General features: G+C 40.1%; 1 long non-coding RNA gene and 1 pseudogene across 3 annotated transcripts; both read left to right on the top strand.

The window, feature by feature from the left end:
* The window catches only part of LOC116912052, an 8,934-nt pseudogene extending 352 nt beyond the window's left edge, over nucleotides 1-8,582 (top strand).
* Nucleotides 8,583-63,818: 55,236 nt separating this feature from the next.
* LOC116912903 lies at nucleotides 63,819-278,717 on the top strand. 3 transcript variants are annotated; one of them, XR_004389489.1, is made up of 4 exons: nucleotides 63,819-64,125; nucleotides 156,212-156,302; nucleotides 250,478-250,622; nucleotides 277,762-278,717. It is a non-coding gene; the product is annotated as an uncharacterized LOC116912903 (long non-coding RNA). The 3 variants fall into 3 exon arrangements; XR_004389488.1 differs by lacking the exon at nucleotides 156,212-156,302; XR_004389491.1 differs by lacking the exons at nucleotides 63,819-64,125; nucleotides 156,212-156,302 and adding an exon at nucleotides 233,962-234,417.
* Nucleotides 278,718-288,358: the final 9,641 nt, after the last annotated feature.

The following is a 288,358-nucleotide window of genomic DNA, read 5'->3' as shown; positions in this document are numbered from 1 at the left end:
TCTTGGCTTCCAGTTGCGACTGAAGAACTGCACAGAGATGTCAGGGACAAAGTGTTGGGGTTCGTGGGCCTGCAACGAGGTCCAAACTCTTGGACATCTAGGCACTGCTGGGAGTTGCTGAAGAGCCTAACACAAAAAAGGTCTGGGTGGGGACTGGGGAGAGCGGAGCTTTGGCTTAGCTCAGCAGCTATCGGATCGTCCTTAACTTGGCAAAGCATATCTGGGGGTGCCGGATGGGCCATGGGCCTTCTATGTGGGATTTAGGCAGTGGCTGTAGACGAAGGCCTTCTCCATGCTCCCCATGGTGGTTCTTTATGAAAGACAGTCTGTATTTATCCATACTATTTATTGACTGTTCATTGTGGAAAATGGATGCATACAAACTTCTCAGGGTGGACAAGAGATTAAATACCTTTTGCAGGGAAGAATGTTTAGGAAGGGGAGCTTATTGGCTAGACCTTCAGGGCCTATAGGTACCTCATTAGGATGGATAGCTCTCTTTTGGGCCTATGTGATTACAGATCACCTTTCCTTATATGGGAAGTGTGGTATATGCTCCAGACCAGGAGTCTGGCAAGGAGTAAGAAGTCACCTACCATCTCAGGTGTGTACCCCAAGTTTCCAGGGACTCAGACCATTCTACCTTACCAAGTTTCCTGATGGGCCCCATAAATGTGCAGCTTGCTTCACCCCCAAAGAATCTCTTCCTGTCAGCAATTATTTACTGCTTAAGGAAGAAAGGGTTTATGCTGACCCACAGTTTGAGACAGGAAGTCCATCATAGTGGCTAATCATGGCAGCAGGGACTTGAGGCATCTGGCTATATTGCATCAACAGTCAAGAGGGAGAAAACAAAGATTGATTAATTTACTTTTCTTTCCATTTTTATTCAATCTAGGGCCCTAGATCATACACAACGGTGATATCTACATTCTTTCCACCCCATTTTTCTAATCTAGAAAATCCTTTACAGATATGCTCCATGTTTTGTTTCTTTCATGATTCTAGATCATATCAAGATAAAAATCAATGTAGCCTCTCCCTGCTTATGATTCTACTCTATACGTACTTTCAGCATTGCTGGGGATACTCAGATGAAAGACACCCTTCATTAAAGAGATTTTATACCATATCGAATATAGGAAGACTACCACCCTGAGACTTTCCCATCACAAAATCAACCTGAGATAGCTCAGTCTGAGTTGCACGTCCTACCATCCACAGCAGGGACCAAGTTCCTCTCAGACTTATCTTTGGTTCTTCCACCCCTGTTCAGTTGTTAATCTGTTATGTCACTGGGGAGTTACATGGTAATCCATTAATATGTTTGTGGCATTATTGGTGGTATCCTGGCTGAGTGGTTACTTACAGAAGCAGGGTGACCCTGATGTCTTCATCTCCATAAGAGTCCACCCTAGCACAAAAACTGCACCATAGGTGTCTCTCACATAACTTGTAAGTGACTGTTTCACCAAAGTCCACTCTGTTCTTTATCCACTTGGACTCATGAAATCATGTTCTTGCTTTGTTGTCCTATGTGGAACAAATAGAAACTTCAGTGTGACTCCACAGGAAAAGTAGCAGATTTCTCACTCTTGGATTAGAAGTTTTCCTACTTCAGTAGGACCTCATCTTAGCTCATTGCCTTTCAAAATTATGTACTAATAATGTTATATCATGAGACACTTTACTTCACAGACTCATTGTAACTTATAAAAGGAATTCCACTCAACCAATAATACTAGATGTTAGTGAGAATCATCAAGATGAATAAAACTAAAAAGGGAATAAACACAATATGGTGGCAGTAGCAATAGGAAATGGTATATGACTCAAGTCTGAATGCATTTTAATGTCTTTTTTTCTGAAATCATGGATAAAGGAGGTTTATTTATTCTATCTCTCTTGGTGGCAAGGCTAATGGGAAATTTTAAGTTCTGTTTTTTGAAACAAAGATCAAATAATAGATATTCTGAGGTAATCAAAATTTGGTATTTTTGCTTAACTTCAATATGCTTATGAGTCACACATATTGAAATGAGTAGACAGGTGAATACACAAAAGGAGGCTCCGGAGGAAACTTGAAATATACAGGAGTTTGGGGAGTAGGATATGATATCGAAAGTCACAAGACTGTAGGAGACCCCAGAGAGTAGAGGCAATGAATTGATCATAAGTAACGCCAAAGTTTGGAGACCAGACAAATAGTGGTTTCACATAGAATAGTAAGAAATATAGGCCCATGAGGTGAAAAAAGTATGAAGAGAGATCATTCTGAGTATTAACAACTAAGTATTTAAAGTATGATGGGTAATTCAAATATAATATTAAACATGCTAAAAATAATAAATAACAAAATATGTTGATGGGAATTCCACAGTGAATAAGTGAATAAATGTGGTAGAATTTCCCCCTAATAAATAAATAAACATTACAAGGGATTAATCACTGGGCAAGTAGGTGGGACTTCTGGGGCAGGAGGAGGAAGAAGAAAGACAGGAGAAAGGGAAGGAAGGCCCTTTTGACTGTGGAGAGCTAGGGAAGCAGGTGGAATGTAGGTAGCCGGAGACTGTCAGTTCCAGTGGGATGGATCCATGACTGGAGGATTTTTAACAGAGATTAGTTTACAAAATTAGGGTGCTAGCTTCTGTGCCCAGCGATTGCCTGTTGATTCTAAACTTTGATTGTGTGGTATTTTCCTTCAAGTGACGACTCAACTGGGTTCCAGATAAAGGTACTGTGACAGAGCATGATGTCCTAGAGTGCACCCCAGCCAGCCACCAAAATTTAGAAGTGCAGGGAATGCAGGGTAACAGCCAGCTATGGGGACTTAGTGAGCCAGAAAGGAGAGAACAATTTTTGGAGCTCTGGGTCAGAGTCTGCCAGGCTGAGAACATGTCAGCCTGTCTGTCTGTGCCTAGCAGGCGTTAGCAGGGGATGATGTTTTTATATTTCACACAGCAGGTGGCAATCTAATGTATGAAGCAAGAGTCGAACAGAAACTCAAGATTCTCATCCTATGAGTTAGAAATTTGGTTAGAAATTTAGAAATTTAATGAACAAAGCAGAGATGAGTCTCATGATGGCTCAAGCACAGGAACCTTGTCCACTTGGAGGCTCTGAGTTCCCCCGCTGTGATAAATACAGGCTGCTCTGAGTGACAGAGAGCCAGAGAATGGAAGCTGCCTACTTCTCTGGGCAGATGTTGATTGGCATATGATTTAATTCAAAGGCTTGTTTATTTGCTTTTAGGGTAGATTAACATACAGATTTTGTCCGAGTCACGTAGGGGATTTCACCCGTGATTCAGAACTAGTAAAGGGAAAAAATATACTCATTGACTCTAAACAGAGAGCAATGATAATTGCCTGCTATGAACAGGTATTAATAAAATAGAAGTCTATAGGTCCAGACAGAGAGCATAGCAGATAGATAGTATAATATAATCTGCAGGATATTCATATTCTTTGTTCCTGGGCTCCATGAGAATTTTGGGTTAATATTCTGGCATGACAAGTTAGAACGGGCCTAAGAGTAGGCTCATACAGAATTTGTTTAGTTTACTTAATTTGTTTTTAATATCAAAATGAATATGGTTATGAGTTTCGTGGTTGCCTTATCATTCCTCTGGAAGAGAGGGCAAGCAAGCTACAAGTTTTCCTGGTTGCCAACTGAAGAATATGCTGATTTGGGAGAAAGCTTTTGTCTTTGCATATTTGGAAAAGGTGATTAGTGTCAACACATCTTCCAGAGTTATATGAATCAGATTTGATAGAGGCAGACCCCCTGAAGAATTAGATAAAAAAAAAAAGTCCTTTGTGCCATCCCTCACATGACATGAATGAAGACTTATGATTGGAGCAAAATTTCATCCTAACTAGTCTAAACACCCTTCACAGACTAATATGATCCATGCAGATATTTTGATGGTAGTAAAATTTTGTTTTGAGATATATAGATTACAGAACATACAGCTTTGGTGAGTTTCTTCAGTAGGCATGCTGAACTGACCTGCTTAAACTCCTGATCTCATGGACTTTCAACTGGATCCAGTCAGGACACAAACATCAGAGACTCTAACAATCACCTCTGAAGGCCAACCATCTCCCTCATTTTTCCTCCCCTCCTCCCCTTCAAGATATCTCAATGCCAATATTCAGCAGGAAGAAGTTATGAAGCGTCATTGTCCCAGTTTCCTAGTTTTGGGGGCTAGAGGTGATTATTCTGTGGTCTTTCTGGGGAATTTAGTAGTGATCAGAATTTCACAGGGAGGATATAGCTAGAATTGATTGTGTAGCCATAAGCTTATTTGGTAGAAATCCTTATATTGATACATAGTTGAAGTTATAATTTCTTACATTAGTGAGGAATTTATTTTGATAACTTTAATTGGTATAAATTTCTCCTAATGATACAATTTTTTTTAAAACAATGCAGAGCTTAGACCCAGACCTTCTATGACTGCCATTACAAATTGATCTGAAATGATTATGCAAGAGTTAAAAGTTAGATAGCAAATTCTTGGCTCTGAATTGCTAGGGTGGTTGCACGATATTTTATTTAGAAATAGCTGAGAGTAGTTAATGGACAACAGTCCAGATTGCTTTACATAGATATAGTTTTCAAAAATGTCAGAAATCCACAGGATGTGACATTTAATGTTATTTATTCACTCTTTGTTGAGACACATTTGCTCCTAACAGCACCCCATTTGTGGATTCAAAGAAAAAAACTGAGCATCCCCACCTCGGTGAGGTTGTACATTGTGATAATAAGGTAGCCATTGGGCAGAAATTGCCTGCTTCTTCTACAGACTTATACTGTTCATGAGAGGACACAAGTTACAGGACAGGACAGCTTAGTTCTGAGACAGAATAAGCTAGTCCTTAATATTTCCTGTTTCAAAGGTCTGTCCAATGATCCTGGGCCAGAAGGCTGAAGACTGGTGCTCCAACAGGGACTATGCAGATAGGCAGCTGTCTCTAAAATCTGTCTCAGTTCTGGCTGTGTTAGGCTTCCTCTATTTTCAAATAATATTAGCTATTCTCGAATTTCTGATGGGGTTGAAGACTAGTTAAAGTGTCATAGCCAACCTAGGCTATTTAGCATTGGGAGAACATATTTGAGAAGATAGTTTACAGATAATATACAAGCTAAACCAGGACATAACGGATATGGGATTATAATCCTGTTTTAAGTTCGGATAGATAACAGAGTGTGTTATACATTATAAATTACAAAATGCTAATAGTTGTGCTCAATTTATATTTGAGAGAGAAGGTTTTCTTTTTTTCTTTTTGTTTTGTTTTTGTTTTTGACAGAAAAGGTTAAATGTGGTAGAATTTTCCCTTAATAGAGAAAGGATTGAAAGAGCTGAAGGAGCTTGCAACCCCATAAGAACAACAATGCCAACCAACAAGAGCTCCCAGGGACTAAACCACTACCCAAAGACTATACATGGACTGACCCATGGCTGCAGCTGCATATGTAGCAGAGGATGGCCTTGTTGGGCACTAAAGGAAAGAGAAGCCCTTGTTCTTGCCAACGTTGGACCCCCAGTGTAGGGGAATGTTGGGGTTACGGGAAATGGGTGTGGATGGGGAGGGGAACACCCTTATAAAAGAAGGGGAGCAGAGGGCAGAGGGGGCAGAGGGAAGGCAGGAGAAAGGGCAAGGCCCCTTTGGATTGCAGAGAGCCAGGGAGGCAGACAGAATGTAAGAAACCAGAGGCTGATGTTTTGTGTGGTAGATCATCTAGGAATCACCAACAGAGGATTTTTAACATAGATTAGTTTACAAAACTCGGATGCTAGGTTCTGCACCCAACTATTGTGCTACCCGTTGATTCTAAAGTATGATTGTGTGGGGTTTTCCCTCAAGTGGCGACTCAACTGGGTTCGAGCAAGGTGCGGTGGCACAGTATGGTGTCCAAGAGTGCACCCTAGCCAGCCACAAGAATTTGGAAGCACGGGCATGAGTGGCAACAGCAAGCTGCGGGAACTTAGTGAGCCAGGAGGAGAGAGCGATTTTGGAGCTCTGGGTCTGAGAAGTAAGATCAAAACTTCACAATAGAAGGCTCGTAAGGGGAGAAAAGGAGACGAATCAGATACAGTGCACACAAATTGTCTTACGGGGCGAAGTCCCGCTGAATCTAAGTGAAGGAATAGGAACTTAGGTGGAATGAAAGGCAGGTTGAAGGAATAATTCTTCAGAGCCAATGCAAGGGATGATGATAATCAGGTGGGGACACCTACAGATGTAACTAAATAGAAGATGAGGAGATAAGCTCTAAGAAGGCCCGAGTCTACACCGCCCCCATCTCCTGTGGTAATGGAAAGGGCAAGATATTCACGCGAATTTAGATGTAGGCGAACTTGCAGTTTGCTCAATGCAAGCAGGTGAATTCCTTCTATTTTGGTTTCTCAAAAAATAAGAATCATGAGCATTAGCTGAAAATAAGGCCTTCAAATCAAGGCCAAGATGGAGAGTTTAAATAGTACTGTGGAGATTTTTTAAAAACTCTATTACTTATTACTGTTTGCACTCCCCATACTTATGTCTATAACAAATGTTAAGACTTTGAAATGTTCTACTGTGAAAGTTCATTTCGGAGTTTCCTTTAGGCAGTAAGGTAAGCATTGCAACAAGGATGATGCATTTCATCACACAAAATTTAAATGTTGCTTCTGAGCGCTTAAAAAGCAAATACTCATTATAGACATGCTAGGCTTTAACCTAAACTTTTTAATAAAGCCGTGATAATTGTTCCAGCCATAAAATGCTCTATTTCAAAATAGCTTACCTCATTTCTATTCATCTTGGGGTAACTTACTATAGTAAATAAATAAAGCAGGGAAGATTAAAAAAATAAGCATTGGGAAAACCTTATTCCACAAAATTTGCTCATAGAGGCAAACAATGGAAGAAATTGTCATTCATTTTTCTGTAGGAAAACATATCAACTGGTAAATAAAGAATCTTGTATCACATCCATCCCAATGACATAGTATCAATTTGTATAGACATTTGTTAATCTTATCCTTGATGGCTTCCTGCAGTCAAGCTAAACGTGTGTGTATGCAAATGCACTTACGTGTGTGTGTGTGTGTGTGTGTGTGTGTGTGTGTGTGTTTTAGTATGTGTTTTCTTCCAAACAAAGGGTAATAGAAAGTTAGAAATTCTAACACTGAGGAGCCCAGGCATGGTAAAATCACACATTGAGAGTATGGACACACAGTTAATATGGTATATTAAACAAACTTACGAAGGTTCAGTGGGGTCATGCACCCTGCAGAATACATTCCTAAGTGCTAGACACTGGGATAGAGAATGCTGAGTGCCAACAGGAATGCATGCATAGGACAGTGACTAGACTTCAGGTACATTGAAACCTACGAGATACTATATGGCTCCTACTTGTACAGTGTTTTTAACTTTCCTGAATCACCATATTAAAGTCCATATGCTTTGATACACACAATGTGTTCTCACTGTTCTCAGCGTGTTTATACTCTAACAGTATAAAGGTATGTAATGCTCTTTGCAGTTGATATCAAAGAATTTTACAGTGGAAGGGGAGGGATGGGAAATAGCGGACGAATGGGTAATAAGTTGTATTTTCACAATGCAGGAAGTCTTGATTGCTTAGTACAGTCACTCTAGGTAATAATGTTCTGAGAGGACTTTCAACGTTTTCATCATTTGAAATGATATGGTAGCTATGGTGCATGGTCACGTTTATACTCACTTAGACCAATACCCATTATGGACATGTATCCAACTATTACAAAGAACCCAGTATTTCGCATAATTTTTTTGTTTTATGTATTAGCTAAGATAAATTTAAAAGCAACTTCAATATAAACCATTTATATGCAGCAGAATTGGGCAAATCTCTGTGAGTTTGAGGCCAGCCTGGTCTACAGAGAAAGTTCCAGGACAGCTAGGGCTACACAGAGAAATCATATCTTGAAAAGCCAACAAACAAATAAATAAACAAGTAAACAGATAAAGTGTTTATGCCCTATTTATTAAAAAAAAACATAGCATGAAGGATCCTAAGCGCTCATGACAAAAATGAAATCTATTGGATCCAGTGTACCAGCAAGACTCAGTGAAGTAAGGAATAGTGTAGTACATCAAAAGATGAGAGCTGTTTGGAAAGAGGCATATCCTCTGTTTTAAGAATTACAGGGAACTCCTGTCCCATCCACTATCAGCTGAAGTCCTAGTCGGGCCTCGCTCCTAAGCTTGGCAAAAGTGTCCAAGCCTACAAAGACTGAATGATGCATATGGTCCCTGATTGCTGTTTTCCAAAAGTATAGTGGGAAGGATAAGATGGGAATAGAACAGCTGTCAACTCTTGAAAACTGAGTTCCTTCCCTTCACAAACACAGAGCAGGCTGCTTTCACGAACAACCAAAAGGACCTTGGTGTCCTTTCCTGCATGATGAAACTGGACTTTAACAGTGATCACAGCTAGATTGCCAAGAGTTTCTTAACCATTTTGTTGGCTTAGCATGCCATGAGTACTTCCTCCAGACTTCCCAGAAGCATTATATAACCCTCTCCTTTCTTTTCTAGCCACCAAGTCGTCACCTTCTTGATCTGCACTTGCCCTGAGCCCACCACACCTACAAGAACATGCATCCATGCCTGCTCGCAGAAATGAAACAATGTCTTTTTTTAATGAATAAAAAAGGATTAGAGGGAAAATAATATAAAGGAGTTAGAATGTTAGGAGTCACACAACTGGCTTTCTTCATTTATTCTGTATTTACCATCAGAGCTTATGGGTTTGTTTTCATAGATATTCACCAAAAACTTACAAAAAGGTAAATAAAAATAAATTTCTAAAAATGCTAGCCTTTCACATTAACCTCAGTCCTGTTGTAACTTCATGTGCGTGACCTGCTTTTACTCAACCCAGCTCAAATCTATATTGCCTTGCTGTTCACCTTGTTCCCCGTTTACACTCTCTTGATTCTGACACCTGCACAACCACACCCCCATCTGTATGAATCTCAACCTGTTTATCTTTTCTTCATCTTAACCTGCTAACATTTCCCCCTGGTTATCATTGGAAGTATCTCTACCTACTGCCTTTTTCACTCCACTACTAGCATTTCTTTCAGCAAGACTTGACTAAATCACTGTCTGGAGTCCCACACGGTATTAGTTCAGATGGAGTGGCCAAACCTGTGTGGGATAAAGGAAGAGAGACCTAAGCCATGATAGTGTGCTTTAGTTTTCAAAACAGACTTTGTGATAGGGTATTTTCAACTAATATAAGAAATTGAGGGATTTCCACAACAAAATAATTTTATTTCAAGCTGGAACTATTTCCTGTTGAATTACTTTAAGGCTGGGTTATAGCTGGAGTAGGTGGCATAGCCCATAACTCTAGCTACTTAGAAGGCTGAGGCAGGAGGGTCATAAATTCAAGGTCGTTGTGGTTACAGAGTAAGTTGAAGACCGGTCTGGACAATTTAGTGTGACCATGTATCAAAATAAATAGAGCGCGGCCCTATAACTCAGCAGTAAGCACTGGCTCATTACAAGCAAGGCACTGGCTTTAATCCTCCACACAGAAAATAGAGATTGCGTCTGCAGATGGGCGAGTTTGGGAAAGTGTTAATAGTGTACTGACAATGTCAGGGTACTGTGACTCTGGCTAAGTTAGTGATTGTGCTGGAGAAGCAAATCATCAGGAGCTAGCATCCTATCAAAGAAGATGCAGACAGGAAGTCTGACAAAAGGAGTGAGAACACCATCAAAGCTTAAATATCACTAAGAATTATACAGTGCCTGCCTTCAGTTCCCCAAATCAGCCATTGTGAGTGGCTGAACATTAAGTTGTGTCTACAATTTCTCTTTTTCCGTTATTTTAATACAACTTTCAATTATTTTACTATATCTCACACTTAATACTCTGGTAATTGAGTCTAGGCCCAACCCTGTCTTTTCTTTATTGATCAAGTTGAATTGTCCTTGCTTCCTAGGATCCATTCCTTGTACACTCTTCTTCCATATTCTGCTAGGCTCTGTCTGTATGGCCAATGGAACATGACACAAATGATAGGTGTCACTTCCAAGATTAGATTAAGGCATATGTTATGGTCTTTCTTCCAATTAACTTTTTAACACTGCACATAGAGTTTCCCATGGCTAGGTGATTGAGGAATGAAGCAATTGAGCTTGGTCTAAAATATATTCTTCAAGGTTCTCATACAATCCCAGTTAATAGGTAAGTTACCTAGACTTCACTCTGAGAAAACAGTTGCAGAGGGAAATCTCTGAGTGGTGGCTTTCTGAGCAGTGTTTTTTAATTGTTCCTATTACCTGGAAAAGTATGTTTCCAGGATTATAGATATCTTCCAACTCCCCACCTATGTTAAGGATTTGGCGGAGCAATAGGAATTAAGTTTCAGTGGAGAAAGTCAAATCATGGCACAGTATCTATAGACCTCTTTTGATAGGTAGAAAATGAAGATACTTGTTTCATGTAGATGTTCTGCAAAGAAGGACTTCAGAATAATAGGAGAATTTTGAGTCATTAGATAGTTCCGATGATTGTAAAATGCATATGCCAATCAGCCTTCTCTAGTCATTTCTAAGAATGCATGGTATGTTCACTAAGAACAAGAATAAAGGTGTGATATACATGTAACAGCATGAACTTTCTCACCTTGGTGGATTTGGGTACAGCCATTCTAGAATGCCTGATCTACTAAGAACAGACACCAACATGGGGGTGGGAGGCTGGCAGGACATTTCTATTTGCCATATTTCTGTCATTCTGAAACAATGGGTTGATTGAAGGATTGAACAAACTTTTGAAGACTCATTTTTGCTGCCAGATGTGTAGAAAGACCACATGAGGCTGAGGCAGCATCTCCAGGACATGATGATTGTCTAATACCTGGCACACTTCTGTGACAACCAAAAATTGTAAGTCTGGAACTCAAAAACTGATAGTGGCTTCTTTATTTATTAGTCCAGAGATCTTCAAGCTGAAGTATTGCTTCTTCTTTCTATAGTTTGGATTTCACCTGGACTTGAGATTTCACTGTCAAACAAGGGATAGCTTGCATCTGGTAACATAATAATGATGTCATTAGATGGGACATTGAGATGGCCTCCTTGTTGGCCATCAGTCTAACTTATATCCTTATAAATCACCAGGAAGTGATAAACTGAAGTAATTGGTATTGACCACCAGTGGGTATTTGGTAACAATGAACTAGGGGAAATAAAGAGAAGATCTCTTGGAAGTCAAGAGATCTTATGTCATAATTTCTGTATCTGTAATTAAGAAAAATGGAAAGCTACAACAACTCCATTTGGACAGAACTATTCACAGCTCAGACCTTTCAAGAATAAAGAATGGTTTCACCAACAGACAGGGACAAGTTATTTTTGGGTGGAGGGGGAAAAAGCAATAAGGTATAGTGTTGGGTGTGAATAATAAATGTTGTTAGGGGAGGCATTATAAACACTATGACCAAGTAACCAGTTGTAGAAATGAGAACGGTTTATTACATTTTAAAAAAATATATTTTGCATAGTGTGGGTCATGTGAGTTCGTGTGTGTGTGTGTGTGTGTGTGTGTGTGTGTGTGTGTGTGTATGTGAGTGTGTGTGTATGTGTGTATTTACTTTTCTCATTAATATAGCAAAATATCAGACAAAGGCAATGTGAGGATTTGGTTCATTGTTTGAGGGTACTATCGATCATTGTGAGAAAGCTACAGCAAACTGTAGTGTCAAGCAACTGGTTACTTTGTAGCCAGAACTTAGAGCCATGAATGCTGGGACTCAACTATTTCTCCATTTTATAGAGTACAGGACCACAGCCACTGAAATGGGACCACCCATATTTAGGATGGATCATCACATTTAAATTAACCTAACCTACATAGCCCTCACAGACATGCACAAAGGTTGATTTTCTAGGTTATTCTAGATCCTGTAAAGCTGAGAGACACTATTAATCATCACATTGTATGTGTGTGTGTGTGTGTGTGTGTGTGTGTGTGTGTTATTAAGAATTCAGAAGTGCCTCATACAAGTTTAACATTCCAAATCATTCCTCTTATATATTTTGGTATGAATATGTTTTTATTCAGACTGACCAAGAATTTTTATTTCTTCCCATTCATGCTTTTCCTATAAAATGCAGAGTATGTGAATAGTAGGTAATTTAAATCTCAATATTGGCATCACAGAAAAACAAAGGAGAATGTAAATACCAACAGGTGGACTTGTTAATCTGTTATAAAAAGTATACATGCATTTTATATTACTATAAAATATTTAGAAACAAAAGTCTCAGACCACAGACTATAAAAAGACAGGTTATCATGTGACTTTAGCTTGTATGACACATTTTTCCAGCCTGTGAACTAGGCAAAGAGTTATCTACAGACAAACATAAAAACTTCTTATTACCTTCAGTAAAAAAAAAGCTTGGTGTTTTTATCACATGTAGAATTTTCAGGTAAATATAAATTCATTATTATTTTTATCTGGTAAGTATAATTCAATATGCTAAGGTGACAGGTAGTACATTGTAGCAGTTTTGTAGTGTATCAACATGGCCAAATAGAATTGTGGTTTAAAAACTCTTTTGTTGACAGAGTAGGCAGTGAAAGATATTCTCATGTAAGATTTAGATATCAGAAGCTAAACAGTAGCCAGTGATTAGAGAGCTCAAAGAATACTGCTATGGAGCAGTAGCCAGGCATATACCTCTGCCCTCCATTCATCTGTTGCTTGTCATCTCCTAATCTCAGCCCAGGTAACAAATAATGACAATGTCCCCCATGGACAGCATACCATCACTGTCAGATGATGAGTTACCATAGCTCCAGATTGTGACTTCCAGTTAGTTCTTGCTCTCCCTGACTTTACATCTTTCCTTCTTGACCCCAACTTCCCTGCAGACTTCAAGCTCTAGGAAGTTGAGGCTCAGCAAACAATACCTCAGACTGAAGGCCTCAGAAGCAAAGTTACTTTCTGACCTTTCCTTGTTCCCCTGTCCCCATGCCACAATCTCTCCCAAGACAACATTCTGAAACCAGAATTCCTCTTCCCCATGGGAGATCACAGAAGTTGGAATACCTTTTCTCCAAAGCCATTCCATAAATCTAAAAATATGACTCTACCTTTTGATGGCTGTCTTGGTAACAGCTGGCCATAGAAAAATGGCGACCTTATTTCTGGAGAGGTCCTGCCCCATTGCCGTGAGGAAGAAACACTATAGCTGAAGGTCAGGGTAAATCTGAACAGATGGCCTCACTGTCTCTCCTCAGTCAGTCTATGCCCATTCTCTCAGACTTCTTTTGTCAAATCCCATTTCCACCTGGTTTTCCCTGTTTTATAAAACCCCAGCATAATAGTGAATAGTTCACTCTGGGTCTTTGGGTCTTTCTTTAGCACAAAGGCTCTGATGTCTCTAAAAACTATGATCAAATGAATTTGTTATGCCCACTTCTATTATCTGCCTATTGTCAGTTTATTTCAGCAAAATTTCAGAGAGCAAAGGGAAAAGCTCCCTCTGCCCTCATATGTATGGATCACCAAAAGTAGTAGCCTTCACAGTGGTATAATGTCAAGCCTCTGCAACAGACACCTTTAAAAATGTGCATGTGTGGAAGCCTGTGTGTGTGTGTGTGTGTGTGTGTGTGTGTGTGTGTGTATGCTGAATTTTAACATGTTACATTAATATAACCTATATATTATAACAAATTATGTTACCCAGGATGAACCCTTTTCTCATGGTTTGTTTCTCTGGTGGCTGTGTTAGGTTCTCATGCCCATAGTGGTATCCTACCTCTGCAAGTTGTCATACCATTCCCACAGCAGGTAGAAGAGCCAAGAAGTAGTGAACCTTTGTCGATTAAAATGCCATGTGTTTCCTTATTCTTTTGGATCAATTGGAAAGAAAAGCATTTCAAGGAAATCACATTGTTTAGGGATGGACACAATTTTCCTGCTAATGTGGCATAAAATTTACCTCAAAAATCACTTTCTTATCTTACATTCAGAGGGAACTGCAGGATAGATATGCAGATTTCTGTGTTAATTAGTGTTCAAGCTTCCTATCTGTTTTTACTTAGTTTTGTTTCAATATAGATTGCTCAACATGTTTAGAGAAATCTGAGTACCAATTATTAGGTAACATTTCTGCTAAACAGAATAAAAACACTTCTCCCATGTTATTGCTTTATATTTCCATAAATTCATCCCTTAGGAAAATTCAGTAAGTCAGAAATGCAAGTAATACTGCCAATCTACTGACCCTCATAGAACTTTCCTTCATGATTTCACAGCTTGCTTGGCATGGTAGTCTACTGCCATGGCCACACATCACTGGGGAGCAACATATCACAGTATATACATACAATATAACTTATCAGAGAAAAGCTCAAAATAATATCCAAAGGGAAGTTTCTCTTGGCTGTGCATTGCTTCAGTGCCCCAATTCAATTTAGAAGTTCTAACTTGATTCAGCATAAATCAAGGGATGATCTGGAAAACATGGCTTTTTTAAGTGTCAGTTTCTTACCTGCCAGAAGCTGTGAATATCTTCCCTTATGTGCCAAAAGGAATTTCACAAATAGGACTTTAAAGATAAGCATATTGAGACGAGGAAGCAGATCATATACCTTGGCCCAAAACAGATACAAACTCCTCTTTGTCCACCTCCACAGCACCTCTCTCATCTATCCCACAGTCCCATCTTTATCCATTGACAGAGTTCCTTTTCTCAAGGAATTGAGTGATTCCATTGGGCCTTCTTGATTCAGAGTGATTTTGACCTTACCTCAAGATCCCTAACTTTAAGATAGAGGAGAAAGGAAGAGAAGAGACAGACAGAGACAGTTATGTATAATGTATGTGTATATAGTATATAGTAGCTATAGTAGTAATTCCATGTGTGTTGAACTCCAGCATGGATGTAAATGTTTTCAACTTTTGCACTCTTTTGAGCATCTTTCTGGATTGGTCCCTTGCTCAATTGTTTGACACCAGATAAAGGCAGATGGAGAGAATCACCAGTACAATCAGAGTTCAGGTTTAGGAGGCTGTCTGGTAGACATGAGAACCACAAAGTCTGAGACTGCAGATGAGGTAAAGAAAAGGGTATGATGTACAAAGTGTTGGCACAGAGCAAGGGTCAGGATGTGGGCAGAAGGAGCACACAGGGAATTGTTTCTGACAGCAGTAAAGAGAAACCTGTAAGAAATCATGCTTAATATCCTACCTTGACAGGAGAATGGATTGCTTGAGTTCGTTTCTGCTCTATGTTAGAGAACAGGTTGAGAGAAAAGAAATAGGCAGCCACACAGGCATCTGAGGCAAAAGAATTGACTTTCTTGTCAGCATGTGCTACATAAAGACTTACATGCCACCATGGGCTACATAGGGGGAGACTTCATAGAAATGCAATAGGAATATAAGGAATCAGTTGATTGGTAACAAATTTTTTGATTGATCTAACTGTAAAATTCAGTTCAAATGTTGAAGAAGAAGCTAAGAACAACAGAGTGCATGAGGATACTGGAGAGATACAGCAAAGCTCTGGATGATAGAGCCACTGAGTCTGCACTAGGCACAGACCATTTTTTAGTTTGTCTTATCTCAGTAGTGCTACATGGCTACATCTCATTGTATTAACCTAAAATAAAAAAAATCATGCATAAAGCTAAAATTCCTTTATTCTCTACTTTCTAAGTTTAGAACATTCTTATTCCAGAAAAATCACCATTATGAAAACCTCCCCTAAGGATTTGCATAAAGAGATGCCCACAGAAGACATACAGAGTGACTGTGTGTAGTGTTTGTGCAGCTTCTATGTGTGCTTTATGAAGAAGTGCAACTAAGTGAATACTAGGGACTAGGAAACCGGAATAAAGCTGACAATATTCTCATCAGGAAGAAGCTGACCCTAGCAAAGGTTGGACACAGTGCAAGCTCCTAAGATGATAAACAAGTGTGTGTGGAAGAAGAAAGCCTGAAAGCAAAAGTAACCCTGAGGATTTGTGTTTCGGGACTGGGATAGCAGCAGAGGATTATCTTGGTGTTTAGAAAGTAGGACAGCGGAGAACATTTCAAGTAAAAGAGACATTCGTCTGAGGCACACTGATTTGAGGTGGAAATGACCTTGAATCTGATTATAATCCTTAATCAAATGGCAGTCATCTGTGCTTAAAATATACCTTATTTGGCAATCCATTTAATAAGAAATATATGCCATAAATATTGATATGTAGTTACACTTATCTCATTCATTATATTTGAAATTCTAATTTTTTAAAAATAAAATCTCTGATATTTTTAACTTAAAAGAGTTTTTGTTAGAATTATTGTTTGTGTGAAAGAATTATGGTAAGTTTTTACTCTGAAGAGTTTCAGCACTGTGATCTCTGGAAAGTTGCTTGCTTTCCTGTGGGCTCAGAAGGTTCATGTAAAATAAGGACTTAGGTTTTCTGTCCCCTCAGTATTACAAAACAGCATCCTAACATACCCTTTAGTTGCAGCAGCTAAGAATGCTGAGAAATTCCTCTTACCCCTTTGAAAAGAAGATGACCTTCTTAAAAATGAACTGACATCAGGATCCTAGAACTACTCCTGTGTAGAAAGGAAAGGTGCACTGGAAGCATACCAGAATTCTCCTTGTCTTTACCTCATACCATATTGCCCACCAACAGACCACTTGGAAACCAACATTCTGTAAACTTTGTTGTGGGATAGAGGAAAAACTGTGTTTACTTCACATTGCTAAACAAATGCGACTCTTGGGACTTTACAGGTTACTTTACAATGGCTGCATTATTTAACACTATGGGATGGGTAACTCTGTCGTTTCAGATGGTCCTAGATCAGACAGGTTTCCAAACACTTGAAAGAAGCAAACACATACTCTTTAGAAAAGGTGACCTCAAAGGTTTCAAGGAATTCTGGAATACTATAAAGATAGCTATCTGGTAGCTAGATCAAGGAAGGCACAGACTGCATAATTATGCAGGTATATCAATTAACAATTACAGATTATAAAACATGTTTAATGTACTTAAGATCCATAAACTCTTACAGACAATGATCTATATCTTCAATAAACCTTGCAGGTGCAAGCATTTATTAAAAGAACACTTAGAAAAGTCACAGTAATTTTCCTGCCTGTGCCAGGAGCTGAACCCGATCCCACTGGACTCTGTACTCAAATCCTGTGGGGGAGAGAGCTGGACCTCAGAAGTGGAGACAATCTTAAGAGCTCAGAGGATAAAACTACTTCTGCTCACATTTCTGGCCCAAGAGAAATGTGCCTAGTGCCCTCTGTGACCTCTGGGCACAGGAACCTAGGAGCAGTCAGGGGCAGGAGCCTTCAGTTTCTGCCTGCACCCAGAATGGAAAGTCAGTCTCTAGGAGCAATGACACCTGAGAGCAGAGGTAAGACCAACTCCTCTGCCCAAAGCCACCTTCCTGGAAACCTCAAGACACACAAACCCAGGAGCAGTCAGGGAAAGGACCTATCCAGTTTCTGCCTGCACTTGGAACTGACCTGGTCACAAGGCTATCTGTACCCAAATCCAGCTACACAGGAGTGCTGACATACAGGCTTACAGAATGGTTAAGCCACTGTCAGAGACAGCAGGACAATCTAGCACCAGAGACAACCTGATGGCAAGAGGCAAGCTCAGTAACCTAAGCAACAGAAAGCAAGACTACTTGGTATCATCAGAGCCCAGTTCTCCCACCAAAACAAACAATGGATATCCAAACACACTAGAAAAGCAAGATTTAGATTTGAAATCACATTCATGATGATAATAGAGGATATAGGAAGGACATAAATAACTCCCTTAAAGAAATACCGGACAATACAAGTAAACAAGTAGAAGCCCTTAAAGAAGAAACACAAAAATCCCTTAAAGAATGAAGGAAAACACAACCAAACAGGTAAAGTATTTGAACAAAACCATCTAGGATTTAAAAATGGAAATAGAAACAGCAAAGAAAGCACAAAGGGAGACAACCCTGGATATAGAAAACCTGGAAAGAGATCAGGAGTCATACACACAAGCATAACCAACAGAATACAGGGGATAAAAGAACCTTGGGCAGAAGATACCATAGAAAACATCAATACGTTGGGGATTTAGCTCAGTGGTAGAGCCCTTGCCGAGGAAGCGCAAGGCCCGGGGTTCGGGCCCCAACTCCAAAAAAAAAAAAAAAAAAAAAAAAGAACCAAAAAAAAAAAAAAACATCAATACAACTGTTAAGGATAATATAAAACACAAAAAGCTCCTAACCCAAAACATACAGGAAATCCAGGACACAATGAGAAGATCAAACCTAAGAATAATAGGTATAAAAGAGAGCAAACACTCCCAACTTGAAGGGTTGGTAAAAATCTTCAACAAAATTATACAAGAAAACTTCCCTAACCTAAACAAAGAGATGTCCGTAAACATACAAGAAGCCTACAGGACTCCAAATACATTGGACCAGAAATATTTTGTTCTATCACATAATAGTCAAAACACCAAGCACATAAAACACAGAAAGAATATTAGAAGCAGTAAGGGAAAGAGGTCAAGGGACATATAAAGGCAGACCTATCAGAATTATACCAGACTTTTCACCAAAGACTATGAAAGCCAGATGATCCTGGATCCTTACATACACTAGGAGAACACAAATGCTAGCCCAGGCTACTATATCCAGTGAAACTCTCAATTAACATAGATGGTGAAACCAAGATATTCCATGACAAAACCAAGTTTATACAATATCTTCCCACAAATCAAGCCCTACAAAGGATAATAGATGGAAAACTCAAACACAAGGAGGGAAACTACACCCTAGAAAAAACAAGAAAGTAATCTCCTTGCAACAAACACAAAAGAAGAGAGCCATATAAATATAATTCCACCTGTCACAACAAAAATTACAGGAAGCAACAATCACTATTCCTTAATGTCTCTTAATATCAATGGACTCAATTCCCCAATAAAGACATAAACTAGCAAACTGGATACCTAAAGAGGACCCAGCATTTTGCTGCATACAGGAAACACACCTCAGTGACAAAGACAGACACTACCAGAGGATAAAAGGCTGAAAAACAATTTTCCAAGCAAATGGTCTCAAAAAACAAAGGATAATAGATGGAAAATTCCAACACAAGGAGGGAAACTACATCCTAGAAAAACCAACAAAGTAATCTCCTTGCAACAAACCCAAAAGAAGAGAGCCATGCAAACATAACAAAAGTTATATAAAAAAAAAAAAGATAAGGAAGGACATTTCATATTCACCAAAGGAAAAATCTAACAAGATGAACACTCAATCCTGAATATCTGTGCTCCAAATGCAAGGACATGTGCATTCATAAAAGAATAAAGCTCAAATCACACATTGCACCTCACACAATAGTAGTAGAAGATTTTAATGCCCTACTCTCACTCTCGTCAATGGACAGATCATGAAAGCAGAAACTAAATAGAGACATAGAGAAACTAACAGAAGTTATGAACCAAATAGATATAGCAGATATCTGTAGAACATTTCATTCTAAAGCAAGAGAATATACCTCCTTCTCAGCATCTCCTGGTACCTTCTCCAAAATTGACCACATAATCATTCACAAAACAGGCTTCAACAGATACAAGAAGATTGAAATAATCCTATGCATACTATCAGATCACCAAGGATTATGGCTGGTCTTTAATAACAACAAAAATAACAGAAAGCCCACATACACATGGAAATTGAATAACACTCTCCTCAATGCTAGCTTGGTCAAACAAGAAATAAGGAAAGAAATTAAAGACATTTTAGAATTTAATGAAAAAGAAGGCACAACATATCCAAATTTATGGGACACAGTGACATCATCAGATTCTACTACAAAAGCCTATACTCAACTGAACTGGAAAATGTGAATGAAATGGACAACTTTTTAGACAGATTCCAGGTACCAAAGTTTAATCAGGATCAGGTAAACCATCTAAACAACCCCATAACTTCTAAAGAAATAGAAGCAGATATTAAAAGTCTCCCAACTAAACAAAAACAAAACAAAACAAAACAAAACAAAAAAACAGGACCAGATGGGTTTAGTGCAGAATTATGTTAGACCTTCATAGAAGACCTCATACCAATGCTGTCCAAACTATTCCACAAAATAGAAACAGAAGAGGCACTATTCAATTCCTTCTATGAAGTCAAAATATCACTATTTGCAACTGATATGATAGTATACTTAAATGACCCCAAAAGTTCTGCCAGAGAACTACTATACTTGATAAATGACTTCAGCAAAGTGGCTGGGTACAAAATTACCTCAAAGAAATCAGTAGCCTTCCTCTACTCAAAGGATAAAGAGGCTGAGAAAGAAATTAGGGAAATGACACCCTTCACAATAGCCACAAATAACATAAAATACCTTGGTGTGACTCTAACCAAGCAAGTGAAAGATCTGTATGACAAGAACTTCAAGTCTCTGAAGAAAGAAATTGAAGAAGATCTCAGAAGATGGAAAGACCTCCCATGCTCATGGATTGGCAGGATTGATATAGTAAAAAAAAAATGGTCATTTTGCCAAAAAGCAATCTACAGATTCAATGCAATCCCCATCAAAATTCCAACTCAATTCTTCACAGAGTTAGAAAGAGCAATTTTCAAATTCATTTAGAATAACAAAAAAACCCTGGATAGCAAAAACTATCCTCAACAATACAAGAACTTCTGGAGGAATCATCATCTCTGACCTCAAGCAGTATTACAGAGAAATAGTGATAAAAATTGTATTTTATTGGCACAGAGAAAGGCAGGTAGATAAGTGGAATAGAATTGAAGACCCAGAAATGACCCACACACCTATGGTCACTTGATCTTTGACAAAGGAGCTAAAACCATCCAAATACATAGGCGAATGCTAGCAGCAAACTATTGAACTGAGAAAGGGGTCCCTAATGGAAGATTTAGAGAAAGGTTTAAAGGAGCTGAAGGGGCTTGAAACCCCATAAGAACAACAATACCAACCAACCATCAATAGGAGAAGACCTTGGTCCTGACAAGGCTGGATGCCCTCCTTTCCCCCAGTGTAGGGGAATGTCAGGGTGGGGAGGTAGGAAGGGGGTGGTTGAGAAGGGGTAACACCTTAATAGAAGAAGAGGGATGGGATAGTATAGGTGGCTTATGGATGGGAAGCTGGTAAAAGGAATAATATTTGAAATGTACATAAAGCATTGGGGATTTAGCTCAGTGGTAGTGCGCTTGCCTAGCAAGCACCAAGGCCCTAGGTTCTGTCCCCAGCTCCAAAAAAAAAAAAAAAAAAAAAAAAGAACCAAAAAAAAGTAAATAAAAAATATCCAATTAAAAAAAGAATAAAAAAAAAATCAAAGAAAGTCACACTTACATTGTGTAGCTTAGAATTACAGAAATGACATCTTAAAGGGTTGTTGTTCTAGTAGTTACTAAAGATTGAGAATCCATGATCTTTACTGGAACGGGTCCAAGAGTAAAACATTATATTCATTGAACAGTGAGACCTCCTACAAATTCTCAACTGCACCACTGTAGTGAAAGCAGATTTAGAAAACAGGTTAATTGTTTAAAATGCCTGCATTCCAATAAAACTTTATTCCCCAAATACAAGTTCCAAATGTAGCAGGTTTGCTGACCCTGAAGTAAACTAATAGCAGACTTCTCATAAGAAAAAAATGGAAGTCAGAAGGTACTAAGATATTTTATATGGAATGGAACAAGACAGTTGGCAGCCTACATTCCAAAACAGCAGAATGTGTGTCAAAAAAGAGATAAAGTAAAAAACATTTCCTAGAACATAAAATATGACAGAGTTTTACCAGAAGAACAGGTTTATTAAGTAAAATACTAAAAGATGTGCATTTATGTTCACAGTACTCCTACAAACAAGAAATTAATTTCAGAGAAAGAATAATAAAGAATAATTAATATATTTATATATAACCATCAAGTATAAAAACTGAAATAGCAAATGTAAAAATTAAGAAAACAGAGTAGACCAATACATTTTCAAAAACAATGGCATTAATATGAGGAAAGTTAAATGATAAGTTCTTGAATTATTTACGAGGAAGACAGAAATATTGATTAGACTTAAACTATTCTACTTTGCATATGTGATTCACATTTTTGTCAATTTAACTTCCTAAATTATGCAATAAAAAGTGAAAATTCAAATTAGAAAGGAAGAAGCAAAATGAGAAAAACAAAAAACATAAAAGTCCAAAAAGCAAACAAAAAAAAAAAAAAAACAGAAAAAAAAGGAGACATATAGAAAGGATGAAATAAGATGACAAAAATAACTATATTTATAAGCAACTAAAGTTAATGTAAATATACCAAATGATACAAATAAAATGTAAAACATTAAAGTTAGGGTTTTTCCCCTTAAGTCCAATCAATGATATACTATCTTAGGGAAGAGCATTTGAGTCTGCAGTTAGCAAGTGAAAGTAAATGTTTTAGCAGAAATAAATGAGATACAAGAAAAAAATTCCAGAAAATTCAAGTGAAAGAAAAGGCTAGTTCTTTGAACAGATTAATATATAAAACTCCAAAAATCAAACCAAGCAAAGAGAGACATGACATAAAGTATAAATAGTAGGCAAAAAATAAAAAAAAAGTCATTGCTACTGCTTGGGTGGCATTCAGATGACAGTTAATGGTAAGTAAAGGCTAGTTTTTCCACAGAACTGATTCGTTAGACAAGATGTGTTGGCTCACTGTAAGACACAAGCTGCCAATATTTGAATATGTTTCTACGTTTAAAAATGAATCAATGATTAGAAATAAAGAAAGAAAAAACAAACAAACAAACAAAAAAGATAATAATTCATCTTGTCAAGATGGATTCATGGCTCCTATGGTCTGAGTCAGGCATTTAAGTCAAATAGCTTTCAAAACGGCTTTCAAGCTCTCTAAAAGCTCTTGCAGAAAGAGAATATTCTGAAACTCATTGCATGGGGCCAGAATTAATCTAGTACCAAAGTCTTTTCTTTCAAGAAAGACAAATGAATGTCAGCATTTCTTCTGAAATGAATATAAAAAACTTCAAGAAACATTTGGCATTTTGAGCAATAAGTCCAAGAACTGCATATCATGTTCCAGGGGGATGTATTCTAAGTATGAAAGGCTGGTGTGAAATGTGAAAACATCAATCATTGAACTCTTCACTATCAGCAAGTCAATGACAAAATATCCCATTATCCATTAAATGAACTAGAAATCAAGAAAACTTTGCTAGTTTGATGAAAGAAAAATCTTCGAAGTTCATTATGACACAAAGATCATACATTTCACAAATTCTACAGAGTGAAAATCTAAGATGCCACCTCTAGAGCAAACTGAGCTGCCCTAAGCAGGCTGCTAGCCCAGGGGACCTCCATTCTACACCCACCTCTCCACCTACCTTTATTAGACCTGTGGATCCTGAACCATACAAGTAAGCTTTCTTTCCCCTACCCAACCGTCTTCCCTGATTGTTGAGTCCTCTGGAGCAAGCCTAGCTGCCTTGAGCAGCATGAGAACACAAGCAGACCTATATTACCCAACCACCTCTCTGTCTACCTTCATCAGATCTGCAGCTCCTAGACCATGCAGACCTACTGATCCTGGACCATATAGATCAGCGTATCTGGAAACATACAGCCCAATGATACCTGCCACACAAGGACCATGAAGGTTAACACACTCCCAATACCTACTACCAGTAGTATCTAAGGACCAAAGTTATTCAGATGGCTAAAGGCCCTTGGAAGAACACAATCAACAAAAGCTAGGGTAATATGACACCTTCAAAGCACAGGTACCCTATAACAGCAAGTTAAGGATATCATAACACAAAGAAAGCAGAAGAGAATTACCTTAAATACAGTCTTAAAAATATGATAGATGTTGGGAGTGATGCTCTTGAAACCCTCCATTATTGATGTTATTATGGTTAGAGTTAAGTATGACTGGGTTCATGGAAAATCCCCAGTCAGCTGCAGAAGACTAATACAAATCTGGTGATCAGGATGAATAATGATATGATAAAGTTCTGACCTTGCTAAGAAATACATCTGACGTCAAGATGCCCAATGTGATGACCTATAACTTTTCTGAAAAACCAACATCCTTCTGACTAATAGATATGACAAACCTGTGGCCTTTCTGACATCTAGTTGACATCAGCTGACCACACGAATACTGTGTCCTTGGCCTGTGGAAATGTTTCCCACTTACCCCCTCCCTCTGTTACCCCTGTTATGGTATAAATTCAGCCTTGGGAAAAAATAAAATTGTTGCCTTGATCAGACTCTTGTCTTGGTGTCCTTCTTCGTGTCTCTTGTCCCCCATTCTCTTCCAGGTACCCTTAGCACCCATGTTGACAGATAGAGGCCTTTAAAGAGGAAATTAATAAATCCCTTAAAGGAAGAACAAAATATTCACAGGAGGAAATACAGGAACAAAGAGTGGAGCAGGGACTGAAGAAAAGGTCATTTAAAGACTTCCCCACTTAAAGATTCATCCCATATGCAGCCACCAAGCCCAGTCACTATTGCTAATGCCAAGAAATGTTTGCTGACAGGAGCCAGATACGTGTGTATCCTAAGAGGATCTGCCAGAGTCCTACTGATACAGATGACAATGGTTGCAGCTAACCATTGGACTGAACAAGGGGACCCCAATGGAGGAGTTAGAGAAAAGAATAAAGGGGCAAAAGGGGTTTGCAACAGCATAGGAAGAACAACAATATCAACCAAACAAACCCCACCAGAGTTCCCAGGGACTAAACCACCAACCAATGAGTACACATGGAGGCACACATGACTCCAGCCACATATGTGGCAGAGGATGGAATTGTACAGCATCAATGAGAGGAAAAACCCTTGGTCTTTTGAAGGGTCATTTCCCCAATGTGGGTTAATGTCAGGGCATTGAGGTTGGAGTAGGTGGGTGGGGATGGGAGCATCTTCATAGAAGCAGGAGGAGGAGAGTGGGGGGACAGGTTATGACAGGGGGAATTGGGATAATATTTGAATGTAAATACATAAAATATCCGCAAAAATAAAGTTATTAAAAATAGAAGGAAAAGAGGAGAAAGAAAACAGAAGAGAAGACAATAATGGGAAACAGGAATAGATGCACAAATGTGCCTTTAAGGGATTTGTTGTTTAGGACATTACTCATTTTTAAATTTTGATATGGGTTCTATGTAGCTCAATCTTGTCTATTATTTTATACATCAATAAAGAAATGTTGACATTCTTAAAAAATAAATCCCATAGAAAAAATATGGGAAAATGCAATCAAGCAGAGGTTTTTAAAGAGGAAACAAATAAATCACTTAAAGATATAAAAGATAGTACACTTAAACAGGTGAAGGAAATAAATAAAATTGTGCAAGACCTGAAAGTGGAACTAGAAGCAAAAACAGAAACACAAACTGAGGGAATCCAGAAGATGGAAAACTGAGGGAAAAGAATGGGAACAACAGATGTAAGTATCAACAACAGAATACAAGAGATGGAAGAGAGACTCTTAGCCATAGAAAATACAATAGAAAAAATTGATACATCAGTCAAAGAAAATGTTAAATCCAAAAAGCAAATCTGGGATATTATGGAAAGGCCTAACCTAACAATAATAGGAATAGGAGAAGATGAAGAGTCCTAGTTCTAAGGTCCAGAAATGATTTTCAACAAAATCATGGAAGAAAACTTTGCAACCTAAAGAAAGGGGTGTCTATAAACATACAAGAAGCTTATAGAATACCAACTAGACTGGACCAGGAAAGAAAATTTTCCTGGCATATAACACAAAATCAACAGAATAAAGGAATATTAAAAATGCAAGGGGTCTCCCAAATACCGTGAGAGACAGAGGTGATCACCCAGAAGTGCGGGCAATCCTGAGACTGCAGGGCAGGACAGACTGACACTTCTGCCCACATTTGTCCACATCCCTGGACAAAGAGGAAACTGCATAGTGCCTCTGGACACAGGAATATAGGGGTAGTCAGCTGCAGGAGTCCAGCAGTCCAGATCTGCACCTGTATCTGAACTGAACCAGTCAAATATCTCCCTGAACCCAAATCCTGTCAGGGGGAGAGCTAGACCCTCAGAGTTGCAGACACCCCTGAGAGCCAGAGGAGACTACTCTCAGTTCACCTTCCCGACTCAAGAGGAAAACGCCTTATGCCATTTGTGCCCCCTGTGCACAGGGACCTAGCAGAAGTAGGGGACCAGTTAGAGAAAAGAATAAAAGAGCAAAAGGGACTGACCTCAAAGAGAGCTGAAAGCCAGCCACCAGAAGCAACTACATGCCTGAGAGCAGAATACTTTGTTCCCATAACTGGCTGAAATAAAACAGGAAAACAGGTCTACAGGAGTGCTGACACACAGGCCTATAGGAGGGTCAAGCCACCATCAGAAACAAGATAAGCTATCACCAGAGACAACCTGATGGCGAGAGACAAGCACAGGAACCCAGGCAACAAAAACTAAGACTACTTGGCTACATGAGAGCCCACTTCTCCCACCAAAGCAAGCACTGGATATCCAAACACACCGGAAAAGCAAGATTTAGATTTAAAATAACATTTTATCACAATAATGGAAGACTTTAAGAAGGTCATAAATAACTCCTTTAAGGGATACAGGACAACACAAGTAAACAGCTAGAAGTCCTTGAAGAGGAAACACAAAAATCAGTTAAAAAACTACTAAAAACAAAAAACAAAAAACAACCAAACAGGAGAAGGAAATGAACAAAACCATCAATGAGTTAAAAATGGAAATAGAAACAATAAAGAAAGCAAAAAGGGAGAAAAAGGTGGAGATAGAAAACCTAGGGAAGAGATCAGGATTCATAGATGTGAGCATCACCAACAGACTACAAGAGATAGAAGGGAGAATCTCAGGAGCAGAATACCATAGAAAACATCAAAATTACTGTCAAAGATGATGTAAAACAGAAAAAGCTACTAACTCAAAACATACAGGAAATCCAGCATACAATGAGAAGATCAAATCAAGTATAACAGGTATAGAACAGAGTGAAGACTCCCAGCTTAAAAAGCCAGTAAATATCTTCAACAAAATCATAGAAGAAAACTTCCCTAACTGAAAGAAATAAATGTCCATAAACATACAAGAAGCCTACATAACTCCAAATAGATTGGACCAGAAAAGAAATTCCTCCCGTCATATAATAGTCAAAACACCAAATGCACAAAACAAAGAAAGAATATTAAAAGCAGTAAGGGAAAAAGGTCAAGTAACATATAAAGGCAGACCTATCAGAATTACACCAGACTTCTCAGCAGAGACTATAAAAGTCAGAAGATCCTGGACAGATGTCATACAGAGCCTAAGAGAACACAAATGCCAGCCCAGGCTACTGTATCCAGCAAAACTATAAATTAACATTGAGGGAGAAACCAAGATATTCCATGACAAGACCAAATTTACATAATATCTTTTAAGAAATCCAGCCATACAAAGGAAAATAAATGGCAAAGCCCAACACAAGGAGGTAAACTGCACCCTAGAAAAAGCAAGAAAGTAATATCCTTGCATCCTTACAACAAAACCAAAAGAAGAGGAACACACAAACATAAGCCTACTTCCAAATACAAAAATAACAGGAAACAGCAATCACTATTCCTTAATATATCTCAACATCAATGAACTCAATTCCTCAATAAAAGGGCACAGATTAACAGATTAGATATGTAAAGAGGACCCAGCATTTTGCTGCTTATAGGAAACACACCTCAGAGAAAAAGACACTACTTCCGAGTAAAAGCTGGAAAAACAGTTTCCTATCAAATGGTCTGAAGAAGTAAGCTGGAGTAGCATTCTAATATCAAATAAAATTGACTTTCAACAAAAAGTCCTCAAAAAAGATAAGAAAGGACACTTCATATTCATCAAAGGAAAGATCCACCAAGATGAATTCTCAATCCTAAATATCTATGCTCCAAATACAAGGGCACTTACATACATAAAAGAAACCTTACTAAAGCTCAATGTACACATTGCACATCATACAATAATAGTAGGAGATTTCAACACTCTACTTGCATCAATGGAGAGATCATGGAAACAGAAATTAAACAGAGACATAGAGAGACTAACAGAAGATATGAACGAAATGAACTTAATGGATATTTATAGAACATTCCATCCTAAAACAAAAGGATATACCTTCTTCTCAGAACCTCATGGTACCTTTGGCAAAATTGACCAAACACAAAACAGGCCTCAACATATACAGAAAAATAGAAATAATCCCATGCATCCTATCAGACCACCATGGACTAAGGCTGGTCTTCAATGACAATAAGGAAGGAACGTCCACATATACATGGAAGTTGAGCAATGCTCTCTACTCAATGCTAACTTGGTCAAGGAAGAAATAAGGAAAGAAATTAAAGACTTCTTAGAATTTAATGAAAATGAAAGTACAGCATACTTAAACTTATGGGACACAATGTAAGCTATGCCAAGAGGAAAGCTCAGAGATGTGAGTGCCTGCAAAAAGAAAAAGGAGAGAACATACATCAGCAGCTTGACAGCACACCTAAAAGCTTTATATACAAGAGCAAATATATACAAAGCTGTATATACCTAAAAGCAAATATACCCAAGAGGAGTAGAAGGCAGGAAATAATCAAACTCAGGACTGAAATCAATTAGTAGAAGCAAAAAAGATGATACAAATTATCAAGAGAACCAAAAGCTGGTTATTTGAGAAAATCAGCAAGATAGATAAACACTTAGCCAGACTAACCAGAGGGCACAGAGAGTGTATCCATATTAACAAAATCAGAAATGAAAATGGAGACAAAACAACAGAATCAGAGGAAATTAAAAAAATCATCAGATCCTACTACAAAAGCCTATATTCAACAAAACTTGAAAATCTGTAGGAAATGGACAATTTCCTAAATAGATATCAGGTACCAAAGTTAAATCAGGAACAGATAAATAATTTAAACAACCCCATAACTCCTAAAGAAAGAGAAACAATCATTAAAAGTCTCCCAACCAAAAAGAGCCCTGGACCAGATGGGTTTAGTGCAGAATTCTATCAGACTTTCATAGAAGACCTCATACCAATACTATCCAAACTATTACACAAAATTGAAACAGACATAGCACTACCAAATTTCTTCTATGAAGCCACAATTACTCTTATACCTAAACCACACAGAGACCCAACAAAGAAAGAGAATTTCAGACCAATTCACCTTATGAATATCGACACAAAAATACTCAATAAAATTCTTGCAAACCAAATCCAAGCACACATCAAAATGATCATTCATCATGATCAAGTAGGGTTCATCCCAGGTATGCAGGAATGGTTCAATATATGGAAAACCATCAACATAATCCACTATATAAACAAACTCAAAGATAAAAAAACACATTACTATTTTATTAGATGCTGAGAAAGCACTTGACAAAATTCAATACCCCTTGATGATAAAAGTCCTGGAAAGAACAGGAATTCAAGACCATACCTAAACATAGTAAAAGCCATATATATCAAACCAGTAGCTAACATTAAACTAATATGGAGATAAACTTGAAGCAATTTCACTAAAATCAGGGACTAGACAAGTGTGCCCACTCTCTCCCTACTTGTTCTCAAAGTCCTAGCCAGAGCAATCAGACAACAAAAGAAGGTCAAAGGGATACAAATTAGAAGGGAATAAGTCAAAATATCACTATTTGCAGATGATATGGTAGTATAATTAAGTGTCCCCAAATGTTCTACCAGAGAACTACTAAGCCTGATAAACAACTTCAGCAAAGTGGCTGGGTATAAAATTAACTCAAATAAATTAGTTGCCTTTCTCTACACAAAAGATAAACAGGCTAAGAAAGAAATTAGGGAAGCAACCCCCCTCATAATAGTCCCAAATACTATAAATTACCTCGGTGTGACTTTAACCAAGCAAGTAAAAGATCTGTGTGACAAGAACTTCAAGTTTCTGAAGAAAGAAATTGAAGAAGATCTCAGAAGATGGAAAGACCTCCCATGCTCATGGATTGGCAGGATTGATATAGTAAAAAAAAATGACCATTTTGCCAAAAGCAATCTACAGATTCAATGTAATCTCAATCAAAATTCCAACTCAACTCTTCACAGAGTTAGAAAGAGCAATTTTCAAATTCATTTGGAATAACAAAAAGCCCAGGACAGCAAAAACTATCCTCAACAACAAAAAACTTCTTTGGGAATCATCATCCCTGACCTCAAGCAGTATTAAAGAGCAATAGTGATAAAAACTGTGTGGTATTGATACAGAGACAGGCAGGTAGATCAGCAGAATAGAATTGAAGACCCAGAAATGAACATAGGTGTGTACGTATGATCACTTGATTTTTGACAAAAGAGCTAAAACCATCCAGTGGAAGAAAGATACCATTTTCAACAAATGGTGCTAGTTCAACTGGAGGTCAGCCTATGGAAGAATGAAAATCAATCAGTTCTTATCACACTGTAGAAAGCTTAAGTTCAAGTGTATCAAGGTCCTCCTCATCAAACCAGACATATTCAAACTAATAGAAGAAAAAGTGGGGATGAGTTTTGAACACATGGGCACTGGAGAAAATTTCCTGAACAGAACATCATTGGGCTAATATCCACTGATCAACGAGCGCATACCATGTGTGTTTTATTGTGATTTCTGTGTGACTTCACTCAGGATGATATTGGCTTATGCTCTAAGATCAAGAATCAACAAATGGGACCTTATAAAACTGCAAAACTGTCATTAGGACAAAATGGCAGCCAACAGATTTGGAAAAGATCTTTACCAATCCTCCATCTGATAGAGGGCTAATATCCAAAATATACAAAGAACTCAAGAAGTTAGACTCTAGAGAGCCAAATAACCCTATAAAAAATGGGATACAGAGCTAAACAGTTTTCACAGCTGAGGAACATTGAATGGCTGAGAAGCACCTAAAGAAATGTTCAACATCCATAGTCATCAGGGAAATGCAAATCAAAACAACTCTGAGTTTCCACCTCACACCAGTCAGTATGGCTAATATAAAAAACTCAGCCACTGCAGATGCTGGCGAGGATGTGGAGAAAGAGGAACACTCCTCCATTGTCGGTGGGATCGCAAACGTGTACAAACTCTCTGGAAATCAGTCTGGAGGTTCCTCAGAAAATTGAACATTGCACTACCTGAGGGCCCAGCTATACCTCTCCTGTGTATATACTCAAAATTGCTCCAACATACAACAAAGACATATGCTCCACTATATTGACAGCAACCTTATTTATAATAGCCAGAAACTGGAAAGAACCTAGATGTCCTTCAACAGAGGAATGGATACAGAAAATGTGGTACATCTACACAATGGAGTACTACTCAGCTATCAATAACAATGACATCATGAAATTCATAGGCAAATACATAGAACTAGAAAATATCATCCTGAATGAGATCACACAGAAATCACAGAAAAACACACACAGTATGCACTCATTGATAAATATTAGCCCAAATGCTCGAATTACCCAAGATGTACAGAATACATGAAACTCAAGAAGGATGACCAAAATGTGGATGCTTCACTCCTTCTTTAAAAGGGGAATAAAAATATACATAGGAGGGGATAGGGAGGCAAAGTTTGGAGCAGAGACTGAAGGAATGTCCATGCAGAGCCTGTTCCACATTTGACCCATATATGTATATACATCTCCACCAAAACTAGATAAGATGGATGAAACCAAGAAGTGCATGCTGACAGGAACAGAATATAGATCTCTCCTGAGAGACACAGCCAGAACTTGTCAAATACAGAGGCGAATGCCAGCAGCAAACCACTGAACTGAGAACGGGACCCCTGGTGGAGGAATTAGAGAAAGGTCTGAAGGAGCTGAAGTGACTTGTGATCCCATAAGAACAACAATGCCAACCAGAGCTTCCAGAGACTAAACCACTACCCAAAGACTATACATGGACAATCCCTTGGCTCCAACTTCATATGTAGCAGTGAATAGCCTTGTTGGAACACCAGTGGAAGGGGAAGACTTTGGTCCTGCCAAGATTGAACCCCCAATGTAGGGAATTGTTGGGAGGTGTTGTAATGGCTAGTGGATGGGGAGGGGAACACCCATATACAAGGAGAGGGGGAGGGGTTAGGGGGCTGATGGACAGGAAACTGGGAAAGGGAATAGCACTTGAAATGTAAATAAGAAATACCCAATTTAATAAAAATGGAAGAAACAAAAAAATCAACAAGGGGAAAAAGCGAGGTAGCATACAAAGACAGACCTATCAGAATTACACCTGACTTCTCAAAAACGACTCTAAAAATTAGAAAGGCCTGGACAGATGCCAGTGTAGACAGATGCCAGCAAACTCTTAATCACCATAGATGGAGAAAACAAGATATTTCAAAACAAATCCAAATTCAAAGGATACCCATCCACAAATCCAGTCTTGTAGAAAGTATTAGAAGGAAAACTCAGCCCAAGGAGAATAACTACATCCAAGAAAACACAGAAAATAAGTAATATCCTATCAGCAAAAACAAGAGAAGTGTGAGTGGACACAAACATGTGCATGCACACACACACACACACACACACACACACACACACACACAAAGAGCAGAGCAAGCGAAAGCAAGAGAGAGAGAGAGAGAGAGAGAGAGAGAGAGAGAGAGAGAGAGAGAGAGAGAGACCACTGACATCAAAATAACAGAAAATGATTACTGGTCATGAATTTCAATGTGAATAAAAATAAAAATAAAATAAAATAAAAAGACATAGACTATTAAAATGAATGTGAAAACAGAATCCATCATTCTGCTCCATACAAAAAACACACCTCAAAACAGAGATTGACATTACCTCAGAGTAAGGGGCTGGAAAAAAGTTTTCCAAGCAAAGGTACCCAAGAAACAAGCTGGAATAGCCATTCTAATATCTAATAACATAGACTTCTAACCAAAATTCATCAAAAAACAAGGAAAGTCACTTTAAAATCATCAAATGAAAAATCTACTAAAATAATATCTCAATTCTGAACAGCTATGCCCCAAACATATGGGCACCCACATTTGTGAAAGAAACATTTCTAAGGCTTAAATCAAAAATCAAATCCCACACATTAATATCAGGAGGCTTTAACACCTTACTCGCACCTACTGTCAGGTCATCCAGACAAAACCTAAACAAAGAAATAACAAAAGTAACAGACATTATGAATGTAATTCTCTTTATAGACATCTATAGAGTACTTCACCCAAACACAAAAGCATATACCTTCTTCTCAGCAACTTATGGATCCTTCTCCAAAATTGACCATATAGTCAGTCACAAAGCAAGCCCCCTACAAATATAAGAAAGTTGAAATAAGACCTCCATGGACTAAAACTGGACTTCTAAAGCAACAGAAAGACCAGAAAGCTTATACTATCGTAGAAACTGAATAACTCTCCATTTAATGATCTCCAGGGAAAAAATAAAGAACAAAATTAAAGGCTTTCTGGAACTTAATGAAAGTGAATGCAGAAGATACCCAAATTAATGGACACAATGAGAGCTGTGCTAAGAGGAATATTCATCGCACTAAGTGCCTCCATAAAAAAGTCAGAAAGTTCTCATATGAACAATTTAAAGTACACCTGAGGGGGCTGGAGAGAAGGCTCATTGGTGAAGAGCACTGTCTGCTCTTCCAGAGGTCCTTAGTGCATTTCCTAGCAACCACATGGTGGCTCGCAACCATCTGTAAGGGCTCTGATTCCGTTTTCTGGTGTGTCTGTAGACAGTTACTATGTACTTGTATAAATAAAATAAAATAAATCTTTTTAAAAAATACACTGGAAAGCTCTGGAAAAAAAAAGAAGCACACACACCAAAGTGGCGTAGAAGGCAAGAAATAATCAAAATCAGGACTGAAATCAATCCTGAGAAACAAAGAAAACTATACAAAAAATCAAGAAAACCAAGAGTTGGTCTTTGAGAAAATCAACAAGATAAAAAAACTCTCAGCCAAACTAACCAAAAGACAGAAAGACAGTATTCAAATTAACAAAATTGGAAGTGAAAAGGAAGACATAATAACAGACACTGAGAAAATTCAAAGAATCATTAGATCTTACTTCAAAAGCCTGAACTCTACAAAATTGGAAAAATCTCAATAAAATGAATGATTTTCTAAACAGATACCACTTACCAAAGTTAAATCAAGATCAGGTAAACTATTTAAACAGTCCTATAATCCCTAAAGAAATAGAAGTAGTCAATAAAAGTCTTTTAAAAAAAAAAGTCTAAGGACAGGTGGTTTTAGTGTAGAATTCTACCCTATCAGACTTCCAAAGAGGAGCTAACGCTAATACTTGCCAAACTTTTCCACAAAATAGAAACAGAAGGAGCACTGCCAAACCCATTATATGAAGCTACAGTCACCCTGAGACCTAAACCACACAAAGACTTAACAAAGAGAACTTCAGACTAATTTCTTTTATGAACATTTATGCAAAAATAATCAATAAAATACAAACCAAAGTCACATTCTAAACACATTAAAAACACCACTCATCATGATCAAGTAGGCTTTATCCTAGGAATTTAGGTATGGTTCAATATACGAAAATCCATCAGCATAATCCACCATATAAACAAGCTGAAAGAAAAAAAATTACATGATCATTTTGTTAGATGTTGAAAAAGCCTTTGAGACAATCCAACATCCAAAACCATGTTCTTAGCTATGACTCCTAGCATTGGAGATATGGAACCTGAAGAGGCCTCCTCCTCTAGCCAAGCAGGAACCCCAATGGAGTGATAAGAACAGCCAACACAAAACTTTTGTCCCAATACTTATCCTGTCTACAGGAAATGCAGTCATGAAGATAGAACAAAGACTGAAAGAATGGCCAACCAATAACCAGTCCAACTTGAGATCCATCCCATGACACTGCTACGCTTGTGGACAGGAGTCTAACATTGTTCAGAGAGGCTCCACCCAGCAGCTGACTCAGACAAATGCAGACACACCCAAACAAAGGGTGGAGCTTGGGTATTCTTATAGAAAATTAGCAGGAAGGAATGGGGCCCCTAAGGGGATAGGAACTCCACGGGAAGGCCAACACAGTCAACTAACCTGGACCCTTGGGGCTCTCAGAGACTGAACCACCAACCAAAGAACCGAGGCTGGACCTAGGCTTTCCCTCACACACATATGTAGCAGATGTGCAGCTTTTTCTTCAAGTGGGTCTGGAACAAGTGGAGTGAGGCTATATCAAAAACTGTTGCCTGTCTATGGGATATGTTCTTCTAGCTGGTCTGCCTTGTCCAGCCTCAGTGGGAGAGGATGCTCCTAGTCTCACAGAGACTTGATGTGCCAGAGTTGTGGGAGATACACAGGGGGCGCCGCCTGCTCAGAGGAGTAGTAAAGGGGGAATGGAGGAAGACTTGTGGGAGGGGGTGACTGAGAGGTGGCAGTTAGTGGGATGTAAAGTAAGTATGTAAAATATTAATAATAAAAAATGAATCTAAAAAGAAAAAGAACAGCAACAAAACTAAGGTGCTTTACCCTTAATACTGGAAGTAAAGCAAAAGAATCCTTTATTTTATATTCCCAAACTAGAAGGGGAAGCCAGTGAATTCATACAAAAAGAAGGTGAAGAAGAAGAAGAAGAGGAAGAGGAAGAGGAAGAGGAAGAGGAAGAGGAAGAGGAAGAGGAAGAGGAAGAGGAAGAGGAAGAAGAAGAAGAAGAAGATGATGAATGATGGTGACGAGGAGGAGGAGGAAGAGGAAGAGGAAGAGGAAGAGGGAAAGAAAGAAAGATAGAAAAGAGAAAAAGAAAGTAAAATGTATAAGGTCAGAAAAAAAAGATATACTAACTGTTCATATTGGAAATCTCAATGCTCTGAACAAAAGAAAAGAAAGAAAAAAGTCAATCCTAAGCAAAAACATACATATGGATCTAATAAATGAAATCAGTAAGGTCACAGGGCATAAATGTAAATTGTAAAAGTTGATTGCTTTCCTACATACAGGAAAGACTTGTTGAAATTTGAAATAGAAAAGAAAACCACTTATAAGCCAGTTTGGTGTTACTTATCTATAATCTAATTACTAAAGAGTCTGCGGCTGGAGGATCATGACTCTGAGGCAAGCATAAGGTAAATATCAATTTTGAGGCTAACCTGAGACAGATTAAAAACAACTAATGATGAGCTGGAGAGATGGCTCAGCAGTTAAGAGCACTGCTTTTTCAGAGGTCCTGAGTTCAATTCCCAGCAAACACATAGTGCCTCACAATTTGGAATGGGATTCAATACCCTCTTCTGGTGTGTGTACTCAAATAAATAAATATCTTCAACCAACCAACCAACCAACAAACATACAAACTCTGATTTTTAAAATAGCCAAATCAAAACAAAAATTTCCCCCAACCCCACAGAGATCATTTTGTTTTGTCCACTGTTCCTAGGTGGGGCATTTGCTGGCCTGTGGTTAATATATCCAGTGATAATCCATTATAGAAAACTGATTGTCCCTTTGCCAGTAGTTATCAATTGCAAATAGCTTCTTGTTAGGGGTGAGATCCTAAGTCCACTTCCCCTTCTCAGTGTTGTGATTTTCCTGGCCTTGCACCTGTGAAGGTGCCTTGCTCTGTGAGTCCATCAGTCCTGTTCTACCTAGAAAATACTATTGAGTTGGAGTCATCCATCACCTCTGACTCTCTCAAACTTTGTGCATCCTCCTCTTCATAGGCATGAGCCTTGAGCAGAAAGTTTGAGAAAAACATCCCATTTACAACTATGTGCTCCAAGTTCTCTCATTCTGTACATTTTCCAGCTGTAGGTTACTATGTTAATGCCCCTCTACTTCAAGAAGCTTCTCTGGTGAGAGTTAGTCATCGAATTGAACTCTGGTATACCAGTTTTATTTTTATTAGGAGTCCTTTTACTGACATGTTCATTTAATCACATAAGAGTTGTAGGGTTTTTGTTCTCAGTCCATGACCTATGAGGTCTCAGGTTGTTGTTAGCAGTGTCAGGTCCATGGGTCCCATCTCATTATAAACTTTTGAAGGGGTTGGTTACCCCTCCTGTAACATTGATGTCACTTGTCCTGAAGGCACGTCGTTGTTGAAGGTTTGAGTGTTGTAGCTGTGTGACATTGATGATCACTTTCCCCCTCTGGGATCATGCAGTGTACCTTCCAGCACAACGGATGCTGAGAGTATGAGTGAAGCTTATAGCTTGGTTTCTCTATGATCAGTGACGATGCAAGTAAGAATATCCTTAAGCAGTGGGCCTTGTCTTCAGGTTAGGAAGAGCAACGGTAGCCTTGGTAATCATGGTAATAGTGTGCAACGTTGGGGAGGAGAGATGTTCTGTGGAATTCCTTTGGCCAAGAATTTCAAAAATATGAGGGGTTGGGGATTTAGCTCAGTGGTAGAGCACTTGCCTAGCAAGTGCAAGGCCCTGGGTTCGGTCCCCAGCTCTGAAAAAAAGAAAAAAAAATATGAAACCTATTCCTGGCACTGGTGATTTACGTTAAGCATTGGATGGCTGTTTTGTTATTCTCCCCCCCCAAAAAAAACCAAAAAAAACAAACAAACAAACAACAACAACAACAAAAAAACTGACAGCGGTTTTAAAGTGATATGTGTATTAAAAATCTTCTATTAAGTCAAAAGAAATAAGAGGAGAAATAAGAATTTTCCTTCAAAAGAGATGGATCAATACTGAATGACAATGACAAGAAAAACAAAATAACTCCATTTGTCTATGCAGGGAAAATCTCCAGAGGCAGACATATCCAGACAGGATTGGAAACTAGGACTCATGTATATGTTCTCTCTAACTGATGCACTTCACATATACAGAATCATAACAGTAGAAGTGTAAGTCAGCTACAATGCTTACATTAATACCAAGTAAAACACACACACATTATGACAAGAAATATTATCAGAGATGAAACATATTGAAATGACGTGGTCTATTTTGAATGTGAGCCAATTTTCACCTAATGGGTGGTTAGGCTACATCATATTTAAAGTCCTTCCTGCTATGCATTCGATGATCCCTAGACTGACAGGGAAAGACTGATTTCTAAATGTAAGCACAGTTTGCTTCTATAAGTCCATAAAGGGCCGTTGGATTCACATGGATAAATTCTGATGGGCTCTTTCTGAACAGGTTTGTGTATGTAGAAAATAATGCAGAATATATTGCCTCAATTCCAGCAAAATTTGCATTAACCTTTGTAAGTGGGGAAGCATAAAGAAACAGCTCAAGAGGCTTGTAGATATAGCAGACCATAAGACTGTTTGCTTATGAAAGCTGTTGAACTATTTATTTGATCCGCAACACACACATTTTGGAGGCATTGAACTGAAAGCATACTAGACCCATGGGTGTGTACAGATTCTGGAGAAAGAGACAAGCTTGCATTCAAATGAGTACGTTTTGTTTAATGTATGTTTTAGAACCATACTTGAAAAGTACCCTATGAAATTTCAATTTGATTTCGCCGGGTCATTTTCATTTAGAAGGTAGAGAAAGCTAAGATGCCTAATGAATATTTAGTATACCTCAGACAGTTCAGCATTCTCAAACCACAATTAAATTGAAACATCAAAACAAAAATATATTATTTTTCTAATCCTCCTTGGTGTTTTTTCTTTTGTGCCTCCTAAATAAAGATACTCTAATAGCTGTATACACTGGTATAAAATGAAGAGGGTAATGAGTAGGAAAAGAGAGGTTAGGAAGCTATAATCAACTGTGAGCTTCAGTGCAATCAGAAACCACGCAAGCTAAATAAGGCTATCTCTGTCTGTGCCCTTTTCCTCATAATAATGCACACAGAGATTTTTAAGTAATATAAGCTAGAGATAAAAACTGCAAAGTTCAATTATTCTAGCAATGAAACATTATGAAGGAAAATGGATATGTTTGAGTAAGTGACAAGAGTGGAAATATGACAGCATAATCACATTTCAGTAACAAAATTAATTTACCATGCTATAAGAGGAGTCATTTCCCTATGTAGATTTCTGCAATTCTTTTGGTTTGGTTTGGTAAGTGGTGGAGTGTCCTTGTTGCCTAGCAATTGTGTACTCATTTAAATTATTAAAATCAGTACCACTAAATGTTAGCCTCTACAGAGCTGTAACTATTTAAGCCATTTTCTTCATTTCTTTCAAGTGAGAATGATTTTTATCTATTTAAAATTTTTCGGGAATATCTGCAAGTTTAAATTATATATTAAATTAAATTCTTGGAGCTGAAGAGAGTGCTCAGTTGTCAAGAGCACTTTATGTCCTTGCAGAGAAACCAAATTCGGTTTTCAATGCCTGTATGAGGATGACTCCTGTTCGAAAGAATTTGATATCTTCTCTTGACCTCTGTGAGCACATTCGTGCATATGGTGCCCAGACATACACACAGTCGCTCATACATTAAATTAAATTAAAAATCATTAAATTATATGCGAGCCTCATTTTCTTTGTTGAAAATTTAATTTCCACATACGGGCACTGGTGCATCTGTGTATGCCTAGTTGTATGTGGGCTTGTGTGCACATGAAATAACCAATTTACTTCACCAGAAGACACAGAAACCAAAGAATTTCACAGCAAATTGAAATAAGGATTAGAAGACTGTGAAATGAGGCTATTTAAGATGTATTGACAGGACCCTGCGGAAAGAAAAGGGGTGGGTGAGAAGAGTGCTATGCAGTCTCGCTTCGAGTTTGCACAGTAGAAAGAAATGTTGGTATGTGGTAAAGAAACAGCATTGTAGAGATTAGGGAAAGGTGAGTAGGGGAAAGGGAACAGATGTGCACACAGGTGGAATAGCAGCACCTTCTTCTCATTTTTTTTTTCCCTGTCTGTGAGCACAGGTTTTCTCTGAAGGGCAGTCACTTGTTGAATGAGAGTTTGGTAGAATGTGTGACCCTGTTCCTTTCTGGGCTTTTGCCCTTTAAATGGCAACAAATGAACTTGCTTGTTGTGTAGTAATCTGGAAATGATGTTTGGATGGGTGTTTAGACAGTAAATGCTTTAGTGAGTTCCTAATATCAGTGTTTGCAGGAGCTCTTGGTTCTGCCCCAAGCAGACCTCAATAGGTACAATGTACATAAACTTGCAATAACTTCTGCTCACTGTTTTCTTAGCCACACCCTTTCTTCTAGCAGCTTTTCTTCTTGGATGCAACATTAGAATAAAACCATGTTCCAAATGTACTTCTGGAAAGACCTTACAAGTCCTTGTTTATTGTATGTATTGAGTTCGAGTTTCTGTGTAGTCTAGGTTGGTCTCAAACTCATGATCCTCCCAACTTATGTCTCCCAGTGCTAGGATTACAGCTCTGTACTACCACCTTGGTAACCTCACAGTCTTGATAAAAACACAATAGTTAACATGTACGAATGGGTAAGGAACAGATTCTGCCTGGCCCCACCTGCAGTTCTTTCTGAATAATCATATGCACAGTCATTGTTCTTGCATTTCCTGATTGTCCGTCTTGAAATGATCCTCTTTGTAGGTTGAAGTTCTTCAGCCCTGGTAAGGTACTATAAACTTCATTAGTGCTCCATTGCTGTCCCACAGGTCAGCAGCCTACACAGGTGCACTAAGTTTACGTAAAATATACATACAAACATTCAGTTTGGACATCGTTCTTCCTGTAACCCCCTTCCCTAAAGAAAAAATTAGTAAAATTGGTCTTGCAGGATCCAGTATAGCAAGCATCCCCTGAGAAGTGTTTGTGGAAGTCTTCAGAGGTGTCTTGTGAGGGTACCCCAGTTTGCACTGGTGCTGGCTAACAGCCATTGGTAACACCAGTGTTAGAGCCCTAGGTGTCCAGGTCTCCTAGATGGTTGTTATGGAAGCCTATATTAGTGAGAAGATACTCTCTTACATCACTAGACAATGACAACATATATTTAAGAAAAGCCAAGTTAGTTTTTTCAAGCCTATAGTTGAACTTCAAATTTTTAGGAAATTTCAGCCCATGCTATTGGAAAGCATATATGCTCATGCATGAAATAATATCAAGTGATATTTCTTTGTCAATGCAGTCACAAAGACAACACCAGAAGCATGCTTATATCTCCTAGTGTGGAAGGTTACATCATCACTAAATTTTGATCGTAGTTCTTCAGTAGATGGTCTTTAGTAGGCAAATTAAAGGACAAATGGATAGTACTGTATTCAGACACTAGAACATGAGTTTCACAAGAACTGAGCTCTCACGGTATAAAAAGATATGGCAGAAAGAAGTTATGGGGGTTTGAATGAGAATGGCTCCCATTGCTGCATATATTGAATATTTGCTTTTCTATTGGTGGAACTATTTGGGAAGGAAGTGTGGCCTTGTTGGAGAAGGTGTGTTACTGAGAGATTGGCTATGAGGGTTCAAAAGTCCACACTATTCTGTAAACTCTTTCTGCTTTGACTTGTAGATCAAGATGTAAGTTCTCAGTTATTGCCCGAGTGCTGTGCCTGTTTGCCTGCAATACAAAGGTTCAGAAGATTTTTAGTGCAATGAAAGTAGTCTACCCATAGCATAATAGTAGCTACATGTCATTATAAGTTTATCCACATCCACAGGCATAAAACTGAAAGAGTGAATCTTACATACATCATGTACTTATGACACATAGAAATAATTAAAAGTTCATTTATTTATTATTTTTAAAACGTTATTTTTATTTTGTATTCATCGGTATTTTGCCTGCATGGATGTCTATGTGAGGGTATTGGAAGTCCTGGAACTAGAATTAGAGACAAATGTGAGCTGTCAGGTGGGTGCTGGGAATTGAACCCAGGTTCTCTGGAGGAGCAGCCAGTGCTTTTAACTGCTGAGTCATCTCTCTAGCCTCTTATCTAAATCACTTTTAAAAAACAGTCTTTGTTTGTTATGAAGAGAAGTTTCCTTTATGGGTAAGAACTACACTTCTCTCTGGACATGAGGACAACTGTAGTTAGGGGTTGGTTATCCTACAACATACATAATTACAGTATTCTTATTAGCTGGATAGGTTTCTAGTGCCTTGCATGAGTTCTAATTTATTGGGTGGTCCTTAGTCTACATTAGAGAGGCATTGGTTACTACTAAGGTATGTGCTATTACTGAACCCTTATGATTATGAATAAGAATATTCATTGCTTCCCATCCTTTGTAGCTTGCATAGTTATGTGAGTAAACACACATACACACACAAACACACACAAACACGCATATGTACACACACATATACACACATACACCATACATACATACACATATATACACAGTAACAACAACAATTAAAAATAGACCATGAATTTGAAAGATATCAGGAAAGGAGTTAGAGGTAGGAAGGCTAGAATGAAGAAAAATGATATAAATATATAATCTTAAAATAATTACAATTTCCAAAAGGAAACATCAAATATTATTATGAAATAAGAAAAATGTCTTTGGGCACTAAATGAAATTTATGACATTTGTTTATATTTCACTCTATTTGAAACATCATTGAACAATAAATTTTTAATGAAAATATCCATTTTCCATGAAATAAAATAGAATCTATCTTAGCTTGTTTCCTCCCTGAACGTGTAGTCTAAACTAGTTTCCATCTAGGAAAAAATGTCCAAAGTTGATTTTGTTGTTAATTAAAATAAAAACTTGATTGCTAATGACCGCAGCTTGATGGGCCTAATATTTTCAAGTAGATCAATGTAATTTATTTTAAAGGGGCTTTTGCCCCCTCAAAGCCAAAATATATATTGTTAATATCAACTGAACACAGATCGTGTGGTCATGCATCTTTTAAACCTAACATAAAATCTTAGAAAAGAAAACATTTAAGTCTAACTTGATAGTTTTTGAGAATAAACTAAGATTCAACATACGAACAATGGATGAGTTACTTTTGGTAAGTGGCTTAGAATCTGTTCAGTGCTGGTGAGGTGGTAATGTGGGTGAATGAACTTGTCACCAAGCCTGACAACCAGGGTTCTCTTCTTAGGATCTACATGGTGACAGATCTAATACCCACAAGCTGTTTTGTAACTGATACAGGAGCTCTATGGTACATTTTTGTACACACACACACACACACACACACACACACACACACACACACACACGCTCGCATGCACACACGTAAAACCATGCGCCTTAATTTTAAAGATTCTTGTAATGCTCTACATGTTACTGTGAATCAAGATGTGGTCTTTTTCTCCGTTTGCCACACAATCTTGGGTTCTTCCTGGGTGTTCTCAAGGCCAAGGGCAGAAGAAATGCTTCACTTCATCATCATTTGTAATGATAACAGAAAGAAAGGTGTTCACTGTTTAGAAACCATGTATTATGTAGAACCCAGAAGGTAATAATTTCTGGGCTCATCATTTGTCACTCTCTCCTAGGCCAGTGACCTTGCCTAGAGGTTATGGCACAGCATTATTATAGTCCCTCAGAGGCTCTAGACAGCCCACAAACAGGCTTTGAGAGCTTGAGGTCATCTTCATATCTATATATATATATATATATATATATATATGTGTGTGTGTGTGTGTGTGTGTGTGTGTGTGTGTGTGTCTGTGTGTGTGTGTGTGTGTGTGTGTGTGTGTGTGTGTATTATAAATGATGCTATAGTCTATTACTATAATACTACTAATTTTTGTTGTGTTTTAGTGAATCAAACTAAATTCTTCTTTTTTCAATAAATGATTATTTCATTCGTTTACATTTCAAATGATACCCCCCTTCCTCCTTACCTTTGCACAAACTCCCCATCTCATACCCCCTCCCCCTTCCCCTTTGCCTCTATGAGGCTGCTCCTCCACCCACTCACCCACGCTGCCTCACTGCTCTAGCATTCCACTCTGCACCAAGTCCCCGAAGGACCAAAGGCCTCTACTACCTCTGATGTCAGATAAGGCCATCCTCTGATGAGCCATGGGTCCTCCGTGTATATTTTTTGGTAGGCTTTTAGTCTCTGGGAGCTCTGGGTGGTCCCGTTAGCTGATACTGTTCTTCCTACAGGATTGCAATCCCCTTCAGCTCCATCGGTGCTTCCCCTAGCTCTTCCACTGGAATCCCTGGACTCAGTCTAATGGTTGGCTATATCTGCTTCTGTGTTGGTCAGGTGATGGTAGAATCTCTGAGGGAACAGCCATACCAGACTCCTGTTAGCTTCCTGGCAGTAGCAATAGTGTTGGGCTTTGGTGACTGCAGATGGATCCCAAAGTGGGGTAGTCTCTGGATGGCCTTTCCTTTAGTCTCTGTTCTATTTTTTTGTCCCCAACGTTCCTTTGGACAGCTTGTTTGTGTGATGTTGGTGTAACACACATCTCATATTGTCAAATGCTTTCTCTCTGGCATGAGCATCCTCAGTCAGTCAGTCATGTCCTCCTTGGCTTTGGCTTCAATATCCAGGTTCCAGGCTCAGTACAAATCTTGCTACCTCTACCCATCCGGCCATAAAAAGTCAAACGGTAGACCTGGGGCAGCACTCTGGTTCACACTCCAATTACTCGGTAGTAAATCTGTGAAGCTGCTTGCCTGAGCTCTATTGGCTCAATTACAGCGTTGCTCAGAACAAGCTCAAGTCTCTCAGCAGAGACCACAATGCCGTTATCTTTCTCTAGATTCTTAGTCCTCTGAATCACTTATTCCTCAATTACGAATTACTTGGTTGCTCTTCCTAAGAACTTTTCATCTCAGACTTTGTTTTATGCTTGCTGAGTGAGTACCGACAACATGGCAAGTGCTCTTAAATGATTGTTAATAGATTCACAGGGTGTACCTTGCTGTATTTGGATGTGGCTGCTAAATGAGCTTTATCATCAAACCAAAATATGGAATGATATTAAGATTTTCTGTCACCAGGATCTTGAATATATTCTGAAGGCCAGTGGTAAGCTACACCTATTTTTAAAATCAATTATTGAATATTGAAATTACAGTTTTGCCACATAAAGTTAACAAAAGAAAAAAGGAGGTGAAATATATGGGTTTTTACTGAGACAAAATAAGACCTTTTGGCACCAAAAATAAGTAAAGAATGAGACCCTACCTCATCACATTTTTTTCCATACTTCATGCTAAGCAATTGGCATGAAAACTGAAAAATTCACCCAATTACTTGGATATTTTAGTTTGCCTTATTTTAAAAAAAGGTGTATAGAAGGTACCTGGAATTCTATCATTGCTTAGTTGTCAGTCAAAAAGTCATTGTTATACATAAATATGATGTCACATCAATGCATAATAAACCTTACTGTCAATCAAAAGTATTGTTATGTATAGACTTTATGTCAGACATTTTAGATTTTTCATTGAGCTATGAAGTGCATGCAAATTAAGGAAAATTTAAAGATGGCATGGCCACAGGCAAATGTATTTTAATAGAGTTATACTCTGCAGAGAAATTGACACTTGAGAAAAACCACAAAATATAAGTGAGTAAATACAATTCTCTAAACAAAGAATCTGACTTTTGAAGGAGAAAAGAAAAAACCTAGTTTTATCATCATGCAGACATAGTCTCCATTTAGACAAATTCACTTATTAGGGCTCTGTAATTGGGAAAGGAAAAATAATAAGAGTTGTATGGCATTAAGACAAATGTCCCATTTCCAATTTTTTTTAATATTTGCAAAATGAAATTTAAGTTTAATTAGTTAATTTTCAAGGAATCAGACTACTGGTCAAGCCCTAATAACTGGTGTTAAAATAATGCTTCCATCCTTGGTTTAATTTTCTATTTCCATGATCCTTAGCAAAACTTATTTACTTCCATGGTCTCCTCATGCCTCAAAATTCCATATAAGCATATTTTGAGAGAGAGAGAGAGAGAGAGAGAGAGAGAGAGAGAGACTTTTATTTAACCAAATAAAAGTATTTCTTCTTCTTCTTCCTCCTCCTCCTCCTCTTCCTCCTCCTCCTCCTCTTCTTCTTCTTCTTCTTCTTCTCCTCCTCCTCCTCCTCCTCCTTCTCTTTCTCCTCCTTGAACAGTGTTTTATTTCATTTTTCTTGTTGTATTGGGTTTTTGTATGTTTTTTGAGAAAGAACAAAAAGTTGGATGAGTAGTAAAGGAGCAAAAATCTGAAAGGGCTTGGGATAGGGGAAGAAAATGATCAAAATAAGTTTAAATTTAAAAATTGCTTTGAATAGCAAAAATAAATAAAAGCATCTCCCTTAGCTAAAGGGACTGACATTCAAAACAGAGTATCAAGTTATAGGGACCACGTGTCCAAATTATTTATTGGGTTCTTTTAACATTCCATTTGTAGCATATGCTGGTAACACTGCTGCTGTTCTGATTAAATAAGAGCAAGAATCACAGGCCTGGAGACAGGAGGCTTCAGTAGTCTATGCTTGTGAGACAACCACCATCATAGATACTAACTTAACTCGATTCTGCCAGAGGTCAATGATTGACTTAACATTCAAGCTACCTGACTCAAATTGTTCCCTCACATAGGTACAAAATGAAAACAAATTTAAACAGTTTGGAGTGATATGCTGTTCTATGTGGAGTTCTATATTCTAAATACCAGGATAGAATGATGATCTAAAGATGGTCCCATTAAGAGGGGAGACAATGTGGACGAATATTGTGGTTCATTATTTACATTACAACTGGATTAAATGTTCTAGAGAAATAACTTTGAAAGTTCATAGCAGAGAGCTCTTTCTATATAAACACAACATTAAGGGAAGTGGTGGACAGTCTGATTAATAAATCCTAACACTCACAGATGAGTTATATGAAGTTTATTCAACACTTAAAAGCAACTTAGCATTATTAAAGTATTGCTAATTTGAGAAATTTGAATAAGGTACTAGGATGTTGGCACATAGCTCAGTTAATATTATGGATGGTAAAAATATATGTATATATTGAATGGGCTTCCTTAATGAACCCTTTAATAGCCTAAATGCATTTCAGTAATAAAGTCATGTGATTTCATGAAGTGTAAATTACAAAATACAAGAGGGTAAGAGTTATCCTGACCCATTAACCTCTGGAAAGGGCCTGATGTATAGAAAACATAAAACACACACTAGTGGCCTAAGCTGAGACTACAGACTTTGATCAAGTCCTTTTCTAAATACCTGAAGTGCAGAGAAATGGCAGTTACTATTGGGGGCTACAAACTAGTACATGTACAACTTCAGCCCATTTCTAATCCATTAATAGAGATGAAATTGGTGAAGATGATATACCATGTCCATCTGTTAATGACTCAGGAGAAAAGAGCAGTAACAGACTTCCGAGCAAACAGTCACTTTACATCATTGTACTATAATTTCTTTGTAATAGGTGGCCAGTATTCAGTTTGTTCTTTGTCTGTCCATCACCTTCCTAGGCATCACACTGGTGAGCAGAGCTTAGCAATGAGGTAGATACTCTCATGGGCCTGGGCACCACCACTTATTGTGAGCTAATGCTGAGTGCTTTGCAGTGGACAAAAGCACACCAGCCAGAGGGATACACTGTCTCAAGCAGAGTAAAATGAGCTCAGACAGAAAATTCATTCTTATACTGGAATGATCTTTTAAAAATATAGATACTTGGAGGAGAGCAAACAGTTGTGGCTAAAACTTCTTATCTTAGGTTCACAGAAATACGAAGACCTAAAATAACAAGGAAGCATAAACACATGGGGAAACACTTTCTTAGTGTTCAGAGAACTTTAAAGACATATGAGCTTGAGGTACTTGTACTCTAAAGGGGTTCTAGACACTGCAAGAATTGTTCTGAAAATATCCTCATCCTGCCACCTAATTCGTAAAGAGCGTTGATAACACAAGCTTGACTCCTTAGACACTGAAAAGATATTCTGAAAAGGGAGCAAGAAACAAAAGGACTAGGGATTTTGTTTTTTAAAAGGAATAGAAAACAGCAAGAATGGCAAATTAGACCCAAAGGTAGATCTACGGCTGACATCACTGAGTCTTTTGCCACCAAGCCAAATAGTTGAATGACCTCAATACACAGGAACAAAATTTTACTCTTTCGAAGGCCAATTCACAGCTAAGTGGCACTGGGGGAAACTGAGATTAGTCTCAAAGACAAAGATTTGTTTACATGCCTATATGTATGCATATGTGTGTGCATATGTGTGTGTGTGTGTGTGTGTGTGTTTCACACATAATTTCTGGCTATGCTTGCACAAGTACTTTGCTGATTAATCTATTTTCCCAGCCCTTATAGATACTTTTAAATGGTTTAATGCAGATTCCTGCATGAATGTCTACAACAAGCATATACATTCGACCTTTGTATTTAATATACAAACTTGCTCAGTGGCAGGGCTCTTCCAAACCTCCTTGCAGCTAGCACACATTCCCCTCTGATATTCCTTAATTAACATTTTCTAAATCTATATTTTATGTTTGTTGCCCTGTTTCCTTCTGGACAGCCCTCCCATGGGACTGCTTTTCTTTTTTGCCTGGGTTTCAGCAGTCCTTATCCTCCTGTTCCTTAATGGAGTGGTCCATGCTATGCCCCTCTCATGGAGGAATATTTCTTCCCTTTATCCCTTGTCTGGGAAATCTAAAAGTCCTGACTCTGTCTTCCTGTCCGGCCATTGGCTGTTGGTAACTTTATTTCCCAATTAGATATATTGTCCCAAACTCGGGGCAAGCTTTCTTTAACCAGCAAACAGGCTTTTTTGTTTGTTTGTTTGTTTGTTTGTTTTGTTTTTGGTAACACAATTAGCATGAGATCACAAACCACTACAAATGTCAAGTGTGACAAACTAATCTTTTTTAACTCAGTTATCTTAAAAATATACTTTGTTTGTATCTTGCATCACTTGGTTTCATGACCTGTGGCAAAGAAGAGATATACATAAGGTGAACGATTAATCAATAACTAACATTTACTGAGAATATGTTGTGTTCTTTCCATTGAGAATACAAAGAACTCTCCCTAAAAAGAACTCGTGGTGCCCAGAACTGAACTGAACTGATCCAACAGCTCCCTGTACCCAAATCCCATGGGGAGAGAACTGAATACCCAGAAGTGCAGACAATCCTGAGACTACAGGACAGACTGCCACTTCTGCCCACCTCTGTCCACATCCCTGGCTCAAAAGGAAACTGCATAGTGTATCTGGATACAGGAATATAGGAGCAGTCAGCAGGAGGAACCTCAGGGGCAAAAGATACCATAGAAAACATCAACACAATTGTCAAAGATAATATAAAATGCAAAAAGCACCTAGCCCTAAACATCCAAGAAATCCAGGACACAATGAGAAGATCAAATCTAAGGATAATAAGACAGTAAAGACTCCCAAGTTAAAGGGCCAGTAAAAATCAACAAAATTATAGAAGAAAACTTCCATAACCTAAAGAAAGAGATGCCCATAAACATAAAAGAAGCCTACAGAACTCCAAACAGATTGAACCAGAAAATAAATCCCTCCTGTCATATAATAGTCCAAAACACCAAATGCACAAAACAAAGAAAGATTATTAAAAGCAGTAAGGGAAAAATGTATATAAAGGCATATAAACACAGACTTGTAAGAATTACACCAGACTTCTCACCAGAGGTTATGAAAGCCAAAAGATCCTGGGCAGATGTCATACAGACCTTAAGAGAACATGAATGCCAGCCTAGGGTACAATATCCAGCAAAACTCTCAATTAACATAGATGGAGAAACCAAGATATTCCATGACAAAACCAAATTTAAACAATATCTTTCTCCAAATCCAACCCTATGAAGGATAATGGATGGAAAACTCAAACACAAGGAGGGAAACTACACCCAAGAAAAAGCAAGAAAATAATCTCCTTGCAATGAAACCAAAAGAAGAAAGATACCCAAACATAATTTTACCTCTGATAATGAAAATAACAGGAAGCAACAATCACTATTACTTAATATCTCTCAACATCAATGGACTCAATTCCCCAATAAAAAAAAACATGGACTAACAGACTGGGTACCTAAAGAGGACCCAGCATTTTGCTGCATACAGGAAACACACCTCAGAGACAAAGGCTGATACTAACTGAGAGTAAAAGGCTGGAAAACAACTTTCCAAGCAAATGATCCAAACACCAAGCTGGAGTAGCCATTCTAATATTGAAAAAAATCGACTTTCAAAAAAGATAAGGAAGGACACTTCATATTCATCAAAGGAAAAATCCACCAAGATGAACTCTCAATCCTAAATATCTATGCTCCAAATGCAAGGGCACCTACACTTATAAAAGAAACCTTACTAAAGCTCAAATCACACATTGCACCTCACACAATAATAGTAGGAGTTTTCAGCACCCCCCTCTCATCAACAGACAGTTCAAGGAAATAGAAATTAAACAGAAACATAGAGAAACTAACAGAAGTTATGAACCAAATGGACGTAAGAGATACTAATAGAACATTTTATCCTAAAACAAAAGGATATACCTTCTTCTCAGAACCTCATGGTACCTTCTCCAGAATTGACCACATAATCGTTCACAAAACAGGTCTCAACAGATGCAGGAAGATAGAAATAATTCTATGTATCCTATCGGATCACCACGGACTAAGGCTGGTCTTTAATAACAATAAAAATGACAGAATGCCCACATATACATGGAAATTGAACAATGCTTTAAAAAAATGTTACTCCTTCTTGGTCAAGGAAGAAATAAAGAAATTAAAGACTTCTTAGAATTTAATGAAAATGAAGACACAACATACCCAAACTTATGGGACATGATGTACACAGTGCTAAGAGGAAAACTCATAGCTCTGAGTGCCACCAAAAAAGAAACAGGACAGAGCATAATTAGCACCTTGACAGCCCACCTAAAAGCTCTAGAACAGAAAGAAGCAAATACACCAAAGAGGAGTAGAAGGCAGGAAATAATCAAACTCAGGGCTGCAATCAACCAAGTAGAAACAAAAAGGACTATACAAAGAATCAACATAACCAGGAGCTGGTTCTTTGAGAAAATCAACAAGATAGATACACCTTTAGCCAGACTAACCAGAGGGCAAAGAGAGTGTATCCAACTAAAAAAAAAAATTAGAAATGAAGAGGGGACATAACAACAGAATCTGAGGAAATTCAGAAAATCATCAGATCCTACTACAAAAGCCTATATTCAACAAAACTGGAAAATCTGGAGGAAATCGACAGTTTTCTAGACAAATACCAGGTACCAAAGTTAAATAAGGAACAGATAAACCCTATAACTCCTAAAGAAATAGAAGCAGTTATTAAAAGTCCCACAACCAAAAAGAACTCAAGTCTAGAGGGGTTTAGTGCAGAATTCTATCAAACCTTCATAGAAGACCTAAGACCAATGCTGTCCAAACTATTCCACAAAATAGAAACAGATGGAGAACTACCACATTCCTTCTATGAAGACACAATAATGCTTATATCTAAACCAAACAAAGACCCAAAAAAGAAAGAGGTCTTCAGACCAATTTCCCCTACGAATATTGATGCAAAAATACTCAATAAAATTCTCACAAAACAAATTAAAGAACACATTACAATGATCATCCATCATGATCAAGTAGGCTTCATCCCAGGGACGCAGAGATGGTTCAATATATGGAAATCCGTCAATGTAATCCACTATATAAACGAACTCAAAGAAAAAAAAACCACACGATCATTTCATTAGATGCCGAGAAAGCATTTGATAAAATTCAACACCCCTTCATTATAAAAGTTCTGAAAAAAAAAATCAGGAATCAAGGCCCATATCTAAACCTAGTAAAAGCAATATACTGCCAACTAGTAACTAACATTAAACTAAATGGACAGAAATTTAAACAATCCCACTAAAATCAGGGACTAGACAAGGCTGCCCACTCTCTCCCTACTTGTTCAATATAGTACTGGAAGTCCTAGCCTGAGCAATCAGACAACAAAGGGAGGTCAAAAGGTTACAAATTGGTAAGAAAGAAGTAAAAATATCGCTATTTGCAGATAATATAATAGTATACTTCAGTGGCCCCAAAAGCCCCACCAGGTAAACTACTAAGCCTGATAAACCACTTCAGCAAAGTGACTGGGTATAAAATTAACTCAAACAAATTATTAATCTTCCTCTACTCAATGGAGAAACAGGCTGAGAAAAAAATTAGAGAAAATGACACCCTTCACAGTAGTCACAAATAATATAAAATACCTCGGTGTGACTTTAACCAAGAAAGTGAAAGATCTGTAAGATAAGAACTTCAAGTCTCTGAAGAAAGAATTGAAGAAGATCTCAGAAGATGAAAAGACCTCTTATTCTCATGGATTGGCAGGATTAATACAGTAAAAATGGCCATTTTGCCAAAAGCAGTCTTCAGATTCAATGCAATCCCCATCAAAATTCCAACTCAATTCTTCATAGAGTTAGAGCAATTTTCAAATTCATTTGGAATAACAAAAACACAGGATAGCAAAAACTATAGTCAACTATAAAAGAATTTCTGCTGGAATCACATTCCTGATCTCAAGCAGTATAACAGGGAATAGTGATAAAAACTGTATGGTATTAGTACAGAGATAGACAGGTAGATCAGTGGAATAGAATTGAAGACCCAGAAATGAACCCACACACCTATGGTCACTTGATTTTTGACAAAGGAGCTAAAACTATCCAATGGAAAAAAAAATAGCATTTTCAGCAAATGGTGCTGGTTCAACTGGAGGTCAGCATGTAGAAGAATGTAAATCAATCCATTCTTATCACCCTATACAACGCTTAAATCCCAGATTATCAAGGATCTCCATATCAAACCAGATACACTCAAACTAACAGAAGAAAAAGTGGAGAAGAGTCTTGAACACATGGGCACTGGGGAAAATGTCCTGAACAAGACACCAATGGCTTATGCTCTAAGATCAAGAATCGACAAATGGGACCTCATAAAACTCTAAAGCTTCTGTAGGACAAAATGGCATCCAAGAGATTGGGAAAAGATCTTTACCAATCCTACATCTGATAGAGAGTTAATATCCAAAATATACAAAGAACTCAAGAAGTTAGACTCCAGAGACCCAAATAACCCTATGAAAATATGAGGTACAGAGGTAAACAAAGAATTCCCAGCTGAGGTTTATCGAATGGTTGAGAAGCACCTAAAGAAATGCTCTACAACCTTATTCATCAGGGAAATGCCAATGAAACAATCCTGAGTTTCCACCTCACACCAGTCAGAATGGGTAAGATAAAAAAAAACAAACAAACAAACAAACAAAAAACCTCAGGTGACAACAGATGCTGGTGAGGATGTGGAGAAAGAGGAACAGTCCTCCATTGTTGGTGGGATTGCAGACTGGTACAACCTCTCTGAAATCAGTCTGGAGGTTCCTCAGAAAACTGAACATTGCACTACCTGAGGACCCATGATACCTCTCCTGGGCATATACCCAAAAGATTCTCCAACATACAACAAAGACACGTGCTCCACTATGTTCATAGAAGCCCTATTTACAATAGCCAGAAGCTGGAAAGAACCCAGATGTCCTTCAACAGAGGAATGGATATAGAAAATGTGGTACATCTGCACAATGGAATATTACTCAGCTATCAAAAACAACGACTTCATGAAATTCATAGGTAAATGGATTGAACGAGGAAATATCAACCTGAGTGAGTTAACCCAATCACAGAAAAACATACGTGGTATGCACCCACTGAGAAGTAAATATCAGCCCAAAAGCTTGAATTACCCAAGATGCAATACACAGACCACATGAAACTCAGGAAAGATGACCAAAATCCGAATGCTCCACTCCTTCCTTAAGGAGGAAACAAAAATATTCATAGGAGGGGATATGAAGACAAAATTTGGAGCAGAAACTGAAGGAATGGCCTTCAGAGCCTGCCCCACATGTGACCCATATATATACAACCACCAAAACTAGGTAAGATGGATGAAGCTGACAGGAATTGGATATAGATGTCTCCTGGGAGACACAGCCAGAGCACATCAGATACAGGGGTGAATGCCAGCCACAAACCACTGAACTGAGAACAGGACCCCCGTGGGAGGAATTAGAAAAAGAGCTGAAGGGGCTTGCGACCCTACAAGCACAACAATGTCAACCAACCAGAGCTCCCAGGGACTCAACCAGTACCCAAAGACTAAACATGGACTGACCCATAGCTCCAACTGCATATGTAGCAAAGGATGGCCTTGTTGGGCACCAATGGAAGGAGAAGCCCTTGGTCCTGCCAAGGTTGTACCCGCAGTGTAGGGGAATTTCGGGAGGTGGTGGAAAAGAGGAGTCTATGGGGAGGGGAACACCTTTACAGAAGAAAGGGAGGGGGATGAGATGGGGGCTTATGTCCTGGAAACTGAGAAAGAGAATAACATTTGAAATGTAAATAAAAAATATCCAATAAAAGTGCAGAAATAAACAAAAATAAAAAAGTAAAAAGAACTCTTATCCACTCATGACAGATTTAAAGTCCACACAGCTCAAGCTAAGGAGTCCTAAACAGAAATATAAATTAAGAGCTGTTGAAAAACATAAAAAGGAGGAACTTAACATTCAAATCATTTATCAAATTCACACAAAGAAACTTCTATTGATAGGGATTGTTCTGTTGTATAATGTATGTGTATATGTCTATGTATATTATATATGTAATTGAATATACCTATAAGGTCCATGTTTTGTCACCATAGGAAACGGATGAGGAAGCTGAGGCACTCACACAGCTAGTCAATGGCAGAGGAATGTTATGAAGCAAGATTTCCTCCAGGAATGCTATGTCTTCAAATCCTGCTCAACACTACTCAAGGCTACATGCTCAATCAATATTTAAGGGCATATAAATTGAGGGAAGGGCTAGGAATATAGCTCAGTAATAGATTATGTGCTCAACATGTGCCTAGAAACAAAAGTTGTTAAGTCGAAAGCACACAGACTCCCTAGCAATCCGCAGAATGGTAGGGGGAATAAAGTTATTTCCAAAGTCAAAGCTAGTTTCTATGACCCAGAGCCCAGCACACTGTGTATGGTTGAAACACCGTGAGTGTTTATGGGGTAACTGACAGGGTTCTTGATGGCTACATAAGCAGAGGAAAGAAAGAACAGCACTCCTGCCAGGTGAATGAAGATGTGTCAAGATGCAGAAATCTGAGGATGGGGCATTTAGCGAGTAGAGGGAGGTTCAGGGCTGTCTGCCTTATTTCCATTCTCACCTGAGGGCTGCTTTGCGCTGAATGACAGCAGAGGTGACCCTGCAGCCTGTGCCTCTTGCATTATCAGGACAAGCACAATCTTGGTCTGCTGATGGGAGGCTCTGGCAGGCTGGACACTGCTGACCGCTGGGGACTTTGTGTATCCCAGTCTGTTCCCTCCAGGTTCCTTCTCCTATTTTCTGCCTCTAGCTTAGGTGTGCTAGGTGCCTGTACTTGGAACTTCTAAGCTGCTTCCTCTCGTACTGTCGGGGTTCTTGGCTCCCCTGTTTCCTAAGTATGATTCCTTGGCACTAAGTTCTCCTTAAAAATAAAAAGAAGTCTGTAGCAGCCTTCTATTTCCATCTTAGCCTTGACTGACAGATTCAGAAAATAGAGACAGAGTATTTACTCTTCAAATATCTGAAAAAGGTATTAATTTATCATTGATGAATAGGATAAAATTAACATTTTAATAAAATTGTTACCTACTCTTTCTTATCTTTAAAAATTCGCTTTATGTTTTGAATAATGCATAATTTATTAGTAGAGTAGCACACACATGTATAAAATATCATGTATTAAATATAACATATAATTTAAATCTATTTTATGTATTTATCCATTATTTATATTATATAAGCTATTTATTTACTATACAAATATATTTACATGTATATGTAAACAATTATATATGAATTAGTGTATCATGTTAATATATTTAAATGTGTTTAAATATATATTTTGAGATGTTTAGTATCAAAGACTTTCAAGAGATGGAGCATTCATTTGGAAACTTTGGATATGTATACCTATATATTTAGTTAGTACTGTTATAATGTTCAGGGCTGACACTATGGTGAGAAATCATGATTGAAGTATGTTAAAACAACTTCACAGGATGATGTCTGTTGCCCAAGTGACTACTGAAATTTTATTGGCTTCATTTTCCTCTAAACATCTAAAAAAGATGGGGTAAATTTTGAAAATGGTATACAAGAAAAGGGAAGATAATGACTCCAGATCCAGGTCTCCATTCTTGCTCTCCACATGAGTGTGGGGGGTGGTGGGGGGTGGGGGGAGGGCTCTGAGAACTGTGTGCTTTCTTATTTTTCAATGATGGTTGATGCCTAACCAGGACACGTGGATCCCTTTGAATGTGTGTCCAGCTTCTGTTCTCCTTGTCTACTCTTGGTAAGAAGGAAAAGTTGGGCGGGATCCAAAGCAGGAGACAGAGTCGTGGCAATGCCTGCTAAAAGAGTTCCTGTCTGTAGATACATTTCTTCCCCGAGGATCCATGGATACCACGCATGATGAGCAGCAATCAAACATGTACACCTTTCAAAGTATTAGCGTCTCTTCATATGTTAGATTTGCATAATTTATTTTAATGGTTGTCGAAAATAATTTAGAAGTGGCCGCAGGTAAAAGTCTCAATCTTTGGAGACAGCCTTTCTAAAACTTCTCACTTTATTTTAAAACACTAGCTGCTTTTATTTGTGCTTTCATGTGACCCAAAGGGAAAAACTAGAGAGGGGGAGAAAACGGTCAAAAACAATTGGACACCTGATCCTGTTCACACTGTTTTCTCAAGTTCATGCTTCTGCACCAGTTGGTTCAATCTGGACAGAACCCTGGGAAATGAGCAAACCTTTAGAATAATTTCTTTATGTTGTACTTCAAGTTTCAGGGTAGCTCTTTTCAACCAGTATCACAGAGTGGTGCTGTTAGCAACTGCTGGTTCACATAGGAGTTTGACTTCCCACTGGTCCCAGAAGGAAGGCTACACTATATCAAGTTTTATTGTGCTTATCTGTTTCTCAAGTGCAACTACAAAGCTAAATGCCTTTATTAAATGAAGCAAGTTGATAAGGCATGTATAACACAGAAACATTTAAAGTACAATTTATATTTTCAAACAATCTATGAAATGGAGATAAAGTAACAGTTTGTTCCAATGTTTTGGGGGAAAGGAGTAGTAGCTAGAGGTAGGAAAAAATGAGGTGTTTATGTAGAAAACATAATCTTGATAGTAGATTTTCAGAAATTACCAAAATATATGTTATAAAGTATCTTCTTCATTGGATAATTTTAAGAAATCAGAACACCTAATCGCTTATTGGGGAAAACCAGCATTTAATTTCCTTTGGGTCTCCCTTTTCTATCCAACAGAATTACAAATCTTACAACATTATCTGTTATACACCTTCCCTAGTGCTTAGTTCTTGGATCTATGTTCTATTCAGTTACTGATTGCATTAAATAGCAATGCTAATTCTCAGTAGTTATTAAGTAAAATTAGCTAAATTATTTGAAATCTCCCTATCATGATAAAAATACAATTTAAAATGCCTTTGTTACCTTTTTTCCTTTTTTCCCTAAATTTTGGCAAGGGAAAAACCACTGTTGTAATCACTGTCTCCTAAGACGGGATTTATTATTCTGCATAGAGAAGCACAGAACTTCCTTACCAGGCATACAATATCAGGATCTAACCAGGGAAGTCATTTTCATCTCTCAAGCCCCACAGGTCACTACTCAGAGATAAGATTTGCTTTACAAACAGGGACATGCATCAGTGAACAGACAAATGCTTACTAGCTATGTTTTTGAAAATCTTTTCAAAAGCACATGGAACTGTAAACTGTGGATTTCTCCATTTTCCCTGCTAAACCGAATACTACAGCAAACGGTGTTTTCTAAGCACATTTAATATACATATATATTGTGTATACATGAATGTGTTCCAACTATTGGTTTATTTAAGGGGGAAAAATGGTTTCCAAAGCATGGATTCCAAAGGGTATAATTAAATTTTAAATTTTAAAGACACTTTGGGCTTATTTTAATATTTCAAGATACAAAAAGTGAGCGAGGCAGCGGCTGTGAACGTACTCATTTGGCTGCTCCAAGAGCTGTGCCTGGGTTCTGGGACCGTCAAGTACAGCAGCAGCTGTGCCTATAGATGATCCTGCGCTTATTCCAAGAAGCGCCTGGCTGGAAGTGGGGGATTCACGTTCCCTGACTACCTGAGCCAAGTGCAAGAGCAGCGCTGTCAGGTCCTGCAAGGATTTGCTCTGTGTTTGCCATGGATGCTATGGGGGCTGTTTTCCAGGAAACAAAGCCTACTGAAACTGAGTTAGGACAGTCTTATCCCCTCATAACGCCTGCCTTCTACATCCACAGCCATTCCAGAAACTACAGAAAACATGGCTTTTCCGAGTTTTATTCTTCTAGGACTTGGAAAAAAAAGCATTTTTTTTCCCTAGCCAGAACCTCTTTTTTTGAGACTAAATTTACTTCCTGAGAGCCTCATATATAAGCGGGAAGCATTGTAGAAGACGGGTTCAGTTAGCCACTCCTAGGTATATTTTGGAAGGAAACATTGACCACATGTCTACATTTTCTAATGGCTTAATAGAACTATCTTTGAGAAAGGTCATACTTAAGCCAGAGAGATACAAAGCTACCACTTAGTCATAGGCAAGGCTAGAAGGGGGGCAGCTAGAACATTGAAACTATCCCTGTCACAAAGCATCCCACCCATCTCTGTCCAGTACGGCACTGGGAAGCTCATTCTCCAGGACATGAACCAAGAACGGGAATGACAATTTTGGAATTTTTGTTTCTTTAAAAAAAAAAGACAAAAATAGTATAAGAATGTGTTTTTGTTTTAATGCCAGGTATGGGGACACGCAGGTGCTTCTGATTGTCCAAAACAGCTGACTGTATTTTGCCTACTGCTCTAGTGGAGATGGTTTTGCCAGCTGCAGATAGTTTGTGCGATTGCGTGCTATTTGAAATTCTGGGTGCTTCTCAGAGGCTATACAAATGCTAGACCTCTGGTAGGTAGGGTTGTTGGTTGTTCACGGGGGTTGGTTGAGGTTTGTTAGTAGTCACGCTCAAAGAAGAAACAAAAGGAAAGAGATTAGATTAAGGGATATCTCTCTCTTCCCCTCTATCCTCCTTTCACTTTCTCCTATCCAGGGATAGGGGTAAAATGGCCGGGGGTTGGGGTGAGGAGGGATGAAGAGTGGGAAAAAGAAGAAGCTACAAAGTAGCAAAGACCAGCTACAAAGAGTCCTAGAAAAGTTAATATACATGTTTTAAGGTTAGCATAAGATTAGAAATCCTATCTACGTAGATCTCTTATTAAGTAACCAGCACTGTGTTGACAGTCAGAGGCCTGGGTTTCATGGAGCATGTTGAATCATGGGTTTCAAACTAACTACTCATTTGCACTAGCAAATTGTTCAGATGACACGGAATGAGAAGAAATGAGCAATCTGAGATTAGGGGGTGCACAGATGTGAAGCCAAAACACGGAAGCTATTTATAATCTATCTGTATGGTTATTAGGCACCAATGAGCCTAGAACCTTGAAACTGAGTTACCTTATCTGTGTTCTCAGCTGATCTCTCTCTCTCTCTCTCTCTCTCTCTCTCTCTCTCTCTCTCTCTCTCTCTCCCTCCCCCTCCCTCTCTCTCTCTTGCCCCTGCCAGCAGGGACCCAGTTATTCAGGGGTGGGGGGCTCGTGGGGGACCCATACCTGCAGAACGGTCGAGAAAGAGGGGTGAGATCAAGCAGTGTCCTTGTCAAGGTCTGTTTATTGAGAGGAATGTACAGCATTTAAAGCTCTGAAGCAGGAATTGAAGCAGGACTGAAGCTTAGGGGGGGTAGTACTAGGAAGTGCCCAAGGACATAAGGTGAATCTCTAAACCGCAAGATATTCTTCTTAGACAATGAGGCAACAGTCTTCCCAGACATGTTCTTTCTTTGAAAAGGTCAAGCCCTTCTCAGGAATCTGCTCAGGGCAGGGCTCTAGCTTTGCCTAGTCCGGCAGTCCAGTCCTGGTCCCCAACACTCACTCTCTCTCTCTCTCTCTCTCTCTCTCTCTCTCTCTCTCTCTCTCTCTCACACACACACACACACACACACACACACACACACACACCACACTAAAACACACATTCACTTACCCCTTCCCTATCAGTTACTTGCAATCCAACGTCCAATGGTAAGAGAGTCAATGTCTCAACATGCCAAAGGACAGACTTTCTAAACTTGAGAACACAACTAATGCTTTGTCTTTGAAAGATGAAGTCAAGTAGTCCTGAATGTGCCCAACATATTTCATAATTCCATCTAAACACATGTATAGATGGGCAAAGTCAAAGCACTCTACCCTAACCACATTAACAGAACAATGTTTTGCCAACATGCATTGTGTCTCATGTCAATGATATAGTCCTAGGCCCACCTTGTACTCCTAGCTTCCTGGGTGCCTGCCATGTGACTGCACAAGCACCCTTCCACTTCTACAAAGTGCTATGTGGCATGCACTTTTTCACAGTGTCCCTGACCTTATTTAGACAGGCACATTCACTTCCGATAGGTTTGATGCCAAGAGAGTTAAAACTGAGATACCCCATACCAGCTCTAGACAAAACGGAGACATTAAACTCACTGTAACAAACAAAGACTATTTTTAAAAAGAGCTTTAGGTAGAGGGCAGGAGAGATGAACCATTGGTTAATAGCACTGGCTGCTCTTTCAGAGAACCCTGGTTTAATTTCCAGTACCCATTGTGACAGCTTACATCTGTCTATAACACCATTTCCAGGGCTTCTGAATCTTTCTCTCAGACACACATGCAGACAAAACAACAATGAACATAAAGTAAAAATAAAGTATTAAAACTAAATGAAAAATCAAAGGAAGAAAAATGATTAAAAAAAAAGAATTTTAGGTTCACGACAGACTCAAAGGAGAGTGTGGATTTCCCAGGTACGTTTTCACATGGGCCATTTCCTCTTTTTCAGGGAGTCTGCACCCATGCATTGTTACTGTCCCGAGACACACTTTATGCAGGATGCGCTCCTAGAGGATTGTGTCCGTGGGTGTGGACAAATTGAACTCAGGCCTTGACGCTTGTGCAACAAGTAATTTTCTGGCTATTACCCTCCCCTAGTTCACGATTCTGTTTGGAAAAAAATTATCAATTCTTTGAGAATTTCATAATCCATACAATGCATTTCGATTTATTTCCCACCCGCTCCTTCTGCCAATTAGTCTTAGATCCAAATACAAGTCCTTGTTACAAATAAATTTTATTGTTAAAATGTTCAAATAAATACAAAACATCACACATTAATTTTTTTTTAATAATCCATGGAGTCCAATTCATGGGTGTGGGGCCATCAACACCAGAGTCTCATGGTTAAAGAAAATGACTCCTACTTTCCCAGCAGTCACCGGCTGTCTATTCCTCATTCGGAGGTGAGATCTGGTGCACACCTCTCTATACCGAGAGTTCATGAGTACAGTGGTCCTGAAATGTCCCGAGCACTGGTTTGTGCCAGTCCCCCCACACCTCTGGGTATTATGATCTTGTCAGCCTTTGTTTCTGGATAGTTCCAGTGCCTTGTGATGATAGAGATGTCCCATTAGGTTAGCAAGCCAGAACGTCCCACAGTTCTTAATTCTAAAGCGATGACTTAGATCTCCTCCCTAGCATGGCTGTTAGCTCACTAGCGTAAGGATAGTATGAGCTTGGTCACCATTTCCTGTCCTTCCCTCGCACGTTCTGACCCCATCATCTTCACGTCTTGAAGTGGGAGAGAATTGTCACCAGTAATTACTGCATAGCAGATGAGCCTAAAACCTGTTCTGAAGCAGTGATTTGTCATCCCGTTTCCATGAGTTCACTGGACAACTTACTCTGCATCATGTAGTGACATCTGAGACCTCTCCTGTCTCTACGTTCAGCCCTCTGCTGGGCTGCAGTGCCTTGGTTCTCCTACTCACAGTGGGTTGGTTTAGACTTGCTTAGCACACAGCATCAGGGTTCCAAGAGGACCATGTAGAGGTGCTTATCAAATTTCAGTTTGCACCACATCTCCTAGAGGTTTGAACAATTTCCACAAGCAGACCACTGGTGACGATGTAAAAGACGTGTGATCATGTGGGAACACCAATGTGACAGTCTAAGTCCCTAACAGGAGAATCTAGCTCTTTGACTCTTCCAAACATTTTCAGCGTATGCCCAGGGAACATGTGGTGTGTAACGTCTTATTAGCTGTAGAGACTGCTCTTCCCTCGTAAGGATGGGAAAACACATATTCGGCTTGCTCATGTGGTCCGACCTTGAGTCATGAAGGAGACTTGAGAGTTTGGAATGGGTTTCTTAGCATATTTTTCTTCTTTCAACTTCCAAAACAGACCTTGGTTCAGAGACAGTGAAGTGAACCTCAGAGTAGACAGGAAACGTAGTGCCAATAAATAAATAAATAAATAAATAAATAAATAAATAAATAAATAAATAAATAAATAAATACTGTATTAGGTAAAGTTCCTAGCATAACGACCCAGTAATTCTGGGTCACTATCAGTCACTGGATGAATCAACATAATATTTTCATCTAATTTCTAAAATCATGGTGCCTTAAGATCAACTTTTGTGAAATACAAATCTTCAATATATAATGTGTCTGATATTCGAGCACTTCACATATGATGTCAGGAGGAGAAACTTCTTTGGGCGAAGTAAGAGAGCATGAAGCTGTGTTTCATAAAGTCAGATTTAAGGTAGAATTTGGGGAGACAGGCAAAGCTGTGGTAAGATGGATGAAGACCATCATAGAGCAGAAAAGTGATTCCAGATTTGGATGAATCTTTCTGAAAGAACGGATCGAAGTAATGTGTGCGTGGGGTCCTTCTCTTTTCTTGTCGATTTCAAGAAAACACTCATTATTCATTCATCTCGATTGGATATGGTGGCCCCTCACCCTGCACAATCTGTGTGTTACCTGTAAACGTCCAAACTCACCGGTGACATCTCTCTGTTTTTGAGTCCTCTACACACAAAAAGAAACATGGGTAGGCGATAACTTCTTAGAATGAGACTAATTCAAGAATAACACAAAAGATGGGTTTTATGGCAAGATGTGGGTAACTTTCAACTGTCCTTAATGAAGAATTCAAACACTAAAAGGTTTTGGTCTCAACATTGTAATGATCAATAGACGTGAGGGTGGTGCCTTTTCAATGAGGACACAAGCCTAGAAATAAAGTTATTTCAGATTCCCCGGATCGCACTATCAATCTAATCCAAGTAATTGTCTGTGTTAACTACAGTCAAAACTAGCATTCAATGAACATTTAACCAGATATGGAACAGGACTTAAGTCTTCCTTCCTAGATGAACATATGTTCCTAGAGTTGTAAGACTTCTCTACACTTGGGCAATAGTGTTACCGGCATTAGTACTTTCACAAGGGCAAGCCAAGCCCTCAAGCTACTGTGAACTTCCCAAGGGAACTTCCTTCTGGAGTTGAAGTGACTCCAGAAGGTCACCCCGAGTGACCATGTGTCCCTTAGTGTGGTGGTGGCTGTTCTGCAGCCCTTTCACAGCCGGACATCACTTGTACTTGAGATTTTTGAAGTAAATGTAGAACCTATTGTTTCTTCAGAGACCACTTATGTCAGAGAAGTGAATTTGGGTAGCTGTGAATTTGGCGGGAAGGGGTGAGCAGAGGTGCACGTTCTGGCACTTTCCACGAAGGGTACTCTCTTGCGTGGGGGAGGGCGAGACGCACCCCCACCCCAGTCCTTCTCCAGCAAGTGCACCTCAGCCGAGATTTGGGGATCGCCTCACCTGTATTTACAAGCGCACCACCGCACGCCCCTCACCGTGCACCCGCAGCCTCCCCTTCCATAGCTAGCCCGAGCCGAGCCGGACAGACCAAGGGGGACAGACAAATCGGCGCGAGCGAGCGAGTAAGCGAGCGAGCGCGGAGACCGGGCAGCGAGAAGCGCGAGCGCGGGACGAGCGGCGGTTCAATTAGCGAAACAAAGCAATCATGGCGGAGCGAGCACACCGGGCTGCGCGCCCCGAGGACTCGGCGACCGCCCCGCGCCCTGGCCGGTAAGTGACGCGGCGCCACGCGGCCTCCGCGCTCGCTCCCGCCGCCGCGCCCCCGCGCCGCCCCCGCCTCCGCCTCGCGCAGCTGGCGCTGCCGCTGAGAGGCCTTGCGACCGCGGGCGCCCCCGGGCCCTCCGCCTCCGCAGGGGCTCGCCCGCCCCCGCCGCCCGGAGCTGCGGTACCCCAGCCACCGGTGCGAGCAGGGTGCATGCACCCCGCGGCCTGCCGCCCCGACTGAGGCCTCCCTCCCGCCTGATCTCCGCCTCCTCTGGCCCCCTCCTTTCCCCTAGTTCCCTGGCGTCCCTCAAACTGGCCTTGGGCTGGACTGGGTGCAAGCAGTCACCTCCCGCTGGGCAGCCAAGGCGTGACTTGGCACCCTCACCTTTGTGGCTCCAGGGTTCACTTTCTCTACCGGACAGAACTCTTGCTTCTGTCCAGGCTCTTAGGCTAGTGTCTTTGTAAGGAGGTTTGGCACAGCCCTTTTAGAAGATAGGAAAACAAAGGCGACACGTAGGGGAACATACAGGGCGATGTCACCAACAACAGAGGAGCTCTCTGTGTTCTCAGAAAAGAGGGTTTTCGTTAAGGAATCCGTCAAGCACCATGCGCATGTAACTGACATATCTCCTTTTTAGAGATAAAAAACAATCCTTGGGTCCGTCAAGGAGAGCTCAATTTTCCTGTCCACGGACCGCATTTACTGTTCAGTGCGTCCAGTTGTTTGCCTTTTTGCTTTTTCTTGTTCGGCCTTTTCGGGACCTTAGTTAATCTCGTACCTATCTTTGTCCTGTTTGGGGGGAAATGACAGCAGAGGGTGTCTGTTGGGCAGAGCAGGGAAGCCATTTGCTTATATGCGTCTTTAGAGTCTGACGTCTCACTGCTGACAGGTTACCCTGCGGATTATGGCGCAGTGAACTGCTTTATCATCCAGAAAGAAAATGCTGAGGACATTAAAAGAGTCTTGTATTATCATCGCAATCGCATATGGCCTTTTACTAATGGGAACCAATGGAATTAATCAGTTATTTTTGCTGGGGACTGAACCCAGGGCCTTGTGCATACTAGACAAGTGCTCCACCATTGAGCTATACTCCCGGGCCATAAAGCCTTTAATCATAGTTTTTATTATACCTCTTGATGGGCTATCTGGAATAAGACAGTCTATTTTTTTTTCCCCCTCTCATTCCCTCCTTTTCCTCTCTTAAAAGTTGAAAAAATGCTAATTGGTATTCGGTTAATAGACTAACTTGCAAAAACCGTATAAATGTTGAGCAAAGCAACACTCCATCCACGATTCGGCCTGAGTCAGGTCCTCTTTTGACAAAGCAAGATTTACTTTCCAGAGACTCATTGACCCGCTCACCTCACCGCGTGGCATCTCAGCTCTTTTTTTTTTTTACCTTTTGAGGAAGGGAGGAAGGGACAGGAAATGACCCGGTAACGAGCCTTAGCTAACTCAGCCCAGGACTCACTGGAGACGGCAGCTCAGGGAAGACCGTACATGTTAATTTTTCACAGTTGTGTGGACATCTGGAAAACAAAGCTGGTGCTTCCTAAGGAGCTTCTACCAGACACTTCACACACTGGTTAGCTCGAGACTCCATTACTCAGTAGCCCTGAACTCCTTCTCATAAATGGATTTTATGTTGACTTCCTGCCCATACCGGGTCAGAGATCATCATCCCGGGAGGAAGTGCTCTGGCTTCTAAAGTGACGTTAGTGGAGGCAGAAAGATCAGCCTTGGGATTATAGATCGTGCTGACCCATTAAGGGTCAGTAAATTAGTAGACTACTTGAGTTGACACTTCTGATCTCAACTTAATGGGTTGATTAACTTACGGCTCTATCTTCATTATGGGCTATTAGCACATTGTTAAACTGGATCTTGGACTTAGGAATTGTTTCGTGTTTACTTTTTTTGCTCTCAGGGTTAATCAATATTCATTATGGTTTTAGTTTGTTTTTTTTTTAACCGAAGGGTTAGCTAGATCCTTCTACAAAGAATGATATTCGATACATTTATGAGTTGAGGTTACAAAACTGTCTGACTAAGGAATTTACAGCATGCAAAAGGATACACAATAAGAGGCGGCATCATAAAGAGGAAATGTACACATGACATGCACATGCCAAGGGCTTCTTGCTCATCAACAGCATCTCCACCCTCTTATTCGTCTGTATGACTTCTAGTTACAGTCACAGTAAATCATGACATCCGGGTCTCCAATGAAGACTCGTGGGGCTGCCAGCTAGAAACATGCCAAAGGCAGGGCGATCTTGGTGCCTTCTGAGCAGTATTTTTGTGATAGGCATGTTTTAGAATCAGCCTATAGACTGCATTATTACATCCACAGAGTACATCTTTTTTCCTCCACCCCGGTTCTCTTGAAGTTTGCAACACATTCCAAGGTCATTGTAGTTCTGTTGATTTGGGAATCATCAGTAAGCATTCTTTAATCTCACAAGTTGGCAATTAATATATTACTAATGCTGGAGAAACCACTAGAGAAGGTTAAAATTTATCCACTCAGTCACACAATTAATTAAGAAGTGTGTACAGTGTTTCAGCTGGAACTTCATGGGAACTGAATAGGTTGTCTGCTAGGTACTACTGCAAACAAAACTACGCTCAAACCGAAGACTCTTCAGGCTTCCGTAAGGAAGCTTTTCCAGACACTGGCTACTTAGCTTGAAATTCATAGCCCTCCTTTGGGGGCCTAGACAACCGAGTTCCTTCTGAAGTCATTTATCCACCTCTTAACCCATCACATGATGGCATGAGTACAGTTTGCAAGTTTCTCTGATGTGAAGAGAATTAGGATACTTTTATATCTTTACAACCAAGACTAAGAAATATGATCAAAAGCCAATGGGCGGTGCTCCAGATTACGGAAGGCTGCCATGTTTTCCAGAGACAGCCCACGACCTGGCTGAAGAGTTAAGGGTTCAGGCAAGAACAAAGCACAGCAAGGAAGACGAGGATTTTCAGAACCCTGTAGTAGATCATTTTAAACAAGAATGCCCCGGGAGGATGTTACCCAAAAGGTAATATAACTGGAAACAAACCTCCGTCACAGGACTAACTTTCAGAGAAAACAGTCTTAGTTAAAACAGAATAAAAATAGCATTAGGTACGCTAAAAACTCCAAAGCAAATAAAAGCTGTGGGAGCACCTGCCTTCAAACGCAGCCACATTTGTTAGAATTAAAAGTCTTCACCAACAGGTAATCCTCTTGAGTCATCTTTTTCAGCCGTTCAGGGGCACACGGCCACACGACAGGGTCTGCCCAGCAAGCCAAGCTCTAGGGTAAACAGATTACTTTTTATTATGAAGTGTTAGAGCTCAAGCTGACTTGAAAGTTCAGTGTCCTTAGCGTTTGCTTCACATTTATTTCATTTTCTTAAACCCTGCCACAATATGTATGTGTGGAAAATACAGCCCTTCCACAAATTATCTTGATATTTGGGGGATTTATTTTTCTTTGGGGATCTGGTGCCAACCTTGCAAAGTTAGGGGATATACTCTAAGCAGACCCCCGTTGAAATATCTGCTCGCCGCCCAGCAGAGACAAGAGCGAAGCTTACTGTTCTGCCCCACCATCTCAATGGCCGAACTGGATCAGTAGTCCATAAAGCAGTCCCAGACTTGTGGTATGTAAATGTAAAAGAGCTGCTGAAACTTTGTTAGCGACAGCTCATTAAGGATATGTATTTTGCGAGGAAAGGAGCAACAAAAGCAAGGCATTTGGCAATCTGCAGAAGGATCTGAAAATATGAATTTAGCTTAATTAAAAATACAATTTCTTAACTAATCGCCGTTTTTGTGGTAAGCTTGGAAGAAAGCTGTGAAAAAGAATATGGACCTGCAAAAGCTATTCCCTTCCCAGTCTTCAGTCCCGCCCAACTCACCACAAGCGGCAGTACAAACACTGTGGCCCGAGAACAAGACAGGGTTCAGAGGAGCAGCAGCTCCAGTCATCATCACTGGCTGTCAGTGACTCCTCAGAGATGGACATGAGTGAGTTAGCACAGCCTCTGGAGGAGGGGATGTGGTCCAGCTCAGGAGTCAATAACTGAGCTGAAAGACTTAGGCCCCAGCTTTTCTTACCACCAGGACACAAGCTCAGAACCAAGAAGAAGGTGAATCGGGAAGATGGTGGAATTCAGAAGGTGTCAGGGAGCTGTGGCGTGAGGGCTTTGTTCCTACTGCTGAATTCTTGTAGTTATATGGAAGCAACAAACTCAACCTTGGGAGAATCCAGCTCTCTCAAGGGAATAATGTCTCTGTTGTGCATGCTTCACAGACAGAGGTAAAGCCAGCAGGGCTGCAAAGATTGGGTAGATGGGAAGAAAAAGGCAGCGGCTCTTAATGTAGCAGCCCAATGAAACTGTAGAGTTGCACTACACAAGCGTTTATAATAATGCGCTCTAAATGGATATAATTTGAGAGCAACTTTGTGCCCAAATGAAACGGTGGATCCAGGATTTTTTTATTTCCAGTAAGGCACCAAAAGTGACTTCAGCTTATGTAGCATTAGCCTGTCAAAGTTAGTACATGAAGCCCTTGCTGTGTTGTCAAGATTTGGTGAAGATTTAACGTTTAGGAATATAGTTGTACAGTGTGTTTGTCATGGAGACACCCTTTCCAGGTGAAAGCGTCTAAATATAGCTGTGGAAAAGCCGAGCACTGGAAATCCGTTTGAGTTTAGACAACGGCGTTCTATTATAACCCATGTTTACACCAGAGCATTACTGTAATGACTTCTTGTGGGCGTTATGTAAAATTTAACGTAACTGATTAAGTGATGGCAATGCCCTGGCTAACAAAGCAGCAATATTAAACTTCCTTACCATCTCATAGTTTATTGAAAATATAGCTTATGTAAAAGAGGCTTCTTGACCCTAAGACTATCATATAACCAAGAGTACAGGGAGCTCCGTGTCTTGAACATTCAGATGAATATCTGAAAAAATTAATCCTTTCAGTTTTTATGGTTACTAGAAAATGCTAGTTATCCATAATTTGGATAATATATACATTTCTATCCCTTTATAGAAAGTTACTGCACATGTTGTAGCTTAAGAGCAAGCACATATACTCGGTTTTGTACATTACGGCTTTTAACATCTGTTTCGTTGTACTTAAACCTAAGTATTGCAGGGGCAGCAATTGTTCTGAGGACAGTACAACTGGGCTTTCCAAAGATTATCCACACTGCTTGGCTCCTGCTACCCGTCCTCCATCTTCAGAGGTAGCAATGTAACAGTACTGCATCCTTTTGAACCACTCCTCTGTGTCTATCCTCCCTAAGTTCAGCTGGGAAGGGCTCGCTGCAAGTAACGATTCACAGTATTTGATTGAGCACACTTGGATAGACGGATTGTCTCTCAATTTCATAGTCATTAACCTTAGTTACAATTCCAGAGTGCCATTAGCGTATTGCAAGTTTGATGTGTAAGTCCTCCTGTTGATGGGTTATAAGAAGGAAACAAAGGTTCCAGGGCTGAAAGTTTCCTTGTGAGTAACACAAACATTACTGCCAAACAAGGAACTTAGGCGATCAAGGCCAGAGAAGTTGTATTAGCAATTGGAACACCTAAGCTTCATCCTACTGGGGCATCAGAGGGAGAGCAGGGGAAGAGCGTGACATTTGTCCTCCATATTCGTGTCCCTGGCCCTGCACATGGGCGAGCTGTGTTCTGCCAGGTAGGCTGAAGACGTTAGGTGATCATCATAGATGTTCACAGTAAGTAGCTTTCACTTGAAGGAGTGAACTAGAGTTCCTGTCAGGGGTAGGGGGTAGGTGGATTAACTTCCTCATCTCCGAGACTCAATTCTTCACTCTGTTTCCCTTGCCCCTGCATTTCTCTGGGCTTCCCCTTTCTAGTTCTATGGTTCAGGTATACCTCTCTGCTTCAGTCCGGTGATCTTTCTCCCACTCTCTTTTGTGCTCTATTTGGCCTCAAAATATGTTTTCTGGAACACAGACTTAAGCGTCACACAAAACGGACAATCAAAAGTCTTTCACCGATTCTGCGTTAACTGTAGTGAAACTTTAAGTCGTCATCTGAGTCCTCAGGGACTTGTATTCTGCCCTCCCAGACCTGATTTTTGTCAGCTCTCAGCTTCCGTAGTTCCGTGTGGCACGTACTTCACTCCAGCCTGTAGAGCAGAAGCCGCGCTGTTCGCCTGCTGCCTTGTTTGTTCTTAGGTCTTCGCCAGTGGGATCTGAGTCTGATGCTAGGAACTCTTCGCCTGGCTGTCATCGGGCTTGCCCACCGCACTCCTCATTACTCGTTCATCTCACGACTTTCTGGGTTCATGCTCTTGATCATAGAGACTCCTTTTCTGGGCTAATGATCCAGTCTCTGCCCTCCTTTAAGGTGCGGGTGAAACCTTTCCTGCCTTTATTTAGGTTTCCATTTGCCTGTCCCAGCTGGATGTGAGGCATCTTTTGCTTCTCAGCTCGTTCAAACACTTTTAGCTTGTAGTACTTTTTGTTCATAATATTAGCTATCACTTCTTACAACGAAAGCTTAATCAGCTTAGTCAGGTTTCAACATCTTTGAAAGGACAAGATGTCATTTTTTTTTTCCATTTACTTAAATCCTCAAATGTTTCCCTTGCATTTTTGTGTGACTGTATTTGGACAACACAAATAGTCTGTTCTAGAGAACTATGACCAAAGTGAACACTGTAAGGAAAAATGAATTTGTATTTTAGGGATGCTTCCTACTCCAGGACACCTACTAAGAATGAAAACAATGAAATCACCTTTCACTCCTTCAATCAAGGGATGGACAAGAAAAGCAGCATGGTTAAACCCAATGTTGCCTGTCTGGAACTTTCTCCAGTTCTTTTTAGAGAGGTAGTGAGAACTGAAAGACTTCTGCTTTTTCAAAACCAATGAGGTACAGTTTAAAAGCATTTGGACTTTTTCATTTAAGCATTTTCAGTTCCCCAAAGTAATTTTCAAAGACCTTAGGATAGAACTCCCCTTGGAATTCCGAAACACCCAGTGGCGTCTTGAAGGCTGGCTTTAGTCTTCTGCATCTGAAACAAATCCATGTTTTCATTTGGATCCAGGAGTAAAGAGGGGAAAGGGGGGCCTGTGAAACTGGAAAAGCGGCAGGTGGTGGCCTGCCCTGCTGCTGGCATAACTTTTCTCCTGGGCATAGGTAGGCAGTATAGCACCTGGGATATGGCGTGTGTGTGTATGTATCCATGTGAGCACATGTGTACATGTGTATGGTATATGGTGTATGGTGTATGCTGTGGGGTGTGTATGTGTGTGCGTGTGTGTGTGTGTGTTGTGGTGTTTGGTGTGGTATGGTTTATGTATGTGTGTGGTGTGTGTGTGATGTATGGTGTGGTGTAGTGTGTATGTGTGTGTGATGTATGGTGTGGTGTAGTGTGTATGTGTGTATGTGTGTGTGATGTATGGTGTGGTGTGTGTGTGTGTGTGTGTGTGTGTGCTGTGTGTGCTGTGTGTGTGTGTGTGTGGTATAATGTGGTATGTGTGTGGTATGTATATGTGTGTATGCTGTGGTGTGTGTATGTGTGTGCGTGTGTTGTGGGTATTTGGTGTGGTATGTATGTGTGTGATGTGTATGTGTGTGTGTGTGCTGTGTGTGTGTATGGTATAATGTGGTGTGTGTGTGGTATGGTGTATGTGTGTATGCTGTGGTGTGTGTGTGTGTGTGTGTGTGTGTGTGTGTGTGTGTGATGTACGGTGTGGTGTGATGTATATGTGTGTGCTGTGTGTGCTGTGTGTGTGTGTGTGTGGTATAATGTGGTGTGTGTGTTAGAAGTAGTACTTCACAGTAGTTTCGAGCTATTTGTTAGAGCCAACAACAATTTTTTGTTGCATTGTTTTCCAGATAGTAATTTTTTTTTTTTTGCTAGAGGCAGCATCATTTACTTATTCATGACCTTACTGACATCAGTCAGTTGAGTTAATCACTCAACACATGATGTGTACAGTTCTCAGCTTTGGAAGTTTACAAGGATGTCTGGGCCTCACCTGCAAACACTCCGAAATAATTGGCTGGGCTGGGCTGTGAAGGAAGTGCCAGATGACTACAGTGCCTGCTCACTGGCACTGCTCTGCTCCCTACTGTCTTCCGTAGGCTGACAGAATACGAACATGGTGGAACTTGGAGCCTATAGATCATACAGAAATCATTTACTCTCCTCTTGCAGGCAATTTAAGAGCTGAGCAAGCAGATCCGACAGTATTAAGAGAAATGGCTCCCATCCATACAACCCGAGTTACAACTGAATTTCAGGTCTCTGACTGCTGGACCATAGTACTGCCTATTTAAAGTGTGGTCCTTGGACCAGCGGTGCCACTTGAGAGTTTATTAAAAATGCCGAGTCTTGGGCTGCACTCCTGACCCTCTGGATCAGAGTCTGCTTAAACAACTTCCACAGATGAGGTGCAGTCATTCTTCTGAGGAAATCTTTATCCTTGCTCTCACTGCCATGTCTGAGAGCATTTCCTGAATCTTTGCATTTAGCATGGTGGCCTGGAACAAGATATGTAGTTGTTGTATTTGGGATGCATTTTGGTTAAAATTGGATGTCTTAGACATATCTTTTACGTATTCTTTAAATACATGGACCTGATTATACTTTCTGCATGTGTTCTACATTGTGTCTGGGTGAAACTTAATTGAGTACTTGTTTGATACCGCAGCTGTGACTGAAAGAGAAGTGAGACAGTTTCAAGGATCTTACTATTTGGTTAAGGAAAAGGGACAACGCTGATTCCCGAGAATACTGTGGAGTAAAAGTCACAACCAGAAAGAACCCGTGGTCTAAAAGCATATGGTGTTTGCTGTGGGAACATGGAGTGAGATCATTGAGTTCAGACTTGGCATGGTCTTGGGATGGCAGAACCAAATTATAGCAAAGTGAATTGCAGACTATACTGAGGGGTGTGAGGAGTGCTTGAGTCAGAGGGATCCAGTCAAGACAGACCAGCTTATTAAGCTCCCCTCACTTTGTGTCTCAAAGTAGGATGAAGACTACACTTAAATGTGGTACTCTATGATCCAGTAGAAGGCTGGTCTTGTCCTAAGAAGAGACTTGATGCTTCAGGTGTAAAAGAAATCACTTTTCAAACAACAGGAGAGTCCAGACAGAACTTTGAAGTATTAATTATTGGTAAACTCCATTCTCATTACAGCTTGGAACATGGCGGTCTCATCATGTTGCTCTTTTGACTCATCCCATTCTCCTCATACGTCTGGCCACAGTCTAACACTGAGACCCACAATAAGACACTGCTCTGTGATCCAGTCCAGAGAGAGCCAGCCAATCCCGTTAACCTTCAAAAGAGCATCCTTCAAATGAGACGATAGCTCTTAGCCACATGCGGCTGCTGCGAGCTCTTGAAATGTGGCTAGCCAAACAGAATTGTGCTCACCGGAAGAGGACACCAGGTTTCAAAGGCATATCAAAAGTGAAATTTTTACGTTAATTACTTAGTGAAATATTACTTTGGCTACATTGGGAGTTAAATGGAATACACATCAAAAGTAGATTCACCCTTAACTCTTTTTGTAGCTACTGGAAAATGAATGATTATATATTCGGTTCACATAGATTACTGTAGGCAGGCTATTGAAACATAAATTTATTTCCAAATAATTTCCCTTTTCTCGCACTATGGGAATACTCTCCCATTCCATATGTGGCTCTAGATATTCTAAAAGTGGTTTTGGACTTTTAATAATTGTGTGAAATTGGACTCAGGTCAAATAACAACTGAAGAATTTTCTTTATATAGTATTTACGTTTTTTAAATTTTGCTATTGTTCCTAAGCAGACTTGCACTTGTTTTTATTGTATAGGTTTGGGATTTGTGTAGCTCTTTTCCTCTTCGTTATGGAACACATTTCCTATAATCTGTGTTATGTGACGTACACTGGGTGGGACTGTATGTTAGGTTTTGGTTTCAGTTTGGTGTCCATGTGAAAGCTACAGTTAGTAAGAGCATTGTGGGAGTGCTTGTGTTTCAAGAAGAAAGGCTCCCTGGATCTGCCTCAAAGCTCTCGATATTCTGTACAGGGAATCAACTGATAGGTTCAAATTAACTGTGGCCAGACACACGCACATGATATGAATATAAATGTTTCAGTCTTGTTCAAACTAGGGTTCTTGGTATCAAGAAAAAGTGCCGTCTTGCCCAGCAAGTCAAAGCCACTGTAGCTCACTCTTTTACTGAGACACTGCAGTACAGGATTTGCATTGAACTCCACTGTAGTATTTCTTTCAGAATATGTATCTCAGCCCACTTGAAGGGAGCTCCTTCAATGACCTAAAATTTTCGGGGTTTGAAGTCTATTATGATTATTTGTTTACTTGTGTGGGGGTGGGTGGTGGTGGTGGTGCTGGTGTGTGTGTGCTCTTGTGTGCTGAGGACACCGTGTAGAAATAGGCTCCTCCTACTTCCATGTGGCTCCTCGGAATCAACTGAGATTATTAGACATGGCAAGCAAGTGCATTTACCCAGTCAGCCATCCCGCTGGACCTCGCTCCACTGTCTCACTGACAGTACTGAGGTGGTCGATTGGGGGGACTATGGGAGTATAAGCTGTTTATTTTGCTAGTAGTAGACTGTTTTCATGTTTCGTCAGTTAGTAATCAAAAACAGTCCAGCGCCTGAGAAGCAGCAATGGTAGTTCAGACCCTCACCTTCATGTTTCTCCACAAACTGATTCTCAACTGTGAATTCGTGTCAACTAACTCATGGAATGGCCAACTTGCCACATCGCCATCTATCAGTGTATTGTGCGTCCCCTGCAAAACCTTGCATTAACAGTAGGCCATTTGGGGGCACTTCCAAGTGTTGGCCCTTTCTACTCTTCGCTTGGCCTGCGGCCCTTTAACCACCTGCTGGGCTCTGCCTCAGTTCTCTGTGTTTTGTCTTCTCTCAGAGTTTAGTTCTTTAGGGAATCTTAAGTAATGTATTGTGATCTGTAGACTTCTAAATTCATAAAGAGAAGCTAAATTCCTGTAATCCAGGTACTTTTTCATTTTTCCTGTTGCTTTCTGTGTTTACCGGATGAACCAACTGGATTTCCTGCAGCCCATTCCGGCGTGTGGGAACCAACTGAAATGTCAAACACACACACACACACACACACACACACACACACACACACAATGTTAGTGAAGTGATTCTGACGTCTGCTGTGGAATAATAGAACACTTAACCCCTTTGTGGGTCGGTCAAATCACTTTTTAGGGGCATCACCTAAGCCCCTCAGAAAACACAGATGTTTACATTATGATTCATAACAGGAGCAAAATCACATCTTTTGCTACGTGACTATGAAGTAGACACAAAAATAATTTTAAGGTTGGGGTCACACACAAGATGGGGAACTTTATTAATGGGGCACGTCATTAGGAAGGTTGAAAATCATGGAGCTTAAAAGAGTAGGAGAGAGTTAACTAAAGTTTCTCTTTAGTTCTTGTCAAGGGGTATTGAGCAGTCCCATGCAACTTAAGCCGCTAGAAAACAAATCCATTAAAGACGCAGCATGTTTGTGGCTTCTCTCTCTTTGGCTTCTTTTGACTTGCTGCTTGTCTGTGAAGTCAGTTGTTAGTGGTTGTAGAGTGGTTGGAATGCCAGTTCCAGAAGCATAACAGGCTTTGTTCATGGGAATGGCAACTTTTTATACATTCATTACCATCAAAATGAACTAAGTTCTGAAGACTTGTTGCTGTGCAGACAAAGAGAAAGTTAGTCAGGCAAAAACAACCATAACGGTGAGAGCTGGGACTGCAGCCCCAGTGCCTGGGTGCTTGGCTAGCGTAAACCACAGGGTTCCATCATTACAGTCACAACAACGGGCTGTGGTGGTGAAGCACTGTAATCCCAGCTATGAGAACCAGAGGCAGGAGGATTAGAAGTTCAAGTTTATCACTGACTCACTGGCAAGTTTGTGGTCATCTTGGGATATATGAGACCCTGTCTCAAAAATTAATTCATTAGTTAATCCCTGAAACTTGTAAATTATTATGGACATTGGATTCTTCAGAAGTTATAGATATTTTTTTAAAAAAACGAATTCTTGGTAAATTTAACAAATTCAATGTATTTTCTGCATTTATTATTCGGTAAGTTGACCATTTCATGAATGGGTTAGTCAGCTGCTCTGAATTGAGCTGATGAATCAGATCCATCTTTAGAGAACGTATAGGACCGTGTTCTTGGAGTCTGTACCTAGTACCTAGTCTAGCAGCTCGCACAGCTTTGAGGATGCTGTCTTCTTTGGCAGGAGTGAGGGCTCACCCACAGCTAGACTTTGAGTCAGTTGTCTACAAAACCATGTCAGTTTTCAGGGCTTTTATCTTCTCAGATTGAAAGTAAAGGAGTTTGACTGAAGGTTAAGCTCTCCTTCCATTCTATTGTGTCAAACCCAATGTAAGTGTCTCTGGCCTGTAGTAAGTATGCAGATCCCCAAGCTCTAAGGTGTGGGCTCTAGACATGCACAGAGTGCAGGGTTAAAGTCACCGAGTCACTCGTGCTCACTAGGATCAGCTGTCCAGTGTGTTTGCTTGGACGTTTCTAACCTGCAGCCTGAGCAACAGGATGGGAAGGGAAAAAAGAAGGACTCTGAACTCTCTGTTACTTATCAATTAAGCATTTATTTGCCATCCTCAAATAGTCTGCTTTTATCAAAGAGAGGTGGGTGTACACTCAGTTGGTTTCCAGCCCCTGAGCATTTCTGTACAGAAAAGGCTTTTATTCTGTCTGGAGCGTGTCTTAACTTGTGAATTCAGATTAGTTAGTATAATAAATAACTTTTTAAAATAAAAGAGCAAACAAAAAAACCTGTGTTGAAAATATCTACAGCTTAATTTAAAATGCTATAGAAAACGTCCAGTCTTTGTTTTCGGTACTCTATAGTGTTAGAGGTTTTCCCAAACACAACACAATTTCAAAAATACACTAACTGTTCATCCAATGAGGATGCTCCTCTCTAGGCGGCCAGCATCTCCCTACATAATATTAAGTCTCCCTGCCTTCAGAAGTTCTGAGCAAAGTAAAAAGCACATACTTTCTTTAAATTTCCATCTGTAAAATGCAACACACACCTCAACACATGTGCCAGGGGAGAAAGAAAGACAATGGCATGCTAGAGGAACCATTGGAGAAAGAAAGACAACGGCATGCTAGAGGAACCATTGGAGAAAGAAAGGCAACGGTTATGCTAGAGGAACCATTGGAGAAAGAAAGGCAACGGTTATGCTAGAGGAACCATTGGAGAAAGAAAGGCAATGGCATGCTAGAGGAACCATTGGAGAAAGAAAGACAACGGTTATGCTAGAGGAACCATTGGAGAAAGAAAGACAATGGCATGCTAGAGGAACCATTGGAGAAAGAAAGACAATGGTTATGCTAGAGGAACCATTGGAGAAAAGAAAGACGGTTATGCTAGAGAACCATTGGAGAAAAGAAAGACAATGGCATGCTAGAGGAACCATTGGAGAAGGAAAGACAATGGCATGCTAGAGGAACCATTGGAGAAAGAAAGACAATGGCATGCTAGAGGAACCATTGGAGAAAGAAAGACAACGGTTATGCTAGAGGAACCATTGGAGATAGAAAGACAACTGCATGCTAGAGGAACCATTGGAGATAGAAAGAAAATGGCATGCAGGAGGAACCATTGGAGAAAGAAAGACAATGGTTATGCTAGAGGAACCATTGGAGAACCAAGAAAGACAATGGTTATGCTAGAGGAACCATTGGAGAAAGAAAGGCAATGGTTATGCTAGAGGAACCATTGGCGAAAGAAAGACAATGGCATGCTAGAGGAACCATTGAAGAAAGAAAGACAATGGCATGCTAGAGGAACCATTGGAGAAAGAAAGACAATGGCATGCTAGAGGAACCATTGAAGATAGAAAGACAATGGCATGCTAGAGGAACCATTGGAGATAGAAAGACAACTGGTTATGCTAGAGGAACCATTGGAGATAGAAAGACAACGGCATGCTAGAGGAACCATTGACAGAGCACATTGCAGTCTCTTCATTCAGCTCTTGGGGAATTCAGATTTAATGCATGTGTAAAACACCCTGTCCCTACAGGGCTCAGAACCCATAATCCTGCCTTGAAAATAGCTCCACATTAATTTTTACAGCCAAGTGGACACAGAGGGCTCCCACACAGCACTTGTTCTTCACAGAGACCTGTCTACAATCAGAGAAACCTGTGCTTCTCATCTTCCGGTACATCGTGCCGAAGCTGAGGCTTCCTGTGTTCCCCTAAGCATCCCCCTCCCCGAAAAAGCATGAGGAGCAAGATAAGCCTAATGTCTTTAATGTTTTTGAATCTTAACTGCATTATTATTAGAATACTTTTCAATACATCTACATGCAAGAACATATACACCTAGAAACATATATCCGTTGCTTTAAAAGCTCACATTTCATAAACCGATATATTGCAAATTGGTTGATCCACGTCGCCAAAGCATGAACTTCCTTTCCGTAACCATATCCTTGGTTAATTTAAAATGTTAAATTTATAGGCATTTTATTTTCACTCCACTCCAGGGTTGCATTTATTGTTTAAAGTGAGGTGCACCTGTACGGGAACGAGTGTTTATATGTTCTGGCTTTCCTTTCTCTTTTCTGCTCCCCAGGCTGTAAACTGTTAATGTCTTACTTTATCTGAAATTATGTACTTAAGCCATTTAATAAACTCAGAAGAGGTGAGTTCCCAAAATAACAACTGGGGCATATATTACATCCATTTCCTCAAAAAAGAAATAAAAAAGGAAATTGAATGCCCTACATAGTAATTCCCCACAACCCACAATTCCTCCCTTCACCCAAAAAAGAGCTGAGTTGTTTCAGGACTACATGCAGTCTGTGATTTTAGCACAGTAAACAAACAAACAGACGAGAAACAAACTAAACAAAAAACAAAAACAAAAAATTCAATGCTGTTACATAAGCCAGCAGTGAGGGGCGTGTGCCAAAGTCGAATCGTTCCCTGTTTTTATTACAGGTTCTAGGTTTCAGATGAGCAGAAGACTCCTATTGCTTTTATAGCAGAGTATTAAATTTCAGCTTCTGGCAGGCAGCTCCCGCCCTCCTCTAGGGTGGAGTGGGCCATGTGATCCACCAAGGCAACGTATATTTCGTGTTGCTCCATGTGGGGACTTAAACACTGAGGAGCATAATCTCTCCCTGAAGGTGTCGGGTCTCAATAACGACTTCACATAATTAAAACCTAGGAGCCAGTACTGTACAGGGCTCGCCTTCTTCATCCGATGCTTAGTAACCCATGCCAGGAAAGCCTTAGTAGCATCCTTAGACAAATGGTTATACTATCTTGTTGCCTTAGGAATTACCTGAATGCTTATTATCTTGTTTGGTTGTGGTTTTGTTTTGGTACAGGAGATTGAGCCCATGGCCTCGCGTCTCCTAAATGTGATATGTGGTATTTATCTCAGGGTAAGTGCTTTCCCACTGAGGGAGAGCCCAGCTTACCCGATAGCTGTTTGATGTGGCAATCTGTGTTTAGACTGTCAACGTGTGTGAGTCAATCAAAGGTGTGCATACTACTCCTTTGTGCTTTGTGTGTTATGCTACAAATTTTAAGTTTGGGGTTTTTTCAATAACAAACACGTACTCTACAGGTACTCGATTACAGGCACCTTTGCTGAACGAAGTCTCTCTTCTGCACATGCTTAAGATTTGTTTCCTCTTTTTAATCTTCAAAACACGAAACTTCTATACCTTCAGTTCGACAGTACCCTCTGATGTTCACTTTCTTTTTTAGTATTTTTCACGGAGTACTTTTCGATCTAAGTTTATAACTTAAGTGACAAAATACTATAATCAAAGTGGTGATGGAATTGGTTTACGTGCCACCGTGGGCTTACGGATGGTTTCTTGAAACATAAAAGTGAAAACTTAACTTTGAGTCTTACTTATTTATTGTCACAAAAAATATAGCATCGTTCGATAAACCCCTCAAGTTCCCAACCCCTTCACTCATGGGAGCCTTCCTCTGCACCATTCCGTAGACTGGTTTTGATAACCATAGCTTAACAGTCTTGGGTGAGTTCGTTGATCAGTGTGGCAAAGCATTCCCTTCCCAAACCCAACTCACAGTGGGATGTTTATACACAGCAGATCTAGAGCAAACTCAACAATTGTCAGAGTCAGGTAAAAGGTCACTCTAGGGTCTTGGATGACTCTTAATTCAAAGCTTCATTTTAAGATTTAAATGCCTGATTTACCCTTCGAGGCAAGATTTTGTTTCTGACCTTCGCAGGGTTTTATGCCAGGTAGGGTCCAGTTACCGGAAACGAGTAACAGAAACTAGGAGTGGTACACCAGGCGGTGGTATGCTGCGATGGGTTCCTGCCCTCTTTGACAGTTTACCAGCAGAGTGGCGTTGTGGGTTAAATAATCCCACTTTGCTTTAAATCAGCCACCGAGGGAATGTTTGCACCACAGCAGTTGGCAGGTGACTTAAGTCTTGTCCTCTCTCCAGCCACTCCTTTACCAGCACGCTGCTGCGTGGGAGGAGGCTCAGAACCAGTATTAATGGAGGGGAAATGCGTTTAAGATGCTCCGTCTTAGAGACCTCAGAAATTTTGAGTTATTTTTTTTTTTGACTTTTTAAAAAAATATTATTTATTTATTTTTTATTTATATGAGTACACTGTAGCTGTATTCAGATACACCAGAATAGTACATCGGATCCTATTACAGATGGTTGTGAGCCACCATGTGGTTGCTGGGAATTGAACTCAGGACCTCTGGAAGAGCAGTCAGTGCTCTTAACCGCTGAGCCATCTCTCCAGCCCTTGACTTTTTACTATAAATATGCCACAGTTAATTCTGAAACTAGAGTATAGATCCCGAACCTAGCAGCTTGAAAAACAAAATTTCCCCTCAAAATGATTTGTTCTTTTCACGGCCAGTTCTTTAACTTCCTGAGGAAAGTTAAAATGTGCTTAGGACATACCAAACCCCACAGCTGTTTGCAAGTTCTACTCAGTAGAGCCTCTCTGTAGATCTGCGTGACTGATCCAAGAGTTGAAAGTCTCTTGAGTTGACTTGCGGAAGCATTATACAAAATAATGATACCCGTTTTTAAAAAAATCTGTGATTACATATGGATGTGATAATCTGTAGCAGCACTATCAGATAAATAATACATATTTAAAAAATTTCTCTAATTACATGTTTACCCGATAGGCCAGAACGACTCTGTCCCAAGGAACTGTTACAGACTGAGTAAATAATACATGTTTTAAAGTCCATAATTACATATGTAAACGATAGACTATCGAGTAAATAATGCACATTTTAAAAAGTCCATAATTACATATTTACATGATAGTCTGTAAATTCCGTAATTACTTATTTACACAATAGACCATAACAGCTGCTACAGTCTATTATGTTAACTCTCATAGAATTATATTATGGATTTTTAAAACACCATAAAGAACCTAAGGAATGGAGTGATAGAAAGGAAATGAAATATAAACTTCATTCTATAGCTCTCTCAAAAGGGGAGAGTTTTGAGCCAAGTAAAACTCGTCGCTAGTACTTGATAATTGCTGACTTAAAGTTTATTTGTAACAGTGTGGTTTAAGAACTCACAGGCCAAGCTTTTTGCCCTTTCTTGGTGGAGTAAATAAAGCATCATATGTGATTTTTGTATTTTTAGAATTTTTACAAGATTACAGAAAGTAAAAAATAAAGTTAAAATGGAGGCTGGACACAGGACTGGACAGTTTTTGAATGCTTGCTGGTGTACAGCTGACTTAAGTTTTGTTCCCCAAACTCATTGGAGGCAGTTCACGACCACCTGTAACTCCAACCTCAGGGGGATCTGCAGCCTCTCACTTCCACAGCCGCACCCACGTACATGTGCACATATCTACACAGAAGCGCATATGATTTAAAATAAGATGAAAAATCTAAAAGTTAAAATGGTGTTTCAAGCTTCCAGTTTGTACACAGGAAGGCACTGAACTGCTTGTGGCCAGATTGCTTAGAAGAATAACACATGAGTTCATGCTTTTCCTGAGGATTGTGGTGGCTCTTTTAACTTTTATTCTGTTTGTTTGTTTGTTTGTTTGTTTGTTTTTGAGATTGGGTGCCTCTATGTAGCCATGACTGTCCTGAAAATCACTCTGTAGACCAAGCTGGCCTCAAACTCCCAGATCTCCCTGCCTCTGCCTTCCAAGTGCTGGCATCAATGGTGTGCATCACCACCACTGTCTCTCTTAACTTTTTTAAGGGGATGTAGGGTATAAGGAGTTGAAAGGTGCAGTCTGCGTTAACACTTCTTATTTTCGTTAAACACAAAGACATCTGCAACTGAAGAAAACTCTACTGAGCTTAGTAAGTGAGCCTGTCCGATAGTGACGGTGGAATGGTGGGGGACCACATAACAAAAGAGGGCACGGGGGATACCTCCCATCCTAATTCTTAGGAGTTTATATATTAGATCTTATTCCAAAGTTTGGAAGAAGCAATAGCTTCTTAGATTATTGGAGAACGTTTGTACAGATATATTCCAATTATATGCCATTCTAATTTTCATAGTTAAGTTACGGTCTGCTGAGTTTCTCAGCAATGCCCACAACAAGCTTATGTAACTTTTTAAGATGCAGTTTCCCATATGTATTCCAGGTTAGGACTCAATATGCATGGACACATATACAAAGAACTCACAAAAGGTCCATTTATTTCCTTTCTGATTCTTACTATGTATCCTTGGTTGGACCCTGCTCTGTAGACCAGGCTGACTTGAACTTACAGAGATCGGCCTACATTTGCCTTCCAAATGCTGTGATTAAAGGCATGCACCACTACACCTGGCAGAACCTTTTGGCTTTACTGTAGCTAGGCGGATAACATTTGGTTGCACTTGGAATGGAAGTCTGTTGGTTGATAATATTTGGGTATTCTTTAAAGCTGATTCATGATTAGTCCAGAAATACACGAGGGGGACATAAAGTTCTCCAATATCTGTCTCTGGTACTTGGGGTGGGATCCATTATTGCAGAAATGTGGGGATTAAATATTTGGGAAACTTGTGAGAGCCGTGCTGAGTCCACCAGATGCTTAAATGTACCCACTCATCCTTCTGGGCATGTGGGTATTTATAATGCTGAAGGCGTCCTAATCCAGCAGACACAGCTTCTCAGAAAGAACCCGTCTACCTTCACCTTACGATAAGAAAGTGTTTGGTGACCAATTTCACAGGGTACTGACATTTATTTAAATAAAATGAGTAAGTTAATTTGATATTAGGCCAAATTAGAATGCCCTCTAATGCTTTGTAAATAAAGTCAAATAGAATATTCTTTTTGGTTTGCTTTATTTTGTACTGTATATTGCAATGTTCACTAGAATATAATAGGAATTTTAAATTAAAAATTTAGAGTAGAGAGTTCAAAAATCACAGTCCGAGGTGTGGGTACTTGCTTATAATCCTAGCATTTAGGGGGTGGGAAGATTGGTCACAGTCACTCATTCTCAGCTACTCTGGAAGTCTGAGGACAATCTTGGATACATGAGAATGGTTTAAAAAAGACTGAAAAAGAAGAGATGCTTCTGATTGCATGACGGAAACTCTGAAATACTCACTAGGTACAATTATGTAAAATCTGTCCTGGCTGCTAGACTCCGTCCTGTCAATTCCATTCCATTACTGACGAGAATGAAGGGAGTTTGTTTATGCATTCTGCAGGGATCTCTGTAAGATGTATAAACAGAATGGGTAGAATTGCCTCCAGGTCCCAGCCAGCTTCTACCAGTAATTCAGATATAATCTCAGAAACACGTGCCTAACTTTTAAATGTTTATTTAAACAAGCAAATATACATACATAATACATATATACATAATACATAATACATACATACATACATACATATATACATACATATAACTGCTCTAGGGCTGTAGAGATGGATTAGAAGCTAAGAGCATTGTTTTTTGTTTTGTTTTTTTTTTGTTTTGGCTTTTCTGTTTGTTTTGTTTTATTTTGTTTTGTTTTGTTTTTAACGAAGTACTTGAATAATAACACCTACATGATAGCTCACATTTATCTGTAACTCAGGTTCCAGGGGATCCAACTTCCTCTTCTGGCCCCCACAGACCCCAGACATGCAAGTGGTGCACAGACATACCTGCAAGGGCAAAACACCCAGAGATTTGAATAAAAATGGTCCCCATAGGTTCATAGAATTGAATGCCTAGTCTCAAGTGAGTGACATCATTTGAAAAGGACTAGGAGGTGCATCCTTGATGGAGGAAATATGTCACTGAGGGTAGGCTCTGAGGTTTTTAACACCTAGGCCAGTCCTAGGGTCTCTGTCTGTCTGTTTCTGTCTGTCTCTTTGTCTCTCGGTCTATCTCTGTCTGTCGCTCTGTTTGTCTGTCTATCTGTCTCTCTGTCTCTGCCTACAGACAAATGATGTAACTCTCAGTTATAGCTCTCCCATGCCTGCCTGGTGCCATGCTCCCCACCAAGGTGATAATGGACTAACCCTCTAAAACTCTAAGCAAGCCCTAGTTAAATGCTTTCTTTTTAGAAGACACCTTCATGGTGTTTCTTCACACCAATAGAACACTGACTAAGAAGCATATACATAAAATAAAGTTTAAAAAAAAATTTGAAGAATCCACCCCTTACCCCTCTGCCTGCCACTTCTGTGTTTCTTTCCCTAATGTTCAGCCTTCAATCAATCATTCAGCCTTGAAGGCTCCTCAGCCCTTCCTCCTTTGTCCGACTCAACAATTAAAAACACATCCTTGTCTGTGTCCTAAATGTGCCTTGAACATACTTGGGTCTTCTTTCTTGGGTCTTATTTTCTGAGTTCCAGCTCCCGAGATCCTGTTCAAGTCCATCTACGATCTGGAGTGCCTCTTCACCTCCATACTAGTCTTTCCCGCCTTCCCTTCTGCCAGGACAGTGGTCCTAAGATTGTGAGTAAGAGCGTGTCTGCCCTCTGCTGAGGACTTCATTCTCTTTACTTTCTGAATCAGCTTTGCTCATCTTTCCTGACCTCCTCCACCTGGCCTTCTTTCACTCCCTTGAGATCCCCTCTAGTCATGGGCAAAAGTCAGACCATCTAAACTCTTTGGCTGCAAGGTTGTTTCTCTTCGTACTTAATACTAAGTGTTGAATATCTACTTGTGGGAAGATTAGATAGCAGAACCCCTGCCTTAGAACGTTGATTTCAAATTCACAATTATATTTGTCAAGTGGAGCTTTGTCTTCTCCCAAAAGTGTATAGAAGAAGGAGGCACCTCACTAAGAAGAAATTTCTCGTCCAAATTATAGCCACTGAACAATTGCGCAGGTCCAAAACCTAGGGTTTGGAATTGGCCGCTAACATGATAAATATTGCTGTTAATAATTGTTCCAAAGACGTTATGTTTTTAGTAGAAGGATTGAAATCTGCCCCACCCTGATTCTTTCCTCTTGGGAAATGCACCCTACCGGCAGCAGTATTCCTAACATTCTATACCCAATTTGGATACTGTGGTTCTAAATACCGGACAACTCGTTTTAAAGGAAATTTTCTTTTTGACCACAAGTGGACATAGCTGTGGGAACTTTTTCTGAGAGAATTTACTTCTGTAATGAGATTTTACAAGGTTATGAGTTAATAGCAGATGATTGGGCCACTTGCCTGTTGTAACGCCGAGTGTGTATGTGTCAGAGCAGTCATTTACTGTAGGTGCATTGGTTGTTTTCTTTTTTATTATTATAATGGAGGAGGTCCAAGACAGAGATAGATTTCTTCCCCACAGTGCTGACTACAGTAAGGGTTAGCATTATGAATTGTCACTCCACTGGCTTTTATGATGATGAATATTTTCACGACAAAACCTACAGTGAACCTGTCCGCACGCTCTAGAAATTCCTCCCTTAGCTGCTATTTCACCTCAAGGAGAAGGCAGAGAAAACGCAGGTTACTTCTAAAAACTTGTCAGAAATTAACTAAAGCTCATGGATATACAGGGCATGTTTCTTCTCCAGGAATCTGCCATCGGTTACACATGGATGCTGGCTTTCTTCTTTCCTTGTTCTTCCTTTTCCCCCTATTATTCAGAGTTAATGCTCTGGGTGGTGCTATTGTCCATTTATAAGTATGTCTGGAAATACAGGGTGTGTGTCAGAGATACAGAGTCTTTGTCTAGTGAGCCTTCGTTTACTCATTAAAATATTAAGTGTCCTTCATTAGGAATGTTAGCAGAAGTACATCAAATTCTGCCCTCGAAGAAGGTAGAGCCTAGACAGGGTGGGAAGTTGCGTGCCAGGCAAGACTTAAGTTTAACATGTGTTTCAGAAACTCTAGCCATTTCTCACCAGCTCTACCCCAAGTGTCAGGTCTGCTGCACCTTCGGCTTTGTCACAGCACCACAGGGGCAATAGGTGTCTACCCATCTGTGTTTCACACACCCTGACTCCCCTCCTCATAGTGCCATGAGGCTCCTGTTGAACTGAAGGTCGTCTTGAATTACCCTGAAGCTTCACACTGTGGTGACTAATCCACTGGCACAAGACCCTCGCGTCCCATTTCCTGTCCTACTCCCTTGATTTCTTCTGTCCTTTAACTTTTCCGCTGTGTTTACAGCTCTGTTTCAGCTCATCCTTGCAGGTCAGACTGCTACCTCCTCCCTTGAAGTCTTTGCTTGGGTTTGGCCTTCTCAAGAAGCTGCACCTTGACCATGGTTCTATGAGAACCTGGTTCCGCCACTCTCCCCTTCCTTCGCTCTTTACATTTGCCACGCACGTTCACTTTTCAACGCCGCCGGATGTCTTGTGTATGATGTCATTTTTCATTGCCTGTGTCCTGAAGTTTGCATTAGTGCTTGCGTCATAGGAACTGGCTCTTTCCCCTGTTCCTTGATGTAGGTGAAGCCCTTAGAAGAGGACCAGATCATAACCACTCAACAAACAGTTGAGTATAGTGTTCAAATTTACATGTGAAGGATTTCTTCAAAGAGGAACAAACTAGGAACATTGAATGAGTTTAATGTACACGTTCTGATGAAACCGTTTTCTTCTCATGTTGACACTCTTTTCTGAGAGGGGAACCCCAGTCTGGATGTAAAGTAAATAAATAAAAGAATGATGATGTTGGTGGTGGTGGTGGTGGTGGTGGTGATGGTGGTGGTGGACTACACCTGTAATTCCTGTACATCTGTAATTCCAGTGCTTTGGAGAAGTACAAATACAAGGGATAAAAGGGAAAAAAATGACCTTTTTATTTGATATGCCTTGTAATTACTTTTAAGTTTTAAAGGCCCTTGGGCCTGTGAAGGCTTGATGCCCTACTGTAGGGGAATGCCAGGATGGGGAGGCAGGAGGGAGTGGGTGGGAGGGTGGGGGAGCACCCTCATGGAGGCAGGGGGTGGGGGGATGGAATAAGGGTTTCCGGAGAGAAAGGGGGAAAGGGATAATATTTGAAATGTAAATAAGGAAAATATCCAATAAAAGAAAAGAAAAAAAGAAAAGATTTATTAGTATGTATTAATTACATATGATGATGTCATTATGACATTTGCATATATGTAGATCATATTTTTTTCATACATGTCTTTAACGCCTGATAGTTCTTATTCATAGTATTTCACTGACAGGCACAGTGAAGAAAGGATCCGGGACGTGAAGAAGGAAGCCAGACATTGCGTTCTTCCTGGTGAGAGGGTGCTTCTCACTGGAGTTGGCAAAGCCTCTTCCATTTAAGTAAATATTCATTAAAGCCAATATCATCTTCAAAACTCTGTCATTTGGATATCTTGCAGTTCCTAATCTCTTCTTTGACAGGTCAGAGGGGAAGAGCTACATAAATACAAACACATAATTCTTTTCGGGTACGTGACTAGCGTAATACAGCATCAACAGCGACTTGGCAGCTGGTAGGAGGACCTAGGTGGGACTCAATGCCCGTTACTCGTTTTCTTTTATTTCTTACTTAAACTGTGCAATGTGGCGTTTTTACTGCAGCACTGAACAGAGACCTCTCAAGTTCAATTCAAAAATGACTGGAGGCCGTGCTGAAAATTAAGCAGCAGAGAAGTAAGTATTAACAGGAGACACAATCCAACTGATGGTTTGCTAATTTGGCCAGAATCTGTTGCTAAGGCATTGCTTTTCTCTGCATGCTTGCCTCTTACTCCTTCTGGACCACACGTTAGCCAAGCTTTTAGTCCTGTCACTCCACTTGAGTTCTCTGCCCTTGCCTTTGACATCCCAACAGGCTCCTGTGCACTTAAAAGGCTTTCTCAGCTGGTATTTTTGGACACCGTGCCGACGGTTACCTGCCTCTCAGGTTTCTCCTGGATGTCCTGTCCTCCTCTTTGCTGCTATCCCGTCTTGGGGGTTGCAGAGCCCAGTTTTTCTTATACCTTTATCTGATCTACATTCACTGTGGATTCATGTACCCTATTCTTGGGGCTCGTACACTACATGTGTGTCCATGGCCCCGAGTGTGGACCCCTGGCATCTGCCGCTCTTTTGGCTCCAGCAGCATGTCATCCTCTAATAGATGTCTCAAGGTTGACATGGGATAATAATTTCAGTTAGCTTTGCTCCGCAAACATCTTCTCTCCACTGTGTTCTGTATTTCAGTTAAGCACTATGACTCTCACCAGGCTTTCAGTTGTCCAGGGCGTCATTGTGTTAACTCATCCTGATTCCTGTCTCTCAGACGCATCCAATACACTGGTCAATCTTGTTGAGTTTATCTTCAAAGGGATGCTGAATTTGACCCTGCTGTCTAGTTCCAGCACCCACCCTGGTACGATTGTCTTTTTTTAGCCCCATAACTATTTCCTTGAGTCTGTGATTTACTCTTTGCCGATCATTGTCAACTCAGAAAACTGGTAGCATTTAGAAGAGCAAGCCAAATAATTGCACCTTCCATGATGACTTTACTATTCGTGTAATAGAATCCACCAACTTACTGTGGTCACAGGGTCCATGTGTGACTTGAGCCCTTGATCCTTCTCCAATCCCTTTGTGTAGATTCCCTCCAGCCCCTGTGACCCAGCTCCGTCGTCTCCTTGCAGCTCTTCTGATATCTCACGTGTTGACCCTTCCTGGAAAGTCATTCACAGGTCTTTGACTTATTCTTCCCACTTTCCTTGCTTTCCCACTTTGGATACAACAGCTTTGCCCACTCTAATTTAAACAGCCTTTCTGTGTGAATCACATTCCTAGCTTTGATTTTATTGTTACTAATTGATTTTTTTTTGGTATAATGTCTATCTCACATCTATACCATAAAGGTAGAGCCTTACTTCTTATCTGTCTCCTGATAAATGGTAAATCCACAGTAAATTTTGAAGAAATGGATTGATTACTGCTAAGTAAATCTGATTTTAACTTAGTGTGATTTTGTTTATGCTTTCTTCTCTTATTTTCTCTATTAGAAGTATGTCATATTTTATCCAGTCTACATCTAATTTATGGAGCAAATTGAAAATAAATATGTATAAATGTTGGTATATATGTTTATAAGTGTATATTGACTAGAAAACAGTGTAAAAGTTCTTGGGAAGTATTCCCTGGCCAATGTGAATCTAAATCCATCCCTACCTCCTAGCACATCGTGTCATCCTCGGCTAATTCATATACTGACTGCGTTTAAAAGAAAAACAGTGATCCCTTAGAGATATACATCCTCATCAAGACCAGAGGACTTCAAGCAGAAAGATACAGAAAGAAAGATTGAATCTGAATACTTAGCACTTTCTGTAAAATTTGCATTCAGTCTCTGAAGACTTTGTGGAATGTAGATCTGCTATTACCTTGACCTGGTTTAACTTGTTGCCCTTTGGCTGGCCAAACTGGAACTACATTTCCTAATGGATAGAATAGGATGCTAACAAAAAAGTCATGAAGGCTGAAACATAAGGTGAGAAGTGAGAGCTGTGCATTAAGAACACTAGAGAGCTCTTAAAGTATCTATGTGCTGATGGCCATTGGAGGGAGGGGGCATTTCGGCCCCCTCATTATCCTACTTACCTTTGACCCATTTACCTGTTCTGGGCAGTGCTGTGCTGTGCTACGTGATTCTGACTTGTTTGCAGACTATTTTGTGTGTTTGTTGTTTTCCAGATACACCAGAAGAGAGCACTGAATGCCATAACAGATGATTGTGTGCCACCATGTGGTTGCTGGGAATTGAACTCAGGACATCTAGAAAAGACTGGTTTACACCAAACCAAAATATAAGATTTGGTGCTCTTAACCATTGAGTTATCTCTCCAGCCCCTATGAGGACATTTTAAAAGTTGAGTTGCAAGTGATCAAAGCAGACCTAAGTGGGAGCTTGTTAGAAAAACTGTTTCCCCTTGGCATTGTGCTTTTCCTATGTCAAAGGCAGGTAGGCTGCCTATGGCTAGTGATCAGGACCCCCATGAGTGTTGTGAACACCAGAATCCTACTCAGGCATTTGTTATTTGATTAGGTAATTGCCTTGACTTTTAAGCCAAGTGGATTTAATTTAAACTAATCTGAGAGTTGATGGAGAGGCCACTCTGAGTTAGGAAAAATTACACTAGCTATAAAACCTTTTTGAAATTCAATTTGTCTACTCGCAAAAGTAGAAAGTTTGCCAGATCAAAAATCCAGACTTACACCTAGTGCATTAGTTTTAAACAAATAATGCTACCCAAGGAATAAAAATTAAGGTGTAGTACATTAATCTTAACCTACATTTCTCCTCTAAAATCGTACATTTTGGTTTGGTGTAAACCAGTCTTAACAGTTTTTAGACAAAGGATTTTTAAACTACATGTTGGAAAAAAAACAGTGACATGAAAATTGATAAGAGAGAGAGGATCTTTTAAATCAAGCATATTTTAAACGAACCAGACATGTACTGATATTCCAATGATAATGTATGTCGTTGGTCATTTTAGTATAGATCTAATTATAATTGTGCTGTATATTTCAGCATAATCCATTCAAAATAGTGTTTTAAGATTTTTTTCCATTTGATGTGGTGGCTTACACCTGTAATCTTAGCACTTGAAAGGCTGATGCAGGAGGATTGTCAAGAATTCAAAGCCAACCTCGTTCACAGTTCCACGTCAGCACTGGCTATAGAATAAGATTGTCTCAAAATGAACAATAGTAAAAGCAAAACAAGTTTACCAAACAGGCCACCCTGGTTCATAAAGTCACATTTTTTTTATTTTACTCTCTTACCTATGATAGCCCTCTTTAGATCTATGTGCATTACATAAAAACACATACTATATATTATATATACTATATACTACATATAAATATATGTATGTTATAATTATACTATATAATATAAATTATATGTAATGTATTATATATGATAACATTTATATAATAGCTGTATAGACTTGAAAGTCCTTGCACCTAGTAACTAATTTAGTTAATACCAATCTACCATGATGGATTCATAATGCTCTTTTATTCTTTTGAGTGATGTAATTTATTTTCAAACTCAATTTCTAGCCTCATTATATTTGTATTCATTTTCCCTTGGTTTTTGAATGAGTGAATGGCATTTAAAATCAATTAAGCATTCTTTCTCAGATGTTTTCTTGCATTGTCATAGCTATACGATTAAGCTGAATAGCAAAAATTAGATTCTGTTTAAAATGACTGCAATCTATGGCTACAATAAGTTTTTAATTCATACTGGAATGAGTATATTTCACAACTGTTTTACAAGTTCCATACATTCTTTTATGTCACATATTTTAGACAAATTAGGCATAATGATAAGTGTGTTACAAGCTCACTAGAAGTTGATGAAGAGATGTTTGGGACTTCACATTCATTTTCTAATATCAAGTTGTCATGCACTTCCTAAACTTGGGAGATTTTGATTGTTCAAGCCATGAAGAAATGTGATGCTGAAGCAATTATTCTCTTATTTTCCTTTTCTTACTTCTGTAGAAATTAAGCAACCGAAAAAAAAAACTTGTTAATTCAATACTATATTAATTCAGAGGTTTAAAATACACAAAAGTCTGTAAAATAAAGGATGGTCCTTGAGCAAATATAATTCAGCCATCCTGTGTATATATATTAAAGCATAAAAGTTAACACCGTATGTACGAAACACTATGCAGGCCCATTTGTGTCACCACTGACAAATGCCTGACTCCTACAGGAGCCATGAGCTCTCGTAAGAGCCTAGGGTTTGAGTCCCAGCTATGAAAGAGGCTTAGGTACAGTTGTGGGAATACGACTGCAGTGCTTCTGTAAATTTTAAATTTCAACTAGCAAGCTGTTAGAGCTCAACTTTCATTAGGAAGACAAAGTCGAACATTTTTGCCATCACAAATTTGTTTTTATGTCAGAATTTATGGCATATGATCTTTGACAGTTAATGGCCACTTTCTAGATCCTTTTTAATGAAGATCCTTGAGAATTTACTGGGTGTTAGGATACCTCAGATTCATAGGTTACTCAAAAGCAGACAAGTTCCTTGCCCTTTTGAAGCTCGCATTTTAGTGAACACAGGCAAGCAGTGAACAAAACGTACAAATTCTTAAGTAGGCTAATAGATAACAGAAAGGAAGAAAATGGCTAATATAACACTGTAAAAGACATCAATGAGGCAGGATGTGGGCTGCAGAACATAGAGGTAAAGGAAGAGACGAGAAATGCCCAGAATACTGGAAGGAAAAAAGTCTGTAGATAGAAGGCATCCTCTGTCAACATAAATAGATGAGGAAAGGCCCAAAGTTAGCGACATCTAGTGTAGTGGGTGTGTGGGCTCCGAGTGGCTATAGAAAGGTGAGAGAAAGAAGATGCTAAGTGTTATGGGTGTCTTCAGAAGGCTGGATCATGAAGGAGTTCTAGGGTATCAATTTTTAATTGGAGCAAGGAAGAGGCATGCTGAGTTCTTATGCTTAAAAGGTTTGCTCTTATTTGCATGGACTCAAAGAGTACAGTGTTTATGGTAATGTCTTAGTCAGGGTTTCTATTCCTGCACAAACATCATGACAAAGAAGCAAGATGGGGAGGCAAGTGTTCATTCTGCTTACACTTCCACATTGCTTTTCATCACCAAAGGAAGTCAGGACTGGAACTCAAGCAGGTCAGAAAGCAGGAGCTGATGCAGAGGTCATGGAGGGATGTTACTTATAGGCTTGTTTCCCCTGGCTTGCTCAGCTTGCTCTCTTATAGAGCCCAGGACCACCAGCCCAGGGATGGCACTACCCACAAAGTACCCCCTTCATCACTAGTAGAGAAAATGCCTTACAGCTGGATCTCATGGAGGCATTTCCTCAAGGGAGGCTCCTTTCTCTGTGATAACTCCAGCTTGTGTCAAGTTGACACACAAAACCAGCTAGTACAGGGACTTGTTACAGATGTTTGTACTCTTAAAATTCATGTTGTAGGCTTGGTCCAGGGAAGTGGTATAGACATATGTATAATTTTGGAACTATCTTGGGTCTAATGAAAGAGACTTCTTTCTGGACAGAACATAGACATGTAACAGAAAGTAGTCAAATGACTCTAGGATTTTGGCTTGAGCAACTGGGATGTTAGTACCTCTGTCCATACAGTTCAGCATGGATTTGTTGAGTTTGAGACATAATTCAGCTATTCCAGAGGAGATATTTTCAGGACTTGAGAGTGTGGAGAAAAGTCTTCACTTGACTTGGGAGCTATGAGTTGGCAGGTGGTGTTTGAAGCTATGAGTCTGATGATTATCATCAAAGAATGAGTATACATGGAGATGTGAGTTTCTAGAGCACACCATCATTAGGAACCCAGATGCCCTTCAACAGAGGAATGGATACAGAAAATGTGGTACATTTACACAATGGAGTACTACTCAGCTATTAAAAACAATGACCTCATGAAATTCTTAGGCAAATGGATGGAACTAGAGAATATCATCCTGAGTGTGGTAACCCAATCAGAAAAGAACACACATGGTATGCACTCACTGATAAGTGGATATTAGCCCAAAAGCTCAGATTACCAAAGATACTATTCACAGACCACAGGAAGCTCAAGAAGAAGGAAGACCAAAGTGTGGATGCTTCAGTTCTTCTTAGAAGGTGGGAACAAAAATACCCACAGGAGGAAATACAGAGACAAAGTGTGGAGCGGAGTGTGAAGAAAAGGCCTTCCAGAGACTGCCACACCTGGGAATCCATCCTGCATACAGTCACCAAACCCAGACACTATTGCAGATACCAAGAAGTGCTTGCTGACAAGAACCTGATATAGCTGTTACCTGAGAAGTTTAGCCAGAGCATAACAAACACAGAGGTGGATACTCGCAGCCAACCATTGAACTGAGAATGGGGTTTCCAATGGAGGAGATAGAGAAAGGATTGAAGGAGCTGAGGGGTTTGCAACTCTATAAGAACAACAATATCAGTCAGCCAGAACCCGCCCGCCCCCCGAGCTCCTAGGGTCTATACCACCATCCTGTGAATACCTATGGCTCCAGCCTCATATGTAGCAGAGGACAAAGAAATCAGATGGGAGAGATGGAGTCAGTCAGGCAGGCTCAGAAGACGTGACCAGGGGACAGTGGGTAAGAAAGATTTGTGGGTGAGATGGTGCTCAAAGCTGGAGGAAAAAACAAAACACTCATGGTGAACCATCCCGTTGAGACAGGGTGTCAAAAATTTGAAATGATATTTGGCAAAGGCAATAAGCTCAAGAATCCCTTTGAGGGAAAGTAGAATTCTGATTTGTGGCTTTTGTCATTTCAAGTGACATGGATTCCCCATGGGAGTTAAGAGAACACATTTACACAGGCCCTCGAAAGCTGCATGAGCCTTGGCTGGGCCAACAGTTTTCTTTTCAATAGAAGGGAGTGGGGCAGCTAATTTGCATATTCCCAATCCTGGAGACCTAAAACTGATGGTGCAGGTAAGAAAGGTGGGGTTCTGTATTGCACCTTGCAGAGTGGAGAGGACTGTGATCGCATATATAAGCGCAGATACTGGCCTTTGAAGGACTGTTCATCATTCATATTTATAGTAGGCAAAGCCCAAGTATGCAATGGGTATCCTTTCATTGCTTTGGTCATGGGGATTTCAGTGTCTTTGCATGGAAGAACCACCTGCAGGATGGAGGATAGCATAGTGGGGCTAAGTGTAGTTAAGCCTTATCAGAGAACGTATTTCTTCAGCCTGTGCCTTCAGGTGTAGAAGTTGACCCGCTTTCTTCCATTTTCACTGAGCCAATTTTAACTTCCCCTTTCATGTGTCAAATAGAAATACTTGGCATGTAAAAGCGTCTGTTGACTTATCTGTATTAGTCTCCATTGCTGGTCCAGTCAGCTTAGTTCAGTGGCCAGGAGCTACTGAGCACTTCGCAGGCAATATTTGTTCTAGGGATCAAGAGCTCGTTATCTAATGCACAAAAAGATGAACATCAACATTTCACTAGCAGTGTGAAGATGGCGTTGAGTGAGTAGCTTGTATATCACTTGTCGGCACCTGCACTGCCGCTGTGTGAGTATCAGGCGTAGGTCTGCAGGACTGAAAGAAAACACGTACATGGGTCACCCGTTTTCAGAGAGTGACACCAAGGCTTTACTGAGATCTCCTTATATACCCGAGGCAAAAGCTGTGGAAAACAACAAGGCAGGTGAAAATCCCCAACCAGGAAAACAGGAAAAGTCTGTGTGGTGGAAAGTTCCAGGCCCAATCAGGGACATAAACAACTTCTTAACCATAACAAGCTTGAAGGCTCTGTGGGGAGAAAGGGTGCCATGGAAAAATCCCAGCCCCAAATCAGGGGCTAAGAGCAGTTGCCAAGGGTGTAAACAACTTCTTGCTATAGCAGGCTAAAAGGCTCAGCGAGGGGGAAGAGAAACACCCCAAGGTAGGGCCCAACAATCACTCATTCATTTTTTTCCATTTATGAGGTTATTCCATATTACTACTGACTATAATGTGGTATGTAATGCAGATAGAAGGAGAGCAATGTGGTCCTTTTGCCTATTACAAAGCTAATTTTGTTTTCTTAAGATATTTGCAGTCTTCACCATGAAAATGGCTGTAGCTGTACAGAGCAGGTTGAGTAAGCTGCCAGAATCAAATGTTGAGAGCACTTTGTACTGTCATTGAAACAAATATTAAGTCATTAGCCCCACGGCATCATATACTCATAAAGCATGCTGAAAATCATTTATTATCATTTAACCGCCTATTAAAAATGAATTATTTTGGTCATATTTTACTATTAATTTTATAGATTATTTAGTCTTTGTGAGAAAAAGTTTACAGATTAATTGCTTTCATATACTAGAAAAGTTACATCGTCTCACGCTGTTTCAAATAATTTGTTTGTGTTCCAAGTTGTTTTTTGAATCACATAATCATCTATGTACATTGTTGAAGATTTAAACATTATAGGAGGGCATGAAATAAATGAAAGGCAAAAATTCCCTTTTTGCTCCACCTCCCAAAAGACCCCTCTAGGTCTCAGTGTGGAGAGAGAGAGATACTGGCAGCCATTTCTAATGTGGAGTCAGGGAAATAGTAATGTGTATTTAACATATTCATACACAGATACATGTAGACATAGTCTTAGCTCATGCATGAAAAACACTTGAAGTTTGTTCTTTGAAATTATCTGCACATATTTAGACTTTAAGAATATTTATGAAAGCGAGACAAGAAATACCTCAAATCCCAAGGTCTTTATCCCCAACAGACCGGCGGCAGAAAAGATGGCTGTCTGTAGGTGTTTTTTTTTTTTTTCCTTTAATAAGAATCCCATTCTACTAACTGTGTTTCAGCAGGGTTCAACCACTTGTCTATATTCTTTTTATTAGCTACTGGCTCAAGTTAGATTCACCAGTCTATAGATTCTACACTTTATAAGTGTTCTTGCTTCTTATAGAAATAGACCTGCAGTCTTTTTACATTTTTTAAATATTATTTAATTTTTTACATTTTAGTTTTTCAAGACAAGGTTTCTATGTGTAACCCTGGTTGTTCTGGAACTGGACTTGTAGACCAGGCTTTTCTGGAACTCACAGAGATTCACCTGCCTCTGTCTCCTAAGTGCATTGGAGACATGCATCACCACCACCCAGAACTTTTTCTCTTTTTCTTTCTTTTCTTTTCATTTATTTTTTTCCTTTTCCTTCCTTCCTTCCTTCTTTCCTTCCTTTATTTTTCCAACCTTTGACATACATTACTCTTCAGGGTGATGAAAATAACATAGTTTACTTCTTTTAACTTCTAATTTGTAATGCTTTTAGAAACGTGGAAGATCTTGCAATTCCTGTTCTCAGCCAACTTTTATAGGGCTTGTTTTCTTGGAAGATGCTTTGTCTTGGGTTTGCGAATGTGAAAGTTGACCAACAGACTGAATCTCACATTCCTATAAACATAGCAGTCAGTGACCTTTGGAAGAAGGGCTGAATATTTTTTAAAAAAATTAAAATCAAAATATGGCAAATAATTTTTCTGTTGCTTTTACACTTGGAACACAGCTTTGTGTGTGTGTCCTGTTTTAGAACACAATGCCTTCTGATTCCAACGCAGAAAGGTGATCTCTTCTTTCAATAATCCTTCTGTAATTTCAATGTAGCTAGGGGAAAGAAGTCAGAGTATACACATAATTTTTACTAGTTTGAGAATTTGAGCATTTGCATTCTGTTCCATAGATTATGGGAATATTCTAAAGTAATTTTAGGTAAATAGTATTTATTTCCCCAGAAATCACACATTTATTCTGTTTTTAACTATAGTTTTGTTTTGTGGTTTGTTTGTTTTTGGTTTTTTCAGATCAGACACTCTGGTCCAGCCTTCTTCTGGCTATTGCAAATAACACCAACTTAATAGCTAGCGATTGGAATTCTAAGTTGTACTATGTAAATGAAAACTGGTCTGTCACTCCTCAGTCATGTGAGGAGTGAAGATACTAGCAGGTCACATGACCAGGGATAAGGGCAGCTCACCAGGTGACATGACTTGGGGAAGGTCAGCTTACTAGGCTCCATGAACAGAGAAGAAGGTTAGTTTGTTTCTGCTCTTGCATTTGTTTCTTCCCTTGATTTCTGATCTCCTTGAACTCCATCTTTCCATGAGCTATCTATTCTATACAAAGTACACCACATGCAGATAGCAACATTACTCTATAAAAAAATGTGTGAAACAGAGAAGGCAATGCATGGGTGGAGCTTATGCAAAAAAAGCTAAACATTAAGGATCAGTCATTAGAAAAATTTAATCTAACTTCTTTCTCTGTCTCTTTTTCTCCCTTAGTTTCTACTTAAATTGAATTCCGTTGGATTTTTCAGGCATTCTGCCTAGCAGCCATGTCCCCTTTCTCCTTCCCCATACTTCTTTATTCCACTCAAGAACACAGTTCAAGAAGTTTTATCTCTAGTTTTTGCTTCACAACTTAAGCCACGATGTATTGACTGTACAAAATAAGGACATAAATATCATAGACTACTGCATAGTTGTTTGCAACCCTGTAGGTATATGTACACATATGTAAAATTTATAGATATGAGAAGTCCTATAGGCCTAAGGGTAGCTATGCATTTCAGTAATCGAAATGTATGTTTATGTGTGCTGTGTGTTAAAATGACTAATTTGCTGATGTTCCTGATTGACTACACACTCATTAATACATATTTACTCTTAGTTTGATTATAATTAAATTTAGGGACAAATTGCAATAGCGTCTGGCAATTTTAATTGGATCCCTCCAAAAAGTGCTGGGCTAGCATGGGTAAAGTTTCTAGAAAAATCCTGCGTTCTCTCACAGGCCAACTGCAATCACTGCTAAGATTTTGTTTACATCTAGCATTTCAGTGTCCTAATTCCACTCTATCATCGAAATTCCTTAAATCCATTTTTGGATGACTGGGGGAGAGAATATTAAGATTTATTTTTTTTAAAGTGTGTGTGTGGGTGGGCTCTGCTTCACCACGTCTAGAGCCCCAGAGAGCATCGCCAAACAAATCTTTGCAAATATCTTGAGCAGCATAATTAACAAGGTCCAAGATGAAGCAAATGTGTGCTTGAATCGGAGGATTAAGAGTCCATCTCCCCGTTTTCCTTTTCGTTGTTTTCTGGACATGGAGGAAGCAGAGGGACTGGAAGGAATGAAATAGCGACAGAGATTACAGAATGTAGACAGAGAGGCTCCCATCAACTGAAGTGCCTGTCCCTTACCTGACTCAATTTAATTGGACGATGCCTTGACTGTACCCAACACAGATACTGTATTAGATGATATTTACTTTTAAGAAATGTGTATTAACTAATAAATGCCGCATAATGCTTCCCACTCACTGACTGTGAAAGTCTGCATTGCCTACTTGCAAAGTGAATGGCTGTCCAGTGAAAATGTTGACAACCTGACCTAAAAAGTTAACATTTAAGAAAGAAAATCTTGAACTGTACAACCATTAGGCAAGGAGGATAAAAAGTGTTGAGCAATCTCTGTTATAATTTAAAATATAAAGATGTATATATGTATATGTATGTGTATATATACATATATATGTATACACACACATACATATATATATATTACCTAATATGGCTATGTTCTTCAAGTATACCAAAACCAAAACCAAACCAAAAACCAAAACTAACCAAACACCACAAAAGACAAGCCCTCCAAATTCTGCAGAGGCCCCCTGAGGGACCTTACCCATTGGTGCTGTTCCCACCAGCCAGCAAAGTTCGAGGAGAGTTAATCCCAATTGACAAAGGTACAGTGCTTGAAGGTCTTAGACGGACAGGTTCTTAGATGCACATTCTTCTTGGAGAACCTGAAGTGAGCAACTGCATGGGATTCATATTCAACAGGTAGCTAAGACTAAGCGTCTATATTGACCCTCGTATGAGATCCTGAAGTGGAAGTGTTGGACAGGAGCAAGTGATGTACTCTACAGAAAGCACTAATAATTTCAACACTCCCTTTTACATCACAGCTGCCTGATATTGGACAGATGCTGTTCTCAACATTAAAGGTATCTTTATCTTATGAGTTACAGAAAGCTCTTGAAATAGAATTAAATTGTATACGTGAAAGGACCCATCTCAGAACCATTTTATTTAATTATTTTTCACATGTTAAAACGTGTCTAGTGCACCAAATTCTCTATGTGCATATTATTTTGCATAAAGTGACACATTTCTATATTTCTATATTTTAATGTCAATGTATATGTGTACATTTTAGTTTTATAATATAGAGATATATGTTAAATGTATATGTGTACAGAACTGGTCTGTGTTCGATTGTCTGTGTTCATTATAATCAGGTTAGCCAGCTAAATGTAATTTTAACTAAGTAAGTTTACATTGACTTCATTAAAAACATTTTTATTAGCTTTGTCTTAATCATGATTTTGGTGATCTATAACCTCCATTCCTCCATTATCCTGATTAACTAAATATTGATGTGTGTTGTTAGGAAACTTCACATAATGCAGCTTTGAAAATGAACTTTGAAGGTAAAGTAAAAGTCAAAATATCTGGATTCTATTTCTAGTTTCTGGACGTAGATTTGTGAATTAACAAAAAACAGCTTTATCCTAAACATCCAGTAAATATAGTAACCATAGCCGATGCCACATGGCTATTGATTTGTCTTCTACATTTGGTATACACTTTAAAGTCACATGCAGACATGGTAAGCGACCATAACTCACAAAACATGTATGGGAAATACAGCAAAATTTGAAACCAGGGTGTCCATCAGTTTAACTGGGGAAACATGTTTAAGGACTCTTGTTTCTTTATGTTAATGAAGGGAAAATTATTATTCTCAAGAGATGGTTAGTAGTTTTCGTGCCTGTTTTCCTATTTCACATATTTTTCCCTATTTAGACCAAAGTCTACCCTATGCTGCCATTCTAACTCAAGTGTGGTTTCCAGAACTCCCGTTGTAAAGCTCTTTCAGCACCCAAGCCCCCTCACTTCCATTCTCAAACGGCTGTGTTCTCATTAGTGTTGCATTCTCTTGAATTCATTTCCTTCCTACGGTACAGTGAAGTCTGCAGCCCTGACGGTGGGTTACTCTGGCCTTTCTGTCCAGTGTTTACAGCTTTGCACTGTAGCTGTCCTTTTCTCTAGATGACATCGAGGGGCAAGTGCCTAGGAAGTGTCTCACACCCTCACACTGTGTTCCCGCCATAAACTACTGCCACGGTCACTTTATGGTTGTGTTAAATTTGGTTCTTGGATGTCTACTTCTGTATCATGCTACATGTGCAACATATATTCGTACGTATGTAGTCTGTCTACATGCATGTGCACGCAGAGATGGGATTCAGTTTAACTTATAAAAGGACAATAGTATTCTGTGACAATCATAAACCTCTAGTTTCACTTGCAGCAGCATTTTCTCTCCTTTTTAATTTATTTATTCTGTTTATTTACTCTTTCCATGGCTATTTGGATTGTTTCTCCACTGACAAGTTAAACAGAAATGCTAACTGTATGAGCAGACCACTTCACATTTCTTTTTAAATTGTATGTTTAAAACTTAAAAAAACGGTTATACTGATTTCCAAATCATTCTTTCTCCGTGTGCTTTAGTAAGCATAACAACAGAATATCAGGAGATTTTATATATTTCAAGTCTCCGATTCATAATAAAGATTGTAATTTGATAGAAAATTTAATTTGGTTAGATATATACTGAATATTTGATAGATGTCCTGAAGACAAATGTTATGTACTGAAAGCAGGCTCCTAGTTTAGCAAAGATTAAGACAGAGTTGAATCCCCTGCCTATTAGTGGTGAGCTGAGAGGATTAGAGGGGTGTATCCATTCCTTCAGGGAAGTCTAACTGGTAAGATGCAATTTACTTTGGATTTTCAATATCTTTTGGTTACTTCATCTCCTAAAAGGATAACTTGGGAAGTAAATTGCAATAGCAGCCATATCAGGCCCTCCTGATGAAGAATTAGAAAAACAGATCAATATAAGCTGAAGTGTGTATTTTTCTAAATCAGTATTAGCATGACAACCAAGACATGATTTATATGCTTAAAATATAGATTAATCATTACTGGAATTCTTATATCATTCTTTGCGGTTAAAACATTTAGGAGTTATAATCCCAGGTGGAGGTGCCTTACGTTGTCTGTGAACTCAACATTTTAAAATTTGGTCACTCGTATTGCTCTGGCTGGGGGGTGTCCTTCTTGTAACAACATTGAAATATGCAAATATTTATAGCCACCTCAGCTCAGAACAAACCTTGGATTTATGATGTGTACTTCATCAGCCCCTGGGAGCTGAAAAGCATCTTCAGGTACCTGAATGTCCCTCTAATATCTGTAATATACAGTGTTGGGGTCAGGTGTGCACCCTCCTCCCATAATCTTTCAGTTCTTGTCCTTTCTTCTGAGTAACAAGTCTCTAATACAAGTGTCTGTTAGGAACCGCGCTGAGACTCCTAGCCATTTAGCATACAACACTGAACAGCCATTAAGATGAATTTTTTTCTTTCTGATTCAGAGGCAATTTCAATTGGTATCCTGGAGGTAAAAGAATAGAGTTCACCACCCAGTGCCCAGGCTGAAGGGTCTTTTTTAAAAAAAAACAAACAAACCCCCAAGAACAGTATTTTCTTCCTCAAAGTTTGGGAATGCAGTTATTATAAAAACGCTTTCTTAGTTTGATTGCTTATAAAATTATACATTTAAATAGTATTTGATGATTTTTGTCAATGAATTTTAGATATTTAGTTCTTAAAAGTGTGTGTGCGTGTGTGCATGCGTGTGTGCATGCGTGTGTGCATGCGTGTGTGTGCGTGTGTGTGCATATGTGTGCATGTGCATGTGTGTGTGTGTGTTGGGGCTTATTGTAGTACAATAAGATATTGAGCTTCCATGTAAATTAAGAGGAATGGGAAATTAGAGCCTTCAGGCCAATATCTTTGCTACTGAGACAGAGGGATCCACTTCCAATGTTGTTTTTGGGTGGGTGCAAGGTAATTATAACAAATTTCTGGTTCACTTTTTGGGCACTGTATGCTTTCTTTAGTTGCACTGCTTCTCACTTTTATAAGTTAAAAACTCAGTCCCTCCCCAGCCATATGCACACTCGACTGAGGATCCCAGTCAGCAGAGTCTGCAGGTTAAGCTTTGCAGGGGCACACAGGCCGACGGGCAAGCCTTCATGAAATTCTTTTCCAGCATCCAGCATCCACGATTTTAGAAAATTTGAGAGTGAAAGCGTTTCCTTTAACCATCTAAGAATGAAGAGGAGTTAGATTTCTCAGAAATTGAGATTTACTTTCAGAATTTCAGAGATTTAATTTCATAATTCTGAGCCTTGTCTCAGATCAACCTGCACTTCCTAATATCCTACCGAGAAGCTGCATAGTTGCCTAACTAGATGGGGGCTTTCTTGATTTTGCTGTGAAGATCCCAAGTCCAAATGCTTACAATGAAATCGTGCTAGTATTAGAAACTGGACTGATAAAATAAATGACAGTATCTTGTAGGTTAAGGTTTGAGTTCTGCGATTGCAACTGTAGTTGCTACAAATTACCTGAAAACCTTTTTATATTGCATTTCTTAGAGCAGCATTTTACAATTGCTCTAATATGAAATTCTATACAAAGATTGTTAGATATTAATAGCAATCATTAACAACTTGATAGATTCTTGTTAAGTATATTTGCAATACATTTAATCTTATTAAACTCAGCCTTGAGTTGTTTCTTCCAAATATTAAAGGTCTTTATGAAGCTAGCAATATAAAGAAGAGATTTCAACCATTTTCGGCCAAAAATTAGGTTTAGCTTAATGGATCAATTTTTTTCTTATTAAACTGCATCTGACCAGTGCCAAGTAATACATTCAGCATTGATCTTTGTCTCACCCTGCTGTAGCTTGCTTTCTCTTTATGTACATGAAAAATAAGGTGCTGGGAATGAAAACAATGCCTGTATAATACAAATATAGAATTTTTCTCAGACTTCCACTCGGTTCATCATTTCACTGTTATTAATGCCTTGCCTGCTGCCTTTTCAGAAATGTGTTTTTAAAAAGCACATTTATTTCCATAAAGAATGCTTTCTTCTGGTGTAATTATAAAAAACATACACTATATAGTGGAGTACATCAATTGTTTCAGGGGCATGAACAAAATGTATGAGCCCTGTTCGTGTGTGCAAATAGCCTATTGAAAACAGGGAGCCCTCCAGGGACCTGACCCATTCCCACCAGGGATCTGAAGGCAGCTAGTGAGGGCTGGGGCTCCATTTTGAACTTTTATTTTTCCTTCAGTAGGAAACAAAAAGATAAATGAAGAATGGAGGCACGCTTTAATGGAGATGGTGTGTATGCTCACAAGAGAGTTGAAGTGAAGCCATTGCTTTGAAGTTCTGTTGTTCGGACACTGACAGTCACAGAAGCAGCCCCCAGGCCTCTGTATTCCTTCTTGTCTTCCCCCCCTCTCTGTCATAGTCTACTGGCTCTTCAGGAAGAGCTCTCACTGTTCCCTCAGCTTGTAACATCCCTCTGCTTGAGGCTTTTCAATGGCTTCTTCACTTTACCCACAGAATTAATACTCTATGCCTGGCGTTGAAAGCGCTGGTCATCTCTGGGCTTCAATCTGGCATTTGGTCCTGTGTATTTCCACGCATAACTTGGGTGCTCAAACTAGCCTTGAATCCTCTCTCTCCTTCCTGCACATACAACTCCTCCTAGTCCTTCAATCCATGATTGTATATGCTCATATTGCTTTCAAAGATAACTTTTCTACTGTGCACAGAAAGGACTTTGAGTACAAAGCCTAGGGTTTGGAGTCTAACAAATTTGTTGGAATGCATGAGAGACTACCTGTATGACCTTGGACAATTCAGTTAACCCCAATTTAGTAGCTTCGTGTTCTACAGCATATTGTAATACCATTTTATGTGATGAGATTGTAACGTTAATTCTGCATGGTGGTGAGAATCTCTCTCTCTGTGTCTCTCTGTCTCTCTGTCTCTCTGTCTCTCTCTCTCTCTCTCTCTCTCTCTCACACACACACACACACACACACAGAAACAGAGACATACAGTTGTCATCTCTCAATTAATGATTTTGTGTACTGTCAGACATCTTCCCTTTGTCCTACTCACAAAACAAAACAGGAAGATACTGGAAACTTGTGCCCCTCTTTCCTTTAATCAGGTCATTACATTATCTGTATGGAACATTTCTTCAGAGGAATTCTGCTTGGTAGAAGTTTACACCTTGGGTTTACACTTCTTTTTTTTTATTCTATGCACATTTGTGTTCACTCCCACCAGTAAATAAATGAAAACATGTCTGCAGAAAACAGTGCAAAGTGTGTTTGAGTTGGGCAGTTGGTAAATTATTCAGGGAGACGAATGGAATGGCGAGTGCCTTTCTAGAACCGTCGAATGTAGTAGCAGCTGGATCTTGTCCATCCTGGCTCCTGCATACTCTGTGAGCTGGTGGGCCACACTGTCCTTCCCCAGACTGGGCTTTCCTCGGCTTGTTTTCTGAGCATTGATGTGTCTTATCAAGACCTACTTCTTGCTGTGATAAAGACAAATTTTATTCACATCTGATCCTCTTTTCTACCAGTACAGTAGAAAAAGAGAGTTTATAACTGGTAATAAACAAAGAATGTGTTCTTTTCAACAATTTTACTACTTAATACCAGGTCCATTGGAAGTCCTTTTTTTTTCCTGAGACTGGTGTCTCTTTGTAGTCCTGACTGTTTGTCAACCAGGCTGTCCTTGAACTTAGATATCCACCTGCCTCTGACTCTGAAGTGTTGGGACTAAAGGTGTATGCTGCCAGTACCTGGTAGCATTCTGAAAAAGTGGCCCAAAACACACTTATTGTGTGTTATCTTTTACACTTAGGGAAATCCATGGCCAGCATGACTGAATTTAGAACCAGGGTAAGACTTTCTTCTGAATCCTGATTTTGTACATGAAAAGATCAGGTTTAGTGGTTGTCCTGATTCCAATGTTATCACTCTTGGGTCTATTAATAAAACCATTTCCTTATTTCCTGATTAAGAACTGATGCTTCACTGGGCAGTCCGTGTCGAACGCCCTTAATCTCAGCACTTGGAAGATATAGGTAGGCAGACCTCTGAGTTCGAGGTCAATCTGGTGTAGAGTGAGTTGCAGGACAGCCAGGGCCACACACATACAAACCCTGTCTCAAAGAAACCAAACAACATAACAGACCTGACTCTTCTTCTGACTCTATATTCCGCTCACATGCTAACTGTTCCAGATAGGGTGTATTTAAAGACATCTGTAGTTCCACTAAGTTATATGTGTGAAGGGATAACATGAGATAGTTGAGAAAGAGAGAAATGGAGATATATTTGAAGCTGTTGGCTACATTGAGCATTTTGGGAATGTACAGTGTCAGTGTCACCAAGCAGCTTGTGAGTGAATGGGAGACCTGCCGCTGCCCAGTCTGACCAGACCTCCAAGTCTTATGGTTTGTTGCACGTGAACCCTGTGGCACACAGATGCTCACCTGCAGAGTGTGGGCCAGTGGATGCTTTCCTTTGTGTGTTTCCCATCAAGCCTTTCCTCAATGCAAAGATGACTTCAGTAACTAGTTGTCAAGATTTTCCTCTCTGGAGAAGTGGAATTGGGTGTTGAGCTTTTATAAATTCTCTGAAATGCCTGGATATTTTGCTTTATGAGGAACCTTTCTCCTGGAATTATAAAATGTGCTTTAGAAATTGTTGTTTTTGTTTGTTTGTTTGTTTGTTTGTTTGGGGCAGATGTCAAGAGCTTATAGTATGAAGGAGAATGAGCTCCTGGTAACTGCAGGCATGTCGTGTTCAGGATCCTCCTGTGGAAGGGGAAAGGATTTCGTCTTCGTCCTCATGTGCGGACAGACCTTTATCTTTAGGCACAGTCTCAGTTTTGGAGATTCTAGCGTGAGAAACTTCAAAGAGAATCAGTTTTGTCTGAAAATTTAGAGTCACATGCAGGCAAAAAGGAGTGAAGCATGTATTTGCATGTAAGCAAAGGGTGGGCATGACAAAACATCTATAATTCAGCGATATGCAGATGCGTTCTTAGACTTTAAAGAAGTAAACTTGCCCAGTGTTTGTACAGCAGTTCTAGAAGGTATGGAGTAACCTGGGTCTCATTAGTTAGACAGCGGTTGCACTGGTGACAGGAGAGTAAGTCAATGGAAAACTGATGTTTCTGTGCATCCCACTTTGATGCTTCTTTAAATTTCTACAAGGCTATTTGAGCTCAGATGAGGTTACAGAGGCACGACTTGACCTGTGTGTGCGTCAGGAGATGTTTAGGATTCAAGTCAATGAATAAGAGATTTGAAAGGCATGCAGGTGAGGGGTTAAGTATGTAGACTCTGGGAATGACTTTTTAAAAATAAGTCGTAATAATTTAAATGCGAAATGTAGTATAGACTAATGAGAGGCTCATGAAATGTTTTCTGCCATATGTACTTTGGGCAAAGTGTTTTCAGAGGAATGGGTCCATGTCCAAAAAGGAGAAGGGACAGAATGAGGCAGAGAATAAACATCTATCTATATGGAAAGAAAACGTAAATACCACATCACCATCACACGCCCAGGAATTACCAGAGTGAAGGCCTTGTGAACCGAGGAGACCACTGACTGTTGCCACTGTGATGAAGACCATGCCTAACTCTGCCCCTGCAAGTCTTCTTCTGCCATGCGGATCATTCTTAGGACGTAGAGACTCATGGTTTACCCGGCTTTTCCCTCTGTTCCTAATCTGTAGGTAAAGGAAGCAAGTTTAAAAATAAATCCTGGCTCTGAAAGTAAGATGACAGATTTCTTGTGAACACGATGGTGACTGTTTATTTTATATAAAAAAATTAAATAACAGTGTTAGAAATGAGAAATATTTTCAGTAGAAATAGAACAGAAGCTGTGTGTTTGAAGCAGCCAATGCTGCCTTTGTAAATTGTGTATTTGCATGGGTTGGTTTTCCTCTCATATGTATGGGCAGGAGTGTCTGTGTGTTACTGAATTTTAACTTAATGAGGGGGATCTCAAGCCCTGGCCCCTCATCCCACCTTCATAATATTCCACAATTAATTTGAGTGTTCTCATGTTTTGTTCATTTAGGAAGAATTACCAGGCAAGTGTTGCTAAAAAAACAAACAAACAAACAAAAAAACAAACAAAAAACAAAAAACCAGCAATCCTGGAAATGCACAGGGATGTGTGGAGTAAAGAATTAAATTAATGAATGTGCTTGGGATACGCCAGGACAATAAGGTCCCCAACAATCCTTAGCTGAGAAAACTCTGTCCTCTCAAATCCCACAGGACAAACCTTGCCCCTTTCATTCATCATGGTCTCAGGAGCGCCTTATTTTAAGCTAGTGTGTAGGTGTCTCTCTGCTCACAATAGAACAAGCGAGTCAATAAGAGATGAATAGTTTGGGAAGATGTCAACTGCTTCTGCACCTACTTTCATTACACACGGGGCATAGATACATCAAGGTCAAGAGTTACTCACAGACACTGCAGTTTGGGTCCCTGAGAAGCTTTCTCCTGAGTGGCGTGCTCTTGAAATGTATTTGCAAACACACAGCAATTTAGACTAACAAAGGCAATCCACTTTACTAATAGATTTGCAATAGCAGAAGAGATGCTCAAATTCAGGATTCAAATGCAGAGGCAAGAGGAAGGACTCAGAATTGAAAATGCAACGAAACCTCACAAAGCAACTTGGATGACTCTTTCAGTCTTTGCTCCCGTTGGATTTTTTTTCTCTCATTCTATTACATTTACTGCTCTCTCTGGTGAAATCCCAAATTACCACTTCAATTTATCAGGCTGGCACGGCCTCCTAGAACAGCTCCTAATCCCAGTGTCAGCCCTGCTCTACAAGCAGTGTTTCTGCTTTAACTTGGTTCTGAGTTGCCCTGGATACAGGCTCCCTACCGAACTCTGGCCCTCACAGGGGGCGCCTCCAGCCCGCAGGCAATGCAAATGAGCACAGGAAATATTACATTAATTTCTAGGCACTTCAAATAATAGTTAGAATGAATCCCCAACTAAATTGGTAGGGAGCAGTTAGGTGACTGCCTTTCCACTCCTGGGTAGGGTCCCTCCCTGCTGATTGACAGGCGGTCTGCATCTGAGGGGGACAACGGGCTGAGTTGAAACTGCAGCGTTCATTCCCACCAGCATAGCTCTCCCTTTAGCAAGTAAGAGCATCATGGTTGTCACTTGGGTGTATCTACTCTTAAAAATCTGCTCTTTATTTTATACACTAACATGCATATGTAAATGGAATGTACATGTCTTGTATGCCTGAGAATATACGCACAGATATACATTTAGATACATAGCTATCTTGCTAGAGCCATAGGATTTTTATTGTATTTGGGGTGAAGATGGACTTGTTGAATAGCAGTCATGTTATGAGCACACTCTGCCTATCCAAATTCTGTCACCACGCAATATTATCCCTCTACCTCCATTCAACAGACACTGTGTTTATTGAGGCCATCATGGCTTTTCTCGTCATACAAGAGGATATGATCTAGTATCATTTCCTTCAGGATAAAATGGTCAAAGATGACCTGATACTCACTGTGGGTTCCTGAACAAAAGTCTGAACTCTCTTTTGTTGTTTTGTTCTTAATCTACAAAAGGTCAACAATGATAATAACGTGCAATTACAAGTTGTCAAGATTTAATGAGATAGTATAGTATCATCGTGGGTAACAAGTACGGAGTGTCATCTGTGATTCTTTTAATGATCTTGTCAGTAAACAATGAAGTGGACTATAGGATCAGTTATAAAAAAGAAGCTGGGAGCAGTGACCAGTGAATGGGTTAAGTGAGGGCAGGGTTGTCTATTGCTGGTCTTCCGGATGGAAAAGCCCTTGTCCTTAGCCACAGATCTCTGACTCCTTTGCTGTTTTTCAGGCTCATTAGTGTCTTCAAGACCCAGCTTCAAGACCCAGCTATCTAGTCCTCTGGGCAATGTGGAGATTAGATTGCATTCTACAGGTGGACAGACGGATTCATTTGTTACTGCACCCCATGTGACTGAACAGTTGCTAAGTGATCTAAAACATTTCTTTAAAAGCCTGCTACAAACGCTTGCATTCAGTAGCTGTTTACCAAGCAACCTTTTCCCTTTCACCTTAGCGCAACGGCGCTCAGCTCGGTTGATTCTTTACATTGTTTCCTAACTATGCACAGCACTGCCAGAGAAAGTGTAAGCTGTTCTAGTTCCTTATTTCTCCCTGGTTCCTCTTATACTTCAAGGAGCAGTGAATAGTCATGCACAGCAGAGATTCTGCCTATGAACAAGGTGAAAAAAATAAAAGGGACCATTTGCGTTCTTACTGGACAGCGTTTTGCTCTGAACCTTGATGTTGAGTATAAGGTTGCGAGTGTCTGCTTGTTTGCCTGTGTTGTATTCTTATTGTTTTTGAAGCAATTGTTATTGCTAACCCGACTGTGCCTCCCTAGAGCCTTTCTTTCTGGGACTTCAGCAGCCAGTACACAGCCAAGCGTGGGACAGCCACACAGCACAGGATGCCTCTTAACGTCTTCTGTCTGCCTGTTTGGGGGCTCCTGTGTTTCTCCTTTGAACATAAAATGTACCCCACAAGAGATACTTGGTGTCCAGGTAATTTTGAAAAATTTCCAAACGTCGGTACATTGGGGTGGCAGACGTACCCACCCCCTCATTCTCATCTATGGTTTGCTGCTTTCTCATCTGCCAGGATATGAGTAACTCCGCCGTATGTTCTTGCCACCCGGGACTCTTGAAACCCTGGCCCCAAATAAACTATAGCTTTTTAAAGTGTCTTTTGTCATGTCTTCTTGTCATGTTACTGGAGAAAAGAGATGGGGAGGGAGTGGGAGGGAGAGGAGGAGGGAGAGGGGGAGGGAGAGGGGAAGAGACGGGGAGGGAGAGGGAGTCCTTTCCAGGAATCATGTTCTGTTCTTCAGGCAGTGGTCTGTCCTGTTCTCGCACATCTTTCTGAGTGGTAGGTATCAGGGTGGTCATTATCATACCTCAAGCTCCAAACCCAGGCTAGATGTGACCCAAGAGGCATTACCTTTGCTTTAAGGGCCACCTGTTTCTCATCTATAGAGGAGGAATATTATAGTAGCCTGCTTGTGGGACAGTTGAGTGGATACAGAAAAGAGCAGAACACATGCTTCAATATGAAGTAGCTGCGCTTACCTGGTATCAGTTAACTGTCGTTTCCCTCCTGACTGATGTAGTTAACGTCTACTGCTTCTTTAAAGTCTTGGCGTTGTGTAGTCCAGCCACAGTAGACGTCTCCTCTTTCCACCCCTGTGCCTTCCCTTAGGGCTGAGCTCAACTGAATTTTGTGCAGTTGCTTACTTGGTTTGAGCTCTTCTATCCGAGTCTTCCACCGCTGCAGTGCAAGGTTCCACTGTAATTGTTGGGTGGTGTAAGAGCTTGAGTTGGCATCTGAAGGACAGACGTGAGCTGGGTCTTTGGAATCTAACTCTAAACAGACTGATGACTCAAAGAGTTAAGAAGGATGGCTTTTGGACAAGCAGGGCTCAGCTGTACTTGAGACTCTCTTTTCTAGAGCATTCACGGCAGGCGTAGAAGGTGCTCGTGTAGACAATATGCACAAAACAGAGTCACAGCTGTACAAGGTTACAAGCTCAGAAAAGAGAATGTGAGTTTTGAATTCATGCAGACTAGATGAATCTGGCTACATTAAAAACACTAAGAAGAAAATCCTCCAACTATAACTTACATATTTGGGTTGGAAGACTTTCCTCTTCTAAAGTACGGGCAAAGTTTTTGTATATCTACCCAACTCTTCAGAATATATGGGAATTAATTATACCATAACCCATAAGTCAGTGAAATAAGTATGTCAGATGTGGGAAATAGGTCAGTAGAGTGAGTACATTTTGTGCAAATGTGGATGGTTACTTCTGCATTATGGCACTGACATATGTTGTTCTTCAGTGTATGTGAGAATCATACAAAGATGATTTTTCACTATTAAAATGAGTGAAAAATTACACTGGAACACAGAATTTCTATTTTCTATGTAGCATTCTAAATTTGGAAACTTGTCAAAATTGTTAAATATATTTTGTTTTTTGGTTTTAAAGACTTTAAAATTCTAAATGACATTATAATTAGAGAGGAGTATCTAAGACAGAGAGATTTAATGAGCATTTGTGAGTGGTCAAGAAATCGGCACTGCCAACATTCCAGGACGCTCCTGTGCTTCCTTAGCGTGATCATTGAGCTCCAGGAAGGGCCACCGCCCTTACATTAGTTTTATTTTCAGTTTATTTCTGAGTCCTACAGTATCCACTGAAGCAAGCATACTCTGACTTATTAAAGGAAAAGCTATTGATGATTTGCTAAGAAATGAGAAAACATTGTATGGGGATGAGCGTATTTAGGATTCTTTGAATTGATTTAGAGACCACTCATAGGGAATTTTGCAGAAGGAAAGAGACCAAGATCAACACCCACACAACAAGAAAACATGGGGATTTGTAGCCAAGAAGCAAGAGCAGATGGCAAAGTACTACCAGGAGGGAACCTCAGTGTCAAGAGAGAGTCTTTCTAATCTTCTAGATAGTACTCTCGTGAAGTAGGACCCGTGTGAAGGAGCACTGGGGTTGGGGGAGAGGAGGAACCTGGTCAGCCAGTGAAGATGGTAAAAATGTCATAGCATGCCTTAGCATGGATGACGTAGAGGCAACCTGGAGTCCCAGTGTCAGGCTATTGAGAAGGTTACTCAGGGTCAGAGTAAAGCTAGGTCAAGGAGAGAATCTTTTATTAACCCTAAGCATTGTTTTGTTACCTGCCGACAATTGAAATATTTGCTTTTAATCATAAAACTATACTAACTTCATAAGTAAGAGTTGGCTGGTCCAGGTGGCTCCTAATCTCAGTTACTTGGGAGTGTGAGACAGGAGCGCAGTCTGTTGTGGCAAGGGGAATTCAAGAACAGAGTGAGACCCTATGTCCAAAACAAGACCCAAGAACAGCCACAAGAAAGATATGGAATTCCTACAAAAGATAACAAACCTTTCAGAGTAAGGCTCATGCTGCCAGTTGGTCAGGAGTCATTGGTGTGCCGGAAGAAACATCTATGCATTGTAGGTGACATGCGAGTACGGAATCGGCAGTTTCTGGTGACCACACTAACAACAGCACCAGGACATTGTAGGCACTCTTCACAAGAGACTTTGGAGGTGATTTTCTGAGCCTGCCAACAGAGATGGAGAAAAAACTGCACTTTCCTCCTGTGAGTGATACATGAGCTGATGGTGTCATCAGGTCTTACATACAAAAAGGAAGAGGCCACTAAGTGCACTGAGCCCACACTGACGAGCCAGGAACATGGGGCTAGGGGGCCGTCCTGTCAGCCGAGCTCTTCCTGCTTGGATCTCTCGCTTTGGTGTGATGTAGGTAATAGGATTGGTGGTAGGTGCCAGTGCCCACGGAGCCATCTTGCTGGTCCGTTGTTGGGACAGCTCTCAGCGTATAGCCCAGGTTGGTCTTGAACTTACCATCCTACTGAATATCAGTGTTACAGATATGAGTTGTCCCTTCCTTCTTGATGTTCTTTTATGCCAACTTCTGAGTAAGTCTAGGGAGAGGCCATTGAAGAATCAAGAGACCACCTCCTTCCCTACTCTAGCCACCACTGCCCCATATCATGTCCTGGAACTGCAGGGAAATTCACATCAAAGATGAGGGTGAGGCTTGGGGCAGTATCCTCCCCCCACCCCCCGTGAGAAGACAGAAAGAGGAAGAGGGAAGATTCCTGGAGGTAAAAGTGTGGAAAGCAACAGAAAGGGGCCTTAAATGTCACACAAAACACATCTATTAAACAGGATTATATCAAGACAGAAAGTACCTCAGGTTTTTAAACACTGTTGTTTTTGGATCTGGGGATGGAGCCCAGTGCCCGTGCATCTAAATCTCCAGTCTAAGCTGAGCTTCATCTTCAATCCCTCAACTTGGAAAACTCTGAAACAGCAAAAGAAACCTGCAGAAAATAAAATATTCTATTTGGCTTCTGGGCCAGTAGGATAAAAATATCATTTTGTTCCTTTTGAGCCTTTTTCTCATCCGGTATTATTTTTAATTGTGAAGTATTTAGAGAAACCATTTTGCCCTAGTTCTTGCAAGAACTTGAAGACTGGAAGTGTCTGTGTCCAATCCAGTTTTCAAACATGTTCTTGGTTCTCCTGCTGTTTAACATGTCTCAGGGAAACATGCAAAGTTCTTTTATGGGCGTTTAAGAAAAAAATAATTAAAAAAAATAATGTCACATGCCTCATTGAGTTATCAAGATGGAAAGGAAGAATTGTAATTAAGACAGTGCAGGTGAGAGCAGTTCTGCAAAGTCCTGGGACCTCCTCATAGCAGGAAAGCCATTCTGTGTCTTGTCATTTATAGCATTGCAGAGGTGGGACAGACAAAGAAAATATTCACACAGTGATATTCCTCTTAAATATTTACCATTAGCAATATGGCGTGAGGCGGGGTCCTACCAGGTCGGTCTTTGTTTCAGAGGCCCGGCTCTTTGCTGTCACATCCATTCAAACTATTTCGAGATTTTTATATGCTTAGACTCAATCATAAAATTGAATTCAGATCTAACCTTTGCAGTGTGCGAGCTAATGAAATCACCCCAAAGGTCATTTAGTTAAGCAATAAGCACTTCAAATTGATCATGATCAGTTAAACCATCAACTCCAGGCAACGATTTTTTTTCCTCCCTCTCTTTTTTTTTTCTTTTTGTACTCACGTACCAGACTCAGAAGATCAGTTGTCCCTGGTGTTTAGTATCCAATTTTCTACAGATCAGAATATAAGACATGCTCTGTTAGATTTATGATACTTTAAGATGAGTTTTATTTTACAAGTCAAAGTGCAGGCTTCAGGTTTGTTGACATATTATTATGAGCTGTGTAAGGCCTCAGTTAGAAGCTCAAAAGGATATATGCCTGCATATCTACATTTAATACTTAGGCATTATGGGGAATTTCAACATATGTACAGATATGGATGGAGGTACCTTTATGAAAATACAATGATTCAATGTCAATATTTTAAGTCATCATTATTATTATTGTTGTTATTATTATTATTATTATTATTATCATTATTATTACATTTTTGGCTTTTGGAAACCCTGTCTGGAATGAAAATTGTGATACTCTCTTTCAGCTTCAAAAGTGCTGCGATTATAGGACTGAGTTACTATGCCTATTTTCATTTCTTATTCTTTTACAAATATTTGATAAGTCACAGTATATGCAATATTATGCATGTTATTTTAATTCAAATAAGATAAAAGTTAACTAGGTATGTGATATTAAAGGGCCAAAGTTATATATTCTTTTAGTTATAGATTATAAATTCTTTAAACATTTATAGGAATTTTGTGACAAAGCTTTAACATTATAGTTGTAATTTGATTTTAGTTAACCTTAAGAATAATGTGATTATTTCAAGATATGATGTAGCAACACTCATCTTTACAAAAAAAAAAAAGGCTGATATGATTAACTTGGAGCCAGTTCTTAGTGCATAGCCTTCCCTCGAATATGATCTGTGCTTAATTTTGTTCACTTGGTTGTGTTGGAGCAGTGGGGACATTGTAGCACACATGTCTGAATGCTTCTGTAGTGAGGTTTCTGAGGACTCTATCATTGGAGGGAAGAGCTGGCCTGCATGCGGGCTGCACCATTCCACAGGCAGGGCACTGATTCTAAGAGAAGGGCAGGAACAAGCCGACCCGCACGGGCACACTTTTTGGAGCTTACTGGCTGCTGTGACATGAGCTGCTCGACTCATGTCCTCACTGCCATGATGTGCTAGCAGGTTATCCCTTGGTTGCTTTTCCCAAGTGCTCTCTATAGAGAAGAAAGCCTAGCTGAAGCAGAGAAGGCAAAAGAAATCATCTACCAAAGCATCCTGAGATAGCACCTGAGAGATGCTGTGGATGAGAATTCATTCTCTCTCTCCCTCCCTCTCCCTCCCTCCCCTCCCTCCCCCTCCCTCCTTTCCTTCTCCTTCTCCCTCCCCCTTCTCCTCCTCCCCTCTTCCTTTCCTCCTTCTCCCTCCCCTTCCTCCCTCCCCTCCTCCCCCTCTCTTCCCTTCTCCTTCTTCCCTCTCCCTCCCTCTCCCTCCCCTCCCCCCCTCCCCTCCCCCTTCCTCCCCTTCCTCTCCCTCTCCCTCTCTCTCTATCATTGAACTTGTATGTATCAAGTAGCATCTGTAATTTTAAACAGCGATTAGAGGGGAAAAAAGTTAAGCAGATGGTTGTGCCTCGTGCTAAACCTTACAGTAATTGTCTGCAGCTCTTGCTTCTCATGCTCCAAATATATTCATAGAATTGCCCACCCACCGTTGCTTCACCAAGTACTAGTTTTGTTTATCAAAACTTTCATTATTGAATTTCGCCTAAGACTTCCTTTGTATTATCCATGCAATGATATGTTTCGGCTCGATTTTCTGGCATCATTTAATTGGTTTTACATCCCACACCTAATGTATGAGCGTATTTTTGGCTTTGTGTTCAAAGTATGTTCTGAATCCAACCACTTGCCATCATGGCCTCGACCACTGCGTTCCAGGTTTTCCCGCCTCAGCTAGACCACAGCTTCTTGTTTTCTCTCAGGCCCCAATCAACTCTTGTTCTTAAAAATAAGTAATTCATTCACAATTTAGATTATCCATGAATTTGAGGAGAGGCAGACAGCAGCCCAGGAGAGGATGGAGGGAAGAGGGGAGAATGGAGCAAACAGAGCCCACAGAAATGCAATTCAAAGTAATTAAACATGCAAGCACGCTGGTCATCTGTGGCCTGCCTCTCTCCTCCATCCTCCCTAACAGTCCCTGCTCCTTGGCTTTTTCTCCTTCTCTGTGGCACTCATAGCCACCTTGGAGTTGTTGAGCACAGGCCTGCTGTCTCTTCAGCATCTGGACCTGCAATGTTCCGTCCTCTCGTGCATGTGTTTCGTGCCTTCTAGGTTTTGCTCAGATTTGAATTCACATGAGATAATTTTCAAACAGTAATGTTCTTCTGATTTTGTTGCTTTGGATTTTAATGAGTAGAAAGTTCCATTTCTAATATCTTTACTTTACAGCTTATTCCTGTTCCTGTTGTTTTCTATCTCTGTTTATCAAAGTCATTAAGAGAAAAAATTTCACTTGTGTTTATACAAAATGTGATAGTCAGTTGAACATTTCATTGGCTGTTTATCTAGAAGAACTGCACAGACTTAAGTTAAAGCTCTTCTAATTAGAAGACCGAGCGATTGTGACAGTGCAAGGAGAACTTTCCCAAGTACAGAGATGAGTTATCTGCATCAACTCCTGAAGGAAGCGAGTCATTCATCGTTTGAAAAATAAAACATATCCAACATAAAAGGAAATCATTAGATCTAAAACTGCTAAAAGCAAAGCAAAACAATAATTCATAACAGTGTAGTCAGTCTAGCCATTCCTGTGTCATCAGCACGTTTTCTAGATTTTGGTTTTTAAAAACAGAAATAAAACAACAACAACAACAACAACAGCAATATTTTGTCAAGTTTCGTTTTCTTCTATTTACACACTGAGTTTGTGAGCCAGCAAATGGTCCTGGTGATTTTCATGGTCAACTACTACTCTATGTCAGCTCCAATGCAGAACAGCCAGAACAAATAGTGACTTAGAGGAAGTCAAGAATTCTGACAGTAACTTATCCTCATTGATCTGTGTAACTAAGGAGGATGGGGATTCTTAGAGGACAGCACATACTGCAGTATGATACCCCTAAGTTGACCAGTTGCACATTTTGTTGTAAGGTCTTTCTGTGACACCTTAGAGAGGATTTGGACCTCTTCCAGGACTCTCTTTGAATAGAGTGAGTGGAATCACGGCCCAAGCCTCCAGCAATCGTCCTGTGTTTCCCTAAACTCTGGAAGCCAGTATCCTTCCTCTCAGTTCTTCACAGTGATGATAAAACTCTTCACTTTGCTTGCTTAAGTGTGCGTGCTCTAATTTTCTTGATGATTTAATGATTAGCATGACCTGTCATTTTGATAAGTTTAAAAAAATGAAGGAGATCTTAATTTCTGCATTGCAGGGGTAGGGGTGGGAACAGGGCAGGGAAAAGCATCTGATATGAAAGGGCCACATGTGGACTCAGAGGCACAATTCTCTATGAGGACTTGTGTGGAAGATGGCTTTAAATTAAATATTAAGACAGAAAAAAATGAGGTCTGGGCTGGTTGTCACTGCACAGAGGAGACCTAAATTGGGATGTAGCACTGGGGTCCCCAGCCCCACCAGCAGGGAGAGGAGGCAGCAGGGCTGCCTGTGGAGGGGGTGGGGTTGCAACTTCATTTTCCACTGACATATTTTGTTGGCTGATTAATAGGCTGACACTAATTTAGGTCTCAGAAGACTAGAACATTCTGTAACAGGGTAGAGAAATGGGGGGAGAAACAGAATGTGGGATGTCTTGGAATTTGGGCCTAGGGAAAGCCAGGGCATATTTTAAAGATCTTACCCACTGGCACGTTGAGAATGAAAAAGCCAGAGCCTTAAACAATTAATTTTGCTAATCATGCAATCTAAATTGTCACACTTAAGTATCTCAGTGTTGACCTGTTTAGACAATATGCCTTAATACACAGGGGAGTAGTTTCAGTAGATCATGTTTAAGTTAGCTAATTAATATTAAAAGCAGTGTGGAATTGACTAACAGGTAATTTAATCAAAAGATAATTAAAACTATTGGAATTTATAAATTATTATTTAATTAATATTAGTTAATATTATAATTTCCAAAGTCTAAGTTATACTGATTAAAGGGTTTTCTCATAAATACCACTGAAAATTAATTACAAATTAATATAATCTGCTGAAACATCCTCTTAATGGACTTCCAGCTAGTCTTGACTTTTATAATAAATAAACATTAGACCCCATACTGTATCCATCCTCCTACATTCATTAGGTAGAGAGTGGGACTCTCAGTCCCCTAGATCTTTAAGGGAATCCACATGTACGGTAGCGTCTTAATAACTGTCTGGCTCTTTTGTTGGTTTGCAGAGATGTGAGGCCAAAGAACTATGAAGCTAGATGAAGGCTGAGGGAAAAGTAAAGGTAAAGCTCATGTATGATTTTTTAGATGAGACTTCTTAATCTGCTTTGAATGAGGTTCCAGAATATAGCTGAGTATTTATAGAAGTCGCCTAGGTCCTTCCTCTGCACAGAAGGACCCAAAGACTGTTATCTGTGGATTCAATCATTATTTTTAAAAAAAAAATGATTAAAAACCTGCCTATGCTGACCGCATGCAAACTCCATGTATGTCTGTGGTACTGGTTATCAATCTCAGGATCTCTTGAATGCCCAGTGCACACTGAACCACTGAGTTTTGTCATTATTCCCTAAGCAATACAATATTAATACCCTTTATTTTACAATTGCATTGTGTTATAGATTATAAGCAGTTTATAGATGATCAACATGATGTTATATACTACCCATGTGAAAAAAACAATTCTATTTTGTATGAGGGATTTGAAGGGTCTTTTGTATCTGCAAAGAGTTCCGCAACTTTCCTCCCACAGACTACAAAAATGACTGTCTTTTGCCATAGTCCCACGCTGTAAATTGAGTTCCACAGGGACAGTGTGAAAGGATTTGAGTTACGATGCTCAGATGCTCTGGAGAGGCTGTGAAAGCCACACAGCATTTGCAGAGAGAATGGAGAAAGACACAAGCCCTGAGGTGTGGAGTGGAGTCTTCTTCTTCTTCTTCTTCTTCTTCTTCTTCTTCTTCTTCTTCTTCTTCTTCTTCTTCTTCTTCTTCTTCTTCTTCTTCTTCTTCTTCTTCTTCTTTCTTCTTCTTCTTCTATTTTGTAAGATTGGATTCCATTTGCAATTATTTGCATATCTATGTCAGGGTGTGAATATGTGCACAGGATTACAGTTGCCCTCAGAGACCAAAAGTGGGAGGTGGAGTTATGGATCCTGTGAGCCCACCTGATGTGGGTGCTGGGGACTGAACTCCAATCCAGTACAAGAGAAGTCTGCACTTGTAGTGTCTAGGCGGTCTTTTCATCTCCTCTTCTATCTTGCTGTAGGAAAGCAAGTCATTGCACGAAGCAGGCCACATTGAAATGGCGAATGCCCTCAAGAGCCTTGGAACAATGTCCAGATAATTCTTTGCTGCTACTTCTCCTAGTATTTTGTTTCTGAATGCGAAGGTTCTGGAACGTGGAAATAAAAAGCAGAAAACTGAGCCAAAGGGACAGATCTTTGCTTATTGAGGCTCTGTGCTTTTGCCCATTTCCAATAAAGAAAATATGGAGGCCGTCTTCCTCCCACCCCCCAGTGTATAGCATCTAGCACTGTTGAGTTTGGCCTGGAAATATCAAATGACCTTTCTGCTGGTATCGACGAGGCAGTTAGATGCTGAATGGGCTGTTGTATAGCCTAATACTACATAGAGAAGCCCCTGGCTGAAATGTATATGCAGTAAAGACAGATTTATTGCTGCCTTGAGTTTCTCTTTGAATTTCCAAGATTTATCTGAGCTTAAGGTCTCAACATTGGTTTCAGGCTGCTGCAGCATTTTTCAGAATTCACACTACACCAGGATCTTGGGACTAGTGCTAAATTCCCTTTGACGAACATATGCTTTTGGGCTCTCGCTCTCTCTAGAGGCTGTGACTGAAACGGGAGGTTATGGTCTTCATTTTGTTTTAGTAATTTACCGTGGGCCAGTATCAAAAATGGTGTTTCTTAATTGGAGTATTTTTTGAAGAAAGGAAGGAAGGAAAAATCTTGTCCCTTAAAAACGAAATCCCAGCTGTAGACGTAGATAAGCCTGACATTGAGCTCTTGGAAAGAGGCAGTCAGTGGGAATGCATCAGGTGAGTTCATTTCTTCAGCTCAGCTTTAATAGCTTATAAAGAAGATTGATTACGTTCTTGTCTGATAGATCAATGGTGAAACCCCACTTCCCTCCTCCCCTCTTCAGTGTGGATCCTAATGTACTTTGAGGCACGGCCAACACCACCATTTGTGAGTGGCTGGCCTTCTCCAGCTATGAAGATGAGAAATCCACTAAGTATTTTCAAGATACCTTGATGGCTTTATTGTTTCATAAACATTCTCTTATCAGAGACGACTTTAGCCCAGATGAGGATAAACGTGATGACACTCAAACCTTATGGAAGCTTCATGTTTAAACCTCGAGGTTCCAGACTTGACTTCTAGTCTTTTCTGTGCATCAGGAATTAGTGACTAGGTGAAAGTTGTCTTGGGGTTCAGCTCTGTACCTCACAAGCATGCAAAAAAACTTGCCTTTATTTAGAAAATATTTCAAATTTTAAATGCTTGTTTTATGATGCGTAAAGTCATGTGTACCTATGGCTATCGTGTAATAGTTTCCCGAATGTTTATATTATGCACTTTATAAGCTAGACACCCCGATCTTCTCGAACTAGTTTTTGGCTGGGAAAACTATTTGGTGACAAGATGTTGCTGTGTGTACTAGGCTCAAGATGGTTCTGTTTTAGCCTCTCAAGTGCAGGTATTGCAGGTGTGTATCACCATACCTGGCTCACCGTATATTGCTTTTTTATGATGAAAGCATTCTTTTAGATTTTGGAGCATATATTATCAGTATCTGCAGTCATTCCAATGGGTAACAGCCTAGGCAACCCCTGAAGTCATACTTACCTGTAACTGAGAATCTTCCTTATTCGTGTGGTAACCAACACGCTACTCTCAAGTCTCATGTCACCAGCCAGCCTTTTAATATCCCATACATGAATGAGATCTTGCAGCATGAGTCTTAACATAATCTTCTCCAGTTCATTCACGGAGTCACAGATGATAAGATTTCACTCTTTGGTTTTTTTTCCTTTTTTCTTTATATATAGCTGAATAGTATTCTAATGTGAGTACATATCACATGCTTCTCCCCCTCCCCCGAACTGGAGACTTCTAGGTTCTTCCATTTCTTGGCTGTTGTGACTAGTGCTGTAAAAACATGGACGCTGCCTCTTTACCAGACTGACTTTTATTCTGTTGAGTATATTCCTAGCAGTGGGCTTGCCAGATCATATGGCTGTTCTATTTTTACTTTTGCAAGGAATTTCTACACTGTTTTCTGTAACAATTTTACTAATTTACATTTCAAGCAATGGATCCCCCTTTTCTGAGTCCTTTTAGAGCTTATTACCTGTTATTTTTGATATTGGACATTCTTCCTGAAGCATTTTATGGTTTCCTGATGATTAGTAAATGGATCACTTTTCAGATACCTTTTGCCTATATATATATATATATATATATATATATATATTTATTTATAGATTATTGTAAATGCAGTGTTTGTTATTTGTTGTAAAATTGGTGAGCCTTTTCTACTTCTTAACCCACTTGTTTATCATTCGTTTATAAATAGACTAGATGTGTAGCTGGGATTTAGCTCACTAGCCTTTCTGCCCTGAGTTCAACCCCCAAGCACCACAAATAAAACAAAACAAAGTAAAAGCACAATCCAGGGAGGTAACAGCTCTTTGAACTCTGTGATCAGGTCCTCATTACTTTTCTGCACTCACACTTCCCACTCATAGCCTGTCTCTTTGCCTCCCTTTAAAAGGAAGGTAAACATCCCCTAGAAAACACAGCCTACCTTCTTTAACAAAGCTTGTAGTCCCTTTTATAATCCTTTACCTCTCACTTCTTTTTTTCAATAATTTCTTTTTTTAGTCACTTAGTATCCAGGTCAAAGCCCCCTCACTCCTATCCTATAACGCTTCCCTTAAAAATCCTTCTCATTGCCCCTTCTCCTTCTCAGAGAAGGAGTCCTCCTTGGTTACCACCCACCCTGGGACATCTAGTCCCAGCAAGTCTTGGTACAATCTCTCCCACTGAGACCCAACCAGGCAGTCCAGGTAGCAGAAGGTGATCAATGGCACGGAATAGAGTCAGAGAGAGCCCTAGCTCGACTTGATAGGGAACCCACATGAAGACCATGCTACGGATGTGTAGGGGGCCTAGATTCAGCCCCTGCATGCTCCCTGGCTGGTAGCCGGTCTCTGTGAGGCCCATGGGCCTAGGTTAGTTGACTCTGTATCTTCGTGTGGTGTCCTTGACCCATCAGACTTGCTCAATTCTATCACCAAGTCTTCCACAAGACTCCCTGAACTCCACCTGATGTTTGGCTGTGGGTCTCTGCGTCTGCCTCCGCCTCCATTTGCTGCTTGATGAAGCCTCTCAGAAGACAGTCGTGCTAGGCTCCTGTCTGCAAGCTTAGCAGAGTATTACGATAGCGTCAAGGCTTTGCTCTCACATGGAATGGGTCTCAAGTTGAGGCAGTTCTTGCTTAGTTGTTTCCCTAGCCTTTGCTCCATATTCGTCTCTGCATAGCTTGTAGGTAAGACAAATTTTGAGTTGAAGGTTGTATAGGTATACTGATGTCCCTTGCCTCCTCTGAAAGTCCTGCCTGGCTACAGGAGATGGCCACATCAGTCTCTATACTCCCCTCTGGTAGGAATCTCAGCTAGGCCACTAGGGTCCCATAGACTCCCTGGATCCTTCCCCTGTCCCAGGCCTGGTGACTTCTTCCTTTACCTTAGGCAGCAGTTCATTCTCAGGTGTCCTGCAGAGCCTGCTTGGATTCCTCCCAGGCTCATTGCCCTCATTTTCGACCTCACAGGACTCCTTGTTCTAGACTTTACATGAGAGCTCTATCGGTTTACCTGACTGCTGGGTGAATGTGAGGGCAGACGCTAAACTTTCTCTGCTTCCTCTGCCACTTAACAGCAATGGGCAGATTCCTGATAAACAGAGCTTCTGATACCTGGTAGGTCCTCCAGAGACTGTCACTGCACTGTTCGTGGGCGTTGGGCATGGACTATCCAACTGTGCTTCGGATTTAATCAGCAAGCAGAACATTTAATATAATTTAATGCCTTTATGCTACCTCTCATTGGTAAGTAACAGAATGAATCTAGGAGTTACTGGTATAACAAAGACCAGCTTTGTTTGCAAATCTCCTCTTCTCAGTGAAAATCAGGACATTTCTTTTCCTCCTATCTTGGGGATGGGTGCTGGGAAGAGTGTAGACAGTGGGAACAAAAATGGCTGCTTAAATTACTTCCAGTAGAGAACCAAGAAAGAAGACCATAGCATTATAAGAGTCAATATAGTGTTGGGCAATACGGCTTTATTGAAGAAGAAAGATCTATAGTCTATGCTGTGATGAGATTAAGACCTTGTCTACACGACACCAGATACTAGTTGTGCTTACAAATAAGAATAATTGTGTTAGTAGCTACGGGTGTAGTCAGTAAGTTGGTGCCCTTTTCTTTATTCCTAGGTGAGCCCATAGGTGTGAAGGAAGAGCAAACTCTGTTAGGAGTCTAGCTTACTCCATTATTAGCCCGTATGGCAGCCATCCATTCCTCTGAGAAGACACATGGCACAATAGCACACAGTTTACGCTCTTCTCAGTTTCCATGGTCCACAACCACAGTGGCGTGTGCCTTCACTTTGGAACTTTGTCTTAACGGGTAACTTTGGAGATGAAAGTCATTAGTCCTGCCTGCCACAGCCTTAGGCTTATAGTACTAATTTCTTTCTAAAAAACCACTTTAAATATTAGAATTTTCTAATTAAGGAGGCTCAGGAAATAAAGCATTGCCTCTGTAGGGAGATGGTTTTGCTTCTTCTGCTAGAAGATGGACAGAAGAGAGGAATACACAAAACCTTTATAGATGCTTTTATTTCTATTTCCCGTGAGCAGTTTATTGTCATATTTTAATTGCCATGAATTAAAATGTGAACAGTGATTACAGTCTATTTTAGAACCAGTATTTTCTGATTAAACCTTGAAATTTCTTTTCTTAAAAGCATTATTGAAACGAAGCTATTAATGAATACCTTTGATGGGCAGTAAGGCATTCTCTGTGAATGCCTCTTAGCCTTATCTAGGCCAATAATCTCTTTATTAGAAACATTTGGTATTTGCCCATTATCCCAAGCGGAAGCATGTTTAATACTCACTTTAGAAAACACCTTCAGCACAATTCCCCAATTGTTAGTAAACGACAAGACCCAGGGGAATGCTTTAGAATAAGGTGATACATATCTCGGAATAGACATGGTTGACAGGACTTAGCCTAGAATGTGGGGCAATGTTGGCTGCAGTGTGCCGACACAGAGTGTTGATGCAGTGGTTACCTACCCATCAATGTGGATTGCAACCCGATGAACACCATGGTAACCTCACAGTAAAGCATGCGGTAGTCTTCCCCGACTTCACAGCTGTTATAGTTCAAAGAAAAAGAGTCTAAACTTATGAACAGATAAATTGTTATATGTAAAATGGAGTTCTATCCTAAGCTGATATAGAAATGTGGACTTTTCATCTACGTGAGAGTTCTTCAAACACACAGAGAGTTAATCATTCAGAGCAGTAACTTTTAATTTTGTTTGTTTGTGGGATTGGCTCACTTACTGACATGGTAGCTGGCTTTTTTTTAGCCTCACCCACTAAATGCCAACAAGTAATATTTAACCCTCTCTGTGACTGTGTGAACTAAGAATGTTTCTGAATTCCCCCAAATGTCTCTAACCTTTTCCACTGAGAAGCATGTGGAGAGCTGGTCTCGTGTGGGGTGTAAAGTAGATGGGGGTCACTGTCAAGCTGTCCTGTTTGCATTCCGTTTCGGTAAGGAAGAAATCTTTATCAAAAGGTTTATTTTAGACATTAAGGTACTTGGAATCACAGCACAGTTTAAACATGAACATTTGATAATCTCTAGCTTCAGAACGTTTTTAAACAAAAGTATTTTTTATATATAATTGGAGAGTCTTCGTAATAACCTTGAGGTAAGATGAAAAGGAAATTAAGAATCAAATATCAGGACTTGAGTATTGGGAAGAAACTGGGTGATGTAAGTTGTGTCCCTTGGATACAACTCTGAGATGTTTCATTAGCTGGGTGTTTACGAAGGACCCCCAAAGGATGGGCAGCAGAAATTAAGCCATAACTTTGTCTTTACCTCCCATGTCATGTGGGTCCCTAAAGCCAGTATAGCCCCTTGGATTGAACTGGGACACGGAGAGTTTTTACAGTTTCACAGTGCTCAGTCATTGAATGCTGATTGTGCTTGGGAGACTTTGATCTTGAACATAGGTCTTCTTTGAAACTAACGTGGTCCATTAAGAATCTGGCTGCTGATGACTGTCTGCAGGCCCCAGGCCTCTAGGCATGAGGATAGCAGACTTTCCATGGGAGGGACATGAGTATCACATGACTGTATTTACCACACAGACCTGGCATATGTGCAACAGATACCTTGGATACCTTGAGACCTAATCTTTGGAGGGAGCCTAGCTAGCTAATACCTAGATCATGAGTCACATTGGTAGCAATGCATACAATTTTCATTACTCCAAAAGGTCACAGAACCGAAAGAGCAAGAACTAATAGAAGAATTCGGGCTCTGGGATAATGTATTGATCAGACCGTGCCAGTCAGGGATGTCAGACAGCTCTCTGGCACAGCATAGAAACAAAGTCACCAACAAACTAGAGAGTCAGGAACCCGGGCAAGAAGACAGTTTGCCGATAAGATGTGAATGAGAGGTAATATGCTCTGGACTCTGACCTTCGAGGGAATTCAAGCCTCCAAACTTGCTACTGGAAGGGCATCAGCTCAACGGTTGGTCAGTGCTGGGGAGCTTAGAAGTCAGTGTTTGATTTTTTTGTTTATGTTTTCCTCTTGATTGTGTGAGGTAAAAACAAGGTAATGTGCACACATGAGTCCAGTGTCTGAAGGCGAGTGGTGACTCTGTAACAGGACAGCGGATCAACTGCCCACTGTAGTGTTTCCCTTTAGAAGGGCCAGATTCTTCTGTTTGGATCCCCAGGGCCTTCCCAGGTGCATAGTGCTCTCTGGTCTTGTGTGTCTTCTAGCCCCTGACATGAAACTTGCCTCCTCTGAGGCCTCCCTAGCTACCCGGTATATTGTGTCCATCCCTTTCATCCCCATTCCTGAATAGGCTTTTTTTCCTCCTTCTTTTTAGAAATGATATTATAATATAATTGTATTCTTTCCCTCTTTGTTTCCCTCCCTTAAACCCCTTTTTTTCTCTTTCAAAGTCATGGCTACTTAAAAAAAAAAACAATTGCATCCTACATTTTTTTTTTTTGGTTCTTTTTTTTTCGGAGCTGGGACGAACCCAGGGCCTTAAGCTTCCCTAGGCAAGCGCTCTACCACTGAGCAAATCCCCAACCCCTGCATCCTACAGTTTTAATACTATGTGTGCACCTGACATGGCTTTTATTCTCCCGCAAGCTGAATTGTTCTAGATGTGCGTACTGCTTCCCACTAGACAGCTTGCAGCCCCAGAGGGAAAGGATCCTTTCGGAAGTCCCATATCTCTCCCCAAAAGGCTGCACAAGAAGCTGCCATCATGACTGCCAGGCCAACAACGAGAGATTAAGGGATTGACAGGACTTGAGAAGGTCTATTCCAGTTTACAACTCCTGATTTAATAAACATCACTCTGTTCTTAAAAATCTCCTTGTAATATCTCATATTTTGTACTGGATGGCAATAAAATGATCTCAACTCAAAGACTAGAAAAATATGAAACTCAACCACTGTAATTGTCTTTCTTCTCTAATGAGTATGTTTTATATCCCAGCCAAAGTTTTAGATTTCCCTGGGAAGTAACTTTTGTTTTATTCTTCTATGTCAATGCCATCTATTAACCTCTCTGAGATATTCCTGCTCTGTCACCTGTCATATGATCATGAACCAAAGGGCTGGTAAGGTAGTCATGGGCAACATTAATTATTTTCAAGAAGGTGTTGCTATAGTGCCATCCAAAGTGCAGGATTAAGAAGCCCTCTTTAGTGCATGACATCTTGTTCCATCCGAGTTATCTAATTAAAGGTAACCTCGCATTACTGATGATCCCTTCTCTTGGGTCAATACGTATTCCTTACAGCTCCAGCTCCTGTGTTGTATTCTGTACGTGTCATTTCGCTACGTGGTACCTCAGCCAGTTGAAGGTAACATTTAACTCTCCTGCCTGATTTGTTAATCTTCTAAACACTAATAAGATGAAATCTTTGATATTTTCTTTAAGCCTGAAAGAAAGAGCTTGTTTTTAACTCAATAAGCATGTTTAATCTGATCTCTCTTTTGGAATGTGTTAAAGATAGCAGATGCTTATTTAAAGGCCGCAAGGTGATCATTCTCAATGAAGACCACATGGTTGGGCTGGCTGTATACAGCAGGCACGTCAGGTATGGACACAATGAGGACAGTTGTTAGATAGCAGACCTGAAGATGAAATTTGCAGTTATACACCGGCCCTATATGGATATCAGCTTGATTTTTCCTAAAATAATAATTTTAAAAAGCCGTTGGGCTGAAACAGCAATAGTTTGGGGGAGGACGATTGAAGGAGAGGGAAAGCTTCAAAACAGGAAGGGGGCTGCAAAGGGGCCCCAACATAAGCCGGGGGCCAAGGGAGGGTGCAGCATACAGGGTTTGTAGGCCAAGGTGAGGCTGTTTCAAGTTAAGCTTGGAGCAGAAAGAGGTGTAAGAGAAAATGGTTACCTGTGAAGTGTTATGAGTGGTCCATAGCTAAGAAGGAAGAGCATCTGATAGTTGCCCTGTTGATAGAGCTCACAGGCAGAGTGGAGGCAACGTGGACTAGATTTTAATTGTAGATACAGAGAAAAATGGGTTAGTGCAAAACTCAGGACACGGAGTTCTCAGACCTTGTTAGCAACTGGTGACTATGAGGAGATGCCCAGTCTATTTCCTAGTCTAATTTGGCGGCACATACCAGCAAGCAGAACGCCGAGGCCAGATTTAAGGCTAGCCTACCACTGCAAAATGCAACTTAATCTCAAAGAAAAAAAAAAGCAAAACAAACAAAAGCACTCCTCTCTTTGTGTGTGTGTGTGTGTGTGTGTGTGTGTGTGTGTGTGTGTGTGTGTGTGTGTGTGTGTGTGTAATATTTCCTAGCTTTTTAATTTGGGCTCTAAAGAGATTATTTAAAATAATAAATGGTTCAAAAGGTCATGTAGATTATTTTGGTTTTTTTTTTTTTTTCCTTCCCGGATGTAAAACGCAAGGCAGAAATAAGGGACCGTGTTCTTGAAAGATTTAAAGTCATACCGTCACACTAAACATTTACTGTAACTAAGGAAGACCACAGTTGTGTGGAGCTGAGGCAAATCTGATGCACTATTGATGATAAGCTGGGGTCCTGCCCTCTATAAAAGTTACACTAATTATTATACTCATGCAGTCACTCGTGTTATTTATTATTTTCTATTTAAAACCATTATTTTTATTGCAAAAGAGGCATAATTTTAGTCTCAGCCTATAAACTTTACTATAGCTTATCTATATCTGCTAAACCAGAGTCATTTTTGTCTCTTAATAAGTGTAGTAATTTACATTGGCTAATGGCATAAACATGATAATTAGCATAATGTGGTTGTATTCTCAACCACTGCCTTATTACAACAATTTTAAATCTTGTTATTTTTTTTTTCCTGGTGGAGCTAGGCTTGTGGTTATCCATGATTTTAACCCCCTATGGGTAACCAACAAAACAAAATATGATCAGAACCTCTTGCTTGCTTTACTACTCCTCTACCTCGATCCAGTCAGCCAACCTTTAGATTTTGTTGAGAAATGTTCGCTGTGCTGGAGGGACTTGATCCTTGTGTTTTCTTCTTTGTCCTAACTTTATCTGGATTTTTCCCCTCTAGATTACTTGACTGCCATAACACAGAGTCTGAACTGCCTTCTGTAGCAAAGGAGACTCCTGGTCATTTTGTTGAGTAATGTATTCGTGCATTTTCAACTCTACCATGGTAGAGAGTTTCAGAGAGGAAGGTTCAAATAGGGACGATTACAGGAAAAATCTTGCCTCATTATATCAAGTGTTTTTGCAGGTATGTGTGTCCACTTGTGTGTGTGTGTGTGTGTGTGTGTGTGTGTGTGTGTGTGTGTGTACACTATAATTTATGGTAGTTAATTTTCTTATAATTAGAGCCAAATTAGCTTCTCTTAAAACTAAGACCAAATCTAACAGGACTTAGCTTCGGAAGAATCAGTAGGTGCACCCCGAGATATTTCAAGATGGGCTGGAGGGGTGGGAGGTGCATGCCAAGAGCTCAGTCTCCCCCAACTGTGCCAGCAAGCTGAGAAGGCTGAGCAGTGGGAGATTCTGAATATTTTGAAAAGAACGCTTTCCTCAGTGTGCGTGTGATCGTTATCTAGTCAGAAGACAAGATGGACTTCAGTCTTACAGTAAAAGCACGTTTCAAAGCTGAGATGCTACCAAGGTCAGGTCTGGGAGAAGTAACCATCAGATGCAACATTTTAAATACGAAATTAAGTGTTTGATTTGGTTTAGAAACCTTATGATTTGAATCCTAATAGACCAGAACTGTTGATGAAGGATCTTTGATTTTGGTACGGACAGTTTGCACTTGAGCTGAGTTCAAATTAGCTCAGCCTCAACACAGCCTCATCCTCTTACTGCCTGTAAACATTTCAGAAAACATTAAATTATATCCAATTGGCTGTACCCAAGTTAAGCAGAAAATTTCTATCTAATACCTTGTTAGTTCCTAGTATGAGTAGTTTGGAGAATTTGGTAAAGAAATACCGTGAGGTAAATTGTGTTCCTTTTGTCTTTGACTTAGGAAACTTGACCTAGCTTGGGTCTTAGAAGAGCCAGCAGCCAAGTGTGTTGCTACATTGCGCTCTGAGTGCTAACTGGATTAACACTCTTGCTTTTTAAACGGCTTTGTAAAAAGTCATGTCTGGTTCTACACAGGTTAAATAGGTGTGTCCACTTTCCCCATTCCATGTGTCTTGAAGTTGCTTCCTAAAAGGTCGGTTCGAGTGCTACTCACTGCCCAGGTGGAGGCCACGCCTTGGAGGCTGGGCAGTGCCTCATCAGTGAATGGGGCCTCAGTAGTAAAAAATGCTAGAAAAGTCTGAGGGGTGACGGCTGCCTGTGTAGTTGGGGGACTGGGAAAGCAGTCTTCCATGAGGGCACTTTCTAGTCCAAAGCTCTATGTTAATTTGAATCCAATCATCCAGTTTTCTGAGACCTTAGATACTGTTTAGCCCATTTTGCTCTGTGATGACAGCTCTGGGGCATTTTGATGGAGACCTTGCCACTCGTGTCAGATTTCAGACCCACAGGTAGCCTGCTGTCTTCCTCACTGAGCAGTCCTTTCCACAGGGAGGACTGTACTTTTCTGTCTCCTCCTGTCAGGACCACCTCCAGGCCCATGCTCCCGAAAGCTGCCTGTGCTAGATTCCCACTCCCAGGCCTGTTGCCCGCCGGCTTTTCCGATCCCAGCGCTGATTTTGACAACAGATTTATTATCAGTGTTGTGACATCTCTCCTTTGGCCTTCTAAAATCCTTATTCTGACTTACACACGTTTAGGTAAATTTCATGTGTGTTTGCTTTATATTTCCTTTCATATTATAAAACTCCGGAGATTTAAAGCCGTAACCTTCTATCTCTTTGGATGCAGGGGATCCATAAAAATATAGAATCAGTTCAGTTTTTATTGATTTAACTTTAATCATCCAAGAGATTTTCATAAATTTTTGTGCTAAGAAATATATTTGATTTTTTTTAAAAAAAATAAGTTTACTTTTATAAAAAGGGATGGCATATGATATAGACAAAGGATGTTTTCTGCAGTTGAGTGTTACAGTAGACTGAGGATAGTTACCATGCAGAAATTAAGATTGCGGCGTGAGTATTTTTCTTATTTCTCTTAGTCTTCTGTTGTTATAACAGAATAACATTTGTCTTTACATTTCTTATGACTCCACAAGTGTGGAAATCCATATGAGATGGTTCATAGATACCGTGCTTTGTAGCTGGACCGTGAGAAGAGAGAAGGAGGCATCATACGCTGAGTGAACTGATTATATAGCCTCATTTTACCACCTCTTGTAAAGCCAGGCCCCTTGTCCTCTTCTAATTACCTCCTTGGGATGAAAACACACTGGCATTTCAAGTTGAACACCAAGTCTCTGATACGCGGGGATACTTCCACTCAGAAAGATGGGATCGTCGCTTTTTGTATCAGTTTCTCAAAGACTGTAAGGAACTCAAATACAGTTGTATGCCATGAGTTAGGTTTTAGAGTCAATACTAGGATGTGTACACTGAAATGTCAGTAACAAGGCTGGGGCCAAGCTTGTTATCGAGACATCATAGAGCCCTGTTCTGAGTGTTACTTCACACTTGTATCTAACAACTCGTTATTGCTACATATAGAAAATATGACAAGGGTCATATTAATGGACTGTGTTAGCTATGTGAAATAACTAGGTTATTTGTTTGTTTGTTTGTTGTTTGTTTGTTTTTGAGACCAGTCATGCATTGAGCTCTATGTGTAGGACAAGGGTGGCTTTGGAATGCTCCTTTCCTGTCTCAGTCTCCTGGGTACTGGGGCTACCCTCATCCACTATGCCAGACTGGTAGTTTGCATTTAATGAGCTCAAACATCGAGGAATACATAGCTTATGCACCACTTTTCAGAAATTCACGTCTTCTCTGACATCTAGAAACCAAGAAAGGAAAACTTAAAGGCTGTTCTGAAAACAGCAGGATTAGTAGGGAGAGGGGAGGGAAGAGAGAGGGTTGTGAAAAGAGTAGATGTGATCAGAGCTCAATGTGTGCGTGTGCCTGCCTGTACACTCGTGTGCACATACCTGTACATGTGTGGACATGTGTGTGTATATTCTACTTTAAGGTACAATGACATGTACAAACAATGTGTATCAATAACTATGCATTTAAAGGTAACATAGGGGAAATGACTATGTTTTTCAGATTATGTGACCGTATAATGTAAAATTTCAACTGTATTCCTTTCTACAACAAAAGACATGCATGTGTTTCCTCTTTTTCTTTCCTCTCTTCTTCCTTTCCTTTCTTTGGCATTAAACCACGGGTGTTTTAGGCAAGGGCTACATATTGAACTGTACCCACAGCCCTTCTCTTTCCTTAAGAACAGGTCCTGCCACTGCCACAGTGACTTCTGTGACCTTTGGCCCAGGCTCTCTCTCTTGAGCCTCTCCTATGTAGACAGTGGGCAATCTCTGACATAATGGAATGCTCTGCATTTCAGGCATTCTGTATGGATAGGCAGGGCAGCCTTCTGCTTGATCTTCTACTCGTTCAGCATTTACCAGTACAGACTCGTTCTTTTCTTCTTGTCATCCAGGTATGAGACTATTCCGATGTTCAGTCCTGAATCCTCTTTGCCTATATTATAGGTCCTGTAATAGCTTTAAAGATGGCACCACTGTCCAGTGCAACTCACGGACGTTCATATTGTTTAAACACTAAATACCATAATATTATGCCTGCAGAAGTTGGAGAGATAGCCCAGTAATTGAAAATACTGGCTGTTCTTCCAGAGAACCCAGGTTCTATTTCCAGTAAACTCATAGTGGCTTAAATAGTATGTGTGTCCAGTTCTGGGGGTGGGGTGTACTCTACTTCAAGGCCACCAGGCCTGCATATGGTACAGAGACAGTAAGGCAAAACATCCATACAAAGGAAATAAATTTTAAAAATTAACAGTATGCCTCCATCTTTGGCTACCCCTCTGAATACCAGTCCTGTGTAACTATTTGCCTGAAGGCCCACTTGGAAACTAATAACTTTAATATTTCATGTTCCAAACAAACTATTTCCAGTCCTTAGTCAAAAAACCTTCCACAGATTAGTGAAGGGCAACTCCATCCTTCCATTTGTTAAGTCAAGCATGGGGTACTGGCCCCTCTTACCCCGTGTCCTTTCCAGTTAGAACCATCTGCTCTCTGTAGGAACGGCCTGAAGATGACAACTCCCCAGCGCCTTACTTCTAGCCACACGGTTCAGGCTGCCATGATCTCTGGCCTGGTTGTTCTGAGAGCATCCCACTTTACCTACCTGTTTCTCCAGCGCCACTCTCAACCTGGCGACCAGGATGGTCCTATTAAAAAGAAAGCTGCAAGGCCCAATGGACAGTGTCAGTCTCTTGGTAGCAGAACCATGTTTCATTGTGACCAATGGCCCTGCTCAAGCTTGCTCCATTACTTTGAGACTTGCTCTTCTCTATTCTTTCCTTCTTGCATACCTCAGTGTGGCCACAGTCATGCCCCGGCTGGTCTGCATCAACCAGATCCAGTCCTGTCTCTGGGCTTTCAGTATTCTTACCCTGCTGTCTGGCTCATTGAAGGCCAAGTCTTCCTCTAGCCAATCTACTAAGAGAGTGACAGATGTCTTGCCGTCATTGCTCCTCTGCCTTACTTAGCTGCACTCAGACATCGGTGTCATTCATGCCCATTTGAGTTTTTTTTTTTCCCTAGAAAAGGTAGAAAAGATCACAAGGCCTCAGCATTACACAAAGTACTACAGATAACTAAGGCATGCTGAGAGAGGGAGAAATAGTGTCCCCCAGGGAAAAGCACACCAATTGGTTACCCAATACCAAATGGTCAGCCCTGAAACATAATAATACAAGTATACAAGTAGCATTGTATAGACTGAGCAGATATATTTAGGTATATAGGTATTTGGGTATGCATATATATATATATATATATGCATGTAACAATTAATGGATGGAGAGGCCATTAATTTTAATAAGAGCAAGGAGGGATATATAAGGTATTAGGAAGGAGGAAATGATGTAATTTTATTATAATCTCAAAAATAAAAGAAAAAAACTTAAAAAAGGCTGCAAAGACTGCAGATTCAGATAAGCTGAGCTTTAATGTCTGCTTTCTTTCAATGGTTCCTGTCCGTTTTGTCAAATGAGTGCTCTGCCTCCATGATTGGCACTCCATAACAATGCACCACTTTCTTCCTCCTCCTCCTTCTCGTCGTCTCTGCAAAGATACACATCCTTTTTTATGTACTGAGATCACTGTTCATGTTTTTTACGGTCAAAAACGAAACCTTTTAAGTATAAAGTATTTTATAATCCTTGTTTGTTCTATGAAACAGCATAGCTATAATTTAAAGATAGTTTACATGTTGAGTGCTCTTTAAAAGCCAGAAGTTCATATAACCGTTTCAAACTAGAACTTTTCAAATTTTTAGTAAACTGCTTACTTGTGTTCTTCAAAAAGAATGCTAGGGCGCAGAGGTCAAGCTGTGAGTTCTTGTTGATCTGTATGTTTATGAGCTAAGAGGCCTTTTCTGTTTCCTTCAGATTTGTAGCTCTAATAGAATATCTTGGGCACATAATGCATGTCTGTGGATGTCCTTGGGATGAATTGTGAGCTGTCATTGTGCACATTGTATCTATAGCTTATCATTTATGTTGCTGTGCTTGGATTCTATCCCTTTTCTGTTTTATCTCTGTTTACAAAAACTACTTATGTTTTTAAACCAGTAACTAAATTAATAGGAATTGGGAGTAATTCAATAGGAAAATAATATTTAAATAAGAATGTAATTTTTAACTGTTATTTTTATTTTATTTATATGGGTGTTTGGTCTGCATGCATGTTTGTTAACCATGTGTCTGTAATGCCTACAGTGGCCAGAACAGGGCAGGTGGCACCAGATCCCCTGGGACTGGAGGTACAGATGGGTGTGAACCACTATACTATGAGTACTGGAAATTAAATCAAGGTCTTCATGCAAAGCATCCAGTGCTCTGAACTGCTGAGTCATCTACTTATCACGGTAAAGTCTTATTTAGTAGGTTGAATATATGAGTCTATGAATGTTACATGCAAATATGTATAGCATGTTTATTTCAATAGTCATACTTCATCATATCAACAGTAATCTTCATTCGTTGCTGTGCCCTGATTGGGTTCTATCTGACAGACTTGCTGGGAGGCATAAGCAGGATGGGCATTGAATTATTACCTTAAATAAAGGTTAACCTTTCTTCAAATAAATCTTGACTGCTTTTGAAAAATAACAGTCTTTGGGGTGACGGAAGCATATCGTGAACAAATGCCTTCTTTTAATTTTGAAGGCAAGAGTATTGTAGAATACCGAGACTGGCCAGAAATAAGCTGATAAGTGTTTAAGCATTGCCATTGAACCCTAAAACAGTCTAGGATGGAACAAGGTATATTCCTTCCAGTTATAATTGTGGGCAATTGTGTGACTAGAAATACTAAATGTGATCTAGATGAAAAATAAGAACCACATTTTCTTTATTTAAATTATGACATCTTGTAACCCACTTAAAACTTCTTTTGTTGTTGCTTTTGGTACTAGCAATGAACCTAGTAGGACCTTGTGTATGCTAGGTATGTTGTTATCACTGAGCTGTGTCTCCTTGTAAGGTACACGTCCACTGGGAAGACTGGAAGCCATCTGTGTTCATGCACACAATGCACACTTTGAGGCAAGCCTGGGCATGGATCCAGAGGCCTCATCTTCCTGTTTCACACTGTCCTTACATGCAGGGGACTAGTGAGCAGAACTGAGTGTTCTGGTTTGGCCTCCTAGAGACCAGTGCAGAAGAAAGAAGCAATGTCGTGAAGGAGGCAGGATTCATTTACACACAGATACCTTTGGTTAATTAGTCGAATGGCAAAGACATTTATGAAAAACAAGATAGACACACAAACCTGTCCTAAGTGTTAAGTACCTCAGTATTAACTCATTTCTCATGTTTGTAGAAATGATGAACACTATGCTTCAAGTATTGCTTCCTGCCGCTGAACATCCTTTTTATCTTTATATTGTTGATTACTGTGTTTCTTATCCATCCTAGGCCATTTTACAGAAAAGAAAAGCCAAATCCGTATAAGAACAGTAAGTTCATAAAAAGACACGGTATCTGTGAAAACAGATCTAATTAAAACTGTGTGGTCTGTTTGAACGAATCAGGAGGCATCATGTGTAGTGCAGTCAGCCTGCCCAGCACACAGAAGCAGTGTAGGGGCAGACAGGACTCCAGAGTGTAGTAAAACAGGGAGGAAATAAGATGGAAATCTTGAGTTGATGGTATATCAAATGCTATCCTTTCATCTAGAACACCAAGTTGAATTTCAGTCAGTGGACCTCAAAACACATCAAGCAGATAGGGATATCGGAAAAATGGAGCAGAGAAACAAGTGGAGATGAATTCACGAGAAGAGAAATTATTCCCAAAAAATAGTTCAACAAGCGAGAAAGTCATGTTTGCCTAAAACATTATGTTAATGGAAATGTAACTCACAGAGTTACCAATATTTCTAGGAGCACATTAGTTGACAATTGCAATAATACATTTAAAACAGTAATCTGTGCTTGCTGATGGGGAAGCACTGTGATGAGAGAGCAGAACTGTGATGTTGGAGCTCTTGTTCTTTACCCAGCTCTGCGGAGCCAGTCCCTAATAACGTTTAACGTTTGCTTTTGACTTAATCCCCTTGTCTGGTGGCACAAAGTATAAAGTAAGGTCCTTCTTCTCTTTACCTAGTTATCAAAACAAGCCGTATTGTTTTCCTCAATATAAAAGGAGGGATTCCGTATTTAGAGATTATAGATTACAGAGTAGACCTTCTTTCTAGTAAGGATATTTTGTGCCTGTTACCTAGAAATAATGGCCAGAGCTCACAAGTGTAAAGCCTGGGGCTTCCTTCAAGAAAAGAAATGAAATTATTTAATTTGCCTCTAACACACTTGTCATTTTACCACACGATGGATTTATGTAGTCTAACTTGGCATATAAATATTATCTCATTTATCCTCATGTGCTTCTTAAAATGATTAACATTGGCTTCATTTCACAAATGAAGACACAGAGTTTGTGGCTGGGAAAATAAGGAAATTGGATGACATAGTAGGCCTTTTATTGAGAGTCTGGTTCCCCATCAGCAGAGGTGATGAAGAGCTAGCCTGGACCACCACTTGGAATCTGGTCATTCCTTTTGTTTATTTTCTGCTCTTTCAATTAGGAAAGGTTAGTTATGTAAACATAACATTAATTTGAACTTCCTAGTGAAATACAAAGTTTATGTTGCTACTAGGAATTAGATTTGGTATAGAATTTGCTTATGCATTATTTTGCTAGATCATAGTGAGTTGTTTTCAGTTTCCAGCCATATCCAACTAAGTTATTAATAGTATCAACTTCAACAGCTGTATCTCTTGCCTTTAAAAGTGTCCGTCGTTTTCTTCCCATTCCTACATCGCCATCAGTCAGATTCAACCATGTTCTTGTTTCACTTCCAAAGAAACAAGTGAAGACCAAGGTCTGGGGACTTTGGAAGCACCTGCTTACCCAGACAGAGGCATTAGAGAAATAGATTCACAGGACACGCTGATTCTGAACAAAGAGGTGCACAGAAGAAAGAGACAGAGAAGTACAGAAGAAATAGAAGGATCTATTAAATGAGCTATTTAGAGCTATGAGTGGAGTGTTCTTCCCTCTCTTATGAAATGCCTTTAAAGTGTTTGGGGCCTTGATTGCATTTTCAGGACATGGAGCCATGCTAAGGAAATTCAGCTCTTTGCTATTCTGCTTTCGCTCAATATGGAATTTTTTTTCTATCCACAACTGGTGATTTTAATGTTTGGAAAGATGGGTAAAAAGTGTGTGTGTTTTTTGAGAGAATGCTTTTCTTTCAAAGATTCCGAGTCTGTCGGAGATCTTTAGACTGAGGAGCACTAGACAGAAGAGTCTTTTTAAGTCCTTCTTATGCCAACATTTGAAAGAGCATTTTGTTCATAACGCTTACGTTTTTTTTCCAAGGGAGCCATTTAATTCATTATGGAGTAGTATGAAGCTGTTGAGAGAGATATAGCAGCTTGATTCATTTGAAATCACAGGACAAATAGACTTTAAAAAGCAAATGCATCCATTTTGACACTAATTATGTGTCTTTTGCACATGCAGCATCTCATGTCACAAATTGCTCTCATTTTCTCCTTGCTGCAGTGTCTGTGAATTGAGATGAGTGGAAAATGCCTTAAACAGGTGGGTGTGGAACAGGTCAGGAGCTGCGAGGACGTAAGTAGGGAAGGAGCAGGTTGAGGCAGAGAAAAATGAAGGAATCTTAAATGTCACTGGAGTTCATAGTGTTTCCTATTCAACAACGATGGAGCCAATCAACAAAGGGGAGGATATGGCTTTTCAAGGAGCATATATTCTTGTTTCCGTTATAACTACAGCAACAAGTGAAGCTCACTGGACACAGGGTGTTGAGCCAACATCATTTTATTTCCACTCATCATTATGTTTAAACCTTTATGCCTGTGAGTATGTTCAAGAATTAGCTTGGGAATATAGCTAATCCCTGAGAGTTTAAACCCCAAGGATCGAATTCTGGGTCTCTGGAGGCCTTTCTTATTATGTTTGTCTTGTTCTGTATTGTTTTCCACACCCTTCTTCAGTTTGCCACATCTGGTTTCTGTAGAAAGCTTTCCCAGAAACCGGAAGTTTCCTGTAGAATCAACCCAAGTTTGTCACCGTGCAATCTAGTGTTAGCATTGGGGGAGGCTTTATAAATGATACCAGAGTTCCTTAGAACTCCTTAAGAAACAGTTGAGGTAGGGTTGAAAGTCAACCCAGAGAAGTGAGAAGTGTATATCCACGTTCACTGAATATGAACCAAAACAAAAGCATTTGGTGAGTAGCCTGGGATGGAGGGAGCTTGCAGTGTTGAGCTGGATGGAGTGTGTTGCCTGATAACGGACAAGATGAGCCTGGCTTTTCTGTAACTAAGCCTGTAATGGAGTCACAGCCTATTTGACGCCAATCGGTGTTCCTGGGGTCCTTCGTGTAAAGCAATCTTTGCAAATGAGTAGTCAAAAGGCTTAGAATGAGGGATAAAACCAGAGAGTAAAAAATGAAGAGGTAATTCAACACTTAATTTTTTTTTTTTTTTAATTTTGAGAGTCTTACATATGTGCTGCTGCTAATAATCGGTAGGATTTTGATGGTGGGGGAAGAGTTTTAAACTGTAAATTTATTTTCACCTGAGCTGCAGAATTCAAACCTGGCATGCCTTACACGTAATGTAGTTTGACAGTTCATTTGAAATAAATGTGCCGATAACCCTTAAAAGTGGCAATAAAATACTCTTTGCTCTACTGTACAGATGATTAATACCAGGAAAGTAATTAAATTCCATTAGGCTGAGGTTCCCATACCCAAGGAATTGGTGCCAGGATTTAGCCATTCTCTAGTGAGGACAAAAGACGAATACCTTTTAAAGCCACGTTTCTCCAGGAAAACTCCCAGGGAAGTCTATATTAACTTAGGACATCTGCTTGTTGTGATTGTTCGAGGTATTGATACATTGGATCATTAGCAGGGCAGCTCGAACTACTGTTTTCCTGTTGACAAGGATCTCTCACCAGGAGCTGCTAGCTTTCTGCAAGGGGAGAGAGCACGCAAAGCAGGCCAGCCAAGTTGAGTCCCGAGAATGGCTTTGACTTACACAGTTATTGCTAACCGTACAGTCTCTGATGGTAGGAAACAGCATTTTGCCCCCAGCCATTTTTCCCAAGATCAAAGCCAAAACTCTGTCTCCTGCTGTTTTGTAGCTGTAGATTCTTAAAGACTGGCATTATTGTCCTCGATGAACAGTTTGCCCCCTTTCAGATGGCTGCAGTAACGACCCACGGGGGAGGCAGTGGTTAGGCTAGGCTGACAATGTGACCAGGTGCTACAGCATAAGCGTTTCATTAAATATTGAAGAAATGGTTTTCAGTTACAGTGGCAAAAAGGGAATTTGGTCTATGTCCAAATATGTGGCTATTTTTTTCCCTCAACCTCTTCTAATCACATTATTTTTTGTATGACCTTTCTGCTGGTAATTAGCTGCCATGCTGAAAAGCATCGTGGGTAATATATCTAAGGTAATTCTGCATTCCACTTTGCATGTTGGTAATCATTCTTAATGTATGAATGATTCATTTACCATTTTTTCGTCTTAAAGTACGTAAACAATGAAAAATTCTTACTATTATTTCAATTTTTTTAGAGATATCAGTGAAAGTGATAGAAGTGAAAGAAGCCTGAATTCCCAATTGAAAGACAGCTTGCAGAGACAACAGAATGCTGGTACATTTAAGAGGAAGGTTTTTGTTCTATTAGGAACCATTTTGTACCTTCAACATCTTGTTTCCATTTGGAGGATGTAAAATCTGTGTGTATAATTTGTGAAGTTAAATTCACAATAGAAGAATCATAGTTCCACTCTTTATTGGACAAGGGTTACCCACAAGTTAACTGTGTGTACCCGACTCTTGCTTCCCATTGACGAGAGCAAGGCTGAATGCCTTTGTGTCCTGTTATCGGCTTCCCTTTGACTTCCAGAGTCCTCCAAGAGAGCAGGAGAGTTCCCTTAGGAACTCTGTAAATTACAGCAGCATCGCACAGCCTTTAAGCTTTGGGGGAAACTCTGGTAGCTGTGAGAGGCCAGGGAAGGTGAATTTCTACCAAAGTGCACCATGAAACGGAACAAAACACAGTCTACTTAGGAAAGAAAAGTTAAATAAATTTTCCTTTGTTTATCTCCACTCTGAAAATCTAATGTATTGCTAAACAGTTATTTGAAGCATGTAAAATTTCTCTGAAATTGAATGGGGTTTCTGCAGGTGAGGTCCGGCCTGAGATAGTTTACAATGGTACATTCTGGCATGGCTCTACTAAATGGAAACTTGACTTTTACACCAATATTGTCTATCCAACAGTCACAAGCATGTGGGTGTGACATTCGAAATGTACCAAAATTGCCTAGAAGATCACTAATTCTCTATAATAGAATCTATGAAAATCAAAATTTACCAGCAAAGTTCCTTGTTTTGCCTACATTTGGGCAGGATAGAATTAAAATGACATTATATTGACCTCTTAATGTCTCCTTCATCCTCTTCTTTATTATTTTCTTGTCTTCCTCAAATTCATTGCTATTATATGGAATATCTCTAAGGAAACAAAATAATACTGAAAACTCTTGCAGATTATGATGGCATTGGCCTGTAATTCAAGTAATGGGAGTCTGAAGCCAGAGGAGAGCAAAGTTTAAAGGGGATTAGCTCTTTGGTAATTCCCTCCAAAACAAATTAACTAACTAACTAACTAACTAACTAACTAACTAACTAACTAAAACCACCAAACAAAGAATTATTCCCTGACAAATTTTAATTAATGAGATGAAACACTTTAAAAGTATTCTAACAACGTTATAATATTGTGACTTTCCTTGGCTATGCTATTCAAAACATTGTAAAAAAAAACAACTAACTTTTTCTTATTGATAATTTCTAAATATATAATTGTTTATATGGACTTTAAGGTTAGTATCGTTAAAAGAAAAGAGTGAAAAATAGAGAGACTGTTGTATCAAGGACCAGACGTCGAAACCCAGCCCTAAGTTGGAAGAAGCAGAAATGTCTGTGTTTAAAAAAGCATAAGGAGAGGGGGGATATGTTCTATGGAGGTCTGTGGGAAAGGGGTTCCTCAGCCGGCCCATGCAGAGACATCCCTTCCCCCTGAGGGAGCAGCCACAGGACAGTACAGTATAGAATAGAGTTTATTCGGGGCTTGGGGAGGGGAGTTAAGAGGGTAGTAGGGCAGAGAGAGAGAGAAGTAGAGAAGTAGAAGAGGAGAGGAGTAGAGGAGTAGAGTAGATGCCAGCCATGAGCTCGGGGAGAGAAGGGGGAGGGGAATGGGGAGAGAAGGAACAAAGGGAGAAGAGGGTAAGAGCAAGTGAGCAAGAGAGAAGCAAGACAGTGAAGAGGGGGCAAACAACCCCTTTTACAGTGTCAGGCATACCTGGCTGTTGCCAGGAAACTGTGGGGCAGAACATACCTGGCTGTTGCCAGGTAACTGTTGGGGTGGAGTTTAGACAGAATGCCAACAGTCTCTGACAACATCTTAAGGGGATCCGACACCCTCTCCTGCCCTCAAAGGCATCAGCACACAAATCTGCATACTCGCTCGCAAATAAACAGAGAAATAAACAATAGCAAAATAATAATAATAATAATAATAATAATAATAATAATAATACACCAATGTTACATTTGTCTGTGGCTGAAACCTGTAACCTAGAATTCATCACAGACTGGAGGGAAAGAAAAAAGGTGGTTCAGGGGTCTGTTCTAGGAGTCTAATGCTGTTCTTCAAATATAAAAGGAATTTTAACGAAAATGCAAATAAAAGAATTTACTCACATAGTTCACAAATGACAGGAGAGCCTGTGCTTCCTGGATATTGTTACAAGGAAGTTGCTTAATTCCCTTTAATACTATTTATATTATTACATTTCAAGATGGAAAATATATATTACAGTTGTATTTGAAAAATTAAAGCCTTGATAAGAACCTAGGGCAAAGACCTCGTGATACCAATAGTGTTATCATTAGCTTCATTTTCTAAGGGGGCAGTGAGAACACAGGAAGTCAGCAAGAGAACACACAACGAGCCAAGGGCCTGAAATACAGTTGTCTTCTTCCACATAACAATTTTAAATAAAAATAAATAAAATAAATTTTTATTTTTTAATTAAAAAATGTTTTAAGTTCCTATATGTCTCATGGGATGAACCATATGAGAAACAGTTACTCGTGCTTTCTCCGGATGGATCTGACATCCATTTCAATCATTGACTTAAAGCCAACCCTCCGGGTGTAAGAGTCATTTATTTTACAGACAAGTGCATTGTAATGCTTAACATAACATCTACCCAACTGCTCAAAGCGGAAGAGTAAAACACCCAGTGGTGAGCTGAAGCCAGCAAGTACTAGTTTCCAAAAGGTAACTGCAGAACTCTCGGAAATGCCATGCTAAGCATGGTTATTAAAATTTAAATGATTATGCCGCCTATATTTATAGTGATATGTAGAAGGCACCCCAAACAATCACGTCTTAGTTTGTAAACTTTTACCGTTAGCCATGGCCTGAGGTCGTGAGCTCCATGATTCTTCGTGGGAAGACTCTACACAGCAATGTGCTGTACCCGTGTGTCTCCTGCTATCTGTGATTTGTTATGGTCATGCTGAGATCTTGCTGTCAGTTAAGGTGGGCCTGTACACCATGTGCACAGCATCACACTCTGCCACTGTGCCCCTGCCTCTGCCCCAGCCCTAGCAGCATGTAAGCATTTGCTAGCACACCTAAGTTTATCCTTCTCCTAGCCCTAGCCCTCTGGGCATGGCAATTCTAATCTAGGACTTTAGAGTGCTACTATTAAACCATCCCCTCAGCCCAAATGAGATTCCCATGAGCTGCACTTTCTTTTAGAGGAAATTCTTTTTTTATTAATATATATTTTTATAAAATATGTTTGCATTACACTTTCCCTCCCCCCACACCTCCCATCCTCCCCATTTCCCCACCCGCCCAAACGCCCATTTATTCATTCATTCTGACATTAGAATAGGAACAGGCATCTAAAATGAAGAGGAAAGGAGAAGAAATAAAAACAAGAAAAGCAGAATAGGAAAAAGTAAAAACAGTCAAAGAAAAATCACAAGAAACACATATAGACCAAGACCCATATATTTAGACCCAGAGAAAACTCAAAGAATACAATCATAAACCACAGTATATAGAGCAAATATCTGTAGAGTGAAAAGTGCCCAGACAAAGCAGTCATAAAACCCTCCACAGGCCACTGAGTTCTTCATGTGTTGGCCATCTGGGCCATGAACCTGCTCTTAAGGGTGGTTTATATGTCCAGTAAAACTCCATTGGAGAAAAATATTGTTTTTCCTTTGACAGAGTTTATCGACTGGAGAAAGCTTCTGGGTTATCAATATAGAATTGTGTCCAGTTCACCTCTCAGTGCTGAGAGCCCATCTGGCTTAGACCTGTGCAGGTCCTGTACATGCTGCCTCGGTCTCTCTGAGTTCATAGGTACATCTGTCCTCCTGGGCCTAGAGGACCGTGTTTCCTCGCTGTCTTACAATTTAATTGGCTCTTACACTCTTTCCACCTCCTCTTCCAAAGGGTTCCCTGAGCCAGTTGTAGCTGACCCCAACAGCACAAGCAACTTTAGAGCTTAGGATGAGGTAGGATCCAACCATTGATCTGAAGGTGGCCTTTGTTAGTCTCTGTGTTCTTGGGAACCAGAACGTGAATATCACTCTAAATGTATCTAGGTTAGTGATCTTCACTTTCACAAAAGTGCTGAACTAATGATCCCAAGTAGCTCTAGTCTCCCTAATCTAATCTAATCTAATCTAATCTAATCTAATCTAATCTAATCTAATCTAATCTGAATGGATTAAGGACAATCTTAAAGAAAGAGCAAGCAAATACCATTTTGTTCAAAATTAGGTTCCTGTAAAAGGATTAATTGAAAGGCAAAGTCCACAAGCTCTGTCCGTTCTAAGACAGAGGTTTTCTTGGCATTTGACTCACATGTCAATTTGGAAAGAAATCAAGACTGGATTTCTCAGTTTACTTAGAGAAATCAATAGACCTCTTCAAAAGAATGATACTCATTTATAATGTTCTTAATCAACTGTGGTTCGCATGGGAAAAAAATAAGAAGCAGAATCCAGATGAGTTATATGGGAGCTAATTTATAGTTTGAGACAAAGTTTCCAAGACATATGATTGCCTGAAACCATCAACACCATGACAAGAAGAGTGTGAGAGAAATGTGAGCGGGATGGGAAATTGCTCTGGCTTGGACACCCCAACTTAGTCCTTGTTTTCAGACTTTTCATTTTTCTCTAAAACATACTTTGGTCACTTACAGGCACAAGGCAGCCAGAGAACTTTATCTCGTAGTTTGGGGCAGCGTGGGAATCCTTTTACATTTTCATTCTCCCTGTTGATGAGTTAGTGCTGACTTATGCTTCTGTGCCATCATGGGTGTGGGGCTGTGCCTCCCGGGAGGTAGTGCCCTGGGGTTGCTTGCTCCATTGTTTTCATAGGACTGTGTACTTGCTGCCGCAGCCCATAGGGATACAGTCCTACAGAAAGCGACAGTCTGAGACGTCCCATGTTACCTGCGCTTCCCATTGAATAGAATCCGTGCTGACTAGGGTGGGGAAACTAGCAGAAATCTTACTTCTAACACTGGTTTTTAGCCAGTAGTTGAAAATATTCATTGTTGCTGGAGAACCTATTCTTTCTGTTTAAAAATACTAAACACGTAGTGTTAAAACGTCTTAATATTTAGCCTCTGAAATACTATAGAAATTTAAAACATTTCAAGAAAAATATTTTCAAACTTTATTTATTTTAAACTAGACTACATTCAGGCATTTCAGAAAAGGAGAGTTCCGTTTGAACATTACTTTTATTTATATAATAATAAATGTATTATTCTATATACAGACAAGTCTCCCAATATAACCATATGTGACCTATGTAGATCACTGGAAAGAAAGTAAAAACGTCATGTTTTACATGAGACAGGGCCAAGGGACAGACAGACTGATAATCGTAAGACATGATTGAGTAGGGCTCTCTAAAGATCTTCAGAATTCATCTTTTATACATGGAGCTGTTTGTGGACAAATGACATATTGCTGTCCGGGCTCAAATAATAATGCATTCTAATTTCGCTCCATAAATAAACAGGAAGATTTCGTTAGTATAAAGTAACTGTAGTGAAAACATCTGCAGGTGGATGAGACGGATGGAGAAAGATCCTGTCTGAGCCGGTTCGAGACTGTGTTAGTAAACCCCCAACTCCTGCCTTCCTCTTACATAACTCTCTTCCCAGATGCATATCTGAGGTCTGAAACACGGCCTGCTTTTACTATCATTTGAGATCTTTAACCTCAGTACACTGCTTTGAGAAGAAAGTTTTGTTGTGATTTCAGTATAATTTGCAATGTGTGCTAGTTATTTGCTACCACAGTTAAAATTCTCAGTTTTTAATGCCAGCGACAAAATAAAAAACTTAATAAAATCACTAAGTATTATCTGCGGCTTGTCACAAAGGCTAATAGTGTCAAGTATTGCCCAGTCATGGTTGAGTGTAAAAACAATTCAAAAATTTGTTTACCTGGAGGCCTGAGTCTGGGCTCAGTGCTGAAGAGCACTTACTGCTTCTGCAGAGAGCCCAGATTATACTCTGAGCACCTACATGTGGCTCACAGCCCTCTGTAACTTAGTTCTGAGGATCTCATGCCACTTCTGAACTACTCAGGCTCCTGCATTGCATATGGTGCGTATTTACGTGCATGTGCACGCACACACACACACACACACACACACACACACACATACACAGAGAAAGAGAGAGAGAGAGAGAGAGAGAGAGAGAGAGAGAGAGATGAAGAGGGAGAGAAAGAGAGAGGGGGAGAGAGAGAGGGAGGGAGGAGAGAGGGAGAGGGAAGGAGGAAGGAGAGGGAGGGGAGGGCAGAGGAGGGAGAGGGAGGAGAGGAGAGAGAGAGAGAGAGAGAGAGAGAGAGAGATTTTTAAGATTTGTTAAGTTTGTAATGAAAATGAGACATTAGATTTGATAATAATGGCACACCTCAAAATTTAGTTTACTTTCTCTCCTGTCAGTATTACTGATCTAGTAACTTTAAACATATATACATGTATAAGGTACATTTTAAACAAATATTTGTACAAGCAACTGATTATCAATAGAGTAGTTCTTTGACTCTGGGATTTTGGTGCAAATACGGACATTCTTTGAAATTTCTTTCATCTCTGGAGTGTGTGATTCTAGGATTTCAGAACGAACAGAAATGTCAGTTACAACAGCCCATTTTGTTTCTGGTTTACAGTTGTATTTCATGTTATGGTGTTTTTTTAATTTCTTTTAAGTCCAGCTACCCACCAAACAAATATCCCCGTAAACAGAAAAAGCAAAACCACTTACCTATTTTGAGATGGCAGGGTGACCACTCTGGAAGTTGGGTGGTTACCGTCACCCAATTTGACAGACATGGAAAAGCAAGGGGGACTCCTGATTGTTAATCTAGGTGCTGATTATATGATTGTGTTAGATTAATTAAAATTCACTGAGATGTGCATTCTCCTCCAGATGGATTATCTTATAAAAGGTTCTAAGTAACAGCCCAAAAACCTCGTATATTCCAAGGCCTTTTTGAAGCTACATTTATTTGGTGTGTGTGTGTGTGTGTGTGTGTGTGTGTGTGTGTGTGCGCGTGCGCGCACATGTTGCACATAGGTGGGCAAGGGTCTGAAGATATCGTGGTTGGTTCTTCCTTCCACTCTGTGGATACAGTGATTGAATGTAAGTTCGCAAGCCTGGACCCTTGATCCATCTTTCTGGGCAGAAGACTGCTTTTTAAAAGCATGTCTTAGAGTTTATTTTGCTTTGACCTTTCTCCCTGAAAGAGTAAAAGGGCAGGCTTGGAAAAGTATGATCTCAGGAGGAAGTCAGATTCTGATACTCGATAATCTGTGACTTATGAAGGTTTTTTTCTTTACGTTTTTAATGGTTGAAACAAAATCAAATCAAAAGAATAATATTTCATGACATGCAAACATCATATGGAATTCAAATTTTGTGGTCACAAAAGATTTTCCTCTGTTCAGTCTTCAGCAGTGCAGAAATAAATAGATAAGCAAATGAAGAAATAAAGAAAAATCAATTATAAAGTGATAATGGAATACAGTTTTAATACTATGTCCTTGTTTGTTTCATAAGCTCTTCTCTCTTTTCCACTCCTCCCTCTTTCTTTGTGGCTTTAAAATATTTACTACTTCATTAGTTCTAGTGAGAGGATCACCCTCGGGGGTCAAGGGTACATTGACCCTCTTACAATTTCAGTGGTGTGACCTCACGTGCCCATTGCTATCAGCTGTGTCAAATACCTCCCACCCTCAGACGCTTTACTTTTCAACCGACTTTGGTTGGTCACCAGATTCTGTTCACGTGGAATAAAAGTCCACTCAGTGCAGCTGGCAAGGCACAGCGGGCTAGCAGGAGCCCTGCAGATGCATCTTCCTGGTGCTTTTGCTAGTTCCCCATTCCCTTCATCCTGTCTGCCTTCCCCATTTTAAAAAAAGTATATATATTTTATTTTTTGTGTCTGGGTGTTTTGCCTACATGTATGTTTGAGCACCATTTACGGTCCTAGTACTCTGGGAGGCCAGTAGAGGGTATCAGATCCTTTGGAACTGGTGGTTGTGACTGACCACACAGGTACTAATACTGGGAACCAAACCCGGACACGTTGGAAGGGCCACCGGTCCTCCTAAGCACTGAGTCATCTCCATAGTTTTCAGCATCTTTATGGAGCCTGTCCCTTTGCAACTTTACAACATTCCTCACACATTTAAGCCCTCATGCTGTTATCTGGTAATCTGGTTAATATTTTTGCCTCCCTCATGTCTTTAATAAATACTGGTTTGCCACAAGTGCTCTTGGACATTTTGGGACCTGTTGAAAGTTTTCGGTTAAGTGTCTTCTTACTAGATCCATCTTCTCACCATGTATCAGGCATCTTCCGATACAAGCCACTCAGAGCGAGATTTTTGTGGAGCCTTCGGGCATTTGTTCCTCTTATGCTTTCTACCTCTGGTATCTCTTTACATTTTCCTTGGATATGGTCAACAGTGACAATATGACTCACTATTTCAGTGCTCACTATTTTGTTGAAGAGAATGTCTGAGTAGTGTCTAATTCCCTAATGTGGAAAGGATGCCTTTTGCAGTATCCTGGGCCTGAGGATGGCTGAGAGCTCATGTGCTAGATGCTAAACTGTTCAGTGTTATGATCAATGCAGATTTTATGCATTGGAGTCAGAGGGACCGTATGAAATGAGGAGTAAATGAGCCAATCACCCATCTGAAGCTATGCCATGATTCTGCAAGTCCTACCCCCATCTTTCATTTATTTCTCTCTCACTCGTTCCTGTATTATCTAAGAAATGAGCTGCCATGGGCTACAGGCCTTGGGCAATTTGTCCAAAGTGTCCACTAGGCACTCAGAAACACCCATGATGCTACACTGGTGTTGCAAGCATTGTTCTGAAGCTTGATACGAGCTGGGGACATCTTGGTTGTGTGATCCTGGGCAGGTTACATGTCCCTCCAGCCCGTCATTTGCAAGGTGAGGGTGAACTGAGTCAATGTGCATGCTTTGAAAGGTGTCCAGCCAAGGTCTTTCACTTTTATCTCACAGAAGCTCAGTAGGTTCACAGGATCCTGGGTATTGGTGCACAAGTAAAATGAAGTTTATAATGTATACAATCTTCATATGCACTGTTGCCTAGAACAGTTATTCTTCTACATCCTTAAAAGAAATGTCCCTTCAGGTCTGGTGGCTTTGGCCTGTATAATCTCAGCAACGTGGGAACCTGTGGCAGAAAACTGGTCCAGTTTAGACCTGCGTGAGCTACAGGGAGAACTCAAGTCTCCCTGGACAACTTAGTGAGACAGATCTTAGAAACGTAAAGTGAAAAGGCTATCTTTGTCTACCATGCATGAGGTTCTAGGTGCAAGCCTTAGTACTGCAGAAACAAAGTAAAACAAGAAAACCCACCAGCAAAGCAGCAGTAAGAAGACAGTTTCTGTTGTCTGTTCTCAATTTAAAATTTACCACCAGGAGTATTTTAGGCCTTATTCAATATCTTATATTTATTTTTTTTATGAATAGTTATTGAGTACGCACTGAATACAGCCTCTATGCCAGGAAGCCCAGGGGTAATATATCACTAAGGAAGACTTATGTTAATGTAGTTCTAGTAAAGAAACAAACAAACAAAAAAGCAAAAGTAAAATTACTCTGAGGGGATTACGTGGCGTGACGTAGTGGTGTGGAGAGAAACAGGGAACCGAGCAAAGAACTACTAGGAGAAGTAGGCCTGACCAGGAGGACAGGGGAGATCTCTCTGAAGGACAGTGAAACTGGGATTCGAATGAGGAAAAGGGGCCAGAGTGTCTGCCTCTGAGAATAATGTTTCAGGCATACTAAACCACAGCTTTGAAGGTTTGAGACTGAGAGCCTAGAATGGAGTTGAGACTCGATGAAAGGAAAGGGTGCGTTCTAGGGAAAGAGATGGATGTGGGGACGGTGCTGGGGCACCTCATGCAAGGGTGGCATACAGTTGGATTTCTTGTTTATTTTTCAAAGATCTCAGTGGCTGCGGTCTGGAGAATAATCCGTCAAGGTTGGAACGCAGCACTGTAGTTAGAAGGCGTGGTGACAGGTCCTGTGGTACAGATTATGGAGCTGGAGCATTGGCCTGCCCATGACCGGGTAAGGGCGGGGGGTGGGGGGCAGAGAGAATGTGTCGTGTTCTTTAGTTTTCAAATCCATATACACGAAACTATAAACTCATATAAACAAAATACCTTAAATACGTAAGTACAAATCCTGATGTCTTTATAGATGATTAAACTCCTTATAATAAGAAGAAAGTGATGTAACTTCCTGCTATACACTTTTACAATTATACTTCACTCTGTTAATAATGTTTATTTTTATGTGTCACACATCTTCGTTTGGGGTTTTGTTGTTTGTCCTTTTGGAGACAGGGTCTTCATGATGTAGCCCCAGGCTGGTCTGGAGCTCTCAATGCTCCTGCCTCAACCCTTCAGTGTGAAGATTACAAGTTGTGTTACACCAGCTTTGTATCTGGGTTTCTGTTTGATTGATTTAAGAACCAGAAAATTGCGAGGGACATGTTTATTTGGTTCTTTAATCTAAATGCCCACATTTACTCTAGTACCCTTCTTGTTTTGTTTTTTGTTTTTTGTTTGTTTTTTTTTTTAATATAAATTAAAGCCTATACTGGGATAGCCACATGGTTTTAAATGTAGCAGGGACAAACTGTTATTCACTTAGTGGTGGTAAAGCACCTTTGTTCTATTTTGCTTGAGCCCTCCTACCACCAGGAAAAGCTCCCTCGCTTAAAACACATGACATCTATGTTTGATGACGAAATTAGAAAACAAATGTCTTAAATTTTGGATGCAAGAATGGTTCTGCCTAGACACAGGTATAGACTGCCTGACTTATATTCATGATGATTTCTATCCATGATGGATGAATGTACCATAGATGCAAAGTGCTACCTGCCCCCTCATTGTGATTATATCTGTACTTTGATGAGGTGGGACAGCTTTAGGATTTGCTAATTCTCACTAATTTACATCAAGTGAGAATCAAGACATGTGTATCAATATGAGGATCACCCATGCCACCTATGAAAAGTACAGAATTGTCTTGAAATAGCCCTTACCTTTGGAATGGGACATGAAGTCCTGTGTAGTTAAGTTTTTCAATCTGGAGTTGGCTGTCCCCTAGCCCCTCCCTCCTCTGTGTGGAGCTAATTCAGATAAATGTTCTGATCCTCTCATCCTGAGTTTGGCAGTTTGCCAGATGTGGGGACATTAGTTCCTCATTAGCACCTTGTCATCAGCCCACAAATCCTTATCCAGAACAAAGGTAAAGTGGCCTGGCCCATTTGATGGCCTGGTCATTGAAGGAAAAGTTCCTTATGATTTTATGAGTTAGAGGTAAAAGCAAAATTCGTATGATGCTGATTTCAGATTAATGGCTTACTGCTCTGCAGATAATTTAATCATGTAATATATAAAATAGTTTAACAGTATGAGATTTTTCTTGTTTCCAAAACATTTATAGGTGTTTTTCTTTTGTAAAAATATGGTTATCGATGGTATCGTTATTAATATTGATAATTAATATCAAAACTATAAATTAATTAAAAGAAGGGCCATTCTGACATGTAATTCTGAGGTAGACTACACAACCATAGTCTATGTTGATCTAAGATTCTTTGTGGTATTCAATTCATGAGGACAACTCATTCTCACTAACACCCTCTCCCTCTTTAGTGCTATAGATCCTCTCTTCCTCTTTCTGTTGTTCCAAACGCATGTATCTGTGACCGTGTGCATCCAACAGAACTTTGCAGGTGGTCGTTCCAAGTCTGTCTATGTAGAGCATCTGAGCCATCAATGATCCACATTGTTTAAAGGAATTCTTTGCCTTAGCAGCTTACAGCTAAGGCAGAAAGAGTTGAGAGTGCTGAACACTGAGTGCTGAGGCTGGGGTTTGATTTTAGCCCTAGTTGGAGAAATATCTAAGCAATATTTTGCTGAAGACTCACTACTATTCTTGGCCACACCGAAGCACTAGCAGAACTCAGCATTCTGTGGTGCCATGGAACGCTTGATACAACCATGCTTTCTACACTGAAGCATTTCTCACCATTAGATGGCATACACTTTCCTCCATAATGCTTGGTGACTGTGGCCTTTCCCTGTTGGCTACAGATTTGAAGGGTTTTTTTAATAAGAGGAGTGGAACATTTCTGGTAATTAAAACTGTGAGAAATAATGTTTTCAGTTCTGCCTCCGTCCACTGATAGGCGAGTTGGATGTTAAAAGGGAGCACTATATATTTTCCCACTCACTGGTTTAGCTTTCATTTAGCTAAGGTTCCTGTAACAAAGGCGGAGTAACAAGAGAATAGCATATACATTTATTTCAATTTTAAGGGAATCTTCAGAAGGAACCAAAGGTCTATGCCACGGTTGATGGTGTTGTAACATGTTTCATGGGTAGAGAATACAGACAGGCAATGTTGCCCTGATCATCCGGGGAAGCACACCTGTCTGTGACCCCACATCTTCAGAGAAAGGGGTGCTCCATTCCTTTCAGGATAAAAAGTCACCCCCGACATAAAGGTCTTATGACTTACTATTACTGTGAAGTTTGGGGAGTCGCTCCCGTGTTACCATAGAAATAAGATTTCCCTGTTGGGGTTCTTGGTTTCATTAATAAAAGAATTTAAGCACAAGCCCAGAAGAAAGCTCAAGGACAATTTTATTGAGAAAAAAAAAAAAAAAAAAATCCACAGCAGACAAACTGTAAATCTAACATCCATCCAGAGGAAGAGAGCAAGCTATGTGCGTCATTTGAGTTAGTCACGGAGGGCTAACACGGAAAGGGATAAACACGGCAAAGGGGCTCAGGGGTTCAAGAAAACCCCGAGTATCAGAAAAAGCAAGTCTGAATCTGAATTTAGTCTCTGGTCTGACTCCAACAGAAAAGGAAGCGAAGACCAAGGACAAGTTACCTCTTCATGTCAGCACTCAGGGGGCTGACCTATCAGAATTCCAAGACAGCTCTGCTGTGACTATGGAGAATGAGGATGCTAGGAAGAACAGGCAGGTTGCCTGGTTAGAAGGACAATTCTTTCTGCTGTTTCTGTAGTGTGGCTTATGGCAGATGTGCCTTCTGGAGGCCAATCCCTTAGCCAGGTGACTGGCCCACTCAGTTGGATTGTCAGATCTGCACCCAGGCCAGTGGCAATACTGTTTCTAGTTGCTTGTAGGGTTGCAGAAGGAAGTAGGGTTCTCTCAATGAGCCTTGACCCCTGCTCTAACACTGTTTCAGGGACCTTCCTCAGAACCTTCCTGACTTCAGGGGAAAGGGCAGGAGAAGGTCAGAGAGGATTTTACATGTGTATTGCCTCTCAACTTCTCCTGCCTAAAATGCTCACTATGGCAAGGTGTCACATTTTAGAATATCCCCAGTGTCAGTGAAAGTGATGGTTAATTGCTACATTTTGCAATTTCCACTTCAGTTCAAATTCTTGCCTGTCAACAAGCTTAATTTCTTTTAGGGCTGATCTGCCTAAGTACTTTGAATCTGTGCCAGTTTGTGTCTCCAAACCCAATAATAGATATTGGTTACAGAAGAGGAGGGGATGGTGAGATTGGTCAATGTCCCACAAGCCAGCATGCTTTACTGTGATTTTTATTTGTATAGACTGTGTAAGATGACTTCTACCTTCTCGCATTCCAAAAGGCTTTAGGGAGCATTTGATCATCGTTTACTCCACGGAAAATATACTATTGGAAGATGCCACAGTTTATATTTTAAGAAGTACTGCTTTCGGGCTGGGGATGTTGCTCATGGGTAGAGTCCTAGCTTGACCCTAGGAAAGCATTGTCGTTCTTTAAAAAGTATTCAGAATGGATAACAATAACAGCATGGGGACATTTTAAGTTTCTACTGTGAGCCCAAGTTCATTTCTAACTTTTTTTTAAATTACCGTGTTCTCTTTAATATGACATAGGATTCATGGTTTCCAAAGAAGTTTCCATAATTGCTTTGTTTGCGTTGAGAGGGATCCTACCGTGATGTGTCTCAAAGACCCCTTAGACAATTTGCATTGGGGGTTTTCACATTGACAAATCAAGCCCAAGCTCCTGGATGTCTGAGCTGCTGCCTGAATTCTATTTCTTTATGATTCATAACGTATTCTCCAGATTATACAACTTATATATTTAAAATATTAACCGAGGAAAAAATAGTTCCTCAGCATGCCTGGGTTTTGCTGGTGGAGAGGTAGTGTTTATGTGGTTACCAAGACTATCCAAACAAAGCCTGGTCTGGTGTTTTCCTCAAAGCACGCAGTCCCGTTGGTATCTTACTTTATGGAATATTACGGCTTGGTTACCTGGCTTCTGTTCAAATATATTTATTGACAAGGAAAGCAAAATATATAGCATTCAGGACTCGAGCTTTCAGAGTCATAAGTATGATTATCACAAACGTACTCCATAATTCAGAAACGCACAAGAAGAGTTTAAATAATAAATGAGGTGGCAGGTATCATAAACAAATGTGAGATGGTTGTAGTCAAACTTGGCAAACTGTGAGCTGTGCTTTCAATCACAGTATTTTTTGTTGTTGTTAACTCTTATATATGATTGTAGGCAATTTTAAATTAGAGTGTCACCTTTAATTTATTGTCTCTTCTCTTGTACTCCCGAGAACTTATCAAACTCACTTCTGTAATTGCTAGCAATAGACAAGCTCATTATATCACGGGCAATTGTATTTGATGCCGGCTGTTACGGGGTTAATAGCCAAGTTAAAAGCAATGACATGAAGCACACTCTTAGGTGCAGTACAGCCATCATAACACCACAGCGGAAAACCAAGTGAGTTCAAGAGCTCACGTCAGTGATGTTTTGTACAAATATCAAGTGTGGAAAATAGGAATTTTTCTTCCCAGAAAAATAGCGCATTTGATATTTTGCTAAGAATTCAAATTTTGCAAATCCGTTACCGCTCACAAACCTTCTCATATGTATTTTCTTTTCTTTTCTGAAAGTTGTGTTTTGGCAATCCCGTGAGTTCTGATTTCTGTTCACTGAAACGGGTGTTGAAGATATAAAACTAAGGAAGAAATCTTCTTGGCTTGGGTAAGAGAGTCCCTACTTGTATTTCAGCAGGGCAGTGCCTGTCACTCCCAGAGGAGGGAGGCGTCCTCGCAATAATGCAAATGAATTCCATAAGAACGTTCTGAACTTAAAGCAGAAGTACCTTCCTGCTGTCTAAGACATCAGGGAGGGGCTTGTGCTGCTAAGAGTGCAGGGCTTGGTGCTTGCTATCATTATTTCCACAATTTGATGGGACAAATCACTTTTCTTCGTGCCAGCTTCATATCAACTGATGTTGCTATTTTTGCCACATTTGCAATATCCTTGTTGAAAACTTTTTTTTTTTTTGATGTGCAGCATTTTCGCTAAATATAGTATTTCTGGTACACAGAACGTACTTGATATATTTCATAAAAATAAACAGATGTTAAAAAATGTGATAAACTATTTTTATTTGTCGTAATGCTTTAAGCCTCACACTAGCCTCGTTGGAGATATTTATACCAATGATGTTTACACATTTTTCTTTTTTTTTTTGAATTTGTGTATCTAGCTGGAGAGGAATTCACTCTCTCTCCGTTGCTGTGTGACAGGTACGGAGAGAAATGCCTTTCCAGGAAACAATCTGCTAGTAATTTAGTCCACTTATTTTCAGTACTTAACTTTTGATATTTTTTCCTTCCTTAAGTTCACCCTGATATGACATTTCATTATTAGATTAAAAAAATAGTCACTCACCAGATATTAAAGGATGCAGTTGGTTTCAGTTCAGGCAGGTTTTAACTGCATTTTAATTAGCTCAAAACATATGCTTCCATTTATTGTATTATGTGGAGTACATCCTATCCCATTTAGCTGAGTATTGAGGACTATTGTACAATATTGTGTTCAGGCTAAAACAATGAAATACTAATTGGATCCAGTAAAATAACTGTAACATTTCCGATTCCTATTAGGCAGGTTACGTAAATTAGTCTAATATAAAATGGTGCTTAATAGAACTGCAAATACCGTGATGATCCTTCAGACAGGAACACAGTGACATGGGATTTGGGGGTGGGGGCAATCAAATGCATTTGCATTACAATAAAACATTTCCTGCTGTGAGAAAGCCCCACTCCAGCACCACGCCCTCTTATTTACATAGGAACGCCATCCCTTTTCCTTCCAGTTCCTAGGAGCACTTGTCTCTCTGTGAGGAGGATAACCTGCAGTTTTAAATCTGTTGATGAATATAGTCCTTTTATTATTTTGTCGAGCATCCTGTCTAAGATCTTTATGTTGCAATGAGGGAACATTTCTCGTTATATACAGTATGTCTTTTTATGATGAGAATGTGTTGTCTAGGCATTAAAACCCGACTGCAGTCATTCGACTGGATTCGTATTTTCTATTCGAGCTACTAAATGTCTTAAGTTTATTCTTTCTCTTCTTTTCAATTATTAATCACTGACCTGAATATTTGGGACATTTCCATATACTTTAATCATCCCGAAATGAATTTGAATGTAAAGTGTGGATAGCTTTTTTTTTTTTCTTCAGTGTCTCCGTTGGAGTTTCCTAGGAGCTTGAATAACAGCCACGTGTAATCTTTTAAATGAAGAAATTTGAGAAAATGACACCAGGGTGCAAACGGATGGAGTGAGCCTTTTTTCAAAAATCCTTCCAGGGCAACACTAATTTCATCTCTTCATTAGTAGTCCCCATGGCGAGTTTGTGGAGGCATCTGGAGCCCTTTCTGGGCTGAGGAGGTGTTTCTGGGGAGGAGATATTTGAAGCTGCCCCTCAAAGGAAAAGTTGCCCAATGAGGTGGGAAAGGGACTACATTTTCCCCGGCGAACACACTGATAAAAGAGCTTTGAGCTGAACTCACAAGCACCCTTGAACCTTGCAGTTTGCTCCCAGCACTCAGATCGCAGTGATTCTGTGAAATGGCAGAGAGAGAGAAGAGCATTCTGGGGCCTAGCATGCAAATGAGCGAACCATGTAAAGGCACAGAAAATTTAAATCCTGTCTATTGTATTCTAAGCAGGTTGCTAGCCGGCCTTTGTGGAACTGGTATAAAAATGAATCTCATCTTCTCCCTGTCATGAAAACTAAAAACATACTTTATTTCTTCACCCACAGCAGCAATTTTTATGCAGTTTTATCTTCTAAAAAGGGGGTGGGGGTTGCTTTTTCTAGAAGTTTAGTGTGTAACATTTTCATTCATGATACAATTATTTTATCTGCATCTGTGCCTCTGATTTAGACCTTAATCTCCCGAGATCTTTAGTTGTGGAATTTGTTGCTTCATTTATATTCACAGATAGTTCTCCCCCTCTCTTAAAAAAAGTGTTGGAATTAATACTATTTGCTCAAAGGAATGGCAGTTTTAAAAAGGCACTACGTCTTAAGGGGCGAGCGTTCCCGGTGAAGCAAAAGTAAGAGAGAAGCCTCCAGGTAAAAGATGATAATTGTGCTGGAAAGGAATGGGTCTAGCCAATGGGACTGTGACCAGGGAAGTAAGAAGGGACACAGACACCAGGGTAAGGGAAGAGTGGCCAGGCCTTAACCCCAGGTCAAACTCACTGAAACAGAGCCCTTGACAATCCACTCAAAGCAAAACAGTGAGCCAGGCAGCTGGGTGATTTGCCCACTGGACCAATCTTTGGTGGGGGAGACTGCAGAAATCTTCTCATTTATGTATATTTCTTTGTCAGTGTTTCTGAGGACTAAGGACTACAGAAGCTCCCTGTTCTCACGTCATTTGAGGGCTTTTTTCTCTTGTTACACCAATGACTGGGGCTTCACAAGGAGAGCCCTCAGCATTTTAGAGCTTTTGCTGCTGTTGCAGAGGACACGAGGTCACTTAATGGTACTGTCTCACAACGGTTTGGGACTCCAGATCCTCAACTGCTCTGACCTCCATGGGCATCTACACATACCCGGCATGCACTTAAGTACACATACATTTTTTTAAAAAAACAAAAGCATGTCTTCTAAAAATAAAAATAAAATAAATAAAATAAAAATAAAAATAAAAATAAAAATAAAGCCTGGTCGTGGCTTAATCCCAGCACTCAGGAGACAGAGGCAGGGGGATCTGAGTTCAAGACAGCCAAGGGTACCACAGAGAGATCCTGTCTCAAAACAACAACAACAACAACAACAACAACAATAACAACAATAACAACAATAACAACAGCACAACAGAAACAACAACAAAAAAGGAAAAATAAAATAGTTACTCATTCAATAATTACTGGGAATTATGCAGTTCGTTGGTAAAGGCCTTGTGTAATCTTTACCTGGTTTCTTCCATTGCTAACCTGTGGCATGACCCCGAGGCAATGGCTGCCATAATCTGTCCGCCCTTGTCATACACTTAGGATTGTATATTTGTGTTTGCATTTCTGAATGTTGATTGTGTTGGTAGTTCCAAGCAATGTTAGCACCTAACTTTTTAAAAGCACAGTGATAGCTTTAAAAAGTGGTTTTCCTGAATCTCTCATGAATTGAACTTTGAATGATAGATGAAAGTAAATTACTATTATTTTGCCATAGTTTCTTTTTTTTTCTTTTTAAAATCAAAACAGACTCTTCATAGACGTAAGAAGTATACAGTGTTTAGATACAAAAGCCAAGGACTACATTTGCTAGATTTAATTATAGCCAAGATAAAAGCCCACCTAGTTAATTAATATAATTAGATTTTTATCACAATTCAGACATTAATATTTAATTATACTTCGAATTATAATTTTTAACCTTTCTCTTATACATGTGAACCCACATAGACACAAGCCTGCGTTAACCCTGCTTTTATCTCATTGATCGCTAATCGTTTAGGTGTGCACACACATATAAATAACTACACATTCCAATTACACAGATTTGTAGACGACAAATGCTTTAGATCAGGGGTCAGCAAACTCTTTCTGTACAGAAACCGAGAGTAAATATTTTAAGCCACGCCAGCTACACTCTGTGTAATGTAGCTTCTCAACTATGCCCTTGTAGCAAGAAGGCAGCCACAAACCATGCATAAATGGATGAGCATGAGTGCATCCCAATAAAACTTTATTTGTGGACACATTTGAATTTCATAGCACTTTCGCTTGTAATGAGATATTATTTTTCTCTCAAGTATTTAAAAAGGTAAACCCGCTTTCAATTTGCAAAGTTTTACCAGTACAACCTGAGGGCTGCACTTGGCTAGCAAGCTGTACCTTCTGTCTCCCTGTAACATCTAATACCTAGGAAGGCCAGGTCATGCTTTTACTGGTCGAGGAGCATACAAGTTTTCTGCATCCTAATGTAATCTCATACTCTGTCACTTATATAAACAGACTAGTTATATGGGTCACATTGTGTGTTACTGTAAGGGGAAAGACACAGTGCTGCGGTACAGTCGTAGTAGGCTGTTTTGTGTTTCTTGTACTTTAACGTCCCATTAAAGGGACCGACTCAAGTTCCTAATTCTTCCCTCCTCTTGTCACGGATGTGTTAGCAGCACATGATGCATGCTAATTATGAAGTTGGCTGTAACAAGAGTTCCTCTTGTGAATCCATTTAAGAACTGATTGTTTACTATCTTTTTCTGTAAGTATAAAATTTTAATTATGCCACTGACAGGAACTGTGCGTGATACAGTGGTCCGCATTTATCACCGGGAGAGGGCCAGTTGCAGAGCTGTTTGACTTTGGAGAAATCCTGATGCGTTTGCAATGTTGAGCAGCAGGTGCCACATTATTATGTACAGAAAAGCAATTAGGAAGCATATTGGATGAATGGGGAGTGCATTAATATTAGCGAGTACATTTGTCAGTGGTTTTGATGTGAGTCTTTTTCTTTCCTTTATGCAACATTAAGATTGTGGCTCTCATAAATTCTCCCCTTAAATTGCCATCTGTTCCCTTGTCAGGCAGTAGTGAGGTAGAGAAAAAGTTTTCTTGACAAAATGAAAGGAATTTCTTTTATTTAAAAGAGAAGAAAAATGGCCCATAGAAAGTTTCGGAATTGTAGGTTGTACGGTTCAGCTTTGCCTGTGTTAAGTAATTACCTTTGAATGCAGCATTAACTAGAGAAGCCTTTGATTTTTTTTTTTACACGTTGCTATTTTTTCCCAGTCATTTCATGTATTTTTAAATTCAATAGGAGAGAGTTATAATTAGATTAATGCAATGACAACCAGCAATTGGCCACTTGGATTAAAAAAATTGAGATGGGAGTTGCTGTTTTTCTACTGTGGTACATCTTTCCCATTTCCTGGTCCAGCCATGATCAAGGACTGAAGGTTAATCACTGGCATAGCAGCCTTTTTTTTTAACTCTTGGCTAGTTCTGAAACAAGCCGTGCTCAACATAATCACGGCCTCTTTGCTTTTAGCTCAATTAGCAATCTCCACATTCCTTCAAAATTCTCTACATAATACATTTTATAGCAACCTCATATTATCTTTGTGACAAACTCCAATGTATATTGATATTAAATTTTCCAAAATTGTCAGTAACTGAAAAGGACCAGGAGTATGTGACTCTGATTAACTGCTTTGTCTGGCTAACTGAAAGGTAATATAATTCCTTTGACTCCAAATACTTAACTGCAAAGGTTTTTTTCCCCCTTAAATATACTCATTCACTCTTATAATTTTGATCATCATTAAATTTAGTTTTGCTTTTTGCTTTTTTAATGAACTCTCTCTGGATCTTATTTCAGACATTTTCAAAACCACATAGACAGAACAATGAATTAACCTTAAAACTATGTGTGGTAGTACCTTCCTGTAACTCCAGCACTGGGCGCTTGGGGGTGTAGGCCTCTGAGACAGGAGGAGGATGAGTTCCAGGCTAGCCTCAGCCACAAAGAGAAAACAGCTGGGAGCCGTAGACGGATCAGGTGGTAAGGCCCTTGATGTGAAAGCCTCCATACCTAAGTGAGAGCTCCAGCACCACATTAGATTCAGTAACGCCAGTGCTGGGCAGAGCTAGGGAGGAAACAGACAGGCAGGTCCCAGGGCTGCACAGCTTCATCCAGAAGATGGGCTAAGATTTTGTCCAGAGAGATGTTGTCTCAGAATAATGTGGGGAAACGATTGAATAACATACCTTGATGTGGATTTCTGGCCTCTCACACCCACCCGCTCGGGTAAGTGTAGCCTCTTACATAGGTTTACACATATATACGCATACACATAGACAACTGTAGCTTCTTACACACATACACACACACACACACACACAGGGCGGTGTAGCCTCTTACAAGCACATACACATAGGCAAGTGTAGCCTCTTATACATGTGCACATACACATAGGAAAATGTAGCCTCGTTTGTGGTTTGTGTGTGTGTGTGTGTGTGTGTGTATGTGTGTGTGTGTGTGTGCATGTCCAATAATTGTCACCTTAAGGGTTTTGAATGTTAATAGTATATGTTCCTCTGATTATGGTCACAGAACAAGTGGAATCAACTTGCATGTTAAAAGTTCATAGTTGAGGAGCCTATAAAACTCATAGACTTTTTCACAGAGAGAAAAGCATTCGTTTATTAATGCAAGTTTTATGTGACCTAGGAGACTTCATGGGGAAAGAAAGACTCAAAGAAAGGGTTGTGTCTCTATTTTTGTGCTGTTTGATGATTGGTGCAGTCGGTCTGTTTCTGTTTGTACCAAGCTGGGGGAGACTAGGCCTGGCCTGGTTGCTCAGCCTTGAGTGTAAGCTATGAGTGTGTGTGTTGAGCCATGCTGCAATGCCTTTACTCTGGGGACGGGAAACTACCTCTCATGTACATACGGATCATTGGAGCTGTTTAAGGGATCACATAAAGTCCTCCTCCACTCTGGGAGCTTCCACAGGGAAGAACAGAAGTTAGGAGGGATCCAGGAGACCTCCCTGCTACTGGGTTTGCGGTATGCGAAGTTGGTGTGGTATTTCCACGCAGTGTTCTTGAATGCCTTAAGAAGTGTAGTTTCCTACCCAGGTAGTGTTTACAGTTGCAACCTGATGTTGGCACAGGTTCCAGGGCAAGGATGTCCTGCATTGCAGTTTACAGACCTGAGAGGAAGGAACAGAGGCATCCTCTAGATTTCCTTCCCTTTTAATCACTGGCTGATCAGTCAGGAAGACTAACCATTTGCCATCTAGTTCATAGGAAATACAACCAATTAATACTTAGTTCATTGTTTAAAGTAAGATCGAGGATTTCGAGGAGTGGCCAAAACATTAGCAGCAATGGCCATTTTTCTAAAGGGTCTGGGTTCAACTTCCAGCACCCACGTGGCCACTCACAACTGTAAATCCATTCCCAAGGGACCTGATGCTCTCTTCACATATTTGAAGGCACCAAGAACACACATGGTTCAAAGACATACGTGGAGGCTAAATACTCATACAGGTGAAGTAAGAAGTAAAAACAAAAACCTTGCAAGATCGGGCATTGTGTCTGCTGGTTACCATGATTCACTGTAGCTAGCTGATGTAAGCAAATTGAATCTCGCATCGTTAAGGACTTGTCTACTCTATTGGAACCCAAATATTTATGTATTTTTTTTATAATAGGGCAATATTAGAGATACATTGATAAACTCCTAACTTGTGAATCCACTTATTTCTCTTGTGTGTTTGGATCTAGCTGGATTACTAATATCTGTATTTTATAAGAAGTTGAGCATTCTCAAATTTCCTTGGTCATGTACAAATAACAATTTCTTATATGACTCATATTTATAGACGACTATGTAGTATGTTAGATATTTTTCTTCAGTATTAGTGCCACGTTCTGGATATAGTACCCATTGAATCTCACTGTCTCGGTTAAGATGCTTGCCTGAAAAAGGAGAATCCAGGTTCTACAGGATGTGATGACATACAGCCAGCCTCTCACTGTCAGGCTAGACAGCTAACAAAGGCCCTTCAGAGGTCAAGTGAAAGAGCAGGACACAAACCACAGCAAGAGATTCTGATTCCTTACCGCCAGGTGCTGTGAACCCACTGTGTACCACCACTGCTTATTTTATCCAACCTCTCCTTACCAATGAGATGGGACAGGTAGTGTCTAAGTGAGTTTTGAAGCCGCTAACCCCTTGTCGGGCTTCCAGACATTCCATAGGAGGACTCAGGGAAGCAAATGGAAACCTGCTAACTCTGGATGTGGTGCCCTCCTCCCTCCCAGCCCTCTGTGGGCTTTCCCTGTTAGTAGCTGTCTCTAGTTACATGTGGTGCCGAGTTTCATTCTGTGTTTGATCAAACCTCCAATTTACTTGGTCAGCATAAATGAATTCTAACCTGTCTCTCTGGCTTTTGGTCCGGAATGCCTTTGAGGGTTTTTTTGTTTTGTTTTGTTTTGTTTTATTTAAACCACACTAAATAGAAGGAGGTCATTGGAAGTGAAAGACCACACTGGACTGGGAGTGTTCTTTATGTGTGTTTGATGGGTAAGTTTAGGTCAGTCATTCATTCAAACTAGACCATATCTTCAAAATGAGGGAGCTGGCCTTTGATATTTGCTCACTCCCTTTCTGGTTTGGGGTTTTATCTCTGTCCCATATCTTTCAGGAAGTTTCTGAGCTTCGTGCTCTCTAGGCCTCAGTCCCGTAATTTCCGTGTGTCCACATGACTCGGGGTCTTCAGGTTCCAGTACCAGCGTGAAAGTGCACCAGCTGTGTGAATAAGACAAGACATGAGAGCCTGCTGAGCCTCTGCCCCGCTCACACAATGCAGGGGCAGCCTGCACTCTGCTGTCTGCACAGGGAGCAAGGGAGGGCAGGACTGAATGCTTTCTCTCAATGGAAATCAATGCGTGTCACGAACCCAAGGTAGCAGTCAGTGTCCAGTTGTTTGTGGTCAGCACCGGTAGTCCACTGTGCCGCCTAGTCACTGGTCATGTCCTGAAAGCTGAGAGCAAGTCTGAAAGGCTCAGCATCACAGCTCTCTAGGGTGTTAGACATAGAGGAGTTCAGAAATGCTCCACAGGCCCCTCAATCCTCGCACTAAACCAAGTTCAGTGCAAAGATATATATATACTGAAGCTCTTGGAAGGGCTATGGTAACAAGACTCTATCACTTAATGTCTGGGAAGAAAAATAAGTGTTTTAACATGTGAATGCCAGGCAACCTGGCTTCCACCGGTGGCAAGAGAAAATGCCCCCTGAGCTTTGTAATTGGATGTCTGTCACTGCCTTCCAGCCATCCAGGCAGGCAAATCCAAACCTATTTTCTGTCTCTCACTCAAAAGAGAGAGATGGAGCCAAGCTTATAACCCTTCTTGGCATATCTTTTGGATCTTTTCTTGGGTTCCTTTAATTATTAATTTATTATTATGAAGCCATCACTTTGAATCTGGGCATGAGTACAAAATAGAAAAAAAAAACAACAACAAAAACTAGCTTAAAAGTGAAATGACAGCGTTAACTGTATGAGGTCCCTGTTATTATAGCAAAACTGCCCATGGTAATTAGCCTATAAGGAAAGGAGGGGAATGTTGATGCACAGTTAGAGAAGGCCAGTCTTTCTTAGGGTAGATCTGTCGACTTGGGCCTGTGGTGACGGAGCCCATCGTACACATGTGTAACTGCAAAACTGAACCTCACCTTGGAAGCTGCAGAGGGTTAGTGCTCTGGTGTCCCCTTGAAAGCATTCCTCTGTGCACTCTGCTCCTATGCCAGCTTCCCCTCTGTCCGTCCTTGTCCCTTATCTATTCTGTGTCCTGTGGATTTCAGCATTATTGCCCATTTGCAGCCACACCTATTTGCAGGAGTTTGATCGGATGCATTTAGTAGCCAATTCCAACATCGACTGTGTCTTCTTTCTCTTTCCCCTAGTCCATTGGGACCTGCACTGTGGAGTCTAACCTTGGTGGAGCTTGGCACACCCTCTGTCAAAGCTCAACCACAATCTACTCATCTATTAGACACAGATTTTGGGTTGTTAAATTTTTATATTTGTTTTGAGGCCAGTGTATGGCCATGTTCCTTTCTAGTTCAGGGACAGGGACAATTTTGTTTTGGCATCCTGGTAGAGGAGAGCTTTTAGCTACACTTCCTTAGAGCTTTTTCCAGAGGACATGTTCAAAAGAGCAAAAGAAATGACACCTTTGCCACGGAGATTTCAGAGTACCTGCCAGATAATTATTAACTTAATTCATCTCCATGCATCTCTATCAAGGCCACCAGTATTTATTGAGGCTTGATCTTATCACCAGTCATGCAATACGATGCTGATTGCTGCAGAAGGGACGCTGGTGGAAGATAATGTCCACATAAGGTCAGGGGCAGTAAATAGCTCAGTAGAGTGGACTTAAGGGAACAAGTTTCAGGCACGGGAAAGGATATGACCAGCACCTTAAAACAGGAGCTGCATTTGGGCTGGGGAGTTGGCTCAGTAAAAAGCTCTTCATGCAAGGCAGAGACTTGAACTCCAGCCTCAAAATCCACGAAAAACAGAATAACAACAACAAACAAACAAAAAGCAAAACCAAGGGTGGTGGTATGCCTTGTAGTCCCAGCTGGAAGGCAGAAACGGGTGAGCCCCTGGGTCCTGCTGACCAGCAAGCCTAATCAAATTGGTGAGCTCTAGGCTAGTGAAGAGACTCGTCTCTACACATAAACAGAGAGAAGGTCCCACAGGTACGTGCAGTACTTGTGCTGTACATAAACAAGAAACAGGCTGAATTTCCAGGGTACTCACACTTACCTATTGCTACCTATCTACCTCAATCCAGCGCTGTGTCTGTTTTCCTTCATTCTCTGTCAGTTCGATTCTAGGGCCCAAGCCGTACAAAGACAAGGACAGTTGGTAGAAAAGGCCCTGCCACACAGGTCTATTCACGTAGACATCACAGGTTCAGTGATGCCTAATGCCTTGAGGGAGTTGGGAATCCAATGTGGAATTATGATTTCATAGCTGTGAATAGAAGTGTTTTTATTCAATTTTAAAGCTGTTCTTGACACTTTTTTTTTTCTGACATGTTTTCTCTGTGTAACGGAGCTTTGGCTGTCCTGGACTTACTTACCAGATCAGGCTGGCCTCAATCCCCCTGCCTCTGCCTCCTGAGTGTAGGGATTAAAGGAGTATACCACCATGCTTGGCTTTCTTGAAATTTAAACATTTTATTTTAAAAATCAGTTCACTCTTGTGAAGCAGACATAGCGTCATCTACCTCCCAGCCAGGATCCCTTACTGCTGCCCGTTTCCTTAGGATTTGAAGAGCTATTTCTTAGGATCTTTCTCAAGATTTTAAACACACTGGCCACATATGAGTTCTTCCTGATCCCTTTCTCTATAGTCTAAGATGCTGTTATTGGTTTTGGTGTTGAGCATCTTTCTTAAGTACCTTAGCATAGGATAAATGTGGACTTTTAGGAAGATTGGATAGGACTATAACACTTTCTTCTTTCACAAAATATTTTACTGATACTTAGCATTCATTGAGAGGGGTGGAAATATTCTGTCTATTTCTCTTTATTTTTACAAATCACACAAGGTAACTTTGGGTAACTGAACATTATAAGTGTCATGCAGACCACTTCATACTGTCTGTTATCTACATGGCTGATAACTTATTAAAGTGTTTACTTTTTTCTTGCTTCTGGAACTTCATGTGTAGAATTATATATATATATATATATATATATGTATATATATATATTTAAAATTATACTTTCTGCAATATAAGATTTGATTTTAAAAGTGTCATTGTTCTTTTATATATGCCTATCTGATTACCTTGCAAAGTAGAAATTTATTCCCTCCATTTTTCATGACTGTTATTTATACCTTTGCTTCTCTATGTGACTATGTAATGTCTATAGTCTCTATTAATATACAGAAAACGTCATTCTCAGGTCACTTAAAACAATCTTGGTGTCGTTCAACTTCAATTTTTAATTTTTATTTGACAGAATTTGATTTTTAAGATTTTATTGTGTAGAATATTTTTACATTTTTAGACATTTTCATCATTTTGTAAAAAATGCATACAGTCCCTAGGTCTGGCAGTCATTATTACCTAAGGATGCATGTTTGTGTTTGTTTTCCTAGACTTATCACAGTGTGTGTGTGTGTGTGTGTGTGTGTGTGTGTGTGTGTGTGTGTGTACTTTGATCTTGCTATACAGCTGAGTGAGGATGACTTTGTGCTTCTAATCTACCTATCCCCCACTCTCCAAGGCCAGTATTATAGGTTTATTCCACAGTGTCAGGTTTATGCAATACTGGAGACTGAACCCAGAGTTCTGCATGTTAGACAAGAACTCTGTACACTGCCCTTGACTTGTGATTTATGCATTGATAGCAAACTTGGTGCTTGACTTCCTTTGTTTAATATGTATGTGTATGTAAATTTATATGTGTATGTATATAAATGTGTGTGCACACATATATACATATATTTATATATTTATGTTTATACATACCTGCATATCATATATATAATATATGATATTTATACATATGATATATACACATATATGATATGTGTGACAATATACACACATGCAAAATACATACATACATACATATATATTTATGACAATTCTCTTGATTCTGTGATCAGGTCAGCCCTTGAAGGTACAGGAAAATTCAGACATTTCCTCTCAGTGTTCAGTAGTGGAGTCTTCTAACATCAACTGACAAATAGAGGGAAGGAGAAAAGTTGTGGCTGTGGCTCAGGCCTAAATACCCTTTATTAGGCGAGGAAATTGGCCTGTTGGCAATTTTGGTGGTGCACGCGTGACGTAATGAACTTCAGGGAAGATGAAAGGGCTTGCAGGACAGATGGCAGCCTGGGACAGAACCCCCACTCTTCCCCTGTGATGAGTTTAATCTTTGGCTAATGTGATTTCAGAGGGAAGATTGAAAACTGCTGTGTCTCTTTGGTCAATATGATCTGTGGATAAAGAGGGAACATCAGAGAGGGTCGTTCTGTGTATGTGGCCTTGACACTGCAGAACAGCATGGCATATCTCAGGGTATCGTTTTCTGAGTCCAGCAGAGACATGTGAGTCAGAATTGTGGATCCCATAATAACAAGAGCTATTACAGTCATTGTTCAGGTGCATTATTCTGTCAGGAGTTCCCTCTAGCTATGCATGTTTCCCTCGTTCTTCTTAGACCCTGGCCAAGTTGGCTCCTGTGAGTGTGAGTCTTATTTGTCACATATGGTTTTTCTCTTTCCAAGAAGGTAATTATCAGTCCATGGACTTCAGAGGGACATCAAGGGACATCTTTCCCTCTCTTATTAGCATAGAGATTTTTCTTCAGAGTTCTTCCTTAATACATTCCATGTAAATTTATTTCTATAGTTAAGTGGCAGTGGTAGGCCCTTGTGCCATTAGATCATGCAGCCCACATTTTTTGAGGTGAGCTATCAGGTAGCATGATTTTGCTGAATTTGTGCACAAAGCTATCTTTGTCTTTCTCTGTTTCTTTTTGGCTGTCTCTGCTGCTCTTTCACGGTTTGTTCTCCTCTCTCAAACTATATATATAGGCACACAAAGTTACATACACACAAACACACACACATACACACATGCCACAAAAACACACATGAAAGCCACATACACACATGCCACAAACACACAGATATAAACACCATATACCAGTAGATGTGCACACAAGTACATGTAACATGCACACATGTACATGCACACACACATTGAAATTTTCACTATCTTGTTTTCTGACTTCCTATATTTTACAATGAGTACATTTCTGTCTATATCTCTATCTATAAATAATATCTATCTATCTATCTATCTATCTATCTATCTATCTATCTATCTATCTATCTATCTATCAATAATATCTATCTATCTATCTATCTATCTATCTATCTATCTATCTATCTATCTATATTTATACATCTATATATCTCTCCGGACTCTTACCAAATACCCTCTTCTCAATGAGAGAGCTAAGCTAAGTTAAGCAAAAGAAGGGGAGGAGCTAGTGAAATGGGGTTAGGAAGCCTTATCCTATCACATAACATTTTTAGTGGCTTTTTGAAAAGGCTCGTAAACACCCCTGCAAATGATGGGGGGCAGAGAAAACCTTCATGCTCTGCCTCCTCCTGCCCTTGCAGAAAAAGTGGAATACATGCGAAGGCCTACATCACAGACGGCCGCTCTTGTCAGTTGTTACCACTATGGCCCGGGCAAGGCGACCGTTTGTAGTTTTAGAGACATCTGGAGAGTCCTTCTTCGTCTTGATTGACCATTCAATTGACACAGATTGTCAAGGTGAAAACAGCTGGAGCTTTCCTTCCCATGGCCCCTTGGGAAGGAAGCAAAGACAGCATTTGGTAGTTAAGAGACTTGAAACTGTATATAGGAAGTCTCGGTTATGTTTAAACATTCTCCTTCTTTCTTTCAATGGGATGTGACCATTGTGTTACATAACAAAGTAACTTCTAGGAGAAACACCTATTAAAATACCCCAGTGTTGTTATTCAGTTTGAACGTTTGCGATTCTTGTCATTTTAGCCAGAAAAAAAAAATATTTCTAGATTTGTTCTCAATGATTCCATCCAACATGTTATAATAATTCACATTTTAACTGCTGTAGTATCTACAGCCTCATTTATGAGTTTTGGGGAGTCTGATCAATGGTGGATATGGGTAAAGAGATGGCAGTTTCATGTATGGTCTTTTGTTTGTTTTTGAGATTCTTCCATCAAATGACTAAGGTTCACTCTGGGGCTTAGGGTAATGAACATTCTTTCTTAGGAACTGCTTTTCTCTTCATGAGATGTTTTTAAAACTGGTTAAATATAAACAAATAAACATGAAATGAACTAGTAAGTTGAATTTCTGCTCAGGTATTTAGAGATAAGGCTAGTTCTCACTTAGAAAAACAATAAGGAATAATTCTCTTAGAAACCTGAGAGGTAGAGAGATGTCACACATATGTCCACTGTTTCCACCAGGTAGGACATGGGATAAAATGGCTAACTATACGGATGGTAAAAAAGAAATAGTGCTATGTGGCGTGGTCGCGCATGTCTTTAATTCCAGCACTCGGGAGGCAGAGGCGGACATATCTCTCTGAGTTCGAGGCAGCCTGGCTCACAAAGTGAGTTCCAGGACAGCCAGGGCTGTTACACAGAGAAGCCCTGTCTCACATCCCAAGCAAGTGGTGCCTTATCTTAAAGACCTTTGACCTCACTTGCAGCACAGTTCTCTACTTGAAAGTTCTTGGGCTGATCCCGATCAATGACTGTTTGTCCTTGTTACAACTATTCGTGCGGTGTCCCCAATGGTTGGGGCGCAGGGGATGCTACAGAGAAGGGAGGAATCATCTGTGTCCTGAAAGTGTAGGGTACGCACATAGGCAAATCTGTCCAATCTGATATTTGTTTACCTCAAAGGTATATTTAAAGACAAAACGTAGTAAACATCGGAAGAGACCTGTTTTAATTGTTTCGTGCCTGATTGGTTGGCCCTTAGGATGATGATGGCACCTCCCCACTTCTATTACGTTCTATAGAATCAAGAAAGGAACTCTGAACAAGTTGAAGGACATTAAGATTGCCCCCAGGGGCTTAGGAAGCCTGGGTCAGGAGACACCAACCCCTGCCTGCCTGAGATCAAGTACAGGGAAGGAGTAGATGAGTTCTTTCGGTTAAGCTGATTTTTACGTTTAACGTAAGAGTTGGGTTTGAGTGAGGAGTGATTGGCTGGGCGGAGTAAGAAGCAAGCATGGTACTGTTGGCAGAGGTACCATGTTAGCAGAGTTCAGAGAGACCGTGTGCTTATGGACAGAACACCAAGCTGTTCAGTAGTACCCAAGGATCCAAAGGAAGGGAGAGGCAAGGGAAGGGGCCAGACCAGTAGAGGGCTGGTGGCTGCCATGTGAAGACTTTGGAGCCTTTTCTGTGTCTGCAGGGTGCCAGTAAAGGGGACAGGACCCAGCTCCTCCCTAACAGGGCCACAACTTCAAGTCCTTTATGCTTTGAGGCGCTGTTGGTTATGTGTCAACCCGGCGGAGTTAAAGGTGTTTTCCCTGAGGAGTGGACAAGTCGAATTCTTTAGAGAGATGCCGCCTGACCCATATGGCCCAGTGACAGTTGACAGCTTTTAGTTAGACTAGAGTCACTTAAGCTGCTTACCCATCCTGAGGCAAGCACACGGCCAGAGCCCAGACTTCACATCATTCTGGCTGTCTTAATTGGGCACTAATTAAATGTTTTGGCTGGAAACCTTTTCTTGCCATGGCTGAATGGACTCATTTGAGGCCAGTATTTCAGGGAAACATCTTGTTAGGCTGATCTGATTCCCTGTTTAAAGAGGAAATGCACACATTCCGTTTGTTCCTTCTTATTTTGGCCAGGGATTTATCTAGTTTTCTACTTAAGGAAATTTGTAATTTTTTTAAAAGACTGATATATATATATATATATTCATATATATATATATATATTCATATATATAATATATCATATTTATAACAGTAGGTCCTTATATATACCCATGCACATATAGTCACAACAACTCACATAATTCTGGGTAGGGGGCTTTCGTGGAGCTCAAAGCTGTACCTTAGAAGGCAGACGTAGCATCTAAATGTGGTTTAATGGTATTAATGCCTAATTGATACCCTTGCTACTCAGTTTTTGTATTTGTGACAAACCATAAGCAAAACACATCAGAAATTTACTGTGAGATATCAGAATAATGCTGGGGCTAAGGATGACCTCGTTCTAATCCTAGGGGCTTTACACATGAGCGCATGAACTGAGCCACGGTCCCTCCTTACTCAGCCATGGCATCTGAGAAGTGTTTCTCAATGCACAGAGCATTGGAAACATCAAATCGTTCATGACTTGGGAAGGCTCTTTAGTCTGTGTCTAACGGATATCCACAGGAGCAGCAAGGTGAACGGTAGGTAAAGCAGATGCATGAAGGAGAAGACTGTACTTGCATTGGCAGACCCTGGAGGCAGGGCTGATCATCAGTCACTAAAGGCATCGAGGACGACTGCCAGGGACATGAAATAACAATTATTTCTGCAGAAATCCCTGCTTTCTAAAATTACACCGCTCCTAAGAATTCTGCTATTCTGGTAAAATAAACCTACTGATGTAATATTTTTTCAGAAAATAATGATAGTATTATTATATTAAATAATAAATAACCTGAAAATTGAGACTTGTGGAAGTTAAAATTAACACCTTATTATAGTTTTCTATGAAGAAATTGAATGAAATAATAGGGTTTGAAGGTGATTTCTGCTCTGGAAAAGGAAAAATAAAAGGTGCCACAGTTCATATGTCTTCAACTTTCCATTATCTTAATGTGCATTAATATATATTATATTTGATAAATATAGGCTTGTAAGACAGAAGTCTCATCAATGAGCTATTCTTGCATGCACTTACATTTAGTTACTAAGGAGTAACTTGTTTGTGATCAACAGTGATAAATCAGCCTAGTTTCCAAGAAAAATAAAAGCTACTATATCTGAACTAAAGTAGATATTCAGGGCCTCATGTATGTGCACATATGTGTGTGAGAATATATGAGCATGTGCGCACACGCGCACATGTGTGTGTGTGTGTCTGTGTGTGTGTGTCTGTGTGTGTGTGTTTGCAGGAGCATGTATGTGGATATGGGATGCATGCTTCTGTGTGTGTTCTATGTGTGTGCCTGTGTGTAGATATGGGATGTGTGTGTATGTGTGTGTGTGTGTGTGTGTGTGCAAAAGTATGTGTGTCTCAATATGCAATACATGCTCGTGCATATTTGCACGAGCATGTGTGTGGACATGGGATACACTCTTGTGTGTGTGTGTTTATTGGGTGTGCTTAGGACTCAAGGACACTTTAAAGTCTATGTCAAGCTTTCTAATATTTACTAACCTAATGAAGCCATTTCCCTCACGTTTTCATTAACCTTCCCCCTGCATTCCCAGTTCTCCATCCTGTTCTGTTGTTGTTGTTCTGACTGATGGTTCTGTGTGTTCTTTTCATAATTACAATTTAAAGACTTACATTTGGGAGAGCAACAATACAGGGCACGGGAACCCTGGAGTGCGTCTGATGTGCTGGTTCTCCTCTGCGCCACCATTTTTCCTCCCGCTGTGGGAGCGCTAAATGATAATGCTTGCTGCTTCCGGAACGAGGCCTACACAGTCTCCAGCTGGGAGCATGTGATCAGTTCTCATGTTTGATTTTCTGCACACAAGTACACTACGGACTGCAGCATGTCCACAAACTACCTCACCATTGCTTCCAGGAAGATTAGAACTGAGGGGATTGAACAGCAAACTCCAAGTAATTGCACTTTTCTTTTAAAATCCTACCTTTTTCTTTTTCTTCTTTAAGAAAGACATGTGCTGTTTGAATCCAGAATTTTAAAATGATTCAACTTATATTCAACGGTCAGGTTCAGGCAGATAACCAATCCTTAATAAATTTACCTTCTAGGTAATATATATGTGTGTGTGTGTAATATATATATATGTATACATATATATGTATATATACATACACACATATATACACACACATATATACATACACATATATATATACATATATACATATTTATACACACACACATATATACACACACATATATATATATATATGTGATATATATGATATATGATCTCAGGTTTAGTGACACATTTTAGTAATTTATAATCTTAGCTGCCAGAGCATTATATTTTCATGTCTTTCCTATACTATGTATCTTTACTGTTAATATGTTGAAATTCATGACACAGTTACCTGCCTTCCAAAGCAGTTAGTCAGAGTTTTTAAAAAGATAATATCAAAACAAAAACATATTTTAGTACATTAATATCACAATGTCTGTTAAGTAACAAATCGTGTATTTTTGTCGGGCTCACTGATGAGTCTGGAAGAAGACAAGAGGGATCAGAAAGGGATACTCTGGCGAATGAAGAGGAAATTTTGTTTTTGTTTCAAGTGGTAAGATGGCTTAATGTTTGCAGTGGCTTAGAAATTGGACGAGAGCCACACAGTTTAGGAATACGTGAGGAATACCTGCACTCGTGTTAAAACAAGCAAACCTACCCCCATGCCGAGATCTACTTGGTAAATCCCAGTTGGACCTGTGAGCCTCAGTCAGGAAGGAGAGCCTCCAGGAGGCCTCATCGTCTTTATCTCATATAAAACTGCAGGCAGAGGGCAGGGATAGTGCACTCTGTGCAAGTCGAGATCTTAACTTTTCCAATGAAGATGGGTAAACAGAATCAAGTGTTCCGTGTCTCTTTTGTCTTTTTACGCTGTGGTTGAAGTGCGTTCCTGCACAAGGATACAAATGGCTACAGGCTTGCGGTATAGTTCCGTGTAACCGTTAGCCTGATAGCAGAAGTATGATTGTGGGTTAACTTTAAATCCCAGCGATCCTTTCTAGGGATAGCTCTCTTTCCGTGTAGAAATCTGCTACTTCCTGAGCATCTTGACCATGGACATTTTTAGTTACGTCCTTACTGTGGGTGACAGTATGAAATCACTTTCAACGCTCAGTCATCATCTTTATGAAGCGTCAGTAAAATCCTGAGAAGACAAATGAGTGAAGGAAGGGGACAGAGCTGCAGGTAGTCATCAGACGTCTGCAGAGGTCATGGAGACAATTTAATGTGCTTCTGTGCACTTGCTCATAAGTGTGCTGGGAAGAGCACCAGCCACTCACGTAAACACTGAGTGGGACGTGTCTGGGGACTGGGGTCATTTCCAGCTCTGCTTTGGGTATTCATGACTTAGTACGTAGCACCCCTCTCCTTCTAGGCTCCCCCAACCCCACATGTGTGTAAGCTGCTATATGTACATTATATACATATACACATACACATATATACATGCATGTGCATGCTAAATGTATATAAAATGCACATTAGATACATAAGACTGCACATATATTACATATACAGCAGTCCTCCTTACCCAGGGTACAATTTTCTATAATGTCAGTTAGTTACTGAGGTCAAGAGTGTCATCAATATGTTTGAAGGAAGATTCCAGAACCAATGCCAGTTTTAAATTGCTCTCTGTTCTGAGCAGCGTGGTGAAGTTTGACCCCATCTCTGTCGGATACAGCACCATCCCACCTGGGACATGACTCAATGCTTTGTCTAGAACGTCTGTGCAGTATGCATGAAACTCACATTAGTCAGTTACTGGCAGCCTCTATTGTGTCACCCGATCTACTGTCTCAGTAGTGCAGGAACTGTTCTCCAGTGCTCCTCATCTCAGCTAATAATAGCCCAGCAGCAAAAGCAGCCTTGCTTGTGATTCACACACGGCCAGCGAAACTGGGAAGCGTTCTGTCTAGCTGCAGGAGTGAAAGAGTGGACTAAATCCGGGGGAAAAGGATATTGATGATGTTAAGATTTATGGTAAGCTATGGTTAGTCTCTTATGCTTAATTTATAAGTTAAACTTTATCATACAAGTCTAGGAAAATACTGCATATGGGTTCTGGTATTATGGTTAGTATCCACTGCTCAAGATGGACAGTCTGGTACACAGATAAAGGGGATTTTAGTCATCACTCACCATGTGTCAACTATGTATATGTACAGACATGTGTCTATGAAATAAATATCTCTAATCATATGTCCATCTATCTACCCAGTCAACCCTCCATGTATGAGATTAATACATGGCCTTCTTTCTTGTAAGTGGTTCGTTTTGGTTTTCCTCGCTTGCTATTGTTCTTTATGGTGCTGGAGACTGGACCCAGGTCTTTATCTGCTCTTTACATTTTATTTTGAGACCATCTTACGGTTTAGGGTGGCTCGAATTAAAAATCTTCCTGTCTCAGCTTCCAGAGTAGTTGAGATTATAGGTGGTCACCCCGGTGAAAGTGTTTAAAGGGGAGAAAGAGAGAGGGCTGATAAGAATAAAGAAACCTTAGAAGTGATCTATCCTGAACACGATTACATATTCTCTGCTCTGTCTTCTGCAGTATATTAAGTCCGGATGGTGTTTCTTATTTCACTTACACCTCCTAAGCTGACATTCCCAGCATCCACCATAGAGCGGATATTTTGCGGTTCGCAACTAGAGCCAGAGGAAGCAGGACAGCCTTGTTTCTGTAGAGCCACTGGAATGCTTCCCTGTGGGGGGTAGCTTGTGTCTGCTGAGATGAGCATTCTGTTCACGTGATAGGAGACGGGAACATTAGACCTTGTGTGCCTCCGCCATAGGCCTGGTAGGAAGCAGTAGCCAAGTTCCCCGGGGTTGGTCTCCACTCTGCAGTTACAGGCTGTGGGACTCAAACTCACCACATCTATTGCTGTGAGTTTATTTTAGCTCTCGTTAGCTTTGGGACAGGACGTCAGAGTTAATTGTATTTACTGGCCTCAACTTGTCCTTCAGTTTTGTGGCCAATTTGGGGCCCCAGGGTGCTTGGCACGTTTGTAACTGATGGGAGGCAAGCAGTTTGAGGCTGACTTGCTGAAATGTTGATGCTAGGAAGTTTTAAGCTGCCCCTTTCGGTTTCTGCCTCCTCTCTTAATTCCCTGCCTCCTTCCATACAAAACCCTTCTTCTAAAGCTGTTATGTCCACAGGTTAAAAATAAAGCTGAGTCCCTGCCTCTCCAGGATTGGTGTTTTACAGGTAGCCACTATAGATCTCATCATCCAAATCTGATTGATGTAGACAGATGACAGTGGCTTTCCCCTTAGTCTACTTCGACATTCTTTCATAAACCCATAAGCCGTGCACAGCCTACCAAAGCATTGCCTACAACAGTCCACACTTAATCGGACCACCACTGTTCCCCAATTGAACAGCCCAAAGAGGCAGGCCTTCGAATGGATTAATGACCTGCAAAATTTCATTTAAACATAGCCATTCTTGAGTTTAATAGTGGAAACATACAAACTGGTCCGTGGTCATGGATTATTACAGATTCACTCCAGACTGCTGATTTGAACTCTGATGAACCTGCGACACTCTCCATTAAGCTTCAAAATGAGCTTTCTCTTAATTGGGGAGTAGGATGGGGAAGTAAACTCATGGCAGAGGATGCCAGACCAGTGAGCATTTCTTTACTTTGGACGGTGCTAAAACACATTTTGATGTGCACAGAGGCCATACACAGGCGATTAGGCATATAAAACTGAGTTCATTTCTTAGTTTCACTCTATTCCAGGAGACACACACACACACACATGTATACACACATACATAGGGTACTCTGAGAATCTAGATGTAGTACATAAGGAGGGCAGCATTGTAGTCATTTTTAGATGATAAAATCAATTTTGGGAAGATTAAATGACAAGTGCCAGGTTAAGTTGTGAACAGTAGTTCTATGACAAAAGCACACATATTCTATGGATACATAAAGAAGTCTACATTCATATTATGAAGGAATTGAACATGACAGTTTCCTGGAGAAAAGCAATCTAAACACAGAATCCACACAAAATATCCATAGTTATAAACTGTGGTCAGTATTACCCAGAGGTACAGCCAGCGCCAGGGCCCTCTCACTGGGGAGGCATGTGTCACTCTATTGTTGGAACGTGTAAGTTCCTAAACAAACCTAAAGATGAAGGAGAAACACTCCAATTCAGGATGGGAGTGACAGATGCCGCTTTTGATCCGTGAATAGCCATTGGTCACACCGCGGGTGGGAGTGTGTGTTTAAGTGTGGCAGAGTGTGTCCAGAACATAAGACTTGAGATCCGATGGGAAAAAGCCAGAAAATTGTCAAGCACCAGATTTTTGTGGTTTTGTATACCACGGCATGAGTTTATACCTAATGTGTGGAGGGATACAAGCAAAACTGGGCTGTATAAGTAGATTTCAAGTGAATTTATATTATCAAGACCAAATTTTCCTAACATACTTTAAAAATATTTATTCTCGTCAATTTCATACATGCATAAAATAAATGGATCTTGATTCTATCCATCCCTAAGTTTCTCCTCCTACTTGCTTCAGATGGCCCCGAATATGGCCTCATCCTACTTTCAGGTCCTCTCCTTTTAAAGCTTTTAGAAATGTGTTTTGTTGCTGTTGTTGTTGTTGTTGTTTGTGTGTTTGTTGTTGTATCGTTGTTGTTGTTGTTGGTATTTTGTAATTCATCAACTGTATTAGTACTAAAGCACTGCCTGCTGAAGTCCTGCTTGATTGTGTTGGCTTGGTCTTGTCTTGGGCAGGGCATGTGATATGCACATCACAAAGTCACCTGACAACACCACTCTTCCTCCCCCAGCTCTTCCGTTCTCTCCACTCAGCCTCCATGATGTTCCAATGCCGACTGAGCTTGAGGCAAGGCGGGTTGATAGATTTGGGGCTTAGCACTCAACGATCACTTTTATCAGTATTTTGACCATTGTGAGTCTCTTCCTTAACTGATGCCCACTGAAGAAAGAAACTTCTTTGGCCAACGTTAGGAGAAGCATCTAGGTGTGTAAACACAAATGTTTGGAAAACAATTTGGTAACATGTCCATTAGCAAACAGGAGACTTACTGTAACTTTTTATTTTATTTTATTATTTTATTTTCTGCTTGGGCTGTGATAGTTAAGATGGTTGAGCTTTTCAGAACTATCTGCTTAAATTAAACATGTTCCTTTTTTAGAAATCAACTTTCCTTAAAGAGTCCTAATGTTGAATATCTAATGACTTGCAAAATAATTCCAGAGTAAAGAGAACAAGAGCTTAAAATGGACCTCTAATCCGGTCTTCAGAATTCATACTTGTAGCCAATCAGTTAAATGTGCTTGCCAGTACATGGATGATGCATTTATTTATTTTTAGTTCTTTCCCCACTGCACCGAGAGTGTAGTAGGCTATGGTAATTACAAGGAACACAGTGGTGGGTTATGAAGTTATTAGTACCATGGTGGAAGCATAGTCACTCGAATAGAAAGTTAAGCAACCCCCACCCCAAGGTCTGCTCAGCTTCTTGCCCCACAAGAACTCTTTATTAAGAATGAGGAAATATGCAATAAAGGAATACGAGTGATCATGCAATGCTCTGCTTTGTTCTGAATGCTGCTCCTCAAACTACTAAGCTAGAATAGTCTGCAGGATTGGGGTGCTCAGCCTACAAGGTGCTTGGGTCACAAGAACTCTGCATTCACAAATGAATTCATGCCGCTATAAGAGGGATGAGTTTGCTTCCCTCTGTCACACATGTGAACACAACCAGAAGCCACACATCTGAGGCCTGGAGCTTGTTCTTGGACCCTCCTGTCTCTAGATCTGAGGAATGATGTTCTCATGCCTATAAATCATCCAGGCTCCCGTATATTCTAGAACCAGTACAAAATGGACTATCCTACCTGCCTACATTCATACTGAAGCATACTTACCTAAAACCTGCACCGTTTCTGCACTCATAGGCTTTGGCGCCATCGATCTTACCTTTCAGAGCACGCTTTCTCGTGGGACTAGAGGAAACCCAGAGTGAGTAACATCCTGAGGGAGTTTTTATTTAGACGTCTGTTCTGCCTTTCAAGGACTCAAAACCAACTGTCTCATGGTAAATTGGCAAAGCCAGGTTCAGGAGGGATGGCAGAGCTTTGCAAAGAGGGCCACGTATAAATGTTTATGAATGATTGATCTGTGTGTGCCAACATCAGCGACTGCAGCTTCCTCCTCCTGGGCATTTGGAATCTGAGTCAGGTGACCAGCAGAGACCTCCTGCAGAGACAAATCAACTCCTACCCCTGTGCTGCATCTAGGAAACATATTGGGGTTCTAGGTAACCCCACCTAATCTCACTTCCACTGTCTGTCTGTGTGTCTGTCTGTCTGTGCTCTTCAATCTCCCACACAGCCCTCAGCCAGGGTTTCTGACTCCAAGCTGAACGAGTCAAGTCACTTTCTGAACTTTCTTTTTGCTTAAGTTAGGCTCTGTTCTTGTTATGGACTTTGTGAGCACCATGGTGTTTATCACAGCTGAGAGTTTACAATAGTCTGCTTGCTTACTTGATGAATATCTATTTTGTGAGCTCGCTAAAGTTGACAGCAGTGTGTCTTTCTGTTTAATGGCATCCGGTACACATCAGTGCAGCCAAGTGCAGGCAATTGATAATTCCATTAGTAACCCAATAAGATAGCATTGCAAAGATTTTTTTTTCTCATCGAGATTAAGTATATCAGAAAATATAGCATATTATTAAAATGTTGCATAAATGCCTTCTCATTTTTCAGATATGTAGCCTAAAATCATGTCAAAGGTTTTTACCCAATCTTGTCTGTGACTTACGTTTAGAAATTCCTGTTATATCATAACTGTATACCTGCAAGCATTATATATGTGTATATATTATCTATGTATCTATGTATCTATGTAACTACCTATCTATCTATCTATCTATCTATCTATCTATCTATCTATCTATCTATCTATCTAAAAGTTCCATGAAAACTTTTATTATGCAATAAAAACTTCCATTTTCTTGTAAAAGGATGTTGAGCATAAACCCCCTGATTGTACCTTCCACTAATGGGTTATGATGGGATATTTGAAAAGCACTTAGATAAATTGTTCTAATCAGGATTCTTTCCCATTACAAAATAAATTACTCAAAATTTAAATTACCCAAATTACCCATCCATTCATGGTATTACACATGCTTTTTATTTTCTTCTTTATGCTACTCTGTATTGTCCCTCCCCTTTTTTTACAATTAAGTTTATTACTTTTGTAATAAGATTAAGGAAATAAAGTTCTTTCCAAGTTATTGGTTTATGGTTGCTAACACACACATATGTATATATGTGCATATATATATTTATATATGAATTCTAAAAATTGAAATCTTTGCTTCTTCCTATTTTCACTAACATTGGTCCTATCTCACCCCTGATGGAATGTTTTGTATGAAGAGTGTCCACAGAAACACTTTTACCTTGGCAATGGCTCCCTCAGTCCTATTCGCTAGACAGCATGTACTCTGCTGTGTACCGTGCTGCCCTGGAAGTTTCGATTGTTTGCTCCTGTCAGGGCGTGTGCTTCATTCCAGCCTGCATACGAGGCAGTGCCTTGTGCTGTTTGTGTTTAACAGTGTTTGTTAGAATCGTTATCAACCTAGTAATGTTATTAATAGCATTGTCAGAGACAACAGCAATCACCAAGATAACAGCCTTAACAACAGTGGCATTTACAGTATACCATCATATTAATTATCACAGTGCTTATGACAGGCCGTGCCTAAGAATTCACACTAGTGGGTAGTTTATGATTTTAAACTCCAAGGGAAACCAGAGGATACATAGTCCCAAAGCCCCTTTGCCTCTGTGCTCCTTCCTCTTTCTCTCAAAAAGAAAAGGAAACAAGAAAACAACTTAAAAAAAAAGTGAAGCAAATTTGTAAAGGGAATTAGATGAGTTATTGTTTTGAGGCAGGGATATAAGAAAATGTGTATGCTTTTTGCTTCATGATTTGGTAGGTGTCACTGAGAGCATGCCACAGTAGCTCACCAGACAGAAATGTATATCCCAGCAAGGTAGAGCTGAAAGGGGGAAGGATTCTTGAATGTCTGGTACTTTCAAATGTGACTCTGATAAAACAAATCAAAACAAAAACCAACCAAACAAATGGACGAACTTGACTTTTCCCCATTGAGAAAAGTGCAGCCTGCTCAGTCTGTTTTATGACTTGGTGCTTCCTGGGTTTATTTGTCTTGCTGGTAAATTAAGAAATATCCAAAAAAAATAAAATTAAATTAAAAAAAAAAAAGAAGTGGGATAAAAGTCCTTACGAGTAGTGTGCCAAGTGCCAGCCAGGGCTACAGACTGGGACTACCTTCACAAACAAACAAACAAACAAACAAAAAACGAGAAAAGCAAACAAACAAAAAACAATCAAAAAACCAAAGCAACAACAAGTATAGCCAAAACAAACAGACAAAAAGTAGGCTCTCCCCCTGATCTAAGTAGTAGAGCTAAGTTTCACAGAGGAATTAGGTAAAAGCTAATTATAGTTTACGAAGCGAACTTCTAGACCTAATTCTAAAGGCTTACTTATACAACTGTTTAGTTATTACTTTTTAATGTAAAAGGACAAACTGGACTTTGACAAGTAAAGGGGTCCTCAGTATTTAGAGGTTTTAAGAGTATAAAGTTAGATGTTTAATTGCTTAAATTTTCAGTTACCATGGGGGAAGTTGTCTTTGGCATTCTGTCTCAGTGAGTGAGGCAATTGTTAGATGAAATAGGTCTGAGTTATTCCAACTGTCTTGTTTGATGGTCTGCTATTCAGTGAGCCTCTGGAAGAGGAGTTTGAAAGCAGCTAGCATGTAAATTTAAACATCAGGTATAGGGAAGGAATACCGGAAGAGATACACTAATTCCTGAACTGTAACAGGAAGGTCTTATTTTCTAGGGTTTGTTTGTTTGTTGTTTGGATTCCTTTGTTTTGTTTTGTTTTGTTTTGTTTTTTTGGTATCACAAAAGTTAAACTTGATTAAGCACATATTTGTTTTGCTAGGCTTTTGTTTATTTCTTAAGCGTATTTAAGGTTGTGCGAGATGTACTGATGATACCTAACTCATTCTAACTCGTAGTGGTCCTCTCCGGAGGGTTAGTTTGTAACACACGAGAGGTATCTCAGATCTTTTAAGTACAGTGAGCATGCTCCAGCCGTGGAGTGGCATTTAGATGATTACATTTAAAAGCAAGTCGGAGAGCTGGAGAGCTGGATCAGAGACTGAATTCCAATGCACAGAGCACCCTTGCAAAAGTTGGGTGCAGTAGTTAGCACAGTAGTAGAGATGATGGCTCTCAGGGGAGTAGGGAGTAGAGATGATGGCTCTCAGGGGCCTGTTGATCAGCTGATGTAGCAGAAACATTAGATACAGTGAGGAACTGTTGTTTCGGTAAATTCTGCAACCCAAATAAGCCTGTGCAAAGAAAACCCAACTCAATTAATATGCAGACAAGCTGCACGACTGGATTGGGCAGATTCACCATTACACTACTTTATTCCCCAGCTATGAGATCCCTTATAACCTGCAGTTTCTCCAGGCCACATGCTTCAGCTCCCTCTTCCTTCCACCACCTCTTCCTCTCCCTCCTCTCTCTCCCTCTCCCCCACTCTTCAGCTCCACCTTCCCTTCCCCTGCCCTATCACCTGCTCTTTATTTCACAAGTTAAAATGGGGAGAAGCTTCTGATGGAGTCACCTGAGTCCTGAGTTCGTGACCAGGCAGCCCTTCTGGGAGAAGTGCAATCAGCATCAAAATACAAACAGCTCCAGGGCAATCCACAACAACTGTCTTTCCCCAAATAAGGTGGTGAGCTATAATGGAGGGACACACACACACACACACACACACACACACACACACACACACACACACACACACTCACACACAATGCACACATGTATACACATATCACTTCTAAATACGTACATACACAAGAACGTTCTGTGGCTAAGGATTAACTCGGTGTTTGCTTATTATGTAGCAGTTCCTGAATTCTATCAGTACCACTGAACAGACAACAACAAGTTGGCAGAGAGACATGAGTCCATGGTCTTCATCCAGGCAGTGTTGCAGAGTTAGGTCCAGTGTATCCAGCCTTAGCTATTGTTTTTGGGCAACATAGCTGCCAGTGCTCTCCTGTGAAAGAAAGCAGTTACTGATCATTCAGAAGCAACTAAGAAGGAGGCTTTTCATCTGATACTGCTCACAGAAATGAGCAGCTTAGTTCTAATACTTTTGGAAAACTCCAAAGGAAATCGCACACACGGAGTCAGATAGAACGCGCACTACAGATGGCTGTGCCAACCTCACCGGCTTACAGACGGCAGAGTGTTAACAGGAAGCATCATTTCAAGCTACACCGCAAGGCCTTGTAGTTAGTCTTTAAATCATAAAATATTCTCAGACTCCCTCTGTTATTTATTTTCCTTCTTTCTTAGGGGAAACCCAAGAATAAGAACAATGTTTTTCTCTGCTTGTAGGTTTAGGGGAACCTGAGACCTTCTTATGTTCACAGACCAGTTCCCAAGAAGACAGAACTGGGCTCAGAGCTCAGGTGCCCATGTCCATCTGAACCAGTCGCAACCAGCATTTGAAAGTTCTCACAGGGCCACGGCCGATGACTTAGTGCTAACTACGGGGACCTGATGTGAAATGAAACTAAAGCTATAGTAATACGTGCACCCGAGGGCCAGCGTGCTACATTTATTTGGGGTTCAGGTCTTGGCTGGATGAGAAGGGACAAAGGGACTTTTCCTATTTCTAATGAGCACTTAAGGCTTTTCAGCTTTCAAAGACTGTGTTTGCACTGTGCACAGTAGAACCAGTTTTAAGATATCTTCCGAGAAAAAAAAAAAAAAAACAACACAGATTCTCCTCAAGCCTACTGAACCCCTTTTCTCAGTATGTCAGGTCACTTTTATTAAGTGAAACTGTATTGCAGTCTGAATGGCTGGGCAGCTGTTAGAAACCCTCGTGTTCCCACCAGCCAGGGGGAGATTGCCCTGTTTTTTTATTTCCTGGCTGCTTGGCACAGTCCTTCCCCAACATACAACAAACCCCCATTATAAAGGATTATATGATGAGTCAATGAGCAAGTGAAATATGGCAACCAAATGGTGACTCCCAATTACATGAAAAATGAGTGTAATCACCCCTGCTGCAGTGCCCGTCTGTTGGCAAAGTGTTTGATCTCCTTGAAAAGCATTAAAAGAAGGGCCCAGCGTATTAAACATAAATCTCGGTTCTCTGTGTAATCACAAAAATTAATACTGTCACTTAAGAAAAAAGTCTAATTGGTGTCCTAAAGGGAAACCTACTAGGCTATGTAAAGTAGCTATTATAAAAGGTTGAGCCTTTAGAGTGTATTTCAGACAGTATACGTGTTGCCAAGTTTGTCAGCCAAAAAATTCACTAAGCAGATTTGTCAGGGGCCATAATCTCTAAAACAGACATTGGCATAAGGATTAAAGATCAAGAGAATTATATAGGTTTTGTTCTCATACGCCAAGATTCATTTTTCAAGTAAGTTTATTTTGTGTGGGCTGTAACCAGAACCATGGCTATCTTTGCTTGGTATGTAAGACAATAGCATTTTCTATGAAGGAATTAAAAAAAAAAAATAGAAGTGTTTCGTTCACAGGCTTAGGGCGGTTGTGGAATAGGCTAAGCTGTTGTTGACACCTCCCTTCCTTACAGTCTACAAGGTACTGCTCTCTAAGAATGCTCATCTCTAACGTGCTAGGATTCGGATCTAGTCTGGGTAATAGAGCCCAGACGCATGAAGAAAACATTTCCTTCACTGTGAAAATATAGTCTTCAGTGTTCAATAGAATGACTTCTTGCTTTCCTCAACCAGTTGTTAGAAAATGCTAGAAAAATTAGGAAAATGCAAAGTCTCCTGGATTTTCATTAACTCATATATGGAATATTTCCCCCCCAAACTGTGAAGAGTTCTGGGAGGCAGTCAGGGCCATTTGCAAGAGCCGTGTATAATAATAGCGTTTGACTTCCTTTACACTTCTGAGATGAGTGTGGATGAAACCCATGCTAATATTTCATAATTTCAACAATACGTTAACAGAGAAAGCCTCGCTCATGGACAACCACGGGATACCAAAAATTAATTTACTTAGATGGAAAGGGAGTCACACACAATTTGTACAGGAACCTTCAAAGGCACTTATACCGAAGCGCTTTCGAGCCACTTTTAAATTATATCTTCATCATACAAATGAAACATCGCACAGAGAACCGCTGACTGTGAAAACTGGCCAGCTGTCTTCCCGGGCTTTATTCAGACCTCACATCCAATCGCAGGGGCAGACATAAATACATCACGGTGCTTCTGCAAACATTCCCAAGGTATCTGTATAAAGACAGATGGCCCGAGGTCCTCCCAAAGAGATTTCTTTCCCTCCATCTCTCTTTTTCATTTTCCATCCACTATATTAACTCTGAGATCTATCTCTTAACAATTTGGAAACAAATTATAGGCCCTTTTCTGGCTGCAGGAATATTTTTCCATATTTTCTTTAGACCGATTCTTGACACACTGAAGAAGTTGCTGCTCTAGAAAGTATCAGAAATGAGCTGGGGCTCCGACATCGGCGTTGCGGCCCAGAGAGCAGATTTCCAGTCCTGTGGCATCTTGGGACTTCTGCCTCTGCTTTGCATTCGGTGTTCGGTCCTTTCTGTTCGGTACAAGAGAGGCAGAGAACGTGCCTGGCGGCCGTGTTCATACTCACATAGACACTAGGGGGTGTCCAAGGACCAAACGTAGTCCTCTTTCCCTTCAGCCTTGTCTCCTCAGTGCTCAGAGGTCCAGTTAACTTAAAGCACAGGAACAACGGAGGGGAAAAAAAAAAATCTATCAAATTAATTCCTGGTTTGTGCCAAAATGAATGATGTGGGGTCAGTTTTCTCATCAGGCCCGATCCCCCTGGTCCTCTGGCCGCAACTGTTATCTCAAGGTTTGCAGCCTAGGCTATCCCATAATATAAGCCGCAGGTGCCAGGGCACTGGGTGCACGCTTTTTACCTGTGTTTGCCTGAAGTGCTGTGCTGTGGAACTGTCCCTTCCTATAGTCGCTTCAGTTTAGGTCCACCCACAGTGCACAGTGGCAGGGGGCGGACGGCAACAAGGCAGGTCTCTGCCCTCTCGCTTTCCTGTGGTTCCGATGGCTTTTTAATGTAGATTATTTGTTGATTACTTCTTATTAGCCAACATTTGATCTCGCTACTGAGGACATCTTTAGGACTTTGGTCTTGAGTCTCTTTATGAATACCTATTACTTCTTAATTATGATGGTTTAATAAGATACGTCTTTCATTTTCATCTGCCACCTCTCTTCCCCTGTGATTCTTTTCCCTTTACTATTGGTCCCCAAGGGCATGTTACTGGTTCGTTTTCTTTATTGTTCCCATATTCCTCCACCCCTCCTGGTGAATTAAAAAAAATAAATAGAATGCATTTTAAGGATGACAACAGTAATAATAAAGCCAGGAAATGCTTTCCAGCTAAATGCTCTCATTCGAGGGCCTATTGAAAATAGCATAAACCTAATTGAAGTAGTCAACCCCTCCCCTCCCATACAGGTCGCGCTACCCTCTATTAAAACGATGGTAAGACAAAGCTGGTGACATTTCCGCATTTTCCAGTCTCACTTTTCCTGAGACCTATCAATAGTATTGACAATAGCATTGCATTGTGCTACTCGGTGACCTGAGCTATCATGTTGTGGGCCAGGATAATTCTTTCTTAATGAAACCTTGTCGTATTCTTTACCTACAAACAGCAACGGGGAAATAACCATGATTCAATGTGTAGGGACTGAGCATCAAAACTGTAACTTCTGATGAGCTGATGACACTGATTATTTAATGTGTGTGGGTACTCAATGCCCACTGACTGGAGCTGTAAAAGGTTTAAATATATTTCCTAAACGTGGAGGATTATGGAAATAATCCAAGACACATCTTTTGTGAAATGACCAAGCTGGTTGCACCTATGAAGAAGGATCTGTTATTTACGGCATTTTCTGAACAGTTCCTGCAAGCTCCTCAGGAGTTACTCCTGGGTCCAAGGCTCTATGAGTGAAGTTCTTCTGTGAGACGGAACCGACGATCGCATTTGATGACAAAGCACTAGCAGCTGGGAAACTGCTCTTTCTCTCCCCTCTCATTTCCCAAACAATGTTTGCACTGATTAATACCATGCAACAAGACATGACGCAGAGAATGTGTTGTCATTGTATTCTGATGACCCCACACATTGTGTGCGCTCTGTGGTTCCTTTCGCTGTTCATAGTTATATGGGTTTATCAGAAATTACATGTCAGGCTCCCGATGAGTGTAATTGTATGCTGATTGTGTATAGTTTTTTAAACCTCATTATTAGCCTTGTATGCAAACCAAATAAAAGGAAAGTTTAAAAAAGGAAAAAGAAAATAGCCTCTACTGGACGTCATGTCAGAGCCCAGGTGTTTGAGCCGAGATGCAGGGGGGAAACAAAATGTTCTCTCAGGGACATCTGCTGCAGCCATGTGCTTGAAAAGGGCCTTAATGAATGGAGGGGAAGGAGAGGAGAGGCAAGGGCTTGTGAGAGCTCCAGAGCTGTTCTGCCTCCCAACTCTGCTCTCCTTGCATGCACGACTCACTTAATCACAAGGCAGGGAGGACACTGAGAAGTGTGCTGTGCATGCCCCCATTCATGGTGACTTCCATTAATTGGTGTCCCCATGGCAATTTCTCTGAGTTTTGATCCTCTTCTTAGCATCCCCCTCTAACAGAAAAACAAAACCCAAAAGCACCTCATCTATGTAGCTACAAACTCAGGGGAAATCTACCGGGGAAGGGCAACAAAGTGAACAGTGCTTTCTTCCCCTTCCCAGGACCGTGCCCTTCCGCCTACTGACATCCGAGCCATGGGTTGGACCCTTCTAAGTTGGTGATGAGCCAGCTTTTGCATTCTGTGGATTCAGGAGCAGGAAGCCCAGCAGGGAACGTTGAAGTATTACATACCAAGGACGAGGGCCATTAGAACTCAACTCGGCTCTAATGGGAGAAGTACTTAGTTCTCTTTTAAAAACCTTTAATCAGTATACAGCGTTTCAGCACACAGATGTTAGCACCAGTGTGAAGGCTCTCTAATTGTCATCTAAGTTATCCCTGCCTAAGGGCTCCCAATCAAATTATTAGGCTGTTGCAGTGAGTCTGTGGTTCTTGGTTGCACCTTGCGAAAGGGGTATTTTCCGGCCTGACGAGAAGCAGGGCTTTCTCCTGGGAAACAAATGTGCCATTATGGACTTATTAGGTCCTTGATTAGAGCCACAGCTGATAACCCAGTAGATTTTTTTTTTTTTTCGAGAGAGAGAGAGAGAGAGAGAGAGAGAGAGAGAGAGAGGAGAGAGAGAGAGAGAGAGAGAGAATGAGAATTGCAGTTCATTTCAATCTGCTTCCCGCAGCCATTGGGTCGTGGAAAAGGAAGTAAATGGAACAGCTCTGAAGGAAACATGTACACCGTTATTTTTAAAAAGTGGTTCTAAAAGTTAATAGTCAAGTCTTAACAATGTCTATTTGCTCTTCAGGCTTAAGGGTGAAAGTCTTTAATAAATTGTTTGTTTTCTTTGCTTCTTGTTTGTCAAATCCCGGGGCTTCTGTCAGACGCTTTCTGACTGGGCTGCCAAGACCTAAGGAGTTAAACATTTCAGAGTGATAATTAATTAATTAGGCAGTCCCAGAAAGTTAACCTCTCAAGTTTCCTTCCTGAAATCCGTGTTTATCTGATTTGCTTTAATAAGCGCCTTGCTATTGAACTAGTTTTACATACTTTAATTTGGAAATAATTACAATACTATAATTCACGTTTCAGATACACATTAACTTTTCGAAAGATATCAAGCCAGATAGTTCTCTTTTCACATTGTGCTTATTTTTTTCTTTCTTTCTTTTTTTTTTTTTTTTCGTAATGCGTATGTAACCTGAAGAATAATTGTGCTGGCTGTAGCCATATCTTTTAAGTCTTTCTATTATGAGGCATTTATTTGATTTTAATTGTAGAACCACTGGTCATATTGAGTTCATTTCCTGTTCATGTTGATTTCATGGGTCTCTCCATTAGTATTCAATTGCACAGTAATTAGTCATTAGTTCACTGTGATGTCTCCAAGCATGCATACACTTTCACTCTCATTTTCCACTGAGTTTCTCCACTCCTATTTGAATTCCTTATTTCTTAAGGAAATGATGATGGTCATGCTAAAACGCTAGATCTAATGCTAGGTCTTGGATTTATTAAACGCTCTGCTGAAGGGATCCATGTCCAGGCCAGCAAGAAAGCTTGATGCCCAGAAATGATATGAGTAGCGACTCCCCAACAACAGATTTGAAGTTGTCAGAGCTGGCTCTGCCTGTTGGTGAAGCACTAGTGACCAGGCGTGGATCAGACACTCCACAGTGGAACTCCACCACACACTTGACCTAAGTAGCTCCCAGCTAATTCTGATTATAGCTTCTCCAGTACAGCATCAATTTCTGAAGAAAGGTCAAATTCCCAACTTGGTACTAAGTTCCAATAACGTGCTGAATCTTGTCATTTTAACTCACTGGCTTTACAGATCTATTTCCCTTTATAAGGAGAAATTGGGTGTCTTAAATTGTCAATGCATTAATTAATTCCAAATTGGCTATGTTTTTTTTTTTAAGCTCACATTTTATCTAAGGTATTCACTTAGCTCCCATGAAAAGTAAATATGTCATCTGTCACGGTCTGTCACAAGCTCGTAATTCAAATCCATTAGAAAATTGTTCGTGCTTTTTATTTAGCTGGCTTTACATTGTTGTCCTAATTAAACTGGAATCTTATATCATTTAAATGTTAGACTTGAAGGTGAAATTATTTTTATTCAGGTGATAATGGCAGTGCTCTTGGCAGAGCTGAAGGAAAAAAAAAAGAACATTGCTTTCTGATTAGTTGAGTTAATGTTTAAGAAGCCTTGGCTGGTGTGCTGAAGACTATTTGCCTGCACTCCCAGTGGTAGTAAAAAGACTGATGAGCAGGGTCCCCAAGGGACACCGCCTTTATAGATGACAAGTTTTGAGGCAACCTATTTTTCTGCCCAATCGCTTTGAGTTGGTCCAACAGTGCTTTAATTCTTATAACTCTTATTTTTTTTAAAGTGTTTCATGATACTTTGTATAAATGCTCTTCAGACCTAAGTGTGCAAATGAATCTTGATGAAATGCATTCTGCCTCAGGTCTGGAGTGGCCTATAGAACCTTCTAATCACGCAAGAACTCAAGTTCACACTATTGGCTGCAAAAGTATGAGATCATTAAGAAGTCAATGGGATGAATCAGAAAGGACAACTTTTCATTTAGCTTCCTTCCTTTTCCTTCCTTCCTTCATTTATGGTTTGTGAATTGAGAAATAATTGTCAGCCTGTACTCCAAGCTACTTTACATGCCGATGCAGAAGGAAGGCACGTTCGAGGATTGGATCAGTGAGACCCTGTTTCAAAGTCAAAGTAGGATGACTGGAGAATGAGGTGGTGGTATAGTTCTTAGAGAGCCTAGGTTCAGTCCCTAGTACTAGAAACAAAAGAAAAATCACATTGTTTTGAACAATGTGAGATGTTATTGGACTTGAAACCTTGTCATAATGCTGACTTTTCTTGTAATTACTATTACTTAAGTCTCTAAGTCAATGTTTCTTACTTTAGAAGTAACTTGGTTTTTTAGAGGAAGATAATAATCCACACATATCCCCATGACTCTTGCCTACCCATTGCACAGGGCTTTCCACACCCTTCGGTACACATTAACAACACTTACTATACTTCTGCATCCCTTTTATCAATGTATAAGAATTACCTGTTAGCAGCCTTCCTAGCCCTCTGCTCCCTTGGGTTATATTCAATACGATATCTCTACCCCAAATATTACCTTCAATTTTATTTAAAGACCCAGACATAAAGACTTCCATTTCTAACTTGATCAAGATCTAACTTTGCACAGAGTTAATAAGCTGATAATAAGAAAGGATGTCAATTTCAGAATCAAAAGTCAGTGGACATCCTCAGATGTTCACTGTGGCTTCACAGGACTGTTAGCAGCATGAGTGCAACATTGTCCATCTCACTTCTGTGAACACTGAGTCTAAAATTCTTGGCTCTTAGTGTCTCTTCTGCATGAATCTCAACTCCAGATTGTTCTTTCAACTGAATTTGTTTATAAAGCCTCCCAAATCGAGTGAAAAACACTTTAGAATTTTTCTAGATTTGTTAAGGCAGATTTGAATAAGAATGACTAATATCCATTTGTGGGGTGCAACATTCACTTTATTTTTAACTTTACTATTAAAGGGGAGAGATCATGTTATATACCCCAGACTGACCTCAATCTTGCAATGTAGCCAAACACGACTGCTTCTACCTCTTAAATTCTGGGATTATAAGAGTGTTCCATCTTGCCCAGTCTTAAACAAGAACATTTTGTTGCTTGTTTGATTTTCAGATTTATTTATTTTATTATATATGTGTATGAGTGTCGGACCTGCATGTATGCATGTGCACCATGTGCATGTCTTGTTTCTGAGGAGTTCAGAAGGTGTCGGATATCCCAGAGCTGGAGTCTGATTGGTCTATCACCCCAGCAACAACATGGAAAATCCCTGGCCTTCACCACTTTCCTTCCCTCCGTCTTTCTTCATCTTTCCCTCTTTCTAGCTCTCTAATTCTTTTTCCTCTTCATTCTTGTCTTCCTTGTCCTTAGAACAGCTCTTCTGATGCTCTTTCTGTCTTTCTGTTAGGGGAATAAATCAATTACCCTGTTATAGGGAGATTAGGAAAATTTAAATTATGATGGATTCTAAAACTGTTTTTTCATGTTTTTCTTTTTGGGCATGAACTGAGGGAATTGGTTTGCATAAGCAATTCTATTCTTGGTTGAATATTATTTAAAATTTGAAGGAAGTACTTTTAAAAGTTTGATTTGATGTTATTCTAGTTGTTACATAAAATAGTTTATGAACTCTAGTAAGACCAATGACCCTGAATAAAATGGATTAGATAACAACCCAATATTTATGTCGTCTCATACTTTAAAAGTTCAGGAAAGCATTATGTTTCTAATGTGTGGAATGTTTCATGTAAGCCAGTATATGAAAGAGACAATAAAACATCCCAGAAAATCCACTAATATTTTATTATCTATATCCTTTTTCTTGAAATAAAATATTATTATTATTGAAAGAGAGTGTCATTGCATAGCCCTGACTGGTCTAGAACTTACAATGTAGACAAGGCTTGTCTCAAACTCCCAGAGATATGCCTGCCTGTGCTTCTTAAGTGCTGGGATTAAAGGAATGTGCCACCACATCCAGATGTACAGTTTCCTCTTACCTTTGCTGCATGGCATATTAGTTACTCTTTCTGAGCCTCAGGTTTCTTTTAATGAGTTAAGGAGCTAATATCCTCTTGAGAATGTATATTAACCAATATCTTTTTAGTTTCTGGGCTCTGGACTTATCGTAGAAAGCAAATTAGAAAAAATAAATTCACAAATGGCTTGAATTCCAATAGGGATAGATAGATAAAGCAATTACAATTAATATGTTCTATGGAGAAAAGCAAATCGAAAAGGAAGGGGTTGGCAAGGCAGTGCTAGAGGAAGATACACAATGAGTAGGGAGAGGAGGAAGTGCAAGGGTCCTGAGGTAGAATACAACTGACACTAATTTAACAGGCTGCAGGGGCTTGTGTGAGCAGAGACAACATGAGGAGAAGAGTACAGGAAGAGAGGCAGAGAGGAAACAGGCAGATCTTGCAGGAACTGTGGATCATCGTTGCAAGGACTTTGGTTTCTGTTTGGATGTGATTGGGAGTTTGCTGAATGCGGTGAGAAGGGCAGAAGTAAGCTTTGTTTTAAAAAGGAGTTTAGATGCTGCAGGGTAGAGGTGCTCAGAGCCTCTGCTAGGTGAGATGTGAAGTGTGAAAGAACTAAAAGGCAGGGACGGGGGCAGCATTGCTTTGGGACTGGATAGCTGAAAGGGTGAAGTTGCTCTTTGCTATGAAGGGGAGGCAGGAAGACCCAACATGAGTCAATGTGAGTTCAAGTGTAGAAGAATATAGGGGCTTCCAATAAAAATTGAGCCGAGAGCTCAGCAAACTTATTGGTCTAGGACTGTGTGGACAGGTCCCAAGTGGTTGTGGGAAATCATGAAAAATGATCGGTATTCTCGAAAACTGTGGGGGATTGGGCTCATTTGTCACGACTTGTGATTGACAAACTTTGATTGCCTTTGATGTTGTTCCACTTGTAATCAAAAGTTTCAAGCCATTTTACCTAAGCTGTTAGAAGGACGAGGTGTTAGGTTGCCTGCTCTGTTCACGCGACTGCATGCTTTCTTCATGCAGGTATGGGCTCTGCTTTGTAACTCAAAAATAGTTTCATGCAATGTTATTTCTTCAATTAACCCAAAGACTTCCCATTTTCTCTTCCTCATTAGTATTCCACAAGAGTTTTCCTAAGTGTGTATTAATAGACCACCTGACTGGGTTTGGTGGGACAGGTGGGGGATACCTTTCCTTGTAGCATTTGGTAGACTGAGATAGGATACTACATTCAAGACCAGCCTGGCCATAGTGAGACCCAGTCTCACTAGAGCCAAAATAGAAACCACTCAGCCAAAGAAAGAGAAGAACCAGATTGTGGGAGTTCTATTGTATAATCACCCTGGGTAACTGGTCAGTAGAAACCCCAAAGCAACGTTTAACCTCATTCTTGTAGACTCCCAATTTCTATTCATAATTTTTAATAAACACTATATAAATATGACCCTTATGCTTAATATTAGGGTTAGCATTGTAAGTTGAACTAATATTTTAAGATTTTAAAAAAACGTGCTGGTCAAAATCTAGATCGAATCTTTATCCTTTACTCCACCCCAACCCTCTCTTTTTCGTTTGAGATAGTGTCTCATTGTGTAGTCGTCTTTGGCCAAGGCTTGCTATGTAGAGCAGACTGGCCTTAAACTCAGAGATCGGACTGCCTGGGCCTCTCTAGTGCTGGGATTAAAGGAGTGAGCCACCATATCAAGCTAGTTTTCACCTACTGAATCATTAGAATTATTTAACGTTCTGTTTTCTTTCTCTTCTGGCTTTCACTTTGTCACTTGGCATGATTGAGTGGGGCCATCTACCCCGTTCCTTCTTTTCCCCTGCTGCCTTTACCCATCTTAATGTGGAGCTCATACTCCCTGGATTCAGAAGTAGCACAAAGGTGGGGGTGTGTGATTATTTGTTAATGAAGCATTTTGGCTGGAAATTTGCCCTCAGGAAAACAGCACAGTGATTGGAAACGTGCTCTTGATAGAAACCTTTTGTTGAGTGAACCTAATTTCCCTGTGATGATCATCTCCATGTACGGCTTACTTCTTCAGGAAACTGTGTTGCTTCACAGTCCTGTTTTGTATAGAGCACTACTTGGGACATAACATATATTCAAGGATTTTGTAGCCACATATTACTTTATAGAGAAAACTCTAATTCAAACAGTCTTCCAGGATCGTCATGTCTGTGCCACATTCCATTTAAATAAAAAACGATTTCTGGAATTTTCTTTTTTCACATTCATCAAATTAATTATAGTGGGAATTTCATTCCCAGTCAAAAGAATTTTCACAGAAAACAAAACTTCCTCACTTTTCCTTTATAGACTTGTTCTAGTAAGAATAGAGTAATGGTTCTAACAGGAGTTATCCCGGCATAACACAATAGAAAGAAACTGTGTACCGGTCTATCCCAGCTTGACTCCTGCAGGTTCCCAACTGGATCCTTTCCATCTGAAGACAGAGTATAGATGCACAAGGAAATAGCATATAGGATGGACAATTCTTAGACCAAGAGCCCATCAGTCCTATGTGTCCCACAGCTAGCCATCTAGAAGTTGGTTCATCTGGCTCTGCCTTATGGCTGAGAGCCTGGAAGAGTGTGTCAGCTGAGTGTCACAAGTGTTCATGGGTGTGTCTGAGTATGCTGATTTTCCAGAAAGTCACACAATGCACAGGAGAGGACCTTCCTCCCTGTCTGTACTCTCCTGTCACCAGCTTCCTTGTCTCCTCTTACGCTATTTTTCAAAATGTGTGGTATGGACTGGGAAAAACAAGGGAATTGCATACTGACCAAAAGATGATGACAACTATAAAATTAAATCTATGGATTAAGAAGCATGTGCATTTACCACATATTGGTGTTGGAATTTATCATTAGCTTCAAACAGTACCATTCTCAGCATGCAACTTGTGTTTCTGTATGTCCCAGGTAGATAGCTACGAAAGTGAGTTCTAGGATGTCACACAGGCCTATGGAGTTCTATAAGTTCTATGAGAGTCTATCAGAATGTTCCATCAGGTTCTTGCAAGAAAGTTATAGGCTAATTGATATTTACTGACCTGACACTGCATAGATATGCTGCTACATTTTGTCTAAAGGACTGTAGGACTCTGTGGGTAGGTATTAACTGCATTAAAACCCAGACCTTGTTGACAAGAGCCCTTTACTTTCCCTGGATGACCTTCTTCTCCCCTGGTCCTCACATATTTGATTCCTTAAGGCCTGAAGGACCTCTCCAAAGCTCTGTCCCTTGAAGTATATCTTGACCCTGAAGTATATATTACCAAAATGATGAGACTTGCTGCAAGTTCAGACAGAGGCCGGGGTTGTGGTCAAATCAGTTATTGAACACGAGTTTAGAAATATGCTTAGAAAGTGGACCTCTGAGCTCTACAGAAGTGCAAAGAGAGCTCCTGTGTTTTACCCACATTTAAGTGATTTCTGTTGCTTTTTCTTTTGGGACAGGGTCTCCCCAGCTTGGGGCTTAAGACCCTCCCTCTATCCCCTGAGTGCCGAGATTGCTAAGTGTGTGCCAGCATACCATACACATCTGTATGTCTGTATGTCTGTATATCTGTTTATCTCTGTATGTGTATGTGTATAAAGATCAATTAAGAGAAACAAGGAAAACAACATTAGTGTTAGGACTATTTTCCTACACACTGGGCTCTGTCACCTTTGCTGTTTTATTCTCTTTCTCCTCTCTGCCTCTGTCTCGTCTCTCTCTTTCTCTCGCCTTCTAACTCCTTCACTTCACTTCCCCACATTCCTTAGCACTGCTGACAAAGGAAATCAGAAGAAAAATGGAAATAATAGAAAAGATTACTTTTTTTCTTACCCACGGACTCCAAATAAAAGGGCCATGGCGTTAACTCCTATAATGATTTGCTCCTTGCTTCCATCTGCATATCTGATCTAATTATACTAATAAAAGGAGAAGGCAAAGGGAGACATTATACTAACAAGTGAAGTTCTTAACGTGCACAGGAAACACTGATTTGCTCCACGCTCAGCCTCCTTCTAACAGCTCTCTGCAGCCCTTGATGCACAGCAGGGGAGAGGCATTGGCCACCCCAAGGCAAAATGGATCAGCGTGCCTCTGTATGGAAAATTGGTCCACGTGTGATTTAGCTTTGAGTTGTGTTGTGTTTCTTATACTAATATAATATTGTTCTAGTGCTTGCCCCTGATTAAAGAAATAACATAAATAAATAATTTATAATTTAATTAATAAGGTATAATATGCAAAGCACAGTAATTTCAAACAGCTTGTAATGTCTCTAATGTACTTTCAATTTTTTATTTTACATAAGGGCTATATTCATTATGTAGTTATGATAAACATACTAATGAATTTTATTACAGGAACAAATTTAAACATGTAAATGAGATCAAATAGTATTAAAATGCAAACGATGGTGAAACTTATTACAAACTAACCTTGCCAATATACATGGGATGATGCTATTTTAAAACTTTGTGATGTTGTATCTCTTAAACAAAGGCATTGCCTTTTCCAATGTCCCTGAACATAGGAATTGTGAATTGTCTGCTTTATTCTCACATGAACACCCCAACCCCCCCAAAAAAAAAGTTAACAAGAATCTAGGTTTGCGTGTAACTTTGGATGACAATTAAAATCCCTTTTCTTGTTCCAGTGAACAGTAATCTGTGCATAATTACATTCAAATGAGATATTAGCATTTTTTGTGCTTACTCTTTGTTAATTGCAGAGTTCACTCACCATGCTGATGCTTTTGATGGAATCAGGCAACCTTATTGACCTGGTGCCGTAAGGCGGGTTGGGAAATTCTAGCGTATTCTTCAATTTTTTTTTCTATTTTGGCATTTTAAGGAGTCCTGCTGCTTTTATTACATTCCTGACACTTTTGTTAATAAATCATTGCAAAGTTAATGAAAATTGCATTCAGGCATATCCAAAATAATTGTGTCCTTTTCATGCTAATAAATTGAAAGATGTTGATCCAATGGGCGAATGCATGCCCGTTACGGGGAAGTCTGTGAGATACTGCCTGTTGCTCTGACGTTCTCCGGCATCACCTGTATAAGAGGAAAAGCAGGAAGCAAACGTCGATACGCTTTATTCCGTATTTTCTAGAGCATTCCTTTAATTAAGTCAGCAAGTGGCCAAATTATATCTACATGGAGAGATAGATGTATTTGTGTTATGATTTATGAAAGCCTGTTAATATGAATAGAAATCAGCAACAGTGTAATATCACACTCATAAAAATAGGAAAACCATGTTTAACTGACCTTTCGGTCGTGCCTGGGGATTTCCACGTTTATATATGAGCCGCTTGATTTAAAAATCACAACTATAATAACCCACATTCGTTTCTCAAGTCTTCTTCTATACTAATTCAGAAGGCGAGCAGAGGATTGTGACTTTTTATTTTTAAAAAAATTACCTTTTGGGCAAAGCATTAGATCTTTTCTCTCAGTAAACCTTTAGTGAAAAAGGAGGTCAGTGAGTATGTCTGGGAGATGAAACACTGCCATTCGCATACAGTGTGAAGATCTCCCTACTCCAGGTAAGGAAGGAAATTCAATTCTAAAATACTTATTCTCTTGTTAGGTTTCATAAATACACACACGCACACACACACACACACACACACACACACGTGTTTTTCAAATTTATCTCAAGGAAGAACTCCAAGTTATTGTTGTCTTGGGAGTTCTTAATTTATGCAGTAGCCCATCATGCTGATTTTAGGTAGGTATTTATTCTGCTATTCAATCAAAAAGCATAGTTTCCATAACAACGGCCACATCAGATGAAACGTACAGCTTGGCATTTGAAATACAGGACTTCTTAGGAGATACGCTTCCTGACATATTGTGTTGAACTTGTGTCCTTTCATTTTCTTTTCGCTAGCAGGATCTGTGTTTCTATAAAGGACCATCGCAGCTCTGCATAATTATTACAATCCATCTGCACATTTCCAGGATTTATATTAAAGTAATTAAAGCCATTTTGTATTAGTGGGTGCTGTGTGGAACCGGCTTGGATGCAGGATTCTAAAAGTTCCCACTCGCCTTCTTGCTGCGTTGTAATTTGGAGAACAGAATGTTCCTTAAATGAGGTTTGGGAATACTGCATTTTTTCCCCCTTTCTTTCTTTTCTTTGCAAAGTAACTTTTTTTTTCCTCCTGTGGAAAATGGAATAAAAGGTTCACCTAGGGACTGGAATTAATGTAGTCCTTCAGCCTAGGGTTAAAAAGAGCAAAATCACAGCCAGCAACATTGTGCAAACTCTAATATATTTAGCTTTTTCTATGGAGAAATAATAAGCCTGTGTTTCTAAGGCAACTTTCTTCCAAAGAGCAGCAAGCTATTTAATTTATATGCTCGTTCTCCCTGGCAGTATTTGTTCAAGGTAAATGAGGGCAGGAATTATTAATTCCATTTTATGGATGGTATGGTTGAGGCAGTGACAGATAATGTCGTAAAGAGCAGATAATGAAGCTCAGAATGTTCTGGGTAGGGGTAGACACACTGTGCTGAGTAATAAGTAGGGTATGTTACGTCAGACCCACCGACAGAATGGATGTTTCTGAGAACATCAAGTCAATTCTGGAAGCTTTCAAAGGAAAAACTGGAACAGACTCAGTCTCTGACCTGGGTCCGAATCCCCAATGTCTTTCTTAAGGCTCTCAAAGCTGGATTCCCAGGTGTTGAGGATTTGTCTCTCAAGAGTTCGACTCTTGCAAGTGGTGGTCCATAGTGGAGAGGAGAGAGAGATTGTCTAGGTAAGTATATAGCATTTTATCAAAATTATTAATTCACTTAAAAACAAACAGGGCAAAGGGACATTGTCTCCCAAGTGGAACAGAGCCTCGGTTTTGCTCTGTAGAGTGCTCTCTCTGACATCAAACTCGTCTAGCTGGGACAACAGTGAACAGGTGGAGGCACCAACCTCAGTCTAGGACATGTATCTGCTCAGTCTAGGACATGTATCTGCTCAGTCTAGGACATGTATCTGCTCAGTCTAGGACATGTATCTGCTCAGTCTAGGACATGTATCTGCTCAGTCTAGGACATGTATCTGCAGACATTTACTCTCCTGCTTACTCACCACCCCGTGACCACAGCATCCACAAATATGGCTAGATCATGCCTACCACGCTCTATCACTAACTGGGACAGCTACCAAGTTCATAAGCTCCCAACTTCTGGTTCCTTGTATAACAAGGGGGCTGTGCAATGTGGGTGCTCAGAAGGTTTTTGGACTGAAATCAGCTTTGCTCTGATTTTGTTTGTTTCTTAACCTTGATGAATAGGAAGGAAGAAGAAGTCCAAGAAGACGTCACCCTGGCCGTTGAGGTGGTTGGTGTACATGGTCGGTCCCAGGAGGGGAAGAGCCTTTGCCGCCATCTTGGTTTCTGTTCCTATCAGGGGTCATTCACTTTTTGCAATTTAAAAAGCTACTGTGATGTGAGTTTCACAAACCCGGGAGTGTAACCTGAAGTGAGTTCTCAAGCTGGAAGGAGGACATTTCAAGGGAGAAAATTTAAAATACACTTTGCAATGTAGCTATTGAAATTATGCAACTTTATGCTAACAGAGTGTATTTTGAAAGTAATTTAAAGAAGTTTCAAATTTATTTTATAGATGTTAGATCCCAATGAAGTTAGAAATAAATGCCAAGCAGAACTGGGGTGAAGTCATCTAAGATGGGATAAGGTCAAGTTGAGTAAAGCCTGTAAGGTAGGGATAGGAACAGGGAGGATCATGTGTGCAGGAAACACTTCTGGTACTTTTCTTGCCAAATTTGTTCTGGACTCACAAATCGCTGGCAGACCCACTGTGTGTTATGGTTCTGTGGTCCTAAGGGCTTGTACATTTTATTGTATATAGATAGTTCTCCCAAAATAATTCTAGTAGGAAAAAACACACACACACACACACACACACACACACACACACACACACACACACACACGGACACGGACACACCGGACACACCATACACACACATACACACATGTTCACATACACAGGTACACACACCTACACACATAATACACATACCACACACACACAATCATATATTGACACAGCACACACATACACACACACAGGGACACACCACACACACAAACACACATGGACACAGCACACACACACACACGACACACACACACACACACACACACACACACGGACACAGAGACACACACACACACACACATATACACACACACACACACACACATACACACACATACACACACACATAATACACACACCACACACACAAACACACATGGACACACACACACACACACACAGATGCACACACACACACACACACACACAGATGCACACACACACACACACACACACACACACACACACACACACACACAGATGCACACACACACAGATGCACACACACACTCACACACGTACACACACACACACACACACACACACACACACACACACACACTATGAATAAAAGGCTAGCAAACCTCTCTGTTGAGGGTGGAGATAACTTTACTTTGGTCCTTGCCGATACATGAGAATAAGAACACCACCAGACTGGAGCAGTACCTGTTGTCTGGAATAGAAAATGAAGTGACTTATGTACGTCTCGCTTTCTGGTATTTTGTTTGCCTGATTATTTTTTTATAGGGAGTTTTGCATTCCAAACTGCCACTTAGGAAAGATTGATGTATTTGATGCTTCTGTGACTGTGTCCTAACTTGAGCTAGGATGCCTTGGTACTTCATTTAAAGTGTTGTAGTAGAGTAAGTCTCTGATATTACAGAGAATCATTAAAAAACAGTCTAGCCCTCCCAGATTGTTCACCTCCTCCCTCTTCTCTCCCCCTCCAAGAAGTTACCGCCCCAGGCATCCTCTTTCCCTGGGGCATCAGTGTCTACAGGATTAGGCTCTTCCTTTCCCACTGGAGCAAGATAAGGCAGTCAGTCCTCTGTTACCTATGTTCTGGGGACCTCAGACCAGTCCCTGTATGTTCTTTAGTCGGTAGCTTAGTCTTTGGGTGTTCCACATCCTCATCCAAATGCCCTGGACATTTCCTAACCTTGGCAGCACCAAGGGCTTCTCCTTCCATTGGTGCCCAACAAGGCTATCCATCCTCTGCCACACATGCAGCTGGAGCCATGGGTCAGTCCATGTATCATCTTTGGGTAGTGGTTGAGTTCCTGGGAGATCTGGTTGGTTGGCATTGTTGTTCTTATGGGGTTGAAAGCCCCTTCAGCTCTTTCAGTCCTTTCTCTAATTCCTCCAATGGGGGTCCCATTCTCAGTTCAATGATTTGCTGCTAGCATCTGCCTCTGTATTTGACATGCTCTGCCTGTGCCTCTCAGGAGACATCTCTATCTGGTTTCTGTCAGCATGCACTTCTTAACTTCATCAATCTTATCTAGTTTTGGTGGCTGTATAAATATATGGGCCGGGGGTTGGGGATTTAGCTCAGTGGTAGAGCCCTTGCCTAGGAAGCGCAAGGCCCTTGGTTTGGACCCCAGCTCCGAAAAAAAAAAAAAGAACAAAAAAAAAATATGGGCCACATGTGGGGCAGGCTTTGAATGGCCATTCCTTCAGTCTCTGCTCCAAACTTTGCCTCCATAACCCCTCCTATGAATATTTTTGTTCCCCCTTTTGAGAAGGAGTAAAGCATCAGAATTTTGGTCATCCTTCCTGAGCTTCATGTGGTCTGTATCTTGGATAATTCAAACTTTTGGACAAATATCCACTTCTCAGTGACTACATACCATGTATGTTTTTCTGCAATTGGGTTACCTCACTCAGGATGATATTTCCTAGTTCAACCTATTTGCCTATGAGTTTCATGAGTCATTGGTTTTTTTTTGTTTGTTTGTTTTTGTTTTTGTTTTTTGTTTTTTTTTTTGTTTTTTTTTTGGAGCTGGGGACCGAACCCAGGGCCTTGAGCTTGCTAGGCAAACGCTCTACCACTGAGCTAAATCCCCAACCCTGAAGTCATTGTTTTTGATAGCTGAGAAGTATTCCATTGTATAGATGTACCACATTTTCTGTATCCATTCCTCTCTTGAAGGGCATCTGGTTTCTTTCCAGCTTCTGGCTATTATAAATAAGGCTGCTATGAACACAGTGGAGCATGTGTCTTTGTTATATGTTGGAGCATCTTTTGGGTATATGCCCAAGAGAGGTATAGCTGGATCCTCAGGTAGTTCAATGTCCAATTTTCTGAGGAACCTCCAGACTGAATTCCAGAGTCATTGTACCAGTTTACAATCCCACCAACAATGGAGGAGTGTTCCTCTTTCTCCATATCCTTGCCAGTATCTTTTGTCACGCGAGTTATTTTCCCCATCTTTATTAAATTGGGTATTTCTTATTTACATTTTCAGTGTTATTCCCTTTCCCAGTTTCCACACCAACATTCCCCAAACCCCTTCCCCTCCCCTTCTACATGGGTGTTCCTTCCCCATCCTCCTCCCATTACTGCCCTCCCTACAACAATCCGGTTCACTGGGGCTTCTGCCTTGGCAGGACCAAGGGCTTCCCCTTCCATTGGTGCTCTTGCTAGGCTATTCATTGCTACCTATGCAGTTGGAGCTCAGGGTCAGTCCATGTATAGTCTTTGGTTAGTGGCTTAGTCCCTGGAAGCTCTGGTTGGTTGGCTTTGTTGTTCATATGGGGTCTCAAGCCCCTTCAGCTTTTTCAGTCCTTTCCCTGATTCCTTCAATGGGGGTCCTGTTCTCAGTTCAGTGGTTTGCTACTGGCATTCGCCTCTGTGTTTGCCATATTCTGGCTGTGTCTCTCAAGAGAGATCTACATCCAGTTCCTGTCAGCCTGCACTTCTTTGCTTCATCCATCTTATCTAGTTTGGTGGCTGTATATGTATGGGCCACATGTGGGGCAGGCTCTGAATGGGCATTCCTTCAGTCTTTGTTCTAAACTTTGCCTCCCTATCCCCTCCTAAGGGTTTTCTTGTTCCCTTTTTAAAGAAGGAGTGAAGCATCCGCATTGTGGTCATCCTTCTTAAGTTTCATGTGTTCTGTGCATCTTGGGTAATTCAAGCATTTGGGCTAATATCCACTTATCAATGAGTGCATACCATGTGTGTTTTTCTGTGATTGGGTTACCTCACTCAGGATGATATTTTCCAGTTCCATCCATTTGCCTATAAATTTCATAAAGTCATTGTTTTTGATAGCTGAGTAGTATTCCATTGTTTAGATACATTTTCTGTATCCATTCCTCTTTTGAAGGGCATCTGGGTTCTTTCCAGCTTCTGGCTATTATAAATAAGGCTACTATGAACATAGTGGAGCATATTTTTTTGTTATATGTTGGATCATCTTTTGGGTATATGCCCAAAAGAGGTATAGCTGGTCTATCAGGTAGTACAATGTCCAGTTTTCTGAGGAACCTCCAGACTGATTTCCAGAGTGGTTGTACCAGCTTGCAATCCCACCAACAATGAAGGAGTGTTCCTCTTTCTCCACATCCTCGCCAGCATCTGCTGTCACCGGAGTTTTTGATCTTAGTCATTCTGACTGGAGTGAGGTGGAATCTCAGGATCCTTTTGATTTGCATTTCCCTGATGATTAAGGATGTTGACCATTATTTTAGGTACTTCTGAGCTATTTGATATTCTTCAGCTGAGAATTCTTTGACTCTCTGGAGTCTAACTTCTTGAGTTCTTTGCATATTTTAAATATTAGCCCTCTATCAGATGGAGGATTGGAAAAGCTCTTTTCCCAATCTGTTGATTGCTGTTTTGTCCTAATAACAGTGTCCTTTGGCTGCAGAAGCTTTGCAGTTTTATGAAGTCCCATTTGTCAATTCTTGATCTTAGAGCATAAGACATTGGTGTTTTGTTCAGGAAAATTCCCCCAGTGCCCATGTGATCCAGACTCTTCCCCACTTTTCCTTCTATTAGTTTGAGTGTATCTGGTTTGATGTGGAGGTCCTTGATGGACTTGGACTTAAACTTTGACCAGGGCAATAAAAATGGATCGATTTGCCTTCTTCTACATACTGACCTCCAGTTGAACCAGCACCATTTGTTCAAAATGTTATTTATTTTCCATTGGATTGTCCAAGATCAGGTGACCATAGGTGTGCAGGTTCATTTCTGGGTCTTCTATTCTATTCCACTGATACCTGCCTGTCTCTGTACCAATACCATACAGTTATTATCACTATTGCTCTGCAATACTGCTTGAGATTAGGGATGGTGATTTCCCCCAGAAGTTCTTTTTATTATTGAGGATAGTTTTCTCTATCCTAGGTTTTTTTGTTATTCCAAATGAATTTGAAAATTGATCTTTCTAGCTCTATGAAGAATTGAGTTGGAATTTTGATGGGGATTGCATTGAATCTGAAGATGGCTTTTGGCAAAATGGTCAGTTTTTCTATATTAATCCTGCCAATCCATGAGCATGGGAGGTCTTTCCACCTTCTGAGATCTTCTTCAATTTCTTTTTTCAGAGACTCGAAATTCTTGTCATACATATCATTCACTTGCTTGGTTAGAGTCACCCCAAGGTATTTTATGTTATTTGGGACTATTGTAAAGGGTGTCATTTCCCTGATTTCTCTCTCAAACTTTTTATCCTTTGAGTAGAGGAAGGCTACTGATTTGTTTGAATTAATTTTATACCCAGCCACTTTGCTGAAGTTGTTTATCAGGCTTAGTAGTTCACTGGTGGAACCTTTGGTGTCACTTAGATATACTATCATATCATCTGCAAATAGTGGTATTTTGACTTCTTCCTTTCCAACTCATATCCTTTGACCTCCTTTCATTGTCTGATTGATCTGGCTAGGACTTGAAGTAGTATATTGAATAAGTAGAGAGAGAGAGTGTGGGCAGTCTTGTCTGGTCCCTGAACTTAGTGGGATTGCTTCAAGTTTTGCTCCATTTAGTGTAATGTTAGCTTCTCATTTGGTGTATATTGCTTTTACTATGTTTAGGTATGGGCCTTGAATTTCTGATCTTTCCAGGACTTTTATCATGAAGGGGTGTTGAATTTTGTCAAATGCTTCCTCAGCATCTAATGAAATTGTATTGTGTTTTTTTTTTTCTCAGAGTTTGTTTATATAGTGGATTACGTTGATGGACTTCCATATATTGAACCATCCCTGAATCCCTGGGATGCAGCCTACTTGATCATGATGGATGATCTTTTTGATGTGATCTTGGATTCAGTTTATGAGAATTTTATTGAGTATTTTTGCGTCAATATTCATTAGGGAAATTGGTCTGAAGTTCTCTTTCCTTGTTGGGTCTTTCTGTGGTTTAGGTATAAGCATAATTATGACCTCATAGAAGGAATTTGGTAGTGCTCTGTCTGTTTCTATCTTGTGGAATAGTTTGGACAGTATTGTTATGAGGGATCTTATGAAGGTTTGATAGAATTCTGCACTAAACCCATCTGTTCCTGGGCACTTTTTGCTTCAGAGACTTAATAACTGCTTCTATTTCTTTAGGAGTCATGGGGTTGTTTAGTCATGAGGTTATCTGTTCCTGATTTAACTGTGACCTGGTATTTGTCTAGAAAATTGTCCATTTCCTCCAGATTTTCCAGTTTTGTTGAATATAGGCCTGTGTAATAGGATCTGATGATTTTTTTTTTAATTTCCTCAGATTTTGTTGTTATGTCTCCCTTTTCATTTCTGATTTTCTTAATTTGGATACACTTTCTGTGACCTCTGGTTAGTCTGGCTAAGGGTTTATCTATGTTGTTGATTTTCTCAAAGAACCAGCTCCTGGTTATGTTGATTCTTTGTATAGTTCTTTTTGTTTCTACTTGGTTGATTTCAGCCCTTTGTTTGATTATTTCCTGCCTTCTACTCCTCTGGGGTGTATTTGCTTCTTTTTGTTCTAGAGCTTTTAGGTGTGCTGTCAAGTGGCTGATATATGCTGTCTTCTGTATCTTTTTGCAGGCACTCAGAACTATGAGTTTTCCTCTTAGCACAGCTTTCATTGTGTCCCATAATTTTGGGTATGTTGTCCCTTCATTTTCATTAAATTCTAAAATGTCTTTAATTTCTTTCTTCATTCTTCTTTTAACTAGTTATCATTGAGTACAGTGTTGTTTAACTTCCATGTAGATGTGGGCTTTCTGTAATTTTTGTAGTTATTGAAGACCAGCCTTAGCCCATGGTGATCTGATAGAATGCATGGGATTATTCTATCTTTCTGTATCTGTTGAGGCATGTTTTGTGACTGATTATGAGTTCAATTTTGGAGAAGGTACCATGAGGTGCTGAGAAGAAGATGTATCGTTTTGTTTTTAGATGAAATGTTCTATAAATATCTGGTAAGTCCATTTGGTTCATAACTTGTATTAGTTTATCTATTTCTCTGTTTAATTTCTGTTTCTATGATCTGTCCATTGATGAGAATGGGGTGTTTAATCTCCTATTATTATTGTGTGAGGTGCAATATGTGATTTGAGCTTTAGTAAGGTTTGTTTCATGAAAGTAGGTGCCCTTACTTTTGGAGCATAGATATTCAGGATTGAGAGTTCATCTTGGTGGATTTTCCTTTGATGAATATGAAGTGTCCTTCCTTATCTATTTTGATGACTTTTGGTTGAAAGTTGATTTTATTTGATATTAGAGTGGCTACTCCAGCTTCTTTCTTCAGACCATTTGCTTGGAAAGTTGTTTTCCAGCCTTTTACTCTGAGGTAGTGTCTGTCTTTGTCTCTGAGGTGTATTTCCTGTATGCAGCAAAATACTAGGTCCTCTTTATGTATCCAGTCTGTTAGTCTATATATTTATATTGGGGAATTGGGTCCATTGATATTGAGAGATATTAAGGATAGCGCTTGTTGTTTCCTGTTATTTTTGTTGTTAGAGTTGGAATTATGTTTGTGTGTCTCTCTTCTTTTGGTTTCTTTGCAAGGAGATTATTTTCTTGCTTTTTCTAGGGTGTAGTTTCCCTCCTTGTGTTGGAGTTTTCCATCTATTATCCTTTGTAGGGCTGGATTTGAAGAAAGCTATTATGTATTATGGTTTTTTCATGGAATATCTTGGCTTCTCCATCTATGTTAATTGAGAGTTTTGGTGATGATAGTAGCCTGGGCTGGCATTTGTGTTCTCTCAGGGTCTGTTTGACATCTTCCCAGGATCTTTTGGCTTTCATATCTCTGGTAGGAAGGCAGGAGTAATTCTGATAGGTCTGCCTTTGTCTGTTACTTGACCTTTTTCCCTTACTGCTTTTAATATTCTTTCTTTGTTTTGTGAATTTGGTACTTTGACTATTATGTAATGGGAGGAATTTCTTTTCTGGTCCAATCTATTTGGAGTTCTATATGCTTCTTGTATGTTCATGAGCATCTCTTTCTTTATGTTAGGGAAGTTTTCTTGTATAATTTTGTTGAAGATATTTACTGGCTCTTTAAGGTGGAAGTCTTCACTCTCTTCTATACCTATTATCCTTAGGTTTGATCTTCTCATTGTGTCCTGTATTTCCTGGATGTTTTGGGCTAGAAGCTTTTTGCCTTTTACATTATCTTTGATGGTTGTGATGATGTTTTCTTCTACCCCTGACATTCTCTCTTCAATCTCTTATATTCGGTTGGTGATGCTTTCATCTATGACTCCTGATCTCTTCCCTAGGTTTTCTATCTCCAGGGTTGTCTCCTTTGTGCTTTCTTTATTGTTTCTATTTCCATTTTTAAATCCTGAATGGTTTTGTTCAATTCCTTCACTTGTTTGTTTGTGTTTTCCTGTAATTCAAGGGATTTTGTGTTTTCCTCTTTAAGGGCTTCTACTTATTTACTTGTGTTGTCCTGTATTTCTTTAAGGGAGTTATTTATGTCCTTCTTAAAGTCCTCCACCATCATCATTAAATTTGATTTTATATCCATATCTTGTTTTTCCTATGTGTTTGGACATCCAATATTTGCTTTGTTCGGAGAACATGGCTCTGATGATGCCAAGTAGTCTTGGTTTCTGTTGCTTAGGTTCCTGTGCTTGCCTCTCACCATCAGGTTGTCTCTGGTGTTAGCTTGTCTTGCTGTCTCTGACAATGGCTTGAGCTTCCTGTAGGTCTGTGTGTCAACACTCCTGTAAGACCTATTTTCTTTAAGCCAGATCTGGGAACAGAGAGCTCTGCTCTCAGGTGTGTAGACGCTCCTGAGGACTGGCTTTCAGCCCTTGGCACAGGCAGAACACAGAAGGGTCCTGCCTCCAACTGCTCCTAAGTCCCTGTGCCCAGGGGGCACAGATGGCACTAGGTGATTTCCTCTTGGATCAGGAATGTGGGCAGAGAGTAGTCTCTTCTGAGTTCTTAGGAGTGTTTGCACTTCTGAGGGTCCAGCTCTCTCCCCAAGGGGATTTGAGTTCAGGGAGCTGTGTGACTGGTTCAATTCAGTTCAGGGTGCAGTCTGGACCCAGCAGGTTCCTGCTGCTGCCTGCTCCTATATTCCAGTATCCAGAGGCACTCTGCAGATTCCTCTTGGGCCAGGGATGTGGGCAGAGGTGGGCAGAAGTGGCAGTCTGTCCTATGGTCTCAAGATTGTCCAAACTTCTGGGTGTTCAGCTCTCTCTCCCAGGGGATTTGCGTGCAGAGAGCTATTGGGGTCAGTTCAGTTTAGCTCTGAACACAGCCAGAAACCGGAAGTGCCCTGTCCCAGAGGACTCTTGCCTTTGTGTGTACTGAGACCGCTGGGCAGGTCACTTGAAGCAGAAAAGTTGGTCTTACCTCTGCTTTCAGGTATGTATGTGCTCCTGGCAACTGGCTTTCAGCTCTTGGCCCTATGAATTGTTGATTTTTTCATGATGTTTCCTAAGGTTAAGTCCTAGAGTTCTCTATGGTGGCTTTTTGTCAGCCTAGATGGCCCTCCATTAGATTCAAACAGCTAATTCCCATCTGCTCTATTAGATAAGCGATACTGTCAGTCATTTCCTATTCAAAAGGTTCATATTAGGTACACCAGTTAGTTGATGTTTTAGTTCATTCTCAGGGATTATGGCAGGATAGATGAGACTTAGTCATGTAATTTTCAAATAAGGCATATTGTGCTTTAAGGCTGTGGTGTTTGGAACATCAAGTACAAGTTACTGGTATCAACTTGACTTTTAGAAACTTGTAGTTGAAGACAGAATGTCAAATGAGCCGACATACAGAGAGAAAATGGGATAAAATTCTCACATGCAAGTCTATTACCCTGAAAGAAGTATTGATCTGTTTGTAAGAGCGTCATCACCCCACACCCAACCTGAGGACCTCATACTGGGATTCCCTCTCTGACACTGCTGCACTGAAAAGGTCAGATTCCAATTTATGAGTTTGAGGATGACACGCTTAACCCACAGCAATAAGAACATTATTGTCATTATTATGCTACACCATAGTATGATTTTGTACATAGTCAGGCATCAGAGCATAGTGCTTCCCATTTAAAACTCTATTCACCATGCACCTAGAAGAAGTGATTGTGGCCAGAAATTGAGTCTAGAGCCTGGAAAACTTCAATGTCTTCATTTTCTTCTGAGTGTTCATTGTAGAGGCCAAAGTCTTCTTCGGGCTTGGGGTGAAAGTGGTGCAACTTCTCACACAAGTGCTAACCACCATTTTGTTTTAAAAAATACCCCAGATTTGATGCTAGAGAATCTTACAGAAGTTTATCAGCCAGCACATAAGAAACAGTTGTCCCTTCAGGGCAGACTATTATTGGGACACTGTATCAGCCTCAGTGTTGTGTGTTGATAATTGTAATTTAAGAGGACCTAAAGGGGTCAGGGGATGTAGCATAGTAGTTGAGTGTTTGCCTGGCATCTATGAGGCCATGGCTTTAATTTTGAGCACTCACGAAGGGAGAAAAGGAAATTAAATAATTAAAGGGGGCCTCACCTCCCAACATCCTACTTTTAATCTTAGATCCTTGGCTTGCCAAATAGTTAAATCAGTTTTTATCATTTTATATATTAAGTTTATAGTGTGACAACCCCAGTTGTACAGCCTTTAGGCCTCATGACCATATAGTGAAGATGTAGCAGGGAACTCTGAAAGACCATAGACCCCTGAAGTTGGTACAGAGTACAGAATCCCAGGGACGCTCAGTAGATGGAACTGTGCCACTCTCCCCTTTTCAGAGTCCAGAAGGGAATATTTAGTGTTATTTCATCTGATGCTTTTGTCTTATGTGAGGCTCACCATTGTCCCATTACATGGCAATTCTTTCCCTTAATTATCTTATGCAGCTTGGAACAAGTTTCCTCATGGTTTTGCTTTTTGTCCATTGATCACTTTTGCTGGATGGCATTTGACCTATAACCATAAATAGGAGTAAGCTTCCCTGAACTGACTGAGGAAAAATTTTCTGAAAATGTTTATTATACAAGTACTATGCCGTAAACAGTAAAAGGACACAGAGAAGCATTTTAACCAATTTAAATTTAGAAGAGTGAAGGTTCTATGATCCCTGCAGCTGATATGTGTAAAGATTCCAAGCATTTTAGAAGTTTGGAGATTAGAATCCAAATCCTTGTTTTTATAGCATTTCTCTTTGGTGAAAACAGCAATTCAACATTTGCGTCTTCTGTCTGATTTCTGCTTCCTATGTCACAAGTACATTAGCAACTGGGCAGTTCCTAATATATTCCTTGTGTCCCTTTCTATAAGTTTTTGATGGCTTTATTTGATCTGACACTTCACAGGAGTCCCTAAAACACCAAGACTTGTGTAACTCATACATCACAAGTGACAGTTCCATGGACAACATATCATGTCTGCCTCTCTGTTAGATCTGCTGTAACCTACGTGCCTTGTGATGAATGGAGAGAGGGTACCCTATCAGAGAGTTCTATCACTGCCTGTCACCTAGAAACAGGACACAGGCTCTAATTAGGGGAGAGCGTGCTGAGCCTGAAGTGGGATGGAAATCACAAGCAGCTGATCATGTCTCACAGCATCGGTCCTAAGGCTCCGTGACCACGTGGCCACAGACAGTGTCAGAGTTCCTGTCACGTGACGGAAGCTGACCTTTGTACCCTCAGAGTTCCTGTCACGTGACAGAAGCTGACCTTATTACCCTCAGAGTTCCTGTCACGTGACTGAGGCTGACCTTTGTACCCTCTTTGTGCCTATGTGTCTCAGGCTGTTTTTCCCCTGCAGTTCTTCTTCCGGCTTTGTGTGTGTCGTGAAAAATCCCACTCTCACCTTTGAAGCAGACAGCGGAGTTTATTCTCTCCAAAGAGAAAATGCCTTAGTCTGGGCTGAGAGAAACTGCTTCATCCTTTAAAATGTCTTTAAAGTTGGGCATGCTGGTTTATGCCTGTAATCCAAGCTCTCAGGAGATTAAGACATGGGGATTAACACGAGTTGGGAGTCAAGCCTGGGCTACATAGTGAGTTTCAGTTCCCCTTAATCTAAAGTATCAGTTCCTGTCTAAAAAAATCACATGAATGACAACCAATCCAAACCTCTGAACAAATAAAAAACAACTAAACCCACTATAAATCATTCTTAATTTGAATGCAAATGCACATATGAATTATGGGAGATTTACAAAATGTAAATGCTGGTTCAGTAAGTCTGGGCTGGAGCCCAAAATTCTACCTTGTTAGTGAATTTCAATCTCCTTGATCCAGCATCGAAGTTCTTGAGGTCTGTGCCTGGAGATGGTCTTATAGAGTTGAGAGTAGTGTGGAGAGAAAGGTAGTTTGGGGTCCTGTTGGAAACCCATCTCCCAATCCTTCCTTTCAATTAAGGATTATTGTACCTTAGTATTGATTTAATCATTCTCGAGCGGTCAGACTTCTTCCCAGATTAAAGATCCTGAGCACACCATTGTAACTATAGGAAAAGCATGCAACAGGCTAATTCATGTTACCTCTTTCGTTTGACCCTCTAATAGGGGAGCTGAGATATCCAGCCCTGAGCCAATTGATCCTCATCCTCACATTAATCTGATATTCCCTGCAGTAAAGACAAGGAAAGTAATGTTTCCTTATCTTGGAGGCAAGGAAACATTGATGTAATGTGTCTCAATCTGTTTCACTGGCTACTGTTTCACAAAATCTTAAGGGAAAATCTCCTATGACACTTACAGGAGGTTGTGGCTTTCTTTCCACGTCTCCATTTTCATCCTCAAGGGTCATTCTCCTGCTTTACAGATAAGAGACAAGAGGACTGAGGGTACTGATGAAGGTACACAGGTCTAAGATTGGGAAGAGGGGACTGAGTCTGACAGTGTACACCAAAGGTAGGCAGAGAGCAGAGTTAAGGAACGAGGGAAAGCACTTCCCGTGGATTGAAACACATTTGAAACAGCTCATTGTATATCTACTCTCTCTTGAAGCATGAAGACTACAAACTACAGAAATGTCAGAACTTCAGAGATGGAGAACCACAGGAGCCTTTCCCATTGTCTCTGTTTACTGGAGGTTATAAAACAGCCACTAAAGTCATGAATTCCCTTCTAAGTGGTGGTTCTATGGAGTATGGAATGAATTTAGTAACTAATCCCTGTGCTCATGAAGCTGGAGTGTGGGGGGAGGAGATTGTATCTAAGACCCCTTTTTGCTTCTGCCAGATCTAGGTTTTATGTAGTAACTCCCCTAATTTTCAGGAATCCTTGAAACTCCTGAAATTATATTGGATAGTTTGCATATTTTCTGGGTTCATTTTCCATTCTTTCATGGGAGTATCACAATTTTTTGATGCAATTTATGAAAGGTTAAAAGTACTGTTCTAAGGAGCTAGAAGGAGAAGACTATTTAGACTTGACACAGTGACAGTAGATTATTCAACATTCTGGCTTACTCAGAAAATTCCTTGTCATTAGTGAAGACCATGGACCCCATCCTCTCTAGTAGCAAGAACATAGCCCAATGCTGTTTTGCGTGTTTGAGATGAATCATCTAAGTGAAGCAGAGTTCATAGAGTGAGGTGAAGAAGCCATGTTTACATCTCATGGAACCGCAGCTGACTCCTGTTGAATAATATGTCTAGTGTACTCACTCTGTGGGGCTAGAATAGAAGCCTGATCCTCTCAACACCCCTCCCTCTACTTAGTGCCCTCTGTACTTTGCTTAATGTTCCCACTCAGCTGTCACTCTCCGGGAAACGTGCTCCAGCTCCCTCCTGATTTCAGTTTTAGATCTTACACAATGATGACCCCGTGAGCTGTGCATCCCTGGCATACAACCCTTGGTCGGAAATTAGTGACTTCGGGGTTTTACCTTATTTCTAATAGTACAGTAGCAAAAAGGTAATAGCTAATTTTTAAGATTCCTTCTTTTCTTTCTTCTTTTGTTGTTGTAATAATATAAAAAAAAATAAAATCGTATCTTTTATCCCCTACTAGGTCTACACCGCAGTCCCCAAGATAGCTGTTGATATCTTAATTCTCAGTCAGCAAAGCCTCTGACTTGCCTTGCTCCATTCCATATCACACTGCCGGAAGTCTCTCTCTGAGCCATCAGCAATCTCTCTACCTATCTAGTTCCCAAGGCAGGTTTCCATGCCAGAGACACACATCCCAACTCCATGGTGGCCCAGACCAGCTGCCCCACATTCCATTACACTTAAATCGAGGCATAAAAGAACACACAACACAGTAACCTTTGACCCAATTGATAAGATATAATTGCCCACTTAAACACAGGAAGCCCAATACACATCCATCTCTTAAAAACATTTGTAACAACCTGTAAAGGTACAGCGTGGAATCTTAACGTCACCTGCCATGTTGTCCTGCCATGGCTTCTCTCCCTGTCCCCCCGTCTCTTCCTCCTCTCCATTCCAGTCGTCTCCTCTTCCTTCAAACTTTTCTCCCACCCATTCTTCCTTCTTGTCCAATGACAGGCCTCCTTCTATCGTGTACCTGCCTCACCTGTGACATCATCCCACAAGTGGGTGAGAGGCTTTGCTGACTGAGAATTAAGATATCCAGCAGTTATCTTGGGGGCAGTGGGGTGTAGACCTAGTGGGGATAAAAGATACCCTTTTTATTTTTTATATTTTTACAACAATAGATGGCAAACCAACGTGGGGCAAGAGTCCACTAATAATCCGAAAAGTTGAGAGAAAGTTTTATTTTCTAAGGAAGAAGGGGCCAGCGCCATGTTGAATCATGTGATGGCCCAAGCCTGGGAACCTTTAACAAGGAAAAGGCCTAGTAGGTCCCCTGATGTGTGATAACTAATGGCAGTTCATAGAGTTAGAGATTAAAAGCTGCTTTTTATGAAAGTTGTTTAGAAAGTCTTCCAGGATACTCCTATTCCTTTTAACATGGGCTCGACAGGAATTTTGGGTTGAAATGCTAGTTAGACAAGCTACTTCTTAATGACAGGTATAATGAAAAGTATTTTTGAAAAAAGATTTTATCTTTGTGTTCTAAAAAGTGTGATTAGGCTCTGGAAACCTCACAGAGTCATACTGATCAGATTTGATAGAGGTAGACTGCCTGAAAAAATTGGTTCAGAAGAATCAACGAAAAAGATATCTCGATTCTAAACTTTTGTCTTGAGAGTTGCATTTTACAGAGTGTGCCTACTTGGATTCCTGGTCTCAAGGACCTTCAGCTGGGTCCAGTCAGGACACATCCCACTACAGAATTTGCTTCATTCTTCCTACCCTCTAACCCCAAGGATATCTCAATGCCCATGTACAGCTTGAAGAAGTTATGGAGGAGTCGTCGCCCCAGTTCCCTGGATTTTGGGGGACTGAAAACAGTTATTCTAAGGTTGTTTTTATGAGGAATTTAGAAATGGTTGTAATTTAACAGGGAGGAATTAGCTAGATTGAGTTAAACAGTCATAATCTCATTTGGTAACTAAGCTAAAATCATATCTTTGCTTTGATATAGAATTTATTTATTAAAAGAGTTTAAAAGTACAAGGTTTAGAACCAGTCCTTCTATTGATGTCATTACGAACTTCTCAGTTGATTACACATGTGAGTTAAGGGCCAAATAGCAAATTCATGGCTCTGAGTTTGTGAGAGTACTTTCAAGGTATTATTAAGATATAAAGACAGCAGTACAGATTACCTTTAATAGATAGATGTTTTTCAAAAACATCAGAAATCCACAAAATTTGAGATTTAAAGTTTTTTATCTTTTGTTGAGACATATCTGCTCCTAACAGTTCCCCTTTGGTCGATTTAATGAAGAAGTTGAGCGTCTCTACCTCCAGGTGAGGCAATACTTTGTGGCTAGGTAGCCACTGGACAAAACTGCCTGTTTCATCTGCAGGTTAATGCTGTCCAGAAAAGGACAAATAATGTAGAATAGTTGACTGATAAGCCCTGATAAGACAGGGTGATCAGCCCTTCAAAATCTGCATTTCAACAGTCTGTCAGTTGATTTTAGGCCAGAAGGCTGAAGACTTGTGCTCACATGTTGCTAACAGGGGACTGTACTAGTGGAGATTTGTCTCTACAACCTCTCAGTTCTGGAAGCCGTGTTAGGCTTCCTATGTATATAGATATTTGGTCATTCTCAAATTTCTGATGGCGTTGAAGGCTGATTATAGTGTAATAGCCTATCAGGCTGTTTAACTCTGAATATATATATTTTATTGGATACTTATCAGATAGTATACAAGGTAGCCAAGATATAATATAGATCTTAAGCCTTTCTTAAGCTGGAATGGATAACTGAATGTTCTCTTTAACTGATAGAGTGTTAGACTGGGTGTTAGATAAATTTTATGCTTTTAATTACAAAATGATAACAGTTGTGCTCAGCTTATATTTGAGAGAAAAGTTTTTTTTTTTAATTAGACGAAACGATGAAATGTGGGATGATGTCACAGGTGAGGCAGATAGAAGGAGGCCTGTCATTGGACAAGAAGGAAGGATGGGCAGGGGAAAAGTGAAGGAAGAGGAGGAGACTGGAATAGAAAGGAGGAAGAGACAGGAGGGACAGGGAGAGAAGCCATGGTAGGACAATATGGCAGGTGACGCTAAGATTCCATGCTGTACCTTTTCAGGTTGTTACAAATGTTTTTAAGGGATGGGTGTGTATTGGGCTTTGTATGTTTAAGTGGGCAATTATATCTTATCAATTGGGCCAAAGGTGTTGTGTGTTCTTTCATGTGTAGATTTAAGTGTAATGGAGTGTGGGGCAGCTGGTCTGGGCCACCATGGAGTTGGGATGTGTGCTTCTGGCATGGAAACCTGCCTTGGGAACTAACTAGATAGGTAGAGAGATTGCTGATGGCTCAGAGAGAGGTCTCTAGTAGTGTGATATGGGATGGAGCAAAGCAGGTAAGAGGCTTTGCTGACTGAGAATTAAGATATCCAGCAGATATCTTGGGGCACTGTGGTGTAGACCTAGTGGGGATAAAAGATGCCCTTTTTATTTTTTATATTTTTACAACAACATTCCTTTCTTCCTTTCTTTCTTTCTTTCTTTCTTTCTTTCTTTCTTTCTTTCTTTCTTTCTTTCTTTCTTTCTTTCCTCCTTTCTTTACCTCTTGTCAGAACTCCATCCTGATAGTTTGCAATTCCATGAGCACACTCCTGAATCTTAGCTATATGTATTCTACCCATGTCTGTGAATTCTCTAGTCCCATGGTTATGTACTCTGACATTATGCACTCTGACACCGTGTCATGTCATGTTTATCCAACTGTTTTACTTCTAGTCAAAATCAAAAGTTTTTTCCTTCTCTATTCTCCCAGCAGGGCCTTCGCAGCCTAGAGAGAATGGAAGTGTCGGCCATCAGTTTCCACATCATCACCAACAACAAACATGCCAGGATCAGAACCTGCATTTTGTTACTTTGCCATTGTGTATAGTAGGGAGGAGAGACAGCTTGCTTTTCATTAGCTAGGCTGACCCCAGCCTTGGGAGCCCTGGGAAAAAAATATGCATTTTGACTTGAAGTAAACTGAGGAAACATGACATGGACTCAGAGATGGATTGTAGTGCTGTCCCTGGGGTGTGATTTTTTAACAGACTGACTTTCGGCATTTGAGGAAAATCGCAACACTTGGCAGGGCTGATATGTGTCTTGAAGCAATGCTATTGTGCTGTTTCACAGACTCCGGCTTGTGCATACAAATGGCCTTGTTTCCTGAGGCCTGGAAATGTGAACTTTCTGTTTTTAATCTTGCTTCCATGTTTACTGCCTTTGTTTCTATAGCTCCTGATACAGTTGTCGGGACAATAGGTGTGGACCACCTGTCTTCTCAAAGGCGTTTGCATCACCCAGGAATCTATTTCTGTGAAGAGACAGCATGACCGTAGCGACTCTTACAAAGGACTACATTTAAGTGGGGCTGGCTTACAGTTCAGTCCATTATCATCATGGCAGGAAGCATGGCAGCGTGCATTCAGACTTGGTGCTGGAGAAGGAGCTGAGAGGTCTACATCTGGATTTGCAGGCTGCAGAAAAAGAGCCCCTGGAGAATCTAAAACCTCAAGCCACACCCCCAGTGGCACACTCCCTCCAATAAAACCACCCATACAAGGCCACCACACTTCCTAATCCTTTCAAATAGTGCCACTCCCTAAGCGTTTAAATGTATAAACTTACAGTATCCATTCTTATTCAAAATAACACAGAGATAAGGATGTATCTTTTAAGAGCACAGGCGGGCTTTTATTTGCCGTAGGATGGAAGGAAAGAGCCTTGGGGACAGACAGGTCTGAGTCTCAGCCCAGCAGTGAATGTGCAGGCCTTCAGCGTTCCCATCAGTACTGTAAACAAACCTTTCTTTCAGAGATGTGCAGGCAGAACAACCTGTGTGCGGGAGATCTTGCCTTGTACTAAGGTCCTGAGCTAAATTAATTCTATTAACTCTATTTCCTCTTTGTATTGCATCTTCACTTAGGCATACATACTGGGTGTGCTGGACGTGTGGATCCAGCTCAGGGAAGCTTTGTTAGGTGATTCTCAGGCATACTCTGTATTTTAAAGAGTAGCTAATAAGGGTGTGAGATGATACAAAGGTAAAACTATTTCTGTCTTGAGAACAGTCGTCTAAACCAAGAGTCTTCACACAAGACATGCTCAACGGTCTGTTAGTGCACCTTTGTCTTAACACCCTTGGCCCGACAGCCAGTGGTTTCCTGCTTTTCTCTTGTGTCTACACTTTAACAAAAGATGGGCAGAAGAGTTAGAGTGTTTGCTGGTTTCTGAGGGCCAGAAAATAGGCAATTGTGAGCTGCCTGTCCTGGGTGATGAGAACTGATCTCTGGTCCTCTGAAAAAGCAGAGCATCTCTCTAGTCCCTAGAAGACCGTTCTTCAGTGTTGGAAATGCCTGAGAGGGAGGGAAGTGGGGCTGGGGGTAGGAGAGCCACAGGAGTAAGGATTTAACACAACACGCCATGTCATATGCCTAGTGTCTCTGCCTACTCCTACATCTGCCTGCCTGATCCGGGACTGGGTTTCCTGCCCTGCTGCTCTTGGCTAGTGGAGGTTTTCAGGGTTAAGATTCAAATCTCTCCCTCTCTTCCTCTTTACATTTACAGTAAAGAAGAGGAGAGGGCCTTGCTCCTTCTGGCCCAGAATCAAATGAAAGAACGAGGGAAACTAGATTCTATGCTTGGAAATCACATTTTCTTTATTGGGTCCATTTTTAAAATCCTGGAGTAGAAAGCTCTACTGGACTCAGGGCATTTCATCTGGACCTGGCTGGAGAGCCCAGGGCAGGCAGGCTGCTGGAATGCAGCTTGCTGGGGCAGGGAAGTGCTCTAAATGTATGTGTGTGTCAGCGAGAGGGCATTAAGCAGCTACTTTCTGCAAGGTTGAAATGATTTCGAGTCATTTTCACAAGGAGAATTTTAAGTTCCTTTGCAGTATTTGCCTATTGCCTCTTATTTTATAGCACATGAGAGCCAATAGTTCCCTGGGTTCTTGGATTGGTATTGTGGTTAGACAAAACCAGCCTACTGGGAAAAACAGTTGACTCAACGGAAGTGAAACATTTAATTGTCCATTGTTAACCAGTGTGTTTGGGCAGGAGTGAAGGGTAATTAGTAACCTGGTTACAGCAGCCTAGGAGCGCTCTAACCTTGGAAGGGAACTGTGTAGGAGGAGACCTGCACCATATAGTGTCCTTTAACGGAGTTTTGATGGAAGACCTAGGTTATTTCTTTGTTTTCTCTTTGTTTTTTTGGTTTTTTTTTTCCCCCAAGATCTTGCTCAGTACTCTGAGCTCTTACCCTTGTCCCAGGCTTTTCCTGTCTTTATCCCTTAACATGCCGATTAGCTCTTTTCACAAGTCCTGGAGGAACTACATTCGTATGCATCATACACCCCAGTTCAGCCTCTGCTTTTCAGCTCTGCTGTTTCTGCCTGAAAGGTTCCTCGATTTTGAATATTACCTATCTTCAGCTCTGCCCTGGCTTGGCTAGGACTCTAACACTTATTTTGTTCTGGGCCTTCTGCATCCACTGGGTCATCAGTCTAAAGGTTTTTGAATGAGTGAGTTACGGATACCAGAAAAACTGTTGTGAGCATTAGTGTTAGCATCAGCTGGACACTTTGGAAAGGAACTTTGAAGCAGGGACTCTGAATTTTAGACTCAGAGCCCTTAACATACAATGTATCCCCAATAGTCTCGACTTTTGAAGACAGTGGAAGCAGAAGCATCAGAGAGTGACTACAGGCTACAGAGTGCCGCAGTTCTCTTGCTGGTTCTTGGGTTGGCTCCACATTACCCCCAGGAGTTACGATGCCAATCCACTTCTTCCGGGACAGCCTAGGGATCTTGCCAATGTGAACGGGCAAAGTTTAGGGTCCATTTGGCAGCTGACCTGCATGTGTTATACAGCACACGCTCTAGGGAAAGGGCACTGTGTTGTGTTGTGTTCTATTTCCCCTGCAAGAGAGGCAGAGAGAGATATGTGAGGCCAACCAGAGAGAGGTTAAAGAGATGTGGGAGCCTTACAGCTGGGGATCATTAACAACAATCAAGACCAACATAAAAAGGCAGCGGGACTTCCCTCCCTCTTGGCCTTGGAAGCCATCTGGATAGGGGAAATTTGGTTTCAAGTCTGGTGAGAGAACTTTTTAGTACTCTGAGATTGTTGTTTTTTCAACTTCTCCATAAAAGTCCCTCAAAGCTTTAAAAATCTACCCCTAAGACAACCTTACCCCTTTAGGTTTTAGCAGATAATGATTGACAGAGGAATCTATGTACTTCCCTGTTTTTCAGAAATGATGAGGAAACCCACTTACTCTTTTCTCGTGTCCTGAAAGCCATGGCCTGGATTATCCAAAGCAGCCAAAATTTCTTCATTGCTATGTTGATGTGCTCCTCTGTAGGCCATAGCCAAAGAGGGACTCAAGTCCCCACCTCAGCCAGAGCAAAGTTTTGGCTACAGTGAGGCCTGAAATGCTCAACCCTTTCCAGCAAGTAGAAGCAGAGACGGGCGAGGGGGTGTTGCAGTCAGTGTTACATTCTCCATCCTATAGACTTAGTACTGTTCTGTCTGATGTTACTTATATCCTGATGCCATCGGTGCTGAGTACTGTGATACCGGGCAAGCGGGCGAGCAAAGGAGGTAGGTCTCTGCAGATTACGGTCCCGAAGAAGCAAGCTCAGTTGCATGTTAGCTTCCAAGGCTTAATCCAGTTCCAGTGCTTCCTGCCCTAGATGTCTAACTGCGATGTCGCTATACTCTCACACTGCTTTCAGGAACGTTAAAGACTGTTCTTAGCGGTGGTCATGCCCTAAACTTATCCCTGTCAGACTTTCAATGACCTCAGTACTCATGCTTCCTTTTCTGGGCAGTGTTCCTCAGTAAAACACCCACCATACTTAGATGAAAGAGAGTTAAAAGGGTTTATCACTGACTGTCCTTAGATTCTTAATAGCCACCATAGTTCCTGGCCTCTGGAACTCATGGTATCTGTTCTACCTCACATAGAGAAAGTCATTGTGTAGCAGTTTGAGCCTTAACAGTATTCCATCTTGCAGGATTCTCTAGCCATTCCGGACATGTAGTGTTTTTGCTGAGGCTGTTATGTCAGTGGGGGCCAGCAATATGTCTCCTTCATCTCCACACATCACTCAGCTGCTGGGCACAGTGCAGGCAACCAGCTGCTGTTTCTTGACATGGGAAGGGAAAGGATCTGATGCCTTTTTGCCTCTTAGACACTGTGAATGCAGGGGACCACTCAGTTTCCTTGTATACTTTTCTTTTGAAGCTAGCACTGTACAATCAAGGGGTAAGACCAAGGTTCACCCCCCTGGTTCTGCTGTTGATGTTCAGAATAACAGTGATGCTAGTTTGATAACGGAGCTGCAGGGCCAGGTTTTATTGTGTTTGTGTTTGTTTGTTTGGTTTTTTTTTTTCCTTTCTGACAATGTTAAAAAAGCTGAAAGGAAAAATTAGGATTTTAATACTCAGGACCTTTGTGTATATTTCTGTCTCAAATGTTCCTGTGATGGTCGGCTTGGGAGGTTCGTATTATCCTGTCTCTGCTCAGACGCCACTCTGATGAGAGACGTTAGATCAACCTAGTGTAGTATTTAGTAGCTGGTTTTCCTTCTGCTGGCCGTAGAGTCTAGTTTGTTTTTGTACCTCTGCCTTGGTCAGGGGGATGGGCAAACTCAGGAGGGAGTTTGTTTTATTCCCAGTTATTTAGGGCCTAAAAGAATGCCAAGAACCTGGGGCCAGAAAGGGAATAAACTATACAATATGAATAAAAATAGATTGCGAAATTAGTGCCGATGCATTTTCGTAATCCAAATTCATCGAGGACAAGACAGGAGGATCAGGTTCCAGGCTATAGTGAGAAACATAAAATGCCCTTGCCTATAAAAAAATGTAAAATTTAAAATCTTCATAAAATAGAAAGTAAATATTACCAGTATTTATTCTTCCATCCCAAAATAAACAGTGTTAACATTTTCTTGGAACTTTTTGAAGGAGAAAAGACTGTCAAGAAAAGCATTGATATAATTTGATATAGCACACACACACACACACACACACACACACACACACACACCACACACACACACACACACACACACACAGACACACAAACACACACACACACACACACACACACACACACAGACACACACACACACACACACAGACACACACACACACACACACACACACACACACACACACACACACAGACACACACACACACACACACACACACACACACACACACACACTCATTGCTATGAACATGACTTATCAGCAACTTCCTCTTCCCCTTCCACCCATCCCCTTCTTCTTCTCTTCTAGACAGGGTTTCTCTCTGTATGACTTGGGATTAAGTGTACTCTTCCGGCCTTCACACGCACTCATATGCTTCTAGTGATTGCACTCAAATACACACACATGTGATTAAAATATTAAAATATAATATTTTTGTAACTACTGTGGATTTCACTATATACATACTTATACTCCTTTAATACTTTTAAAAACCTCTTTTTTGATATGTTATTGTATCCATTTTGCACCTGAGGATATTGAAGCATTAAAGAAAAAAATTGAGATCTGAACCCAAATCATAGATACCACTCTCCTAACTATGAAACCCACAGTTCTCTAATTCTGTTATCTATTATCCATCTGTCCATCTATCCATCCATCCAGGAAGACAGGCACCATCTAGTATCATATCTATCATTTATCACCTATCGGTGGTCTATTTGTCCATTATCTATCTACAACTATGTTATGTCTATGTTTGTTATCTATCTATGTCATCTATTTATCTACTTTTCATCTGTCTATAATCTCTTTCTATATATCTATTTTTTTTGGTTTTTTTTTTTTTTTTTTCGGAACTGGGGACCAAACCCAGGGCCTTGCGCTCATAGGCAAGCGCTCACCGCTGAGCTAAATCCCCAACCCCTATGTATCTATTATTGATCTATCATTTATCTCTCTATCATTTTATCTGTCCATCATCTATCTATCTGTCTGTCTGTCTATCTATCTATCTATCTATCTATCTATCTATCTATCATTTATCTAGTTTGTATTGACTCATGTTTCCAGTTCAAAAAGAGCCTTTATTTAGAAAAGCTGTATGGCATAGTGGAAAATCATGGCACTGTCAGTTTGGAATTATTTAGCCCTAATCTATTTAATGATTGGCTGACTTTTGTCAAATTACTTGACTTCTCAGTTTAGCTATGTCTGAGAGATCAGAACAGAAATACCAACTAGTTGCCCGTGGAGAGAGCCCACATGATTACACATTGGATGCTTAGCCTAGTAAGTCGGGAATGAAGAGAAGTTGATGGTATGGTCAGTACTTCTCTTGATCTTCACAGCTACCCTGGGAAGGACGTAAATCAGTATTATACAAAGGTGAGCTGCTTAGGAAAAAGGGATGACTGGCTGTCTATGTCGGCTTCATTTTTGTACATAGAGTGACTTGCAGGTCTGAATCTATGTGAACTCATAATTTGATGGGTGAGCGCTGTATTACATCATGGAACAAGTGTCAAAGTTTCTTTTCTTTTTTCATCCTCTCTCTGTAAGTTGCATAGTAAAAGTCAGCCAAGGATAGACTGCAGTAAGAAGATAGGTGGCATATCTATCTGCCTTTCCGGTTGTCTTTATTCTATTTTACTAGTGAGCGATTTAATTTTACTTGCAGAATAACAGAGATGTTAATTGTCATGTCAGAGCTTTTACATGACAAGATACAGTTAGTTATTGAATAGATAAGGACAATTTCAATGCAGCGCAGTTATGGTTGAGGTAGCACAAGTGAACGGTGACATTTTTTATTTAACTCCTTATTACATTAAAAAAAAAAATCAAGTCCTTATGTCTTTTCTTAAGAAATTATCAGCCATCAGTCTTTTGAACTGTGGGACTCATGAGTTAAATGTGCCTTCAGAATGTGCCTGAACAGTGACATGGTGGGATGTTTCCCTTACACGAGGTTGCCTACGGTGCCCATTCAAGTTCAGGACATTCAGGGTTCAAAGAGTAAATGATTGGGATATGAATGCACGAACATTATGTAAAGTAAACATGACAAAGGGATTTTCTTCTGAATGGGAGACACTGGTCACAGGGAGGGTATGCGGTTATGGGGAGATACTCTTTGAAGTGGCAATTGATTATTATTCCTGAAGATTTCAGGATTGAAACATATCAAGGAGTGTCTGAGCTATCACGTGGAGTTTAGCCTCACACCACTAAGAATTTTTCTTGGCTATATTTATTTCCTTATCTCCCACATACCATTCAACATACACAACATGAGTTATAGGATTAACCCTGTTCTTGTCTAGGAAGGACCAAGGAAAAACCTGTGTATCTCCCTGCTTGTGGTACCTTCTCTGTGACCTCTCACCATCTTCTGGTGTGCTGCTTTTTCATTAATGAAGGACGCAGTCTTCTCTTGGCTAGGGGCATCATGTCTTCTGGACCTCTTTCTGAATCTGCTCCTGGTCTGGCATTCATTATTTGACTCTTTTTTCCAAGTCTTTAAATGTTTGAGAGTTCAGGGCTTTTGTCCTGGCCTTCACTTTGCATTCTATGTCTCTGTCTTAGATATGTCTTAGTTTTGTCTAGCTATGATCTGTATTATAGACTTGCTGTTCTGTGACGTTTAACAGTATATCTATGATGTATATTTGCCTTCAGTCTAGCAAGTGTGATGAACTCCATGGACAAACTAAGATTCAAAACCTGTATGCAACATTCCTTCACCTCGTTTCTTCAGTTTATTTCAAATGCAGCCTTCATCCTACATGCCAGCATTCATTTCCAAACATTCCCCAAACAGCCACTGTCAACTATTTGCTTACCCACTTCTCAGATACAATGTCTTGTTCTGGACGACACTATTATAACCCTTTTGTAGACAATGATGGCCTTTGGATCAATAATCTCACATCCTCCCCTAAATTAATTTCCAGCCATTTTCCCCTCTCTCTTTATTCCTGTTCTAAAATTAAGAGTGAAAATCCCTATCACAGTCCAGAGCCCTGACTAAGGGAAGCCTTGTTTTCCTGTCTTACCAATGTGGCCATCTCACCTGCTCATTCCTCAGTCCCAGACCCTTTTGCATCCTTATTTCCTGGTTTAGAATCTTCACCTACTCTGTTCCTTCGTTCAGGAATTCCCCATTCCTCACCATGGACTAGGTAATGGATTTTTCCCCCATTTTGTTTATCGATTTTATTTTATGTGGATTCAATTTTAATTAATTAATTAATTTGATTTAGTTATTCTACATCCCACTCACTGCCCTTCTCCTGGCCACCCCCTCCCACAACCCTTCCCCCATCACCCTTCCTACTCTTCTGAGATGGTAGGGCTTCCCCTGGGTATCCCCTAACCCTGGTACACCAGGGTCTGCCAGGCTAGGTAGCCTAACTGGACTACCTAGACCCCACATCCAGGCAACAGCTTTTGCTGTATTTGGAGCTTCCACTCCAGTTGCTCAGGATCCACAAATGTCTGGTACATATGTGTGGGGAGGCCTAGGTCCAGTCAGTAGGTCTTTGGTTGGTGGTTCAGTCTCTGAGAGCCCCAAGGGCCCAAGTTAGTTGACTCTGTGGGTATTTCTGTGGCGTTCCTATCCCTGTCAGGACCTACAATCCTTCCTTCTGTTTTTCCATAAGTGTCCCCGGGTTCTAGCCACTGTTTGGCGGTGGGTGCCTTCATCTGTCTGTGTCGGTCGCCGTGTGAAGCCTCTCATAGGACAGTCATGCTAGATTTCTGTCTGCAAATAGAACAGTATCATTAATAGTGTCAGGGATTGGTGCTTGCCCATTGCATAGGTCTCAATTTGGGCCACTTATTACTTGGCCACTCTCTCAGTCTTGGCTCCAACCCCTGTGCCTGCATTTCTTGTAGACATGATAAATTTTGGGCCAAAAGCTTTGTGGATAGGTCAGTGTCCCTATAGCTCCACTGGGATTGCTGCCTAGGTACAGGAGGTGTCCTCCTCAGGTTCCATATACCCAATTCTGTGAGTCACAGTTAAGGACATCCCCATTCTTGAGAACCTCCTTTATCTTTTTCTGGAGATGTCCCCTACTTCCTCACTCCTGTCAGTTGCAGACTTTCATTCATTCTCATGGCCATCTAGCCAAGAATTCAATTTTTAAAATTCATATTCTGTAGGTCAGCAAAGAAGTATTGGGTTTTATCATTAAACCACCACTTTACTTGCTCAAAAAAGCATTGCCTGACTTCCAGGGCTTTCTGGTGTTGTATTTTATTCTACCCAGATACCCTCCTTCTCCAAATACGCATTAATGTGTTGATGGAGAAAAATATTAACTTATTTACTTTTTCCACATGCTACTGTGAAATTCACGATAGAGGCGACTTTATCTCCGCTTCCAACCTAGCTCCAATCACAGTTATTTCACCATAGAAGGTGCCCTGTGAAACTGATCAAAAGCCAGCCAGCCAGCCAGCCAGCCAGCCAGCCAGCCAGCAAACAGGGAATTCTGTTACCGAAGTCAAAAATTCAGAAGGAATTTTTGCAAGCAGATATTCCATTATAAACTCCAGGATGAATACTTTAATTTTTTTTCCTTGTAAAGTGGGCAGCCTGAATATGCTTTTCTTTTAATTAAATTATTTTTTCCTGGGCATGCTGTGATACTTTCTTTACTACAAAACTTCAGTCAGACAGGGGAAGTAATTCTGGTGAGAATAGACGCCTAGTTTTGTAGATATTCTTTGCTTCTAAGGAAGAGTCTATTGTTTTTTTTTTTCTTTAATAAAAGTGAAAAATTTGCCAGCTATTATATTCCCAATTACTGAAGCATGTTTCTGACTTAAACCCACATGTCATCCTGAATTTAATTTAGTGATGTATTGAAGATAGTTGAAGGGTGCAATGTCCTGTGCTGGTATGGGTGTGCACATACCTAAGTAATTAATTAGGAGTATAAATACTTGCTTTAAATAAAACTGCTATCTTTTTAACACTGGAGGAAGATTTCCTGATTAAAAGCAGTGATATAACTGTTGTATCTTAAGGGCCTTTACTTGCTTCGTAGGCTGTGATGACACTTGGAAACCACTGCAGGAAGGGAAAAGACGGCAAAATTCTCACGCCTAACAAAACTACCACAAAATTACATTTTCACATGTCTGAAGGAAATAAGAGAAAAAAAAAACAAACAAAAAAGAAAGCACAATGCTATTCATTTCTGACTTGGATTCTTCAGCAGCAGAATAAAGGTGACTAATGAACAGGATTACACAACCATCTTCTGCAGTTTCTCCAGTAATTACCAGCGGGAGCCATTTGTGTAGAGTAGCGTGTCGGGGGTGGGTGACTGAAAAACACAGCAGTAAGAGGAGAAATACCAAGATGGAGACTCACTGAGAAAGCATTCCGAAGACCGGAGAGGAGAACAAAAGTTTCTGTGGAAAAGCAGCAGAAGACAGTGGTTTTGAAGAGACTGAACTGAGCCGAAGGATGTGGGGTAGACTGCTGGAGTCCATGGAGGATTGAGCGCACAAGTGGAATTTTGAATTGGATATACATATGAGAGGAATTGATTGAGGATACGGGAGTAGGATGTAGTATTTCAGAATTATAGCTATGAGGAAATGGACAGGGCCATTGTCCACAGGCAGTGATGTACTGACCTGGCATAAGAATGAGCTCATCATGGCCATGGTTGACAGCTTGGAGTATTGCATCAGCCTCTGCAGGTCTTTCTCTTCCTTTTCCTGTTTCCTTGTTGTAAGACTTCTCCCAACAATGCACACATGCAGTTTTCTGAAATTGTCACACACACACACACACACACACACACACACACACACCCCCCCACATGCCCACAAAACATCCATGCATGCACATAGTCACACAACCAGAAACAATGGTTACAAGTAGATTTTGATTCAAATGGTGGGACTTTATGAAATAGAGACTATAATTAGAGAAATAATCAATTTGTATAGCCAGAAAGTCTGAGATATGGAAAGAAGACTAGTTACTAGGAATGTGGCCATCAGGAATATAAGTCAGAAAGTCAGCAGTGAGGTGGATGATTAACCTGTAGGTTAGCCTGGGCTAGGTGGATAATTAACTTGTGGTTTAGCCTGGGCTGGGTAGCTTGTTAATTTGTGGCCCAGGGGCAAAACAAGCTCTAAGTAGGAATGCATGAATGTATGATCTCTACTTTTCCATAATTTTTGAACTAGCTGAGAATGTTTGATATTGGGAGATTGATTCAAATTCTCAGTTTTTTAGAGTAGTTTGAAATTTTTAGCACATATCTCTTAATAGTTATATCTGGGAAACGCACAAGAGGGAAGGAGCCACTATCCCTTCAGACAGATCACAGAGTCCGTAGTTTGTCACAGGCCAGCACAGTTTGTATGTATGTATGGCAGCCACACTGCTCTCTAAGCGTCATGGTCTGCACGGAGGTTAGAGGCGTATTCTCCATACTGAGCTTTATCAAATCTATGAAAGTATCAACATCATTTCCCTTCTCATTTCAGATATTTTGTTTTGAGTGTGGTATAAATAGCAATCTCTCTCTCTCTCTCTCTCTCTCTCTCTCTCTCTCTCTCTCTCTCATAAAACATAATAGATAATTCAAAGCAGGAAGAAAGCACTAAGCTTTTAAAAATGATTTTAGGTTACTTATGGCAGAGATATTTTATACTAATAATCACATGTTTAGATGACTTAATACATCATATTGCTTTTGAAGGTGGCTAAGTACTGTGATATCATTATAGATACATGTTCTTCTTCAAAAGGCATAATGCTCAACACTGTATATATACATACATATATTTACATATAAATACTTTCTATACATTCATATTTTGTAAACAGCCATGTTTAACAGCAAGAACACAGAAACAAATACATTTGCCTTAATAATTAAAAGAGAACTTTGACTCTTAAAATTTCCCATGTACCCCAATAACATCTTGTCTCTTACTGGTAAAAATATGTTCACAGTATACTACACTTTATTAGTAATGCTAACTCTGGTATAGATGTCTTTAAAAATAATATAGAGGTTTTGGAATGGAATGAGATCCAGATGCAATCCTGTGGAGAATCTTAGGCAAGTACTAAATAAAAGAAGTAAGCTTTTCAGTCTTATTTACCTGTCTGTGTCTAAAAAACACACACATTTTAAGGCCCTGTTATGATACTGTTACTGTTATGATAGTTATTGTTTTTATACTCACTAAAGGTTCAGATAAAGATCTATATGATATATGGAGATGTTCTGACCTGTTGGCATTGCTCTATTAAAGAGAAGAAAAGTAGTGAAAGAATTTTTCCTGAGAAAAGGGTGTTATATGCATATATAACCACTTTTGTTTTCCTGAAGGAAGGCTGTTATATGCATAGCAATTATAAATGAGCCCTGAGAAGCTGTGAGCTATATACAGCAGACAGTTGAGTAAATGTGGTCAATATTAAGATTGCCACAATTGACTCAAGTGGGTAAAATTGATTTCTTCAAGCCCATAACGCATTGTGAGTGTGCATTTAACCTAACCATATCCCTACAGTGGAGTTAGTAATCCTGTGCAACTCAGATTTTCTGCCTCTTATCCAGCTAATGGTGCAGAGTGTAGGAGTGACCCTGTTGTGTAAGAGCTCACGATGCACATGCATTCTGTAAATACTAAAGAAAAAAAACCTGAATCCTACTGGGGCTTTAGACTTTCAGATGAACTCACTGTTGTCCTTAGAAATGATCCTATGTGGTGTGTAATATGTAATCTGTACTATGTTGTATATAATGTGTTTGGCAGTCAGTCTTTTTCCCCTTGTTTTCTAGAATTGAGGAGGCACCGAAAGCCCCACAACCTCTCTCTTTGTCACACTGGAAATTTGGCAGTTTATTGACTTTCTTTTCCCACTCCTGTTGACCTGTCATCCCTCTTGCTTCTGATTTCCTAATCACACTAGCTCCCATATGAGCTTCTGTCTGGCTATGGCTACATCCCGCTGAGCTTGTTGATGTTACGTCATTTCTACAGAGCTAGTTTACCAATAGCTTCTCTAGTTTGCATAAGAGCAGTGTTGGTATTTTTAATTAGCCCCCTTCACACTGCAGCAAGTCACAGACTCACAGGGTGTTAGAGCTGAAGGAACCTTTGCATCCTAGCTTGGCATTCAGAAGCTTCTGGTCCCCTGGAAATACTGAGTTTGATTGGTATGGTTGTTTTTCAGGATATGTTTTAATGTGAACTTCTTTTAAAGAGGCATTATTCTTCTGGTTGCTATAGGCTCCTATATTCCCTAATTTTTCACAACTCCTGTTTGACATGTTGACGCAACCTGGCTAATCTCTAAAATAACTACTTAGACCTTGAATCTGTTAGGTTAAATTGTGGTAATTTTCCATTTTAAAATTTAGATTGTGGTTGACTGTTAAAAAGTCTCAATAGCTCTGTCATCTCAGTTCTCAAATAAGTAGATGTTCAAACAATAACTCTTTTGTTCAAAATAACAAAGCTACATTTTGAGTAGTTTTTACTTGAAGTGCTTGGAGACTGATGTATTACATGTTTCAGAGTCCAGTTGACTGTAGTGACTTCTGCCTACAATCCCTGTAATTTAAAGGTAGGAAGATTGCTGTGAATTCAAGGCAAGCCTGGGCTACATAGTGAGCTCAAAGCCAAACTGCACTGTAGTATGAGACTGTGCCTATAAACAAAACCAAAATTGAGCAAGAAATATTCCATAGCTTTTCAAATATGTATATACTTGCCTGGATTTTATACTAGAAATTCCTGATTGGCACAAACAGTTTAGTAAAATGAAATTATTCATGAGGACTTTAACTTTTGCAGTCTTGTCCCTAAGAATATATGTCTAAAAATAATTTATTTCATTTCTTTCCTGAGAGTAAGGCCTCATAGCTAGGATACTAATGGAAAGAATTAGACGCTAGTGTCCTACAAGAGGCCATAATTGAAGGAACAGAAGGGGAAAAGAGGAGGGTAGTATTAGAAGAGAAAGATAAAAAGAGGAGGATATGGATGGAGAAGAAGAGGAAGAAGAGGAGGAGGAGGAAGAGGAAGGGGAAGGAGGAGGAGAAGGAAGAGGAGGAAGAGGAGGAGAAGGAGAAGAAGATGAAGAAGAAGAAGAAGAAGAAGAAGAAGAAGAAGAAGAAGAAGAAGAAGAAGAAGAAGAAGAAGAAGAAGAAGAAGAAGAAGAAGAAGAAGAAGAAGAAGAAAACTTCATTTCAAATGCTAGTAGGGAGTAGAAAGATTTACAGGGTTGACAATATTGGAACTCTGACTTGAACAGAGCCAGAGACTCCTGGGAGTTGAGTGGAATTTTACTGAAAGGCTTCTTGCTTTGTAGATGAACCACTTGTTTTTATGTGGATTAATAGTCATGAGAATCAATATGTTCTAAGTAATGTAAGTGAATTTTAACATTCTTGCATTTAACAGATTCTCAGAGTGAACCATATTTAATGATCAGCCCCAAATTGGAAATAGATATTTATTGCAAGGCTCTAAGTTATGAGTTCCCTTTGTAATTGAGTTGGGACAAAGATATGATTACAGTTTGTTCATTATATGCACTATGGCTTAAATAATGCCTCTGCAATGCATGCATGTATATGAAACCACATCTCTGTGTCTAATGAAAACAAACTTCTGTCCTTTTCATTCTGGGTATTGGGAAAATGGGTTCTCAGATTGATTCTGGCAGTTAATAAAAGTAAAGAGTTATAATATTGCATTTGCTCTAAAAATTAGAAGAAACAGAGCTACTTAATTACAAGTGACTCTTTCTCAGCTTTATATTCCTTTGCCAGTCGCACAATCAATAGGAATTATTTTCTTATCTTTCTAGTACTAAACATGCCAAGAAAACAATGGCCATGCCTAGTATTTTAACACTAATAATTTGCAGTTATGTTTTCAATGATAAAAGTTAACAGAGACTGCAAGGGTTCATATGCCCCTAGAAGCTATCTTGCCTCTTTATTTTCTGAAAAATTCATGAGCTAAGCCTGGTATTATTCTGTTTTCAGAGATGCTGCTGTTGAGATTTGCTAAGACATTATATGCACTATCAGTGCCTGTCATGGAGGGGCTTGGGACACAGAAGATGGCCAGTGTACAGTTCTTAATGCTGCCTGTTCCAGCTGCTGCAAGTTCTTAGGCTCCAGGGAAATGGTCACCACGAGGCCATCTCAGACACCCACTGTCTTACTGTCCTGCTCCTGTGGGTCATGGCTCTCTGGCTTCCATTATCCAAAGAAATACTACATTTTGAAAAAGGGACACGGAGAGATGTATGTGAGAACTGGTGGTACGATTGTCCAAAGGTGACACTCTCGATGACCTGCTGGAGAGAGACTCTGCCATTGTATTGTGGAATGTCAAGTCACACTGGCAAGAGAAACACCAGTTCACTGAACTTCTTCTGTCTAGAAGGAGGCTCTGTTTTTGTTTCTCCGGATTCATATGTGGTTTCTTATTCACTTTGGTAAGGAGTATGACTCCTCACTATTGAGGAATTAACTTTCAACTTTCGGGATGGTGATACGAACATATTTGCATGAAGATGGCTCATTTAGAAACAATATCCTTCAGGGTTTTCATATCAGCAGATTCTCTCTCTCTCTCTCTCTCTCTCTCTCTCTCTCTCTCTCTCTCTCTCTCTCTCTCTCTCTCTCTCTCATAGTGGGAGGAGAATGGTTCTGCAATGGGCTGCTCACTGAAGGCTGAACATGACTTTCTCACTTGCCATCCTCCTCATTTCCAAAATAGGAGCTTTAAAGTGTCTGGAGGGCAGCGTTGGGTGAAGCCATGGGAGGATCTGCTTTCCTTTGTCAGATAATCCGCACTATTTTGTGTTATTTTTTTATATTCGCACAAACTTAGTGTTTACAAGTGAATAATGAAAAAAAAATTTTATTGTTTGCTAAATTTTAACAACTGTTATCTACTTTACTACCATTGATACCAGCATTTAATTTGAGTGGAAACACAAGAGACAAAAATACATTAATTAGCTACATAAGATGGTCATGTAGAAAGTAGTATTTGGACATCATGTGGACAAATGATTTATTTTTTTCTAGATGTCAAAAATGAGGATACTAGAACTTATGAAGAAAAATGAAACTTAGTGGGCATTACAGGTTTGAAGTCAGAGAAATTCTTTGCTGATATTTCAAGAATGAGAAGTTAGGAGAGCCCTCATGAAGAACAACTCTCAAAGGTTGTCTCCCTCTGGCCTCTTGGTAGTGATGAAATGACCTCGCTTGAGTCCACTATACTTTTCGATACTGAGGTGCCCGTGTAAGAAGTCCATTTTGTCTGTCACAGACCAATATTTTTTTAAAATACTCAGTGTTTTAGGTGCAATTCAGACTGTAATAGAGAGACTCAACCCTCAATGAAGTTGCAATCTGAAGGCAATCCACCCGTCAGTGGTACAATGTTCTATGCATGGTGCCTTCCTGTAGCCCATCAGAGCAAGGTTGCTTATGGTTTGGGGCCTATTTAGTGGAAATCTTGCCCTGAATTGTTTGCTTTGGGGCCAACTTGCAGAAGAGCAGTGTCTTTCCCCAAATATCTTTCTGATTTAATATATCCATTTATGTTGCCTTAGACCAAAACGTGTTTTCTTTCTGTTGTTCTTACACATGTTTGTATTCAGAAAGATGACCGTTTACCAATGCCTGTCAGGACCACAGATTCACTCAAGGGTAAACCCAAAGTGAAAAGTTTCCAATGAAGATACTGTGGTGAGTGAGACCATCAGCCCACTGTACAGGCCTCCTGTCTTGCTCAGCAGAATCAAATGTTGGTGTTTCATTCCATGGTTCTTGAGCTAGGTCCCTGCAGCATCTGACATGGTACACAGACAGGATTTGTCATTTTATTCTCTGGGAGAATCCCCGTGAACGACCATGACGTGGATTTCTGGTCCCTGAGACTAAGCAGATAGATAGCTTATTTGTACCTATGGGAAGCTAAGGGCTATTAATGTTATTGGACAATGGGCTCCTTAGTCAGAGCATTTTGAGATTATTTTTTGGCCTTGGCCATGGAACTAAATAAGTAGGCAAAAGAAGATTCATTTATATTAGTTCTTGCAACTCAAAGGGTAACTTTGAAACTATATGTTAGTTTCTATTATCTTTTCTTTAAAAAAAAACTTATACTTACAACATGGCAGTTTTCAAATAGAACATACACAAATACGCACAAACATTCAAATAAAACACTCACGCATGCGCGCACACACACACACACACACACACACACACACACACACACACTAAAATCAGAGTGCAGGATGTGTCACAAAGAGACCTATAGTAAGCCAGGCATGGTAGCTCACAAGAACTAGGCAAACTGAGTACTAGGAAGGCTAAAGCAGGAGGATCCAGAGTTTGAGGTCACCCTGGGATGTTTAAAAACTCTGTCTCATGATAAATGGACAATAATAACATCATCAAACAAGTAACTAGACCATTAGCATCCTATCCTATTATTTAGTCTATAGCATTGAGCTAACTTACACTTCTCCTATTGTACATTCATAGATGATAGAATTTTGATATTTATTTGTTGTATAGAGACAATAAGCTTTTTGTTGTGGTTTGCCCTGGAGTTATCTGGATTTTGATGCTAATTCTGCTGCCCAAGGATGGCTGCCTAGTCATGTACTCAAGACTCAGGTGACTTCATCAGAGCCTTATCCCCGTTTAATTTGTAAAATACAGGTGAGGACCGGTACAGGATAGAACGAGACCTGTCATTGGACGAGAAGGAAGGATGGACGGGAGAAAAGTTTGAGGGAAGAGGAGGAGAGAAGAGGAGACAGCAGAGTAGCCAGCCGCGGGACAATATGGAAGCTGACGTTACGATTCCATGCTGTACCTTTACAGGTTATTATGAATGTTCTTAAGGGATGGATGTGTACAGGGCTTTGTATGTTTAGGTGGTCAATTATATCTTATCAATTGGATCAAAGGTTATTGTGTTGTGTCTTCTTTCATGTAATGATTTAAGAGTGACAGTGTGCGGTGGTTAGAGACACTAGGCCGCCACGGAATTGGGATGTGTGCTTCTGGCAAGATACCTACCAGACACCTTGGTGCACTGTGAGGGGATCTAGTGGGGGGAGAAAGACAGCCCATTTAATATAATTTTACAACAACAAGCTTTAGATTGTTTTGCATATTTCACAATAGCAACTGATAGTTAATTTTTTTTTTTAAATGTCTTTTTTAAAGAAACATCTGTGTGTTTTGCCTGAACGTATATGTGCAAGTATGTATGTGTACCACATGCATACAATACGATGTTCTTAGAGACCAGAGGAAGGCAGGTTTTGGTCCCCTAGGACTCAAGTCACAGATGGTATCGAGCTGCTGTCTTAAGCAGTGGGAACTGAACCTGAGTCAGCTGGAACTTCAGCCAGTGCTCTAACCACTGAGTGGTCTTTCCTCCTCAACTGGCAGTCAGTATTTCAAAGATATTTTAGCCAGCTGGAGAAATAGTTCAATAATCAGGAGCAGATACTGCTCTTGAAGAGGACCTGGATAGTGTTCCCAGCACTTACAAGATTGTTTCCAACCACGTATAACTCCAGTTCCAGGGGAATTGATGCCCTCTTCTGGCCGCTGCTGGTATTTCATGAACATGGTGCACATACATACTCAGGGACCCACAAGCTTAAAACATATAAATCTCAAACAATTATTTTAGCTTAGACATTAATTTTCTACTCTTATTTTTTCATATGCTAAAGTGTAGGGTTTTTTTTTTAAAGAAACTAAAAACACAAGTCTATCCCCCAGATATAAAGGAGTGATTTTCATGTACGTTAGGATAGAGGCTTCCATTCTTCAATATGAGGTAGTGATGGTGTTAAATACTAAGTTTACCGGGTGCACTTATGCAGTGGTAGAAGCCATAACACTCGTTCTGTGTCAGTGTGTTTGTTTAACTGCTGGAGGTTATCCCAGTGGCAAGTTCATCCTTATTTGATAATAATGAAACATAAGTTTTATGTGTTTGCTTGAGTAAGATTGCCATCTGGTAAATAATATGTTTTGTGAGTGTTTATGACAATCATGGTTTAAGCCAAAATTGACTTATCATGATTGCCGCAAATAACACTTGAGTGTCCTAACTGGTTTGATTTTTTTTTTCTTTGTTGAATTGAGAAAATGTATTTTACGAAGCTTCCTGCATTTATTTTTAAAGTATTTCGTGGGTTTTAAAGCCTGAGTTTTCAAAAGCAATAATTACAGCTGATTACTCTCTCCATATAGTACTTTTGTGGGAAAGTAGAACAAAAAGAGATTGTTTATATAGCATCCTAGCATTGTGTGTATGTGAAATATGGAGATGTGTGTGTGTGTGTGTGTGTATGTATTTTCAACAAGTTAAAAATCTATTACTTTATGAATTGAATATCTCTAAACATCTTTACTTTGGCAGAACACTATTAAGAAAATAAGGCCAGGATTGTATTATATGGTTAATTTTTTTTTTTCGAATAGTGAGAGCATTAAAAGCACTTTTGGAAATGGCGAACCCATTATCTCTCCTTACAAATGAGCAATTGAACATAAACCTGGGATTGTCTTTTCTCCATGTCACATGTAAACAGATTTTCTAGTTTACAGGGATTGATTTCAACATATTAGTCCAACCTGAAAAATCAAGTGATAGTCAATGACTGGTTCCTGAATGCCAATTAACACCCTGAATTGATTGCTTTGCATAAATAAAAAAAAAAAAAAGGAAAGAAAAAAAAAAAAGAAGCTGAGGAGATAATTATTCAGATTAGAAGACTGGGATGAGTCTAGAAAGGGGTGATAATTCGGTCAACTCTGCTCATCAGACCATGAGTGGATCATTTCCGTTGTGCTCCAGGTCAATGCTGTGTGTGCCACTTGGCTGCATCATCTCTCTGGCTTTCAGTAGTGTACACTGAAAGCATGGCTAAAGGGATCCAAGGTTATAATCAGACCTAAACAGAGCCATGCCCTGTTACTCAAAATGTCCTTTATATGTAATAAAACACTAAAATGTGTTCATTAAGCCAGCCTTCATAAAAACGTGCTCGACACCTGTAGATGCTTCTCAAAGGCGTTTCTCTTCATCCCTTTAGGGTGTTGCGTCCCACAGTTCTTCTCCCAGACACACGGTGGGATTACAAACCTTTGCTTTTCGTCGCTAGCCGTACACACAGTTTTGTTCCCAGTACTGAGCTGATGGTGCTTCCACAGTCTTTGGAGTCCACTCCTCTCAAGATGACTGTGAGTGGGCTGCCTCAGTACGACAGGAGTAAATGCTAATTTGCATGCGGCCGAATCCACACTGCCCACCTCAGAATGCCCCACAGGACAACCGATGGTGTTCAGGAATGCATGCTTAGGTAGCAAATGATAAAAGAGGCACAGGTTTGGGTTCCTGACGGGTAAAGCCGTGGTACTCATGAAGGTGAGAGCAGCCAGGAGGCTTCTACCCTTTACCCTGGAAGGATGACTGCTGTCCATCTTCCTGTCAGTTACTTACATGGACGCTTTTAGGCACAGTTCAATGTATCATGACACTTCCAAGTTTTTCCTTTGATCTCCCCCCCCCTCTGCACGCATGCGTGCGTGCGTGCGTGCGTGCGTGCGTGCCTGTGTGTGTGTGTTTTCACTGTGGCAGAAGAGCACACAGGCCTACAACTTAGAGTTCTCCTGCCTAACCTTCCTGGAAGCTGAGATTGGGGTGTTTAGAAAGGATGACTTTTGTCTCAAACATGGTTAAGAGACCATGAATCCATCCTTATACATGTGTTATATTCTTAAATTCCCAAGAATTGTCAATAAGCATCAAGATCTTAACATTATTCATTAAACTGATTCATGAATTGTACTTACTGGCTCCACACTAGAGAAATAAATAAAGGAACCACGTGTTGGTGCTCACACCTTCAAGCCCAGTGCTTGGGAAACAGAGACAGGAAAGTTCTCCGTGAGTTTTAGGCTAACCTGGTCTATATAGCAAGTTCCAAGCCAGCCAAGACTACAAAGTGAGACCGTATCTGAAAACAGTCAAACAAATAGGGAGAGGAGGGGGAAGAAAATCAGATGTGCACAAAGTGATAAGACTTTCTGTTTTCAAAAAGGTGATACAATTATGTGAAATGTTAAAAATACATGCCAAGGTTTCAATCTTTATTTATTAAAACCTCCAGTCTAATATACTAGTCTTTTAAAGTTTTCTATTTATGTTATTTTTTCCAAAGAGTCTTTTATTTGTTCGTTTGGAAACTGAAATTGAGTCAGGATCTTGTGTGTGTGTGTGTGTGTGTGTGTGTGTGTGTGTGTGTGTGTGTGTGCATGTGCACACGCACACTTAAATCTAACAATTACGTTCATATTTACTAATTTTCCAGATTTTTGCTAGGTTTTGTGTTGGTCTAACTGTGCCTTTAAGTACATTCAGGGCACTGATAGTATTTCCAAAGAAACCCATCATTTCTACATAGCTGAACCAGGTACTTTGCCAATGGGGATATAAATATTTGCATGCCCGATAGAATCAACTTTTTGTGTTACACGTTGTACAGCATCTGCCGCATCATGGGTAAGCCCCCGAAAACTCATATATTAACTAAGAGAAATGATAGACATTTTGCTTCTGTTGACAGAAGTTTTACAAAGTGGCTTCACTTTCTGAGATAAAAGACATTCATGTTTTTCTAAGGTAAATGTAATTGTTTTTTTTAAAAAAAAAAAAACTGTCCCAAATGGTGCTTTTAAAAAATGTTTGATGTTAGAGGAAATGTGTGTAGAAAAGACAATAATAGAAAAATGATACAATGTAGCATATTGAATTTTCAAACCATCTAGTTTTTTGAAACATAAAAATAAATCTTGTCTTCTCACTCTAAAGGTGCGTCAGAATTTACTTTTAAAAGATCTTAACGTTCCTTATTGCTCACATTTTTCTGTCGATTCAATACTTCTGCAATGTGCTAAACTCTTTGATCTGTAGCAAATTGAGGGTTATTTGTATTTGAAGGAATTTTTAAAACTGATTTCTCAACTTTTAAAATTTATCGATTTTGACATAAATCTATACAAAATCCATTTTGTTTTGCTTGCTTGGATAGCACTACTATGATAACGGCACCTGGGAGCCACAGAGAGGTCACCCTTACAGATCCAGGGAATGGACTTAAAGCAGCTATGCTGCCCTGAGCATCAGTAGCAGAGCGGTTCCAGAAATATATGCTATGTCTCCTTCCCAGTGGTATTCCACGGAAAATCTCCGGGAGGTGGGGTGTATGGGCCAAAACTGGTCACAAATCAATCCTGTTATATGAGTTGCTCTTTATAAAGATACAGAAAAACTATCCTGCCCTACTTACAACATTGATCTAGGAAATAATTAATATCTCAGACAATACTATTTTCTAGAAAACATTACTCAATAAGTAGCAGATGTTGTTAGTAACCTGAATGTAAAGTCATAATAAATCAAGAGCTTTTGGAGGAGAAAATAATATGAAGGCAACGTGGCTTATTCGGTTTTTGGCCGGGTGAGGTGTGTCCTGGTGATTACTATGCCAGGACCTTGGCATAGTAAGTGCAAGCTCTATTTTTGGTTATTTCTTCTTTTACTCCTTGAGATGAAATTTCAGCTTTAGAATGACCCACAAGTCAATGTAGTTTTCTGATACTGTTAGGCTCCAGGAGGAGAAGGTACTAATGTTGCCTCTGTGACTCATAATGGCTTTCCTTTAATCAGAGGGTTCTTAAACTCTGTGTCTCAGTTTCCTCTTCTGCAAAGCTCAGGCTTTGGACAGATTCTACTGCTGACCCATCTTTATAATTTTATCTGAAGCATGAATCTTATTTTACTTCTATCGGGGAATGTTCTATTTGAAATTTCTTTAGATCACAAATTCTAATAAAATGTTCAAGCATATAAGGTATAAAAAAGACGATCTTTAAGAAAGCATATGCATTTGTGTGTTGTGGAGGTGGGGGTGGTAGCATCAGAGGAACAAAGAACATCTAGACATCTAATATATTTTAAGAGGGAACTATAAAACCCACTTTGGCCAATTCATGGGTATCAAATATACATACATGTATATATATGTATACATATATATGTATATATATACACATAATTAAAATGCAAGAAGTTTAATTTAGCAAAACAAAGCAACAGTAACAATAAGTAAAAGAAACAACAACCAGCACAATAACAACCATAGCTATCCAAGGTAGATATATGATTATTCTCTACACCAAAAAACTGGTTCTGATGTGGAGAACTGAAGCTGTTGTGTTCTCTATTGGGAGTTGCTTATGAAGATAAACATACACTCACTCTCTTCCTAGCCATACCACCCCCTTAGTATTTACCCAAAACATAAAAAATGGCACCCCCACTAAAAGCCTTATTTGTAACAGTTTCGGTTACAAATGACCCAGACTAAATTCAACTCAGATATTGAACAATAAGGTCCCAATTTGGAGATATTCACAGAGTGACACGATACTCAGAACTGTGAGGAAAAGGACCGTGACAGTGCAAGTAACCTGACAAAGCTCAGAAATTATGTTAAGTGAGCAGTGTAAGTTCATGATGCCATTACCAGCATTAGAGAACAAACTCAAACATGGTTGGATGGTGATTGAGTAGGACCAAGGACAACCTTTCAGAGTGACAAGAGTGATCTATATCTTGATTAGGGTCTTTAAAATATCATCGGGAATAAATGGAATGTTCATTTATCCAAACATATTATATGGCCCTCTTAAGATCTCTGCATTTAGCCTCATGGAAATCTTACCTATTGAATAGGGGGGAAAAAGAAGATGGAGAATGTTGGAGCTTTTCTAGTAAGTGGAAAAGTTGACAATGGGGGAGTAAGTTTTTACCCGATGGAAGAGAGTAAAGATGTTAGTGGTTTATGGGCACAACTGTAGATATTATTTCCAGCGATGCCTGGAAGAGCAGAATTCACTTAGTCCTCGGGTTCTAAGTTTAGGCAAAGCAGCTGTCTGTATTTCTCTCACTTTGCCCTTCAAGCTGATAAACGAACAAACAATAAACGAAAATAAGTGTCCTTCCAATTCTTCTTCTTGGTTCTGGAGTCTCAGATAAATATAAGTACATCCTCAGTTGGGAAAATAGAAGACATTTTCTAGGAGGCCAAGTGCTATCGCACATTTCGTTTCTATACCTAAGACTCAACAAGGAGACAGTCACAGAAAACAAAAGGGTGGAAAGTTGCCATGTCCGAGAGCAGGAAGTAACTGAGATGCCTTTTCAAACATGGTCATCCACAGAGCCTAATTATTCACCCATCCCTCTTGCATTTTTATTTTATTTTATTTCATTTTATTTTTGGAGGGGAGAAGCAGAGCAGAGTTTCAATTGTGTGCGAATTATGCAGCTAGGAAAGGGAGCCCTGGTTAGCACGCTCTGCTAAGGTGCATGTGTTCTGAGCACAGAGACCCCGAGTGATCAGCCCATTCTATTATCATTGGGGTGGGAGGTGGGTGGGGAAGCTCATTTGTAACTGATGGGTCAGCTCGAAACAGATTTTTGACTCCAGGTTATGATATGTATTTTTCTCATTGCTAATCAATTCAGTAAACTGAATCAGATTTCACATAATGTAGCTTCACCAAACACAAAATCGCTTTGTATTCTATCTTGATTAATCTGCTATAAATCAGCCTGAAAACTCCATTTTGATATAGATTAAAAAATACCTCCACAAGTCAACTTCAGACTAGTAAATTAATTGTTCATGTACAGAGCGACTTGGGTGATTGATAGAGTTGCTTTAAAACGTAGCACAGTATTTTAAAGGAATAGTTTTAAAAAAATTCTTGTGGAGAGAAAGGCTCTAAGTTTTTGCTACTACTCCACTTTTGCATTTGAGATGCTTTGCTGGGAGGAGCTTTTGACTCACATATTACGGCTTAAACTCCCAGTGAAGCCATGCACATCTCACAGAAGCATAACCTATTCATTAAAGAGGCATTTAGACAAAATCACCCTCTCTACATATTTGAAAGCCTGTCATACAGAAGGAGAGGGTTTCCCAAAATGGTTAGAGTTGGCAAACTCTCTAAGTAGTATAGACGAAGCATGCGTGCAAGCAAGGAGACTGTAAAGTGTAGAGAGCGGTGACAGATGACTCTCGTGCAAGATGTTTGTCTCCAAGGTTGTTCCCGACCTGTGAGGTTTGATCAGAAATGCTGCAGAGAGAATGCAAGGGTGTCTGAAAAATTGAACCACACACCCCTGTGCTCCTTAGCAACCAACAGACTGTGTTTAAGTGGAAAACATCAGTATTTTTAAATGGCAAGTTACTTTAAAAATAGGAATCCACAGGACAGTTTTACCATTGCTGCAGAGTTATGGCAGGTGCTTAAAGAGGAGATGGGATTAGATACGCTGTTCCCAATATGTGAAATTCTTGACAAGATAGGTAATTGGGGCTTTTATTCAATAGCTTCGGGAACCCTAACTTGTCTCATGACATGATCCACCCCAATTTTGTATAATTCTAATTGTTAATAATTTTTCTTGTACCAGATCAGCCCTTCACAAATGTCATTCGAAGACCTTGAGTAACTCAGAAACTCTTTCAGGGACCTTCATGGTCAAAACTGTTTTTCTAACACCACGCACATCATTTGTCTTTTTTCATTCGCAGCTTGAACAAAAATACACTGAAGTCTTCCAGAGGCTACATGACATGTGACATCTTAACAGACTGAATGTTAATGTAGATATGAGAATACAAATGTCTTTATGAAATATGACATTGAAGAGATTTCAAAAACTAAAAGCCACATTCCTTTTTTTATTAAATGGTTTAACTTGAAAACGACTCATTAGACTGTTATTCATATACACATGCTACAGATTTGTTATTTTAAAGAAATAAGAGTTTAAACGTCTTAGTTTTAACCTAAAATATTGTAAATATTAGTAGGTATAGTTCACATAAATAGAAATTAATAGGGAATGGTTCTTCTGCTCGAAGTTTACATCTACATCTGCATAAGGTGCTTCTTTCCACATCCGACTGGAGAAACTTTAAAACACTGAATACAGTCTGATAATTCCCTTTCTTAGTTTCCCTTATGCACATAACACACCAAAGCCAATTAACATGCCTGACTTTGAGTTTTCACATTATTTAAGGTTTTTTTCCTGGATGAAGTTTGATGTGTAATGTGTTATCTTAAATACAACGATTGGAATGAAACAAACTATTACAGATCATACCTTTAATAGATAAGTGGGACCATTCATTATCTGGAATATTGAAATTGTACTGCTATTCTAATCCCGAAGACTGAATTATTTAGTACAGCCCTATCATGAGGTTTTTCAGTGTATGAAGCTTATAGCTAACAAAGTCTTCTTTCTTCGTTAGGATTTTATTGTTGTGAAGAGATGCCGTGACCACAGCAACTCTTATAAAGGAAAACATTTCACTGGAGCAGGCTTACACTTCGAGGTTTAGTCCATTACGGTCATGGCAGGAAGCATCATGGCAACACAGGCAGACATGGTGTTGGAGAGGTAGCTGAGAGTTCTACATCTTGATTCACAGGCAGCAGGAAAACCTGAGCCACACGAGGCCGGGTTTGAGCTTCTGAGACCTCAAAGCCAGTGCTACAGTGACATACTTCCTTTACTCTTAACTTCCTTTACACTTAACTTCTAATGTTGTCTCTCCTTAGCCAAGGGGGCCAACCATTCAAACACATGAATCTATGCGAACCATTCATATTCAAACCACCACAGCGTCTAAGTGGGTTTTCATCGAAGCTCCCACTTCTAGGCCACATTTTCCAAATCTTTTACTTTTTCTATTTTTTTTTTTTATGTAGCTGAAGATTTTAATTCATTTGACCTCTTACATTTAGTTTCATTTTAAGAAATCTAGCTTAACTAAGATCTTTTGTATATGTGGCACATTGGCTTTTTTAGCTTGATGGTATTGGAAGATTTGACAAACATGGAATTTTGATGTCAGTAAAATCAACGATACTTCACAATGTTAAAGAAGAGTTCCTTGGGGTCTGGAGAGATGGCTCAGTGGTTAGGATCACTGGCTGCTCTTCCAGAGGACCTGGCTTCAAATCCCAGAATTCACACAGCAACTCACAGTTGTCTATAAATCCAGTTCTGAGGGATTCCACACCCTCACACGGACATATGTGCAGGCAAAGCACCGATGAACATAAGATAAATATAATTCCATCTTTTAGAAAAAGGAGAGAAGGCCTCAGTGTATCCCTCTTCTTTCTAATGAGGGCGTTTCCCCCTTTTGTATCCCAAGACGGGGTGGAACCACACTGGTGAGTTCTCTTACGATGACAGACAAACAAAATCCCTCCAGTGATGCTGAGTTTAAAAGGTTTTTGGAGTTGTCTGTATTTCCTTTTGTTCATCTTTCCATCACCTGCCTCAGCCTCTGTCTCTTTTTTTTTTTTTAATTTTTTTTATTTTATTAACTTGAGTATTTCTTATATACATTTCGAGTGTTATTCCCTTTCCCGGTTTCCGGGCAAACATCCCCTTCCCCCCTCACCTTCCTTATGGGTGTTCCCCTCCCCACCCTCCCCCCATTGCCGTCCTCCCCCCAACAGTCTAGTTCACTGGGAGTTCAGTCTTAGCAGGACCCAGGGCTTCCCCTTCCACTGGTGCTCTTACTAGGATATTCATTGCTACCTATGAGGTCAGAGTCCAGGGTCAGTCCATGTATAGTCTTTAGGTAGTGGCTTAGTCCCTGGAAGCTCTGGTTGCTTGGCATTGTTGTACATATGGGGTCTCGAGCCCTTCAAGCTCTTCCAGTTCTTTCTCTCTGATTCCTTCTTCAGGGGTCCTATTCTCAATTCAGTGGTTTGCTGCTGGCATTCGTCTATGTATTTGCTGTATTCTGGCTGTGTCTCTCAGGAGAGATCTACATCCAGCTCCTGTCGGCCTGCACTTTGTCTCCTTCTTTTTTTATATAAAGAAACACAAGAGAATCACCTTTTTGTTGTGAGTAAGCAGATAAGAGTGAACGTGGTTCACTTCCTCTGAGTAGGCTTCCTACTAGTCTTTCTTCTGCTGCCACAAACGTGGGTCTGAAGGACATCCTGGCATCCCCATGTTTCTAGTGAGCTGTATCCCCTTTCGGATTCTCAAAGCAAATGTCAGTGGTTCCTCCTCCTGAACACTTCTTCCTCCAGTGGAGAGCTGTCCCTCACAGTCCACTGCCTAAACATCCATAGACTTGACTGTCCTAAAGTCACCGCCCAGTGCATTCTGGGGGCGGTTTGGCTTTGATAACCTCTGGTCTGGATTCCTGCTTATATTTACCAGTCACACTTTGAAAACATCTTTTCTAAAGTTTACAGTCCCCATATGACAATGTTTAGGCCTTTTTTTGGTGTGTTGTCTTCTTGAACTCTGAAATAACATACTTCAGAAATATATAATGTACAAAAACTAGTAAGTCTTTGAATTTTTTATGACACTTGAATGCCATATTTATTTTCAAAATTGGTTTCTTGCTACCAAAAATACATTTGTCTTGTTTCTGGGGTAGGATGCAAATGTTTTATTTCTATGGTATGTTTGATGTTAGTACAACTTACCATGTGCTGACTGCTTTATTTGTTGACAGAATGCCAACTCTTTCAAATGGGATTTATGTCAAAGGGAAGGGATTTTATTAGTGTATCCATCCATTTAGCATTGTAACAAAACTAAGAAAAGTACAAATTGATGTTTTTAAAATTTGACCGTGAGGAAGAGAACCACCACCACCACCACCACCACCAAACATTAAGATCCAACCTCAATGAGCCAGTGGGATAATGTATCGATTCATTTGCCTGCTTTTTCAATAAGCCATATTGTGTATATATTATATACCAGACTCATCGGTAGATACCATGATTGTCAGATGCAAGATGCAGATGCAGCAAGATGAAAAACACAATTCTTTCTAGTAGAGGGGCTGGACAGAAGGCTTAATGGCTAAGAATAGTCTGTGTATAAGGATGAAGACCTGTGTTCAACTCCCCAGTACTCACATAAAAACCCAAGCATGTCTGTGTCTGTGTCCTTAACCCCCAAATTAGGGGACAGTTGTGACAGGTAGATCCCATTCACTTTCTGGCTTGTCAGCCTAGATGAAATGGCAAGTTTCCAGTTCAGTTAGAGATTCTGCCTCAAGGCAGTAAGGTAGAGAGTGATAGAAAAAGATATTCAGCATTAACATGTGCCCTCTGCATGCACTCACACGGTTTGCATCACCCTCACAATACACACACACACACACACACACACACACACACACACACACACACAGAGGCATACACACACAGGGGCAAGGTAGGGGTATTCTTTTTTTTTTTTTTTTTTTTTTTCGAGCTGGGATCAAACCAGGGCCTTGCATTTTGCTAGGGCAAGCGCTCTACCACTGAGCTAAATCCCCAACCCGGGGGTATTCTTTTTATTAGAGCCAAATAAGTAGAGCTGGAAAAATCACACATGACTCCACTCCTGAGCATTTATTTGCCTGTAGATAGAGGCAAGGTTTGGACATGAGTGAAAAAGTAGGAGTTTGAAATGTAGTGTCTGAGCTAGTGATTTTCCAATCATACTCTCTATCATTACCGACCCACCAGTGAGACGGGGGCTATGCATTCCAGGAAGCAAACAGGAAGACTAGATAGGGAGACAGTCTATTTTATATTTAGTATTTGAAAACTTTCTTGGATACCAACCATGTGAAAGATTACCAGAGAGCCATGCCGGACTGTGGCGTGTGAATGTTCGAGAGAGTACTGCAGCTTATGGCTCTGACATAGCATCAGGAGAATTGGTTCTCTAGTGATGTGCCAGGGACATGGAGTGGGGAAGCTTCAGTCCCCTTTTCACTCTTCCCATCTTTCATTCTGACAGTATTTCAAACTTAGGAAGTTCTGGGTTCAATGATGGTATACTCTGTTTCCTTTAGAATATTGTACAGAAACAGAGTATTCATGCCTGGGCTGGAAGTGAAGCTCGTGGGAGGTGAAGCAAGAGTTGCAGCCAGAGAAAGAAAGAAAATGTATAGCTTCTTTATTATATTTTGACTTTATTGTGCATAGTAACATTTGTGTAAACTTTCTGTTAACCATTTATTGAACAATTTTATAAATATATACATTTATTATAATATAAACACAATCTATATTATGCCTATATAAACTAGAGACTTCATGTTCCTATAAAAACATTTATATTTCTATATTGTTAGCAATGATTTTTTTTTTTTTTGGATTCTAAAGTCGCACATGTTGTGAACTTTAAGGGCCTGTATTTTCAAGGAAACGAAGATTTTCCATTTCAGCTTAAGCACTGAATCCTTCCATCAATGCTGAAGGGGAGGCTGTCTGAGCCCTCGCCCTGCTCATCTTCTAGGCATAATCAGGGCCCTGATGGATATTTAGGTCTTTCCAGGGCGTGCATGCACAGCTGGACTGCTCTGTTGAACATGGAATTAGTTTTAAAGACACAACAGACTAATGACAGTCTTGAAACATTTTAAACTGAACGTGTAGGTCCAATTCAACACTGGAGTTCCATCTGAAGGTTCCTGACCTTGGTGGCTAACCACATGCTTATTATGTTTCTCATATTATTTCATTTAATTCTCTGAGCACTGTGATAAAGAGAGCAATGTTGCCACGTTTAGCTGAGGAAACTTCTACATGCATCTCCGAGTTGTCCTCTGATTTGTTGAGATCGTAGCTATTAAAGGCAGAGCTCGGTCAGCTCAGACATCCTGTGCTCATGTATGTCCTGATGTCACATATACACTTCCTCAGAACACAGATTGGGTCAGAACCTGTTGTGGAGGTGAGGTTTGGGATACGAGGCAGCTTCAGGGACTTCTTACTGCCTGGATCTTTCCCGCTCACCTGTCAACAATCGCTGTGTCCCCCCAGAACTGTGTTCCGCTTCAGGAATAGTTGAGGACATCCTGATGAGCTAAAGAAAGCCTGTGAGAGGGTAGTGTGGGATAGCCCATCCGACTTTATAGGGATGCTAGCACAGAGCTTTCTCTGTTAACTTCTTTTTTTTTTTTAATTCTTTTTTTCGGAGCTGGGGCCCGAACCCAGGGCCTTGCGCTTCCTAGGCAAGCACTCTACCACTGAGCCAAATCCCCAACCCCTCTCTGTTAACTTCTAACTAGCACAACTACAGTCTCATCTTTCCACCCAGATGCGGAATGTCTGTGAGATAGATTCTTCTTGATTCGTAAGTTATCCATGCCCATCCTTGCAAAATCAATGCATCAGCAAGGGACAGTGGATTTGAGTGGGCACAACCTCTTTCTGGATTCATTTTCCTATTCCAAATTTTGCCCAGTTTATTTCTGGGGTCAAAGCTGTGTCTGCTGAGATTCACGTGTAAGTGCTTAAGACTGACTTATAGAATTACATCATGCCTTTGCTCTAATATCCATTCTTTTTCATTCTTGTCTCCAACAGTGGGAAGCTGCTTTGGAACATTTTTGTTTCCTGAATCTTCCTGCAATCTTGACCCACAGTGGTTCTGGGGGTACACAGACAGCACAGGCCTCTGATGAGTGAATAAAGGATTTGAAGCTCAACTCACCCACGACCCTATTTGGAGGTAAGCATAGGTGCTTTGATGAGTGACAATAAGCTTGTGACTTGGTCAGCGATATTTTTTTACAGCATCTTTTTCCTCTTGTAAATCATCCAGTCAAAAGCGTCACTTCTCCTGAGTAGAGGAAAGACCGTATTTGTAGGTATGAAATTCTGAGAGAGAAAAGAAGGGAAAAGAAAAAGGAGGTGGGATGTGTTGTTGCAGGTAGGATGGAAAATGTCCTCCCTTGGCTCACCCTTTTGAACAGTTGGTCCCAGCAGATGACTCTGTCTGGGAAGGTGTTTAGGAGTTAGAGCCTTGCAGAAGTGGTTCACTAGGGTGGCCTCTCTCTTCCTCTTCATTCTTTTCTTCCAGACAGCTTCCTGGTATAGTCACCATGCTTTTCCTGCCTGGTGCTTTGACTTCCACATCTAGATGGAATGTATTCCTCTGGGACTGTAAGCCAAACCAGTCCCTTTCTCCCTTAAGTTGTTCTTGTTACGGTATTTTCTCACAACAAGGAAAAGTAGGGAGGGCATGTGGCTAAATAGGAGGCTTAGATTGGTTTTGGTGGAAATGTTCACGAGCAAATGGGTTCTTGCCTCTTCTTTGCATCTTCCCCAAACCTAGCACTCCTAACAGTATTGCAGTGATGTAATATTGTAAAAACCATAAATAAATATGCATTATTCAGAACACGAAATAACGGGCACAGTGTTATTAGGCTAAGGTGGAGCACCTTACACTTTTTCCACTTCTGACCCCTTTTAACCAGAGAAAATTTTCGGTGTCTCCAACTATTGAAAATATATAAAATAGGCCTGTAAATAAAATATTTATTGATAATATACCATTGGATACACAGCAAAATTCTGTTTCTGAACAATGAAATAAAAAAGAATAAACCGAAACAAAACACACATGTGCACACACAATTAACACAATGTTTTGTCAAACATAAGATTTTACCATTAAGAGTCAAGCAAGTTTAAATGCTAATGACATGGATGTGTTTATTTTTGCATAACAAATCAGATCGTGCCTGACTATTTGATATTGTAGAGCCTAGACCATTGTCAATGGTTTTCATGGTAAACGGTGATTTTGATTTTATGTTCATCAATCCCAAAGACACTGGACTGTCTAAATCTGCACACGGATTTTGAGGGTCATTACAGAAACTGTTAGGAATTTTATCCTAATCTTAATTTCAATTTATTTAACGAAACTCCAAGCAGCAATTCCCAAAATTTGCGTTTTTAAAATCAAATACTCTAACACAACACAGATGCATTAATTAGATCCTTACATCCTGAACAACAACAACAGCAAACATTCAAAGTATTTGTTTCTTACAATTAAGCCACTGTGTTTCTACTGGCATCAGACTTTGTATGTGTAGTGAAAAGGCTGCAATCCATTGCACGTAGAGTTTGTAGATCTGGGCAACGGCATGTTAGGCAATGCTTGCTAGTGTTTAGTGTTTCATGGTACGACTTCATGCACAGTACAAAGCAGGTATGCTGTGGACTTAGAACCCAGGATGCACTGAGGTCTCTGTGGTCATTGTATGACCACTAAAGAAGATTTGGGCTTAGGCATGAGAAGTGACAAAGAGCACCACATGGTTCTGTCTTCCTGTTCATAAAAAGTCCACTGCAGGTCTACACAATTCTCCAGGGAAAGCCAGTGAGGACTTAGGGATGGGTGCTCATGTGTAGCCTTCTGTTACTACAGCGCTGGTCCCTGCCCCCTGCCATGCTCTCGACAAGGCAGAGAATCCTGGGAATCCAATGGCCCACGCTGCTTTACTTTGATCCTTTGGATCTAGTTGTGAGGCCCTGCCTCACTGCAGTGGAACTGAGAAGTAACTCTTCAGAGTTCTTGGAGGAAGACAGAGTGTGGTGAACGCCATCTTAGGAACAGGGCAGTTGTTTAAAGCAATCCTGTGAGAGGATTCCTCTGTATCTTTGTAACAATGGTGTGAATTCGAGCTTCTTCGGCAATCCGAGATCAAGACCAAATAGCTCTATGTCCCTCTTGCTGAATTCTCCCCAAGTCAGGCATGATTAAAGCCTTGGATGTTCAGGATACCATCAAACAGCAACAGCCAATATGCCATGTAAATGTGGGCTTCTGAGACTGACACCTCATTCGGCAGTGCATAATAAAGCTTTGAATGAATGTTGGATGGATGAGTGGATTGTTCTTGGAAACATCCTTCAAATTTAGACACTATAATTGGATGTAATTTATCTTGGACATCTACTCTTATTCATTTTTTAAATGACTCTAAATGAAATTTTATATGAAAACAGGAAGCTGAAATCCTTGTGCATTCCCTGAGTGGATTTTTTTTTTTTTTTTTTTTTTTTTTTTTTTGGCCTGGATACTACCAGGAGGCTCGCTAACAAAAGAGAAAGAAACACTTCACATAAAAGGTCTGAGACTTGCTGTCAATATGCAAGACCTGACCATTTCCCAGTCTCCTTTCTCCACAGCAGTCACCATGGCAAAGGGTCTTTCTCCGTGCGTGTGTATGTGTGTGTGTGTGTGTGTGTGTGTGTGGGTGGGTGTGTGTGCACACGTGCGCACACACAAGCACATGAAAACACTGACATGCTGTTACTCTTACGCATTTTCCTCTCTGCTACTTGATTTAATACCATCAACTTTAAGAGTCTTGTTTGTCTTTAGCTACTCTTTTATAATTTTGAGGACAAAATAATTGTCACCTGTGGCAATTCACTGGATAGAAGAACATTTTGTACTTTTGTATCCTGAATGATTGACAAGACTAAAATGTACTTTTGTCCATAGCAGGCAACGAAATCAAGGACTTAGCATGTGAGGCTGGGTATACATACCTTACCTAGCAGACTGCCTGAGCCTTCTATCCTGACCACTGTTACTAAGGGCCATCTGAGGAAGCTCCAGTTACCTGTCAGAGTTAGAGAGAAGTGAGAACTATGTCTTTGGGTCATCTTCTGTATCTTCACCTTAGTAAGGCTAGGGACTACCTCCCGAAAGTCCAAAGCCCCACTGTGTGTGGTCTGTCTGTCTGTCTCTCTCTCTCTCTCTCTGTGTTTGTGAGTATGTGTGTAATGTGTGTGTCTGTGAGGTTATGTGTGTCGATGTATGTGTGTGATGTGTGTGTGCATGTGTGTGTGTGTGAGTATGTGTGTAATGTGTGTGTCTGGGAGGATATGTGTGTCTATGTCTGTATGTATGTGTCTCTGTGTGGTGTGTGTGTGTGTGTGTGTGTGTAATGTGTGTGTCTAGGAGGATATGTGTGTCGATGTATGTGTATGATATGTATGTGTGTGTGTATGTGTGTCAATGTATGTGTGTGATGTGTGTGTGTGATGTGTGTGTGTGTATGTGTGTAATGTGTGTGTCTGGGAAGATATGTGTGTCCATGTCTGTATGTCTGTATGTATGTGTCTCTGTGGTATGTGTGTGTGTCTGTGTGTGTCTGTGTGTCTGTGTGTCTGTGTCTCTATGTGTCTTGGGGTTGAGATGTGGGAACAGAGAACTGATGGGAAATATTGCTGGTGAATTACCGATGAGAGCAGAAGAAAAAAATATCTTCCCTGCAGGAGCTAGCATATCTTGCTTTGAATTTTTGTTTTGTTTTGTTTTCATGAATGAGGAAATGATTTTGTTATTACTTTATTGATCTTATCCAAGTTCTTTGATACATTTCTCCCATTTAAAAAAATAATGATAAAGTCTCTTTGTTCTGAGTTTGAAAAGGGTGGGTTTTTTTCCCTTTCTTTTTGTGGTCCACCCTTCTGTGTTTCCGCAGCATCGGCCACCAGTGTGACTCCACCACCACAGTCACACATGGGATGAGAGGCGGGACAGACATGGGAGCAGATTGTCCCAGGCGGCTACTTTTCTGTTGACTTGGATGCGGTCCTAGGGGGAAAATCATTTAAAGCAAGTTACTCTCTTTAAATCTTCAAAGTTTCTGGGACAGCAGGCAGGGACTTGGCAATGCGCTGGTGATGTGTTTTAGCCAGGACAGTCTTCAGAAATATGCTTGGGAATTATTAACTCGTCTGGGCATAATTTAGCAGTATTTACTGTCTGTTCCTTTGAGTCACTGCACAATCTGTACTGTCCCCGGGATATTTAGACCTTCCTGGCCTGGTCTATTTTGTCATGTAATGATATATAAAGGCACGACCATTCTCAAAGTACAAGCTTGTCCCCTGTCGGAGCATGACCTCCATAAGTTAATTTTTATGCACCAAAGCTATTTGACATTTACTCAAATTTAAACCTCGTGGTGTGTGTGTGTGTGTGTGTGTGTGTGTGTGTGTGTGTGTGTGTGTTTTAATGACAAACACCACTGCACTGACAGCTTGCTCCCCAGGGAAGAGATATTGTGTGTAGTTTTAAAGCCTAGATGCTTCCAACGTCCTTCCCTTCCACTGGTCTCCAGGCCCGCAGTGTGTCTGGAGCAGGCCAGTGCTGCTTGCCACTGTGGCAGCTGGGAGTTTGACAGTGTTATGAAGAATTGCAACTGTTGATCAGTGGATTGTTACAGTGTGGATGACAGCATTGCAAATTAATTCTGAAATTAACTGAGGGGACATGAAGAGGTCCCACTGCTTATCTGAGAGAAGAGGGCAGAGTAGAAATTACCAGTGGAACGGAGTAAACATGCAGTACAGAGTCAGAAAACCCCGACTCGGGATCCAGGTGGCAGGAACACTCTCGGTACTGGTGTTTGTCTAAGTAGACTTGGTGGCTGAGAGATACATGAAAAAGAGTTATGACTGAATGTTTTCAGTATTTTGTTATTTTAGAAATGATTTATTGAACTCATTGCATCCCAGAAAGGAGAATTAATAGGCTGCTATTTTCCTTCTGTTTCAAAATTAACCCACTGTTTTACAAAACAGAAACCACCTTTGGTTTCTCTAGCCTCTCCTCCAGCTCTGCAGCAGTGTTCTGCTGTTTTCACCTGGATGCATCTTCCGGTTCTCAGGGTTATGTTGGCTACGTGTGCAGAATGCCATGTACCGGAAACCAGAGGTATCCTTCACCAGTAGCCATTAGCATATGTTTTTTTTAAGGTTCCATGTACTTATTCTGAGCATGTGCCTTTTACAATGCAGAACACAAGAGACTTGTTTTGTAAGATTAATGAAGGTCACCAAAATTCTCAAAAGTATTCTGATAATTAAGGCTTTGTTTATCAAAAACAAGTTATATTAAGAGCAAAAAGATTCATGGTAATTATTCATAATCTTAACAATTCAAGTGTAGCCACCTCATTTGTGCATTTAATTCTTCTTGTTAATGTTTTGCATAAATCTGCATAATTACTTGAGTTGCCTGTTGTAATTTTGACAGCTACTCAGTTCATGTGCACCAAAGTATATCAAAAGCTTGATGTGCTGAATATTTATAATTTTACGTATGTTCTTGGGATAATATTTTTTCAACAATATTTTTAGTTTTTATAAAATTGACACGGTATACTCAGAAACTTTGCCAAATGTAGCTGTCTAAAATAGAGAGCACACGAGGGAGAAGACATAACATTTAAAGGTATAGAACCCGGGCAGGACAAAGTTTCCCTGAATTCCAGATGAACGGAGCCTCTCAAATTTCTCTCTGTCTCTCTCTGTCTCTCTCTGTCTCTCTCTGTCTCTCTCTGTCTCTCTCTCTGAGTGTGTGTGTATGTGTCTCTGTCTCTCTCTGTCTCTTCTCTCTGTCTCTGTCTCTGTCTCTTACTCTCTCTCTGTATGTGTGTCTGTGTGTATGTATCTCTGTCTCTCTGTGTGTGTCTGTCTCTCTCTGTGTCTCTGTCTCTGTGTCTCTCTCTCTCTGAGTGTGTGTGTATGTATCTCTGTCTCTCTCTGTCTCTGTCTCTGTCTCTCTCTCTGAGTATGTGTGTATGTGTCTCTGTCTCTCTCTGTCTCTTCTCTCTGTCTCTGTCTCTCTCTCTCTCTGTATGTGTGTCTGTGTGTATGTATCTCTGTCTCTCTGTGTGTGTGTCTCTGTCTGTCTGTCTGTCTGTCTGTCTGTCTGTCTGTCTGTCTCTCTCTCTCTCTCTCTCTCTCTCTCTCTCTCTCTGTACATTCTGCAAAAGCCTTTAGGAAGACAAGAAGTCCCATCCACCCCTATCTTCCTGTAATTATTTTGCAGGATCGGGAGGAACCAAGTGCTCTCCTGTCGTTCGCCCCTCTGGATAACAGTAATAGTCTGATTAGTAAGCAACCTAAGGAAAAACCCCTAAGCAAGCTCTCAAATGTAGCCTTGAATTGTTACTTACATTTTGCAGGGAACAGGGAGGAGACCACCATCATTTTATTATGAAGTTGCTATGAGGAAGGGGAGTGTTTGAATGAGGGTTTTTAGCTGGTTGATTTCCCACATAATAGAAGGTCCAAGACATAGTCACTAACAGTCAGTGCAATCACAGGGAAATAATAGCTGAGAGAATGACCTATTGATAAGGTGATATAATGCCTTTTCCATGTTCCTGATGGGAAGAAGGTTTTATGGATTGAGAAGATTCTAACCTCTTCCAGATAAATGGTAGCAGGCATGATTTCAAAATGATACCAGATGTTGTGGTTGTTTGTAAATATCTCGGTGCTTATGAAATATTGAGACGTTTCACGCCCAGATCTTTGAGGAAATTTTATTGTTTTTCCTCAACTATACTTGGGGGAGTTTCGTCAGTCAACGTTGTGTAATTGATTGCACTGATAGCAGAACTGCAGGAATAGAGTAAAGCCTCCTCTCTGGAATTCTAACAGGGGAGTTTCCAAGCAGCTCCAAGTTTCTGTTTTGCCTGAAAACACTGCTTTCATCAGGTGTTTTATCTGGAAAGGAGGACAAATCCTTGGGTGTGAATGGTGCTGAAGGAGCTCAGACTCTCATCATTCATTCTGAGACATCTGCATACAAACAGGAGAGAGAATTCCCCAGCGTCCCTAGCAGTCACTTGCCCCATGTTTGCGTGTGGTCTGCAGTGAGATGAGACATTCAGCTTTGTCCATTTGCCATACACTAGTGTTTTTAACCGTGACACCTCTTCCAAAAATGATGTAAACTTATTAGCCTTCTAGAACTAAATGAAATGTCAATATGTGAGCTCTTAGGATCACTTAAATGAGGAGGCCAGTGAACGACAAGATTCCCTGAGGAGACAAAGACCACGCTCACATATTAGAACGCAGCTCCTGTGAGACGCGTAAGAGCTCCAAAAATCTTCCACATAAACACATTGCCCCAGCAAGCTGTCCGGTCTACCTTCCGTTTCCTCCTTTCTTTAAGTTTCTCAATGCAATGAGAGAATACTGAGGATATCAAATAAACTTACTATGGGATTATTTTTGAAAAATGAAAAAAAAATACCCAGAGATTCTAAAGATAAAATGTCAGATTCACCTGGTTTCCTTTTAAGTGTATGTTTGTGTCTGTAATGAGTCCGTAGGCATAGATCTAGGTGATGGACGTGCATACATGTGAGGTCGCTTGCAGTTTGTGCTTGTTTTTCCCTTTGATGAACACTGGGATGTAAGTGAAAAATTAAAAGGTAGCTGTATACTCAGTGTGTGTTGCACACAGTAGGGAGCAAACATAAAACCAGTGAAAAGCTACACCATTGCAGCTATATGCATTAATTAAAAGAAGTTTGTTAAACTAAATTTGAAAAAAAAAACTTCTTTAATTGTGTTTACCCAAAAGCCTTTTCTTCCTAATTTAAATAGCATAAACATCTGGACTAAAGCAATATTAGAATCATGGCAGTAGTCAAGCAAATCTTGTGGAAAATAATGAAATTAGATCCCTGGTGTTGTGACAGAGGAAGGGCAGGATACATCAGTTCGATGTTAATAAAATTTCCATGAATGACTGAATACAATTAAGAAATTGTCAGTTGCAGCAATGAACTTTTGTAGCTCATAGATGTTTGCATCATTTGATTATGCTGGCAATTTAAAATTGTTTGTTAGTGTCTGTGTTGGGATATTAATTATGACCTTTATTACAGCCCATATAGCAAGAAGCAAACTGTGTTTTGATACTAAAGGAGCTGAACTATTTAGAGAGGGGTCTGTGAGGTTGGGGGCTACCAGAACCCTTTCAGAGTAGAAATGATTTTTAAAAGATGAATAGTTGGGCAACAACAGGGATGAGTAAGCCTTTTTAATACAAGAATTTCTTTTTAATAGTGTTTTAACAGTTTTAATTGCTAGCAACATCTGTAAAACTGGGAAAAAAAGCATTTTTAACTGTGACTCTAAGATAAGCTTTTCTTGTTCAGGAAGAGAAAACAATTATTCATTGGTTAATTAGCTGTAAACAACTTTTAAAAGACACATCCATTATATATGTAATTATTTGAAAAAAAAGGGCTTTAATGTTATTTGTACTAATGCATAATTATTAGTGCTTGCTAAAAGGATTAACAGTTCTTAGATGACCACCATTATTGAAGAGGAGCACAGTGAAGAAATGAGATTAGCATCAGCCAGGAATGTGTGATGATGAATTGGAGAATGGGTTTTTTCTTCTGTTTCCCTCCTGTACTCTTGGGGAGAATTCGTGTGGAGTCACATTACATTTTCAAAGCGCCATCTTCCACGTGGCATCTTCTCGTCTGAATACATAAAGGAAACTCCTTAGTAGATAAGTGTATATTCCTAAGAATTAGACTGCTGCTAAGATTTATTTATTCTCTTTTGCCTCCGAGTGCTTTATTTTTCCTTAGATCAACAGTGAGCTAGAGTTTAGGTCAATGGTTACTTAAAGAATGGAGTTATTACGGTTAAGACTGTGAGCTCTCGAGTCTCATTTGTGCCCATGGTAGCCTCCTGTTGTGCTTAGTGACTGAGCATCCTGGACTTCGGTGATGTTACCTCCCATTGGGAGAGACCAAGTCCAAAAACCAGAATCGGTTTGCCCTAACGATCTTAGCTGAGGAAGTTTACTGCTGCCTTTCCTCTGGGCTTCAGTGTTTTAGGCTAAAACGGAACCCTTGTGGACAGTTCATGTCAAATAGTTTGGATATTTCTTGGCTCTCAGACTCCGTCCTGTGCGTACCCAGCGTCCTTCCTCTCTCACCTTTACCTGCCCCCTGCGGTGTTATGGAGATTCTAAGTAGTCCATTGTATGCTGCGATGATATCGAGAGAGATTATTGTAGAGCCTGGGGGCAAACCTAGGGGCCTTTGGCTCCCGTGTATTTTGATGACTTCGTCTTAGATGGTTCAAAGTTTAGTACAGATTTTCTTACTTCAGAAGGCTGGATTGGTTCACCCCAAGAACCCTCCTTTAAAGGTAGCAGTGAAGTGCTAGGCTCTGGTTTCTGGATCTGCACACCAGTGTTCCCCAGGGCGCAGTTAAAATTTCAGTGGTGGCGACCCATCTTCTGTATCTCTCCCGAAGCTACATATTTCAAGTGGGAGGGCCACCGCGACAAGAGGTTTTGCTGGGCGCATCATTTAGACAGAAACGTCCTTGCATATTCTCAGCAGTGTATACAGGCTTTGAAGTTTTCCATCAAGTTTTCTGCTCTACACCAGGAAGTTCAGTATCCTTGTGAGTCACTCCGAGTTGAAGAGCTGTAGTGGATTGAGCTTAAAATTTCCATAGCATTTGGCATGAGGGGAGATTTTGTCTTGAGTGGTGCCTCCTTGGGCTGCCACATTGGCTGAAGAGCAGAGCTTCAAGAGACGTTCATGTGGCATGCGGTTAACAGGGAGTAAACCCAAACTCTAGTCAGTGTGCTGCATTGCTGGATTCCTTCCTCTCGGTGTTCTCTCACACTTCTGCCGGCACCCCAAAACTTTAAGAGCTGATATCGAAAAACTCACGTGTAGAACGCATTCACATCATGTACATTTCTAAAATTTCAAATTCAAACCCAGCTCGTGGCCTTTGGCATAAACGTGGTGAGGAATGGAGGTCGTGCGCGTTATTTTCTTTTAGAGAGGGAAATTATTCCATTTTCAGGGATTTGTGAATTTAAGCGGAGATGATTACCTGGAACATTGGGGTTTTGCCAATGGGAAGCCTTGTTGCTCAATTTACTAATTTATTTTGTGATCTGTGACTAAACTGAGTAAAAATGCAAATAGTACAAGGCCCTTTCTGTTTTATCACCGGATCAGTTTACTGATGGGAGGATCAGAGTCACTAAACACGAGACACTCACGAGTCCCGAGCAGTCCGGCTTTAAAAGCAGCTAAAGGGAAGGCTCTGGGAAGATTGCTGCGATGCACACGGGAGGTTTAAATGAGATCTACTTATTTATTTTAGGTTTAAAATGAAGAGTCTCCGGCTCAGTTTTATTGGCCATTGTGACAGCACAAACAGGTCTGCTCCCATCACATGCGACAATAAACTGTGTGGCTGAGAGGGTGGCACATTCACCCAAGAAGGAAAGCATTCAGCAAAGGCTGAGTGAATTCTGCTGCAGCTTTTAGGGGGGACGGCTAAATCCTTTGTCAACTGCTAGCTCTTCAAAGCCGAAAATCACATTTTGATGCTTTTGTTTCTTTTGGTAAGGATCAGATCAGTATCCTTCAGTGTTTGTGATACTAAAATAATCCATGAAAATGCATTTCTTTCACATGCATATTATATATATATATATATATATATATATATATAGTATATTCAAGGAAGTAAGCTCATCAGGGGGAAATCAGTAAGGATGTTTACTGTGCTACAGTGCCTTTCTTTCTATGTGTGTTTAAAAATTCTGGGGATGTTTGCCAAATAAAATTCTTATATACTTTAATCAGTCTTCAACATGTGATTTCTTCTGAAATATAGGAGACGAAGTACGGAATTCTTAATGGCCTTTTATAGCTTGAGATTCCTTTACGCCGAAAGGACAGGACAGGAGCCATATCTCCAAAATGGAAAACCTGATCCCCATAGGCTCGAAAGCCCGGATTTGTCATCTTACCCTTACGACACGAAAATACCTGATTGGCATAGCAGTTGATGCGTGTAGCATTTTCTCTTCCAAATGCCTTTTCTTTAAAAAATATTGACTCAGACTAAGCAATGCAGTTATTTTTGCAATAGGTCAAAGGTGGGGTTGTATGACGTTTACACAGGCAGGTCTACAATCCCTCACCCAGAACCCCTGGGGCGGATGTATTTCTGCATTCAGGAAATTTCTTTTAGAAAGGTAATATGGTACACATACTACAGATTATGCAATATTCCAGCTGGGTCTGGGGCAGCACCCTATAATCAAACACATTCATGTTTCGGCATTGAAATGTATGAATATTCACACTGAGTGGGATAAATAAAGATTCAAAATAATCTTCTTGAAATTAGTTCAGGTCTGGTTTTGCTGCCACATGAGTTATGAAAAGCCTTTTAAAGCTCTTTGATTTGAGAGTCGCAGATGGAGGACCGTGGGCCAGTACTTCTGTCCTTGCTCACCCGCCCCCACCTCGGTTACCTTCGCTGACACGGTTTCTAAGTTTTATTTCATGTGGTCCAAAGTGGGTTTCTGTAACCACACAAACAAGCGAGGACAAATAACTTGCTGGTTAACCCTCCCTTCTTTTGCAAAGCTGGGAATCAAACCCAGGGGTTCACACATGCCACACAAGAGCTCCACCAATGAAATATACCCCCAGCCTCAAAGGTTTTCTTTTTAAAGTAAAAAAATCAAGAAGTGTTTTTGGTTAAAAAAATATGAGCAAAACTTCGTGCTAGGTGTCCAGGGTGTGTTGCAATAGTAAATGTAATCTGCATCCTGGTAGAATAAATGGTGGAATTCTACAGATGAGGCACACATGACTCTCGTGTGCTGGTCCCTTTCTTCCCAACACAGTTTCTCATCTTCCTTTCTCTCTCCCCTTTTGGTGCAATGTATGTGCACACATACACACCACGTACTTATAGAATGCCCAAACCATATACATAGGTGCTAGGTTAAGTGTTCCCAGTGGTACAAGTTCTCTGTTCACCGTGGCACATAGGTTTCATATCACCTGCTCAATCATATCGCTTTGAGTGTTATGATAAGGCGTCTCAGAAAAGTGCGAACATAGTGGTAAGTGTCTCCTTATTGGTCACAAACATGGAAGTTGGGGGCCAATGTTCAGGCTGCATATTTACTGTTCTTAAAGTCATCACCAGCTAGTGGAGATGAGGTTGTGTTGAAAGTGTCATGCAGTTATGATTATTATTATGATGATTATTATTCTTTAATTTAGTTCACGTTTTCGTAAAATGTAATGCCATGGAGGTTGCTTTAGAGGTATGACCTAGGACTAAAACTTAAAGAACCTCTCACTAATTGTGACCCATGTGCTTTTCATGCTGTGTGCTACAATGCTATAATTTAAGCGAATCTGCAACAAAGTAATTCAGTGAAGTAAACTAGGTTATGATCACACTATCATTTGATGTTCTCCTCTTTTTTTTCATTTCCTTATGTTTTCATATGAATTATAAAATGCACCAACACTATGTAAACATGAGCAATCCTTGCAGTCGTTACCCTCCACACTGCCTTCTCTTGTGTTTTATTCTCTCTGTGCTACCGTTTTGGGGGCCCTCTTCACATCCAGTGTTAGAGCAGGAAAGCTTGAGGATTACTCTGTTTGTGTGGTTTGGTTTGGTTTTAGGAAAATTTGCATTGCTCTAGTCCTACCACGCAGCCTCTGCATATTGATGACAAGTCATCAGCTTGGCTGAGGGTGCATTGACACACTGATCCATCTCCCCAGATCTTGCTGGATTTCTATGACTACTTTCTGAAATGTTTAATTATCGTGATCACAGGACGTTGGGAAGGACCACACTCCAATGCAGTCATTATACCACAGGGCTAGAGGTATGGCTGAGCTGACAAAGGCTAGGCTCAGACTGCAAACATCGACAGTTGCTAGAAGTGTGCGTGTTTAGATGTGGCAAGTGTTCATTAATAACAAAGATCTAACACTTCACACAGCCTCCCCATCTCTCTTACGCCAGCATTCTCATATATGTGACTTTCTTTCTTTGGGAGTTTGACCTCTTTCCATAAGAATTGAGTTTGCCACAAGCTTTATTCCCTCCTACCTGTAATATCTGGGGTTTTATTTGAGATTTTATTTTGTCCTCAAACTGCATTCTCATGTATGAGAGCAAGAAATTATTTTAGTTTTGTAATTCATGCCAGATTTCTCGGGTTCATAGTAACATTTTTGGTGATGCAATGTTATATCATTAACAAATACTGAGCTGAATATTTTAAATGATTTCTGAAAAGTTCAGAGTTCCCTGCTGCTTGTGTGAAAGGTTAGGCCATCACATTTAAAATAAGACAAAATAGAATAATAGAGGAGCTACAGGCATCTTTTATTTCTCTGTCTTGGAGAAGCAGCAGCAGGGATCAAAGAGCTTAACTATAACACTGCCCTCCTGACCTGCCGTGTACCTCCTTGGGCATGAGAATGGACAATCCAAGGGACCTGAAAAAACTGTGTTCGTCCAAATTCTTTGAACATCAAACCCGGCAATCATATCTGTACTCAGGGGAAGCTGATTCATTGCTGGCCAAAAGTGGCAACGCAGGCAACCAAATGAAATGGTTTATAAAATTTGATTGGTATAAGAAATCGAAGTCAAAATGTCCCATCGTGCATTAAATACTGATCTGGGAAATAGTGTTCAGACAATGTTGAAACATAATTTATTCTTGCCAAAAAATTAGAATTATTGACTTATACGCAGAGGAGTTTAAAGATGGAACAAAGCTATCATATTTATGTAACTATCAATTAACAGTTCAACTATAAAATCATCTTAGCTGCATGAATTTTAGCTATATTAAGTATGTATTTTAAATTTAGACCGACTTTGTGACACTGTATGTGCATATAAAACAAATAACTATGTTTTATCTGTTAATGAATAACGCCAAGGGAATTACATCTTAAGGCTTAAGGATGTGTTCCATTGGCCAGGCACCTAACTTAGGTAAAGACCCCAGGTTCAAACCCCCACAATGACAAAGGTTATTCTGATGTCTCTTTTAATTTTGAGTTTATTGGGTCACTTTAGAAATCAGAAAATCCATGGAACATACTGCCTCTGGGAGGGGTTCATGAGAATTAAACATTACTTTTAGGAATGTATCAAGTAAAACAAAAATTTCGATTTAAATGATTGCTTGGTTTAAGGCATATGCATTTTTAGATCTTTATACTACCTAAAAGCAAGCTTGTAAGTCTTAAATGCATGTAATTTGAGTTAAGAATACACTCCATCCTGTTAATGCATTTTATTTTAATGTTTTTCCTTTTGCTGAGGTACATATGCACGTTGACTGTCTCAGATGGGTTTGTTGGTGATGATAATTACATTTTCAGTATTTTCTGTTTAAAGCTGTGAAATCAGATCCTTCTGTGCTTTGAGTTACAGCTGAATATGTCAACATCCTGCCACTGCCACGTGCGTGTGTCGCCATGTAGAGAGGGACCATGCTATCTCTCAGGATCTGTCTGTGCACTCCAACCACAGGGACCCTGGGTGATCAAAGACCCTAGATGCTGTGTCTGAACTTTCCTTGGAAGCTTGCCTCAGGAACATGCCTTCCACATGCCACAGCTAGTCACTGGGCTTGGGCACAGTAAATGTGAGCGGTTGCTGCATCACAGAAGACTTCTATGCTTGCAGAACACTCCCCAGTCAAGTAGGCCAGAAAGCCTTTATACACCCACTTCCCTCATGTGTATACTCTGCTAGGTCTGAGGACTAGCCCCAGTAGGGGCTTGCTTGATCCCAGTAGGCATCACTTCTAAGATGCTCAAGACTAATTTTGTTATTCTTTTTTCTCAGTTACTTGTTTTTGTCACGTATGGAAGTCAAGCCTGTAAATTATGAGGCACTCCATAAAGTGTTTTATGAATTCATAAATAAAGGGACGGCTTTTGAAACTGTAGATGAAATTCAATGATGATGTACGATACCAGTGACCATGACTGGCTGGAGAAAAAAGATACATAAACTAGATGTTTTCCCTCTAGAAAGCTTAGTGTCTAGGCTGACTAAAACTAAAACAGCAAACAGCCCCTGTGTGTGAAGTGACTGGACACAAAGGACGTTTTAGTTTTCCTTCACATATAGTCAAAAGCACTCACAGATGGGCAATCAGCATTATCTGTGCAAATGTGGGGCGTGGTAAGGTTTCCTGAACTCCTAAGCCAAGTAGACCTTTCTTCTTGCATGAGTTTAAGTGGTTGTAGTATTCTGGTTAGCAATGTATATTGTATGGGCCCTGGCTCTGCTAGCTAGCTACCTTTCATATTCAAATCTTGCCTGATGTCTAGCAAGGAAGATCTTACCCAGGAAGAAGCTGGTGACAAACGTGGAATGTCAAACCTTGCACTTGACCTATCCACTCAGAGCCTCTACCTTTAGTGGGTGACCCCTGTGTCTGAGCATTTAAAATGCAGTTGGTGGAATGTAGTGCTAACACTGTGGACTGGCATGTCACCAGGCAAAATTAATACTAAGTGAAAATTTCAAAGACTAAGTAAAATATCATTTATTCATAATTGATGGTTCTCAGCCCCTAATGTCTTACCTTGTTTCTGGGAAATTTCATGGCTCTAGTTATCTATTTTCTTTATAATTTATAGCACACTTTATCAATGCATTTTTGAACATGATGGTTTGAGATAAGATGACTTCTTTATTTAGTTTTATATTATTGGACTGGAGGTTTTCAGCCTGAGCTATGAAGCAGGAAAGCTAAGCTCCAATGGTCTGTGCTGCATCCACATTAATTAAGCAAGAATCTTGGGGGTCAAGGTCCAGGTACTGATCATTTTAGAGGTCTCTCCATCTGATTCTAACCTTCATTGATGTTTGAGAAACCACTGGCCAGACCAGAAAGACACAAGAGTTTGAAGCTACTACTTACGGTCCCTATAGAATCTGTAAGCTCCCTGTAGGTTTGTACCTGACTTGCTTCCTAAATTGATTTCAGGCCAATGACAGTAAAGGACTTATTATATACATAGTTTTATCTAACCAAGTGGATGACTTACTGGAATATGCTGAATTCAAATCAGGGGACTTTACCCAGACACAGTTGATTGTCCTGAAGCTCATTAGTTCATTATAAGTGCTGTTTATGAACACCTACATAGGCGTTTCCTAGAATTATGCACACAATTTGGTTTGTTATCCAGATATCATGTATGTGAACCCACAGGGCAGGCAAACATAGAATACACATGCACACATGTGCATGTCTGTACATGTTTCTTTTCCTTGAGTTACGGTAGAATTAGCCTTCTAGATTGTAGGTTGGTGTTAGATGTTCCAAAATGAGATTTAGAATCTTGCATTTCCTCTGTTGTCTGCTTCTGCTTGAGCATTCTGTCATTTTTATTGTGCAGACATCTAAAAATATAAAATCAGGTAAGACTTATTTCTGCTCTCTCTCCCACCCCGCATTTTTTTAATTTGCAAAATTCTGGGATAAATACCCATGAGTAGGAAAAATTTAAGTGCCTACCCTGACAGTCTGAAATAATTTATACCACAGAGAGACAAATTGTGCTGATTTTATTTCTTTAAAGAAAGAAAGAGTGTGGGAGAGTGCAGGGAGGAACTGTGGCCCGGAGACGAGAGTAAATCACAAAAGTGATCTCAAGTGAGCAGAGATAGATTTCTGGAATACAGTGTGCAATGAAACCACTGACCTCTTATACATGGGTTCATGTCTTTTTCTACAGAAACAGATGGGTAATAGCGTAATGCTGAAATCATGCTCGACATAATATGGACCTAGTGATTGCAGACCTGATTGCTTGCCATATGGTTGCTGAAGGGTTGAAGAGAAAATGGGATGATATGCAAACCTTTAAAAGCAACATTTTTATTGAATGGCCATTACATTAAAAGCCAAACTCTGCAAATGAAGACAAGAACTACAGTGAATAATGTTGACATCACAGAGCAGTAAAGGCAGCGGGGGTGGGGTGGGGAGTGCTGTAGTATGTATTTTGCTGTACATATGCAAACTAGGAGCATACTACATATTTTTGTCACCTTCCCTTTTATTATGATGGGCATGAGGGGGTAAAGTGGTGGGATAGAAATGCCTGTAGGGTATTGTGTGTGTGTGTGTGTGTGCAGCGTACATGTCTCAGGTGTTGGGGGACTGTTGCATTCACTAGGTCAGAGAGAGGAGATCTTATTTGCTTCAGAGGAAACTAGATTCGACTCAGAAGCTCCCTCTGCAATGTGAGGAACTTTCCTGATGTTGGGTGTCTCGGGAAGATGCTGTAGGGCAAACCTGCCTGAGAGATCAGTGTGAAAGGGAAGGAAGGCATTTGTGCTTTGTGTATCCTCACACAGTCTTTGCTGCTCTTGCTGTCTGGGAGCAGGTGTGTGGGATAAGGTAGAAGCCATTTCCCAAAGCGCATCACAGTTGAATTGAGCAGCTGTGTTGTTTCCTGTAGTTTTGTTTTCAGCACGTTATGAGGGGAGAGATAGGATTTTTTTTTCTTTTAAATATTTTTATTAGCTTGCTTCAAATTTGCATACACCTCATTTCCTGTCTCTTTAATGAATATCTTCCAATCGTGCAAAAATCTTAAGGGTTTGTGCTCAGAAATGGACTCAAATACATTAAGCTAAACCTACTTAGAGTGTGCAGAGGGTAATGAGGTGAGAGGCGAAAATTCAGTCCTTCAGTGAGGAATCTGAAGTATCTAATTTTATTTTGGCATATAAGAGCTACTGATTAAGACCAAATATTCAAACTTAATACGTATTACGGTCATGGCAAATCTAGGGGGACTCAAGGAATCTATATTCCCTTGGGCCTTCCCTTGAAGGCCCATTCTTCAAGGCACATTTGTATATAAAACCCACTCAATGCATTTTACTGTGAATTCATCTTCTCATTAGATACTACGTTCTCTTTACATTTCTACGTATTAACCAGTAAGATGAGTCAAAGCCTGTGTGGCTTGCTTCTATTTTCTTTATGTCCTACTTCTCCTCAGCAAATCTACTGCTTTGATCCATATTCCTAGAAGCAGAGATGTTCCCCGAGAGCTTTAAAGGGGAATCAAATTCCTGCTCACAGCGGCTTCGGCCTCATGTAAACATTGTATTTGCCCATTATTAATACAAGTTTAAGTGGAGGAAGAGCTTGACTCCGGCTAATATGAGATGTGTAGGTACTGTTTCGTTTACTCTTCATTTTTGTCCCCAATTTTGAAAGATACTTCAGAACCAAGCTTGTAAATCGGAAGTCTATCTACCTATAGGCTATATTCTTAACTAGCTTAATTCAGGGGTTGCCGGGTTTTCTAATCCAAGTCAATCTCAAAGGTAGTCTATTTTCCTCCCTGATAATTTCTAGACTATCTAGTTAAGATCTGCATCCTATACAAACATGCTTCGGTTTGGGAGGAGTACCGGTGCAGCTCTGAAATGCCACTTGCTTTTGTCAGAGAGCAGGAGTTAAGACAGTGGTGTTCAGAGAGCTGGCGATCACTTAAAGGAGCCCAGCATCACGAGGCATTTCGTCAGCCTTCTTACCCTCATGGCTTCTGCGGCCTAAAGACATACGAGAAGCATAGAATAGTATTTAAGACATCTCATGCATAGCCAGAGCTCTCTTATTCTTCCCAAGGATGAGAAACAGTTCTTCTTGCCTTGAAAGCTAATTTCTATCCAGCTTGACTAGTGGCATATCTCCTGTGCGGCAGAAATAAGTTTCACGTAACTTTTAAGCACCCAGGCTGACCTATTTAACAGACACTCAGTGCTACAGTGCTACATAATGTATTTAGGTCAAGTACTTTGTCTAAGCTTCTCATCACTCTTGGACTAGTCTTGCTCTCTGTGAAAACCTCAGGTCTATCCTAGGTGTAGATACTGGCCAGGGCATGTTGTCTGATATCAGAACGTAGTAAATCCCTATTAACATAATTAGCATGCTACCCAGTGATAGTGCAAAGTTAAAAAGGCACCTAAGGTTTTGATGAAATATCTGCCTCACTGATTTTCCTCTGAGGAATCACAATGGCAGTGTAAGCAAAGAGTCTGTGCAGTTAAAATGCTTCCAAATGCCTTTGCTATTTGGAGCACTTTCAAAAGATTAAAGAAAATGTCGGCTCGCTATCACTTTGGGGGTACATTTTTGCTTGGGAAGTTGAATGATTAAGTCTTGACACTTCTGTCAGCCATTAGATTGCTTTTTCCTTTTCCTAGCAGATTCCTGAGAGAGAGAGAGGGAGGGAGAACTAAGTATGAGCTATGCCATTATCCTAACGTATTTGGAATGAACCACCAAGAAGACTCAGAACGATAGCTCCTTGCTTCTGAGATTCTTAGATTGGAAATGCAACTTGTTATAAAATTTAAAATTATTTTAAAGAAGCACTTAACAATATTTACCAAAGTGTACTTTATCCTCCAATGAGAACACCCCCCCCCCAAGAAGTGTTACACTAATAGGAGCTTCCTTTTTGGTCTTTGCACTCATGACCGTATTCCTTTCTCCAGGATCTAAAACAACTGCTTAAGTTTTAGCTCAGCTTGTATTTGGGAGGGATGAGGAGAATAGTTCTAAGATAATCCATTAGCTTTGCTGTGCGATACACTATTATTCCCATTTTATTGCCTACAAAACTAAGAGCTTTCCAAGAGCATGTCTACAGAAGATGTCTCTGGGTGAGAAATCAATTCTCCTGCCTCCCAGCAGGGGTGCCTTGGCTGTGGCACCAAGCTGTAAAACCAGTGGCTCTCAACCCTGGCTGTGCATAACGGTCACCTGGGGAGCTCTTGAAACAACACCAGTGTTGGCCCCACCCCAGTCCATTAAGTCAGGTTCTCTGGGGATGAGGCCTGGACAAGGATGGCTTCCGAAAAGGCTCTCCAGCTGATTCTAATTGCGTAGCCTGGGCTGAGGGCACTATTTTAAATTAAACAACATCCACGCTCATCCGGATTCTAAAGCAATGGGTTCTCCAGCACAAACTGTGCTAGTCGCAAATTGTCAAATGAAAATTAAGTGTATATGTATTACAAAACTCCCGTGGAAACTCCCTTACCTAGAGAATGAGCACTGGGCAAAGTTCTGGGAGGGCTAGCTCTAGCACCAGGTGACTGATGTGACAGGAAGGACCCTCAATGTCTCTCTTCTGCCCTTGGTACGGACTGTGGTAAGGAGAAATGTGCAGAGCTCTGGACCTGCTCACCCACTCTGCTCCTCCAGCATCAGCTCTTTCGTGGACCAGTGAATGGATGGGTATAAAAGTTCAACTCAAATAGAACATGTCTGATAGATACATGGGAGATCCAATATAATGGACAGCCAGAGTTCTTGCTTTAGGCCAGAGAGCCAAGCACCCAGTTCTTTAGTCAATGTTTTTGTTTATATCTATGGAAAGAACACATTAAAATGAGAATTAGAGATACAGTGTGCATCTAAAAATCCAAGTGTCAGTGGTCTTTTAGCCACTTCTATTTTCCTAGATGATTCTGATGCTCGGACCAAGTTGTTGCAGTACATGTAACTGTCTCAGTCATGGGCCAGGGTACGAGACCTTGCCTCCAGGACAGTGGCTGCAGCCGGTGAGTAGCTGAGCAGCCCCATGTGAGGAGTAGAGTGTGCCTCACACGTTCTCCGTGCCTTCATCTGCTTCTGACTTTATAAAACAAAAGTTTTATACTTGCTTTTGCCTGTCTTCTAGTCTGAAGTTATGTATAAAGTTGCCCTCTCTATTTCTTTCTGTATGATTGTTTGGAATTTTAAATATTTGGAAAATTGGTTTTATCAATTATAACTGCTCACAGTTTAATGTTTGAATATTTGATTTAACCGAATAATTTATTGCCTTTTATTTTTCCTGATCTTGTTCCATTATTAGTTTGTATGTGTGTGTGTGTGTGTGTGTGTGTATGTGTTCATGTATGCACAAATGTACTTGTATTTATGTGCATACACATTATTGCCAAGATCTCTAAATGTCCTGTTTTGATCGGTAACATTCCCTTAGGTACTGGGGAATGGACCACTGTGCTAACTATGCTAGTGGCTAGTATTGAACCCAATAACTAATAAATTTATTAATTTCAAGAAAGTGTCTACATAGTTTTTCTTAAAAAAGGATATATACTTTTTAATAGTCACAAATTTCTACAAATAAGACTCCCTTAATCATTTAGGTAAGTTATGTTACAGTTCTCTCTCTCTCTCTCTCTCTCTCTCTCCTCCTCTCCTCTCTCTCTCCTTTCCTCCTCCTCCCTCCCATCTCTCTTTTCCCCTCTCTTGCACATACATTTGTGCATACATTTGTGCATGCGTGTGCGTGTGTGTGTGTGTGTGTGGTGTTGTATCCATGGAGGGTAAACCCTGACCTGGTGCTTGCTAAGCACACGTTTTCCCACCAAGCTACATATATCTTCCTTCCCGCTATTATCTTTAAATGAAATAGGTAATATACATTTAAATGACATCGGCAGTGCACACTTTGAGGGACACCCCAAAGCACTTCAACACGCGACTTGTTTTCCGTCTCTGTAATGGCAATAATGACCCTGTCTGAGAGACTCCGTAGAATAGCAACGCTGCTGCTTTTAACCTCGCTCCCCTGAAATCCAGGCCCCACAACCTGCACTGCTCTTAGTGGAGGCAAAGCCTTCCTTATGGAACCTTTGCTGCGCTCCTGGGGCAGTCTCCATGAGTCTTCATTTTGATTAACAGTCTTTCTTAGGAAGTGGGAGGCAGAGAGGAGCGGCTCAACCCTCTTTGAAGTGTGTGCTAAATGATTCACAACAGTGTGAATGAATCAATTTCTGCAAGCGTTCCCAACCTTTTAAATATGTGCTCTGCCAAATCTTTGTTGGATTATATTCAATTTAAAAAAAAAAAACCACAGTACCTTTCTGCATGCCACTTCTCTCCAAAAAAACACACATATATAGGCAGACATTGTGATGGAACTGCATCATGCTTACCCAGGGTTGTGTTTTGGGGAGACACTGAGTATTGAATTATTAATAATTCATAATTTAAATATGTTAGGTTCTGTTTTGTTAATATTATCTTTGCTGTTACTATTAAGTTTACCCCAGGAGTCCCCCATTGCTTATTTTTAAGAGACCAATAGAAAGAAATTGTGTATCTCCATGAAGGGGAGGATAGAGAAAAAAATGTTATTTTTTTTCTCAGTAATTCTTTATATACCTTCCAGAGAAAGTGGGATGTAATAAATTTTATTATACTTAGCTAGCTCTGTACTTATCCAGTTGCTTTATTTTAAAAACGTGTCCTTGTAATTGGTGGTCTGGGAGCCAATTGTGATCTTCAGACGTTATGAGCCCATGTGAGAGCCAGCAGCTGCGGAAAGGGAGCCGGCATCTTTACTTCAAGGGTAGTGGCCCTGCGTTCAGAGGCTGGACTTCACTCTGCCGCTCTCTTTCCATGTGGGAGTTTGTCTTCTGAAGGATTGTTTTCCTAATTCATGGTATCTAATTTGGAAACAGTCGAGCCTACAGTACTTAAAACTGTAAAACCCCAAGGTCAGACTCTATATGGTCACTCACTTGGCTTCATCCACCAAAGGAATCTGATTTTTCATTTATGATTTCATCTTTCCTTTGTTATCTCTACTGAGATCCAGTCATCCAAACAAATAAGAAAGAAAGAAAGAAAGAACGAAAGAAAGAAGAAAGTAAGAAGGAAGAAAGAAAGAAAGAAAGAAAGGAAGAAGAAAGGAAAGAAGGAAGGAAGGAAGGAAGGAAGGAAGGAAGGAAGGAAGGAAGGAAGGAAGGAAGGAAGTTTCATTTGGTCAAAGGCCTGCCCAGGTCTCCCGCTGCACCTAGATCAAGGTCTACTGTAGAACCTGTTAGTCAGACAACGTTCTCAGCCGTCTTCAGAGCAGAATCCAAAAGGGTAGAAGCTGCATCTGGGAATCTTTGCCAGGCTCATCAAACTGTCTCAAGGTTGAGACTATGGCGCTAGGGTTTAAAGATTCTTTGAATTATACTTTTCCCATCCTGAGCAAAAGCAGAATATCTACTGATTTCATGAGTTCGGTACTGAACTACAGAGAGGAGCTTCCTTGAGTGACTGGTGCTTTAAAGAGGACCAAAGTACTGAGGAAGCAGAGCAGTCCCTGGTCTCTGCTAGTCCTTGCTGAACCCACAAAGGAATTTCCTTCTATTATCTCCTTTTCATGTCTCATGGATGTGTAATTTCTCTCTCCCCAGTGGAGAAACACCTCCTGGCTAAGGATAATGCTAAGAAAGGAACCATCTAGGATTCTATACTTGGTGACCAGCTCTTCTCTAGTGTGGGAGTCTCAGTTCTCTCTCTCTCTCTCTCTCTCTCTCTCTCTCTCTCTCTCTCTCTCTCTCTCTCTCTCTCTCTCTGTGTGTGTGTGTCTGTCTCTGTCTCTGTCTCTGTCTCTCTCTCTCTGTGTCTCTCTCTCTCTCTCCACTCTGCAGAGGTTGTCCAAGCTTACCCAATGCTTCCTTGTTTTCATTTCTCCTGCTTTCTCCTTGTTATCTTTCCATTTCCTGGTGAGTCACACACACACACACACACACACACACACACACACACACACACACACACACACACATCTCCTACACGTGCTGTATTGTATCTACATGGCTGACTTCTGATCATTTCCTCATGTTCACTATTACTTCATGGCTTGAGTTCACCCCTCGGATTTGCTTAGGTACTGCTTCACCTCTCAGAACTGTGATTTCTTCCCCCATGGAAGGAGCTGTTGAGATGATGAATAGATGTAACGTAGCCTCAGGATGGGTCTGAGGGGACGATCCTCTATCCAAGAGCCCTTGCTGCACAAACATGGGAAGCCCAATCCAGATCCCCAGAATTCATGTAAAAAGCTGGGCACTGTCATGATGCAGGGCCACAGGAGGCAGGAGGCTCACTGGGGCTTGCTGGCTGCCAGCCTACCTTCAGGGTCACAGAGAAACCCTTTCCAGGGAAATAAATTGGGATGGGAAGAGTGAAGTAGGACCTGTAGCATCTTCCTCTGGCTTTCTTGTCCACATGGGTATGTGCGTTCACACACATGTCCATGCATACTCTGCATACACATGCCAAATCCTCCCTCTCCCTCCTTCCCTCCCTCCCTCCCTCCTTCCTTCCTTCCCTCCCTTACTCCCCTCACCCCCAGCGACTTTATAAATTTATATTTTTTCTATTAGGTCTGGAATATCTAATTAGGGCATTAACCAAGATCTGTGAGTCCAAGATAAGTGGTATTGCCCTTGAAAAATCTCTTGTTACATTCTGAGTTGCCGGAGTTTATTTTTTAAATATATCCCATCATGCCCTACTAGTATTTATAGACAGAACTTCTTAGCTAGTCTGGCTTTCATGACTTCACTTTATGTGCAGGGCTTGTACAAGTGGCTATTGTACACCGGCCAAGATGATTCACTTTTTATCACAAGATGGAAAACTTCTTTTAATGCAGCTCTGTCTTGAGGGATCTGTTTTCTGCTACTGGTTAAATACCAGGGACACAGAAGGTGGTGTGGATGAATTGAAGATTCTGTGATGAGTAGTCAAGTCTGTTTAAAAGTCTGAAAGACAAGTGGTCCATTTCACAATAAACTTAGCTCACTCGTTTTTTCTCTTTCCCTCTTACCCATAACCTTTAATACGGATATGGGGTGGGAAAGAAAGTGTGCAAGACAGAGCAGTGCGGAATTCTCCTCATTCTTTCTCCTACTGGCATGTGTCACCTTTTCAAACAGTTGTTGGTTTATACCTGTTTCTTAGCAGAGAGTTAGGGGGTAAGAAAGAGAGGGTATTTGGAATGTCATACACAGGAACATATTGCTGTCAAACATTATTGAAGCTGGGAAAAATGAAATTGAAACAAAGGACACCTGCTACTTTAACTCGTCTTAAAAAAAAACAAAAACCATAATGTTCTTTACTTGCTGACTGGAAATACTGTGTTTTCAGAGGAGAGGAAGTGCTAATCTAGATGGGAGAAAACGTAATGATTCACTATTCGATGATATGAAGTAAAACTGTTTGAAATTGGCTATTTCAGTGTGTGAGAGGTGGGCACTTTGTATGAAAACGGTTTTGCTCATCAGGTGGTGAGCACTGCTCTCAAATTGCAGAAGAGAGTAAAATCAGCTTGTCACTGACAATTTTTTTATTGACATCTTCAGCTTGTCTTCATGCCAGTAATTAAATTGCTAATTGTGTGTTACTGTCACTGTGGTCATGCTTTTATTACATAATTGCTTCAAGTTTAGCTCAAATCACCAACAATATTTATTTAACCTTTTTGTGCATTAGATAAATTTTAACATATAAAAGCTTTAGCATGACTTCATTGACTTTGTTTTGATTAGCAAAATCAAAGAAATTGTAACCTTTCTTTTGCTGTACATGGAGTTTTGGTCATGTTTTCAATGAGACTTCTGATAATTATTAATTCGAGCAATAGCAATCATTTGAAATAACAGGAGAAAATACAAAGGAAACTTTTTTAAAATACAGGTTCTGTTCTAGAAAAGTAAAATGATCTTTCCTGAGGTCATTGGGAATATGAAATCAATAATTTGATCATTAGTACATGTTTGTCTTTGATTAAGTTTTGGTAACTTAGTCACTGAGGCTCCCCTTTCTCTTGGATCACAGGCACGATTTTGTCAGCGTTTCGATGTATTCCAGATTTTTTTCTTATTTGTTTATTTTACACAGACCATAAGAGACATTTTTCTCAGCAAAGATTGCCTCTTTATTTTATTTTGAAATATTTGTATATTTATTTCATTAAATGAGATAATGCTTTTTCTTATTAACATAATTTCCAGTACATTAAACATATTTCTCCACAGACAGAAGAGAGGAATCAAATTAAATGACAGCTAAATCACTTGCAGCAATTTCAACTGTTAAAAGAAATCAGTGTCTCTGTTTTCTTTGTGATCACGAGATGTGCTGTAAAGGGAAATGAAATCCTAAAGAAAGAGGAGAAAACATAAAGAAATAATGACTGACTTATTGCAGCAATACCACCGAGAGAAGGAAAATTCACTACAAATAAAAGGAAAATAATATAGTTGATTTGAAAGTTACCAAAATTCATTTCTTATTGATGAGTTCCCTGGAAGCTTAATGCTAAGTAAACTGATGAAAAAAATCAATGCAGTAACCCATGAATGATGAGAGTTGAAATAAATACTTTGCGTGTGGAGGGCCATTATTCTAAATGTCTAATTTTTTAATAATTCATGTCTTTCTGTTTATAAAAAAAGAGGAATTATTGCTTGGCAGACTCAAAATGCATGTAAAAAGCTTCTGCTAGAATCCCACACTTAGTAGTAAGTGCAGATGATAACCGTGACCTTCTGATTTCAGTGTCATGGCCGGCCTACACGTAGGTGTGTCAGGGCAAGGTGGGTGTGGTTGTGTGCCAGTGCATTTCATGCAGGATTTAGACTTTACAGAGAAAAAACTATTTTCTAAAATGACGACTTTTAGATCGTAGAAAGAAGAAAACTCAGAGCATGTGCACATGTGTGAATGCATGTATATATGTGTATGGAGCATGTTTTTCAGTGTTCTGGAGGGTGGTGATGCTTTCTCAGGGATATCAGCACGGATACTTACATGCAGTGTGTGTGTTTGAGGCAGCGTTTGTGTGCGGTAAGTTTCATACTGCTCTAATAGTGTGAAACAAGAGCACATATCTACCGGGTTCTTAATATTTACAGATGGGACGCTCCACTTCTTTTTCTCTTTGACATATCTTAAAATATATATAGCTGGTCAATCTAACCGATTACCTAGGTGCTGCAGATTCCATAAAGAATTTATCCCATTCGCTTTTCCCAAATCGCTTCGGAGTGAATCAGCCATCTGCCGCAGTTGATCCCGTAGACATTCCCTCTCAAGCACCGTCTTTCCTTTCTCCTCCCCAGTTTGCTGCAGTCTCAACTCTCCCCTTACTTTCTTTGCTTTGCTTTTCTCCTGGACACATCCACATCGACATGGTGAAAAGGTCTTTCCCCATGGCTTCTGCCTCACCCTTATCTTCTCTGGTCCCTTTCTACTGCCCATCTCTTACCCTGACCCACTGGAAATTATAATTCTAAGTTCTAACACGATTTCTCCTTTTGAATTACAGACATGTAAGATGATCGCCCTCCTGAGAGCATCTGTCACTCCAGAACGGGATGAGTAAGTAAGAATTTTCATTTCCATGACGTGCCCAACCCTCTTTACTTCGAAGGTTCATGGCTTCCCATTCAGTACCAACATTGAGACCATCTCCGTGGCTTTTGTCTCAGTATGGGACCTTATGAGGGTGTGTGGGAATGCAAGGCAAGAGACTGTGAGTCACCGAGGCCAGAGTTTGGGGGAAAATGGCAGTATTCAGGAATCCTTTCATGTGCCCACCTTGGAAATAGATCCTCATATTTCATTGAGGTTGCAGGGAATAAGGCAAAAGTGCAGGCCATGTGTAAGAGATCTTGAATTATGCATTAAGCTGATAATACCCCAGCATGCAAGCTATGTCAGTAAATAACTTGGCTGGCAGGAGGAAGGTATTTACCTCCCAAGAGCAGGGGGTACCACACAGGGAGAGAGCTAGAGGAAGAGCAAGGGAAGGGTGAAGGGGCTCATAGCCTTCTGGCTTTCTCTGATGAAGAAGAGCTAGGAGTAAGTTAATATTGAAAGTATTGTCTAGTGGCTATTTGCTTTTAAAATAAGTTCACTGCTTTCTGCAGTGGGGTCCCTGTCTCTGCAAGTTTGAGCTTGTGGTAGAGTTATCCCTTCCTTGTACGAAGCCTTATGTAAAGGAATTCCATCTAGGAGGGAGATTCTTTTGATAGGACCCATCAAAGACTTCTTTAAAAAGTTAAGAGTTTTCAAGATGAAATTTTGGAACGTTCTTATGAATGTTAATAGGGCACTCAAGTTTTCGATTCATTTTGAATCTTTAAGTGATTAATATGTAGCAGAAAAGCAGAAGGTAGGCCAGTTGAAGAAGCAGAAGGATTAAAAGAAGGTTTAAGAATGACATCCCCAGAACAAGATAGAGCTGGGGAGAACTGGTTCTTTAATCTTTCCCTTGCTTTAGTAAAATACATGGGTGAATTTGTTATTTTGTCTTATACATACTGAACGTGTGTGCCTAAATACACACCACACACACGCACGCATGCACACACACACACACACACACACACACACGCACACGCACAGGCACAGGCACACGCACACACACCTTTAACAATACCATGCTAGTAACTATGCTTGGCCTATGCGTCCTCTCTCCCCCATAGGGAAGGGTGGCCATTTGCATTCCATCATTTCCCAAGTTTTAGACACAATTTGTTGCCTCTGGTTCTGCACCCTGAAGCATTTTAATCGGCAGCGAAGGAGTATGAGGTCGTTTCTGTTTCTCATATGCACGTATATGTACCAACAGATTAAAGATGTATCTGTGAAAACACCCTTCTCCTCAGAGAGTCATATCAAGCAGTGTTTAAATTAAATAATTTGCATGGCACGGGGAATAAGGCTTTTGTAGCAGTGTGTGGAGGTTATCTTCCCTTGGGAAATCCTGGCATTTAGTACAATCTGGTGCATGTCAAAGAGACACAGGCATGGATCCACTCAGGAAGATGGATTTTATTTTATATCTAAATTCATTTATTTCTTTGTGAAATCTTCCACTTTGTATTTGTGGCACGGGGAACACTACTTGTGAAATGCTTAGGCCATCAAGAACCAAGCACCAGCAAGGAAATGCCTTGAGTGGTCAGGCAGGAGGGAAGTTGGTGTCTTCTGGCCGCTCCTTCAGGGGGTATGGCTTGATCACAAGGATATTCACGCTCAGGCCCCTGTTTGGTTTGCTCCCAGCCCCATTACCTAGTGAAGAAGGAGGAGCCACTACTGTAGCGAGAGGGTAAGCCACAGGGAGCTAAGATAGTTGAGTTTTTCCCTTCTTGTTCTGGCCAGCTGGTATCTAGTTTGCGTTGAATACTAAGAAGAGGATTTCTACTGAGAATATTAAACCATGTCCCCAGCTAATGCCTTCCTCCATAGTCTAATGTAGACTTATCCTCATCAATGGAAAAAACACAGCTGGACATAGTAAGGAATTGACAGAAGTTGGGATTGTGCGTAAGAGAGAAAAAAAAAGAAGAGTTCACCTAGTGCAGAGAGGTTTTAAATGTACTGTTTTTGAAAATTAGCGTAAGACTTGAGTAAAGAAAATTCTTTTCCTTGGAGACTTAGATTGGTTTTGGCCTCTTGCTTTACTCTTTTATCCCTTATTTAAAAGAAGTACCAGGAAAGACTAATAGCAGACATAGCAACTCCGAGTTGTGTCCTGCCCTACTGGAATGCTGCTGGCAGGCATGCTACCTTGGTGAATTTCAGCTGACATAAGGAGATACTATGGAACCAGTGGCATAAGAGATATGTCAATCTGGTGTCACATGTTGCCAGGGTTGGTGTCTCCCAAGACACCTTTGCCACACAGGTAGCTAAATTTTTCCCCCGTGTAAATGTGTGCTTTGGATTAGCATGGCCCTCATACTACAAGAAGACCCATCCCGAAGTTCTCAATTTTAGGATGACCATATCTTCAGCTATGGCTGCATTCTGCAATTCTAGCACCTCAGATGATGAGTTGTGGATTTAGAGAGAGTGCACCATTCAGCCTGCAGCAAACTGACCAGCAGAATAGCTGGCAGAGCAGTGATCATTTCTTTTCTCACTTAGTAGCTTAACTGAAGGTTTACTCAGTCTTTATTCTTGCTGAATAGTTATTAGTAACTAAAATATGCTGGTATTTATTGGGTTTTACTCTCTTAAAATGTAGGATCTAGAAAGAGGTTAAAACTTATTTATGAGAATAAGCAAATATTACCTGATTGGTCTTTTGTTCGTTTGTTTTGTTTTGTTTTGTTTTGTTTCGTTTTGTTTTTGGAAGGAAATGTCTTTCACTGTTACAATAGCCTGGCGTGGTCTTTAATTATGAGTTAGCTTTGCCACATGCCAGCTGGTCCAGGTTCTTGGCCACACTGTGTGCCTAACCCCCAGCCTTCCTTGCATGTCTTGGATAATAGAACTCCAGTGGGTTACTGAGAGTATTAATTGAGATAATACATCTAAGTGCATAACATGGTACCTGGCTCATAGTTATTGCTCAACGAACATGAATCTAATCATCACGATAACCATAGACATTTATTCTACATTGTATCATGGTGCTGGATGAACTGTAACACCTTTCTAGGATTTCCTTTGCTTATAAGGCATCTTTCTATGTGGTTTGAGTGAACCTTAGTAAAGGCTTGGATTCACAAGCTATGGATATTGTAGCAAAATGGACAAGGCAAAATGATAAAGAGAGGACAATGACTGTTTTCCCACCAGTATTTTGTCTATGGGATCACTGTACTAGGATCTGAGTGTGTAATCCTCAGTTCTGATAGGCCTATGAGATAGGCTGTCATCTTCAGGTTGGAGATGACTACGAGGATGAAACTGTCAGGGTCAAAGCCCAGGACTTGGGATCCACTGCAGATCATAGCAGGTTAGTGTCTCTAGAAGAAGGATCACTTGAAAATTGTTTCTTTTCCCCTCCCATACATGATAAAAAGGAAGAAAAGAAAAAAAAAAGAACATGTGTTTCTTTCCCCATATTTAAATTCCTTTTCAGAAACTCCTTAAAAGCAGTAAAATGGAACAATATAACACGAGGTCCGTTGTAGTAATTTTCAATCCCGAAAGAACATTTTTTAAGGACAAAAGGAATTCTGTGTGCATACACTATAAACAAGGCTAAAAGTGGATTAGAGAACTTCCAGAACATAATAAGGAAAAAATAAATTCTACAACAGAGGAATAAATATAGGCTATAACTGGGCAGTTAATGTAAGGGATAAGAATGGGCAGTAAACATAGGAAAAGAAGCTGAAGGTGAAAATTTTAAAAATTTAAACTTTGGAGAATATTTAGTGTCTGTGAGTTATAGAGAAAGGAGTCTTCTTGTAGGTTTGTGGGCAAGAGTAGAACATGCCATAATCTTTGGTAGGGTAGTATTTCAGAATATCTTAAAAATTCATAAGAGTAGAAATTCCATTTTTAGACATCTATATTGTAAAACTATATATGTAAATGAAGATAAAGTATAGTGATGCCCATATATATACATATGTTTACATATATACACATAAACACACACATATACTGAGAGAGAAAGAGAAAGAGAGAGAGAGAGAGAGAGAGAGAGAGAGAGAGAGAGAGAGAGAGAGAGAGAGAGGGGGGAGAGGGGAATAGAAAGAGACTGATAAGTTGGGAAATACAAGATAAGGGCTAAAAAAATAAGTGCAGATAGTTATAATATGAAACACCATATATCCATTAGAAATTATAGCTTTAGGTAGATATGGATAAATGTCAACAAAATATGGGGTAAAAAAATAAATAAAAAGTTGTAGATGACGGTATTGTTAACTTATGGTTATATAAATTATGTGCACAGATTAATTAAAATAGAATGACTGTAAAGACATGCCTACCTTCAAAAACATTGTGAGGGACAGCTGCTTGATGTATGGTGAAGCATCTGTTCATATCTGCACTTATTGATAGCTGGTACATTGTTTTTTATTATAAGCTTATATTATATTTTCATTTAAAAAATTTAAAGTGAGCCTACCAAAAGTTACTAAAAATGTCCAGAAGAAATTTTACATGAAAAGTATATTATGGACAGAAAACTTAAAGATGATAGATTTCCTAATTTATTCATATTTCATTTGCTAAATATTCCATAATGAGTATTCTATTTTTGAAATCAGGTGACTAGAAGAAGTTCCAAGTGTTGTGTGCCACGGCTCATTTTAGGTAGCTCCTGAGACAGTCTGGCAATTAGCTAGACTTGAGGAACAGGGGCTAAGTAAGAACTCAACTCGAAAAACTCAAAGGCAACATGGGTGTTAGGGTTTGAATGTGCCTGGACAAGTGTGGTTAAGTGATGGCGGTGATTTTTAGAAAGGACAGGTTTTGTTTTGTTTTGTTTTGTTTTGTTTTGTTTTTTGTTTTCATGTTGTGAGCCTTAAGTCAACGTTCCTCTTTGGCTTCCAGAGTCTCAGTCCACCCTGGTGATGCGTTCTCTTTGGGACATGTTCTCTATCTGTGGAATCTCCTGTGTTTTGTGTTTCTATTTACACTGTATATGAAGGGTGTTCTAAATCCAAACTCGGTGGCAGCTAAATTTGTACTGGAGTGCTTACAGTTATCCAGTGGGATAGCATCAGAACACCCATGGCTAATCCCTGCCTCTTCTTTCGTTTCTCTTTTATTTTCTTTCTGTGAGGGACATGCCGCAAGATGTTCAGGTCATTGAAATATTTGAAAACAGATATGATTATTTTTCATGTATGAAGCCTTCATTTCTTGTATCTTTAGAAAGGAAGGTCAGGTGCCTGTGTGTGCATCTCTTTCTCTCTGTCTCTCTCTCTCTCTCTCTCTCTCTCTCTCTCTGTCTCTCTCTCTGTCTCTCTCTCTCTCTCTGTGTGTGTGTGTGTGTGTGTGCACACGCGTGCGTTTTAAAGAATCTTGAATTAATCTTCATAACTGAACAATCATTTTTGCTAGCTTCCGGTCTTCACAGATTCAGGTATGCATACCACATGTTTGGCCATGGACTGACACTCTCACTTTTGCATGTCAGAGCTCTCAGTGCTTGCTCAGCAGTTTCCTCTAGGAAGAACCTTCGGACCTGATCCATTTGCCTCCTTTGCTCACCAATTCTTTGCTCTCCCACACTGCCTTCTGCCTTTTATATGCTTCCTGTTTTGAGGTTAGATTATGGGTGAACTGTTACATCCCTTGACGGTTACTAAGGAATTACTCAGTAGAGAAAAATATAAAATATGCATTTGTGGCTTGTTTATGTCTTGAGGGTCTTTGCTACTTTCCATATGTTGAAAGCTTAGTGAAGCTAGAATGCCTAACCTCTTCACCATTACGTGTACCTCTGATTCAGTTTCTCGTGCTTCAAAAGCAGATAAAGGAATGAGAAGTGTTATAAAGGATGAAAAAACCCTCTTTAATAATTAGGATTCATCTACAACTAGAACATTTTATTAATTACACATCATACTCACATGGAGATTCACAAAACCAACCGTGCACGTCTGTGTTTAGAGATTTGTAGACAGAAGACAACGTAAACACAGAAACGTTAAAAGGCTGCTCAAGTGGAACCTGCAGAAAAGATAACAAGAAGGATTCTGTTCTCTGTGTGATCTGTGAACAATGCTAAGTAAATATTCATCATTAATATATAATAACCATTGCTTTTGGCAGTTCACTTTTCATTTAATTTGATAATGTGTCCAGTAAATGAAGTGGTACAGGCTTCAGTGTTTTACCAACACAATTGCATATTTTCAATCATTGTTAAACGAAGGCAGCTCAAGGCAAAGCTTTAACCCCCACTAGTTTTGTGTGTGATAAAAAGAGAAGGCGCTATCAATCTTTATTGTCTGTCTCGCTTACTGTAATTGCATTCAATAGTCCACTGATTCTGTTGTCTGTGCTAATGTCAGGAACAGAGGAGGCCAGATGCTCAGACTTGATCATATGCATCCAGTGGCCACTTTGATACGTTGGCAGCAAGTCACTGGGTTTGATGATAAATTGTTAACACTATAGATTATGAACAGCTGAACACGGCAAGTGTACTCGGAGGAAACTTCGTACCTTGTTTTAAATCTGGCATTATGATGCTAGCTAAAGGGCATGTCATGTATTATTCAGATGCATCTTGCACTGGAAATGTGCCAGTGACTCATTGTGTCCCATGAATAGTAAAACAAAACAACAACAACAACAACAGCAACAACAACAGCAACAACAGCATCGACAGCAACCCACAGTGACTTGAACACGACATTAATGGTCCCATGATTATGAAAAGCATTTTGAATGCTTTTTTAATACCTTTTAATAGTTTTGCTATCAAATGGGATGAGAAGAAAGCCTCTGAGTTGTATTCACAGTCAACCCACGTTAAATCCCATTCTCCTCGGTCACTTCTGTTGTATTAGCCCAGAAGCAGAATATTTTTCTAGAAACAACCACAACAAAAGTTTCGTGAGTTGAAGCCTTCAGCTTTTGCGTGTAAGGAGAGATGGATTGGAGCTGGGCTGCAAGAAGCATGCTGCATTTTTTTTGCAAATTTTTTTTCTATTCTTTTGGTTTCTCCCAAGAAGTGTAGGCTATTTGCAAAGAGCACAGCGTGTCATCTATTTTCAAGTCCAAGTGACAGTTGTCAAAGTCCAGTGTTGTAATTTTTCAGTTATTGGACATCTTGAAGCCATTTAAGACCCTGAGATATCCATGGCCCGGACAACAGCGCATGCTAAAGATGGCTATATTTTCATTACTGCGTACCTTCTTCATACAACCAAAGAACAGCCTTTCTTGTTGAGGAATTACCTCTGAAACCTTTAATCATTACATACTTAGATTTTCCCTTTAGTTCATATAGAGTCTATCTGACTCAGAATATATCATATAGATAATACATATTCTATATAAAGTTGATATGACTCAAATATCACGATACATATCAACAGATATATCTTACATAATACAATTTTATATATACCTGGATTTTTCTTTGCTCACCCCACACTGACCATTGGAATGTCCTACTGACTTTCCGTTTGAGAATGTTCATCCATCTGTCTGTAATTCCCAAATTTTGTTTTACCGCCTTAGCTACATTCTCAGCCCCACAACACTCACGTAGCACTGCAATAACCTTCTTGCTTCAGATCCACCCCAGGCTTTGATGACGAATTGTGTGTGCTACATCACCTAACAGAATATTTGAGAAAACACACACCTTCCCCCATCCCTCCAATGGTTTCCTATCACACATTGGCAATGGCTAAAATTTTCACCATTATTTTTCAGTCCTGGATTTTCCAAAGTCATCTTTTATGTATCCTGACTTTGATGTTAGCCATCCTCCATTGCCTCACTAGTATTATAACTCCATTGCCTTTTCACAGTATTATAACTACTGACATCATAACTATAGGACAACCTGCTTCTTATCCTTAAGGCTCAATTTCCATAGCATCTCACATAGATGTTTCCTGGACATGTTCCCATAGCTTTCATTTCCTTTGTATTTTGTGTTCTTCAAGGTGTATCATTGTCTAAAAACTTGTTGAGGTATACCATGTGAAATGTGCAAAATTCAGGAGAAGAGACCCATTCTAATTTTTTTCACTTGTGTTTATTGAGTTCTGCTCGTTGTCTGCATTGACTGTAGACTGAAGTCACGCGCCTGACATTTGAGGGCTGCCACTGCCTCTTACTCACTTGTCATCTCACACCTGTTACTTTGCATATCTCAGTTTCCCCACGTGGAACCAGATTCACCATAGCGCCTGCTCATTCTGCTGCGAAGAAAACATGTAAACATTTACGTTTGATTAGGAAGATTCTCAATACACTTTGGGGGATTTCTAAAACTGTTACAACTGTCCCATGTTGTCACATAGTCAATTAAAACATACCTGGTGAAATTCCCGTGTCCTGTTTATCATCTTGAATTTTATCTAGTATAGATTTATGAAAAGACCTTATAACATTTTCTTTTGCCCTCAGAAGAATAATTATGGTATTTATAATATTCAACCAAATGTTCTCGTAACAATCATGTTGTCATTTAAATGTCTAAAGTTGATATATTAAATCCTGAGACATTAGTTATTAACTTTGCCACATTATCCTAGGCAACATAACTTGTGAACTCTTGTTGGCCTTCGACCTTTGAAATAATTTTTATAATAATCTTTAACTATGAGGAAAATGAACAAAAAGTTATCTGTAATCCCTAATATGTTTGCTTGAGCTTCCAGGCTGTTTTGCATATTTGGGTGTGTTTTTTTATTGGCAACTGTGTTCCTGTGCCTCAGTGAGAGAAAGGCTTGGGGACAGTGAGAGCTCTGAGAAGCAGTCCTAGGAAATTATCAACATTGCTTTTGCAGTTGATATGCTACTTTGAAATAGATTTTTTGTTAAAATCTTTTGAGTATATTTTGAAACACAACTGATTTTTAAATCAGAGTCCTAAGTTCTTGGTAACCATAAAGCTTTTGTACCATTGTGAGAATTTTCTGCACGCATGCAGTGATCCTGCCTGGTAAAGATCATGTGACACGTTCTCTTTCCACTGATGACATTTATGTCCTTCTCATCTTACTTCATTGTAGAGGACGGTCCTGTAAAATAAAACGTAGTAATAGTAGAAGTCATGGCCTTGTTTCTGATATTGCAAGGGAAATGATCAGCAAGACTATTAAATATCATTCAAGTTCTGAGTTTTATTTGATGAAATTTCAGGTTGAGGCAGTTGCCTTCTCTTTCTAGGTTGGTTTGTTTATTATTTAATGGCTCTGTGCTTTATTTTGTCTTTTCTTTTACCCCTAGAATCTATTGCCTTTTGTTTCATTCTGCTCACTTAATGCATTTTGCTAATTAGTTTTCAAATATAAAAAAGCATTAGTATTTTCATTATAATTATCATAAACACGTGAACACAATGTATTCTTTTTGAATATTGTTTGTGTTCAGCTTGCTAGCTCTTGTTAGAGAGTTTGTGTCTATATTTTTAAATACTGGTTTTGCTTTATTTCTTCCTAGTATTTCAGGGTTCCTTCTTAGGTACATATATATTTATATCTGCCACATCTTTATAGTAAATTCACTCTTTTGCTATTATTCCATTTGCCTTGTTGGGTCAATTTATTTTACTACATTTATTTTAAATATTGCTAGCACAAATTAATTCTACAGATGTCTTAGTTTCTTTTCTATTGTTGTGATAAGACATCATGACCAAGGCAACTTATAGAATAAGGTTTATTTGGGTCTTATAATTTCAAATGGTTTGAGTTCCTGACTGTCATGGGGGTCAACATAGCAACAAGCAGGCAGGCATAGCTTGGAGCAGTAACTTAGAGCTCACCTCTGATTCACAAGCACAAAGCAGAGGGAGAGAGAGCTAAATGAGAATGACATGGGCTTTTGAAAGATCAAATCTTGCCACCAGTGACACACCTTCTCCAGCAAGGTTACACCTCCAGATCCTTTCCAAACAATTCCACCACTTGGGGATCAAGTATTCAAATATATGAGCTTATGGAATCATTCTCAATCAGATCTATATCAAAACAGTGAGTTTTATTTTCATGTGTCCATATACATACATAGTATACTTTGGTTATAATGATCTTTTGTATTAGCTTTTAATATTTTTTAGCATTTTGGAACTGAAAAAAATCTAATACAATTACGCTAATATTAATACTAATATACTATATTTTTGTGTTGATTTCTAAACTGATATATCACAACTTGATTTACCAGAGAATAAATTCAAGTAAATTATACTAGCTACCAAAAATGATAAAATTATAAATTTTATTTAATTTTGAAGGGCTTCTAACTTTTTGGTTATGTAAGTAGACCATATTTAATTTCTATCAGGCATTTCAATCTAGTGGATATTTTCAAAATGTAGTCTTTCTCATTACTTTTCATTACTTATTCTTCTGCAGGTGTATGAGTCTATGTGCGTAGGTGCATTTAGAGGTCAGAGGTCAACTTACATGAGTTGAACGTACTATGCAGGTTCTAAGTGATCAAGTTTGTGATTTCAGGCATAGCAGAAG

Source organism: Rattus rattus, chromosome 11, assembly GCF_011064425.1.
Source record: "Rattus rattus isolate New Zealand chromosome 11, Rrattus_CSIRO_v1, whole genome shotgun sequence".
Lineage (NCBI taxonomy): Eukaryota > Metazoa > Chordata > Mammalia > Rodentia > Muridae > Rattus > Rattus rattus.
Note: the sequence above shows the minus strand (reverse complement) of the source record. Positions and strands in the feature narration are given on the sequence as shown.